The sequence below is a fragment of the Ursus arctos genome, unplaced genomic scaffold, assembly GCF_023065955.2.
Source record: "Ursus arctos isolate Adak ecotype North America unplaced genomic scaffold, UrsArc2.0 scaffold_33, whole genome shotgun sequence".
NCBI classification, from domain to species: Eukaryota; Metazoa; Chordata; class Mammalia; order Carnivora; family Ursidae; genus Ursus; species Ursus arctos.
This window is the reverse complement of record NW_026623019.1, coordinates 9,546,005-9,834,362: the sequence shown is the minus strand read 5'-3', so window position 1 is coordinate 9,834,362 and position 288,358 is coordinate 9,546,005. Positions and strand designations below refer to the sequence as shown.

Genomic DNA, 288,358 nt, shown 5'->3' with positions numbered 1-288,358 from the left:
CATGCTAAGTGCACTTGAAGGGAGTTTCATTTTATGGTTGAAGGTGCTTCCAAGGTCAATACCTATTCAAGGACTCCCGGACCCCTCCTCAGGGGAGCACATTCATGTGGACCAAACGCACTTCCCGGAGAGCTGATTTCCTCCCTCTGCTGTGCCAGTGTTGGACACCACTGCTCCCAGCCCAGACGCCTCGGAGACCAGATGATTCCAGCTACATAATAGCAAATCTGCCTGTTTCCCTCAAAGCAGTCTTAGAGAAAGGAAATGTTGTCCATGTTAAAATGGGGCCTCTGGAAAAATAGGAGGAAAACAGAGAGGGAGGCAAACCATGAGACTCTTAACTCTAGGGAACAAACTGAGGGTTGCTGGAGGAGAGGCGGGTGGGGGAATGGGGTAACTGGGCGATGGGCATTAAGGAGGGCACGTGATGGAATGAGCACTGGGTGTTGTATGCAACTGATGAATCACTGAACTCCACCTCTGAAACTAATAACACACTCTATGTTAATGAAATTGAATTTAAACAAAAAAATTTTTTTTAAACTGGGGCCTCTGTTGAAGAAAAGCAGACAGGTCCACGTGCAGCTCCGTGAACTTGGCCTTGTCCTCATAATGGAATACACAGAAACCAGTTCCTCCAGGCTCACTACCCGGGACTCTATTGCTTTCTGTGTCTGCAATTTACCCATCCCTCTATTTCAGGCAGCAAAAAACATATGGCCGTGACTTTCAGAGCCACCTCCCACCTGAGCCTTCCCAGACCCAGAAGCGAGCTCCCTCCCAATTCTTTAGCATTGTTTCCCCTCTCTCTGCTCCACTGCACAGAAATGGCATGGGTAGAAGTATCTCTTCCTACCGTGAGCTACATACTTAGCACAAAATGCCTTAAAAAGAATTTGATGGCAGCTTGGGCTCTACCTGGAATATGGCCAGGTAAGCCCCTTGAGTGTCTGCTGTTCTGCCCGGGACAATCACTTTTCTCATTTCCGAACCTACCGATAGCTAACTTTGAACTCTTGGTATATGCCAGCCTCTGCACCGAGGTTGACTTGCATGATCTCATCTAAACCCAACAAAGATCCCATAAAGTAGTGACTACGATTATTCCATTTTAATGTTAAGAAAAGCAAGGGAAATGAACTAGAACCCATGCTGCTCACCTCTCTGCCACAGTGTCTCCCAGTTAGGAGATGGCTGTGAGCTTTGTTCCCTTTAGAGATGAACTTTTTTTGAGGATGGGGACCAAGGCTTCAAAGTCTGTGCCAAGTTCATGGTTCAGTCCTCACTACCAGGCGGGTGTTTCACAAAGGCCAAAATCAGTCCACTTCTCCACAACAATTTATACAAAGCGTGTCTCTATTTAGAGTCACGGGTTTTCAACTTAGTATCAAACCCTATGGGATAGACAAAGGAAGTACACAATCTATTTGAGGGAGGTTAGTTCATATGAAACAGAAAAATCAATTTAGTGTTAAACTAAAAATAAACATATCAGCATCCAGAGAGAGGGATCAGGAAATCATGGGGAGGGGGTGGAATTTGAACCAGCCCTTGAAGGTGATGTCAAGAGGTGGAAAAGGAGAGAGAGGGTGAATGTGTGTGAGAAAAGTCTTGGGGGGAAGAAAATGGGGAGTCTGCTGTACCAAGATAATATGTACATTGTAATTCCTCTTCATCATCAAGCCTGGGAATTCTAAGCCTTACTGAGTCTCTTCTCTTGATAAAAACAAATACTTCTGAGCTCATCAAACAGAGTTTTCTCTAAAACCTGGGCCGGGAGTCAAAGGACCCATGTAGGGTGTGTTCCGGGGACAAGAAGACTGTTTCTTTGCAGTTCTCGTCTTCTCCCTGTCCATCCTCTCCGACTTCTGATTTTCTCTGAACTTAGTTTGTGAAAACTGAAGGTAAAAAGCTATGAGTGGAATACAACCACCCAAGTCGGCCTTCGGGCTCTGCCACCTGCCCACTGCGTGTGGTCATTGAGGATGGTGATGACAGCACCGTGTCTCCCATAATAGGTGCTGTGCTGGGGATTTTCCACATGTTAACTCCTTGAATCTTCCCAGGAAGGGTAGTTCATTATAACCTCTCTTTTATCATTGGCAAAATGGACGTTCAGCGAGACTAGGAACCTGGCCCAAAGTCACACTGCTGGACATCAGCGGAGCTGGGACTCCAACCTCCGGGGTCCATGGGGTCTTTCAGTCTATGTTGTCAGACTGCTAAGAACTACTTCCCAAGTCACTGATCTCCCCCGGGGTCTCAGCTTCCTCATTTGTAAAGTATTCATGGCAACACCGATGGTGGAGAGTAGGGAGGAGTAACAGGGTAGTGCGAGTGAACCATCTGGCCGATGTGTGGACGTCGTGTGTGCTTGTTCCCCGTCTTCTCCCGGCCTCATCCCTTGAGACACTTGTTTACAGTGAAAGTGCCATCATTATTAGTTTTCACCATTCAGAAACAGTGCTTGTTGACATTACCTTGTCTCGAAATGTGACTTTACAATTCTGCAAGGATTTCATAAGCAGTCAGGAAGTAGGGCGGACTCTTACATAGTCTCCTCTCTTTCTCAACCTCTGTGATACCATGTACAGAAATGGGCAACACTGTCTCGTAGCTTCTCTCTTTCTCCTTCTCGTGTTCTCTTTTGCATAGTTTTGTAGTTCTCATTGAAGGTGAAACTAGGAAAATACTTCCTCCAGAGGTGAGTCTAGAGGTGATGAAAGGTGTAACAAGGCTCTGTTGTCCTTGGTGGGGGTGGGAAGCCACGTGCCCTCAGCTCAGGCAGTAAGTACTGTTCTACCGACTGCTCGCACGCTGGGCAGGTGGGGCGGCCCTGACGCAGGTGCTGAACAGGGTGCGCAAAAGGTTAGTGAATATAATTACACTTTCATAAAAATGAATGTTGGACTTTCTCCCCTGCTGCGTCTTAGCTACGGGGGCTAAAATAAATATTTTAATTAGTTTCAGCTTCCAAAAGTGTCTTAGCAGGCCAGACTTCCGAATCTGCCTCCCACAGGGAAAACACTTTCAAATCCCACCAGTTGGCAACAAATCCCTCCGAAACAAAAACCAAAACCCAAAAACCACATTTCTAACTAAACAAGAAACTGCTTCTTAGATAGACGGCCTCGCTGTGCACTTGGCAGCTTGGAGTGACACAATCTCGAGCAAAAGCGGAACCTCCGGATCTTTTGTCATTGGCCACGAGCTGCAGAGAGAATGTCAACACCAAAGCACAAGAGAGGGCCTGCAACTGCCCCCCGCTTCATTTGATGTTTTTAGAAAAAACAGGTGCATCCCAGAGAGTTTAGGGCATGTAAATATATAACGAGTTCATAGTGGATTCAAGGTAAGGTTTTCTTTTCTTTTCTTTTTCCCCCCTTTTCTAAAGTGTTCGCATGTTGCAATACTCGTGCACAGCCAGCCCCACTTCATGAAGGAGGCGCCAATATTCCTCTTCCGCACACGAGGGATCAGGGCTGAGACCCGACTCTGGGACACGCTCAGCACCCCCACTGGCAGGTACTGGACCTGGAACCAATCGCCCGACCAGCTGACTTCTAATTTCTGTGTAATGCCTCCAGGGCCATTTTAGCACAGACGTGAGGAAGAAAATGCTCAGGGGGAAAAAAAAAATCCACGATCTTTTAATGTAATACCCCTACTTTATTTTTATACAGGGCACTATCTCTAGGGGGAGAAGGAGCTACATTTGGGAGTATAGTTCAGAATGATGGATAGATTGGAATGCAGAGGGTAAAAAAAGGAAGGAGAGAGGTTAAGTCCAACCCCCCCCCCCCAAGAGACTTGTTAGATCCTTTAGGCCAATTACGCTTTTGGGAAATAACCCTCTGTATTGTAATGCCTCTTCAGCTTTTTTCAAAGAGCTTTCAACCCTACCCTCCTGTTGTCATAGATGATCACAGTGAGTTTATCAAGGCTAGTTGTAGAAAAGACGAAGTTCATGGATTTCCGGGATAAAGAAAGAATTTTTATTTTATTGTGTTGCTTCAGGTAGCATTCCTTGTACAAACACTCCTCTTTCTCAAATCCCAATAAAGCTTAACTAAACTTTCAAAAGAGATTGGGGTATGCTATTCTAATTATAAAAGGTATCCTCACAAAATTCTTTAAAACAGTGGACTTTTCTGGGTATTCATTTATTTATTCGAACCTATCTTGAGCACCTGGCCCGACACTGTGCGGCTGCTGCTGACGCGAGCAGTCTCTGGAATGAGATACACACACGAAATATACAAACATGGTTCCGAATTGTCATAGATGGAAGGAGCGAGCATAACAGTGGGCAGAGGAAAGGGACTTGATTTGGGTGCTCAGTGAAAGCATCTCTCAGGAAAGAACATTTATACCGAGACTTGATTGATACGTGGGGGCCAGCTAGGTAAAGAATGGGGAAACAGGAAGAAGCGAGCGAGGAGACACATTCCTAGAACAGCGAACAATGTCTGCAAAGCCTGGGGGGTAGGGAAATGTTTGGCAAATTTTTTTAAAGATTATTTGAGAGAGAGAGAGAGAGAGAGAGAGAGAGAGCATGAGCAGGGTGGAGGGCAAAGGGAGAGGGAGAGAGAATCCCAAGCAGACTTCCCGCTGAGCATGGAGTCTGCCCCAGGGTTCGATCCCACAACCCTGAGATCACAATCCAAACCGAAACCAAGAGTCAGACGTCTAACGGACTGTGCCACCTGGGCATCCTTGTTTGGCAAGTCTGAGAAACAAACAGCATGACTGGAATGTCGAGAGCCGGCGGGGAGGAGTCAAAGAGGAAGTGGGAGTAAGATGAGGTTTAAATGACCTTTCCTTTACAGACAGATAAATACCTCATGAGAAAGAAGGAAGAAGGAAAGCTATCACGTCAGGAGCCTCTGCTCACTGAAGAACTATCAGAGATGAAATCATGTTCTCCCTGAAATTATAAAATTAGTCAATAAAGAACTGCTTTGATTTCCATAAATTTATTTTATCACCCAGCAGGGTAAAAGGTGTGAGTCTTGCTCCTGTGTAAGTTAAGAACTCGTTGGGTGACTTACTAGCAAATTTTCTCAATTTAGGGAATAATGTGTGGGTGAGAAATTCCAATGCTGGTGAGCAGCAAACTGACCGTGGTCCGCAGACATGGTTTCCTTGGCCTGGACAGTGTCTTACAAAATCTGAGGGAGCCTCAGTGGCAGAAGCTCCTTGTGTAATGGTGCACAGCCAGCTGCATGTCCCGGCTTCCCCAGCATGGAGCAGGGACCACGCAAGTCAATGGAATGTGTGCTTCTAGGCCCTGTCAGTGAAAATCCTTCTCCCAGTTTCTCTCTATCTGCAGCTGAAGGCATGGAAGGAAAAACGTCAAGAAGATGCAGATCCCCAGGCGGAGAAGAGCCTTTGTCCCTGAAGGGTCTGACAGAGTCTCCTCCGTCACCTGCACTGGCTGTGGTAGGAGGGAAATCAGAACCTCGCCGAGTTCACCACTGAGAAGTTGAGTTAGTGTGTTACAACTGTGTCTTTGTTTAGGTCCCTCCAAAATCGGGTTTTGAGATAGGGAGTCATGTGGAAACATCAGTAGGGGAGTGGGACATGGGATGGGGCAGGAGTGGAAACCAACGAATGATACCTTGTCTGCCAGTCTCTGCTGGGGACAGCTGGGGACTCAGTCACACAGGGCAACTGTGGGGGACAACGCAGAAGACGCCTCAGAGCTATCTCAATGGAGAGGCGAGGAGACTGGGGTATTGACGCGCTCCGTCTGCATCTGTCATTGGTGGAATGCTGCCACCAAGAGCGCCAGTCCTTCAACATTCCGCGCGTACCCTGCACAAACGCCAAGTGTGCGTGGGATGTGTTCAGCGAGAGTTAAAGCTGTGTTCAGGGGGCAGCCTGCAGGCAGAGACAAGTGCTATGTGGACGCGAGGAGGGCACCAACAGTGTCTGCTGAAAACATTTAGCCCACACTGACACAGGTGTCAACATTCAAAACTAGATGACAACCTAAAAATCTGAATTTCTGACTTCTCTCAAAAAATAAGAAGACAGTCATCGCTGTTGGGTCTGACTTTCTGTATGGCATTACATGGCCGGAGTAGACTGATGACTGATACTTTAGATAAGGTAGTGTCTCTAATTTTCCGTAGTCTCCACCACACCCTGCTGTCTCTTACTACCAACTTATTTCCCTTTTTACATGACTTCCATGGTCCTTGCAGTAGGCATTTGAATCTGTAACCGCTGGTGTTCTCCTAGGACAAAGCTTTTGTTTCTCCTCTTCTTTTTTCATTCCAATTGCTTTCTCTTCCCTCCCTATTCTACTTTGAAAGCCACTCAAAATATGTCTTGATGAAACCTTTCCTGATGACCCCCACCTATGACGTTCACCACACTTCTATGGCCGTTGGGAGCTCTAGCATCCAATATGTAGCCACTGGCCACGCGTAGCTATTTACATTTTAGCTAATTAAAATTAACAAATTAGCATCGATGACGATTAAACATTCAGTCCCCTCCACTGCACTAGCCACCTTTCAAGGGCTCGATAGTCATACAAGGTCAGTGGCTATGGTGTTGGACACCACAGAAAGAACACATTTCCGTAATCACAGAAAGTTCTTTTGCATAGTACCAATCGATAGAATGAGCTGTAATTCTTAGTCTTGGCATTTCTTGCCGGTGCTCTTGTGTTTTCCTTATATATTCACCCTTTATGATGAAATCCACTTCAAAAATGAGAGAGCTTGCTCAGCGTATCGTGTATTCTTTCTCACCCTCAAGTACGTACACAGCTGTCTGCAGCAACAGTGCGAATGTTTCCCAAGTTCCCAGGTGAGGTTCTGTACCAGGGTCCCCTGTGGGTTCCTTCGGAGAGATAGTGTGTGTTCTCCTGCCCCTCAGGCTCGTCTGGAAAACCGGGGAAGTTGCTTAGGGTGGAAAGACAGGGAAGATCAGGTTTGATTTCAAGATCATACCCTTGTGAGATTGGAAAGAGGCTCATGAAGACCACTTATTGCTTTCCACCTGGGGGAAAAGAAAAAGCATGGGCTCCATACTTTGATGATTTAATGTGGGGTGTTTTTTTTTTTTTGTCTTAATTTAAAATCCCATGGTGACTGAGGCTGTGTGGCATCAAGTTAAAGCACTTTGACTCGGAAGTCTGACAAACTAGGGTTGAAATCTCAGCTCCTGATACTTGTTACCTGCGGCTCTTGCACTATTGATTTGCTTTCGCTAAGCCTTGGGGAAAATAACATTTCCCTCATGGAGGTTTTGTGAGGATTCAGTGCGCGAAATGCCATGGGAAATGTTATAAATGCTAGCTATTATTATTATCAGCACAAAGCCAGATGCAGAGGAAAAGCACTCAAGATAAGAATACACTTGTAATTGCACACCATGTTGGAAGGGACCAAAGCAGATAGTGCATTCTGGAAACTCCCTCCAAGAGAAAGATGTGTGGAATTGCGGGAGATGCGTTTGACAAACACTCATTTTTTGGGGGAAAATAATATATTTTCATTAGCGTAAAGACTCGGGTGATCAGACAAGCATTGCATTCTCCCCTTGTCCTACTCCTCCAGACAAATAATATGTCAAGTTGAAGCTACCATTTGGTGGGAAAAAAAAGAAAGAAAGAAAGAAAAAGAAAAGGGTGATGTTGGAAATAGGATGACCAGGAAGAAAAGGACCAGAGAGCGTTAATCACTCAGACTTGGTTTCAGAAAATAAAGTCACTATAGGAAATATCTCTTTTTCTGTCTTCTCCATCCACATGTCTTTCCCTTTTGAAGAGAATGGAACACTTTGAGTAAAATTTCCAAACAGGTAGACAGTGGCTGGAAATGGTAATATTCCCAAGCACCTCTGAGGCATGACTGTGTCCTTCTCTTGGCCATCCAGCTGTGAAAAATCACTGTATTGTCCCATAATCTCACTGAACAAAGGCATTTCCTGCTGAACAGGTCAGGCAAGAGCCATCTAAGAACAGTATTTTGGCCAACGTCACGATGAAAAGGGTTTGGGCAGAGGGTCAGGAGCGGCATTTACTAGATCTGCCTTCTTTACTAGGCCCAATTTATTGCCAGGGAAGGCTGCGCAAAGTCAGCTGCTAAGGGAAGCAGCTAGATTACAAAAGAGGGTGTAGAGCATGATCAGATTCTGGTAAAAGCATGGAAAGCGTCAGTGTGAGTTATTTGTTTACGGTCGCCAAAATTCACTCTGGCTCACAAGAAAAAGAATTTCTTGGACAGATGTGGAAGTTCGTGGAAGTATCAGTTAGCTATTGCTGCATAACAAAGCACCCCAAATGCAGCGGCTTAAAAAAAATAAATTTATTCAGCGCAGTGGTGTAGGCTGCTCTTCCCCATATATCTCAGGGCAGCTAGTTGCCTGGGGCCCTGGGCTCCCCTCCAAATATTTTCTCATCCCCCAGCAGCGTAGGCCCTTCTTGTTCTTATAAGGGAGTCAGGGTTCTGGGAGAGAGCGTGAAAGAGCACACAGGGCCCCTGGAAGCCTAAGCTCTGAGCTGGCACACTCTCACCTCCCCTGTGTTCGGGCCAAAGCAAGTCACAAGACATCCCAGATCTGAGGGGTGCGGGACTAGATTTCACCTCTTCATAGTAGTCCACCTCTGAAACGGGCATGAATATGAAGGCCACCCACTGGGACCACCAATGCGATCAATTTACCATAAAAGAATTGAAGGGAAAGCTGAAGATTAGTTCTCAGAAGGCCCAAGACCCAGGGACACTCCCTGTGTCCGGGTGATGGAAACTAACGGGTGATCTCCTCACTGTTCTCCTCTCAGGAGGAAGGAAGCCCAGCATTTCCACTTGGTTGGAGACGGAAGTATCACCTCGGTCACCTGCCTATTGCTTTGCCAGCAGAGCTCGTGACATCCAGATTGGCAGTCCCACTAGAAATGATATTCTATTGACTGCGGGGCCATCCACAGGGCAAAATAGGGGTGTGGCTCCCTGAAGAAGACAGAAAGAAGGTTGCACCACCCACACCGATACGCACTCTCTGTACCCCAAAAGGGTAACAGTAGTAATATGTGTGTGTTTATAGAAGAGGGTTTTCTTTTTTTTTTTTTTTGCATGTATTTCTTAAATTTCTCCAAGGGATGTGTATTAGTTACATAATATTTTATTTTTTTTTAATTTTTATTTTTTTAAGTTGAAGCTGTACAATCTGTTTATTTGACACACTTAGGTATTGCAATGTGATGACCACCATTAGCTAACATTCCCACCAGGTTATGTAACGACCATTTCTTTTTATGTGGTGTGAACATTGGAGACATACTCTTAGCAACTTCCAAGTGTATAATACAGTATTGTCAACTGTAATCACACTGTTATACACTCGATCCCTAGAACTTAGTCATCTTCTAACTGGAAGTTTGTGCTCTTTGATGAACATCTCCTCATCTTCTCCACCCCAAAGGCCATGGTAACCACCACTCGACTCCCCATTTCTGTGAATTTAGTTTTCTTAGATTCCACCTATGAATGATACCATACGATATTTGTCTTCTCTGACATATTCCACTTAGCATAGTGCTTTCAAAGTGTATCCATGTTGTTGCAAGTGGAAAGATTTCATTTTGTAGTTATATGATATTTTTAAAGTTCTAGAAACACACAAATTTGTGGCAGGATAGGTGCAGCGGGAAGGTACTTGGACTTCAGGTAGTTTTGCTTCAATTCTCCTCCTCCTCTTTCTCTTCTCCCTCCTCTCCTCGCTACACACATACATACACACACCCCTTCCATCTCATTCCAAAAAGGAAAGTGCTTTGAGTCTCTGTCTTCTCATCTGTAACATGACAGGAGAGGAGATGGTCTTCAAAGTCATTCCCATTTGTGGATAATAAATACACACACAATTCTAATTCATCAGATACATTATTTTGGATCCTATTTGGCACTTTTTCTTTGTTCCAATCAGGATACTGTATTTTAACTCTAAAACCTCAAACTTCATCCTGAAAGCACAAGGGAGTGAAGAATTTTCTTCAGCTTCCCCTTCTTTGGGCCCCATCACCAGATGCCAACATGACAGTCCACTGAAGACCACAGAGATCGAAGAGACGCTACTCCATTCCCTGAGGAATTTCAAGGCTCAGGCCTCACACATGAGAAATCAGTCCCTGGGGGAAATATGGCCCCAGAGCCTCCGCGATATCTAGACACTAACGAGGTGGGGCAGCTGAAGGCGGGCAAGGAAAAGTGCGTGTGGGAGCACGAGCGTGCTCTGTATATGCTTACGGGGACCGCTGACAAATGGCTTTGACCTTGTGGGTTGGAATTAGGGCAGCCAAAAAAACAAAAACTGAAACAAAACCGGAGCATTCAGTTAAGGTCAAGTTTCAGATGAACAAGAAATGATGTGTTGGTCTAAGTCTGTCCCATATATTACAGATACTACCGATTTGAACGGCACAGACTTATCCTAAAAATGTGTTCGTTTTTACCTGAAATTCAAACATTCTTTGCTAAATCTGGCAGCCCTGGGTAGCACAGATGTCTAACGTGATTTGTCCCTCTACACTGCCCCAGCCTCAGGCACAGACAGAATATATGACCCGAACCAGACTTTGGCCAAAGAAAGACCTCAAACTTCTGACTGTTTTGAAGCATCTGAAAGAAATCAGGAGGGGAAACATTTTGTGGGAGGATATTCCTCATTTCCTTGTGGTCATGACAGTCTGGAATAGGAATTAGAGTCTGGTTCTAAATTCAGAGCAAAAGGACTGGGTTTTTTTCTTGTTTTTATTTCCCTTCATAAAAGTACCGTATATATGTATCTACTTAAGAGAAGAAAACAAGCAAATCCATAATCACTAGCAGACAGTCGTACACGGGAGGCCAAGTAAGAGGTCTCCTTAGTATCTAAAAGAAGACACAAGGTCAGTTCTTCAACTCTAAGAGTTGATTGAATGAAATTGACTCAGAATATCCTTGAAACCCCTCAGAACAGCTATATGACCAGGAAAATCTGCGATATTAGCTCATGCACAAAAGGAAGGTAGGATAAGAAATTAACCACTGAGCATGGGAAAGCCAGCTTGAAGAGGAAGGTGGGGGGCATGCCGGCTTGTACTGCCTGGGTGGAGGGGGGGTGTTCAGCAGAAGGGAGGAAAAGCTAGAGAATGCAGGGAGAGCTCAGACTTAGGGAAGACCCAGTTCAAGGATAATTTGTATATCGTTGACGACGTCCAGCATAGTGAGAACACTGGCTCCCTGACACACCCGATCGGCCTCGTGCACGAACGTTGGTGATACGTCACAGGAGAGAATGCAACGAAGCGTACTCCAATTCCGTGCCCCAGATAAACCCAAGGGGGCTTCGTGTAAATGAAGGAATGTCAGTAAGTAGGCATAGCTGTTGTTTCTTCCTCTGACATTATGTCTTTGAACTTGATTCGGTGTAGCAACGATTTAACTGTTCGTGTCCTCCCGGCACTAAGGAGGATGGTCTATTTTCGCCTAGGTTGGCAAGGAGGAAATGGCAGGCAGGAGTCCAGAGCACTCCTCTATGAAAGGACAGTTTCCTCCGTGTTTGCAATGGGTGGGATGCTTCAGCTGATAAAACCCCATTCTTTGGTTATGTTTCCTAAACAGAGTCCAGCTGGATTCTCAAGTTTCCCAAGCAGATCCACTCAGATAATTCTTGTTTATAGTCTTTCCTCTGACCATTCCAGTCTGAAGCCATGCAGTCAAGGTCAAGTTACTCTACTTATCATTTGCCAAATGCTTATGTAGCACAGGTCATGCGCCAGGCAGTGTTTTAAATAATAACAAATCAAAACTACAATGAGATACCACCTCACACCTGTCAGAATGGCTAAAAGTAACAATACAGGAAACAACAGGTGTTGGTGAGGATGTGGAGAAAGGGCAACCCTCTGACACTGTGGGTGGGAATGCAGACGGATGCAGCCCCTCTGGAAAAGAGTACGGAGGTTCCTCACAGAGTTCAAAACAGAACTACCCTACGATCCAGCAATTGTAATGCTAGGGATTTACCCAAAGGACACATAAGTACTGATTCAAAGTGATACGTGCACCCTGATGTTTATAGCAGCATTATTAACAATAGCCAAATTACGGAAAGAGACCAAACGTCCATCTCTGCATGGATAAAGATGTGGTATATGTACACAGTGGAATATTAGCCATAAATAAGAATGAAATCATGCCATTTGTGACAATGTGGATGGCACTACAGTGTACTATGCTAAGCAAAATAAGTCAGAGAAAAACACCGTATGGCATCACTCATATGTGGAATTCAAGAAACAAATGAACATAGAAGGGGAAAGAAAGAAGAGAGGCAAACCATAAAACAGACTCTTGACTATAGAGAACAAACTGATGGTTACCAGAAGGGAGGTGGGGGAGGGCTGCATGAAAGCGCTGATGGGGATTAAGGAGGGCACCTGTGATGAGGACCAGGTGTTGATGTAGGGACAAATCACTAAATTCTACACCTGAAAATAATATTACACTGCCTGTTAACTAGCTGGAATTTAAATAAAAACTTGAAAGACTCAAAAAATAATTCACTTAAACCTCCTGTCCGCTGTACGAGGTAGGGACCACCGTCAGCCTCACTTTACAGATGGTGACTTAACCGAGTAGTTAAGACACCTGCCCAGGTAAATGGCGGAGTCAGTGCTCTGGACGGCCTTGTTATGCGCTCTCACCCTCCGTCTAGGCTGACATCGCATGCACCTCTCGGCTATCCCATCGTGAATGCTCCTGATTCCTGGGGGAAGACATTTTCCTGGGTGGGAGAGGTGGGGATGGAGTATCAAGGGAATGCTTATTGCCAAGTGGGCTGGGAAAGCTAACCGGTTGAAATCAGTTGTCTCATGGAATCTAGTTCTTGGCTCCCAGAATCAAGTGGGGGGGGGGGGCACCATTTCAAAGGTGGTTATGTAACCCCGGAGAGGAAGAGCTATGCCAGCAGCTGTCTCGTTTCCTGAAATTTGGCAGCTATGGATCTGAAAGGTTCACAAATACATTGGATGTTGCTGAAACCTGGGAGAAATTCCTTTTCTAATGTTAAGAACATTTCTCTATGCGAAGGAGGTATTATTATTATGATATGTGATAAGTGGGGTGACCATAGATCTCATCATCCTAATTGAAAGCCTTTTAAGAGTAAAGGGGACATTGTTAAACGTTATGCTAGGCTGACTCAGCATTAAACCAGGGCTCAACCAGGCAAGCAGAAGGTATGGTCACTCCAATGATAAACGAACAGAGAACTTCAAGCTCGGACACAGGTTTTAATCTGGGAAAGCCTGACCAGGATCTCATGCAACACTTCTGCTGTTCTTGTCCTGGCTGCACATTGATAAGTTGGCCAAGTTTTCTAAGTGCTATCGGGGCTTGTGGTGGTATTAATGATGGGGGCCCTGCAGACCTGCTTTTGTCCATCACTGATGCAACTCTCTTTTTTTAATACCACAATTCCTTTTTTTTTTTTTTTAAAGATTTTATTTATTTATTTGACAGAGAGAGAGACAAGCTGGGGCAGAGGGAGAGGGAGCAGGGAGCCTGACGCGGGACTCAATCGTAGGACCCTGGGATCATGACCTGAGCCGAAGGCAGACGCTTAACGACTGAGCCACCCAGGCACCCCACTGATGCGTCTCTTAATAGAGCACGTGAGACCCCACAAAGTTAGGCCAAGTTAGCGCACAAACACGGGGAACCACAGGCTTGCTAATTTTCAACAGATCACCAGCTGCCATTTCACTTCCGAATGGATTTCTCCCTGAGCCCACTTGATATGCTTCAGCTTAGTGGAGGGTGACAGGAAGTCAGGGAGACTTGAAACCTTGTCAACTGAACGACAGCTGAAGGAAATGGGAACACACAGCTTGGAGAAGAGAAACATGAGGGCCCCAAGGGATGGCATCACATAGCTGACTTGTGGCCACACGCGAGAAGGAGCAGGCTTACTCTGAGTTACCCACAGTGTGGTACAAAATGCAAACTCCAGGCAAGCAGATTTGGGCGCAATTTAGGTGATTTCTCTTTTTTGTCATTATTAAATGTTTTTGAGAAATATGTTTTAATGATAAAAATAGCACATGCTCTTTGTTAAAAAAAATATTTAAACAATAACAAAACATGTAAGGTGGAAAGTAAAAGCCTTCCTCTCTTCTCCTGTTCTCCTTCCCTTGTCCACATCCACTCCTTGGAATGTCTCCCGTGGCCTCCCCCATTCCTACCTCTGCACAGGCACACGTGTTATCTGTACATACGTGCGTACCATATGGGTACAGAGAAGTTTGCCTATTTTTGTTTGATTAAAAAATAGACTCATAAAATGGGCATGTCTCAGGGGGTGACGAAAAAGCAGGCTGATGTGGAAATTTCTCTTATTTCTGAATGATGTTAAACAGAGATGCCTCGCGGAAGGATGTGAAATAGTCCCCAGGCCTTTATTGACTGTTAGTCAATTTTACTTAACCTGTTTTGACACTGTTTTCATTAAAAACGTTTCACTAGGTGCCTCGAAAAATTGAAGTAGACATTTTGTTCTGAAACCCCTTTTTAAGAGAAACGATTTTCAAATGACTCAAGCTTTTTGAAAATGGAGGGGCTGTCTGGGGAATCTTGGTCACTGGCTATGGCCGAGGTTGGCTGACCACTTGGCTGGGCGGCTGTTGGGGACAGTGAAGCCACAGATGGACAGGAGAAGAGAGATGGCCCGCGTGCCTTCCAAGAGCCGTGGCAGCGCTCTGATTCCCTGATTCCTGCGCCAGCTCAGCTGGGCCGTGAGAAAGATCCCCGAAGAGCCCCCGCTCGCCGTGCACCCCCCACCCCTGCAGGAACAGTGCGCGCGCAGCCTGCCGGGTGCCCGAGCCGCCCACGGGCACGTGGCTGGTGGACAGGGACGCCTGCCTGGGGGCCATACGTGCTCGAGCTGCTCTTTGGACCTCGGGAGCTTTCAGCTGAGGTCCCTCCATTTAAAAGAAAACAAATTCCTCTCTAAACGCTGCAGGTTCTAAATTGACAGCAAATACTGTACATTCTTAAGAGCCTGGCGTGCAGTAAATGACTCCTTCACCTGTTTCCTATTTTGACATTTCATCAAGATGGAATGTGGTGGCTATAAAAGATAATATTATTGTATTTGACTTAAAAAAAAGACACACTGGTTAGATCTCTGTGTTCAGAATCCCCTCTACTTGTGTATGGGTTGGCTAGACTTATTTTTTTTTTTTATCTTGGAAAAAAAAAAAAAGCCACGGAAACATTGCAAAAAGAGCACGTGGAACATTATATACTCTTAATTCACCAGTTATTAGTATTTTACCATTATTTCCTTATGTCTCTATATACATATTATTATTTTTAAATGTATTTATTTGAGACAGAGTGTGAGCACAAAGGGGGGGAGGGGCAGAGGGAGCCGGGAGAGAGAAAAGCAGATTCCCTGCTGATTCCTGGACCCTGAGATCAAGATCTGAGTGGAAAGCAGATGCTTAACAGACTGAACCACCCAGGCGCCCCGTATATTAATATGATTGTCAGGAACTGCCATAGGCTGAATGTGCCCCACTCCCCAATTCCTATGATGATTGGAACCCCCAGCAGGATGTTATGAGGAGGTGAGGGCTTTGGGAAGTATTAGGTGATGAAAAGAGAGAGCTGATGTTGAGGAGTAGTGCCTTTATGAAAGAGACCCCACAGAGCTCCCCAGCTCTTCCATCACGTAAAAGTATAAGAAGAAGTCTGTACCTGGAAGAGGGGCCTCACCCAACCATGCTGGCCCAATGATCGTGGCCTTCCATCCTCCAGAACTAAGAGAAATAAATTTCTGCTCTTTATAAGTCGCCCTGTTGGTGGTATTTTGTTACAGTAGCCTGCATGGACTGAGACAGGAAATGTTTGAGGCAAACTGCAGACATCCTGACCCTTTCCACGAAAACATGTGGGCAAGGGTCTCCTGAGAACAAGGGGGCAGTATAATGATCAGAGTGAGGACATTCGACATTGATATGATGCTGTCACTGAACGCGATCATATTCAAATTTTGCCGGTCTCTCTGATATTTCCTTTTATAACATGTTTTCCCAATTTAGAACTGCATATTTACACTTCATTGTCATGTTTCTTTAGTCTCTTTTATTCCAGAAAAGTTCCTCAACCTTTGTCTTTCATTGTACTGATATTCTTGAAGAGTATAGACCTGTGGTTTTCTAGCATGTGCTTTGAATTGGGTTTGTGTGGTGTTTCCTTTGGACGAGTTCAAATTACGCACATGCTGGGTCCTTCTCAGCACATCACATTGGGAGGCTCCTGCTGTCAGTTTGTCCCACTATTAATGATGTTAACTTCACTGTGGGCTTAAAGTAGTATCCAGGTGATTTCTCCACTTGAGAGAAATCCTTTGTTTTTTATAATTAATAAATAATCTGTGAACGGACATTGGTGGTGTTACTAGGTTTCTTCACTCTAGATGTAACTTTTTTCTTTTGTCATAATAAATCTATAGAGAGATACTTTTAGACTGTGTAGAGCACTCGCTTACAAACAAACTAGTTTTAGCATCGGTTGATGACCCTTCTCTGAGTTAATTACAGTATTACAATGGTGGGTAGATGCTTTTGGAAAAAGGAATAGTGTAATATTGAGGTTTCCTCCTTGCGTTCCTTCTCCGTTATTCCTTCCCCAAGACCAACAGGGATACCCAGGGCAAATCAGTTGGGCCAACAGGACTAAAGGTCCCTGACAGCACCTTCTTCCCACCATTCCAAAGTGCGATCTATGTCTGGAGGAGACGGCAGCCAAGCGCAGAGGAAAGAGCTTGGATTAAGAGTCAGGTGAGCAGGAGACCTGGCATTCCCCACCTGGGCACTCCACAGGTTCGACTACCTGCACGTGTCCTAAACAGAACCCCTCGGAGGGGGTCACTTCCTGAAACCTGGGTCTCCCCCACAGTTCCAATATCATTGAATCCTGCCACCATCTACCCAGTTGTCCAAGCCAAAAATCGGGGCAGCATTCTCTACCCCTGACTCTTCCTTACTCTCCATATCGAATTAACAGCCAAGTCTTGCATGCTGACGCCTTCCGAACATCTGCAGGAATCCATCCTCTTCTCCCCAGCCCTGCTGTACCGCCTGGGCCACACTATAATGCCTCACACTTGCCCTTTTGCAATTTCTTCCCGACTGTCCTTTGGCCCCCAAGATTTTGTGCAGTACAATCCATTCTTCTCGCTTCAGCCAGAGTGACCTTTCTGCAGGATAAATTTGATCATGCCCCTTCCTCCTTCCCAGTCGTTAAACCTATCGGTAGCTCCCCATGGCAGTGAAGATCTTTTGGTTAAAGTGCTAGGTCTCAACTCCCTACCATGGTAAACAAAGCCCCCACAGCCTACTTTGCCAGGGACATTTCTCATCATGGCATCCCCTCTTACTTACTTATGCTTACTAGCCTCACTTTTGGCCAGAAATCAAGACAGGCATAAGGTGACACACATATATGGAAGGTGTTCTTGGGAAAAACAAAACAAAACAAAACACACCAAAAACAAACAAACAACCCCCCCCCCCCAAAACAACTCAGTGTGCATCCACAAGGCAATTTTCCCTGAGAAAATCGTGGAAACAGATTTGACCTAGCCATTTCCAGGACTCCGGCTGTGGAAAGCAGCCCCCAAACCTAGGATCCTTCTCTTTAGTTGAGAAAAGTACTCACCAGGGGATAGTTCCTTCAAGTTTGCTCCTCTCGGTGGGTGAAGCCATTGAAAGAGACGGGCCACCAGAGGGCGCGCCGTGACCCCGCAACCGGCTGGAGGAGAGATGGGTTCCACATTTATCTTGAAAGAAAAGATATTGGAAACATATCAGATATATTTATTTGTGCTTTCTGACTACCACATGCATCTCAAATCCCAGGGCAGTCACATTCTTTTATTTTTATGCCGTATCCATGGTTTCAGGACAAACAGGCTAAGAAAAACCTTTCCCATCACTGAATGAAAAAGGAAGTATGAAAGCTCGGGTCCTTTTTTTTTTTTTTTCCTCCAGAAAGTCAGACTACATTTTATTTTATTTTATTATTTTATTTTTTTTGAAGGTTTTATTTATTTATTTATTCGACAGAGATAGAGACAGCCAGCGAGAGAGGGAACACAAGCAGGGGGAGTGGGAGAGGAAGAAGCAGGCTCATAGCAGAGGAGCCTGATGTGGGGCTCGATCCCACAATGCCGGGATCACGCCCTGAGCCGAAGGCAGACACTTAACCGCTATGCCACCCAGGCGCCCCCAGACTACATTTTAAACAGTCTCCCCTAGGCAAGAACTCTTGAACCATTGAAGAAATTTCTAGAAGACATTTCTAAATCTTCATATGACACATTACTCATAAATATTTGAAAATTCTCAAGAATACCGAGGATCGGGCAAAATGATAATAAAATATGACAAACAGTTCTCCCTGAGCATTTACAACGGCTGTACCAGGAGTTTGATGTATTACAAGTAAATGTAAATATATTTAACTCACATTATATGCTTTGGGGTTAAGTATCGCTCCTATTTCTCAAATGAGAAAGCCAAGACTCCAAGCACTTTAGCAATTTGACACGACCACAGAATTAGGATTTGAACTCAAGACTAGGAGATGTCAAAGTCTGCGCTCCTACTCAGAGCGCTGTGTGTCTTGGCAACCTCTCGTGTTTCTTTCAGAAGCTCACTGGCTCTCCTTCAGGACTTTCCCCCTTTTTTCCTTTGTCTCATGAGTACTTACAGTGCTAAATGGCACTCTACCAGCCATCCTCCATACTCTCCATTCCAACTGCCCTATTGTTCTCTTGACTTTACCTTCTACTCCCCATCAAAAGGTGGCTCTCCTATGTGTCACTTCCTTCAGAACCAGTGTTTCTTGCTAGAACACCTTCTAGTGCCTGGTGATCAGGCCATCAACACAAACACTGATTGAACATCTCTGTGCTAGACCAGTAGGATTCCAGAACACATGGGGTCCAGGAAATGCTTGTTGGATGGACAGATGGATGGATGGAATATAATACCCAGTGACAATATAGGAAGTTTCAGGTAGAGGGCAGAACATGAGTCCTGGAATAAGAAAAATTTGGATATGTGCTCCGTCATTTGGGTACTTAGTACAATTCACCAAATATTTCTGACTGTGGTCATTTCAGGCTCTTGGTAAGTTCTATTTCCCACCGCTTAGTACTTCCAAATTCCTGAGAGGCATCAGTCTTTGGGATTTGGGAATAAGAAATGAGAACTCCCAGGAATTCTGAAATCACAAATTATTCCATATTTTTCATGACACTTTAAATAAATAATGTGTAACCATAATGACCATCGACTCACTTTTCTGTAATAGGATCATACTTCTGGAGGTTTACACTAAAAAATAATAATAAATGTGGTTTACTATTATTATGAATCAATTTCTTGTGATAAGATTATATATTTCAATAACATGTAAAAAATCTTTTTCTTATATAGACATTTGACAATAGAACATATTAAAGAAGGGAAAAGAGATACAAGATAAATGTCAAATAAAAATTGTGATAAAAATGGAATGCAGCACAACAAATATTTGTATAAGGTATTATCATTCAAATGAAAATGTAAAACACACAAGGCATTGACTGCCTGACCAATTTCCTTTTTTGCCCAGACATTTGTCCAACTGTTAGGAGCGCGTCCAAAAGCACTTTTGAGTCGAACTTTAGAGTACATATTGCTTTCTGTAAGCTTATTTCCTTTTTTAATGATGAAAATGAAAAATACTTATTTTTCTTGTCTTCTTGCCCTGGCTTTGATTTTGCTGTTGAAAGCGATACTGCTAATTCAGGTTTTTGTTCAGTTTCTAATTTCCCGTCTGAGTATTCCACAATATTCCCATCATCTGCTCTTTGCATTTCTTCCATTAAAGTGTTTACAAAGACCTGCAGCCTGGAGGGAACATTAAAACACTGGAAAACACCAGTGAACGTTACTGGGTTGCGTTCCAGTAACATAACATTCAGATCTCCTACCAAAGTTAACAGCACTAAATTAGGGGCATGTGTTGAAATTGCCAATTTAAGGATATATTTTGTTTCTAGAACTGATTTCTTCCAAAATATAACTCATAGGACTTGTATGAGGTCTACTAGGCATAACTTACTGATATTTATTTTATTTGTTGGAAGGGCTCACGTAGCAGCCAGGGCTCTGAACACACATAGCACAGCAAGAGCAGCTAGCAAGACTGACTCATTAGATGCTCTTGGCTCCTGGGGTGCCGTTGTCCTGATTCCTGGAAAAGTCACCTTAACCTTTGATTCTGTGCATTAGTGTTCCTTGGTCTCGCATTCAACTTGACACGAGTGAGTCCTCTGAACTGGTAACATCTCTATGTTGATTCTTCCATTTTAAATCTTGCAGGAGAATCACGACTTTTTCCAGTTTTCCCAATTTCTTGGCTAAATATGACTGGGACTTGGGATTTGGAAAAAAAAAAAAAAAGCATTTCTGGAAAAATGCCAGGAAGGACTTCCATGGAAATACTTCCACTGCCTTTGAAAGTAAGGTAGAGCACGTGACATGTTTTGGCCAACGGGACCTGTGGCTTCCAGGCAGAAACTATGAGAACCATTATGAGATTTGTCATCTCCCTTCCTGCTGCTGCATTAATCATGGAAGCACATGTTTAGCTAGAGCCTTGAGAACTGGGGTCCATGAGGGACCATGAGAAGCAGGGCCCACCACAATCATGTAGGACACACACCAGAGACATGACAGGAGAAATTTTGGTGAGATTTTGCAGTTGTTACTACTGCATGACCTATGACAGGCCCCATGTTTTGGGTAATTCACTCACCTCTGAGTCTCGTTTACCTTATTAGAAAAGAGAAAAAGAAATTTCTAGTTCAGGTTTGTTTGTTTATCTTTGGTGAGGACTGAACCAGGTGAGTGCCTGTAAACCTTCTGACACAATCCTACTATCTAGTGGTTGCTCAACGTAATGGTGCCCTGCACAGGGATCAAGAGCCCATCCCTAGAAATAGATCATAGAAAAACATGGCAAGTCAGGGTGGTCTCAGATTTTCCAAAGGTGAACATGGGAAGCCAGCTATCAAAGGAGCAATACCTTCAAAATTCTAAAGGAAAAGATTATACCCAGCCAAACTATCAACTGAGTCTGAGGGTAGAATACAGCCATTTTCACAAAAAATGTTTACATCTTATGTACTGCTTCTCTGGAAGTACTCCACCAAAATGAGTAAGTTATTCATCCAGGAAAAATACGCGAGGTTAGGAAACAGAGGACCTCAACTCAAGACAGAAGGACTTCCTGTGAAGGGCAGCCTTGGCTTGATGTCTGGGCAGAGCCTAGGGAGCACCTGGCTGGGTGGTAGTAGGAAGATGGGGCTCCGGGGAGACCCAGCCAAGAGCAATATTTAAGTGGAAGGAAACTTGAGGTATGTGGAAAATGTGGATGCACATTCATGAGTTGGTTTTTTTTTTTTTTGGTTTTATGTTTGTTTGTTTGTTTGTTTAATTGATTCTCAATTTAATCAGAAATTTCAAAATAACTGCCAAATATAGGGGGGGACCAGGGTGAGGGGGGATAAGTGAAGTACTAAATCTTCACCTTGCCAATTAGCGAATCAGTAGGTTATGCCTTAAGTTGGTAACTCAAGAAACTCAGTGTTAGGGGTGCCTGGGTGGCTCAGTTGGTTAAGCATCCAACTTTTGACTTCTGCTCAGGTCATAGTCTCAGGGTCATGGGATCAAGCCCCACATAGGGCTCAGCACTCGGCATGGAGTCTGCTTGAGATTCTCTCTCTCTCCCTCTGCCCCTTCCCCAGCTCACGCGTGCATGCTCTCTCTTTAAATAAATAAACAAAATCTTTTAAAAAAAAAAGAAATTTGGCATTAGCAGATTATTAAAAAACATGGAGGCACAAGCGAGAAGAAGCAAGTAACAGATTAGGAAGTGGCTCTTTCTGAGGAGCTGAGTTCAAAGATGAGGACCACTGATTCTAGCTGTAAATTCAGTAGTACCATTGGGCTCTTTAAAATATGGATGTGGATTACCCTGAAATAAAGGTTAGTTACTATTTGGGGGGGAGGCAGGGGAGAAGATATTTGCAAATGACCTTTCTAATAAAGGGATTGTTTATTACTATAGACTAGTATAAACTAATAAATACACACCTAAATCCATAAGTATTTACATGAAACCCCCAGCTCCAGTCCTCAGTTGACCACCAGCAAGCGTTGGGACTCAGGATAAGCCCTTTTACCGCTGAGTCTCAGTCCCCCATGTGTTTAAACTCACTAGCTGTAAGATCTCTGAAATCTCAAATGCACTAATTCATCAAAATGCAAACTTGGAAAACATCACTCCTTATTTTTACAAATGCACTCTTTTTCTTAGATAAAATACAGAAACACATCAAAACATTTTAGGTTAAGAAGCCGGGGGAGTACAAATGCTCTGACACATTGGCCACGTTTTGGCATGGAGCATTTTGTAACAGTCTGGAGTGTTCTGTATAGGGGCCCACTTTCAGTTTATGCAACGTGGGTAAACAAACATGACCTTGAGAGTTCTCATCTTCACCCGGCCCTCGTTCCCCCTGTGCCCAGTTCAGGACAGTCACAACCACCTGTTGAACTGGAATTCAGTGTCCAGGTAGGCAACCGAGACTCCTCTCCCCACTGGGAGATCCCCAGTGTCTACTGTAGGCCTAAGGGGTCTTACGTGGAATGAATGAAGCACTTTGATGCTCCCCAAATGTTCATTGGAGAGAATTTATTACCCACCTCACTTCAAGCTCCCGTGAGCTGTTCCCTGAGCTGGGCTAAACCCCCACACCAGGAACAGCAAAGAACTCAACGTTTCCAAAGGAAAGAAATCAAAGTTGCAGCTTCTCCCAGACAGAGGATTCACTCCAGCGTCTGGCTCTGGTTGCTTTCTCTTTCTTCCTTCTCTGGTCCCCTCCCTCCCATTGCCCACATAATCCTTCTAGATGGAAGTGCCCTTAAACTTACTTTCTCCCTTCAGCCCCTCAGGCACAATTTGTTTCTCCCCAGAGACAGAGCTCACTTCCCTGGCAGAAGGTGGTCCAGCTGTAAGCAGGTGAAGTTAGCTGGGTATAATTTTCAAAAAATTGTTGAGTTTTTGGCAAAAGCAAGCCCCTAGGAACTGCCTCCATTAAAACCTCGATTCAGAAAAGTAACTCTGACAGCTGCAGAGTCCTGGCCTCAGAGCACTTGATTAATCTCCATGCTCAGAGCCTACCATGGGCGGGGCGGGGGGGGATCCCCTTGCAGCCCGTGGAGGTGCACTGTGGGGAAACTGCGACCCTTTCCTATCATCCGTCACTTACGCAGAGCTGGCGGTTGTCACACTGTGCATGAGCTCGCTCATTTATTGCCTAAAGCAGACTTATCCCCATTCTACAGGTGGGAAAAAAAAGGCAGAGCGAGGTGAGGAGCTTGCCCAAATGTGCACAACTAGGAGCTGGTGGAGTCCGACAGGAAGTGAAGTCAGGGTTACTCTAGAGCTGGTGGGTTTGCTTTCCACTGGGGCCACCTTGCTCATCTCCCCCAGCACCGGGCTGGATGCAGAAGGCCAGGCTTGGCTGGGTTTGAGAGAGGAGCTCAGAGCTTGGTGACTAAATGCAGATTGTCACGGAACGTCTTGGCTATTGAATGCCTTTTCTCAGTATTGGCCAACTCTAGCCATTCTCGGTCTCCTTCATCCCTTTGAGTCCCGGGTATGGACTGCAAAGCGACCACACGTGATGTTCTGGGTACACCGGGACACCATTCCAGCCCGACGTGGCCACCACCTGTATGCGCTTCCGGGCCAACTTACTGCAAGGGTGCTTTGGGGGCACAGAGTGACCTTGCTCCTTTTTGTCTTCTTCTTCATGCCCTCCATTTCTGTTCTTCCAGCCCTATCTTCCTGCTTGTGGCGGGGCCAGGGGTCCTGCGTTACCCCGTTTTCTAGTCTCGTCTACAGTCACTCCTCTGCCCCCAGGCTCTGAGGACTGACATAGACTCTGGGTTGTGCCGCCTAGCCCTCTGGTTTGGGAAGAGAACGGACTGGCCACAGTCTTCCCAGCAGCGGGGGCAGCCCCCACAGACGGGCCTGCTGGCATCTCTCTGGGGCCCCTGGTCCTACTGAGGCGTGTGGGTGCCGCGGCCCCAGCCCTGCAGGCTGTACCAGCCACGTCCCAGCCTCAGCTGAATGCCCTGGGTCTGATCTAAAGCAACGGCTCTTAGTATTTACTTTTCAAAAAGCCCTGGGGAGGGCTGTAAATATTTTAAGATAACATTTCTTGAGGGTTTGTTGTTGTTGTTCCAATGCATTACACATTCATCACAGAAAATTTAGGGGACAAAAGGAAAGACAGACATAAGAAAAACAAAAACTCTCTGTAATCCCACCAACTGGAGACAACATTTAAAAATGTGTATAGCATTTCATTCTTCCTGGGCCTACTGACATTCACTTTTACTTCTAAAGACAGAATTCTATCACATTCACTGTCTGTGTGAGCTGGCGTGAGCCTAGCTAATAGCCATGTCTCTCCTTTCTGCTTTGCCAGCCAACCCTGATTGTGTTCAGATATAGGCCAGCCTTGTGCCGGAGGGAAGGCTGGGATCTTCTCCAGCCTCGGGGAATAAAACTTAATTGGTCTAAGCCCTTCCAGATAATTCCCCTGGTGTTGTCAGTGATTGGCTGGGGAGGAAGCATGTGACATCATTTTGGCCAAAGAGACCTGAGGGAAATCTGTTGGGAGCTTCTGGAAAATGTTCTTTTGGGTCTTAAAAACAAAAACCAAAAAACTGACCTACAAAAAGCAGCTTCTCTTTCGCATGCTGGAGGTGTCGGAAACCAGGGCAGCCATTTTGCAGGCTGGCGAGGCAAAGGAGGGAGCCTGAGACAATCAGCCAGGAAAGGACTCTCAGAACCAGCAGTGTCGCTCCTTGCCAAGCTTCTGAGTTCTCCAACCTCGCAACCATCCCCCAAACAGGGCCTCTTGTCACGTGGTAAGATAAACAGCTTTGTGGTTCACGCTGGTTAAGGTCTTCTGCTACTTGTAACTAAAAGCATCCTATCTGGCAGATGTTTTCTTGTCATGAGGGATTCTTCTACAGCATTCTTTGAACGGGACCTGCTCTATTCTGACTGGCCTACCATAATCCGTGCACCTGCTTCCCTCTGTTTGGACACTGAGTTCATTCACGTGTTTTGCTATTTATAACACTGTAGCAATGGCACCCCTGAGCCCATTTCCTATTTCCTTAGTTTAAATTCCAAGGCAAATGCTATCAACAGTTTTAAGGCTTTTAATACATATTGTAAATTGCCCAGGAGTCATTATTAATGTGTTTTGTACTAATCTTTAAAAATTCTTCATGGAAGGTCGAGTTCCTCTTTCTTCCCAGTGAGCCATCAGAAGGATCATTAGCAAAAAATATTAGTCCTGCAAGTGCAAACTTATTTTCCAGAATGAGTTCCATTTAAGCAAAATCAGTCTTCTAATGAACTTTAATACTTTACGTTCTCTAGCCATGTTCCACTGGAGTCAAATTATTAGGAACAAAGGATATTAGATCCCAGGGCCAAGTAAGGTCATATATTTGGGCTGACGACTCTCAGCTCTATCTATACTCTTGGAATCACCTGGGGAACGTAAAAAAAAAAAAAAAAAAAGAAGAAAAAAGAAAAAAGAAATCCAACCTTTATGGAGGTATAATTGATGTCGAATAAAGTGCACATAAGGAAAATGAACAATTAGGTAAGTTTTAATATATGTATATACACCCATGAGGCCATCACCAAAATCAAGATAATAAACAACTTCTCACTCTCCAATTGCAGGAGAGCTCACTGTCCTTGGTGGCCTGATGTCCAATGACTTGAAAACTATTGTTTCACGTATTTTGTCTGTTTTTTAGCTGTCTCCAGTGGGAAGGAAAAACCCGCTCCCTATTACTCCATCTTGGACAGAAGCAGATATTCCCCACCTGGGGAGCTTTTATAAAACAACGCTGGGCTCCATCCCAGGACAAACTGTAATATTTTGGGGGGAGGACTTGGATATCATAGTTATTTTTATTTTTTAATGAAGGTATAATTTACATGTAATGAACTTCATCCTTTTCTGTGTAAGATTTTGTGAATTTTGGCCAATGAATACAATCGCGAAACTACCACCACAATTGTGATACAGAACAAGTCCACTCTCTCTTCCAAATTCTCCTATGCTCCACCCCTTTGGAGTCAAACCCCCACCTCCACCCCTAGCAGCCCCTCGCTCCTGGCAACCACTGATCCTCCCACTCCCCATAGTACGGGTACATGGACCAGAGTAGACAGTTTGAGAAAGGGAGATCAGCAGATGAAAGGTCTAGACTCAACAACACACATTTGCTCCTTTGACGAAACACAGGAGCAAGTACATTTGGCCAAAGCTGTAGTTCATGGTTTAGCCTCATGAGCAGCTACGGTCTTCATCTAGATTCTTGACAGAACATAAGGGGCCAGAAGGACCATCAGCACTGGGGTCAATTTAAGGTCTCAAGAATACCGATCCTATCATGATTATTAGATGTCTCCTGGTCCTTCCGTTTTTCCCTTTGGTCAGCATTTACCTGCTCGACATACTCTGTCTTGCCCCTAGGTGGCCAGCCTATGTATCCATACATCCCTTCGTTTTTGTCTTCTAAAGCAACATTCATTTTTCTCTAATAATACACAAATGCACATTATATTGTGGTCCACATAAATGCCATCTTTCAGGGGTAGCCACAGAAAGGGGAGGGGAGGCATCACTCACAGGATGTGAGACGAAGGGATTGGATCAGTGAAGACGAAACTACAGTGACATCGTAACTGTGCGAAATCATAACAATGATTTCAAGTTACCTTGTTTGGGTGTCACAAGAGCCCTGTTATTCTCATTTTCCAGATGAGGAAACAAGCACAGAGAAAGTAAACAAGCTGGTCAAGGCAGTCAACCAGAGAGAGGCAGAACTGAGAGCAAAACCTAGTACTTCTTGCTCCAGGTTCAACCCCTTTTGACACATTGCAGTCCAGATGAACTGGTCTCCATCGTCTCCAGTTCTTGAAAAAGAGTGACAGCCTTAGGATGGCAAACAGTGTCAGGAGACCGGGTTGACAGGAAGTGGAAGGGAGGGATTCTGACCCCTTCCCCAGCCAGCACAGGAGGTCAGCCTCACAGAACACCAGAGACAACACCCAAAAAAGTTTCTTCCCTATTACGCAACTATCCCCTCACCCTATAAAACTCCTTATAAGCTAGAGGCAAGTGATGAGCTAAGAAGGGAAAACTGGTTTTCAGCTCCTTCCTTCACTTCGGTGGTCCAGGGCTTCAGTGTGGAATGTGGAGTGGCTGCCAGCTTTGGGTCCCAGCCCAAAGTGAGAACAAAGATTTCAAGGTAACAGCCCGCTTCAGACTTCCGGGGTTCTTCTCAGTCCTAGACCTGCATGGGGGATTGCCTAGAAGCTTCCACCCACTTTGGAGTTCAGCCCTCCTTCAGTTCTCTTCCCCTCTGTGTGCCTGTAGCTTGAGCCAGTAGTTCTCAAAGTGTGGTCCCTGGACCAGCAGTCTCAACATCACCGAGGAACTTTAAAAATTGAGCTAAAATTCACATCGCATGCAAGTGACCATTTTACATCGTACAATTCATTCTCACGGAGTCACACGGTTGGGTGGGGTGTCCCTGTCCCCTCTACCTGGCTGCGAACCATTTTCATCACCCAAAAGGAAAGCCTGTACCCATTAAGCAGTCACTCCTCATTACCCCTCCCCCTAGCCCCTGGCCACCACGAATCTGCTTTGTCTCTAAGGATTTGCCTCTTCTGAGTATTTCAGATAAATGGAATCATACAGTAAGTGGCCGTTTGTGTGTGATTTCTTTCACTTACCATAATGTTTTGGAGGTTCATCCGGACTATAGCATATATCAGGACTTCATTCCAGTCTGTTATTCTAGGAACTTTTTAGAAATATGAATTCCTCGCCTCATTCAGACCCAGTGAATCAGAAACTCTGCCTGTGGGGTCCAGCAATTTGTGGCCTTTTGGTTATTTGGATGCATCCCAGAGGACAAGAGTCACTGATTTAGGAGACATCAGCCCATGCTGTTTAACTCAGAAGGACGATGCTGGGTTCCTAAATTCAGGATTGTGTTATTCTGCCAAAAATCCACAGTCAGGATAGACGTTCTAAACACTATGTTTCTTGCCTTTTTCTTGACTTGTAGCAGAGAGCTGTCAGGATCTGCCAGATTTATTTCTTGTCTTAGAAAACATATTGAAAAACTAGAGCACGTTCTTCCAAAATAATCCCAGACTATTTTTAATATCTCTATGTTAACTTCAACCTTTCCCATTTTGTTTCCATTCTATTTCTAGAATGTCTAATTGCTTCTCAAACATCTCCAGATGTGCCTTCCCTAACCCAAGCTCTGCACTGTAGGTGCCTGCAAGCGGGACCGTCCCAGTGGGCTCCATCCTTCCTCTCCCGTTTATTTGTCCTGCACACACGCATGCCTAGACTCAAGAGCCTGCTTTGAAGGCTGTTGGCTGCCGTGAACCCAAAGGAATTTCCGTAATTTGACACCCAAATTCCGTATTTTTCTCTGGTAGTTCCCCTTCACGGTGGCTTGGGCAACCCACCTGGCCCTCTGCTAGTAATTTGTAGATTTAGGGAGAAGAACAGTCTAGAATGGCATGGGCACCTGTGGTAGGCTGTGCAAGCAACCAGCAGTCAAATAACTTGGGTTCGAGGGCTGACTTGATTTACGCTCTTGTTCATACAACGGATCCGGTATTCCTTGGGCACCACGCACACTACCCACTGCGCGAACACGATAGACGCTGCCCCCCTCCGTCACCATTTGGGGGGGTTAAAGTCTAGTGGGAGGTCAAAATAAGTGAAGAGGTGATTTCAGCACTTTGTGAGGATGTCACGCAGGGGAAGTGGATAAAAAATATGCTACAGTGTCTGGAGAGGCACCCAGAGGGTGGGAGGTGGGGATGACCAATGGCTCTGAGGAGAGAGAGATGGGTAAGTTTAGACGGAAGGCTGAGTAGAATTAGTTAGCAAAATGGGGAGTTGGGTGTGGCAGGTGTGGTTTTATTGGGGAGAGCATTCCAGAGAGGAAATGGCATGTGCAGAGGTTGGGGGGAGAAAAGAGGCATGTTTCATGCTAGGAACTAAAAGGATCCCCACTAATTACACTACTAGGTATTTATCCAAAGCAAATAAAAAAGCTGATTCAAAGGGGCACATGCACCCCAGTGTTTATAGCAGCATTATCAACAATAGCCAAACTATGGAAAGAGCCCAAATGTCCATCGACTGATGAAAGGATAAAGAAGATGTGGTGTACATATGCAATGGAATATTACTTGGTCATCAGAAAGAATGAAATCTTGGGGCACCTGGGTGGCTTAGTCAGTTAAGTGTCTGCCTTTGGTTCAGGTCATGATCTCAGGGTCCTGGGATCAAGCCCCATGTTGGGCTCCCTGCTCGTCGGGGAGCCTCTCCCTCTGCCTGCAGCTCCCCTGCCTGTGTACGCTCTCTCTCTCTGTCAAATAAACAAATCAAATCTTAAAATTTTTAAAAAAGGGAATGAAATCTTGCCATTTGCAACAGTGTGGATGGAACTAAAGTGTATAATGTTAAGCAAAATACATCAGTCAGAGAAAGACAAATACCATATGATTTCACTCATATGGAATTTAAGAAACAAAACAGATGAACATAGGGGAAGGGAAGGAAAAATAAAATAAGATAAAAACAGAGAGGGAAGCAAACCATAAGAGATTCTTGACTACAGGGAACAAACTGAGGGCTGATGGAGAGGAGGTAGGTGGGGGATTGGGTTAAATGGGGGGATGGGCATCAAGGAGGGCACTTGATGTGATGAGCACTGGGTGTTGTATGTAAATGATCACTAAATTCTACTCCTGAAACCAATACTACACTACACATTAACTAACTTGAATCTAAATTAAAAAAATATATATGTATACATAAATTTAAAAAATGAAAATTTCATTAAATTGCTGGATTGTAACATTGGGGGTAGACCTGTATGACCTAGGGTTAACAAGGGAAGAGGTTGTTGAGCTAAGTTAGGGCCATTGGGTAGGCCACGTGATCTTGTCAGGAAGCACAACAGAAATCCACTGCAAGGCTTTGAGTGGAGTTGTGACTTGATCTGTTCTGTGTTTTAGGGGGTCACTTGGACTATGCAGGGGAGTGAGTTGGAGGGATTCAGAGAGCAGACTGGAAGCCCAGTTTAGGCTTTCTTGCATTGGGACCTCTCACATGCTACTAGTAGGATGGGAATCAGACAAATGCTTTGGAGACCACTTTGGGAATGTCCAGTAAAGTGGAAGATGTGTGTGCTCTGGAATTCAGAAATTCTGTTCACAAGAAGGTATGAACAAGATGCTCATAATCGTATTCTTTGAAATAAAAAAGTGGATGCAATCTAAATTGCTCATCAATAGGAGAATGGGTAAAATGGACACAGAGAACATGCCATATTTATACAGGGGAATCTTATATAGCAGTTAAGATGAATGAATGGGGGCTATATGTATCAGATTAAAAAATTTCCAAAGTATAACGTTGAGCAAACAAGCATGGTTAGCAGAAATACAGGTGCATCTGGACACCCTATACCTAAAGTTGATAAGATATACCATTATTTTGTGCACCATTTAGACAAAAAAGGCTGAGAATTAAACTCTGAAAAATGCTTTTTTGTCTCATAATTGGATACACTATATCTGAGTAGAGGTGGTTTTTTTTTTTTACCGTATATTATTTTTGTGTATGCATTCAAAAAGAAAAATGTAAGTGGAATAAATCAGTTAAGGAATTCCTCATTTAATTTCCACATTTAAACTCTCTTACCAATCTTTTGACTCAAAGTTACTGATATCTGTGTTTTCCCCAACCTCCATCCAACCAGAAGATTGGTGATCTAACATTTCTGAAAATAACCCATAAAAAAACTAACTGTCATTGGCACTGAGTTCTTAAACTATTTTTTGCAACTAGGTACAGCTAACCTTTAGATTCCTGCTCCTGGAACATTGCTAAACATTTTTGATTTACCACCTCCCCCCTCCTTTCCTTACAACCATTTTGTTCCCAAGGGTAAACCAAGTGCCCTCCTATTGTCTCCGCAATTTTCCGGAAGCATTTTCCTGACACCTTTGATGTTGGAGGATGTGCTGGCAGTATGGCTGTGTCACAGCTGCCACCTGGCCGACAGCTGTTATAAGACATCACTAATTATAAAAGCATCCTGATTTCAGAGATATTAAAAATGTGGAAAAAATTGTGCCTTAGAAACAATGAAAAATGGTAGATACTATTTCTGAATAAAGATATATTTATAAAATGGCAGCAGTATGCATAGGAATGATACACGCCAAATTCAAGATGGCCGTTATCCCGGAGCGTGGTTATGTAGAAATGGGGGGCATGGAGCTGGGCTGTGAGGCACAGGGGGCTTCAGAGGAATGTCTGACATTCCAGCCTTCAAACTAGGTAGTAATTACACAGGTTGGTGTTTCTATTACTCTCCATGCTTTTTGTGGGACAAATATTTCATAATAAAAAGAGGAAACAGTTCTAATAGTGCATTCTGTTAATATCTGCTTGTGAGTCAGGGGAACCTGTCTAACCGCAGGTTTCTAGACTGATGTAAAAACGGTAATTCCTCTCCTTCCTGCCTCAGAGGAATTTGGCATTGCTGTGAATGTCAAAACAGCAAACGGTTGAAAATACCTTTGTTGGATGGTAAAGCACGCAGAGAGAGGGTATCAAGACTGCCATCTCACGAGTTCACCAAACCTCTTACTAGGGACATGGGGTTGGCGGTTAGCATACTGGTCTCCAATGGGTCAGGCCTCCCTGTGTCTGCACCTCTTTGGCGATATGGCTCTGCTACTCCCCCCATCAAGGGGCAGAAGTTATTTCTCCACTCCTTGGATCTGGACTGGTCTTGTGACTTGCTTTGATCTATAGAATATGGGGAAAGTGAAACTAGAAGTCGCAGAGCCTAGACTTTGAGTGTGATATAGTTTGACTATAATACTCTTAGATTCCTGAGACCCCATGCCTGTTGTGCAGAGGCCCTGTCTGACCTACTGGAGGGTCCAAAGTCACGTGTCGAAGAACCAAGAAGCTTAGCCACCAGCCAGCACCAACCAGGAGGCATGAATGAGGCCATCTTGAACCCACTGACCCTCCAGCTGAATTCTGTAGACCAACAGGACTCCCTCATCAAACTACAGAACCATGAGAAGTAATGAATCATTATTTTCAGACCATGTTTAGGGTAGTTCGTTTTGGAGCAAAGTCTAACTGAAACAGGATGCCTTTGCAAGGGAGGCACGCTGACCCATGACTTGAGGATTGGTACACTCTATTTTGCAGACCACAAGACCCTGCTCTTGCCAGTTTGTATCCGATGTGAAGCAGTAAGTAATTACGAACCGTCCACCGTGTGTACATCATCGGCCGGGGGCTCCGAAGATTATAACAAGGCAGAGGAGATGGACAGCTCAACCACAGCACCTAAAGTAATCCCATCAAGAAGATGTCAACTAGAGAAAGCTAAATTACAATATACGAAATTGAAAAATACATGCTATCCAGAGAAACATGAACATTTGTAAAGCTCTTACTACGTAGCAGGAACTATGGCCTAATTCACTGAATCCTTACAACCAGCAATGAGGTGGGCACGACGGGTTGTTCCCGTTTTGCAGAAAAAGAGATCGAGGAAGCTGCTGTCAAGTACGTGGCTCGGAGGCACGGAGCCTGCAGGTGGTCAGGCCAGCCCTGGGACCCAGCAGCCTGACCGGGAAACCCGTGTGCTTGCTCATGCAGCGTGCCCGGGACTACACGGACACTAGCGAGAACCAGTGCTGTGCACGGAGGCTCTGGGGGTGGGAATGGTCGCGAAGAGCCCCGGGGGAGGGAGTCCTTAGCTGGCCTCGAAGGATCGGTAGGGGGTGGAATGGAATTAAGGGAGCGGGCTCCAGGCAGGGGTCACAGCCTGCAAACTGGTGGAAAGAAGGGCCAAGCGTGAGGAGTGCTGGAGGCAGTGTGAGCAGCTGAGCCCCGCCGGAGCAGGACCGGCCTCCCTCTAACCCTGGAGCGTTCGTGACTGCCCTCACTGGCCGCTTCCATCCCAGGGAGACCCCCACTGCCTGACTGCGGGGAGGCCCGGGAGAGGTGGGCTGGGAGGAGGTTTGGAAAAGGAAGACAATGGCAGTACCATTGGCCAGGCTGGTTGAGCCAGAGCCAGAAAACAGGGGTGGGAAGTCCCCAGGGGCCACTTGAGCTTCCAGCAGCTGGTCTGGGGAGGCTGCAGGGACCTAGCAGGAGCTGGCCCCAAACTGCCCCACAGAGCCCGATGTCCATCGGCCATGGTGGCAGAGAGCCTGGGGCAGGGCGGGTGCGCCAGGCCTGAGGACAGCCCCATTTCCACTGGGGGCCTGTAGGGTAGAGTTGCTCCTCATGGCCCAAGTGTGACAGCACCCAGACCACCTTGTCCTGCTGTCCTACATCAGCAGTGGTGTCAGGAGCCAACAGCCATTTCTATGATTCTAGAAGGAAAGGTATGCTTGGATAGACTTTTAAAGTTCTCACTCCTCAACCATCTCAGAACTGTGATATAACATGTTGAGTCTAATTTTTGTTTGTTGTGCCTATCTTTGGTCAAGATAGGTCACTTGACCTTATAAAATGCTCACCGTGCGAGTGCGGTGCGGGTTGCGGGTTGCGGGTTACTGCTCCCGAGAAGGACCGTGGCATCCCGGAGAAAGCCGGGACCACAAGCATACCACGTGGCTTCACCACGGCCCCCCAAAACACCGGACAGCTCATGGCTCGGAGGGAAGAGGCATTTGAAATGGACATGGAAGCACCGAGATGATTTTGACAGATGAGGCCAGAAGGAGAAGGAAGAGCAGGTGGGGGGTGGGGTACACAAGCAAAGGCCTGCCCTCCCCTCCCCCCATGTCAGGGAGGAGGAGAAACAGGAAAGAGTCAAGTCTAAGAACAGAGCTCCGGAAGTACAGGAAGACAGGCAAGGTAAGGTGACTGGGTGGTGCTGAGGAGACAAAGACTTGAGCAGAGACATTTCAGGGCCACAGCATCATGTTCTGGAAGCAAGAGAGAGCAAGCACAACTGTACGAGAAAGCAGCCGTTCTGCCTGGCCTGTGCTTATCCTTGCGGCTTTAGGATAAGGACAGAAGGATGACAATATGAGAATATCCTGTGTAAAAAGATCAGACAAAACCTTAAAATACAAACTATATAATGTAGTCTGGTAAACTTCAAAAAAATTACACATATAATACATGGTCAGGCAGAAAAATCTGAAAACACAGATAGGCAAAAAGGAGGAGAAATGTAAAGGAAATATCACTTATAAATCTACCGTACAGCGATAATCAATACACCATCCAGACTTTTTCCATGTATGTATATAACTACATATCACATAAACAGGCTCATACGGATTTAGATCCTACTTGAGAAAACCTAATCTATTGTGACTATCTTTCGCTATCAATAAATATACTCCCTGGCATCATTTAAAATGGCTGTTTATTATTCTATGTTGAAGAACGTCTTGAACCTTCTCCAATCCCCCACTGCTATTTGTATAAAAACCTAAGTGTATCCATTCAAGCGATGTGTTCTTAGCCACATGTACAAGGAGGGTACTCGAAAAATAAATACCAGAGTAATCATTATTGTCATTATGTTAATAACTACAGAGCTCTGTTCAAAGCACACCCTAATGGAACATTCTGCAGTCTTTCCAAGAGTCTTCAGGTGGTGCTATTAGTCGGTACAGTTCCTCCAGAACACAGGTGACTCATCTGGGGAGCGTGTGGTCGACCTCTGTCCATACTTGGCCCCTCCTTGCCTCTATTCTGGGTTAACACAACTCCCCCAAGAAAGAAATGAGAAGGGGCACCAGGGTGGCTCAGTTGTTAAGTGTCTGCCTTTGGCTCAGGGTCCTGGGATCGAGCCCGGCATTGGGCTCCCTGCTCTGCTGTGAGCCTGCTTCTCCCTCTCCCACTCCCCCTGCTTGTGTTCCCTCTCTCACTGGTTGTCTCTGTCTCTGTCAAATAAATAAATAAATAAATAAATAAATCTTAAAAAAAAAAAGAAAGACAGAAATGACAAGTATCAGATATTTTGCAATTGTTGGTGATCAACACGACTTCTTGAACTGGGGCAAACTTTAATGGATTTAATATATCCTGCAAAATGTTACGGAGGGACCAAGGGGAAGAAAATGCCTTTTCTACCAGGTAAGCTACACCTGGGGCCTCCGGCAAAGTTACCTGCTGATATCAGACCAGGCCTGTTGAGACGGAAAGGATGTGCCCTGATGGTCTGCAGAGCACATTTTTCTTTGGCACCAACCACGCACAATAAAGTATGTCTCCTGGATGAAAGCGTCTTTAAAATGATGGCTTAATAAACAAACACAGATTTGATTCCTTCAGAAGAATGAAGCATAAGGGCCTCCCTGCTTCCCTCTAGTGGTCACGTCCTGTCTCATCATGTCATCCCGGGGCGCTGGCAGCGACCTGGCCTGGGAAACCCAGCGCCCTCTTGTGGAGGGCAGGAGGCAGAGACTGAGGCTGCACGGAAGAATCTAGAAGACGGGCAAAGACAAACACGAGCTGAAAGCCTGAGTCACGTCCACCAGAGCTTGTGGGTTTTATCCCCCCCAACCCCGAGATTGCTTACGGGCATAATCAAATTATTTCATTCTTTTTGGGATGATTGAATTGTATATCTTTTTGATGTACCTTTTGTTGTTGTTCTATTTATCCCGTTACTTAGGAACATTCTCTTGAAATTAGCCAGTTTAAGAAACACAATGTTGTTCCATTTTTCAGACGTGGTCTGTGGATAGAGGGAACGCTCCAGAGAGCTGATGGTGGAACCCGTGAGTCACTAACCCATTTGCGAGGTTCTGCGGGCAGAAGGCGGTGATCACAGGTGTGGGCTCTGATCAGACACACCTGGTTCCATGTCTGCTTGTGCCACATGCCGACTGCATGGCAGACGGGCGCGGGGCTTAACCTTCACACCTCACTTTCCTCTCTTGTAAAATGAGGAAGATCATAGTTCCGACTTTGCAGAGTTATTTTGACGATTCAAGGAGAATATGAAAATTATCTTAGCATAGCCCTGTGCTCATCCTAGTTAGGAAATGTTAACTGTTACTATTTAACCAGGAAGAGAAACCTTTCTAAAAGGTGCATTATACTCTTGGCTGCCTTCTTAAATGAGTGCAATGACCTACATTAACCATTTTCTCTGGGACTCTGATTTTTCTCGGTAAAAATCAGCTCTGTGCTGAGAAGAGCACAAAAGTGCTGGGCAGCGGCTGAGATCCGAGTACCGTTCTCCTACTTATTCTCCAGAGCTGGCGGTCGATGTGGGAGCTGCTGCAGCCTGCAACCTTCCTGAGTTCTCTCTATTCCCATTACACCTGTTGGCTCACTATTTTGCTGCCCGTCCCTCACACCGCTGCTCACCCACCTTCTTTCTCATCTGCTGTGGAATCAGAAAGGAGGTAACATAGCTAGAATTTTGCTTTATGCCAGCAATTAAATAGATTCCAGTCAAATGAGCTATTCCCCTCTTTGCAAAATACCTAATCTCTCTGAACACCTGCAGGCCTTTTAGTGCCTTGTAATTCCTGCCCACTGGGTAGGAATGAGTTAAAAGAAAGTTAAAGGACTCTTCTTGGGGTGGGCAGCTGATCACGGGAGGTGGGAGCTTTGGAAGCAGCCCTAGATTCATTTTTGCCTCTTTGCGGGGGCGGGGAGTGCCTGGATCCTGCTCCCTGGGTGGGAAACACTGCCGCCTGCTGGTGGGGAGGGCAGGGTGCCGCTCATGGTGGTGGTTTCACAGGAAAACGTTCCCCAAATAGTGAAAAAGGCGAGTACACAGATATTACCTAGGGCAGCACAACTGGAGGAGAAAGGGAACCAGAGTCAAGGGGGGCAAAGACCACGGTGAGCAGAGACAAGGTGGGTCTATAATCTAGACTGCAAATAACAAGGTGAGAAGCGTGGGTGTTGTGCTTGGAAAGGCTCAAAGCCAGCGATGCGGGATGAAGGTCGTGGATGCCAGCTAGCGTGGCCTTATTTACTCCAGTGTTTCCCAAACCATATCCCACAGGCCACCAGGGTTCCATGAGTTGTCATCAGGAGATCCATAAAAATGGCTTGCTATATTCAGATCATTTTTGACAATGTCACACCTTAAGTTCTGAACAGCTTATTAACTCATCTAGACCCCCACTCTTCCCTTTTCCCATGAGAAACTAATCATAGTGTCCGGCACTAACTAACTAAATGTCTTAAATGGGGTTTTCTTAGAAGCAGACCCTGAAACAAAAACGTAAATGCACATGATTTATTAAGGACCAGTTCCTGGGAGAAATTGCCAAGAGAGTAGGGAGGCCGGAGAAAACAAAGAAGCCATGCCCAGAGAAAGTTCCAGCCTCCGCTGGGCCCACTGGGGGAGCACGGGAGCATAAACCCCGCAGAGTTTGTTTCTTCTTGAGGCAAGGGAGTTCGTATTTTCAATCTTCCCTCCCACGGCATAGTCACTGGGTGGCAGAGGTCAGGGAAGGGACCGTGGGTCATAAGCTCCCAGGCGCTTCAGTGCTCTAGACGGGCAAGGTAACGTCAGCAGTCACGGTCAAAGCTCAGAGGAAGGGCAATGCAGGGAACACGGGCAGCGACGCACACAAAGGCTGGGGGACGGTGCACAGAGCCGAGGGTGTGTGGGGGTCAGGGGAGAGTATCAGTGGTGTCCCCTAGAGTTCTCATGAAATACGTGGCAAATAAGTCAAGCAGGGAATGAGGGAAGGCCCCCAAAAGTCCCTCCGTACAGACACACAGAGCATCATTTTTTAATTATATGTATCTACATTTCAAGTACCTAGTGTGCTGCGGATTAGATTTTGTAAAGAAATGTTGCTCAGGGAGAGAGCTATTTTTCCTTATCCAGGACAAGGCGGTTAGGGCAACAGATCTCCTCCTGGCTGAGACAGCAGGACGGAGTCCCGTGCCAGGGTCAGCCCTTGACAAGAACTGGAATACAGTGCGTGGCAAGCGTGATGAGAAAAAGGTGTGACCGATGAGGTCGTTACTTAGCACAGAAATGGACAGGATGGGGTCTAAGATGACCCTGGGCATGTCACTAATCAGGTAGGCGACCAAAGAGAAAACGGGACCCTGGAAGTCCATCCAAAGGGCAGCGTGAGAAAGTGATGTCAGTACAGCAGGCGGGGTGGGGGGGGGGGGGGAGAAAGATCGATACAAACATCCTGCGAGGAGCAGACACGTCAGCAGCAGTAATAAAAATAATCTTTATGGCAATAATTTTATGAAATAATTTTTATGGCAATAAATCTCTTGCATGATGATGAAGAGAACAGATAGACATAGGAAAACCCCCAAACCCAAAAGAAGACGGCCGCTCTGTCCTCGCTGCCCATGAGCAGAGACATCGTGACCTGCTCTCCCACAGGAAGGAGTGAAGATTAAAACCAGAATGATTCCCCATTCATGATCTTTATTGTTGTCAAAATGTCTCAAGTTATTTAGTAGAAATTTAATGTTTGCCTAGAGTGAGGCGGTTGTGTTCAAATAAAGATCCTCTTCTTTCTTATGTCCCTGCTAAAGGGCCCCCAGCACGGTGGTACAGTGGCAGGAATATGCGAATCAGAGGGAGGGCTGGGGACATATGGTGCCTGTGTCATCTGGTCTAGAAGACTCGGTATATATTGCTGTAGCTATCATCCCCCAAATAAGATCCTCGTTACTCAAGTCCTGTGTATTTTAACGCCTTAAAACAAACAAGGAAACAGAAAAGACTACATCCTGATTCTCAGCTAAGTTGAGGCAAGGTACAGGATGGTGGCTCTGGAAGCGTGAGGTGCCACGGTGCCTGAAAGTCCAGCAGGAAACCCAGGCCATTTGCTTTCCACCATATTTGAATCAGCAGGTGTCTGTGTGATATGTTCTTTCAATGTGGACAGGTGCATACCCATTTACAGGCTTAAGACCAGAACTGACATCACCCTTGTAAGACCCTTTAAAGGAAGCAGAGTCAGAAGCGCTGACCGCAAACTTGAGCTGGCCTTTGCAGTTTGAAAGTGGACAGCCAATCCACATTATTGTTACTTCTGAGCTTTAACCACTAGTAGCAATGTGCTATTGCCAAGGGGATTTTGAGATTTTGTGGCCCCACCTGTAAGTATAAAAGAATAGAACTGAAAATGACCCGGGCCCATCAACCAGTCCTTGCTGCCCGCGCCATCACTGCTCTGCAGCGGGGAGGGGGCCGCTGGAGCAGGGGCGGCGGGTCGCACCATCAACCTCTGCTCCCGGGAAAATGAAAGTAAACATCTGTGGTGGAAACGACAGGTTAAAAATGAATTAGTACCATTCTCTGCATTGAGAGTTTGTGATACAAGGTGTTAGGAGCTTTCCAGAAAGAGATTTTCTACATGGTCAGAAATAGTGCAGTGGGTAGGAAAACTGCCAGCACTGGAGACCACCCACACCTTCTGATTTTCTGCAAGGAAGCAAAGTCCCTGCACCTGACCTTGGGGAGTAGTTCTCATTGCCAACGAAGGTTGCTGGAGGAAGCCGGAAGTGATGACATTGTTGAAATCCTTGCTCAGACCCAACTCAGTGTACCAACCAGGGTCCAATGGAGTGAGCTCCTCCCCTCCATCATCCCCCAGCACCCTGGTCCTATGAATGCCCTTAAAATTGAACCGTTTTATGAGACTCCTCCTCCTTGAGGGTAGCCTGTCATGCAGTTAGGGCTGGACCCCAACTCTAGTCACAAAAATATGGCAAAAAGATAGCAACTCAGGGGAAGTGGGAGCCATAATTTCAGGTAGCTTATCTGCGAGTTTCTGATGATCTTCTTGCCATCCTCCTCCTCAGCCTCCTAACCCCTACACCCCCTCTCCTCTCCCCCACCCCACCACCGTCCCCACCACCACTATTCCCGCTACTCTCCTTCACTATGAGAGGAGAACAAGCAGCTGTCTCAGCAGACCGGGAACTGCTTAACCAAACACCTACAAAAGTCACGCAAGTAACAAAAATCAAAAAGCTTGCTGAGCGTCAGGCCTCCCGAAAAGGCACTCAAAGTCAGGGCCTTTTATTTACTTGCTTGCTTGCTTTTTGTTTTAACATTGTACAGGCCAAACAAAACACATCTGCAGTCCAAATTCTAACCATGGGCCACCAGTGTAGACCTGGGATGCAGACCAGCCTTTCTTTCATGCACAGTTTTCTTTTAAATAAATATGGAGGGTTGAGGTCCTAGAGGAGTGACTCTCAACCTTAGTTGTACATTTGAATCACCTGGGGAGTTTCAAAAATATACCCTTAAATGAGTTTGCAATTTTCTCCCAGACCAACTAATCCAGAACCTCTGGGGGTAGGGACTGGGCATCAGTATTTTTCCAAAGCTTCCCTAAAACGTCTCCCGTTCAGAGGGGTTGAGGTTCACCACGCCGGTCGCTGCTGCTCTCCCGAACCCGCAGAAGTAGAGGCAGCCCTGAGAAACAAGCCTACAGGAAATGCCCTCGAGTACACTTCGTGGGAGGCCCCATTTGGAGAAGATACATCCAGGGGTGTTGCTCGTGGTAACCCACGCAGTTCCTTCAGACCCCTCCAAACCTGGCTCATTTCCCGGGACCCGGCTGGTGCCGATCTTAGACACTGCCTTGAGAACTCCATCTAGAAGTGTCTTTGTAACCTTTTGCCTCGACGAACTACCCACCTTCCAACAGTTCTATCTACCACCAAACCCAAACGATAAGAATTAGACCTTGACCTCCAGCAAGGCAGGACTCCAGCCCCCTTGTGACTCCAGGGGACGTGGTGGTTAAGTAGAGCAAACAAAGGATTAGAGCCAGAAGAAACGCCATATAAGGAAAGAGGAGAAGGATGAGAAGCCTGGTTAAGTGGCAGCTAAGGCCCTGGCCCAGCCACAGCTCCCACTCAGACCTTAAAAGTCCAAACATGGTCACAATGAACTGTGTATTACTGTCAAATTATTAATGCCACTTTATCAAAATAGAATGTACCATCAGCTAAGGCTTAAGTGAGTTACTTCTTCTTAAAATGGTATATCCTAGGGTCCTTTTTTTCCTGGACTGTACAAGCTGTAACTCAGAAACGAATCTGTAATAGAAGAAGGACTCTCGGCATCTTAAAATCTGAATGTCAGGCTGGGAGGAAGAATAATCCAGCTTCCATTTTTTAGATGTGAAGAAACTGGGGTCCACGAAGGTGAAATGACTTGTTCAAGGTCATACGCCTACCTTGTGGCAAAGCTAGAGGTGGCATCAGGGTCTGCAACCAACACGCACAGCTTCTCAATCAAGGCACTCAGAGTCTTCGCTAGGTCTGGTTACAGCCTCAGAATCCTGCACAGTAGAGATTTCTGGAAAGCCCGCTAGTCTACGGGGCAGAGTGGGTACCTGAAACCTGTTTTCGTCTCTGCTCTGGGGTATACACCGACAGACAAGGGTAACCCTAAGAGATGCATTCCTCTATACCCCGTATTTGCACATGCAAAGTCCATGAGAGCGTTCCTGCCACTGCTGTCTCAGACTGTGTGGGCGATTCAGAGTGCCCTCTTGGGGGAGGGAGTTGGGACACTAACTATCTGGAAGAAAATGGCAAATTTTAAGCCTCCAAAATATCAAATGTAGCTAAATAACCACATAATTGACTTGAGCTTAAAAAAAAAAAAAGATCTACAACTGAATACCCGCCAACTGCTCTAAGGAAAGGAGAGGAACCATTTTCATCCCGGCTCCTCGTTCACAATCAAGATTTTAAAGAGTAGAAGGCATTTTAATTCCCTCTTCCTGTTTCTCGACACTCAGTCCCAATCTCTCACCTGTTTGGTACCTGACTAGGGGTTTGGCCCTCTACCTAATGCTTCTCTGCTCTCTTCTCTCTCTCTCTCTCTCTCTCTCCAGCTTGGACACCACATTGACTCTCAGGTTCCACAGTGGTTCTCCCCTTCCTTCTCCTGTAGATTTTCTCTAGCCCACGTGAGACAGAACACCAAGGGGCTCTAGATAGGGTCTCAGTGCCCAGGAGCATATTCTCTGCTCCTCCGTCCTCTTCCCAGTCCTTGCCTGGCTGACCCAAGCAATGCCACTGCTGTGACGTCCCCCTCACTGGTCTCTCCCCCCTCACTTGGGTCAATGCCTCGTTTTCTTAAAATCATCTTTTTTCCCTCAAATATGTTTCTCTATCACATATTTTAGTATTTATTTATTTATCCATCTGTCTTACCCAGCCAGATATGCAGTTCCCGAGAACAGATATTTGTTTCTGTCATTCTGCACTATCCAGCATCCAGTAAGTGCTGTGCTCCGTGAGTCATTACACAGATGCATGAAAGAAGGAAATAAAAGCAAAAATGAAAAAAAGCAGCTTTACCCTCTTTGTTTATGTGGATGGTTCTTTCCCTAAGGGAACTAGACATTTCGTCCAACTGTGCGTACAAAAGCACAATTAGAGAAGAAACATTTCAAAACACGGTTTTTCAAGGGTTTCTTCTTGCTGCTTATGCCAAAAACAAGAACCCAAAGAACCTCAAGTTCACGTTGATTTTGGATAGCATTTGACTGTTGGAGGTAGCATTAACAGAGACTTGGCCCTAATAAGAATAGTGGTGAAATAAAGTCCAAAATGCCCCCAGATAACTCCTCTGCTACTTTGTTACAGAACCCAAAAGTTGTTGGCATTAACTGCCATTATTCTTCAAATTTCGTGATAATTCAACAATCCTATATTGAATACTACGAGTCATTAGATCTGGGCATTTTACCCAGGATGCTTCTCACTTACAGACACAGAACACTGACTGGTTCGTTCAACAGCGTGGGGCTGTTTACTTCATTAACCAAAAGGAAATCCCCATCTCTTGGCAAAGACCAGGGGTCTAGCGGACATGGGCAGGTAAGTGTTACTGGCCAGTATTCTTCGGTTAGAAGCATTTCCTTTGACACTGTCTTTTTTGGGTGATGCCTTCTATTGGCAGAGAAGATTTGCACAAGAATTTCACTTTCTTGAAGTGAATGGTACATTTTCATAAACGGACAAGTCAGGCTAGCCATGCGCTACTGAGGGAGTAACTCTCCCAGACCGTGGTGACTGGTGCTTCTGCATGGCTGTTAGGACTCTGGGGAAGGTGATGCCATCTGCACATTCCTCGAGGGGTATCTCTTATAGGATACCCAATAAGTATTTGCAACTTATTAAAGAACTACTTGAATTTTTTAAAAGCTCAATTCAGAGTATGCATTTTTCTCATTCTCCCTAAAAGGCTGTGTATGGCTCTGTAACTTCTGCCTTTCCTGTTGTGGAATCTTTGACTTCTTCTTAAGCTCGAGAAGAGTCTTATGAAAAATCCCTTCCCTTCTGATTCCACTACTAGAAGATTTATCCTTAAGCAAGTTACCTATTTCTTCCACGTCAAGTTTCTCACTCTCTAAAATGGTTATGGAGTCTGGCTCTACTTTCTAAACAGTCTCTGAGTAATATGTGTACACAAAAATATATATCCACAGACAAAGTCACATACAATAACTGGTGGAAGTCTAATCCTGTTAATAAATTATATAGACTCAAATCTTTTTTATCTGAAACCCAAGTAGTTTAAATGATAGATTTGGCACTTTAAGTCCATGTAATAATCAGAAATTATTTACCTGCTCTGAAATTCATTCTTCCATCTATAAAATGGAAATAAAATCAAAACATCTTGCACAGTTGTTGTAAAGATAACATTAGATAATCCACAAAAATATACTTGGCACACTTTCTGGTACATTGAGTTTTAAAAATGTTGGTTTCCTCTTCAAGTGCTATTTATTATTATTTTTAAAATTTATATTTGCAGCTCTTGGGACAGAATGTGAAAAAGTGTCATAAGATATACAACCTACCAAGACTGAATCAGGAAGACATAGGAAATCTGAACTGAATAATTATTAGTAGAGAGATTGGATCAGTCATCAAAAATCTACCACCAAAGAAAAGCTCTGGGTGAAATGGTTTCACAGGCAAATTGTGCAAAACATTTAAAGCAGAATTAATGTCAATACTTACCAGATTCTCCCCAAAAAAAGAGAAGAGGAGGGGACACTGTCAAATTCATTTTATGAGGCTAGCACTACCCTGATACCAAAGCCAGGAAAGGTCACTACGACAAAAGACAACTACAGGCCAATATCCCTGATGATGTAGATACAAAAATTCTCAATAAAAAACTAGCAAATAAAATATGGCAGCACAACACAAGGATCATTTACATGATCTAGTGGGATTTATCTCTGGGACGCAAGGATGGTTCAACATACACAAATATATCTGCTACATCACATTCATAGAATAAAAGAAAATATTTACATAATCATCTCAATAGATGCAGAAAATGCTTTTGACAAAATTCAACATATATTTATGTAAAAACTCTTAACAAATCAGGTACAAAGTGGATGTACCTTAATCTAATAAAGATCATATATGACAAGCCCACAGCTAACATCATTCTCAATGGTAAAAGGTTGAAAGCTTTTCCTCTAAGATCAAAAACCAAGCAAGGGTGCCTATGTTCACACTCCTATTTAACAGAGTACTAGAAGTTTTAGCTAGAGGTACCGGGCAAGAAATAAAAGGCATCAGGACTTAAGAAGAAGTAAAATGGTCTCTATTAGCAGATGACATAAATAAATAAATAAATAAATAAATAAATAAATAAATAAATACACACACACACACACACACACACACACACACATATATATATACACACACACACACACACACACACCCCCCTAAGGACTCTACCAAAAAACTGTTAGACCTAATCAAAAAATTCAGCAAAGTTGCAGAATACAAAATTAACAAACATCAGTATCATTTCTATACACTAACACTGAATTATCTGAAAAATAAAGAAAATTATATCATTTCAATAGCATCAAAAAAAAACCAATCAAATACTTAGGAATAAATTTAGCCAAGGAGGTGAAAGATCTCTACATTGAAAACTATAGGATAGCAATGAAAGAAATCTAAGAAGACATAAGTAAATGGAAAGATATCCCACATTAATGTACTGGAAGAATTAATACTTAAAATGTCCACATTACCCAAAGCTATCTATAGCTTCAACACAATCCCTATCAAAATTCCAGTTCCATTTATTACAGAAATAAAAAAAAGATCCTAAAATTTATATGGAATTAGAAAAGACCCCAAATAGCAAAGCAGTCCTGAGAAAAAAGAACAAAGCAGGAGACATCACACTTGTTGACTTCAAGCTATGTTACACAGCTATAGTAATCAAAACAATATGGTACTGGCATAAAAATAGACACACAGACAAACAGAAGAGAATCATGAGCCCAGAAATAAACCCATGCATAGACATTCAACTAATATTTGACAAGGGAGCCAAGGATACTCAATGGGGAAAAAACAGTGTCTTCAATAAACGGTGCTGGGAAAATGGGATATTCACATGCTAAAGAATGGAAATAGACCCCTATCTCACACCACTCACAAAAATTAACTTGAAGTGGATTAAAGGTTTAAATGCAAGACAAGACTGGAAACCACAAAAGTCCTCGAAGAAAACAGAGGAAGGAAGTTCCTTGATAAGGTTGTGGCAATGATTTTTTGGATATAACACGTAAGGCACACCCACAAAATAAAAAATAAACGAGTGGGACCAGATCAGATAAAGGCTTCTGCACAGCAAAAGGAATGATCAACAAAGTAGAAAGCAACCTATGGGAGGGGAAAAAATGTTTGCTAACCATATACCCAATAAGGATTTAACATACAAAATATATAAAGAACTCACAGAACTCAGTAACAAAAAAACCCCAAAAAATCCAATCTAAAAAATGGGCAAAGGACCTGAATGACATTTTTCCAAAGAAGATATATGGATGGCCAACAGGTACATGAAAGGTACTCTACATCAGTAATCATTAGAGAAATGCAGATCAAAATCACAATGCGGTATCATCTACCGCCTGTTAGAATGACCACCATCAAAAGGACAAGAGATAAAAATTGCTGGTGAGGATATGGAGCCAAGGGCACTCCTGTGCACTGTTGGTGGGAATGTAAATGTATACAGCCACTTGGAAAAGAGTAAGGGGGTTCTTAAAAAAAAATTAAAACTATTATATGATCCGACATCCCATTTCTAGGAATACATCCAAAGGAAATGAAAGCACTATGTCAAAATTATTTCTGCACCCCCATGCTTGCACAATAACCACATCAGGAAAACCACCCAAGTGTCCATCAATGACGAATGGATAAAGAAGTGGTGGCATATACACACAATGGAATATTATTCAGCCATAACAAAGAAGAATTCCTGCCACTTGGGACAACGTGAATGAACCTTGAGGGCATTATGGTAGGTGAAATAAATAAGAGAAAGACAAATATTGTCTGATCACACTTATATGTGGAATCTTAAGAAAAAGAAAAAAGGAAGAAACCAAATTCATAGAAAAGGAGGTCAAACTTGTGGTTCCTGGAGGCAGAGGGTGGGGGAGGGGAATTAGAGGAAGGTGGGCAAAAAGCACCAACTTCCAGTTATAAGATAAGTAAGTCCTAAGGATGTAATGCACAACATGACAACTGCTGGCTAGCATTGTTGTGGAGTATACATAAAAGTTGTTAAAACAGTAGATCCTAACAGTTCTTATCACAAGGGAAGAAAACATTTTTTTCTTTATATGAGATGGTAGATGTTAGCAAAACTTACTGTAATAACCGTGTCACAATACAGCTAAGTCATTATATACTGTTCACCTTAGACTTATGCAGCATTATATGTCAATCATATCTCAATAAAACTAGGGTAAAAAGTATCATAGAATTTGAGTGGTCAAGCGTATTTTCTAGGTCACCTACTCCAACCTCCTCATTTTACAAATGGGGACAATGAGCTTTAGCATGAACCCAAGTTTATGAACTAATTAGTAGTCAAACCCAAACTCAAATTCAGGTTTCTGGATCCTGAGTTCAGAGCTCTTACGATTACATCGCCATAAAAGCGATACTGATACATTTTCATGGATCACTTATCAGAAATGTGATATTTCCGTGGTGCCCACCATAAAATGTGATGTGTGATGGGACTTCATACGCTCGATGCGGGACCTGAAGTTAGGGGGAAAGGAGTTGCCAAACATCAAAGTCATTCGTAAGGGGAGAGAGCTACAGGGGACGTAGTATGAGGAGGGGGTTGCGAGGCTTTAACTGTAAGTCATGGCTAGGATTGTTGGGAGGAGGAAGAAGTATCAAAATTACAAGGTGATTTTTGAGAGTGGTCAGTTTCCAAAAAGATTACCTCGCCTGTGGAGGGAGGAATAAAAATCCCCAAATACGTTAGGTTGTGTTCTTTGTTCATTTGTTCTCTCATCTTTGCTGAGATGTTGTGAGATAGAGCTCTTTGAAGTTTTAGAATAAACATACATAAACACCATCCAGATTCCATAGCTTGTAAATCCCAGGAAATGAATATTCTTCTCCCTTCTTCTCCCTCCCTACACACGAATTCTAAATACAGGTTAGATTTCATTTTAAAACACCCTGAGAAACTGCCCCCAATTCTGCCTCCTCCTCCTCTTATTCTTTAAGGACTTCAGTCTGAAATAAATGGATCATCAAGTCTTTATAATTTCAGCTACTTATTATAATATGACATAATGTCATATTCACTGAGAAGAAACCTCCCTAAAAGGACTACTTCACAGAGATATACTCAGACTTTAATAGTCCAAAGATAAGTTTTCCAGGGTTCCTTCTATGGAAGTTTATCCCTTGCTCTATATACACAGTCATGGTCAGCCCGTTTTATGATGGCTGGTAACTGACCCCGACTACAGAAATAAATAATTGTTTGGTAACCATCTAACCTATTGTAAGACTAAGGCTCCACTTGCAAGTACACACACATACACACACACACTTTGAAGCTGGAAATATTCACTTTGCAGGTTGTAAACTCTGAATCACTTATTTAAAGGGAGAAATGTGAATTTTACATGGTTGATGATTTCATCTGTCACTTCAAAGTTTGACAGCCTTATTAAACTGCATTCTAGAAGGGGGAGATTCAACTCAAACTCTCATCCTCTAAAAATTATAATAAACCACTTTGGTAAGCATCATGTAAATAATCATTAAGCTTCTCTATAGTGATTATATTTGCATTTCTATAAGGTTGCTTTTGTATGGTATGAGCAGGAAAGTTAGAACAGTTTTGGAGGCATTAAGTACACAGAAATGAATCCATTCCAGGCAATAATTTGGAAAGTCCTATTTGCATCTTTATGAGAACACTACGTCCTAGAACTTACATTAGCCTATGGAGTCCCTTCATATGAACCAATTCAGTGGGCTGGAGAAAAACTCAACAATTATTATTTTTTTTTATGCCATGGTCAACCGTTGAAAGACTAAGCTACACCTCCCAACTTTTCCCAACGCCTCTCCTTTTATGAGAAAAAGAGCAAATACTTAGAACAATTTTCCACCAAATGTTCTTCCACAGGACAGTGGTTCTCAAACTTGGGTGAACTCAAATGTTCTTCCACAGGACACTGGTTCTCAAACTTGGGTGAACTTTAGGATCCCCTGGAGGGCCATAAGCTTGCCACCCCAGGATTTCTGGTTTAGCAATTCTGGGGGAAGGTCCAGGAATTTGCATTCTAACTAGCACTCAGGTGATTTTGGTTCCCAGGGACATTTGAAGGACAACTAAAATGTATACATGTATAATTATATATGGTGTATATGTGATTATATATATATATAGAGAGAGAGAGAGAATGAGTGAGCAAACCAGAGAAGCACATGTAGTAAAATGGGAATAATTGTTAAATCCGGTAACAAGTGTTTGGAAATTCTTCACTCTTAATGCAACTTTCCTCTAAGTTAGAAATTGCTTCAAACTAAAAATTAAAAAAAAAAATTCCCATAAAACTAAAACTATTTGATATCTAGAAAAAGAAATCCAGAGTAAATAAAGTCTCCTTGGGAACTTGTCTTGGGTTTGAGTCACACCCACTAATTGCCAACTTATTTCCTTCTTGACTCATAATTATCAACAAATTATCAACAATTATCAATACGAGACTCACAGAGTCTGAGGACACATATGGATTTCTGAAGCAGATGCTTGCATAAGTGATTAGAACTTGGGCTTTGGATCCTGACAGTCCTGGTGTGATTCCTGAATCTGCCGTTTACCAGCTCCATGAGGCTGGGAGTCACCATCCATGGAAGACAGAGGGAATGACATTCCAGGTAGCTGTGCAACACTGGGGCACTGATTCAGCCATTGTGAACCTTAATTTCCATACCTGAAGAACGGGGGGGCGGGGGGAGATAATAAAACCCAGAGGGATCATGGAGATGAAATGGCAGCGCTGATAAAGAGCTTAGCACAGTTGCTGGGTTCACAGTAAGCGCTCAAGAAATGGCGGCAGTCCTGAAGATGGTGATGGCCAGTACTGGAAACCATAGATTCCCCTGCAGGAGAATCATCGCCCTGGTCTCTTCCAGTACCAGTGCTATCACTTGCAACCTGTTCCATTTAACAAAGACAACATAGGCTTTTCTCCTTTATTATTATTATTATTATTTTTCTCCTGGGAAACCTGAAGAATTTAGCTGTTTAACTTCCATCAAAGAGAGATTTTATGATTTTCCCACGCCAGGAATAAAAAATGTTTTCTTTGCAGTGGGTCACACGGAGTACCATTTCTTGGAGATATCAAGACCTAGAACCTTGCTGATAGGCTCCTGCAGGCTTGATTTCTCCCAGGACATAGTGCACTGGGAATTTTCAGGAAATAAACACTATTTATCTACCTGAAAAGCAATGAGGATATTGTTGGAAAGATCTCAACTAGGCAGCTAATGCGATTGGCCAGATGAAAATAAAATCAGAGAAGCAAGAAGTTAGTCGACAAGAGAACGAATTTCAGGGTGGGGATTGAGAAAATATGTCAGAACTCTGTCTTTGAGCGGCAGACCCACCTTAACCTTATATTTGCAGCCAGAAAGACCAATGAGAGAGGATTAGACTGGGGACTCTGAGAACTGTTCTACTCTTGGCTACACCTGAGTATCTCTGAGGCCTTAGCAAATCAAATACCTTTCTGGCTTTCTGTGTCCTCAAGTCTAAAATGAAGTAGCTGGACTACAGCAGGAGTTTCTCAGACTCTTTAAGATCAATTTTATGAGAATCCTCAGGTGAAAACCAAATAAATATAGAGGTGCTCTGGGAAAGCTGGGTAGGTGAGTCTAGGAATGACTGCACTCACCTCTTTCCTCTGGCAGCTCCAGAGGGAATTCGGGGGTTCCTCAGAGCACAGATTGAAAACCATTAAACTGAATGAAGTACCTTCTGACTCACACACTTCACCCTCTAGCTTTGATCTATTTCCTCGGAGGAGTGACTGCATTTGAGGGTTACGTAAAGTGTTCTTCCTCAAAGTCTTTCAGAGGCTCCTCTGTCTTCTGACACCTCTGTGTTATTGGCTAGCTTTGTTCACAGGCAAATTTTACTAACTATTGGGCCAAGGCTTTTGAGGGACATGAGGTCAAGGCCAAGATTTAAAAGCACAAACCTTGCCTCCAGCACACAGACTGAAGTAATTTGCACATTTGTGCCAACCCTTAGTGCTGTAATCCATGCTGATTTTCTTTGTTTCCTAGTTTTTCCTACCCTTCCAAATAACTGGGTTTCTAGAGCTAGTAGCCATGTACGGTAAATCAGCCATGAAAAATGTCATACAATTTATTAGCTGCAGAGAAGTTGCTGGAAAGCCTAGAGGGGAAGCAGATGGTTTAAAAATATATACTTTTGTGGCGAATTTGGGGCTCTTTCTATGAGAAATTACAGATTATTTTCCTTGCTATACATTTAGTCACACAGATGGCACAAGATAGAGAACAAGGATTCTAGAAGGTTTCCATGGCAATTGCTGAAGAGTCTTGGCCTATTTGTAATGATGTGTAGTGCAGTATGGAGGCTGGAGGTGAACCCGAAGGGACTTGGTCTGCAACACCCACTGATTTTAAGCGATTTAAACGTCATTTGTCGAGCACCCATCGTCTAAAAAACAATCTCCTGGTTGTTGGGGGCAGGGGAGAGGGATGTCAGAGACAACAAATTATTGGCTTTTCCTTCTAGAAGTTTACAGTAGTGAGGGAGTGTGTATAGATAATATAAGAACACTAATGAAATCAGTGAATGCATCATTAATACAGGGTTTCTTCTAAACAAGGGCTGTCCACTTAAGCAGTGGCAAGAATACAACCCTTGTACCCTGGGTTCATCACCAGCTTTTTTATGTATACACCATATAAGAGACATCTTAGCCCTGTGGCTAAGAGTACCAATTCGGAGCCACAAAGCCTGGGTTCCAGTCCAAGCACTGCCATCGCTTAGTCGGTTGATTTTGCCTAAGTTAAGTGTGCTGTTACTCAGTTTCCTCATCTACAAAAATGGGAAATAACAATGGTATTAAGCTCACAGAGGGGGTAAGAGGATACCATGAGGTAATGCATAAAAAGGGCTTGAGACATGTAGGTGTTAAATATTAGCAAGACGTATGAGCCCTCAATGCAACTCTGCACACTAATTTTTTTTTTAAGATTTATTTATTTGAGAGACAGAGAGACAGAAGGCTAGGGAGAGAATCCTCAAGCAGACTCCCTGCCAGTTGCAGGGCTTGATCCTGGGAGCCTGAGATCATGACCTGAGCCGAAACCAAGAGTTAAATGCTTAAACTACCCAGGTGCCCTGCACGCTAATTTTCAAAAGGTAAAACTCAACTGACCTGAAACAGGACGAGAGTAGACTGGTTAAGACCCAGTCATCTGGTTCTACAACTTCTGGCAAGCGATTCATCTCTGAGGCCCAGGGTCCTCATCTGCAAAGCAGAGAATGCTCTACCCACCTGCTGTGGTCCCCTCTCAGGGGGGAGGTAGGCCCCTCCCCCAAAATGTGGTTTGGGTGTTGAGACTGATGATGCCACGCAGAGGCCACGAGGCTCTAAAAAGGTTTCTAAGTCACAGAAGTTCTGGGGCTTTCTGGGGAGAGTAAGGTGGGCAGCCAAGCAGGTATAAGAGTGGTTTAGGGGAGCAGGGAAAGGACACTGGTTTTGGAGTTTAAGGGGAGGATTTCCCCTTGCAAACAGAGTTTACGTGATTTCAACTTCCAACCAGCGCAAAAGGAGAGAACACCTGAGCCTTCTTTACAAGCTTGTCAAGATGTGGGGCAGAAGGGTGGGGCTCGAAAGCTGCCAGCAGCAAAGGATCCTACATGGGCTCGGATTCTTCTTATACACCTCAGGGGGTTATTGTGAAGATTACATGAGATTATACCCATGCAGACTTTAATTCCATGGCCAGTGGACAGTGAATAATGAACGTTACCTATTGAAATAAACATCGTTTCTTTAAAAAAATCACTTGATTTAAAAACTCACCAAAAAATGCAAGAGGCAACATCTGCTTTTTCCTTGCTCTGTTTGTTCTAGATGCATTTAAAAAAAAACAAACACTTCAATGTAATCTCTACGTGTGAACAGTTACCAGCAGTCCTCCAGCAATGGAAAGGCTGTGATCTCAGAATTCTGTTTTAAATTGATTGTCACTAGGAACACTTTTTCCCATAGAAACAATGTTATAAATAGAGTTAAGCTCCCCCGAGGAATGCTCCAATTCTTCCTCAACTGTAGGATAGCTAAAACTGTCCTTGATAGAGCAGGGAATTCTGAGTCCTAGAGCACCTGGACCTCTCGGACCCCAACTTCTCCTGGTTCAAGGTGACCCAAGTGAGACTGGACCCTAAGATTTTGGGACTCCTGGGTAAGAAAGAGCTGGCTGAACAGGAGATGAATAGGGCATAGGGTGGCTGATGGGAGCCCATCCACAATTATGACCGGACTTCTCATGACAACCTCCAAGTCAGACCCTAAGGGGATTGTCTTGCCAGGCCTTAGGGCTGTCCCACATCCCTATGGTTGGAATGGGACTCCTATTTTTGGATGGAAAGGATGCTTCAGCTCTCAGCCACTGTAGGGAGGGGTCAATCCAGAGGCAGGATACAAGTAGTCCAGGTAGACTTTGCCTAGGGTGAGGGAAAAATACGGTCTTATTTTCTGGAGCAACTCTGAATGCTTGAGATTTACGTGTCCGGGATCTGTCTTCCCACTGGATGATTAACTGTCCTGTGTCTGGTTTGCTGCTGTGTCCACAGCATCCGGGACAATGCAGATGTTTCACAATCCTCTACTAGCTTAATGGCTAAATAAATGAAGTTAGAGTAGCAAACTCCAGGCGTAGAAGGCATGAGGAACAGTAAGAGCCCCCAGATAAAGTTGAAGATTTCTGAAAAACTTGACATTTGGGAGAACTGTTGGGGTATTGGCACTTCTGGCTGGAATATCTATCTGTATGTATACATTTAACTTCTTTCTGGAAACTGTTAAGACAAGAATGTGTACGTCTGTTTAACTGTAAGGTTTTTTGTTTGTTTTAGTAATCACCATCTGGCTGGAGTTTTCGACCAAATTCATGTCAATTGGGCAGTACTACTTTTTATAAAGTCGTTTTCGAGAGAATTTATAGCACACTTCACTGTTAATGTTCTCCTGACAACACACCACGAAATAAAAACATTTGATGTTCCTTCTTTTAAAACCTTGTGTTACAACTTAGTTTTCGTATAAACATGGCACCAAAACCTATTCCATTCAATGCGGCCATGTTGTTCAGTCTTCCTTCCGGGAGCCAGCGCTAAGTGGCGAGGTGACTCGCCTACACGTTAGTAGCCATGTTGAAAGGCAGTATCTTGGGCCTTTAGTTCTTTTATTTATTTATTTATTTATTTATTTATTTATTTATTTATTTATTTTAATAATGATTTTTTATTATATTATGTTAGTCACCATACAGTACATCCCCGGTTTTCGATGTAAGGCTCGATGATTCATTAGTTGTGTATAACACCCAGTGCACCATGCAATATGTGCCCTCCTTACTACCCATCACCGGTCTATCCCATTCCCCCACCCCCCCCCCTCTGTAGCCCTCAGTTTGTTTCTCATAGTCCATAGTCTCTCATGTTTCATTCCCCCTTCTGATTACCCCCCCTTTCTTTATCCCTTTCTTCCCCTACTGATCATTCTAGTTCTTATGTTCCATAGATGAGAGAAATCATATGATAGTTGTCTTTCTCTGCTTGACTTATTTCACTAAGCATTATCTCCTCCAGTGCCGTCCATGTTGTAGCAAATGTTGAGAACTCATTCTTTCTGATTGCTGAGTAATATTCCATTGTATATATGGACCACAACTTCTTAATCCAGTCATCTGTTGCAGGGCATCTCGGCTCCTTCCACGATTTAGCTATTGTGGACATTGCTGCTATGAACATTGGGGTGCATATGGCCCTTCTCTTCACTACGTCTGTATCTTTGGGGTAAACACCCAGTAGTGCAATGGCTGGATCATAGGGTAGCTCAATTTTTAACTTTTTAAGGGACCTCCACACGGTTTTCCAGAGTGGCTGTACCAACTTGCATTCCCACCAACAATGTAGGAGGGATCCCCTTTCTCCACATCCTCTCCAACAATTGTTGTTTCTTGCCTTGTCTATTTTTGCCATTCTAACTGGCGTAAGGTGGTATCTCAGTGTGGTTTTGATTTGTTTCCTTGATGGCTAATGATTTTGAACATTTTTTCATGTGTCTGTTAGCCATTTGTATGTCTTCATTGGAAAAGTGTCTGTTCATATCTTCTGCCCATTTTTTGATTTGTTTATTTGTTTCTCGTGTATTGAGTTTGAAAAGTTCTTTGTAGATCTTGGATACCAGTCCTTTATCTGTAGTGTCATTTGCAAATATATTCTCCCATTCCGTGGGCTGCCTCTTAGTTTTTCTGACTGTTTCCTTGGATGTGCAGAAACTTTTAATCTTGATGAAGTCCCATAAATTCATTTTATCTTTTGTTTCTCTTGCCTTTGGGGATGTGTCATGAAAAAGGTTGCTTTGGCCGATGTCGTAGAGGTTGCTGCCTATGTTCTCCTCTAGAATTTTGATGGATTCCTGTCTCACATCGAGGTCTTTCATCCATTTGGAGTTTATTTTTGTGTATGGTGTGAGATAGTGGTCAAGTTTCATTCTTTTGCATGTAGCTGTCCAATTTTCCCAGCACCATTTATTGAAGAGACTGTCTTTTTCCCACCGGATGTTTTTTCCTGCTTTATCAAATATTAGTTGTTGGGCCTTTAGTTCTGACTCTACTCACCCCCAAGGCTTGTGCCCCCCAAAGTCAAGGTCAAAAGAATGACCCTGGGAAAACTGAGAGCTGGCGTTTAAGAATAGAAGCCCACAAGCTACTTCCTCATCAGCAGGTGGTGAAGTCTAAGTGAACTAATGGTGGCACTGCCTGGCAGATGGTAAGGAAAGGAATCATTAATTGATATTTTTAATTTTATTGTCTTTTTTTTTTAGTAGGTTTCATGCCCAGCATGGAAGCCAATGCAGGGCTTGAACTTATAACCCTAAGACCAAGACCAGAGCAGAAAGACAGATGCTCAACCAACTGAGCCACCCAGGTGCCCCAATTGATATTATTAAATCATTAAGTAGCTATTATTAATATTCTCTCCAGAGCCCGTTGCTATCTGCTCCAAGATTACAGGGATTTTTCTGTTTGTTTGCTGCAAAATCACAAGTGTCTCTGGGAGTAGTACCTGGCATGTAACTGGGACTCACTTGTTGAGTATTGGTTCATAGAGCTCATATATAATTTATGGACTCCCAGACTATCCTGACCTCATTTTCTTCCCTTTCTCCTATGTAAGTCAGTTCTGCCCAACTCCTGACCCCTGACCACCGAACTTCCACACTTACCCAGATTTCCTTGGATTGACCAAGATACTCTATAGGGAGTGTCAGCCTCTGGCTCTTTCCCACCCGGTCGTCTCAAGGGGAAACATCCCGCCCTACCTTTCACCTTTTTAATACACTCTACCACCAGCCTCACTGATACTTTCAAATATTTATCACTTATGAGGTAGGCAGTATTCCAGGCCCAAAGACATAGGGTGAGGAAGAAAGGCAGGCTCCCTTTCCTTTGAGGGATTAGGCTAAACTCACCACAGTATCTTTTCCTTTTTTTTTTTTTTTTAATTGAGACCCAGCGGTGAGAAAAGACACAGTGAGTTTCATCCAATGAATGGGTTGCAGAGCCTTGAAGGGTTAAAACCATGGCAAAGCTGAGTAGATGCCCAGCCCTGGCCTCTTTCCAACACCCTTGTCAAAGCAAGGGACCCCGCCTTCCCCATCCCCAATGCATAGACACACTCTCTGCTTGCCTTCCAGTGTGTCCTCCCTTGCACATCCCAGGGCCTCGCTGTGGTGTCTAGGGGAACATCTTGGACCACCATTTTCCACGGGAATCCTCTTCTGTGTCAGATCCTACATCTTGAGCTAATCACAAATCACAGTGTTCTTATTCTTCACTCTGAGTCAAGCCCTGGGCTCTGGAACACTGTGGCTGTCCTAGAATGGAGTCAGGATGGCAAAGTTGTCCTCCTTCAGTCTAGAAGAGGACTGTATTCTTTTTCCTCGGTATACAAAGGGAAGACGTAAAGAGGAACTAATGCTCATTCTGTGTTCACTTGTGTCTGCGGTCAGCATATGGCAGCAGTACTTTTAGACAGATGTAATGTGTACAATGCAAACTGCCTTTCCTCTCAACTGGTGGGTCTGCGACATTAGAGTATGCATCAGAATCACCTAGAAGGCTTGTTAAAACACAAGCTGGACTTGTGTGGGACCTCGCTGGGACCTCTCCCCTGAGTTCCGGATTCAGTAGTTCTAGGCTGGGGCCTGACAATCTGTCTTCCTGGGGAATGCTGACTATGCTGGTCAGGAGACCATGCTGTCCTACATCATTCTACTGGTTCCAATTATTCCCTAATAGAAATACTAAGCTAACGGTCTCGGTATACTTGTCTCTTCGGTATGCTTGTACCTTAAGTATCATGAAGCATGCTCCTTTACCTTTTATGCTGAGGACCTAATAGTTGCTTTGACTAGCAAATATCCACACTTGAGAGCCCAGGTAAGCTTCATTTCAGTCTCCTGCGACCAACACCCCACACCAGCCATCAACCTCCAAATTTACATGGCGGCTTGTTGGAAGTTAATTCCTCTTGAAACTCCACGATCACACCAAAATAGGTCCCATGAGCTCTTTTAAAAGGTTCACCTCTACACACAGATTCCACTTTGTATTTCCAGACACTTGGGTATTTTAACAGCACCGAAGCTTTACCACATCATCATTCGGCCCCGTGTGAGTAAGATACGCGCTCTACAAGTCCCCGGACTTTCCTTAATAAGCTCTGTACTTGGGAAACGATTACTGGAGCAGGCTCCCACATTTGACTGCTGTTCTCCACGTCCTGGGGGTATGTGGGGGAGGCGGCAGCAGGGGATGGATGTAAAAAATAATGTACTTCAAAGGCTGTAAGCGCCTTAGAGTAATAAACACAATCTGAATATTAAAGAGGAAAAATTGCATGCTAATCACCGCAGACTACAGTCAAATTTCCCCCCAACTCTGTGATTTTACAGAACAGTGGGAAACTAGGCACAGCTTTTACCAATAAATGTGTATTTGGAAGTTAGATGCCCCTGTTGTCCTGACTTGCGCAGCGTGCCTTTCCTCCAGAGACCCACAGGAAGGAACGGGCAATCTGCTCTAAGTGTCACACGGCTGCATCACGAAGACGCCGGCTAGATGTTCAGAAAGGTTATGTAAGGTCATGCCCTCATGATACCTGCTACAGCCAAGGACCAGCTCAGGTATTAGGAACTGCATTTTTTTTAAGATATTTTATTTATTTCAGAGAGAGACAGAGAGAGCACATGTGCGCCCAAGGAGGGAGCCGGGGCAGAGGGAGAGGGAGAAGCCGACTTCCTGCTGAGCAGGGAGCCGGACGCAGCACTCCCTTGACTCCAGGACCCTGGGATCCCGACCTGAGCCGAAGGCAGGTGTTTAACCAGCTGAGCCACCCAGATGCCCCAGTACTTAATTTCTTTTTAAAACTCGATGCAGGTTTTTGTTGTTTTTTGTTTTTGTTTCTAGTAGGTTCCACGCCCAGTGTGGGGCTTGAACTCAAGACTCTGAGATCAAGACCAGAGCGGAGTCGGACGCTTAACCGACAGAGCTACCCAGGCTACCCAAGCACCCCGATGCAGTTTGTTAACTTGAGTTTATTTCAAAAAGAAACCATGTCTCTAACTGTAAATGGGAAATCAGCATCACTTGCCATAAATAGGAGGTAACTATGAGAATGTATACAACACATGCAAAACAATGTCATTAACGTCTAGCGCGCGTCTCTTGCTTGCCAAAGTCAGATTCGCTCTGTCAAGAGGAAGTGGGGAGGGAAGAGAAGCAGGTGTTACAGAGGTGTTAAAAAATATGTCAGAAACGGAAATATAAAGACAAAACAAAGAACAAAAAATAAAACTTAAAATATGCATTAATACCACAGCGAGACTCCTCCTTAACACAACCTGACGAATGAAAGACTTTGAAACGTAATTTTCTTACGATGCACTCTGGATGCCAAATCCCATTTTGTCCCTTCCTTGCCCTGGGTCATCCAAGCACCCCGAGCCTCAGTTTTGTAGCGCAAAATGAGAAAAGCGTCAGAGATTTAGACAGAACATACAGCGAGCCTGGCACACAGTAGGTACTCAAATCATTATGGTCAATGGTCGCGTCTTGCGAGCAGAGAAAAGTCATGTCTAACATACCTGAGTTCTGTACAGAATCTAAAGCACACACACAGGCTCTCTCGTGTTCGGGCTTCGGCCGGGCCGGGCAGGCTGGGGGTGGCGTGCGGGGACGGGTCACATCCAGCCGTGACAAGTGGCTGAGGAGATGAGGGATCTGCTCGTCCGCTGGGGGGGGGGGGGTCCTAAGTAGGGGGTAAGGAGAGAAGGAAACTTTGAATTTGAGTATCTGAAAACTGTAGGAAAATAAGAGAGGTCACAGAGTCTATTCCCCCTCAGGTCACAGACCAGGCCTCGGGGTGGTGACACCGTGCCCACGGCCCATAAGCAGTGACAGGCAGCCAGAGCCAGGCCCCTCCAGCCACACTGTGCTCCCCATCCCCCCCCCCGCCCCCGCCTCGGGGCCCTCAGCTTCCCCCTCAACCAGCCTCTCCAGGCCCTCAAACTGGCAAAGTACTCAAGACCCGTAACCCCTAGTTCCCTGCTCTGGGCTCCACGACCTTAATTTCCCAAACGAGTAGTGGCTTCAATGCGATCTACTAATTTGCTAGAACAGTTCTAGCCTTCCTTAAAGACCAGAAAAATGTGACTATTTTGCCAAGCCCTGATTACATCAATTCTACCCCCCCCCCTCAAAAAAAATCCATACCAAGGGAAAATAATTCCACTTAGGGCTGTGCTCTGTCTCAAGGGAATCAAAATTCCCTTGATTCCCTTGAGACAGCGCTTGCCGGGCTGCCTGGGGTGGGAAAGGGACTGGCCTTCACAGCCCCCTCCTCACAGGAGAAGGAGGATGAGGGGAACGAAACAGGAGCATGAGTGACAGGTTAGAGCCCCACGGATGGAGTGGTGCACGTAAGTTCCAGAAAAATCAGGAACAGGAGGCCTCACATCTCTCTCATCCAGAGGGGTCGGGTGAGGGTGCCTGTGGACTGGGCGGGGAGGGGGAGACAGAGGAGAAGTGTGGTCCCAGGACGAACAACAACAGGAGGTGGTCCTGGAGACAAGGTTTTCAGCATTAAATCTCATGCTCATGCTCATTTTGGGATCCCGTCTCAAAAAAGGGTCTCGATCTTTGGGGTGGTGGGGGTGGGGGGAGTAGGGGGTGGGGGTGGAGAGCAGTATTTTCATACAAGGGCAGCAGACAAATGCCCACCAGGACCTGGCTGGGAAGGTAAATGAACGAGACACTGGCCAGGTGGGCATCGAGCTCACTGAGGGCACCTGTCCCTTTTTAAAAAGGAAGTTGAGGGGCATCTCCTTGGTGGGTACCGTGCCCGTCCGTGGACGCCAAATTCCTAGATGTGCCTGTTAGGAAGATCGACCCTTCTGCGTTCTGCAGAGCGGGTCTGGGCGGGCTCCTCTGTCCACCGCGGTCCTGCTAGGTTCTGCCAGTAGGGGGCACCAGAGGGCGCCAGGGAGGGCGGGAGGTGGGCACGAGGGTGTCATGGTGTCCCACGGGCTTGTTGGCACCACCAGCCTCACCGCAACTGTCCCCTTCGCCCCAGCAGCAGTAGCTGGTGTCGGGTCCCAGCTCTCCTCCCCCCTCCAGACCCAGCCTGGCTGCCCCTGCAAGTCTACCAGCAGCTGCTAGGGCTCCCTTTCTCAGGTCCACTGACTCCCTTCTTTGAGCCTCTGGATTTTGATAACGCGCCATTAGGTCCCTCCCTCCAGGTCGAGGAGTGGGGGCTCCTTCCTGCTGTTACTACCTATGGGTTATACGCATCCCTTCTCCAGTCAGCGTCGCCACCACTTGCCTCTTGAACCCCCCATTTTAAACCTCTGTGTTGCAACACCCAGTGTGGATTTTCTTTACCTGACTGGACTCTGACCGGTCTGCTAGTTCTCATTTTTCAACAGAAGCCGAGTATCTAGATTATTTTGTGGAATTCATCACCCCCCCCAACTTTTTGTGGGGGAAAACCAGGGTGTTTGTCCAAAGACCAGATAGAATCTTGTAGCAGACACAGGGGTAGCCCCTGGCACGGGGCTGGGAAGGTCACCTGTGGGCAGCTCACTGTGGCTGCCAGCCTCCAGAACCCCCCTCCACTGAAGGGATCTACCTGGGGTGGGAATAGTCCCCTTCGCACAGTCTGGCCCCCGGCCTCCCTGTGGGACGTCTCTAGAAGGCTTGGCTGAGTCCAAGCTGCAGGGGGTCAGCTTCTCCCCTGCCTGAGGACACTGTCTGCACTTCCTTCGAGGGTTCTCTTCAGAAAGCTGCTCTGTGCAGCTCTCCATCTCCGAGTCTGTTCCTAGGGACCCGGATGTAAATAAGCCAAGGCTGCTCTAGTTGATACAGAGAGCACGGCCCTCATGCAGGAAGCATGTGACGACAAACACTTTCTGTCACCAAAGAACATTCAGCTGGAACAAGGGAGGAGAGGAAGGAGAGCCGAAGAGTAAGGACCAAGCAAAGAGAGGGACAGTGAGCCGGAGACTACGTGAAGTATTAAGTGGAGGTGACGTGAAGAGTACCCAGAAACAAAGTGGTGATTGAGAGCAGAAGGACTTCGGGACGCCTGGATGGCTCAGTCGGTGAAGCGTCTGCCTTCGTCTCAGGTCATGTCCCAGAGTCCTGGGATTGAGGTCCCAGTTGAGCTCCCTGCTCAGTGGAGAGCCTGCTTCTCCCTCTTCCTGCCGCTCCCCCTGCTTGTGCTCTGACAAATCAATAAAATCTTAGGGGGGGGGAAAAAAGACAAGAGGGCTTCCCCGGAGCTTCTCCAGTGAACCACGGCAGGGATCATTCCCTGAAGCTGAGACGACACAGCAGCCGCCTCAGGCCTGTCTCCCCAAAGCTTACACGGACAGGGCAAGGGAAACACTGCTGGGGACTTGATGTGAATACAACTCGGACTGGCTGCGCCATCAGCAGCCTCCCCACGGCCTCATGCACGACTGAGGGCTGGTTTTGCACGGACCTCTGCCAGCAGCACAGAAGAGTAACACGATGACCTGTGCTGCCCCTCGTGGACCAGCTCACTGAGTCTCAGCTCATGGTGGGTGGGTGGGGGGGGAATACCACACTTAACCCCTTCCTGACACCCTCGTTAGGAAACAGAAGCGGCCGTGCAGCTCCCCACCTGCACGGGACGGAGTCCATACTCACACTGGCTACTGCGCTGGTTGGAGCAAAGAGCAGGTGCGCCCTGCGGGAGGGCCGGCCTTGGTCATTCCTGCATGATGCAGTGCATGAACCCTCATGGCCTGTCCCAAGCCTTTTGGGCACATGCATGCAATTGCTTTTTTTTTTTTTTAATTAAAGTATAACATGTCCCTTTTCCTGCTACCTCCTTCTGCAGCTCGACCACGTTTGTCTGGTCAGCAGGCCGGTCAGCACAAGTCAGAATCACGTCAAAGGGAAGATGCGGGGAGGCAGGGGTCAACCACACTGTAATATTTAACTATATTACTTAAAAGCAACCGGAGAAAGCTCATTTTAATTTTCAACTTCAAAGAAAGGCCAGGGGGATTACGGCAGCATCCCCTGGGGACATCCGAGGTTTCCTGTGGCGGAGGGCATAACGAATAAAGTAAGAGAAGCCTCGCTGTCTGAAGTCGGGGCGCCTGACCTGTTTGCAGGCCTGGCCCTGACAGGGGAGCAGAAGGGACAGAAAAAGGACAAATGGTAGTGTCAACGAGAGAGAATCACACTATTTCAGGTGTCACGAAGTCACATCTCTGAATGTGGGTTCTGAATATGCAGATAGGTCAACCTGAGAGGGAACCACTGTGGGAATCTCATTAGCCAGGCTCTTACTGTCAGATGAGGGGCAAGTCAGACAGTCTGTGAATATATAGGCTTCTGTGAGACACAGGACCTTCGGCTGGGGCTGCCAGCCCTTCTTTGGAATATTAAACAGGTCCAAACCTCCCAGAGTGTTTCAGCTGGCAACATCCCACTTGCAGGCAATTGGTTGTTCTTTAAAAAAGAAAAAAAAATGTGGGGCGCCTGGGTGCCTCAGTCGTGAAGCGTCTGCCTTCTGCTCAGGGCGTGATCCTGGCGTTCTGGGATCGAGCCCCACATCAGGCTTCTCCACTGGAAGCCTGCTTCTTCCTCTCCCACTCCCCCTGTGTTCCCTCTCTCACTGGCTGTCTCTGTCAAATAAATAAATAAATAAATAAATAAATAAATAAAATCTTAAAAAAAACAAAAACGAAACACTACAAGTGGTCCTCATAATTAAAGAAATGTTTTCTCGAACACCTCTTTTATCTATTTAAAACACAAATGACTGCCATACACCAGCCGCTGGGTTTGGTGCTGTGGTTCCGGGGCAAAGAGACAAAGCAGATGTGGTCCTTGCCTTGATGAAGCTTATAGTCTTAGCGGGAAAAAGACCTTAGAACAGGTAAATAATTCCAATTATGCTGCTCTTTATGCTGGAAGGACCTTATTCTTATCCAGGAGCCAAGGAAGGACTTCCTAAGGAGTTAACAGCCTTCTGAGACTTCAATAAAAAAGGAAGGTTTAATGTGTTAAGAGATGACAGAAGAGAGTTCCTGGAAGGAAAGGCATTTCCAGGGGCCCCAGTAGGAGGCAATTCAGACGTAGGAAAGGTTGAGGGCAGCCCCGAATGGGAAGCAGGAGGACCGCGAAGGGGAGATGGTCAGGGACCGTTACGGAGTTCCTTCCCAGCCACGTTATTGACTGGTGGCCTCACCCTTCAATTTAAGAGAAGTGACAATGGTTAACAGGTCCCTCTGGCTGCAGCGTGAGAACAGATCGGAAAGGGCTAAGAGGAGCTATGGAAAGGATGAGTTAGGCAGGGAGAGGGCAGTGCTTTGGATCAAAACCCTAGCACTGATGGGGAAGCCCGAAAGATACCTGAAAGATACCTTTTGAAAGGGAAATTTGGAGACAGAGAATGTTGGGTGTGAAAGGCTAAGAATGACTCCCAGGGTTCAGTTTGCCTGGGGAGGGAGGGTGGATGGTAGTGCCCTTTCCCGATGCAAGCAGCAAGCGGGGGGGGGGGGGGGGGGGGGAGGAGGTTTGGAGTGGGGGGGTGGGTGAGCAGGGGGCAGGCTTGAAGGGCACAAGGGTGAGGCCAGCTTTCACTGCGGACTGCCGAGCTTTCTGAGTGCATGTGGGGAGTAGGTGGGGGAAGGGAGAGGCTTAGAACTGATAAAGATAAGCAGGTAGAAACAGAGCCAGAGAAGTTTGAGAATCATAGCAATATACGAGAGCACAAGAACCGGTGGCTTTCAAACTTTTCTGATGAGGACCTACAACAAGAAAGACATGTTCGATCACACATACACCACAAACGACAATTACCCTCGTTCTTACCTCTGGCACGCGTGATGTTCCCTGATACTCTCTCCTTTCTCCCAGGGCGGGTCGCAGGCTTCTATGTTGATCTAATGACCTGACAGCGAGTTGCTGCCCACAGTGTGAAAACTCTAATTAGGAGGATGCCTGGTGAGAAGACAAGAGGATCCGAAATAGAGCCCGGCAAGATTTTTTGTTCAAGGCTCAACCAGAGTAGGTGGTGTCTAGAAAAAAAAGATGAGAGAGGATCCGACAGGGAGGTAGGTGGACGGGGCCAGGGAGAGCCCTCGTTACACTTTAAGATGACTACGGCAGCTCCAAGGATCCCGTCCTCACCCAGTAGCCTCCAAAGCCAGGAAGGGACAAATTTCCACTTTCGGTTGCATTACCAGAGTCAGAAAACCCTCCCCAAACATTTCCTCGCTGCTGCTTCCCCGCCCACCCCAGCCTTCCCTTTTATATCGTTGACAAGGATGGTTCACGTGACTCGCCCCAAGCCAATCACTGGCTTAGGGGGTACAATTACCATGATGGGCTCCAGCTGATTAACAAGCTCACGCGCATCCCCGTGAGGCTGCAGAGGGATTACTCTCCCTGAACACAACGTGGGTAAACACCTGACCCTTTAGGGCTCTCCCAAGGAAAGGCTGTAGGTGAAGCGGTTACCCAGACTGCTTGCTACTTCAAGTGTGGTTCAGGGAGGGGCCAGCAATGCTGGCATCCCCTGGGAGCTTCTAGAGCTTCAGAATTGCAAGCCCCGCCCCAGACCCGCTGAATCAGAATCTGCACGTTCTGAGATTCTCAGGTGACTCGCATGGACCAACAGTTTGAGAAGCACCGGCTGAGACACCAGTAGGCACTCCCAGCGTCTGCCATATTGCCTCCTCTCGTCCGGCTCTCTGTCCATTCCTTCTCCACTTGTTCTTCTATCACGAATCCCAGACTGCCACACATGCTTTGCAAGGTTTTGCTTAATTGACCCAAAGATCCTCTCTTTATTTTCTTCATAAGGAAGCAGAGCAGCATTTTCAGATAAACACGGCGAGCTCCCAGCTGTGACCAACTCAAGCCGTTAACATTATTCCTTCAGGTCACCCTGTTCTGTTCCCGTGAGGTATAAAATCCTAGTCCAGGGCTGACAATGTCTCTCGGCTGCTGGAAAGTTCTGTATTCTTTAACAGCCCTAGGCAGGATTGGGGGGGTTCTGTTTGCTTTTTAAATTTTGTTTGTTTCCTAGTATGGCTCCTTTTACTGAGTCTACAGGACTGCAGACTCAAGATGAGAACTCCTGCATCTAGGCAGTGTGTATAACCCTCTCCCCCAGGCCCCAGCAGATCTGAAGGGTTGGGACAAGCTCTCATTTAGTGACTTCTGTCCAGAATTGGAGGCTCTGAGATCCTGAGACACACAGAGGGCCTAGAAAAAAATTCAGAGAAAAGACAAATTTGGTTAAAGAATTGGAGGATTGAACCTAAAAGGAAATGTTAAAAGAATTAACGTATCTTAGGCTGAAGAAAGGAAGACAGAGAAGGCATTAAGCATGTAGAATTGGCTGACACTTCACTGAGGCTTCAAACGATCAGCTCTCTTCAAGAATTTTCATCCTTTGTTTTAAAAAAAAATTAGGTGTTGAGGCACCTGAGTGGCTCTGTAGGTTGAGAGTCCAGCTCTTGATCTCAGCTCAGGTCTTGATCTCAGGGTCATGAGTTCAAGCCCCACAATGGGCTGCACACTGGGGGTGGAGCCTACTTAAAAAAAATTGGTGTGGATACTCAGAATTTGACTGTCAAAGATTTAATGCGTAAGGCCTTTCTCACATTTCTTCCTACTCATTCATTCCTCCATCTTTATCGATCACCTGTTACATACCAGGCACTCTGCTCTAACAGTATTATTGTTTTACTCTAAGTGGCATGAGAACATACCCTTCTAAGAATGGTGACTATGTCAAGATGGCAATTCATCTGAGACAACACTGATTCATCTAAGAGTCTCCGAGATAGTTCTGATTAAATATAGCAACCTCGATATAAAGGCACAGTTTCCTCATGTGGCGCGGACACTTCCACGATCTGCCTCCAAGCGGCTTTTCCTGTCCCTGATTTCACTGCTCGTCTTACCCACCTGCCTCTCCTTTCCTACCACTATACCCATCTTTGCTTGAATGTACCAATCCCTTTCACTCAGTTCCCTTAGTTGGAATAGCTTTCTCCCTAAAATATCCTTCGATGCTTTGAAACCCTTCAAGCTTTTAAAGCTCATCTGTATTCTTCTCTGCAAAGGCTTCTTGCCACTTAAAATTAACAGTGACATTAAATCAATTAAAAATGAACTCTTCCCTCTGTATTCCTCTCACATGATGCTCATGCTAGTTTGGCACTTACTCTTCTTTGCATTAAGGTAGCTTTTTTTTCCTGCCTCAACAGTAAGCTTTCTAAGAACAAAGACCATGTCTTATTCTTTGTGTTCCTCCCAGCACCTAGCTGCATACTTGTTGATACCGAATCTTTCTATTAGAGTCTTCTGGGCCTAGTAGGTTTGCCCTTCCTGGACCCCTATGGTTGGCTAGGGACATGTGGTCCATTGTCACCACTGAGCTGTCCATAAAGTGGTGTGTGACACCTTGGGCCAAAATTCTAATCACCAATGCAAGACCCTTCAGCGTTGTCTTCTCTCTTGGCTGTTGTGACTGTTAATATTCTGGAGAATAGTTCCTCCCTCAGCTGAGATAATGTCAACTTATAGCAGAGCCCCAGCTGACCCACGATGAACACGTTGAGTGAACAAGAAATAAACTTTTGGGGGCACCTGGGTGGCACAGCGGTTAAGCGTCTGCCTTTGGCTCAGGGCGTGATCCCGGCATTATGGGATCAAGCCCCGCATCAAGCTCCTCCGCTATGAGCCTGCTTCTTCCTCTCCCACTCCCCCCGCTTGTGTTCCCTCTCTCGCTGGCTGTCTCTATCTCTGTCGAATAAATAAATAAAATCTTAAAAAAAAAAAAAAGAAATAAACTTTTGTTATTTAAACTCACTGACCTCTAGGGTTGTTTGCTATGAAACAAAGCCTAGCCCATCCTGAGTGATACACTTATAATTGGTAGGTAATCGATAAGTACTGCAAGCCTATAATTTTTTTAAAAAAACCCATTAGAAACAGCAGTTAATAATTTAATCAATTGGAACGTAACCAAGTAAAATTGCCAGCCTTAGAGTCAGGTGTCAAAAGAGGCATTGAAACGTAAGATGAAGAGTGTAGGATACACAGCCAGCTAGCTGTCAGTTTGCAGACTGGCTTTAAATGACCTTGGTCGCTAGTCGTCCATAGAATCAGCCTCCTCCAATCCCAGTTGGAGCTTATATTTATCTTGCAATGTTGTTGTGAGAATGAGAAATAGTAAATGAATGGTACCTGGCACATGGTAGAACTCAATACATTACGACTGCAATTGTTTTAGTTGTATTTTTCACATCCAGTCATGTGAAAAGTGAGAAATGTGAGAAACTACACATATTTCAATTTAAACCAACTTATTCCCTTCCTATGGATCAGTGGCAAGACATCCTTTCCATCCTTCTTTCACATGTCTTTCAAAAAAAAACCCAAATTTTGGCTCTTATTGATTTTTTTGAAAAGTGTAGGAGGCTACTATATGTGTTGAGATAGTAATTTATGACTAAATCTCAGTTTCTAATTGACAAATAGGACTGTTTTTAATGAATTATTCATTTTTCTCTCTGTATGAGACACCGGTGACTCATATTAAATAAATATATGTATTGAAAAAAAGAAAGAGAAAAAATAAGACTCTGGATTTGTTTTTCAGTTTTTGTGGATAGAAAATGAGAATCATCTGCTTGTGACAATCTCAGGTTTATGTATAAAATTGGAAAAATTAATCTTTTCTGTGAATACAGTATTGCCTTTGCCCTTTTGTCTTGATTTCCAGCACTTGATCAAGTGTGCTGAACTCTTCATCCCAATACACTTAAGTAAAGGTTTCTTTTTTTTTTTTTTTAAAGATTTTATTTATTTATTTGACAGAGACAGCCAGCGAGAGAGGGAACACAAGCAGGGGGAGTGGGAGAGGAAGAATCAGGCTCCCAGCGGAGGAGCCTGATGTGGGGCTCGATCCCAGAACGCCGGGATCACACCCTGAGCTGAAGGCAGACGCTTAACGACTGAGCCACCCAGGCGCCCCTAAGTAAAGGTTTCTGAACACTCTGCACGTCACAGTCCCCTGAGAACTTACAGTTACTGTCATGGCATTTTCACGACTTGATGACACTCCTGGCGGCGACCAGACGTAACTTCAGTCCCTCAGTGTAAACAGAGAATGACTCATCATTCTGGGGCCATCGATAGCAACTCAGATAGACGCACATCATCTTTGACTTGTTAGTACACCTGTAATGTAGAATCACCTCCCCTCCCCAGTACTTTATACATATTTTGATATGTAAGAAAGAAACATCATATTCCAAAGATAGGTTCCTATTCCTAGGGCTTTAATAAGAGGAAGGAAAACGTGAACATCCATATTTCTCCAACCCAACTAAGGATAGCACCAAAAAGTAGGAGACGAGAAATCAAGCCACAAGATAGGAATGCCTCTATTAGTCTTCTCTGCTCCCAAGCTACCCTTCTTTTCCGCGTCTGCCTTCATCTCATATCCCAAGTCTCTGCCTTGGTTCTGACCTATCCAACTGAAAGAAAAAAAACAAGATTGAGTTAGGAGCACTTCTAGAGCTGCACATGACAGATATTCAGTTAGTCTTTAGGATGACATTTTTCTCTGTCTTTAAGGACCTTATTATTCAGTGCTGAAGAAGTATAGAAAATTAGTAATTATACTCCAGCCTGATGAACTATGAAGGCTCATTCAAAACATGCAATCATGACGGGGTGCCTAGGTGGCTCAGTCGGTTAAGCATCCAACTCTTGATTTTAGCTCAGGTCACGATCTCAAGGTTGTGGGATTGAGCCCTGTGTTGGGCTCCATGCTCGGCGTGGAGTGTGCTTGAGATTCTCTCTCTCCTTCTTTCTCTGCCCCTCCCCCACTTGCACACAGGCTTTCTCTAAATAAGTAAATAAAGTCTTTAGAAAACAAAACAAGAACGTGCACACATGAAAAATAATGTTTTCAAAAACATATGCTGTTCTAGTGAAAAAAGTAAAATACAAAATTACAGAGATAGTCTGATCTTAATTTTGTAAATAATATCCACTCATATCCATATGCACTCAGAAAAAACTTGGAATCAGATTTGCAGACTGAGCGTACCTGTCTACTAAAAAAAGAAAAAGTCAGAAAAAGGATACTGCAAAGTTAAGAGCTAATTCGTACACTAACTAGAGGAACTTCAAGCTCAGGGTTAACCGGTACAGTGTAGGGAGGGGCCCTGTCAATCATTATCTGGTCAATAAATTAGAAGATTGCATTACAAACTCCTGGGCCTTTCATGATCTGCCCATGCCCCTCATATGCTGAATGTCTGGAAACAGTGGTGTTTGCTTCATGTTAAAGTCTCATAACTGCTTTAGACAGTGAACCTGGGGGTTGTCCTATCAGAAAGGCCAACTCTGGATGGAGAAGTAGAGCAGAATTTGATAACTCTATACATAAAACCATAGGAATCACGGTGGGAAGAGGTGCAAGAAAAGAAGAGAGCATGAGATGCTTCTGATATGAGAGGTTCCCAGATCTCGTATGTTGGGGAGAGAAATGTCCCAAACCAAGATCATCTATTTGCACCCCTGCAAGATTCTACTCAACACACCCTAAAAGTTGGCTCCTATCATTAGAACTTTAATTCACCGGGATGATTACCACAGCCATAAGAAAAGCAGCCATAGAAAAGCAGCTATGAGAAAGAAACACTCAGACTTCTAGATTATCAAAAATATAATCACTATTCCTTAAAATTGAACTGAATAACCAAAAGGGCACAGATGAATATTAAATTAATGAGCTGGAACATTTGGCTAAGGGATCTTCTAGAGCACACCGCAGAGATAAAGAAATTTCCAGAAGCTCCCACATCCATCTAAAGAGTTGATAACGGAGGGAACAAAGGGAATAGACAGAAGGACATTAAAAAAATCAGAGATGACTGTTATTTAGTGCTGAAGAGATATAATGAACACGTGGATTTTAATTTATTTTATGTTTCAATTTATTTCAGTTTCTGAAATTTTGGTCCTCAGATTGTCCCATCTTGGGCTAGAGCAGTAGTCCTCAACCAAGGGCAAATTTGATCCCCAGGAGATATTTAGCAATGTCTGTAGACATTACTGATTTCCTTGACTAGGTATCTAGTGGGTAGACAGAGACCAGAGTTGCCACTCAATACAGCACATGCAGAGGACAGTCCCTGTTGCACAGGATTATGGGGCTCAAAATGTGAATAGTGCTGAGGATCAGAAACCCTGAGCTAGCAGGAGACCCCTTCAAGGTGGCTGCCACACCTCTTAGGCATAACTCCTGGACTGTTCATTCACTTTCTTGCTTTCCAGTTCAACAATACATCTCCTGGGTCTTCTGCCTGAGCCCTAGAATCCGCCACTTCTACAATGGTATATGGGTTTTTCAGTGGGATGGTAGGTAGAGACAATAGTCTGAGTGCCATGGATGCTCATTGCTGCTGGGTTGTCATTGTTTTCAAGAGAAGTTCAATATTAAAGAGAATTTCATGAGGTGGGACACAGAACTCATATCATATTTACAAGTTATTGGCCAACATGCCAACTGGTGTAAAAGCAGGTCATCCAGTTCTGCCCTTCCTTAAGCTTCTTCTCTGATCCAAAGTGGCTATGGTCTCTTTTCAGTTTTCCACAGATCTGCAAAGAAATTAAGTCTTTCTGGCTGATCTGTGGGTTAAGTTGGAAGCTGAACTCTTTCTAGAACAGAATTCATCTTCTTGCTTGGTCCATAGACATGACTCAATTTCCTCACTAAAACTTCACTTGCAGAAACAGGTGGCCAGCTCATGAGCCATAGTTTGCCATTTTGATTTTTTTTAAAAACGTTGCTCAGAAATATGATTTGTCTTGATTACTAAGTGTTTTGGCACCCCGTAAGCTTTGTACTCTAAGCGAGTTCCTCGCAGCCCTCACCAGTCCTGGCCCTGCTTGGCGTTCTCCTTCCTAGAGACTCACTAGGTTCATTCCAAGGTGAGTATGAGCCTCACGTGCTGATCTAATATCACTTGACCGTGGGGTGCCGCACATTTTCTGAGAAGCTGTTTCTTCTCTGCCAAACTAAAAATGCCTTCATGTAAATCTTCCTGAGTGAGTGAGGGGAAAAACAGAGATGGGGAGAAAGGTTCAAAAGCAAAGAAAACAAGAAGGAGAAGGAAGTGACCAGTGCTCAGTGAACCCACACGTGTGAAAGGCTAATCCAGAAATCACTCAGTAATCACCACCATGAAAGTAGACCAGGGTGACATGGCTGGTTACGCACATGCTCACCTTCCCCACCTCCTGCAAGGCCTCACTTCCTAAACCTAAGTGACCTTCTGGAATCTGGCCGCCCTCCCTCAGCTCTTGACCCCTCCCATACAATAGCTTCAACACGCCATTCGCTTCCTTCCAAAGTCCCCATTGGCTTCTCCTCCAAAGAGATACGATTTTTCTGTTTTCAAGAGAAGGGCACTGGCCAATGTGTCCAGTAAACAAAGGCTGGAGTGCAGTTAGAAACTCCAAGGCATTTACGTATTACACAGGGGGAGGCTTCAGGGGGCTCTGACGTGGAGGGCAAAACAGTGCTTGGAACTCGGCTGCACTCAATGTTCAGAAGTGCTCATGGGTCAGTCATGCTCAAAGGAACAGTGTTGAGAGAGTGATTATGTTTTAAGACAGTTTGGCTGTCAACCAAATAACATGGTGCTGCCTATTGCCGAGCCAGGCACTTTTGCTGATTGGTGAATTCTTAAGAATTATAATAATGAATAAATAAACTGGCTTAAAAGCAGGACATTTCCTAGATAGATCTCTTAGTGGGGAATTGGGACAGGAGGACGATGGCTTGGCTTCTTTTGGGTCCTAGAACATTTCTCAATCAAAGGAGGGCCTCTGTCCTTACTCCTCCCGAACATTCTTTTCCCCATCAGTCCCAAGCTGTCTGTATGAACTTAGGTGACTCAGAAATCTCTCTCTCCTTTAAATGAAGGTTTCTCCACCTTTAAACGAAGTCACTAATATTGGTCCCTCATTGTCACACTTAGCACTGGCAGTGGTGAGGTGGACAAGAACAGGAACATTGGCCTGGGGGTCAAGGCAGACATAGAAGGTAGGGCAGAGCATACGGAAGCCCAGGCAAAGGCTCAAAGGTCTCCTGAAACTGGCTCTTTAAGGTGATGTTTTGGTGTGGGACGAGCTCTTTATTGGATTCTTTTCATTTTTCCCCAACCCTGAGGATATGGCCCGCTTTTCTCTTTTGTCATTACAACTGGCCTTCTGCTTGGGGTTCTGCCCCTTCCAGACTGATGAAGCCCAGGGTGCTGTCCCTCAATGTGTGTGCTATGTCACTATCACCATTTTTGAGGCATCAAAGGGGAATCATGCTCAGAGAATAGTAATGCATGTGCTTCAGGACTGAAGAAGAGTCACAGTAAAAAAATATATATAATTATTTAATAATTTTTATATTTAACAATAATAAAAAAAAACACAAACAGGCAAAAATAACTTCAACATTAATCTTTCCCGAGGATGTGTCAACTGTCATGAAGGAGATACGTGGCCCCCAGCAATATTTCATATTTCTATATTGATTTTTTCCCTTTCTCAGCTACTTTCTTGGTAAACTACAGATCTTCCTGTACTTTCTCCTTGATGCCCCACCTCACCCCTGATAAACTCAACTATTCTGAGCCCAGCTCTTTATTTTATATAAAGGAACTAAGTCTTTTCATCCTCCTGCTAGCTCCTGGATCTTGCTCTTTCCTACAGAATTTCTTACCAAAACAAACAAAAACACTGTTTAAAAAAATGCACTGCTCTGGGATTGACAGGTAATAACCTCCATAAAGGGTACTGAAGGGGGAGAACCTATCTGACAAACTCTAGGGCATTAGTTATGCTTCATTGGAACTGGAGGAGGGAAGAACAGAGATACTTACTTGCTCAAGGACTTATGTGATCACAGGAACTAGGCCTGACCTATCATAATGCCCAGTCTGGTTCATCTTCCAGTTTTGGTTTAAAACAAAGAAGCCCAACCCTATGGGTGGGCAGTCCTCATCAAGAGTGCTACCCTCCTTACTCTACTCTGTAAGCATCACTCTGGGGCTCTACCACTTACCTGCTCTTGGGACCCACCTCCTAGTGCAGACCTTTCGGTTGGAAATCCTGGGTCTTTCTAAGCTGTTTGGAATTACAGCATTAATGACAATAACAATAATGGTGAGCGTGATTACAGCTAACCTTCATAGGGCGAGTTCTATGTGCCAGATACTACGCACTTACCCAATTGTCCCCTTGGTTTCAACGTCCCAAGGAGCTGTTTTAGTTATCTGTTGCTACCTAACAAATTGCCACAAAACATAGCAACTTAAAACAACACACACCCATCATCTCAGAGTTTCTGTGGGGCAGGAATCTGAGCATGACCTAGCTGAGTCCTTGACTTCAAGGTCTCTCAAGCGAGGTGTTACTTAGGGTATAGTCATCTCAAGGCTGGACTGGGCAAGGATTTGATTTCAATCATTGATCATTGGCGGGAAGCAGTTTCTCACTGGCTGATGGACTAAGGTCCTCAGTTCTTCACTGACTGTTGGCTACAAGCTCCCCTTAGTTCCCTGTCATACAGGCCTCTCTAACATGGCAGCTTCCTTCTTTAAAGGGTATAAGCCATGAGGACAATAGAAAAAGTCTGCTAGTGAGACAAAGTTACAATCTTTTGCAACCTAATCAGAGATGTGACATCCTACCATATTCTATTGGTGAGAATCAAGTCACTATGTCCAGCCTACTCCCAATATGTCCAGCCTGCATTCCAGGGGACACAGATACCAGAAGGCAGGGATCATCAGGGGCCATCTTGGAAATCTGAAAACCTCAAGACCAATTGGAAAAGGAGGGAGAAAGGGTTGTTTTCAGATCGCAAGGATAAAAACAAGACCAGATGAAAGTAGATCAGGGTAAGAATTGAAGCTAATAAAGGTAGAGGTTAGAAGGTGGAATAGGGAAGCGCCTTATATCATTTTGAGCCAGTGTCTTTCTCTCTGCCCTAGCCCATAACATGAACGTAGAACTAACGAGATGGTGGGGATGAGGCTAAAGGGTGTATAGGGCACCACTGGGGCACTGCACAAAGAATTTCTTTTTCCATCAGGAAAGTAAATGGAATAATAGTAATGGAGTAGTGGGGTAGAGGAGTGGCAAAGAGGGACTGAAGATCATCTCTTTGCACAAAAGTGACCCAGAGTCCCTGTGGGCAGGAGAATTTTGGCAGGGACACGCCAAAACATCACATAAAAAAGGGAAGGAATCAAGGCATGAATCAGATCTAGAATAGGGCGTCTATAACCAAAGACAGTCAAGATGGAGGAAACAAATTCCAGACAGGAAACAGAAGGCTGGTTCTGTAAAGATTTTTTGAGGCAATGCTGCAGGGAAGCAGATGGTGCAGGGGAGAGGACAGGGAACATTTTTTTTAGCGGCATCTACCAAAACAAATTTCATTTCATATGTGTTTTGTGAGGGGGAAAGGATTGTAGGACTTTTCAGAGCTTTTAATATGCTAGTGTGCCTCGTGAAACTCTAAGGTGTGTGTGAGGGAGGGTGGGGATTGACAAGGCAGTGTTTCTCACATGGGTTTGTTTTCCTTGGAGATGGAAACATGCTACATGTTTTAGGGGATGCTCTTTTATTAAATACCTGTGGCCTTTCCTATGAGCAGGAAAGATAAGCCAAGAATGGTTGTCAGCAGTTGAGCAATAAGCAAAAATTTTTATCAAACACCTATCTGTTAACCAGAAATGACCCTAGGATCTCAAAATTTGGGCCCAACAATGGGAAAGATACAAAACCAGGATCAGAGAAGTCACCAGATCGTTGCCTTTTTTTTTTTTTTTAAAGATTTTTACTTACTTATCTGAGATAGAGAGCCCACAAGCTGGGGGGAGGGGCAGAGGAAGAAACAGACTCCCTGCTGAGAATGGAGCCCAACCTAGGGGCTCCATCTTAGGACCCTGGGATCATGACCTGAGCCGAAGGCAGACATTTAACCTACTGAGCCACCCAGGTGCCCCCCAGATCATAGCCTTTTACAACCAGCCCCAGAAATTCACCCCCCACCAATTCCCAAAGCTCTATTACAATCCTTCTCTCCAGAATTCTCTTTCCTCCTCCTGCGGATGCTCATTTCCTTATCAACAGAGAAGGAATCAGGGAGCTCACCCCATAGGCTTTTCTCTTGGAATTTTTCCAGTAATGTAGGGTGAGCGCAACAAAGAGAGTTTCATTGCAAGAGGCAAGACGAACTTGTTAGGAGCTTAAAAATGTCTTTTTAGTACAGAGAAAGAAGAAATCAGGAAAGGATCCCTTGCCAAACCACAAAGAAGATAGTTCATCAAGAAATGCTGATTTCTCTAGCATTTGTGGGGAATTACCCACCATGGGGATTAAGAGATGAGTGCCCATTTAATCAAAAGATGAGAGACCTTCCCTCAAATCACTGGGGCTGGCTTAAGGGTCCTACCCAGCTCCGAAGAGCAAGCCCGCGATGAAAAGCCACTCCTTCCTGTATTACACAATGCTGTGTTTTTAGGTTAATCCTCCAAGGATATTACGGTAACTTTCAATGGTTAATGAATAGCTTCTCAGTGCCTGCTTCACTTAATTGTCCAAAGGCCAGTTGGTCCCAGAGCATATAAAGCTCTGAGCGGGCTAATGAGAGCATTCTCTCTGAGCAAGGAAGCAGGGAGTAGAAGAGTTCCAAAGGAGCGGGGATGCAGAACAGAACTAGTCTTGTTCTCTGTGCCCTTGCCCTCCTGATGGGCTTTCTGATGATCTGTCTGGGGGCCTTCTTCATTTCTTCAGGATCGATATTCAACTGTCGAGGGAATCTGATCCTGGCCTATATGCTTCTGCCGCTGGGGTTTGTGATCCTTCTGAGTGGAATTTTCTGGAGCACCTACCGCCAGGCAAGGGAAAGCAAAGGGGTGTTCACCCATGTGCTCAGAAGACACCTTTCTCATGGGGCACCCCTGGCCACAGTTGACAGGTATGTACTGGGAGGCCAGAGGATAAGGAGGGCTGCAGTGGGGCTGAATTCTGGAAAGATGCAGAATGAACCTAATCCCACTGTGCAGCAATGTCCATGGCCTGCAGGGCTGTCTGTCTAGAACTGAAGCTTTCCTGCTGGGGAAATTACCCCAGGGTTAGTCCTTTGGAAGAATGGTGCTGCCTCTGGAGAAAACCATGAAGTAGAGGGTATTTATATCTGAAAAACCACCTCTTCCCCCATTGAAAACCCAGCTAAGCCAATATTAGAGGCCCAACTCTTAGGTTCTTTTGTTGTATCATGGAAGCTGTCCTTAGAGGCAGGTGGTGGCGAGATAGTCCCCATAACCCGACTACCAGGTTATAAGGCAAGGAAGTTCCAGACCAAATTCTGCCACACAGCAAATGAACAAAGAGGCACTGAATGAGTGCTGCAACCTCTTAAGGAACTTGGTGAGGTCCCAGCTTACCGTCTTTCTAGATGTTCTGATCACACCTTGCATGAAAGTTTTATTCAAGGCAAGGCAGTAACATTCCAGCAGTAATTCAGTTAACCTTACCACCTCATGCCCATTATGATGGTTCTTACTTTAAAAAACACACAGGGGGGCGCCTGGGTGGCACAGCGGTTAAGCGTCTGCCTTTGGCTTAGGGCGTGATCCCGGCGTTACGGGATCGAGCCCCACATCAGGCTCTTCCGCTATGAGCCTGCTTCTTCCTCTCCCACTCCCCCTGCTTGTGTTCTCTCTCGCTGGCTGTCTCCCTCTGTCGAATAAATAAATAAAATCTTTAAAAAAATAAAAAAAATAAAAAACACACAGAAAACAAGTGTTAGCAAGAATATACAAAACTTCGAAACCTGGGGGCACCTGGTGGCTCAGTCCATATGTAAAACGTCTGTCTTGGCTCAGGTCATGATCTTGGGGTCCTGGGATTGAGCCCCGAGTCAGACTCCCTGCTGAGTCAGTAGCCTGCTTCTCCCTCTGCTCCTCCTCCTGCTTGTGTTTGCTCTCTCTCTCGCTCGCTTTCTCTCTGAAATAAATAAATAAAATCTTTTAAAAAAAACCCCGAAATCTTGTGCACTGCTGGTGGGAATGTAAAATGGTGCAATCATTTTATAGAAAATGGCATGGAGGTTAAATTTGGAATCACCATTTGATCCAGCAATTCTACTTCTGGGTATGTAGACAGAAGAATTAAAAGTAGGACTTTGAATACGTAGTTGTACACTAGTGTTCATAGCAGCATTCATGATAGCCAAAAGGTGGAGACAACCCATATGTCCGTCACTGGATGAATGCATAAACAAAATGTGGTCTATGCATACGACGGAATATTATTCGGTCATAAAAAGGAAAGACAGTCTAACATGCTACAGCATGGATAAACCCTGAAGACATTATACTAAGTAAAAGGAGCCAGACACAAAAAGAGAAATACTGTACGATTCCACTTCCATGAGATATCTAGAGCAGTGAAATTCATAGCCAGAAAGCGAACAGTGGTTATTGGGCCAGCAGGGAGGAAGGAATGGGGACTTACTGTTTACTGAGTACAGAGTTTCAGTTTGAAATGATGGCTAAGTTCCGGAGACGGATCATGGTGAAGGTTGCTTAACAGTGTGGATGTACCAGATATCACTGACGCACTTAAAACGGCTCCAGTGGTAAATCTAATGTTATATATATTGCACTATAATAAAACAAACTTCAGTTCACCTTATGGTCAGTCTCAGACAACCAAAACCCTCCTAATTCTTGGCTGACCACAGGACCATTTAGGGATAAAACTTCAGTCATCATCCTCAAGATACAGGCTGCAAGACTCTATAAATTCTTTTGCCCTCTTCATCTAAAATATCTTAGCTACTCCATGTATCTTGAATATAAATAATTTTACTCATGACGGTTGATCTTTGACATTATTATGCGAATTAATAAGATACTAATTACAGTAACCAAACCGCATTTCCAATGTTTATTATACTAACTGGCAAGGTCTCTGGGTTTGATAAAGATTAAGATAACTAAAGTGATTGCGATGGTGCTTCTTGAGTGATGATTTTTTTTCTTGTATAAATGTTAAATGATTGCCTCCAGAGTGTGAATTCCTGATCAGAGTAACTGATTGCAGGGGCGCCTGGGTGGCTCAGTCGTGAAGCGTCTACCTTTGGCTCAGGGCGTGACCCGGGGTCCTGGGATCAACCCCTCTGTCAGGCTCCTTGCTCAGCGCGCCGTCTGCTTCTCCCTCTCCCTCTGCCTGCCACTCCCCCTGCTTGTGCTCTCTCTCTGTCAAATACATAAATAAAATCTTTTTAAAAAGAAGAGTAACTGATTGCCTATAGGAGGCAGCTTAAATTTGCTAACATCACACCGTGCCCAGTTATTTCAAAAGGATCCATGATATGGCTGTTGTGACACCCCATTGAAATGTGTCTTCCTGCTGCATCTAATAGGTGCCCAGCCTACACAGAATGGCCAGGAAGTGAGTCAAGAAAAAGTTGCATTTCTCAGAAGCATATGCATTCAAAATGGGAACCCACATTGAGGTATCAGAGCCAATGAGTGTGCAATGGTGGAACTCAGGGCACTGGGAATGTCAACTGGTGGGGGCGAATGGGACTGGAAGAGCTGGATGGGATTTGGGGGTGGGCGGCAGTCATCCTGGAGCCTTTCAAATCACTCCAGGGAACAGCTCACCTTTCTGTCTTCAGTGTCTTTACACATGTGCCCCATGACACTGCCTTGGCTATTCTGAGTGAAGGCTGAGATTTATGCCGTACAGTAGACCCCTCCTTCAGCTATCTGGCTTTGCGCCTGGTAATATTTGGAATGGAGCTGTGGCTACAAGTGGCAGGCTCTGTTCTGTTGTGGTTACACACCATAAACACTCCCTGTGGGCACCGAGGGATTCGCTCTATAAATACACAACTCGATCAAGCTCACCCTCTCTCTTCTTCACCTCACCTCACACTACCCCCCGTCCCATTCATGATGGAGAAGCCAGAAGGACTTAGCAATTAGCAACATTGGGCAAGATGACCAATGAACACACCACCTTCGGTGAGAATGGCTCCTTTTACCATTGACTTATTGGCATGGAAAGGGCTGCCAGTGAAATCTATGTGAAGTTGTCGATTGAGATGGTTTGAGAAATGAGCATGTTTTTTGGAAACTAGCTGCTGAGACTTGAAAGAAAAGAAAGAGAGAAGCAACTCACAGAGTTGAGGAGACAGCACAGAGCTGGGCTTTTAAAAACATGTTTTATTAGAGTGTAGTTGACACACAAGGTTACATTAAGTTCAGATGGACAACAGCGATCTGACAAGTTTATACATTGGTTTTTGTTCATTATTTTTTTGGCTAGGAGGATTTGAGACAGTGAGCACAATGGAGTCGAAAATGAGGTGTGTGTGAACGGGGACAAGGACGTGGATGGACTACTTGGGTGGAGGGAAGTTGCACAGCCGAGGCTCCCCGTGTCCCTTCCCCTGGCAACGACCTCGCACTGAAAGTCCCTGGTTCCCACGAGGGAGAGAGAGGGGATAGCTTGGAATAACCCACTGGGAAAAATAGGACTCTAGAGGCACACATCCGATGGCTGATAAGGAGGGTTTTGCTGGAAGAGCAGCACATTTTTTTAAAAACTGGTGATGCCAGGGAAGAAGTACATCTGTTTCGAAATCAATGTTTCTTAACAGTTTCACTTCACACAATGTGATTTGAGAGAGGCAGGCATATGCCTCTTTGGCATTAACCACTTAAATAACACATGTGTGTTTGTGGCATTTTGATCCCCAGGCCAGATTTCTACCCTCCTGCATATGAAGAGAGTCTTGATGCCGAGAAGCAACCTTGTCCTGCAGGGGGCGAGGCCTTGGGTGTTCCTCCTCCTCTGTACACAGAGATAGGCCTTGAATTCGAGGATGCGATGGATGCCCGCCCAGAGGCCCCCCCTTCCTACGAGGAGTCTGTAGCAGGCAGAGCGCCGGCAGCCACATCATTGCAGGATGCCGAGAGGCAGAGCCGGGGATGCTGATGCAGGGGATACTCCCTCATGCTCAGAACGCGCCCTCACGGGTTACAGCTGCTGATCATAAATGCGGCCACTGGACTATGGGAGGGAAAGTGTCTTCTGGGACCCGCAGAAGTGCTCGCCGAGGAGACGCTGGGGATGACAGCCATGCAGTTCCACCAATGTGCTTGGCCTGCAAGGGCTCCAGAAGGGTGCGGTCAGCAGCCTGCAACATTTCAATGGATTCGCGCTAATCCCAGCCCAGGTGGGCTTTGGGACCAGTTTTGGAGCTCAGCTCCAAGAGGCTTTTGGCTCTCACTCAACCCCCTCCCGTCACCTCAGTCCCCTGGGGCGGGGACACAGGTGCTGCTGGTGGGACAACCAGGCGCCTGCAGGCACTACATCACCCAACAATTGCGAGAGGAGAGTGTGCTGGAAATGAAGGGTCATTGTGGTTTCATTTGCGGGTTTTGTTGGCTGGTGTTATAGTCTCTTCATTTACAATATTACCAGAGTGACATCGTAATTCACGTTGTGGGAGCTGTGCTCTTGGAAGCCATGCATGTTACTTCATATTACTTTAACTGTGCGTATTTTATTTCTATACGGAAAACAACTATAATATTTCCTTTCAAAATGGCTCAAACACAAAATTTTCAATGAATATCTTAAAAACGGGATGGTTGTACAAGCAGAGATGACAAGGTGGACAGAATACTTAAAAATCCATAAGACACAGAATTCAGAGGGGAAAACTGTACTAGCCATAAGTTGTATTAATATAATTTTGACGTAAATCTTGAAAGGCATTAAAATATTCATGTGTATTTCAATAAATCCCCCTGCAAATCCCAGAATTGAAAGAAAGGAGACTATATTGTAGTACTTTGATACTTAACAGGAAATTCTTTGTGTCTCAAGATACAGACCCATGCATTTTTAGTCTTATGACATTTATTTTTAAAACCCACTTATTCTTCCTCAGCTTTATTATATTTTATTACGTGTTTTAACACAAGAGGACATGTTGGGGGGCAGGGCGGTGGGAAGACGGGCCTCCTGATGCTTTAGAGCTTGGACAAGAATCTTCACTTCCTTGGGACTAAGTTTCTTCCTCAATCAAGTGAAGAATTTATGCTGGGATTATTACCTAACAATTACGGAATGTCTTTTATATGACAGGTTCTGCACCGTGGACTTTTTGTGCTTTTCGTTTAACCCTCATTATAGCCTTCAGAAATAAGTGCAATGGTTCATCCCATTTTACAGATGCATAAACTGAGACTTTGAGGTGTTAAGAAACTTTGCCCATAACATATAGTCGTTTCCAGTAGACGGGCTTGGGCAGGTGTATTTACTTCACACATTTGTCCTAGGTTAACCCCGTCTAAGCTCCCTTCTCCCGTGGAGCAGTTTGGACTTCTCTCCAGCTTCAGAAAGTGGGCCCCAGCAGGAAGTGGGGCCCCGGGACTTGTGCAATACTTTACAGACCTTGGGGAAGCTGGAGAGCTTCTTCTAGCATTCTTTTATATTTTTTTAACTTAAAAAAGATTTAAAATTTCTTCATTGTAGTTGACAAATCATAGGGTTCTCTTTTAACATGTAAAGATGCCCTCCCTGTTTTCTGCCTAGGAGCTTGGCCCTCACCTCTTCATGCAGTTTCTTTCCTTCTCTCTGATCATTCCATCGATGATGAATAGTGGCTCCTACTGGTGACAGGCAGCCCTCAGTGAAGGGGCACACGGGAGGTTTGAACAGCGGTGGTGAGGATGAAGAGCTTTCAAGGAGAAAGAGGGCTGTCAAAATGGAATGGGGCCTCCGTGGCCTCCTCCTCCCATTTTTGCTGAGTGCACACATTCAGCATGTCCTGACAAATACACAGGAAGCCATATAAGAGGAAATCCTGGTCCCTTTACATGAAACATGCATTTGGGCATCTGTGATTTGAATCCTTGACCTCAAGGGCATAACTGGATATGAAGGTCACTCATGGTTGTCCAATGGGAAGGTGATCATTTCTTAGCAATGCAATTTATTATTTCTCTCTGTCATCTCTCTCCATCCCTCTATTGAGACTGTTACCCTGAAATTTTCTCTGGGGTCTGAGCACACCCATGGGCCTGAACCAACTCTGTCACTGGGCTTTCATCCAGAGTTTGCATTTGTCATAGATGGCTCTTCCAACTTCTGGTAGTCATATGAAACATGTTAATTTTGATTTACATAAGAAAATTGTTTTGGTCTCTTTACTCCAATAAATTTTGTACTTAAACTTCCCTCTCTTTCATCTCTGTTTTGTAGCAGAAAAAAAAATCAATAGGGGAACATAAGTCAAAGTTTGATTCTCCATGTGGAACTAACGAAGCATCCAGACGAGTTAATCTTTTTGAAAACCCAAACATTACTGAACATCAGCTATTGATTCATAAGATAAGCCAGGTGCTTTTTGAAAAGAAGTACTACTAATAGACATTTATTGCTTTTTTGAAAACAGATGTACTCCGAAGCCAGCATCAAGGACAGGGTGTTACTCCAGACAAATCCTACCTTTGAGAGGCCCCCCAGTTAAAACCCGCTGGGCAAGTCCGGACAAAAGCGTTCCGCTGTGCTTAATAAGAAATCATTGGCCACCCCTGGGGCACTTACTCAAGGAGGTAGACATTGTACCCCGTCTTCCTCCTTAAGCTTAATGGTACAATTAGAGGTGATGGACGGAGAACCATGATTCCCTGAATGGCAAGGAGGGCACGGAGACTGCAAGAGAGTGAAGAAGAGGCAAATATTCACTACAGTCTTTGCTCATCCCCTTCTCTTAAACGTGAATGGTGGGCTTGCCTGGCAATGAGGAAGGGCAAGTCTCAGAGGTGACGCCTCCTCCACTATTTTCAACTTATAACCTTCCTCTGAGTGACAGCTTTAAGTCCCCCCTCCATCCCCTAGAAGGTGAGCATGACAAGGTCAGTCATAGAATGCATTATGCTGCCTCTTTCGCATATCCGAGACGTAGCATGTGTATTTTTGACCTCTCCGCTCCAAAACTCGCAAGTACTTTTACCAGCAACTCTACCCATCCCTCAAGATTCGACTTAAACACAGAGTCTTCGGTGAGGTAACTCCCCAGCTCGCCTGCATTGCAGGGCACACACTGGGTGGTAAAACACATGAAAAGATGATAAAGACGTGGACTTATAATGCATAGCTTCACCATATTCTATAATTTTCCATGACAGGTTAGGCTGATTCACATACCTAGTGGGCTGTCAAGCGCATGAGCCATTTCCACGGATAGGGACTCCAGCTGGTGGGAGTGGGACGGGCATCTGCTAAGCTCTGCTGCGTCTGATTATCTCTTGTTTGTAACAGCTGAAGGGCAAGCACTGATTTACTGGCGGTTACATCATTTCGAAAGGTGCGCGACTCCTCAGGCCCTTCTCCACTCAGGGAGGGAAATCTCCCCAAGGCGGGTGTCTGGGATGTCCGTGTGCACGTGTTTCAAGACTCCCCAGTGCACGATCAAGCAATAAAATGGAGTCACCTGTTAGGGCACGCCCCTCTCTCGCAGGTGCTTTTCGAATTCCCCACACCTGCCATGGCTGATGGCTGTCGCTGCCAAAGTAAATCCCATGCCTGACACGGACCCACAGCCGGCCAATCAGAAGTCGGCATATCGTTATCCCTGTGGCTGTCTGTATTATCTGCGGAGAACTGTCAGTCCAAGTGCCGCCATGTGTAGAAAGCCTTCAGGTCATATCCAAGCCCATCCGCCTGAGATGCCATAAAAAACTATTCTGTGAATCCCGCGGATAGAGGCCGCACCTTGGATCAGTAATACCGGATGAACATCTCGTTCTAATAATGGCAGCGCGCTGTTTGCAAGGGCAGCTAATGAACCCGAGGATCATGAATGAGGCAAAACAATTCTGTATCCCCTATAGGATATTTAGAATCCGTGGTCCCCTCCCCTTAAATGCCTCCCTGGCACGTATACACCCACATTTCCAAACTCTGTCCTGGTTGGGAACCACTGCACCGTAGACACTGCCGCTTGTCATCATCCTGGGGGCACAGGATGTTGGGAGTGAACCCCATCCCGAGAGTGGCCTGACAGCTGCCACACTCCATCCACCCTCTCCTCTGTGATAGCCTCCTGTGGTCCCCCACAAAATTCCTGGACCTCTCCAGTCATTTACTCTTAAGAAAGACGGGTGGCTGGAGCTTCATCTTTAAGACATAAAGACCACGACGTGCAGAAAAGTGCCTTCCTGTCCTCCGCCTCTCCCGGGGAGAAGGTAGGACAACACGCGGCTGTGGCTCAGCAAGAGAAGCGGGGGTTTTATGTAAAGCAGTAATAACTGCTCGGCAATGTGAAGTCGAGCAGGCTCCAGAAAGAAAGGCCGTGACCTAGAGCCACCTCAGGGCCATCCCCTTGGCCACCTCGCTGAGAAAAGGCTCTGAAAAAATAGGTGGCTGTGCAGCTGCTTCTTTCCATAGCTGGGCCCAAACATGTGCTCTGCCTGATATTTATACCCCGTGACTCCTACACCCTCGTACATCGGTGCCATCCTCTCACGAGACCCAATGCCAACCTCCTCTCCAGCCTCTCAACCCCCAGTCTTTGCTCTGGCTACACTGACCCGTCATGAAATCATAGACATGATGACAAGTCTCAGGAAACTCCACTCTCTGGGAAACCCGTCAAGTGCCTAGAGTCTGCCATCTCAGAGCCAATCCCTCCGTGTGTTTCCATAGCACGTTGCTAGAACATTCATGTCCTCCCACTTCTTTGTGTATTTTCTCATAGCCTCCCATGCCCACATTACAAACTCCTAGGAGCAGAAATCACGTTTTATACATCTCTTCACTGCACCACAAACAGGACCCTGCAAAGAGTAGTTGTTCAACCAGTGTTTGTTGAATGAATGAATGAATGAATGAATGTATACTTGGGCGGCTGGGCGCACATGCTGGAAATTAAAAAACAGAATTTTTAAGTGAGGATTATCTTACATTTGAACTTTGAAGGTAGAGACGATTCAAAGTTCAGCAACTTGAGAAAAAAATACCTATTTTCTGACCTAGAGCTAAGCCTAATAACACATCCAGCTGCATGGACCCACACAGAGCCGAGCAGTCAACGGACAGCCACCACGGACCCCACGTAAAGGTGGTGAGAACCAAAGCTTTAAGGGAGATGACACGCGTTGCTGATAAATTCCATGACTTTAGGATCTCTGCTCAAAGCCGCCCTCTATGATTATGGAACAAAGATACTTACGAGGAAAGACCAGTGGCCAATTTCATCTCTGAGGACTCCCAAAGGCAGTTTTGAGCAATCTGCCTTTTCTGGTCCCACTTACGTAATAAATTTCCGGGTCCTAAGAACGAAAGCCAGCCCTTGGCAGTGTTCTGAAAGACAGACTTATCAGAATGTGACCACCCATGGCAAAACAGACATGCAAAAATCCACAATCCATGCGCAGGTTGAAGTCAGGAATTTCTTTTTTATTGGCGACTACATGTCCTAGCAAGTTTCTGACAGAAGCAGAGATAGAAAGTGGACACAAATCCCTTCCCTGGAACGTCTCCCTGCTTGTGCTCATCTTGGCTACAGCAAAACCCCCTTGCCTCACAGTCAAAGAGCACCACGTCATCTGTGCAAACGACAGGGTGAGTGAGAGTGTCGTTCCCAAGGAAGCAAAACATACGCAAACAGGTCCCACGCACCGAGTGCCCCGGCCGGGTGCAGACAGAAGCTGCTAGAGCCGCAGCATCCCTCTCCTGGGCAAAGAGGGCCAAGCCAGCTGTGACCTTCTGGTTTCTGGCAGGGGTGCCACCCTCCCCCACCCCATTTCATCGGGTCCTTAATGACCACCAGTACGGTTTTCTTCCAGCAAGCAGTCTATTCTCTACTCCGCTAACATTTCATTGTCTCCTAGAACCACTCTAAGTAAGATCTGAACTGTGTCCAAATGACTGCTTTAGAGCAGGCCCTTACTGGGAGATAAGGGAAGGCAAAGTCAGAGAGAATGCAGACATGCTGGTATTTTGTCTTCGCAGGAGGAATGACTATAAACCCCTGTATCACCCTACGTGATGTCGTCAAGGGAGGGCTGGTGAAATGTGGTGAAATGTTAGGCATTCATGCTGCCAAGAAACTGCCTTCCACCTGCACACGAATGAATGGTGGGATTTGAAGGGATGCAGCCAGATTAAGAGCTAAAATGGTATTATTTACAAAACTAGAGAGGAAAACACCCTTTGATGTGCTTCGTTGAAAGTGTGCCATGGTGATCTGTAGAATGCTTCCAAAGATGTGAGAGAAGGTGACACAGGGACTTGCACAAGATGGGAGAGTGGGGGAGTGGGCCATCCGGGGCCCAGCGGCCATGAGGAGTTCCACAACGTTCCCCCTGGGAGCCCTGAGCCAGGATGAAAAGCTAAGTCCTCCACCGTGCCAAGGAGAGTCTTCCTAGGTCTGCCCAGCGGCACCCATGGCTTGGGGTTAGCCTAATGCTGGCACTGTGCTCTGCATGATTTCAGAACCTTTCCCAACAGTGCGCAGATGCCATGATGGGCACGTTCCTGGCCCACTTACTCTTTCTCAAAAGGTGACGTTCCTTTGTGTGATAAAATATAGATACCAAATGATAGTGCAGCTTTACCAGACAACTGAAGACCCTGTGGCATTTGGAGGAACTGACCCAAACCCAAACAAACTGATTTTTTTCCTCTCCCCACCCACCCCTCCCCCACCCACTAACAAATTATCTTTTTTGTGGTTTTTTTTTTTTTTTTCAAAGTCATAAAAGGCACAAACAGGTAGCAAGAAGGCGTGGGTAAAGTGTCTCCCGCCAAGCGCTCTCTTTTGGCCCTGGTGACTGATCTTTCCTCCATTCAGGTGATGACAGTGGGGCCTCTCCGGCCGGTTCTCTCATGAATCTGGGATATTTTCAGCGCGATGGCTATAAGAGGACTCAGCACAGCCTGGAAAAGGAGGGGAAAAGTCTGTGAGCAACTCACATCAGTCATAGGAGGGCCACTGTGGTTGGTTTCTGTCGCAAGCATCTGGATTCAACTCCAATTTTCAGCTTAAAGGAGGAGTTACCACTGGCCCAACACCTGTTCCCTATACCCTGGTTCCTCAACCATAAAAGGAGAGTAGAGTGGGTAGGGTGGGATGGGGGGGGCTAGGGGAGGAGATGGTGTCCAGAGTCTTATCCAGCTCCACCAAAACACCGATCTCAGACAGGAACCCACCAACCCAACTCCCAGAGCATTGGAGAATTTCATGAACTGAGATTTGTGAATTAAGGAAGTTCAGAAAAATCCAGTCTTCCTCTCCTACTCTCTCCCCACAGCATGTACACCCTGCCCAGACACGTACACGCACAAGAACTTGAGGAAACACACTCATTCTCCAGCCTAAGACCAGAGGCCCGCAGAACCTACTATCCTGATGTCTCACAGAAGGCACACCAATCCATCGGCTCATGCTGCAGAAATGCCTACTCATTTCTTCCCACCAAATAACACGGTGGCTCATGAGGTGCTCAGTGTCCCCCAGAAGGAGGGTGGTTTAGAGGCCTAAGGAGTAGATTCTCAGAAAGGCAAAGGACACAGAGAGGAGAATCATTTCTTGCCCTCTAGCTGCTTATCCTTCCACAGAAGTAAGGCATTGTTTTCCGAAGCGTGGAGCACGAGCTCATACACAAAGATGATGTGGGAGATTATTTTAAATGGTTCATGGACGTGGTGTTACCCAAAAACATTGAGAAAATCACCCCACTTTCCATGCTTCTTCCATCCTCCTAATCTCATTCAGGAGAAACTCTGTTGGCTGTCAATCTTTAATACACGAACCCAAACAGCCTGCCACCGGCAAGCGGTACCTAGACAGAAGCTAATACCACTGTGTATCTTCCTGAATTCATTTTCGTGGCGAGCTTTCATTTATCAAGGGATATTGTTATTTTTTTCACGTAGATGCAAACTTTCTGTAATAAATAAATAGATTTAAGTGAAAATAATGTGAGTCCCTTTAAAGACAAATATAATACAGGGGTACTGATGGTAGAGAAGTTTGAAAAATGCTAGCAGAAGGGAAGAGACAAAGATACCATGTTGAGGAAGATAAAACCTTTCATTTTTGGAAGGGCGAGGGGGATTCTGCTATCGCAACCCTCCCGTATACCTGACAGACACAGGGATGGAGGGAATGCATGCATACTAAGCGGTCAACAAGGCACGAGCAGATGTCCAGGGTCCGAGGACGAGCACAAGTAGCCCTGTGTGTCCTGAGTGGAGTGTAGACACACGCCAGTCCTGAGTAACAAGTGAGCAAGCTTTGTATGGAGGCATGGCAATGCCAGGCGTAAGGATTTAATTCATCAGACAAGGGGAGACACTAGATGTTAGAAGCCTGTGGATGTGAGATTTCTGATGCGGAATGGGAAGCACAGAGCTCAAGAAGCAGACAGAAACATGGGATGATCTAGTTTTGAGTTTTTCTTGTCTCAGATGAGGAAACTGAAGCAACAGACAGGAGCCATAACAGGCCCAGGGTCCCACGTCCGTTTGGTGGCTGAGCTAAGAAGAGAGTAACACCTCCTCTATTGCTCTTTCCAGTCCCCTCATCTGGATACAAGGAATGATAGGGAAGACAGAGTAGATAAAAGGAGTGAAGGAGGAGAGATGAGGGAACAGTGGGATCGTCACCCACTGCACCAGACAAGTCCCAGCTCAGAGGAGGGGTCAGACAGGACGGACCAGCCATCTACACGGAGCAAGAACAGAAAAGCGTTGCTGGTTATATGAATGCATTTGAAGTTCCAAGACCACACTTCGTGAATAAACAAAACAAACTCATAGAGATTTTAATCAGTGAGGAATAGAGCATCTTTTTTCTAGAAGTGCTTGACACAACTTTTCTATGCAGAATAGGGAGCAGTGAATGCCCCTCTCGCAGCAAACCGAGCTGGCAGTGTGTCCACCCAACAGCACTCACACTGTGGTTCCAAACGTCCTTCCTCCATCTTGGAGAGTCGGGGGGCATATGTGTTGCCATCTTGAGGTAATAAGCCTATCCGGCTAAAGACGGATTTGGAGCCTGTCTCTAGTGAAAATTTGGGTACTTGGTTTATCATAGGTTTTCACTGCATCGATTTTGATTTTTAAAAATACTGCATTGCAATACTTATTTTGATTGCTGATGTGTTTTGTTGCCTCTTTAAATCTTGCATCTAGCTAACGTCACCCTCAGCCCGGTCCTGTATTAGGTTTTAACCTCTTCGTGCTCCCTGGAAGCACAGAGAGAGTTTTTCCTTTCCCTCTTTCTCCCATCCCCTCTTTATGTTGTGCTGGTGGTTCTGATTCATGTGCATGCAAATTACGGCCATAAAAACAAACCCCTAACCAAATGAACTTCTTCCCCTGGCCGGCAACGGACAGCAGAGGTGTCAATGATCTGAATGTCACAAGACTCAAAGTAAATAGTTAACTGATTTTTTGGAGAAAAACAAAACCCTAACTGGAAACGCAATCACTTATTAAGCCGGATTTGTCAGAATTTGTGGAGGGAACTCAGCGCTGGGCTGGTCTTGAGGAGGAGGGAGCATTCAGACAGTCTAGGAAGTGTGGGTGTAGGGAGGAGGGCATGGGGATAACTGTATTTATCCTAGTTCCTCGTTCAGGGCAGGTAATACCACTCAAGAGAATGCAGATCACTCACCGACAGAAGACACAGACCTTCTAGTGCCAATAAAATAGGAATTGATAACGAATGCTACTTTCTCCTAATTCTTAGGGGTAGCTTGCATCGACACCCCACTGAATGGCCTGACCTCCTCTCATGATTTCATTCCAACATTTGGTTTTAGTCCATATGCTCTTTGCTTAGTTTAAGGCAGTGGTTCTCGAACTTGAGTGTGTATCATAATCACCAGGAGGGTCTGTGAAAGTGTGAACTGCTGGTCCATTCCTTGAGCTCCTGATCCAGGAGGTCTGAGGTAGGGCCCAAGAATGTGCATTTCCAACAAGGTGCCGGTGATGCTGATGTTGGGGGTCTAGGGACCATACTTTGCAAACCATTGCTCTAAGGTGTGCTCATTCCTGTACCTGTCAAATTCCTTGCTCCAGCCCAAGGCTCAGTTTTCTTGCTTGCATCACGCAATTCCGACCCCTGGCCACAGCTGACTGGACCAGGAGTGGGTCCCTGACCTTCAGGCAGCCATCAGAGGCTGGCCAGCAACCTGCCAGATGGCCCGGGACAAAACTTGAACGAGCTGATCAGATTCTTTCCCTCAGAGGTTAAACTGATAGGTAATGAAAGAATGAGCCAGTTAGCAGTGGGAGTCAAATTAACCACGAAGTTATAATTGATTAACCATGAGGGTATAAGGCGCCATGGTGATCCACGGGTTGTAAGAAAACAGGGACTCTGAGAAAGATGACAAAAAGTTACAAGAAAGCAGAAAGAAATCAGGAAAAAAAAAAATTAAAGAGAGCCGAGGGAAATAATGAAGATTTGGTAGAGAGAAAAGAATGGTGTGAATCCCAATAATCTCTCAAGTAAAGATCCATTCACTCCTGCCAGGGGGCCCTGAGTCTACAATTCTGCTCCAGGTCTGGTCTCTAGGACCTGGCCCTAGGACAGGACCCTCCCTTGGATTTCTTGAGCTAATCTTGGTCTCTGTGTGCTCTAAAATTAATCAAAATTTTGAAACAAATTAAGACAAAGTTATATTAATCCAATAAACTCACCCAAATTATATTTTTCTTGGATCATGTTGAGGGACCATCATCACTCAGCTTTTTACCACCAGTGAGAAAAAGCCTCTTTCCTTATTAAAAACAAAACTTCTTGCAAACCAAAATTAAAATCCTCACCAACTCAGCTCATGGCCACACCAGCATGCCGCACTAATCTCTCCAACGGCTGGGCCAGAAGTGCCCTTTGGTGAGTCTTTCTCTCTCCCCCCGACATTCAAGCAGAGGCCAAACCCATCAATCATATTCCCACAGTGGTTCCCCATCCACCCACTGCTCCTCGTCCCACTGCTGCCTCCTTAACACAGTCACCTGCATCCCCTACCCGTTCGCAGCCTCACCACACTGAGCTTTTTGGACCACACTCATTCATCTGACACCCTCATGTAAAAGTCCCGGATGATCCCTCCACGGCTGCTCTCAGCCCCTCTCGGCGTGGCTGTCAGGCTCTTGATGGTTGGGCCTCACTCTCTCTGGTGGGCAGAATAATAGCCCCACAAGATACCAGACCCTAGTCCCCGGAGTCTATAAATGTGACCTTCTTTGGGGGAAAAAAAGGTTCTTTGCAGATGCGATAAAGACCTTGAGATGAGGAGATCTTCCTGGATTTCCAGCTGGGTCCTAAATGCAATCACAGCTGTCCTCATAAGAGAGAGTCAGAGAGATCACACACACACACACACACACACACACACACACACACAGAGGAGCTGAGTGAAGACGGAGCCGAGGTGGGAGTGACGCAGCCACACACCAGACAGCGTCAGCAGCTGCCAGATGGTGGAAGAGGCAAGAAGCGTTCTCTCCCAGAGCCTCCAGAGGGAGTGCGGGGCTGCCGACCCCACGATTTCAGAATGCTACCCCCTCAACCAGGAGCGATCCATTTCTATTGTCTGAAGCCCCCCAGTCTGGGGGACTGTTACAGCAGCCACAGGAAGTGACGACACTCTTCCTTCCCATGAGCCCTCCTCGATCTCCTGCCTGCCCCTGTCTCACGCCTCTGCACCCCTGAAACTGTGACCCCCCCCCCCAGCCTGAGGCAGCCCATCAGTCTCTCATCTCCACTTCCACATGCGTTGTTCTGTCAGTTTAGAACCTTGTTGCTATCTCACCCATCCCTCAGGGCCTCCTTCCTGAGATCTTCTGACGACCCCACCCCGCCCAGCTAGGCTCCCTCCATTCTCCCAACACTCACTTGCTTCTCTACTGATTCCTTTTTATCTTGACTTACAGGAATTTGTAGAGTTGATTTTCCCCCTCTTTCTTCCTCTACACACTTCCACTAAACTCTAAGCGACTAGAAGGCAAAGCTTTTCTTACATATGTCTGTTTCCCCCAAAATATGTGTCTTGCCCAGAAGAGTTGCTAAAGAAAATGGCGGGCTTGGGAAATTAGGCAATTAGGTGAGTTGTCCAGGGTTTAACACAGTGGGTGATTACTGAGAAACTGCCTCATGCCAACTGTCCATCCATTCCCCCACCTGCCTCCTCCTCAACCCAAGGGAGAGTCCAGGCTTCATGTCTCTTAGGCCAGGAACCCCTCTCCACCTGGGAAGGGTTACTAGGTTTTTGAGGGATTCTAACTAGCGCTAAATACTAACATGGACCAAGGGCTGGGAGGAAGGCTTCATCATCCAGAGTTGAAACGAAAGGAAAGCTGTCAAACCCAGGAATACAGCAAAGGGAAAGGACTCTGTGTTTGGGAAATGGCGGGAACCTAAACCCCCTTGCATCAGCAATGCCAAGGAGGGAGGGAGGCCTATGGACAGTGGCAAGGACAACGGGGTTAAAGAGCCCGTGCCATTGCCCAAAGCAGTGCCCCAGACATATGGCGGGGACAACACACAGACTTGGTGTCACAGGGCAGCAGTGGAGGCCCTCATTCTGCCCAGGATGGCGTGCACCCTTGCCGGACCTCTGTCCCTTCTGTGTGGTCTTCGATGCTCCGGAAAACGGACAGAGTCCCAAATGGCCACTACTGAGCTTCCTGACAACTCAGGTTGGGATGACCAAGTTAGAGATCGTCTGATCTGCACAACACAGCAGTGTGACATTGCTTGTAGCCCAGGAGTTGTGGAGCAATCCGTACCTGTCAGGATTATAAACATGGAGTCGTCCTCTGACTTTGTTTCCAATACATCCGAGCATTGGAGAGTTTCTGATGATAGTGCCCTTTAAATCCTGAACACTCACACAGAGTAGCAGGGAGAGTCAAGGACAGGGATCTGTAACCCCCAAGCCCACTTTAGAAGGGCTCCTGCCCAAAGGGGTAAGTGGGGGTGGAAACCCATCCCAAGCCCATCTCAGAAGATGGCAAGGGGAGGCATCTTCCCAGTGGAAGGGGTGCCTCCATCTCCCCACTAAGATGCTGTCCACCAGCCTCATTATCCCGAGCCTTCCCCTGGACAGTTCTTCCAGTTTGCACAAGGGAACCCTAGAGGCTAGATGCCACCCTGGTTACAATCACCCAGATTTTAGATAAGAAGGATGACTGGCTATTTTAAACCCATCTGGGAAACATCCAGAACAGGAATTATTACTAAAGACAAAATCAAATATGTTTTTGCTAATACAAATGAAGGGTGATGGGCATTAAGGAGGGCACCTGAAGTAATGAGCGCTGAGTGTTGCATGCCACTGATGACTCCCTGAATCCTACCTATGAAACAAATATGTTTCAACTGAAACCATATGTTAAACTGAATTTAAACAAATAAAAATAAATTAAAAAATAAATAAATAAAAAGGAAGTGAAAATGCTAAACACTGCAACATTCTTCTCTTTGTTACAATCCATACAACCACAGCCCCGACTTTAACTCCTTTCTCATGCAACACACCCACCTGTCTTGATCCACAATAGAACTAAAATTAGCCAAAATGGAGACTGTGAAAAATGACCACCTAAGTCTGAATTTTGAGCCGGACACAGGGAACCATCTATCTTGTCAACATCAGAAGCCCGGCTTCCACAAAAGCTCTCCTCTGAGGGGCATAGAGCCATCCCAAGATACAAGCTGACGAAACACTCCCAAAGAAGTTGAGTCAAAGCGGAAACCACACAAGCCCTTGGAGACGGCAGTGACAAGCCTACTAGAAACCACACTGAGCAGGCCCGGCACGCTTCCCCACCACCCTCCCCACTCCTATAATTGATTGCGGACTTTAGGAGGTGAAAGGCAGCCCCTAGGCTGCAAATCCAAAATAAAACAGAAGAGTCACGAAGCCCGTTTTCTTATTTGTTCAAATGTGAGCTCCATTTGGCTCCACACTCAGAAGTATTGCAAGGATGGGGAAGGGGACAGGGCCAAACCACTGGCCAGCATCTATGGGCACCAAGGACAGGCATCAGGCAGAGTCTCGGTGCCCTGTTCTTGTCCTGTGCTGCAAATGCAGACCAACCTGTGAGATGTGACAGCTTACAATTCATAGAACTGCCCCCTGGTCGCTCCTTCCCTCCTCCTCTTCCCCCTCCTCTCCCTTTCGAGCCTCCTTTCTGCCGTCAAAGACAGTGTGACAGGCTGGGAAATGACTAGCTGGTTCAGATCGCCACAGTTTCTGCCCACCCTCCTCAAATGTCCCTCCTGTGTCTTTCACGTTTCTCTTCATTGGGTACACTCACAACAGACTTCAAAGGTTTCCTTGATGCGAAACACACTTGCTAGTACAGAGGGAAAGTACGGTTGCCCACTCCGTTACCACCATTCACGGAATTGTTAGCAGAAATACAACTGCAGGATTGAAAGCAGGGGCTAAGATTTAAAAAAAAAAAAAAAAAAAAGGACCACTGTCCCGTTGGTGTTGCTCAAAGGACTCTCCTTGAAAGCGTTCACCTCTGTCCCTCTGCTCCAACCACTTCCGAAAGCCAGGGTCTAGGTAATCAGTTACTTCTTAAAAACATGGTTCCTAAGGTTGGAACGACAATGAGATTCAGCTTGGCTTTCTGCATACAGATCCCGGGAAGCCTTGCTCCTGACAGATGGGTTTAAAATTTCGAAAGAAATTCCCCAAAGGTTGGTCAGAAGCCCGTTACCTAAAGACGAGGGAAGAATCATCGTGGATGCTACTGTGGGTCCCACCATGGCGATGCCGTTTCGGTGAATCTGGGGACCAGTCAAGGAGGGTCTAGCCCCCACAAGCTCCCAAAGTGATTCTCATGCATACCCAGGTCTGAAAACCACACTTACAAAGTGTCATGCTACTCATTCTGGAGGGAGCGGTACGGAAGAGTGGTGACGAGCTGCGTGAGCTTGTAAGCCACCTAACCGCCATAAGCCCTCATGCTCCGTACACAAAGTAGGGGGCCCTGACCCACAGAGCAGCCGCGAGGATGAGATGAGCTCATGAATAGGAAACACTCAGAACGTGCACGGCGCCCAGCGGGGGCAGGCGTGTGTAGGCATTGCTATCATCCTCCAAACCAGGAACTGAATGGAACTAACACCGAAGCACCTGTCATGACTACACTGGGGTAGGCAAAGGGGAGGTCCACGGCCACCCAATCTCCTCTGTCATCTCGTATTTTTGCTAGCACAAAATATGCGTGTGTGTGTGTGTGTATACAATTTCCCTCTGTTTTATGCCTGGCTGTCCTGTAACACACTGGTGAGTTATTTGCCTGTCATGTGAATTTCTGACTCCCGGGTTCACCATGGGGTGCATGCCCTGCAGCCCCTCATATCCTGTTGCAGGAAGTTCACTGCTCTGAGTGATGTGCGGGGGAGGAGTGTGAGTGTGAGGGTGACACACACCCATGAGGCTGCTTCTGAGCATGGCTTTTGCTCCTGAGTGTGTCTTCACATGGAAAAGAAGAGACCTATGGATGTATTACCAGAAAGCTCCCAACTGGGCCTCAAGGTGCGCTCAAGCCAGATCTTACACCCTCTCCACCGTGGGAGGGCATCTGGGCTTTACGGCTACATAACCCAGGGCCCAACGTGGAACCTGCACCAGGACTATGGGGGGTATCCCTGAAGACCAGTGATTCCTAGACACAGCTAGTCGTGGGGTTTTCCTCAAGGTGCACTGCAGGATCATGAAACCCCAGCCAGCTGGGGGCCCCATGTGGCCTCCCCACGTCTCCCCAGATGTGTGGTGTTCAGTGGACTTTTACATTTGGTTTGTATAACAGAATCTCAACACATTCCAATACTGGTTCACATTCATCCAAACGAGCTCCCATTTACAAGCTTTGAAAAGGTTAGTTAACAAATAATTTGGTTCCAAAGCCCTCGCTGGTCCAGGCTCCGAAAAACTAACTATTCAAGATAACAAATGTAAGCTCCCTTTCTGTCATGGCATTAGTAGTCACTTTGGTAGCCCTTAGAGGCACATACTAGTGCCTGGCGTTCCTCTCCTCCCTGACACAGAAGGGTGAGCTTCCAGGTCCTTCTACGGCCAGGTAGGGCCTTTTGACGATTTCCAGCCACTGGGTTAAAAGTGGAGGAGATGTGGTCGTTTTGAGCCAAAGCCCTTCTGATTATGGAAACCAGCAATGTTCCAGATGCCTGGACCCTAGACAGCAAGCAACATGGAGGAAAGCAGCCCCCCAAGGTGTGGTGAATACATAATGTGCATAAGAAATAAACCTTCGTTTTCACTGGTGGTTTTAAGACACTGAGACTTCTGAGTTGTTGGTTAGCAAGACATTATCTAGCCCATTCTGACTGATGAAAACACTAGTCACTAATATGAAGTGGGGAATGCATTTCAAAAACAATTTCTAAATCAGAAGGTAGGAAGAAAAAGAATATGCCTTGGAAACTCTATGCTGCTGAACTGTCTTTTGCTTTTAGGGGAGGGGCCATCTTTACTATATCTGATATTCTGAAGCCAATTAGAAGGATAAGATTGAGGTAGCGTTTTTAAAACGTGCCTGCAAATCCTTTGAAATTCTTCCCATTAAGAGATGGGGGTCTAGTCCCTCTTCCCTTGAAACCTGGCAGCCTTACTCAACCAATAGAGTTTGCAGACATGCTGGTATGTGGCTTCTCTGAGCCTGGGTCACAGAAGGGCCAGCAGCTGCCCCATATTACCCTGAGCAACCCTATGTGTAAGAAGTCTGACTCTCACATGGCCAAAAGGTAAAGAAGCCTCCAGAAGATTCCAGATCCCAGCCATTTGAGTCCCTCTCAATCCTAGTCTTCCCGTGGAAGACTCCAGACATCATGGAGCAGGGGTAAGCCATCCCATTCTGCCAATGTCCAAATTCCTGACTTATAGGGGCCGTGAGCATGCCGAAATCATTGTTGCAGTGTGCTGCTGCGTTTGGAGGTGGTTAAGCAATAACAGCTGACCAGAGCAAAAGGTAAGCAGTCTCAACAGTGCTCTAGGCTGATCCATTGCTTGACTATTCATGAGGTGGGAAAGGCAGCTCAGGTGCAAGTGAAACGGGAGGCCACATAGTCTGCGGGTTGAATGCATGAATCAGTCAGGCTTGGGTTTAATTCCATCTTTGGCGCTTACTAGACAAGGTTCTTCGTCGCTCTGTGCCTCATTTTTGAAATTGAGATGCTAATAATAATTCCTGATTCACGGGGTTGTTGTAAACATGAAACGAGGTACAACATGGCCCTTGGTGGCATCCCCAGCCCTGCATTCATGGCTCTGCCTCCGGGGGCGGCCACGAGGCCTCACCTGCTACATACACAGCGTCCTACTCTGAGCATCAGGTCCATGCCTGCTCTTGCCTCAGCAGTCTTGGAAGCCAGAAAGTGTCATGTTTCCCAGCTGGGTTTAGGAAACAGGCGATAGAGTTGGCTCCACGGCCAGACGGAGAAGTGATTCACTGGCTTGGCCAAAATTTTGGGAAGGGGGAATGCTTCCTTTTGCCCTCTAGTTTGTGCCTCAGGTTCCAAAGTTTTGATTCTGCTTTAGCAATTTCTTTTGTTTAAGTAGCCTCTACACCCAGCCTGGAGCCCCGCCCGAGGCTTGAACTCACAACCCTGAGAGCAAGAACTGAGCTGAGATCAAGAGTCAGACGCTTAATCAACTGAGCCACGCAGGTGCCCCGACAATTTTTAATAGCTGAGACTGAGTACCCACTACATGCGGACCACTACGCCAATTCATGTTTTGAGTTAATGTTCTTTAAGGCCTATGAGGCACGTGGCATGATCCCATTTTACAGATGAGGAAACGGAGGCTCAGACACTGCAGACAAGGGGCAGAGCTGAGCTCCGAACCTAGTCAGTGCCTTGATTTTAACCACAAAGGTGCGCTGTCTCTCACTACCGCAGACTGAACTCACTTTCAAAAAAGCTTAAAAATAATTAGTCTTCATGCCTTTAAAGGTTTCTCTGTTCCAGGTACACTATTTGAAAAACTGCCTTTTTAAGAACTATGAAACATAGCCATCACCGGGAAGCACATAAAAGTTACACACACAAATTATATGTAAAGCTGATGCTTATACTTCTGGACCCCCAGCCTATCTCAGCTCTAAATGAATTTATTAAATTCAGCACACCTAGCATATCTCCAAGATTTTTCTCTAGTTAAAGGACTCTCTCTGGATGCCTAGCTGCAAAATGTTTATCGTGAATAGATGATTTGAAAAATGCATGTTGCCAAATGCTTTTCCCTATCCATTCTGTTATTACTTTCTCATTTTAACTGCCCTTGTCATGGTACTGTGGATTATTTCATTCCCTAGCACATAGTTAATTTTTCGATGTGTTCCTGTGGCATGCAAAGAATTTACATGTTGATACTATTTGGTGTAAGTATCTGCATATGCCCACTGAGTCAGGCATGTTAACTATGTTATCCAAATATTCTATAGTTTTATTAATTTTTGTATCTACTTGTTCCGGTAATTGCTAAGAGGGGTGTTAAAATATTCCAGCGTGATTGTAGATTTCTCTATTTCTTCTGATGGTTTTGTCAATTGTTTGCTTTGTAGTTTTAAGATTGTTAGGTCTAAATGGGGGGGGAATTAAACCTTTGATCATTAAAAAGAGTCTCTCTTTATCTTTACCAACAGTAAACCTTTATCTGAAACAAATAAAGCTAGAGTTTTGGTTATTATGTGTATATACCTTTTACTAAAAGCATGGGGACAGGACCCGTGGGCAGAAAGAGCTGCCTATTTTTATGTCTCTTCTAACATTTTTTTTAACTTTCAGATTTTCCTTTTTTTTAAAGATGTGTCTCATATAATGAGCTTTTGTCTTTTAAAAAAATATCCAGTCTCTGTCTTTTCCCCAGGGCATTTACTTCATCTGCATTTAAAGAAATAATGAATATATTTGTGTTTAAATCTACCATCTTATATGCTTTTTGACCCACCTGTTTTTCTTTTTTCTCTTCCACTGATTTTTTTTTTTAAGTTACGTTCTCTGTGTTTTCCTTTCTTAGGTTGGAAGTTAAACCCTTTTCTCTTATATTTTTTGTGATGGTTACCTAGAAATTGCAAGACGAATGCCTGACTTATCGAAGTCTAATAATGATCTATGCCTTTATTTTCCTCCTGGATACGCAAGCATCTTAGCATACCCTAACCAGGACTCCTCTCCTGGTGCTCACAACTGTTGTGGTGGTATATGTCGCTTCTCTAGAATAGAACATGAGAAATATTTTCAGAACCAGAAGGCATTATTATTAATGTGTTATACAGCCAACGTTTATACAAATCGACCCTTCTTTTCAGGCTTTCTTTGCTTTTCATTCCTCCTAACTGAAGGATGTCCTTGAGAATTCGTTTTTGTGCGGGTCTGCTAGCAGCCTAGTCTCTCAGTTTTTGTTTGTCTAAGTGTCTTTATTTTGTTCTCATTTTAGAAAGACCATTTCTAGACTGTTATCTCTTCCCGTCTTCTGATTTTCAATGTTGCTGTTGAAAAATTAGTTGTCAAACAACTGTATCCTTGATTTTTATTTTTTATTTTTGTCTATCTTTGATTTTCTACAGTTTTAGTCTGATGCGTTTAGATGTGAATTTACATTTATTTATCCTGCTTGGGCTTTTAGAACCAGTGGGTTGATTTCCTCTTCGTTGGTTCTGGAAATCTTCAGCTATAATCTCTTCCAGTTTCACCAATATCCCAGCTCTCCACTCCTTTTGAGATTCCAATTAAACTCTGTTACACCTCACTGGATCCCTTTATGTGGTTTACCCTCTATTCCGTATTTTCTATTGATTCCAGTGCATGTCACTTTGTCTCTTCAAGTGTCTTGTCATCCTTCATAGTTGTCTGGCCATTTTTTTAAAAAAATTAGTTATAGAAACAACTTGAGACTTATAATAGCTCCCTCCAACCGGGTGTTCACAGTTGTGGATTTATAGCCCTCTGGACTGCAGTCTACACTGCATACTTTTGGGATGATTCCCTTTGAGTTTACAGTGAAGAACAGTGGTTGGTGTGCCAAGATCTCTGCCTTGGATGAGTTCTTAACTCTAACCATTTTTCCTTCAGCCACACGAACCTGCCACACCGGCGTGCCTCTTAGCTGCCCCCCACCCCCCAGTTAGTCCTTTGTGTGGCAGGGACCACCAGGACCTGAGGCCTGTCACCCACACCTTGTGTAATTTGCCAAAGGCAGCTGTTCCTAGCACCTCTCCTTGATAGGCAAGTACCTTAGCATGGAAGGTGCTCTGGTTCATTTCCCTGAGCGCCAACCTCTTCCCTGTTTGACTTACCAACTTATTAGGTCATTGCTCACTGATGCTTTCCCCAAAATGCTTTTAAGTATTTCATTCAGCTTCTTTTTTTCCCCAGAGGGAGTGTTAGATTGAATCACCTAGCCCACAATTACTAGGAGTCCTTCACACAGGGTTTTGCTTTTGTTTTGTAATCATCTTCCTGCCAGTATTTAAAATCAAATTTTGATGTGAGGTGGTATCTCATTGTGGTTTTGATTTGTATTTCCCTGATGCCAGGTGATGTGGTGCATTTTTTTCATGCGACTGTTGGCCATTTGTATGTCTTCTTTGGAGAAATGTCTGTTCACATCTTCTGCCCATTTCTTGACTGGATTATTTGTTCTTTGGGTGCTGAGTTTGATAAGTTCTTTATAGATCTTGGGTAGAAGCCCTTTATTGGAAATGTCATTTGCAAATATCTTCTTCCATTCTGTAGGTTGTCTTTTAGTTTTGTTGACTGTTTCCTTTGTTGTGAAGAAGCTTTTTATCTTTTTGGGGGGTGGTGGTACTTGCAGTATTTTATAATTTATTATTTTTTTTATTATGTTCAATTAGCCCACATACAGTACATCATTAGTTTTTGATGTAGTGTTCAGTGATTCACCAGATGCATATAACACCCAGTGCTCCTCACATCACATGCCCTCATTAATACCCATCACCCCATTACCCCTTCCCCCCACCCCCTTCCTTCTGTAACCCTCAGTTTGTTTCCCGGAGTCCAGAGTGTCTCATGGTTTGTCTACCTCTCTGATTTCTTCCCATTCAGTTTTCTCTCCCTTCCCCTATGGTCCTCTGCACTATTCCTTATGTTTCACATATGAGTGAAACCAGTCAGAATGGCTAAAATTAACAAGTCAGAAAACAACAAATGTTGGTGAGGATGTGGAGAAAGAGGAACCCTTTTACACTGCTGGTGGGAATCCAAGCTGGTACAGCCATTCTGGAATACAGTATGGAGGTTCCTCAAAAAGTTAAAAATAGAACTACCCTATGACCCAGCAATTGCACTAGTAGGTATTTATCCCAGATACAAATGCAGTGATCCAAAGGGGCACCTGCACCCCAATGTTTATAGCAGCAATGTCCGCAATAGCCACACTGTGGAAAGAGCCAGATGTCCATCAAGAGATGAATGGATAAAGATGTGGTCTATATATACAATGGAATATTACTCAGCCATCAAAGGGAATGAAATCTTGCCATTTGGATCGACATGGATGGAACTAGAAGGTATTATGCTAAGCAAAGTAAGTCAATCAGAGAAAGACAATTATCATATGATTTCACTCATATGTGAAATTTAAGAAACAAAACAGAGGAGCATAAAGGGAGGGAGGGAACAATAAAACAAGATGAAATCAGGGAGGGAGACAAACCATGAGACTCTTAACCATGGGAAACAAACTGAGGGCTGCTGGAGGAGAGGTGGGTGGAGGGATGGGGTAACTGGGTGATGGGCATAAAGGAGGGCACTCCTGTGTAATAAGCACTGGGTGTTATAGAAGACTGATGAATCACTGAACTCTGCTTCTGAAACTAATAATATACTATATGCTAATTAATTGAATTTAAATAAAATAAAATTAAAAAAATCAAATTCGGGGGCACTTGGGTGGCTCAGTCAGTTAAGCATCTGCCTTTAGCTCAAGTCATGATCCTGGGTTCTGGAATTGAGCCCTGTGTCGGGTTCCCTACTCTGCAGGGTGCCTGCTTCTCCCTCTCCTTCTGCCTGCTGTTCCCCCTGCTATGCTCTCTCTCTCTCTGTGTCAAATAAATAAATAAAATCCTTTTTAAAAAAATCAAATTTCATCTGAAAACCCAAATTTCTAAAAATCCAGAAAACCTAGCCACCCTGGACTCCTGTACTAATAAGGCAATACCTGGAGAGAGCAGAGGGTCCCCAGAGTTCCTACTGTGCTCTGTTGTCTTAAACTAGCCCTAATCGAAGATGTGCTGCCTGTCTTGGTGGCATCTAAATTTGCTACCACTGAACAATCAGTCATGGAGCAGATGCAGTGAAATTATTTTGATATTAATGAGTATACATCTTACCTGCATAGTTACGTATCCAGGAATCTAGGACTTCCTAATTAAAATTCTCTCTTTTTTCTGAAATAGAGATTCTCACAGTGAGGAGCTTGAAGACGGTGAGGGAAGGCTGGCAGATTTGTGCAAGAAGCCCAGGACACTTCTGGGGAGTGAAGGGACTGAGATCCCCTCCCTGACCCCTACCCCCGAGACTGGGTTATTCAAATTCTTACTGTGCTGAGCAGGACTAAGATGTAGGACTCTAATCCAGGGATGGTCTCCTCTCAAGCCAGCCCCCTGGGGGCTACAGAGCAGCCGTGTGAAGGAGGCCACAGAGCAGAGCCACTGAGACCCCAGGCCCATTGGACACGAAGAACTCCTGGCTGAGGGAGCCCAGAGAGGACGGTCTCCCATCCTCTCCCTGCTGAGGAGCTGCCAAGGCCGAGGCAGCTAGATGGTGGACGCCCAGTCCCACCCCTACTTCCAGGCCCACCCATGCCCCCCAGGAGGCCCACCACAGGGTGGCGATAAGGCTTCTTCTGGGAAAAGTGAAAGTCTCTCCACATTTCCCACAGCCTCCACAGAACGGCCCACTGGACAGAACTGGGTACAGGCAGCGCTGTGGTGTTCCTAGCTTCTAGAGGGGGCGGCCTTCTAAGAGAAAACTAGCCCTTTGGAAAGGACTCGAGGACACATACGAGGTAGGAAGTCTGCAAGAGACTAGACTTCCCGCTACTCGGGAACCATGAGACTCAGGATTGCATCTGAGAACTCTGAGAGGATGCGCTGGGGGCATGGACTGTATGCCGGACCAAGGATGGGCACCCTGGTTATTCTGCTTCCTTTTTCATGGTGGGTACACAGCTCCAAAGTTGTGGACGGTTAAGACCATGGTCTCTGGGGGCAAAGTCTAGGTTCGAATACCAGCCATACTACTTAGAAATAGTAAGTTATTCAAATTCTCAGGGACACAGTTTTCTTATTTGTAGGACATGGATGGATGAGTTCCTATCACATTGGATTGTGATGAGAGTAAGACATCGCAGACACAAAACGTGTAGCTCTCTACCTAGCCCGTGCACAGCATTCATGGGATACGTATAATGAACACCATTATTATTCTTGAAGCAGGAAGCCTGGCTTGCTAGAAGAGCAAGGTGGGAGTGGGCAGACCAGCGCCCAGTCCCAGCAGGTTGACCTTTGGTAGGCAGATAATAATCCCTCTGGCTTCTGCTTCCTTGTCCATAAAATGAAATTCATACTATCTTTCCTGATGGAAGATCTGATTAAAAAAAAAAAAGGATTAAGAACAGCAGAAGCGTCCTCAGCTTTTTGAACGAAAGGCACCCAAAGTCACTCCCATCAGAAGTGACATCTCTCTGCATCAGCGAGACAGCCGCAGCCCCAGGAAAGCTTGCTTTCCCCTGTGTTTGCACTGCGGCCCCATCTCTGCAGCCATAGAGAAGGCAATCAGACCGCAGTTGGACAAGACGATGCTGAGAGCAGAAGGAACAGACGTCACTGCGCTTGGAACACATTCCTTAAGGGTGTATCAGTTTCCAAAGCAGCTAGTTAGCAAGGACTGCTGCACGAAGCGTGAACGGCAGAAGCAAAGTGAAAGAAAATTTCTCTGAGGCTGCCTGAGTTGCAAAGAGAAGGCAGTAAAGCAGAAAAGTCATTAACACCAGGCACTAAAAAGAGAGAAGTGACCCTCTACTTGAAGAGAGATTCTTCTTCGTGGTATAAAGACATCACTGGAATTTATGGACAGTTAATATACATTTTATGAGGGCAGTGACTGAGCATTTCTTCTACTTTTGACAAAAGAACATGTTCTTTTGGACTTTGCCTTTAAGACATAGCTGCCTTATAACCCTCAAGTATTTTAAGTACATATTGACCTTTACCTGGTAATTGAAATAGTGCTAGACTGTCTACCCACACTTTTTAGCAAGTCTCCCTAGCTTGGTAAAATCAAATTAGAACTCTCTTTACTTCATCCCTGGGTTATTTTGAATCGCTCAGTTGCACTGGTGTAACTGTGTGAAGAAAACACAGTCTAACACCGTGGAGTTGATACTGAGGCGGGGTTTCTATGGAGATGCAACGTGAAACTGATTTTTTCTGGTTTCGCTTTTTGTTAATTATCCGAGAAGCAGAAAGCGGTCTTCAAAGGGCTTGGGCTATTTGTCCGAGTTACATTCTGTACTGTTTGTAACTTTCTAGAAGGAGGAGGGAATAGCAGAGGTCAGTCACCCTGCTTCCTAGTAGTTTGGCATTAGAGGAATTTTTCTGCTCTAGCAGAGGTGGAAATAAGGTGGTCATAGCAGGACTTCTAAAACTTGACAGCGCCCATGGATTACCTGGGAAGCTTGTTAAAATGCAGAATCAGATTCAGCAGTTCTGGTGGGGGTGGGGGGTGCAGAGAGTCTGCATTTTAAGAAGCAACCAGGTGATGGTGATGCTGATGCTGTTGGTTCTTTGGGTAGCAAGAGTTCAAAATGCTGATAGAAACAGTCTAAATTACAGCTCCTTTTAAGCTTTTTATCAAATCTTATTCATTAAAAGTATGATGATTGCAAATTCTGAGCAATAGCGGAATGAAACATACCGTGTGACTGTTAAGTTGAGGTCAAGGGCTTGACACCGATATCGAAAAGCTCACATGTCTAAACACAGTATAAAATGCACAGCTGGGGGGCACCTGGGTGGCTCAGTCAGTTAAGCGTCTGCCTTCGGCTTGGATCGTGATCCCAGGGTCCTAGGATCGAGCCCTGCGCTGGGCTCCCTGCTCGCTGGGGAGCCTGCTCCTCCCTCTCCCTCTGCTGCTCTCCCAGCTTGTGTGCTCTGGCTCTCTCACTCACTCTTTCTCTCAAATAAATAAATAAAATCTGTATTTAAAAAAAAAAAACGTACAGCTGGAAGACGTTAGTAAATCATCCAAGCATCTTAGGTTTTGTTGAACGCCACACTGGACATCGTAAATGCAATTTCTGAGGATGTAGCTAACAGCAAACGAAGATCGAAAATTAACAACAGACTTGTTGCTTCCCACGGGACATGGGGCTTCTTTGGGGAGTGGGTTTGAGGATCATGAATAAAGCATCCAAAGTGCAAGAGCTCCTCTTACCAACTCCTGGAAGCCCCATTTAGCCCCAAGATACAATGTCAAGGCTCCCCTGGCCGCCTGCACCTGAGGAAATGCTCCTCATACATTCCAAGTATTCACCAGGGCTCTCCCTCATGCTTTTCTTTGTTCATCCCAATTATCCACAAGTTCTTCCTTAGTATTTTTCCTTTTTCTTCCAAGATACAGTGCTGCTCGCCTGAAAACTATTTGTAAGCAACTGCTTTAAATAGGAGAAACAAACTTCCTTCAAAAAATCAAAAACTTACAGAAGGAATTGAATTTCATGAATACAAACATGCTCTAAGAAAGACATCTTCCTCTCATGTTTCATTGTAACCAAAAGCCAGGGAGTTCAATCTCTGAACGTCAAATTTGGGGATTTCCAGAGATATTTGATACTTTCCCTGAAAACTTGAAAAATGTATCTCCATCTATAAACACAGACACAGGAATACAAATGTCATTTTACCTTTTACGAAATGTATTGTTTGGCCAAACTCATTCTGATGTATGCTTCACTGAACGTAATCAGGAATCATGCATCATGTTTAAAAACCTCTAAGACAAGGGTCAGCAAACTATAGTCTTTGGTTTTTACACAGCTTGTGAACAAGAATGGTTTTTATTTTTAAACAGTTGAAAAAAATTCAAAAGAGTATTTTGTGACACGTAAAAGTTATATGCAATTCCAATTCCAGTGTCGACAAATAAATTTACTCAGTGACTTAGGCACGGTCTGTGGCTGCTTTTGTGCTGTAAGTGGAAGGTGAGAAGTCCCAACACAGACCATAGGACTGATGTGATGGGCTGAGTGGTGTCCCCCTCCCGAAATTCATATGTTGGATCCTGACCCCGCAATCCCTCCGAAAGTGATCTTCTTTGGAGATAGGGTCTTTATAGAGGCAATCTGGTCAAAATGAGGTCACTGGGGAGGGCCCTAATCCAATATGACTGGTGTCCTTCTAAGAAGGAAAAATTTGGACACAGACATACATAAAGGGGAGATGATGTGAAGAGACAAAGAGAGAAGAAGGCTATCCACAAACCAAGAAAGGTCAAGCACCGTCCTTTTCCTCGAAGCCCTTGGAAGGAATTAACCCTGTTAATGCCTTGCTCTTGGACTTCTAGGCTCCAGAACTGGGAGATACTCAATTTCAACTGTTTCAGCCACCCAGTCTGTGATACTTTGTAATGTCAGCCTAGCAAACTAATATGGCCAGCAAAATTTTGAAGTATTTACTATCTGGCCCTTTATAGAAAAAGCTTGTTAACACCTCTTCCATGGGACTCGTTTTTTGCATTTAATACTTTGAAGCCAGCAAGGACCTCATAACCAGCAACAGAGATTTCAGAGTCTTCTCTCCATTGAGCCTGTCCTTTGCCTTACACTCGCTCCTGTCTTAAACCATTTCTCTCTGTACTATATGTTGGCTAATTGAACACAATAAAAAAAATCATTTCCCTCTGGTAAATGAGCTCAGAATAACCAACCAATTGTACACCATCTTGGATAAAATAGGATTATTGAACAACCCCAACTAAGCAACTCTTGCTTCAAGCCAGGAGGGCAGCAAATTTGTTCCACAAGCCCCATCCGTGTAGGGATTCTAAAGGATGGGAGGAGTGAGAGAGGGGAACTGAAAGGAAGGAAGAAATCTCAACTTCATTTGTGAACCTTTCTAGATAGCATGACGTATCTAACACACCACATCACAAGGGTCCGGGCACCCTCCTATAAGACCAAGATCTTTGGAAGCTGCCATTTCTCTTAAGACATCATCTCCCACAGATCCAGGTGGCCTGCAGAGAATTTAATGGGAAAAGATAGGACAAGAGAGGTTAATTCCATTATAAAACAAGTTACTAATTAGTCTGAGACTCTTTGATCCTCATGAGGTCAGAAAACTAGTCAACACTACTAGTAATAAAAATAATGGCAAGAACAATGATAACAACATTTATTGAGCACTTTGTATGTGCCAGGCATTGTCCAAAACATTTTGTATGAATGAACCCATTTAATCATCATAACAATCCTATGAAAAAGTATTTTGATCCCCATATAACTAAAAAGTAACTGAAACTTACAGAAGTTGCCTAAGATCACAGAACTGGTAAATGGCACACATAGGCCTCAAGACCAAGGATGCATGATTCCAAAACCCAACCTTTTAACAATGGGCCTTTGGTCCTAAATCTTGGTGTCTTCAAGCAATTTTATCCACCTGAAAAAACGACTGTGGTTTTCTCTTTTCCTCTCCATATTACACATGTCTTTTATGGTGATGCTTTGACATCTTGGGCCTTGCTGATACTGCAAGGGACTGCCCCTTCCAGGGTTAGCTAATTTCTAGAGAGAGCAAATAGGTGCCCTAGTTACACACCTTTCATATGCAGAGCAACCGGTCCAAAGTCCTATCTCCAACCATGTCCCTGTGGGACGCTCACATTCTGGGCCACTCTCCACCGGCCCTAATCACCCACCGGCCAAGTATCAGACAACCAAGGACAGCCCCTCTGCCCCAGAGCCTGCTGAAAATCTTCAAACTGGTCAATCCTAAGCCTGCTTACACTGCCTTGTCTGTTCCTTCCTATGGAACCCACAATAAAAGCTCTCAGCCCACATTTCCCTCCACTCCTTCTGCCTCATAACTGACCATGGTGTTTCCCCCATGGCCCTGCATGGAGTGGCATGCCCCTTCTCTTGGGAAGGGTGACTAACAAGCTGTCCTTTCAATGGCAACTGTCTCCTGATCTCACCATACCTGAATAGTAATAAAACCTATATATTAAAACACTCTCATAGCCTCATTACCTCCCATGCCCCTATCATTAAGTCTAGAATACACAGGCCCCAACCTACAAACAGTACCTCATGGGATGATTTCTATGAACCAAAATGCTTGGAAATGAAACCCGAAGCAAAATAAAACAAACAAAAAACCATAAAGCAAGAATTTCATAAAACCTTTCATTGTTTTCTCTCCTGCCAAGACCTAAGCATTCTGGTATGGAAATGCTGTCCTTCTGGAATTTGTCATACCTCCTAGCTTTCCTGGGAGGCAAAAACAAAAGAAGGGGGAACTCCCTCACCTGCATCTTAAACAGGGTTTCCTCTTTCTGGGATTAGGATGTCAAACGTAAAACCATGCAAGAGCAGACAGGGGATCTAAAACAGCCGCATTCCTCCCCTCAACCACCCATATTGTATGTTCCCCAGGAAAAATGCGTGACCGCGGTGGCGAGGCCAGGCAATGCCTCCTGATGCTGCTGGGGTACATGGTCTAGTCCAGTGCCTTCTCCTAAAGGTCACAGGCAATCTCCACCTTCACCCTCAGTATTCATTTACCAAGATACACTCTTATTTATGAGCAAAGCAAATGATTTACTCTCCACCAAAGAAGAAAGCCTGAATCGCCGCCAGCCTCCGAGCTTTGGGGAGCTTCCTGCTGAAGGGCACGGAAACTTGGTTGTGCTGTGTTTCTGGGCTGGAACAAAGAGGATGCTGGGAAAGCCAGATTGTGCTGGCCACAGTTGTCAAACCCATTCATCTGGTGAGAGGAGTTATGGCCAGTGACCCTCTGTACTTGTGTGACCAAGGCAAATTCATTCATGCTCCCTTTTCAGGCTGAGTAAACAAGATCCAGCAAGACTGTGATTTGTGGACATAAACAGTGCCAGGTTAACCAGTAGCTGGTTATGCATGCTCTTTGGGCACAGCAAAGCAGAGACTCCAAAATAAACAGCATTGTATGGAAAAAAACACAACAATTTTGTTAGATTTCCTTACATTTACTTTCAAAGTTAATTGTGTTTTAATTCTGAATTAGGTATGGGGAAGTAGGGAGGGGAAAGACATCTTTTTTTTTTTCAGAGCTTTGGGTCTCTAAACCTTCATTTAAAATTGACTCAACGTCAGGATCAAGGCACGACTTTCAGTTCTCCTGCTTAAAGCCACCATGTTCTTGGAATAAACTGGCAATGTCAGATAGCCTTAAAAGATTTGGAGTAAGGGTCTCTCACTGCCAAAGAGGGGGATCTGAGCTAGACGCTCTGTGGGCTCAACATGAGAGGCAGTCAGCTCTCATCAGGACACACACTTTCCCACACATGCTGAACGCCCCCCCCAAGGACCATGAAGGGAGTTCTGATCCCAGAAGAGGCAGGGAAAGGCCCATTGTCATCAAAACCCTAATCATCCCTGTACCGTGACAGACACGAGCCCCTGCGAAACACCTGCCAAACTCCCAGTCCAAGGGAGTTTTTCACACACCAACACATGATCATCCCCCGTTCCCAGTTCCAAGGAAAACAATCCACAGTGACAGCAGAGCATGAGTCCAGACTGCAATACCTACGGGAGAGAAAGAAGGGCTGTTTCGCCCACCCTCTTAAGGAGGCTGTTCACCTAAGTGAGTACAACTAAAACCCGTATGTCTTTTTGCTTCTTTCTCAAGTTTCACTCAGCTCCAAGTGCCGTTCCTTTGTGAACACACAGCTGTAGGAAATTCCTTTCTACGCCACTAGAGGGACATCTAACCCACTTGACCAGACCTTCCTTCCTTTCTTTCTTTCTTTCTTTCTTTCTTTCTTTCTTTCTTTCTTTCTTTCTTTCTTTCTCTTTTTCTCTTTCTTTCTTTCTTTCTTTCTTTCTTTCTTTCTTTCTTTCTTTCTTTCTTTCTTTCTTTCTTTCTTTTTTAAAAAAAATAATTATCACAAAACCCCAATGTTAAGGTTCTAGAAAATGTTGAGACATTACCTGGTTCCATCCTTTCCACGCCTGCTGATATTTAAAAAGTATTTGAATCTGTGCGGTCCTAGACCCATGGAGAAGCAGAGAGCAGCCATATTCATTGGGCAGGTGCCCTCCCAGTTGAGAAATTGTTCTAACAGTCAGTCTGAATCCCTTCCAGTTCAGCTTGAGTTTATTTCATCAAATTACATATTCAATAGTTATGGAGAACAGCTGGTCATCTTTCTCTGCATCATATTGGTCTTTAAATTCCTGAAGACCTCCAGGTCATGCCTCTCTTACCAGCAACATGAGGCAGCTCTTTAACTTGGCCAGAGGGTGTCCATCCCAACCCTTTAACCGCGTGTTTCTTTTCTACTAAACTCTCTCTCAATCACTCCACCCTCCTCCACATTTTCAAATTACAGCAAGTACAGACTAAACTCTGAGGCGAAAAAGAAAATGAAATATTTCCTCATCTTTTTCTTCATGTATGGCTATTAATAAATCTCTGTGCAGATTTTCTTTTTAAATAACAACATAATGTTTTTGATATATGTTTAGTAGGAATCCAAAATCATGTGTGTGTATATGTATCTACGTTTACAAACCTAGACACACGTACATACATAAGCATATGTGTATATACATATACACACATTTTCATCTTGTCATGAAAATTGAACATCTGAGAACCCATTTATGCGTCATTTCTGAATTCCATTGTTTCTAGAGCTTTCGCAGCACACATATTATTTCAATTTCTAATTTTATTCTCCTAGTTTTTAACCACTCACTTTAGATCCCCTGTTGAGTATAAAGCCTAACAAGGATGTATGTAGAACATTATTCTTTATTTTTTGAAACTTATTCATTGTTAATTCAAATTAAGAGAGAGAAGCCTGGTTGTTTTCAAAGCACTCACATGCTTTAGACCACATTTGGTCTAAAAAAGAAAAAAACATATATTTGGTCTTTCTCTCTGGTTCCAGGTACAGAACTCCCCAAATCCTTTGAACTTCCTAAGTGATAGGAGTGGATTTGTTAATCATGATAAGTCCCTTTCAACCACACCTGAGTTTATGCTGGTGGGGTGACTCTGGTGGACGCCGAGACGGCTTCAGAATGAGGCTGTTGCCTGAGGAACCAATCAGGGGACTAGAGGGCTGGAAATCCCTACCTCCCAGGAAGGGAGAAGGGCTGGATATTGAGTTCAATCACCAATGCCCAGTGATTTCATCCATCGTATTTATGTAATGAAACCTCTATAGAAAACTCCTAAACAGGGTTCAGAGAGCTTCTGAGTTGGTGAAGATCTCCAGGTGCTGGAAGGGTGGCATGCCAGAAGAAGCCATGGGCACTCTGAGCGCCCTTCCCGCCATACTTTGCGCTAAGAATTTCTCCCATTTGGGCCATTCTTGAGTTGTATGTTTTATAATAAACCACCAATAGTAAGTAAAGTGCTTTCCTGGGTTCTGTGAGTCCTTCTAGCAAATTACCAAACCTGAGTTGCAGATCACGGGAACCCCTGAATTTGTATTCTAAGGGGAAGAAATGTGGGGAGCCTGGGCACCCCATTTTCCTCTGGCATCTTAAGTGGGGGCAGTCTTGTGGGGCTGAGCCCTCACTCTGTGGGGCCTGGGCTAACTAGTGTCAGAACTGAATTTAATTGTTGGGTACCCAGTGGTGTCTAAGAAAGAGAGAACTGGTTGGTATGAAAAAAATTTTATATGTATCTGTATTATAGATATATATCACTAAGGAAACACTGAACTAAGGCTCCAGGTGTAGCCTTGGGTTCAAGAACAGGTAAGAGGAAATCCTCCCTCCTTGGACCTCGAGGATTAGCAAGTTTTATTAAGACCTACTTTGACTCTCCAATCCAGAAATTACGGGCTCCCTGAGTATTAATGTCTCCCTGAATCAGTTAATTCGTCCGCCAAAGCAGGATGATGATTCTACTCTGAGAGGGCTACTGGAACAATTAGTACAATAATGAATGTACCTAAAGTATCTAGAAAGGTGCCTGGCACATTGTAGGGGCCTTCGAAATGACAACTGATTTTATTCAAACTTTCAAGCATAGGAGAAAACCGAGGATAGCACCAAGGTTCATACTGAGTACAGAATATTTCTGTATGGTGACTAACATAACACAAAAGAAAAAAAGAATATTTCAGTCTCCCATGTGATATAATCAGTCTGAGATATTCCAAAGTAATTAACACTGAATATTTCATTCGTTTGGCAAATTCTATTGGGCATGTACCATCTGCCAGGTAGTATCGTATGCACTGGGGATACAGCGAAGAATACTGACAAAGTCCTAGCCTCTTGGTGTTTACGTTCTACTGGGAGAGATACAATAAAACAAGTAAATATGTATGTGAGATGGGAGTAAGTGCTATGGGGGAAAAGTAAAGCAGGGTGAGAAAGATCAGCAGTACTCGAGTGTCAGGGTTATTTTACACAGGGTGGCCAGGGGAGTCCTCATTGAGAAGGGGGAGGGCAAGCCATGCAGATATTGGACGGAAAGGCATTCCAGGCAGGGGAAACAGCCGCTCTAAGTGTCCTGAGGCAGAGAATTCTTGGCATATGCACAGAACAACAGCTGGAGTGCAGAAATAGGGCAAGAGGTAGGCGATGCGGTCAGAGGGAGAAGGGGACCATTTCCAGGAGGGGACTTGATACCATGGTAAGGGTTCTGGCTCTTCTCTGAGTGAAATGGGGCACCACTAAGGATTTTAGCAGAGCAACGAGGATGATCTAATTTTTTTTTTTTCTAAATCATTCTGGTTGCTGTGCTAAGACTAGTGTATGGGTGGGGAGGGGGCAAGAGTGGAAAGACGGAGACCAGGTAGGAGACTGATACAATAATCTAGAGGCCAGAACAGTAGCTTAGCCCTGGAGAGAAATGGTAGAGGCAGTAAGGTGGGGCCAGACTCGGGTTGCGTTTGAAGGTCATATTGGTAGGGTTTGCTGTTGGAGGTGGGATATGAAATAAAGAAAAAAAAAGAGTCAAGGATGATTCCCAGGTTCTTGGCTGAACCTGCCACTTCCTGAGTTGAAGATGCTAAAAGAAGCAGGGGTCTTCCGGAGGTAGGAGGAACAGGGGGAGGCTGACAGGAGGTCACTTTGGCACAAGTCAAGTTGGGTGGGCTACCAGAGAGAGAGGTCCAGAGGACAGTGGCCCATGCACGCAAGAGCACTAAAAACAGGTGTTGCTCTTCTTACAATGTTAAAGAATCCCATGGCTTGTCTTTAGGGCTTAGCAGTTCATCTAACTCTTTGCTATTCCAAGTGTGCTCCTGGACTAGCAGCACAGTATTGCCTGGGAGTTTGTTAGAAAAAATGCAGACTCTCTGGCCTTCCTCACACCGAGTCAGAATCTGAATTTTTAGCAAGATCCCCAGGTGATTTAAATACACACTAAAGTTTGGGAACACTCACCTAATTTGAACCATCTGGGAAACTGTTCAAAAATGCAGTCCCCACCCTAGAACAATTAAAGTAGAATCTCTGGGAGTGAGGCCCAGGCCCAGGTATCTCTACCAAAGCCCCCAAGTGGTCCTGGTGTGTAGCCTGGGTTGGACCCACGGATCTAACTCTTCATTCCTGGCACATTCCCTCTGTACTACTAAGCTTCTACTGCTAGCGCTCTCAGAAGCCCACCTCTGAAGAGATGGTCAGATCTAGGGTAGCATGAAGGTATGTAACTAGAGTAACCCAACGTTCTGGTTTACTGGGGGCAGTCTCAACATAACTGTTCTTAGCGCCCCCTTTCACTCTCAGATGTATCCTGGTTTAGATGAGAAAAATATGTTCTCCCAGCGTAACACAAAATGGCTCTGCACTTAACATATCTGGATTATAAAGTCGTAATAAGAACATACAGATCAAAATGGCCGCCAGCTGTTGGATGGACAGATGGACAGATGAATTCCCTATATGACTCCCAGTGCTTAGATATTGGTCCTTAAAGCATTCTATATACCGCTTATCAGAAATACATAAATTCCCTCACTCAAAGGAGGGTTGGGGAAAACTGGTCTCCTTCCAAAACTTGGGGTGGGAGAGGGTGCGGTTTTATTCTGCAATTAAAGTACCAAAGCCAACTGTTGATAAGCCGGGAGCTGATGATGAGGATGTGATTATCCAGCCCTTAGCAAAACTTCTCCTTCCTTTTCCTTTTGGATCTTTTATTGTTCATGAACTACTCCACCCTCAGGTTCAAAGGGAAAAGTAGAGAAGGTAAATAAAAAGTTAACTGAGCAGTCCTGCTAATAAGCTTAGTGGGAAAGAAAGTAGAAAGTAATGGGGCTGTTTCTGGTCACCTGTGAACCTAAATCCTTTTGGCTCATCTCTTTTTCCAAATTATTACCAGCTGGTTTGAAGGCTTGTTGAAGGCCTACTGATTGCCAGTAAAATTAAAGTAATCTTGTATTTTCCAAACTATGTGATCTTCCAGAAATAGGCCTTGGAGGCTTTCCTTCCTGATTAACCAAGGACACTGAGCAAGCGCAAAGCGAGCACCTTCTCCTTTCCCCAGGGCCCCTCACCTTCTTCCTCCCCTCATCACCCATTCCTAGGGGTAGACGGATAGAATTCTTTAAAAATATTTTTTGATGTAATGAAATTATTTTACATCATTTAAAACAAATTCCATAATAACTGTTGTAAAAATGGACCCAAATAAACAAAACTACAGGCAGGAGCAGGGACTTTTGTGCATATAGACTATACCACAGATTTTCCTAGCTGCATCCCTAGGATGGTTATGAATGCTTTTACGAGGCAACCACAGTATTAATGTTTTAAACATGTTCTGTTCCCATGTGTTTAAAATGTCTGGACAAAAGTGTCGACTGATTGATGAATGGATAAAGAAGACGTGGTGCGCACACACACACACACACACACACACACACACACACACAGAGGAATATCATTCAGCCATAAAAAGGAATGAAATCTTGCCATTTGCAATGACATATATGGAGCTAGAGAGTATCATGCTAAATGAAATAAGTCAGCCAGAGAAAGACAAATACCATATGATTTCACTCATGTGTACAATTTAAGGAACAAAACAAAGCAGCAAAGGGACAAAAAAAGAGAAAGGGGCAAACCAAGAAACAGACTCTTAACCATAAAGAACAAACTGATGGCTACCAGAAGGGAGGGAGGGAGGGACGGGGATGGGGAAAAGAGGTGACAGGGATGCAGGAGGGCACTTGTGATGAGCCCCGGGTGATGTATGGACTTGTCGAATCACTACATTGTACACCGGAAACGAATATAACACTGTATGCTAACTAACTGGAACTTAAATACTGTATGCTAACTAACTGGAACTTAAACACTGTATGCTAACTAACTGGAACTTAAATAAAAACTTTTAAAAAAAGATGTATGGACAAAAAACTATCCATGCAAAGTAAAATAGCCAGATGCTGAGAAGACAGTTGAAGAGAACTCTCTAGTCCTTTCGCTATTAACTGGAACGTAGGTGGGTATTGAGTTAAGGCAGGTAAAACATGAATACCTGTTGAACTGGACAAGCTTCTCAATGGAATCCCTAGACATTAGAAAGGTACTTTACTGGGTGTCTGAGTATGGGGGGGGTATTTGTTCTGTTTTTTGGGCTGCAAATCGGAATAAGCTAGAAAGGAGGAAGAGTTCTCTGCAGCTGAGGAAGCAACACAGCTGGTCTTTCCCCATCAGGCCGCAGATCATAATAACTTGAGAAGCATGCCTTAGCTTTGATCTCCATTAACAGTTGACCAAAGGCTTTTCCTTCCAGAGCTCTTCAAAGGCAGAAGCTGGGGTCCTGGGAGGCAGGGCTGTAAGGAGGTCCTGAACAGTCACACTGAAGTGCCTAGGTGTGGTTCCGCAGTGTTGAGACAGGTGAGTCTCCTGAGAGTCGTCTTCCTCGTCCTTAGGGGTGTCAATGTCTTTTCGATCCTTATTCTAAATTATACCTTGACTTACATGCATTATGCACTAGGGCTTCAGTTGGTGAGTCAATGACATAAGGTATTTTAATAAGGAGTTCTAGTTTAATGTAAAATTTTGAGGTGGATCCCGAGGTAAATACAGGGAGGCAAACCTAGCCAGGTTTGGGAAGACCCTCACTCATGATTAAAAAGGGAAGGCAGATTATTGATCAGAAGAACACGATCAATGAAAGGATTCCCCAACCATTCAAAATGGCAAACTCTAACCCAACAGGATGGAAAATACGCAGGATTAGCCACTGAAACAAGCATTACTTATGTTTTCTTTACCCACAGATTGAAGCACATACTTAACACACGACCCTCTAGCAGCAGGCCTATGCAGGTTTTCAGCTTCAAAGGAAGCTCTGGGGAAAAAAAAAGTGGTACCACTTGGCTTTTGTGGAACATCTCAGAGAGAGACTCACTTGTTTTCCCACATGTCTAAAGGCCCAGACGTCACACTCCTGCAGTCAGTGTGGAAGGTAAATACAAATAGCAAACATCATAACTACTTACCCTGTGCAAATAGGGAAAAGAATGTTGAGAAAAAATAGCCTCGAGTCAGAGTGAGTCAGAGTTGGTGAGGCCAGGAATATCATTCCTCACCCTGTATGTAGCTCTGGAGTTTTAGGCCCTTGCTTTAATCTCCTTTCCCAACATGAGAAGTGGAAGGGTTTTATATGGAAAGAGAGGGTAAGCCTCCAGTTCTTGCATGATTTGGTACTATCTTGGGTGAAATGTACTCACTGACAAATTATGTTGGTAGAGCGTGGCCCCCGTCCTTGCATGGAAAGCCTGTGATCCTGACAGGGGAGGGCCAAGGACCTTATACTAGCTTCATGCTCTTAGCTCTCAGCCTCCCAGGCCTCTACTTCCCCATCTGAGATGATCTGACCCCAAAGAGATTTTCTGGTTCCCACTGTCACCTGTAAGGATCTATGACACTATATTGATCAAGTTCTTTGAGACTCTCCCAAGAAAGATACCATTTTAAGAAAAACACACTAAACCACTAACAAAGAAAGAAAACCCTTTCTGGTCTCATTCTAGGGCATAACTTCGGCAAATTATCACGGGAAACTCAGAGTAACTCTAAAATGAGAGGCACTGAGTTGTTCTTTGCTTCTGTACTTCTCCGCAGAAGAAGCATCGCAGATGGAACCACTGGTTTCATCTCAAGGAGTCACCTCATCAAGAACTCTGCTTCAAAACCCAGGGTGAAGTAAAGACCCCGGGGGTAAGGGACGGCCAGCAGTGTAGCTGGAAGTATCCGATGTTATGGTGGGCCCTTTCTGCTATTAATTAATGTTGCCCGCAGCTTTAATGGCTTATCTTTGATCTCCATTAACAGTTGACCAAAGGCTTTTCCTTCCAGAGCTCTTCAAAGGCAGAAGCTGGGGTCTTTAATGAATGTAAGAGTGGGGATGCTTACGGTTGGACCATTTATAATTTTTTCTGAGTTCTTAATTAACTCTATTGTTGACAACATGAAGGGGCTTTGCCAAACACAGGGTGGCCCAGCCTTGGCTGGTCTAGCTTAGCCTCCCTTAACTTTAAATGCAGACCAGCCCTCGCCCCTCTCCTTAAGGGAAACTGGGCTCTTCAGTGATCTCAGACAGGAGGCCCAGCGTAGCATCTACATTCGCACCTCAAGGTCATGAGCCAACCCAGAGTTTGCCAAACACCTGGAGATTCCTTATTACACGCACAGAGTCAAGGCTCTGAGGAGTTGGACCACCTAGACTCGAACTAAAAATTTCTCTATCTATACAAGGTGCTTTTTCTTGATGTCACCCCCATTTAACAAACTGCAGAACCACCAAGAAAGCCAAGTCACTTGGGAAATGCTGGTCTAAACCCATCACAGAGGCTAGAGCCCAAATTTTCTGTTCCAAACACTGTCATGAAGGAGTGAAGTTTTGCCTGGAGTTACGGGAAGCTTGTCCTCCAGCTGGATCTACCAATATGGAATTTACTTCCCCGAAAGTAAAATCACCCTCACTAAAGGCCCACAAGAGCTCCCTAAGTTTTCCGGGAGCGACGAGACACACTGTGCTGAGGGTACCTGGGGCTCCTGGTCGTGACCGCTGGGGTCCCTCTCGTAGCTCTCTGCATACAGTCTGATGGTCGCCCGCACGCCGCTGGAGGAACTCAGCCGGAAGATGAGCCGTGATGCGTCTGAGAAAATGATCCTCAGGCCCTGAGACCAAGAACACCCAGAAGGATCAGTGAATCAAGGGACGGATACACAGGTAGTAACAATTAATAATACTTGTGGTTAATGATGGGGAAGACTTAGGGGCAAAACTGAATAGATGCTCAAGTTCCTTTGGTCGGGAGATGTGGGAGCCAGAAAGAGGCAGAGGGACAAGGAGGGGATGAAGTTTAATAAATGTCCCTGGGCCCAAAGTTTGTCCCTTAGAAACCTGCCGGGCGCAATGGGAGTAGGCAATTTCTCTATTACAGTAAAGCAAACTGCCTGTGTTAAGCTTACCCCCATGTGATATGAGGCTTTGCTTCAAGTTCATCTCTTTTGATTCTTTCCTTCTGCCCACATTCCCTTGGTAGCATATGAAGGCTACAGTGACATGCTCAGGTCTGGAGCCTCGGCTGGGTTCTGGGGTTCCTGCTTACAACCCCTTCTCCTTGGCTCTGTCCTTCCTTCTTACGCTCCGACCTGGCCACCAGGGTGGTGTGGGGGCAGAGCTGTAGCAGTATTAACATGCTTTTGGCTCAGAATGCCTCCGTTTTCCATGCATCTGTTTTCATTAGTGGCAGGGATTTTTGAAAAACACAGCAGTAAGATCATATTGTAACGTTTGTTGAAGGAAATTTGTTTTCTCAAGACAACTGATAAAGCCTTGTTATAAATAAGCATATTGGCAGGGGCCAGAGGAAATAAGTGGAGGAAATAAAATAATTAGTCTGGTCACTTGTTATTTCTGAAAAAGGAGAAGTCTCAGGCAACTTTGACATCAGACATTTTCCCTAAGAAATTTGCCCTTGAAACTCGTCTGGCCTTAAATCATGGTTGTTAAGAATAAGCCATGATTAAAAATATACCTGCTATTTAAATCTGACTGCCAATCCCTTACCCCACCCCCATATCTGCTGGGGTGCGGTGGGGTGGGGTAGGGGCCACTATGATTCCATCTGAATGGTTTTCTGCTTTTTAAGTTTTGTAGGCATATTTTGTTCCAATCCCCAAACAACAGCCTTAGCCTCTTTTGGAGGGATTCAATGTCTGCCACGATTTGTGTAACAAAAAGGCGCCGGCTCCCTTCCTGGCAACTCATCTCTCTCTGATACTAGCTTTGCAAACAGGATGATACTAACCAGGATTCTTTCCTGGGCAAACATTTTAGAGTAGCCCCTGGGGATCAGGTCCTGGGGATATGAAGAGAAAGACACAGTCCTTGCTCTCCATAAACCTGGACTAGTCATTGCAACCATATTACAAAGAGTGGCAACCATTTCCCTAATAAGCACCTTCAGCTGCTGGACGAGTAAATAGTTAGGACATTCTGAATGGAGTATTTGACTCAATTCCCTACTACCGGTAAGAGTTCTAGACCAAATTATGTTCAGACAACGAGGCCCCAAAGGCTCCACAACTGCACCCACGGTCATGTTTTTACAAACTCTTTTGAAGCTGGTATTTCTTTACAAGCTTGCACTCCCCTTGTCACCATATATGGGACATGTGAGTAGGTAATTGGTCTCTCAGGACCGTGGGTTATGCATAAGTTGGTTAAAGCAATATTTAAGGTTGAAGCCCTAAGCCACCTCTTCTTGTAGATTCCAAACCACTTGAGGCCACCCCTTCCGATGACCACCCAAACTCAACCCTTTTATGTAGCGCCCATTACACCATCAATGTAATTAACCAATAATTAATTAATAACCCCAGATTCGTATACAGTCAGTGGGAGGTAGTCAAGAGCCCAGGCCATAACAAAGCACCAACATGTATTATCAGCTCACAACTAAGCTTTTTTACAGTGAAATTAGGGTTTTTTTTTTTTTTCCTTGTGGGTTGTCATATCTTTGGCTGTACTTCTAGATGGCTGGCTAGAATCTACATCTGGTCGCTTGCAGTAGATTTCGTGCTCAAAAAGATGATAAAGGTGTGCATGATGTACTGATGACCTCTGTTTCCTAAGGAACCAGCCATGAGATCTTACCAGAGAACCCTTGTTGCTTGGTGAGACCTCTAAGTGAGGAACACCACAGTTCTCCTCCTCCACATGGCAGGACAGTTCTAGACCCAGCCCAGTTCGGTGCTGCAGTAACCCCAGTTCCCTGTCTTTTGAGTGTCACTTTGAAGTGTGAAGATGTATTGGCTTGCTTTGGTGTCTGCATGTTCTTTCAATGAACTTAATGAATGTGCGCCCTGAACACGAGCCATGTTCTCTCCAGCATGCATCTTCACCCACTTCCAATTACATTATGAGGCCAGAGTCACCACTGACCAAGACTTGCCAAATTTCTAAATGTTCTGTAATTCCAACAAAAGCATACCAATCAACCATTTTGCTTTTTTAAATTTTCAGGTTAGGGGCACCTGGGTGGCTCAGTCGGTTAAGCATCTGCCTTCGGCTCAGGTCATGATCCCAGGGTCCTGGGATCAAGCCCTGCATCGGTCCCTCTGCTCAGCAGGAAGCCTGCTTCTCCCTCTCCCTCTCCCTCTGCCTGCTGCTCCCCCTACTTGTGCTCACCCTCTCTCAAATAAATAAGTAAAATCTTGAAAAAAATAAAAAATAAAATTTCAGGTTAAACCAGGGGTTGGCAATACAGTTTGTCAGCCAAATTTGACCTGTCACCTATTTGTATAAATCAGGTTTCATTGGAACACAGCCAGTCCCATTTCCTTTTGTATTCCCTAGGGCTGCTTTTGTGTCATAACTGCAGAGCTAAATCATTAGGACAGAGACTGTCTGGCCCACAGGGGCTAAAATGTTTACTATCTTTTACAGAAAATGTTTGCTAAACCCTGTATAAACCATTACATTAGCTGCAACATGAAATACTTACTCATCAACTCTACCCCAGAAAAATATTTTATCTATGTGCTTTATCAAAATCCCAAGAGAGAAAAATTATGAAGGGTGTCCAATCCATGCACTTTCCCAGGTATTCTAGCCATAGATTCATCTGGACGTATATGTGACCTGAATCAACTTCCTTCTGACTGACTACCTATGACAAAAATGGATTTATGAAATTGCATTTTCTTTTCACATCCTCCCTTTCCTTGCATGGTCTACAGGGTACTGCCTTATAAAACCCATTTTTGCAGTCACTCTAGGAATATTATTGGAGAGTGTATGAAATTCCACATGAGACATTTCCTTAAGAGCCAAGTGTTAGGAAAGGCTTTCCTTCCCTGAGGAACTGGTATTTTTTGTCTTTCTGACAATAATAACTAACCATAGTTCCCTTTTCAGTATGGCTGCCAGAACACTTAATGCCAAATTTGAGGTTCAGCCCAAGCGGATCCTTATGACTTGCATAACTATGACTTTTTCTTCTTCTGTTCTTGACTCTCTACTCTTATTTATATTTTCCCTAGTCTTGATTTCTGTTTCTTATTTACATCCTAACAACTTCATTATGCGTGTTTTTGCTGCCACAAATCCTCCTGAAGAAACAAGACCCAACTAAAAATGAATAAAAGAAGTTCCCATCTCAGCCTTAACCCTAAAGGGTTGGAATTGCTGAAATAGGTCTTTGGGTCCTTCATTAAGCTTCCAAGCTCTGGTAGGGCAAAGCCTTATGTTCCTTGTTCACCATTTATCCTCACAGCCCAGGACAATGGCTGGCACAGAGTAGACCCTTTGCAAACACTTCAGTGAATGCCACTGCATGTTTGACAGCTGGGGTAAGCACCACTGGAGTGCCTCCTTCCACATTTAAGGAGGGCTCACAAGCCAAATGAAAACACACTTAGGTTCTCCATAGTGAACTGGGGTCAACATATTTACCTTGAAGGGTAGTAGTGAGTGACGCTGTGTCTACTCATCCTTTGTTTTTAAGGCAAGGGTCTGTTTTGGCTTAAAACAATGGATTTGAACCATGATAAGTTCCTGTCCCCCTTGTGTGACGTTAGACAAATCATGAGCCCATGGGTTGCAAAATTTGCTGTACACTGGAATCGGCTGGGGTCATTCAAAAATATTGTATCTGGCTCTTACCCCAGACACTGTAATTTACTTTGAATAGGTCATGACTTGGGCACCGGCATTGTAAAAGCTCTCCAGGTGACCCTAATGTGTAGCCAAATGTGGACAGCCCAGTAGTAGCTACGTTTGTCTGGGTCACCTGCCTCATGGATCAAGTGACTGACTATAGTACATGTCAGTGTTAAGGGAGATCCCTTTAAGATCTCAGGTTTCACCCACATACTCCCATCGGACTGGAATCTCAGGAGGACCACAACATGGTGAGGGAGTGCTAACAGAACATCTTGCTGCTGTGTCCTGAAAGCCTCCTCCCAATACCTTGCCAATAGCAGAACCATTACAAGAATCTCCTCTTGAGCCATCTGACACTAAGAACTTTTAGCACAATCTCTTAAGGGATTCCTAAAGCAACAGTGAAGGAATCCTTGACGCCTCTGTAGTCATAGCAACAACAGTGGCCAGAATGTCCAGGATGACCCAACAGCCACAAGCTCAAAGAAGGGGAAGAGATGCCCTCTTCCATGCTAAGATCATGTTAATTACAGAGCAGGGTATCAGAGGGAAACTGTCAGTTCCAGCCCACCATTTTCTTCCCATTGAGTCCTGTAGTTGTCTGCCTGAGTGACAAGAGTGGGGTTTTGACCACCCTAGCTTTGTCCCAGCACTGCTAAAGGGCCGTGCTTTCTTGCAGCTTTCTCCACCCCAAAATCCTCCAATGTGCTTCCGTGTATCACTAGAGCTTTTATTTTTGTCCCCACATTTGCCCCTTGATGGTTTGCTGCTCATGGAGAGTCAATTTGGAAATGATAAAGGGGGGGAGTTCTGGCTCAGATTATCAGCTGGTGGTCTTGAGTAAGTCACTTTAAGCTCTGTAAGTCTTCGTTTCCTAAAAATGGATGAAAAACGATACAGCCTGGCTTACTGGATTGTTGTGAACATCAGATCAGAGACTATATGTGAAGAGTGGTTTGAAACTTATAAATCAGTCTATAAATACTATTCTTATGTTAAGCTCTTAATGAAAATGGTACCATGCTTTTAGTCATCCAGCCTTCCAGATTTTGCAGAAGATTGCCAAATAAAGCTTGAATGGTGATGGTTTATGGCACATTTATTTTTTAATTAGGCAGAATTAAGATTAATTTTTTTTAAGGACTGTGCCATGTTCTCTGAAATCACTACTAAACTCACGGATCTGTTACCATTTATCTTCTCCATGCCTCCCACTGAACTGGCTTCTTTGACCATAAAATAGGTCCCTTCTAAGGTGGTCTATTTAGACCATTACGGTCCTGAAGGAAGGACCTCAGAGTCATCCAGGCCACTTCCTCCCTTCACAGAAAGAAAGGGGAAGTTAAAAACTGCTTAAGGTAACAGCTGGTCATGAGAGGAGCCAGAACTTCAGGTCTTCTGACCCCAGGCTTATGCTTTTAGGTTGAACCATGAGACTGCTGAGAGTCACGCATTGCTTCTCGTGAAAGATTCGAAGAATATCTCATATGTTTTCTATGGTCCCCCCAAACGAGCACAGAGCCTTACGTAGAGTAGGTATCTGATAAATGTTGGATAAATAAATGTTGCATTTTTTTAAAGCCCTTGTGTAAATCAATGCAGGGAAATCTGCAAGTTGCTAAACACACACAGAGCTGCCAGATGTTCGTTTGGAGACTGTAGCACATGTTGCAGCCAGGCGGGGAACGAGGAACTGTACATTACCAATAGTTACTTGGCAGCGTCCGACCCAGTCAAATACGGACTTAGGATGAATTCCAGGGGAAAACAGCACATGGCCCTGAAAGCTAGTACAATGTCACATATACAGTCAGTTGGCCACACCAGGCACGTGAACCTGGAGACAAGACAGGCGTGGAAGAAAGAGACTCTAAGCCTAACTCACATGTTATCTCCCATAGGAGAGCCCAGAGATTTATCTGGAAAGCTTCAAGGTGAAAATACTGCTGTGTAACATCTGAACTGTATTTTGTACAAGAAAGCATGCAGCTTCTAAAGCAGAAGATTTGGATTGGACAGACATCTCTCGCCATGAAAAAAATTAACTAGAATTACCCATTTTTCTTTGTTGAAGTCATAGAGTTAGCTGCAAGTATGAGTTCAAAAAGGGTTGAGCAGGGCAGCAGTTAGTTCCTACTGTGCGCTCGTAGAGATTACAAACAGGAAGACAAATTAGAGAAAAGTATCTTTCCTCTTGGCTGGCCTGGACTTCAGCTTCTCCTCCCCCATTAGGACAGGCACCTTTGTGCAGTGCACTAACTGCATAGCCATACCCAAGTGCCCTACTTTGGGGAGCAAATTCTCATCTAGTCTTTTTCACCACCAACCCAGCTCTCTTGGAGACCAATAATTGCAAATAATTATTTGGGGGAAATCAAGGCCAAATGACTTCCTAAGTGCCCTTTTAAAACACACACCCAGCAAAAACCACATTAGGTGATGAGAGCGCTGCTTGGAGAGAGAAGACTTAAAAATTATCCAGATTCCAACTATCAAATTTGGAACAATGCAACTAGGTCACACATGTTCCATTTCCCCTCGTCTTTGGCCAAAATGGCTGCTGATCCCCATTCACTCAACACCAGCCCCAGTTCTGGGATATTTTGGAATCAGACATACTTTACCCACACAACACGGGTAGCTTCCTCCCTCAGTTCCTGTGATAGTCCACAGTTTTTTCCTTTTATATTTATGTTTCCTGGTGACGGTCACAGGTCCTGACTATACAAAGAATTAGTAGTTCAGTAGGAAGTGACTATGATGTCATTCATTCCGGAACGCTTAGATTCTTATCACGTATCTTATCAGGATTCGATTATCAGCATTTTAGAGGATAGTCCCAAAGCAATCAACTTATGTCAGGGGAAGGTGCTTCATTATAGCAAAACTCCAATGAATCAGAAGCAAAGGAGTAAGACCTGCCCAACTAATCAGAAACACTGTCCCCCTCTCCTTATTTCCTAATCAGCTAATAGGCTCTTAGGAAGCAAAGAATGTGTTTGGTCTTTGGAAGACAAATAGGCAAAATCATAGGAAAAGTAGCTATTATTTAAAAAAAAAATTTTAATACATGGTTTTCTTTTTTTAAGATTTATTTATTTATTTGAGAGAGAGAGAGAGAGAGAGAGATCTACACAGACTCCCCACTGAGCGCAGAGTCTGACGTGGGGCTCGATTCCAGGACCCTGAGATCATGACCTGAGCTGAAATCAAGAGTCGGATATTAACTGACTGAGCCACCCAGGTGCCCCTAATACATGATTTTCAAGGTGTCCTACCAAAAGGCCCAGTTATCTTTATTTAGCACAACCGCAATGCTGTAGAATGAACACTAAAGTTGAGAATTTTAAGTATTGTAACATCACAGTGAGAAAGCTATTGTCTCTAGGAAATCCCAGTTCTTTCTCTGGAAAGCCAAACAATGGTTTAACTACATTAGACTAAAGAAAGGCCTTTAGTCTGACAAGATGGTTTACCCTGGGCCAGCTCCCACTCACTCTTCAGGGCACAGCTTAAATATCACCTCCCCAGAGCCCTACTTAAGGTGAGCTCCCCCTGCTATGCACCCCCAAATAAGTTCTTTCTTTGTAATACCCTTCAATAAACTCTATAGTGATTACAAGTATAATGTCAGTTTGTCTTCCCTGCTAGACTGTCTGTACGCTGGTGTATCCTCAGCGCCCGGCAAGCTGACTGGCATATAGTAGCTGTTTGGTTAATATCCTGTGAATGGGTGAAGACATGAATTAATCACACTTCCACTATCTTCACTGTATTGTACTAAAGTAGCAAAGGAATATATATTTATTATGGGGCTTTTTTTTTTCAACATCACAACTTGCAACAGAAAAAGGATTTTTTCACCCAGATCCCATCACAATATACATGTAATGACAACACCTACACCCTAAACATTTCTGTTACTCAACAGAGGAGGACTATTCGTAAGTACTAACTTTCAGATTCAACTAAACTGTATAGGTGGGATAATCAGCATGGCTGAGATGATTTCTTAAATTCCACTTTTAGATGCACAAACCGCACTCCAGCAAGTGGCACAGTATAGAGATAAGGTGTTCACAACACTCTCTCGCTTGGTTCATTGATTAGAATGTGATGAAAGTTGAAGGTTGACCTAAATAGAGAACTCAGTCTTTGGCCCCTAGATTCTCCAGCTGATGCCAATCAGTTGCCTTCATCTGATGCCCCCCAAAACGAGGCTGTGATAAACTTCTCTCTCTCTGCTGACCAGGGATTGGTAGCACTGCTGCAGTATATATTAAAGCACCAAAGGCCAGAATAAAATGTGATTTCAAGATTGCCAATTCACTTGCTTCATTATTTTTAATACTGAAATTAAGAAGTGCAGACACCTTCCTGCATATTAAAATAACAACTCTAAAAGCCAATTGACTTTGCAATCAGTCTTCAAAGTGTGCTTTTTCTCTGAACTAATTTCAAATGGTTCTTTTTTCCAGGTTGAGGACAGCATCAAAATGTTTCCACGCGGCCTGCATAACTTGAAGAGGTATTAACAAGCTCAGAGTTAGCCTGACATAATCAAATTGGATTTGGTTTTCCACATCAGCTAACTGGTATGCTTTTATTTACATCAGGTTTTTTAATATCAGCTGAACTGTTACTGGCAAATGACTTCAGCACTGGTGGAATTTCATGATTTTTTGATCTTGTTAAATAGAAATACAGGCATGGGACGAGTCATGAGGAGAGACTCAGTTCCTTAAATTTTGCTCCTGGTATTAAGGTTTCTCTCTTCAAAGCTAATTTTCAAAACAGGTCATGGTTCTGGATCGATGCCCACCCTAGTAGCAATATGCCATCACTTGATGCTGGCACCACCAGGATTGGAGAATTCCTCCTTTCAGAGCTGGAAGAGTCCCATAGCTATGAAGCACTGAGTGGTGACTCTGGGAGATTTGGGCTACATGGAGGAGATGGGGAGGATAATGGTAAGAGGTAATCTGGTGCTGATGATGTTCCTTGGGTTGTTGATGGCTAAGGAAGAGAGAAAGCGCCCAGCACCATGGAAAATCTTGATGTTTGTACAAAGAACTCATTCTTGAGGGAAGAGTGGGCCATAAGGAGCTACCGGCCTTTCCCACATCACCCCCATCTCTTTACAAGGCATAAAGTGGGAACCTCTTAAATGAGTCAGCAACTGGATCGAACTGCTCCCTACGCTCATAGGAGCTACTGGCTTATTTTTTCCACTCATATTTGAAGACTCAATCATCATTCACTCATGTGACTAGATTTTACCTGAAAAGAAATAGTGACATACCGTCATGGAACAAGAGCGGATGAACTGCAGGTGTTCAACCGTGCCTCACTAAATTGCTATTTCTAAATCAGAGCTCCTCGTGGGTCCCATTTAACAGAAGACACACATCAGCTTTTCTCTTACAGTCAATGTCACAAAAGTATCAGCCCCTTGGAGGCAGCCATAGTAAATTCCATGAGATCTGGACAGGCCATGGGAAGGCCAGTGAGGTCCCTGGGAATTCAAGTCAGGGGTTGAATACTTCAGGGGTTTCCTTCTTGCTCCTTAAATGACCCCCACAGGGTCTCACAGGCAGGACAGACTTTGCTGAACGTTTCCACGGCAGTGAAGTGGATAAGGGCAGGGCTTATCACTAGAACAGGATTTTAATTTCATTTTGGACGGGGGAGCATTTCTTCTTTATCTCTAGAGATATATGTGCGAACTGCTTTTTTTCCACAGTCTGTTTCCTGACTCTAACCCCAAATCAAGGACAAAAAGGAGACTGAGCTGCCTTAAAAAACCTTTTCCTTTCTGGAGCAAAGTGGGACTGAGGAGATGGGGGAGGGGCAGACTTAGGGAAGGCAAAAAAATGTGACTTTGAATCAATTCGCAGATGACTCAGAAACTGAGGAGGCCTTCCCATGTCTTCACATGACACCCTGCAAAGTTATATTCTGTTCAGTGTTGTTTTCCCTGCTTTTCTCATCATATATGGTTCATTAAATGTCAAAATCCTTCTTTCCCAAGGATGCTCTTTTAACATTACTTCTTTTAGATAACCATTTATTAGTGGTTATTATGGGTCAGGACTCTCTATGTGTTATCAAATTCTCCCAAGGGCTATATGCGGTAGCCACAATGACTGTTCCTATTTTCACAGATAAGGAAAGGCCCAGGGAGACTGAGTAACTTCCTAAGATCACCCAGCAAGGAGGTGGTAGAGCTGATTCAAACCCAACACTTGCTGATCTCAAGCCTGTACACTTGAACACCACTTATGCCCTTTCCTCAAACTGATACGCAGTCAGGTTGAAGATTCTGGTAAGGGGGAAGCAGCTGATAGTTCTTGAATATCAAGTGGATACTAGCCACTGTTCCTGGGGCTGTATAGGACTTCCTCCTCATACCTTCTCTATAACCCTATATGATAATTATTACCAACATGCCATCTGCCTGCCCCAAGAAGTTGAGAAAAGAGGAGTTAAGTAATATGCCCAAAGTCACAAATCGAGGCAGTGACAAAGCCAGCCTTCAAATCTATGCCTGCTTGACTTCAACATAATACGACACTGGAGAGGCCATAGCAATATGCTTCCCACAGCAAACAGAGATGTTGCATTATTATGTTTCCTTTGGGTTTTGCTAGGCAAGGCATACTTTGTTTGTCCTTATAGATCAAATCTCTTCCAACTTAATTTTAAAATAATACATAATTTAGTAAATTATTTTAAATTACAGTATTCTCTAACCAAAAGGACAGATAATAACAAAGGTTGGCAAAAGCGTGCAGAAATTGGAACTCTCATATACTGCTGGGGGAAATGGAAAGCAGTGCAATTGCTTTTGAAGACCATATGGCTGTTTTTTTCTTTATTTATTTTATTATGTTATGTTAGTGTTATGTAGTGTTCCATGATTCATTGTTTGTGTATAACACTCAGTGTGCCGTGCAATATGTGCCCTCCTGTTTCTTTAAAGGTTGGACCTAGAGTTACCATTTGACCTAGCAATTCCACACCTAGTTACACACCCACCATATCTGAAAATCTATGTTTGCACAAAAACTTTATGTGAATATTCACAGCAGCACTATTCGTAATAGTCAAAGAGTGGAAACAGCCCGGGGCGTCTGGGTGGCTCAGTCGGTTAAGCGGCCGACTCTTGATTTCGGCTCAGGTCATGATCTCAGGGTCCTGGGATGGAGCCCCATGTAGGGGTCTCCATGCTCAGTGGGGAGTCTCCTTCTCCCTCTGTCCCTACCCCCACTCGTGGATGCTCTTTCTCTAAGATAAATAAATAAATCTGTTTTTAAGAAAAGTCCACCAGTTGAAGAACGGACAAACAAAATGTGGTCTATCCACACAATGGGACATTATTTGCCAATAAGAAAGAAAGAAATACTGATACGTGGTACCACGTGGATGAACCCTAGAAACACTCTGCTTAGTGAAAGAAACCAGTCACAAAAGATGACATGTGTGTGGTTCCATTTATATGAAATATCCAGAATAGGCAAATCCAGAGAGACAGAAAGTAGGTCAGGATTGCCAGGGCTGGAACTGGAGATTATAGCTAAAAGTACAAGTGGCTTTTGCGGGTGACAAAAATGTTCTACAACTGATTGTGCTAAGACAGCACAATGTTGTAAATATTCTACAAGCCACTGAACTGCACACTTGACGTGGGTAAGCTGGATGGTATGTGAACACTATCTCGATAAAGCTGTTACACATTTATATTAAGAAACTGCTCCAAGGGCACCTGGGTGGCTCAGTCAGTTAAGCATCCAACTCATGATTTCAGCTCAGGCCATGATCTCAGGGTCGTGAGATCGAGCCCCACGTTAGGCTTCATGCTGGGTGTGGAGCCTCCATAAGATTCTCTCTCTCCCTCTCAAAAAAAAAAAAAAAATGCCCCATGACAAAAAACAATTATTATGCATTTGGTAGGCTCTCCAGAAATCTCTCTTGAATGAACGTGCCGAAGTGTTTTATGACTATTTAAAAATAATACATGTTCATTTAAATTCAAATATGTCTTTCAGGAGTAGATAGATGGCACTTGTTTTGCAGCAATGTCCCAGGAAGTGTGCCCAGACTCAACCATCCCTGGAATGGGGTGCTGATGACTTCTGAGGTCTCAGGAGCGCGGAGATGTGGGCCTCAGTGGTGAAAGCTTACCCACAGCCCCATGATGCAGGAATCCCCCTCTGCACCAACAGGACCAACTGCAAGAACCATGCGTGACTCGCTGACAGTGAGCGTGCTGCTGACTGTTAACTGTCTCCCCACACCCTCAGTGAGCCAAACCCAGAGCAGCAGACCAGCTCCAGGGTGACTCAGGACCACCAGATAATTAACTGTCACTTGGGTCCTGCAATCTGGGAAGATGACACAACCTTCCTTTGTGGCTAGAGAAACTCCCCAGAGCAGCTCCTGGTAGCGTTTACTATTTATGGCCATATTTGAGCTAATATGAAAGAGTGTGGAAAGAACAAAAAAAGAACAAGTTCCAGAGTAAAAATGGAAACCAATATTCAGGGTTGCAGGGGAGGGGACATGGAAAAAATAGATGTCTGAACTTGAGCTCTAGCTGCAAAATTAGCCTGATATGAACTGTTAAAAGAGCCAAGAAAAGAGGATACAAATGGTGAGTGTATTGGGGAAGAAACAAGGTAGAGTATTAGTGGATTTAACAGCAAAACAAATTAGCTCAACAGACAAGCTTCTCAGGAGCAGATAAAAACCAGAACCCAGCACTGACTTTCAGGCAATGGTTTTCAAGCCTTCCTCACCAGGGGACAAAAACCTCCCAAGAATAATTTAGAAAGCACATATTTTATGAGCCTTGGACTTGCGAAATGTTTGTTCTGAGGTTCCTTTGCAAAATGGAAGTAGGAATATGGTACAGAATTGGAAAAGACTCATCTGAGGCGTAGAGGTTCTGAGATGCTGTGTACTGAGCTTCTGACTTCACATCTTTGGAGATTCACTAGTATTATTTTGGAAAGGATTCAATCTCATCTACGAAAAAGCACCCCGTGGGAAACGAAACACAACTACAAAAAACCATAGTAGGTACTCCCTATGTAAAGGACAGCTGGGAGTTTGGGGTCTTTTGTTTCATTGCATTTCTAAAACAGCGCTGTGAGATAGACGTGCTACAAATAAGGAAGGAGCTGTGGCTCAAGGAAGTCAGGCATCTTTCCAGAAGTCATATAACTGGTGAGTGCGGCAGGGAGAGGATGTGCTTCTGAGTCTTCAAACTTCTTTTTTTTTTTTTTTAACTTTTTTTAAAGATCATTTATTTATTTGAGAGAAAGTATAAGCAGGGGGAGGGGCAGAGGGAGAGGGAGCAGCAGATTCCCTGCTGAGCGGGGAGCCTAATGCGGGACTCGATCCCAGGACCCTGAGATCATGACCTGAGCCGAAGGTAGACGCTTAACTGACTGAGCCACCCAGATGCCCCGGGTCTTCTTCTTAACCACTCTTATCTCCCAATACCCTACACCTTCCCAAAGTAAAGCGGTCATCAATTCGTCCAACCACTGAAGGGCTTCTAGAATGAAAGACTAATGACATTCTGACAGAGATGAAAGATCACCATGAAACTCAGCAGACCAGAGGGAGAATACCAAGAAAGTAATAGGAGGGCTTCAGGCTTTGGAACATCTGCAAGTCGGGGACCCTAAGAGAGGGACTATGTGTGAAATATTAGTCAAAATAAAAAGATCAGTAACTAGCATTACATCTAGTCCCCCGAACCCTACAGCTTCTGATTTATTTTGTTGTCTGTTCTTGGTAGAGTGTACCAGAAGATAAGAATTTGGGGATTTCAGAGTGCAACTCTTCTTAACATTACTCAGTGTCATATTTGAACTGTAAATGTTGAAATCTGCTCTGAGACTGGTCAGTTTTTGCTGTAGCCAATAAATACACAAAATCGAGAAGAAACATACTTGTAATAGCTTTCAACTTCTCTTACACAATTTACAATGATGAGACCATGACAGAAGTTGTTGCTTTTGTCACTGACCTTTTGTAATCATTCTCTACCATAAATCTTCCATTTGGATTTTGTGGGACAAGTTTTCCCACTGTTTCTTCCCCTACAAACCCATCTGGTTAAGCTCCAATCATTCCCAATGACATAAGGTCATAAAAGGGGAAACATGCCTGTACTTGAAGGGAGTGCCAAGGAAAAGGACTATCTTGCCCTGGGAACCTTTTCTGAGTCTGTAAAGAGCCCGCAGGCTGCAGACATTTCAGAAGGAAATACTGGGTCTCTATCTATGTGTCGTATTGGCCTGTCAGTTACAAGCAGCAAGAATACTGGACAGTCAGGGCCTGTGTTCGAATGCATCCTCTGCCCTGAATTAATGGTAGGTAACCTTCACCAAGCGCTTCCTTCTCTCCTGGCTGCAGGCTCTTACCTGTCTAATGAAACACTCAGAGTAGATCAGCCCTACAGACCTCTCCATCTGTCAGACACTTTGGCCCCTGGCTTTTGCCTGTTCTGGTTATTTCCTAGCAAGTACCTGTTTCTTGGTCACCGTGCCATCCACAGGGTCCACATATTCAAAGCAGTCTGTCTTTGCCACACTGTAGACGTGGTTTCCCACGGCGAACTGCTGGCCAATGAAGGACTTGTCCGTGACCAGGGCCTCCAGGTCCCTCATGATGTAATATGTTGTCTTGGGCTCTAGCCCCTCATAGTCAAACCTGGCGAGGGAAGGCAGGACACAGGGTGAAGACAAACCTAATCAGAGAGCCAGCAATGGGGTGGACCTCTCACGGTCATCTGCTCATTGGTTTTGTTTTCCTGGAAGAACGGCACAGAAAAGCACCCCAACTGGTCCCCACGCTCTTCTACCTGGCCCATAGAACCCAGGCCCTATACAGGAGCCTGAGCGATCATGTAAAAACCACATCAAGTCATGTCCTTTCTTCTAAATCCCTCCCCAAGTGCCCATCAAATTGAGAACAAGACTCTAGCCATAGGCCATAAGGCGCTGTGGGATGGGACCCCACCCATCCGCTTGACTTTGTCCCACTCTCACTCTTGTTCCCTATGCTCCAGCCACACGGGCCTCCTCTCCAATCCCCAGAGACACTTTGCCCTGTCCTGCCTTTGGACCTTTGCCATTGCTGTCTTTTCCCTCAACCTGGTGTATTCTTCCCCTTGACTACTTGAATACCTGGCACATTCTCTTTCGGCATTTTTCCAACTTAGTGTCACCTCCAGAAAGTGACCTTCTCCAACCATCCATTCGAGATGCTTCCTTCTATATCTCCCCCCTCACATCACTTCTGATACTTTCTTGTGGTAGTCATGCCAATCTGTATTTACTTGTGTATTTGTTTACTGATTTCTTATCTGCCTTTGCCCACATGAACCACAAGCTCCAGCAGGCCAGAGACCTCATCTGTTTTGTTCTCTGCTGCTTCTAGTAAGTATTTTCTAAGCAGTGGGTTGAAAGATGGGAGGAAGGGAAGGGAGGGAGGAAGGAAGAAAGGAGAGAGAGGAATCAAGGGAGGTGAAGAGAGAAGGAGGAAGGGACCTCAACGTACCATAAAACTCTCTTGGAAACTTGGAAGAAATACCACAATTGTTCCATTAAAAAGAAGTCCTCCTAGCCAAGAACATCAAATGTAACAATGGAGCTGGGAGGTGATTAGAAAAAAAAAAAAAAGACTAAAAATAACACCTATCTCATTTGTTGCTGTGGTTAAATACCATAATGCATATCAAGTAGTTGGTCCAGTGCCAGACACCATTGCTTAAAGCTATTAATTGATTTTTTTTTAATTTTATTTATTTATTTGACACAGAGAGAGCACAAGCAGGGGGAGCCACAGGTAGAGGGAGAGGGAGCAGCAGCTCCCTGCCAAGCAGGGAGCCCGATGTGGGGCTTAATCCCAGGACCCTGGGATCATGACCCGAGCCAAAGGCAGATGCTTAATTCACTGAGCCACCCAGGCGCCCCAAAACTATTAATTGATTTTATTCTTAGTCACTACCATAAAGAAACTGTAGAGTCTTTCCCAGTGTCAGTCTTGACCCAGACCAAATGGCATGCCCAGGGGGGTCTCTTTAAGAAGGAAGCCCTTGAGGGGCAGCTGTGCCCAAATGGCTACGGTGGGATCTCACACTGGGCTCTGTGTAACACAGGGACAAGATGTGAGTTCCCAGCCAACTGAAAGAAGGAAGACTTGAATCAGTGTTACTACTTTTTCTTCACCCAAGATCTTTTAAGACTTTTGGTAAACATCAGGGTATTAGCCAAAATGGAAAACATGGAATAATGCCATTTCTAGCAGTGGGTCTCCTGTCCCTGTTTCTCTGTCTTGTAATCTCTCCCTCCTACACAGATGTGCCCTCCCCAGCCTCAGAAACAAAACAACCAGGAACTATCTCAGAACATTCTCCACAGTGGATGTGTTCTGAGCCTAAATTCTCTTTAAAGATAGTCTTATGGGGGAAGATCAAGACCCAGCTAAGCAGAGAGGGGCAGGAGGATGGGATAAAGGGTTTATTAGGATACAGAGGGGCACTGAAAGAGATTCAGAAGTTGAGGAAATCCACTCACATAACAGATCACGTTGAGTCTATAGCTGAGGTCGTCAGCCCAGCCTGCCCAAATGCTCATCTTCATATACAAGCGGACCTTCCTGTGGTCCCGCCTCCACTACCGCAAACCACTCCCTCTGACCACCACAACACACTTTCAAGGGAGGAAATCTTTCAATGGGGAGTTCCTTCTGGGGTCCACTCACACAAGGAAAATCATCTGGGTTCCCAGATACGACTTCAGGCTCAGAAGTAGTTAAACCAAAACTGTTTGATTATCTCCTCCCCACCAAAAAGAACAGGCTAGAAGTCATTTATTTCATAAGGATCTCTCAAGCTGTTATCTGCTGGAGGTTGAAAAAAGTGTTTACCTTTCGTTCTACCTATTCCCTCCTCCCTTTTTCTTTATCTCTGGGATCTTTTTGGACAGAAATCTGAAACATAAGTCAATGTTCTACAAGAATTTAGATCTCCATTGCCTTATATTCTCAAATATGGTATTTGTTATGAAAAAAGTAATTATCATGTAAGCTGTTGGTCACAAAAAAATGAACTATATTATAAATACACTTATCATAACACCATGTCCTCAAAACACTGGCAGAAAGCTAGATAATCATTGCACAAATTATGAGGAACACATCCCTAACTCAAAGTGATCTCACCAAGCCAGAGGTTGGCAATCATAACATATTTTATCAGGTTGGACTTTCTTGGAACAGCTTCATGCAATAGAAAGGTATGTTGTGCCAATTACTTCCCTGATATGCCAAAAAGGCCCACAAGAATCAGGATTTTTTGGCACTCGTTAGAAATACTAGTAAGTTAAACAAATGCCCACCTGCCTTCAGAGTATTTTATGATAAAAGGACTCATTGGAGGTGGTTTTCAGGCTATTACAAACTCTGCCTTCTTGATTAAACAGGGAAGAAAAAAAAAAAGACCATAATGGCACTGTCAACATTTCCCAGAGCACTGTAATCTTTCTGACAGTAATGAGTCCTATCACAGGCTTTCTTATACTCTGATATTTATCTAAGTAAATGACTTCTTAAGAGAAGAAACAATCACCTTATAAGGGAAGTCTAAAGCTTTCTTTCTCTTTCTTAAGCTCTTGAAACATAACCAAACATCCTAAGTAGTTAACTATTCATAAACGAAGCGAAGGAGCCACAGTTTCTGTTTTCCATACACAGGGAGTCTCTGAGGATACCCAAGGATGCCCTTGCCCCATCCCCAGGTTCTCCACAGTTAACATCCTTGCCTACCACTGCTCCCCCAAAACTGGGGCTTGGGACTAGGAACACAAACCTAGCATATCTAGGTACACATATCTAGAAGGCAACCATACAGCCAGAAGACTCTGCCCTCTCACTTATTTCAAAAACAGGAAAGTGATATAGACCCCCAACCTGAGCGCTTAGCCACTGACCTTTGCCCTTCCTCCCTCCCAGGGTAACAGTTCCCTCTTCTGTATCCCCTTTCACAGGGACAAAACTTTACCAAAATCTGGGGCTCCTGAACCACGTGGCCCCTTCAGAGGGCACCTTAGACATTGTTGGACCCTCAGCGGGCAAGTGAGACAGAGGGAAGGTGAGAATTACAAAAGCAGTCCCACCTGTCACAGCTTTGTCTCTGCCTCCCTCCCTTGATAATTATGGGTGGAGAACTAACAAGGAGAGCCCCGGGTTGGACTATACAACTGTCATGGGCACCAAAGGACTTTGAAGATTCTGCAGTTTAGAGTCCCTCTGGAATGGCTGCCCACCTTACAGGCACTGATGAAAAGATTACAGAGGAATGTCACTAGGGGAGGGGAAATTTATGCCTTCCAGTTTGGATGTCCTTGACAGGACCCCCAACCACCTATCAGGGGCTCCAACCCCTGTGTTCCTCAGATTGTCCTGAAAGCTGCTTCCTTCTTAAGGTTCTAGTCCACCACTTTTCTCTAAGAGCAGTTGCCCAGGGTCCCTACCCTTCTCACCTGCAATAATAGTGGCGGCCAAATTTGGCCCAGTGATCTCGGACGATTTCCTCCACACTCTGCTTCCGGGCAGCCAGAATGGAAAGCCAGACCAAGACAGCCCAGAGGCCATCTTTTTCCCGGAGGTGATCAGAGCCTAAGGAAGAAAGAGGTATTCTGCTGAGGAATTGTTCCTGGGGGAAAAGTAAAAGCTAAATGAACTTGAAGACCAGTTAGCAATTGAATATTGAAATGGCTGGATATATTTATCCATTGTGATAAATATATGTCCCATAGTATACTTGCATTTCCAAAAGAATCCAACTGAAATTCAAATAACTAAAATAACATCAAAAAATAAAAAATACAATCCTGGAAGTTGTTGAAAGTATCAAAGAGCCAAGCTGACATCACATTTGCCCAATGGTATCATTCATTCAGTCAGTAATTTGGTGATCCTTACAATATACCAAGCACTGGTCTAGGGACTAGGGACACAGCAGTGAAAAAGATAGCTCTTTATTCATAAAGCTTGAATTCAAGTAGGTAGAGACAGGCAACAGAAAAGTAGACAAGAGAACAAGATGCATTAAATTAGGACAAGGGCTATGGAAAAAGTCACAGAGTATGACATCAGCAAAAACTGTATTACCTAGAGTAGTGTAGTTTATCTACAAGAGGGCTAGTGGTGGCTTTCCCAGAAGACATGTTCACCCAGAACCTGTGGATGTGACCTTATTTGGGGAAACAGTCTTGCAGATATAATTAAGGATTCTGAGATGAGATCATCCTGGGTTATCCAGGTAGGCCTTAAATCCAGTGACAAGTGTTCCTCGAAGGAGAGGAGAAATACAAAGGAGCAGGTGACAAAAAGACAGAGACAGAAATTATGCTGCCACCAGCCAGGGAATGTATGGATCCACCAGAAGTTGGAAGAGGCAAGGAAGGATTCTCCCCTAGAGCCTTCAGAGGAAGGATGACCCTGCCAACACCTTGATTTTGGATTTACGGCCCCCAGGACTATGAGAGAATAAATTTCTGTTGTTTTAAGCCACCCAGTTTCTGGTAATTTGTTATGGCAGCCTTAGGAAATGCATACAGTTGTCGTGGTCAGCTCTGTCGAGATGATGACATCTGAGCTGACTCATGACAAGGAGTCGGCCATGCTGAGATGTGGGGACAAAGCATTCCAAGCCAAGAGACAGCAGCCACAAAGTCCCCGATGCAGGAATAAGCTGGAAAACTTAAGCCTACAGCTACTCTATAGAAAGAGAGGCAGTCATATTGTGGCATTCACATGAATGATGAGTGCCAACTGAACTGGTAGGTTTCTGTGCAGAAAGAACCAGAAGGAAGTGTGAGAAGCCCACTTAAGCACCTGTCTATTGGCCAACTCTAAGCTCTCTCCAACGTGAGTAAAGCCCTGAATACAAGGCACTTGTAGCAGAGTAAGGAACATGGTGTAACAGGAAAAGCATGGGAAGGCTTTGGAATGAGGGTTTGAAACCAAACTCTGCTACTTCCCATGGGTGTGAGAAGTTGTCGCAAAGTTATCAACCTTTCTGAGTCTCAACTTCTAATCTGTAAAAGGAGGACACTGTCACCAATCTTGTGGAGTTGTCCTATCAATTTAACCGAATTCAGAGGGCAGGCTCTTGAGTCAGTCTGCTCATGTTCAAGTTCTGGCTCAACCACTTCCCTTTGTGTGACTGGCTGTTGTCATCTGCAGCATAGGGACAATGGTGGCTCTTACCCCACAGAGTTCCTGTCAGGATGAAGCGACTAAACATGCCTAGGTATCTAGAGCACTGACTGGATGTCTCAAGTGGTTGCTGGTGCTATTAATCTTATCGTTGGTAATTCACACAACACACCAACGTGGTGCTGATTCCTTAAGACACACTTTAAGGCAGATTGTTCTCAGTTATTCATATAATGTTATCCTCTGACACTAGCAATAACCATATCATAGGAAAGGGGACTGGGACCAGGGGCTGGACCATCGCTTCTTGCAACAGAGCAATGAGAATGGACAAGAACATTCTTCAGTGTCAGGGCTATGAAACATACACAGAAAATCAAAAAAGGAGACCCAATGTCACAAAGCTATTTAAACCTTGGAAGTGGGATGAAAAAATACTTTAGTTAAGTTACACACTTTTGACAACTTCTCAATGCAGCTATGAGCCCTTTACTCTTGTCACATGTATGTGTTAAATGCTCTTCCTCGAAAAGGAAAACATACAACCTTGAGAGGGCAGTGAAGATATTTAGAAGGAAAAACAATCAGTTTTTGGTTCTTCCTCTATGCTGATCAATGATCTGCTGATGACACTTTCAGACGTCTGGTTGCCGCTGCCTCTAGGTTGAGAGGACCCCAGGCATTAATCATCACACTGTGGGGTGACTCTCGTCTTATCCAGCGAACTCTTCACACTGCTACAAAAATGGAAGAAGTTTGGAAGATGCTGGGCTGGCTCCACGGCTAAGTGCCAAAAAAAACAAGTCTAGGAAACCCTGCCAAGTGGGATAATTTCAAAACCTTTTGTCCTTTTATAGCCGAAAAATCACTTTTATTTACTGGCTAGAGAAAAATACTCTTTTGTTTTAAAACATGGGCTTTGCATACCTTGCATTTCCAGCTGGATTACATTACCTGTAGATAGAACCATTAGATGCTATTAACTCAGTGAAATAAGATGTCATAATTTAGTGGTCGAAGAAACATAAAGTTCTTTTAAGCAGGATTTAAAAAAAACAAAAAAACAACACCTCGCCCATTTGTCGCCAACTCCATAGTAGATTGTGAGCTGGCTTGGATATACTTGCCTACAAGCTGAACATCTGCCAAAATTCATAAGGGCCAATGATCTAGTAAAATGAATTGTGCTCTTTACAGCCTTTTGAGGTGGGGATAGATACACTGATGATGTTGCATTTACACACGTTTCCATTGGAAGCTCATAGTATGCTTTGGAGAGGGTGCTGGGGTTACAACCCTCCTTTTAATAATTCTTTAAAGCAAATGAACTATAATGCCATATTGGTGACAAGTAAATTAAACAAGAAATGCAGAAAACACAAAGGTATCAAATGGTTTTCTGAAACCCCACAATAAACAGTATAAACAGAGGGGAATGCTGTTCACACTATATATTATAGGACTAACATACTTCATATTTATAAATATTTTATGAGTCAATAAGAAAAAGAGACACCCTGATAGAAAACTGTGTGGAAGGGCACAAACTTTCAAGAGAAAAACATTAATAGTTAAAAAACATTTGAACAAATATTCGGTCTCACTGTGGTCAAATCCATAAAGTGGGATCATATTTGGAGACTGCCAAATTAGCAAAGGTCATTTAGGGGAGGGGGAATACCTAACACCAGTAAAGTGTTAGTATAAATGTGTACAGTTTGATAGCATAATTTGGTAATAATAATCAATAGTTTTAAAGTATCACCCAGCTTTGGACCCAGCTCTTCTATTTTTTTTAACCCTTAGCCATAAGGACATTTACTAAAGTAGCTAAGAGAAGAGAGGAAAATTGGAAAAATAATTGCTGATCGTTAAACATCAGGATAATTGTGGTACATCCATCCAAAAGCTTGTTTAGATGTTTTCATAAATGGAACAAATCAGTTTACCAAGGAAGTATATTCAGTATATTTTTGTAACAATATATACGTAGATATGTCTATATGTATGTGCACAGGTAAACAACAGGAAGACCACCTAACCACTAACAATATCTCTGAAATGGTAGAATCGCAGGTGTTTTCTTCTTCTTCTGCCTTATTTCCAGAAGAAACATGTATTTTTTCATTATAAGACAAAAAGTCTTCGGTGGTGGGTAGAAATTCACATTTGAGGCCATTCAATTCCATTTACCAAAGAGCTAGTTGGAATATTAAAGGGATCATCACCACTTATGAACAGGTGATGAACTTTGAACCTGTCAATCACCCCACTTCTTCCACTGAGTAACAGCTTTTCAGAGCATAGAGACTGAACATGACCCCCCTCCATGTGAGTCTCACAGGTCTTGGGATTAGGATCAGGATTGTCCCGGAGGGTTTCAGTAACTAACAGCAGTTGAGGCTGGGGAAGAAGGTGTGCAGCTAAGCTGTCAACACTGGCCTTGGGGGAAGCCGGGGAAGCTTACTTGGCAGCCTACCTTTAGCTTCACAGCAAAATGGAATGAAAAGCACGGGGAGTCCCCTCTGCTCCCTGTCCTCACACAAACACAACTTCCCCCACTATCAACATTCCCCAGTAGAGTGGGACGTTTATTATAACTGTTGAACCTACACTGACACATTATTATCACCAGAAGACCATAGTTTATGCTAGGGTTCACTCCTGGTGTACCGTTAATGATTTGGACAAACATGGCAAACTACTAATCTTTTTGCCATCTTCATAGTTATGCTTTTTCCATCTTATCATATAGTTGGACTCACACAGTATGGAAACTTCGCAGTTTGGCTTTTTTCACTTAGTAAAATGCATTTAAGGTTCCTCCATGAATTTTCATGGCTTGATAGCTCATTTCTTTTTAGCATTGAATAATACCAGTGCAATTTTTGAAGCTTGCTTCCTCTGGAATACTGGCCACTTGGTTGGGGACCTTGCCAGGAGATTTTAGCCATATTCCCAAAGCCCAAAGGTACCATTCACCTTGCTTTCCTCCATCCAGCCCAGCCCAGCCCAAAGCCCGGAGAAGCTTCATTCCCATCCCGATACCAGAAAGAGGGCACTCAGCTCTTTCCCACCATGACTCCAGCAAAAATAGGTACAAAAAAGAGGGTCTTTTTTTTTCCTCCTCAGAAATATGCCTATCCTCCCCTCCACCCAAATTTGACTTTGAATTTTCTCAAGTTTTAAAACTGTATGACTTTCAGCTAGGCAGTACACCAGTAAATATAGTGGCCTCGTGAAAGATAAGGGGGAAATAAAGAGCGTACTCAGTCTCAAAGGGATTTTCTTCGAATGGAAATCCCAGCATGGGCAAATCAATTCAATAAAACATGACACAAGGGCCTAACAGATCAAGTCATCTCAGCTGAGACTCAGATCAGGAACGTCTGAACTTGTCAATTAGGAAAACAGACCTCATTTTGCACCTTTTGCAGGCCCCATGCTGGAACAGGGGTTATGATTCTCAATCCAGGCTGCACATTAGAATCACCTAAAGAACTTATAAAAATACCAAATGCCAACGCACAGGCCTCATTCCTGACCATTAAAACGCACGTATTGCATGGTGCACTGGGTGTTATATGCAAATAATGAATCATGGAACATTACATCAAAAACTAAGGATATACTGTATGGTGACTAACATAACATAATAAAAAATTATTATAAAAAATAATTTTAAAAAATAAAAAAATTTAAAAATTTAAAAAAATAAAATGAGAATTTTTGGCAATGGGACCTGGGCATCGTTTTTTGTTTTGTTTTGTTTTGTTTTGTTTTTTATGTTCCTCGAGTGATTCTCATGGACAACTGGGGTTGAGAGCCATTGCTTTAGGAGAAGAATAATCAAAATAGGTCCATGTTAGGGGCAGACTGCTTAGGGGTAGCGAATTAGGCCTCTTCCTCTTTCTGTCCAGATTTGGTGCTAAATGACCAGTGGCCACTGGTCTCTAGTTCAGTGGACACCGCAGGCCCTTCTCGGGTGGGTGGTTCTTGCTGGAGCCAGTGTCAGGATTATGGTTTCTCCCTGCCCTTTTCGTCTGGAAAACTTGCAAGGGTTTTGTCAACTTTGGGGTAACCAACTCGTCCCCGTTTGTCTGGGACCTTCCTGATTATAGCAGTAAAGGTCCCACCCCTCAGAAAACCTCTTAGTCCCAGGCACACCAGCATGGGTGGTCATCTAATAAGAAGGGCCACTCACTCGAATCGGTCCCTGATGGTTTTTAGGATTCATGCGTGTTTAGCACATGCTGTAGCACCACTGTCCCTGGAACAGGAAATGACAGGAGGCACGTGCACTTGCTCTCGGAGGATTACAAAGCCGGATAAATTCCATTCTTAGAAGAATCGCAGCAAGGCACCAGACACTAGACTCAGTATCTCACACATCCGTTGCATTCAACTATCCAATTTACACAACGGCATAGCTCCTCTTTGCAAAGAGATTGCAGTTAGACCGTCTGTATGAGGTCACACAGCAACGAAGTGGTGAAAACAAGATTCAAACCTGGGCAGTTTGGCTCTGACATGGATGGACTTCGCTACTACCAGCAAGCCCAGGACCCATGGTGGTCCTCGGAGGCTGCAGGATGACAAGAGAAAATGCCCCAGGTGGCTGGAGCCGAGGCAACCCTCTTGAAGATGTGGGTTACAAACGCACACTTCTTCCTTTGCGCACAAGACAGTCAGGAAAAGTTGCCGATTTCCCTTTACTTCTCTTCTCAGATCAATTCATCCTTCCTGGTTACAAACGCAGTTTCCACTGGTTTGCAGTGAAATTCTCCCCATTCTTTTTTCATCCACTCAAGACAAGGATTCATCTTTTTTAAATCGTGGACTTAGAAGGGAAAATTGGGAGACACCCCTTGCAGGTGACTCTGAGATTTGAAAACATGCTATAGAATTATGACAGGTTGGTTTTGGGGTTTTGTGTTTTTCATGTCTCAAATCGCTTACGTTCAGCTTTTTAAATCTTGCCAAAAAGCAAGGTTCATGGAAAAACTGCCACTTTTCCATGCTTAAAAAAAAAATTCTTTTAAAAAACAAATGCCCTAAAATTTTCACCAACTGGAGAACAGATGTATTCTGTATATCAGCAGGTCAGGGTCTACATATCCAGTATAGAAGAGCCAGCGGTCAGGTCAGCAAGGTAGGAGGGCAGTAACTGACCGCTGTAGCTCACCCGGTGCTGTGGCCAATGTGGATCCCAATGAATAATACTATGTGGCAACAAATGTCATGGTGATAATGTTTATGATGATGATGATGACGATGACGATGATGATGACCGTGTTTGACACAAGTATCCTGCAGGGCATTTGGCTAATACCCTGACCATGGCAACACCCAAAAAGCTCCATGAGGGAAAGGACTGTGTCTGAAATTACTCATCACTCTCTCCTGGCCCTGGCTCGTAGAAGGTGTGCAGTAAATATTCGTTGAATGAATAAATCAATGACTGAGTGAAACTCTAGTATGTAGCTTGATCTCATTCACTGGATTCACTCCTCACTAAAAGTAGCAGCTAGCTAGAAGCCAACGGAATGTTACATTGGAAAAAAGGTTACAGATCATCCCACTGAATAATAATCCCATTCATCTGATAAATGAGGAAACTGAGGCCCAGAAAAGTTAAGCAATCTGTGTAAGGTGGTTCAACCACATAGAGGGGAGTCAAGATTGGAGACAGGTTTGTAAAGTCCGGGAGCTCTGCTGTTTACATGACACCATTCTCCCAAGTCCCCTGGCATTCACGCCATCCCCATCTAAAAGAATAACCACAGGGGAGTAAATGCCCCCTCTGCCTGTCCTACAATGGGGGCAGCAGGGTTCCGTGGAGCCAGTGAGATTGGATTTGAATCCTGACTCTGCCAGTATTACCTTCACCATTGGCTTGACCTTCTTCCTTAAGCTTCAGTGACCTTATCTGGAAAATAAGGGGCCATTATGGTCCTTAATTCACTTCACTGTTGAGAAGTCTCTGTGAAATAATGTCCAGGAGGCCCTAAGCATGGTATCTACCACTTAGGAGGTGCTCGATAAATCATACATAATAGCACTATTTCATTCACACGTGCTCCAAGGCAGTCAAGCCATCCATCCCGGAGGAGGTGAGAGCATTAACAATAGGGCAGCCAGCCAGCTGACCCAACTGTCTCACATGAGCACACCTGCACAGGAAGGTAAGGGACAGTAGGACCTCCTAACTCATACATCCTTCCCTGTATCTTTGTCACCAGTGCTGATGAAAACAACACGATTCCTTGAGAACTGCTCCTTGACAGGTCATAAGCTGAGCTGGAAATTGTTCCTGTGGGTTGACGGTCTGCACCACAAGGCTGAGGACCTGTCACTCTGTAGTCATTACACTCTGTTCTCATGGGGTTACCTAGAAATCAGTAGAGAGCAGGTGGGGAAGCCTCCAAGCACAATTTTAGGAGCTGCATCTTAAACACCAAGGGCTGGGCCCCTTGTTAGAAGTCCCTTAGTAGACACTGCAGACAAAGAAACCCTTAGTCTGCCTGGGATCCCTTGTCTGTGGCTAAGGACTGTGACTTCCCAGGATTCTCAGTCCCAGAGTGCCCTGGTAAGTGTGGACACAGCCTCCGAGGATCGCTCCTTTGTTTCCGCTCCACACTCAGGCGTCACACACACCGTCCCTCGCCACTTTTCAACAGTCTGGAGGATGAATTGAGGGGTCAATGCACCTGGAACCGGGGAGAGCCCAAGAACAGGATTTTATGTGATGGAGACATTCTTCCCACTTCAGGTGGGGCTCTGTGTCTCAGCACAGGAGTAGAGAGTTTGTGCAGGGTCCAGAAGGGAGTTTCGGTTTTCCGACTTTACGAGGAGGCTCTTGGGGATGTCAATCATGGCACCTTGGCGCTCTGGCCTCGCCTAGACTGAATCACACATGTGCACACAGCCTGTCCCGACGAGCCCGGCGGAGAAACTGCTCTCGCAGCACTGATAATGCTGTCACCGCAGCCTTCTCACACCACATCTGCTACCCAAACGGATTTGCACAAATTGGCCATGAATAGGGGAAGGAAATGTGGTAGAACCTCAATAATCGGAAATTCTCATGTCCACAGGCCCTTTCTCCCCTAGAGACCGAACCGACATGGAAACAGCCAAATGCAGAGTTAGTGATCATCTAGATAGGGAACGGACTAAAGTATTCCTGTATTTTACCTTTTTAAAAATGTACACTACTAAGTAAAATCATTGTGTAAGTAAGGGACAGTTAAATCTACACAATATTCGTTCAACAGCAATACTGTGAACCCCATCTTGAGTTAGGATGTGCCTAGGTCACGTGTGAAATATAAACAAAGGAGAAAGCACGGCCCTGAAAATGTTATAAATTATGTAACTATTAGGGGAAGTAAAATGTCCTTTCATAAAGCAATTGGTGAATAAGTCAACAATATAAACCGTAAGACTACATAGCAGAGAATGTCTGTGTTGAAGGCTGTAAGAATTTAGTACATAGAAAAACCACTAAAGCTAGAACCCAGCCCACCAGTGAACATGTGGCTCTTTACAGGTAATTGTCAGCAACCACACACAGAGGAAATAAACAGGTAAAGAAAACAAATTACAAATACTTAACAGCACTTAACATTTAAAATCTATTCATTAACACAGGTTTTGGGAGGGAGTCTTCCTAGAAGCACTTAGTTGGCTATTAATTTGTGCTGATAATTACATGATGGCTGAAAATATCAAAACTTTAGCTTTAAATTTTATATAACTCTGATTTTACTATAATTCACAACATCCCTCCCCTCTCCCTTCCAACTGGTCTATATTTGTGTGGTTTTATCTTTATAAATCCTCCCAAATCTTGGGATAGAAGTGCCCAGCTCTCCAGAAATATATCCACTCAAAACTGCCCCAAATATAACTACTAATAAGGCAAAGAAGAAATACCAAAATGGAAATTCTTTGTTTCTTCCTTATTTCTTTCCTTCTATCTGTCTACTTTCCATCCATCTTTCCAGGCTTCCTTCCTTTATTTCCTCTTCCTACCTTAACTTCCTTCCATTCCACCATCCCTCCTTCTATCCTTCCATCCATCCTGCAAACACTTACTCAAGACCTGCCATGTATCAAAGAAACAGAGCTGAACAAAATAGTCATGGCGCCTAGCCTCAGCGTATTTACGATTTCTGCACAGCAAGCAGAGGGATCTAACCAATCTCAAAAATTTGAAATTACTTGTGACATGGAATGCACACATAGGCTGGGTCTCCCCCTTTTGTGCTAGAAACTGGGCGGATGTAAAAATAGTCTACTTCAAGAGCACCAGGCTGTACTCCAAAGTTCACAGTGGAAAAAGTTGGTGTGACAATGATGGACAAGTCATGTTGGTGCCAGGAGCCCTGGATTCAATTCCAAATCTTCAGAGAGCGATGGACACATACAGAAGGTTTAGCAATGTCCTGGCACAAACTAAGTGCTCATTCAAAGAGATTATCATCATTGTGAAAAATTCAACAGAGAGCACTTTCTTGGAAACAATACACATTGTCATGTTGCTTGATTTTATTCAACGAATTTGTATGGCTATTGACATTAGCTTTTTAAGGATATGTGATCAAAGCAATAGTGGTACTCCAGGTGATGTTCAAGTTCAGAGCTCATCCAGGCTTTCCCAAACACAGCATTGTTACCTGTAAAGGAAGCAGCTTTGGGCTGTGACAATTCATACATTCCCCAAATGGTATGACTTCTTAGAAAATTGCTGTCAGTGATGGAAACCAGAAGAAATCATCCACCAATGCCAAAGCAACAAACAAAAAACAAAACTTCAAAATTTTTGGGTTTATAGATCCTAGGTTTAGTTGTTTCATATAACCCATTTTGTGTATGGGAACAAGTCCAGATTCCTTCAAATTTGGAACATTAGAAAAGTAGCCAGAATGCCATTTAGATGAACAGTTTTCTTCTCTTTAGATCTGAGAATTTATAAAACGTTTTTTCTCTCTGTAAAGTAGTGTTCCAAGGCTCTTCCCAGGAGGTGGGTGACTACCTGGTCCGAGCACAAAAGATGATCTGGCTTCTTAAGGGACGTTGGTTCTTTGACAGAGCCAGGAATACAGGTTTCCTACTGCCCAGGACCTGGACCTTTCCACAGGAGAGAAGCCTGAACTCTGATCCTCTCGCCGGCTTGTTACCTTGGAAAGTTCTAGGAGCTCAAGAAGCTGGCAAGGGAAACTTCCACTCAGGATATATCTTGCTCATCTTGGGGAAAAAAAAGCTTGACATTCTTGAGCCTGAGTCAGACCCATATTTTCAAGCTTTCTTGGCACCAAACAATGAATTCCTAGTTGGTACACAGCTCTATGCCCCAGGGACACAGGAAAAGGCCTCCACTGGAGAAAGCTTGGGTACATTTTAGGAGCACCTCCCCAGTCTCAGAACTAAAACCTTTCTGTCCGTCCACTTTCTCCTCCCTTAGTTAGCTCACTTGCTTCTGAAAACTGCATCTCAAAGTTGATAGGGAGCCCCTGTGATCAGCTGACTTTTACAGATCGGAACTGAGGCTCAGAGAGGCCATCACGCTTGTTGTAACTGACAGGTACTCATCAGCCTCACATTTCTGGGCCTCTAGACTTCCTGGGCCATACCCCGTGGCACCTCAAGGATACTCTCTCTATCAATCCTGATGAAAAAAAAATACTGGTTTTCACCAGAGCAGTATTTCCTACTCCTGGCTGCACATCAAAATCACACAAGGGGCGGGGGGCTGGGTGGCACAGGCAGTTGAGTATCCAATTCTTGGTTTTGGCTTGGGTTGTGATCTCAGGGTCGTGAGATCGAGCCCTGCACTGGGCTCCAAACTCAGTGAGGTGTCTGCTAAAATTTCTCTCTCCCTCTCCCTCTGCCCCTTCCCACATTTGCTTGCACTCTCTCACTCTCTCAAATAAAGACATAAATCTTTTTTTAAAAATCATACAATAATACTTATTTAAAATGCAGATTCTCAGGCTCCACCCTTCCAGAGACTCCAGGTAAGAGTAGGATACAATATATGTATTTTTAGCCAGTTTCCCAGGTGATTCCGACATACCAGCTCAGGGCTACTCAGGAACTGGCATTAATAAAACCCATAACAGCAGAATGAAGCTACTTTCACCTTAGAAGTCTGAGTGGTCCAGCTCCTCACGCCTTCTAACAGTCCCCTACTGTTGGGTGCCTGAAAGAAGGGATTAGTCATTGCTTTCATCAGAAAGACTGATTAGCACAGAGGAAAACACCACACAGTGTAGGGCCGGAGACCAGTCATTTAGTTCAACTGTAATGTAATTCAAGTGGGGACCTTTTCCAAGCGCTGGAGCCCTGGGTGAGTCACTCAACTCCTTCTGGGGCTCAGGGGCTTTCTCTGTCAAGTCAGGCTCAAGAGGCAAACGTCACCTGAACCTGAGGAAGGGTCCTCTGCTCCTTAAAAGGAACATGATAAACAAGTATCATGGTGAGAGACTTTTAAAATTCCCTCCTAGGCCAGCCTGCAAGTTGCAATCAGCATCACTGAAAGCAAAGTTTGCTGAAAGGTGTCTGTAAACAGACCCCCCTCTGATACAGACCATGGCTCCCTAGTTCCGGCTGAAACATGTACCTATGTCTAAGCCAGACAGGTGAAGGGCTTCACACATTGTCCCTTCCTCACTTATATTTCTGTTACTGCTTCTTGATAATCCCTCCTCTACCCTACTCTATATGTCAGAGGTTAGTAAACTTCGGCCCACAGGCCAAATTCGGACTTCGGCCTATTTTTGTAAATAAATTTTTACTGAAACACGGCCATTCTCATTCACTGATGTATGATCGATGGCTGCATTTGTGCTACAGTCATAGAGCTGAGTGCAAAAGAGACAGTACGCGTCCTCTCCGTCTGCAAAACCCTAAGTATTTACTATCCAGTCCTTTACAGAAAAAGTGTGCTGACCTCCGCTACAGCCAGTCTTTTTCAGACATTTTTGGCCATGATCCACAGTAAGCACACTTTACAAGGAGACCTAGTAGACACATAGATACTTATGTGTGTATTTATATATACATATTTCTTGGAATAATATTTACCTTTACTAAACGCAATGCGTTCTAAGAGGTTTCTAGTCTATTCATTTTTTTTTTCAAAAGCTGTCATGACATTTTATTAATCTCCTGACCTCAAATGAGTCTTGATTCATATTTGGAAAACACTGCTTTAAACAAACTGAACAACTGGCTACTTGCAACACATGTCCCCTGCTCTCCAACCTCTATTTCTTTCTTGGCATTGCTCCCTCCATCTGGCAGGGCCTGGTCCTTTCATCTCTATGTCTACAAATCCTTCCCATTCTTTAAGAACCAGCCCAGCTTCCATCCCTTTCCTGAAGTCTGCTTTGAACCTCCAGTCCCAAAGCATTTTCTCATCTCCCACAGCATTTTTTCTCTTCCTCTATTATAGAAATTTAATGTTTCTGTGCTGCAGAACAGTCATCTAGGAATCTGTGCATCTTTCTAATGATGTACCCAAAGATCTTGTATTTCTTAAGGGTATGGTCAGAAGCATTTTGTATTCTAAATGCCATGCAGTACAGTGCCTGGTACTCTGTAAGTACTGAATAAATGTTTATTAAATTAAAGTAAGCACATATTTTTTACTAAGGGTATAATATAGTTTATGCATGTAATATTTTATCCTTCAATGTTAAAGCCTGTGAATATATGGTATATTGTGAGTGCGCAATAAATGCTTATAAAGACAAAGAGAGAGGGAGGGATAACCTGGGCTTTCCAGTTTCCATTCCAGTTGCTAGACTGTATTATTGGAGAAGGTATCATGGCTTAGACTGACATAAGCACAACTACTAGCCATACATTCTGAGTCTAAACAATAGCACTTGAGAGATCTTGATATGTTCTCTGCTTTCCCAAGGAAACAAAAATGCACACTATCCCTCCCAGACCATTAACTGAAATGCCACTAGAGTAGGTAAGGGGAAAATTCCTCAGAATAAAATTTCTTCAGGAATCCCAATATATCCTGAAATACTGTTGTTATAACCAGTTCGAGTGGTTTTACTGCAATCTGTTTAAGCATGACCAAACAGGACTTATTCTCAGGAATTCAAGGATGGTTGGATATCAGCAAGTCAATCATGATATTTTATGACATTCATAATAAAGGAGAGAAAAGTATTAGTATATCACTAGATTCTGAAAGGACACCTGATAAATCCAGCAGCTGTTCCTACAAGGTTCTAATAAAAATGAAAATAGGAAAAAAATATCTACATAGACCTTATAGAGATTTTACCAACATTAAAAAGCAATCACCAGAGTGCCTGGGTGGCTCAGTCGGTTGAGTGCCTGACTCTTGATTTCCACTCAGGTCATGATCTCAGGGTCATGAGATCGAGCCCCACATAGGGCTCTGCACTCAGCACACAGCTTGAGATTCCCTCTCTCTTTTCCTTTGCCCCCCCCAAATGAATAAATAAAATCTTTTTTAAAAATTTTAAAAAGCAATCACCAAAACAGATGGTAAAATGTTAAATCCATTTCCATTAAAATCATGAATTATCACATTATTTAATATAATTCTGAAGATTGTACCTAATGCAATAAGAATATGACATAAAGGGTAAAAATATTAAAAAAGTAAACATAAAAAATCTTTTAGTCACAGATTATATGACTGTATACCTTTTAAAAATCATAAGAGATTATAGACATTTTAGAAAAGAAAATGCTGTAATTAATACTAGAATGTGCTAAGGTGGTTGCAAAGGAGAGAAAAGGCATATTAATCAATAGCCTCTCCTTATATAAGAACCAAAGAAATTAGAAAGAAAAATGAGGATATAAACATTAAAATCAAAGCTGTTAAAAGCTCTATAGGACATGTGACCCAGTTTCTTCAATTAATAAATTAGAAAGAGAACACGTGAAAGGAGATATGCAGATTGAAAGATACTTAAGAGATATCAACCAGTTATAAAGTAAGATGTTTTGGATCCCAATTGAAAAAAATGAACTATTAAGGAAGGGGTGAGAATAGGAGAAAGTATTAAGAAATTACTTTTGATGGGTATTAAGGAGGTCATGTATTGCATGGAGCACTGGGTGTTATACGAAAATAATGAATCAGGGAACACTACATCAAAAACTAATGATGTACTACTGTACGGGGACTAACATAACATATAAAAATAATAATAATAATAATAATAATAATAATAATAAAGAAATTACTTTTGGCACTCCACTTCTGCCTTTCTGTTTAGGGTGTTAAAATCTATAAGAGAATGCCTCTCCTACCCCAGTAATAAGAAAAGGACAGGAAACCTATAAAATCATAACTTTTCTTGAACTCATTAGAAATACGAGGGCATAAGGCGATAAAGTAAGTGAATTCCAAAAAGTGACAAGCTCCTTCAAGGAGCAATCGGACACAAAACCATCTCCCCTTTGGCAGATCACAAGAAAAAGAGGATGCTTCCATACAAGTGAAAACTAAGGAGTCACTTAAGAGTTTCAAAAATTCTTAAAGGCCAAGTATAGCCCATCATGTTGGCTTAAAATTGCTTGAAGTCCCAGATACAAGGGACATATTTCCAAGTTATTTCCCAGAAACCTTCACTGGGTGCTCACAGAAAAGACTGGAAACAGAGAGGGAGACCCAGTGGTGCCGGCAGGCAGGCAATGATCAGCTGCTGAGAGACTAGCACGAAGCCCCTCCAGTTCCCCAAACCTTTCTTTCATAGGAAACAAAATGTTTACACTTTTGGATATACAAGTTGCAAACTTTCTCATCCCAAGAACCCATGCAAAAATCCATTGTTACTGGAATAGGGATTGAAGGAAAAACTCTCTGCCCTTGGGAAAGGGTAGGAAACCTTTTTGGGCCCAGAATCTTACTTCCAATACTAAGCAGAGGTCTGCTGCCACTGGAGAAGCATCAAGCACCTGACGATAGAGGTCTATCTTGTATCACAGACATGCAGTCATTATTGAAAGCTGCAAATTAAACAGAAACACTGAAAAATCTCCTACAGCACTCCATCTTTGCTTTTGGCACACAGTAAAAACATCCCACTTCTGGAAGAATTTGAACCCTATGCAACACTAAAAATCATAATAGAAACAATAAAACCCAAACCCAGCTCAACTCCTGACTAGATTAATTTAAATAAAAGAAGTGGTATGTCCATTTCTATAAATAAATATTGCTTACCTGAATCTCTACTGTTCTTATATACATACTGTCTAGCATTCAATGAAAAATTATGAGATACACAAAAAGCAAGAAAGACTAAACCATTGTTTTATCAAGAGATAAAGCAATCAAGAGAACCAGAGTCAGAGATAAACTAGATATTAGAAATAACAGACAGGGAGCTTGGAATAACTATGTTTGATATGTTAAATGATCGAATGAACGAAAAGATAAGCAACATATATAAACAGATGGGGAATTTTCTCACCGAGATGAGAATTATGAGAGTCAAAGAGAAATGCTAGAAATAAAAAACAGTATCAGAAATGAAGAATTCCTTCCCTAGGCTCATCAAAAGATTAGACACAGCTAAGGAAAGAATCAATGACTTAAAGATAATGACAATAGAAACTACCTAATGGAAACACAAAAGAAAAAAAAGTAAATAAAACCAAACAGTATGTGTAAAGAGCTTTGAGACAACATATGGTCACAAATCATCTAACACATGTGTAATCAGAACCCCAGAAGAAGAAGAGAGAGAAACAGGAAGGAGAAATATTTAAAAAGATAAAGGCTGAGAATTTTCTAAAATTAATGAAAGCCGATAAGCAATAGATCCAAGAATCCCCAAAACCCCAAGCAAGGTTAAAGACAAAAACCAGCACCTAGATATATTATAATTAAACTGTTGAAACAAAACATAAAAAGAAAATATTGAAGGCAGCAAGAGGTAGGGGTTGGGAAGAGTTTAAACACAGAGGAACAGAGACAAAAACTGAGACAAGAACCCTTCTTAGGAAGTATGCAAGCCAGAAGACAATGAAATAACATCTTCAAAATACTGAAAAAAAGAAATGAATTTTTAACATTTTAGGTGAGATAATGGTACTGTGGAATTATATATTTTTTCTCAATAGCCTTTATACTAAAGATTCGGGCCAGGGATTGTGTCACACGAACCAGAGAGGAGAGCTCGCCTCTTAGACGAAGGTAGAGATAAAGCAAGACCGGCCATGAGTTGATGATGATTGAAACTGGGTGATAAGCAGATGGGGATTCAGTGATATCCTCTCTACTCTCATAAAACTTTTAAAATTGCCATATTAGAAACTTTTGTAAAGAAATGGAAATTCTAGAATATTTTTTATTTGAGTACAGTTGACACACAACGTTACATTAGTTTCAGGTACACAACAGAGTGATTCATCTTCTCTATACATTATGCTGCGCTCACCACAAGCATAGCTACCATCTGCCACCGTAGAACACTATCACAATACCATTGACTATATTTCCTATGCTGTGCTTTTCATCCCCATGACTTACTCATTCCATAACTAGAAACCTGGATCTCCCACTCCCCTTCACTTATTTTGCCCATCCCTCCACCTCCCCTGCCCCTCTAACAACCACCAGTTTACTCTTTGCATTTAAGAGTCTGTTTGTCTGTTTATTTCTTTTTTTCTTTATTCATTTGTTTTGTTTCTTAAATTCCACATATAAGTGAAATCACACAGTACTCGTTTTTCTCTGACTGACCTATTTCACTTGGACCCTCTGAGTCCATCCATGTTGATGCAAATGGCAAGATCTCATTCTTTTTATGGCTGAGTAATATTCCACTGTGTGCATATATATATACACACACACACACATATATACCACATTTTCTTTATCCATTCATCTATGGATAAGACACTTGGTGATTTTGCTTTTTGGTTTTTTATTCATTTGTTTTGTTTTTTAGATTCCACACTTGATCTTAGCCAAAAGGCCAAAAAGCAATTATGTTTAAGATTCCACATATGAATGAAATCATATAGTATTTATGCTTCTCAGTCTGACATTTCACTTGGCATACTTTCTTGGTCTATCTATGTTGTTGCAAATGGAACAATCTCATCCTTTTATGGCTGTGTAATATTCCATCTCACACACACACACACACACACACACACACACACACACACACACACTACATCTTCCCTTATCCATTCCTCTGTCAATGGACACATAGGTTGCTTCCATATCTTGGCTATTGTAAATAATGCTGCAATGAACACAGAGGTGCATATATCTTTTCCAATTAGTGTTTTCATCTTCTTAAATACCCACCATACACAAAAATAAATTCCAAATGGATTTGAGACCTAAGTGTAAGACCTGAAAGCATAAAAATCCTAGAAGAGAAAACAGTCAATAATGTCTCTGACATTGGCCACAGAAACATTTTTCTAGGTATGTCTCCTAATGCAAGGGAAAAGAAAGCTACTGAGGCTACATAAAAATAAAATGCTTTTGCACAGGAAAGGCAACCATCAACAAAACAAAAAAGGCAACCTACTGAATGGGAGAAGATATTTGCAAATAATATACCTGATAAGGGGTTAATATCCAAAACATATAAAGAACTTATGCAACTCAACACCAAAAAACCCCAAACAATCTGATTTAAAAATGGGCAGATGACCTGAATAGACATTTTCCCAAAGAAGACACAGATGGCCAACAGACACATGAAAGGATACTCAACATCACTCATCATCAGGGGAATGGAAACCCAAACCACAATGAGATGTCACCTTACACCTGTCAGAATGGCTGAAATCAAGAACACAAGAAACAGCAGGTGTTGGTGAGGATGTGGAGAAAGGGGGACCCTCAGGCACAGCTCCTGGGAATGCAAACTGGTGCCACCACTATGGAAGAGTGTGGAGGTTCATTAAACACTTAAAAACAGAATTACCATATGATCCAAAAGTGGATTTTTTTTTAAAAAAAGAGAAAAAAGTGGACAGAAGAGATGAGTGTATCATAGCTCATATCCCACCAGGTTTCTCTGATTTTTTTCCTCTAATTATCTCTTCCCATGGTCTTTGATTCACAGTGGGGTCGCAGATCTCCAAACTGGAGTCACACAGTGCAGTGCTGCAGCCACAGCCACCCTCTCCAGTGACATCACCCCAGCAAAACCTACCAGTGCCAAAGCTCTCTTCTCCACACAGAGAGCACCGTCCTGAGTCCATCAGATTGGAGAAGAATCTCCATCCCGCTGGGGTCTCATATACAGGGACCTTCATTGATTTGGCCACTCTGAAAAATTAAATTCAAGGCAACAGTCAATTCATATATCTCTTCTCCTTTCTTTTCTCAGCACAGAAGGAAGTCTATAGAATTTATTAACTCCATAACTAGATTTCAGAATATTCTGGACAGTGTTGACATTTTTCAGGATGTTAAGCCATAAGGAGAAAATGATAAAGAGTCTATTCCAGTGGTTCTCAGTTTTGCTTTCCCCATAATCTAGAAAATATTAACTTAATGTATAAGATAGTCTCACATTTATGTTTCCCTTCTATAAAGGTTCCTTTATCTTCATGGTAAGATCCCACTTGGGGATCTCAGAATCTAAATTAAGAAGGAGTTTGGAAACAAACACTTTGGAACATTGTTTAACAGTATCTACTAAAGATGAATATATACATATCCTACGAACCAGCAATTCAACTCCTAGAAATTACTAATGATGTGTAGTGGACACTGTGGTATATAGCTCTGCTTCACTGCCAACACACACACACACACACACACACACACACACACACACACACACACACACTAGGACTTTCAGGATTGGAACCCTCATTCTACCAGCATCTAGAAATGTTGATGGCTAACAGCTCACAGATGTGGCCCCCACTCTCTACCAAAGAGAGATGTTATACTCAAAATCATGCTTCCTTTCCGGGGTCAATCCATATTCAATGACTGGTAAATGCGGTCTGATTAAGGTCTAGCCTCCTTGCCGCTATTTGGCACAACTCTGTGGGACCATTTCAGCTGGAGAGCTCCCCATACTTTGGCTGAGACCTTTGCTGTGACTACAGTGCAGTCCCAACTTCTCTCATGGTTTCCAATTCCCCTTCCTTGCTCCCTCTTAGGTACTGATCTTAAAGACAGCTTTGGCGTTGATGGTAGAAAGGAATGAGCTTCTTGCAAGCAAACCTCTCTCAGGGCTGCTACCTGGGGAACCCAGTGTGTGACATTACCCAACAGAATATACACACAAGATTTTACCAAAATGATCATAAAATCACAATTCATAAGAACTGAACAAACCAAAAGTCTACTGAGTAGAATGGACAGATGATTTGTGACATAAAATCCACTACCATGAATTTCATCGAACAAACTACTGCCACATGCAACAACTTGCATGAGTCTCACAAACATTACATCAAGTAAAAGCAACTGGGAGCAAGAAAATATAGACTGTATTGTTCCACTTAGATAAACTTCAAGAACAGCTAAAACTAATCAGTGCTGTCACAATTCAGGCTCAGAGAGGATCAGAGAGGTCAAGTGTTGTGTTTAAGCTTTCACAGAGGTAAGAGGCAAAGAGAGAATTTGGACCCAAGTCTGCTTAATTTCTGCTCACGTTCCATTCCAATATACCATGTTGTCTGCCCAAATGTTTTAAGAGGTATGTAGATCACAGAGTATGTTGGGGAATGATCTGGTACTGTACCATTGACCTGAAGAGTCTCAGCTTCCCCACATGCAGGCAACCAAAAAGCAAAAACACCAAATGCCTACCACCAGTAAGATTTAATTTTTCAAAGGCTATAAGTGCTGGAGGTGGCCAGGGAGAGGAACCAGTGAGGGCATCCTGGCGAAGAAGAGGAAGAAAGGTGCACAGAGGACAAAGGACACAATGTAACAATGATTTCTTTAGGTTTGTTTTGTGGCCAGTTAAAGAAAAAAAAAATCTAGAAACTCTTGCCACAGGAAAGTGAACACCTTTCCATAATATCCAAATATAACTGATGTGTTCAGGATCTTGAAAAATTGTATGCTAAATCCCTTTCAAGTTTGCTTTGAAAAGAAGCACTTTGTAGATGTTTGGGTATTACATCAAAGGTTCTGTTGTTATTGTTGTTTTAATGGGCTAAGAAAGATACTCAATCGTACTTATATCCTGGTAGGAACAATGAAATAAATCCTCCCCAAATTGTAGATCAAATGTAAATTTTCACAGCCATTAATTTCATTGTCAGAAGCTGAAGGAAGCAGGAATAATTCACACAGAAGCTTTCCAGAATCAGCACATAGTAAAGCCTAGGTCAAATTAATTTAGCAAATATGAATGCATATGATTACCAAATAGAATGTGCAACATGGAGTAGATGTAAGGGTAAGAAAAAGGGCAGAGAGTGTGGGGATGTATATTTTCTGGCTAAAACATTCTTGTAGGTTGGAAGCCAAGTTGGCAGATCTGAAGGGAGGAGAAAGGATTTCCCTTGCTCCCACCCTTCCCAATTAATCACTGTCAGGAGGTCACCAGGCTGAGGGCTGAGGCTGGATTTTAAAGGACCGGATACTTCTACAACTGTAAGTCCCAGTTGCAGCTATGCAAGCTAAGATAACAATATGGGTAATTAAATTCCGGGATCCTGAGCATTAGCTGATTGTGCCCTAGAGTCAGAAAGGAATTCCCCTCCCTCCTCCCTCTGCTGGACTTGGGATCCATCCCAAACACAGCGTTCAGCAGATATCATGCTCTAGACTGGTTTTTGGCAGGAGACCCCCTAGAGATTTTCTGAAAACTTAAAATGAAGCTGCTCGTGCTGAGGGTCTTCACCCCTCATGAGCGCTGCCGCCATGTGTTGGAGACGAACATAGAGTTCACGTCCTAGGAAGGACCAGAGTATGAAGAAAAAAAGAAAATCAGCCCAACTACAATTTTCCTGCAAATGGGAATTGAGTTCTGGTATTTAAACAACAAAACAGGGGCGCCTGGGTGGTGCAGTTAAATCTCTGCCGCTTGGCTTCGGCTCTAGTCATGATCTCAGGGTCCTGAGATTGAGCCCTGTGGGGGGCTCCACGCCCAGCATGGAGTCTGCTTGAGATTATTTCTCCCTCTCCCTCTGCCCCTCCTCCCTCCTTGCACATGCTCTCTCTCTGTCTCAAATAAGTAAATCTTAAGAAGAAGGAGGAGGAGGAGGAGGAGGAGGAGGAGGAGGAGGAGGAGGAGGAGGAGGAGGAGGAGAAACAAAAAGAACTATGGTGGATGTAACCTTTTCTGTGATTTTCTTTTTGTTTTTTTGTTTTTTGGGGTTTTTTTTTTTTACATTTTTTTTATTATGATATGTTAGTCACCCTACAGTACATCCTTAGTTTTTGATGTAGTGTTCCATGATTGTTTGCGTATAACACCCAGTGCTCCATGTAATACGTGCCCTTCTTAATACTCATCACTGGGCTAGCCCATCCCCCACCCCCTCCCCTCTGAAGCCCTCAATTTGTTTCCCAGAGTACATAGTCTCTCGTGGTTCATTTTTAAACCTCTAAAAATGTGGCTTCAGGTTGGAAACAGCCTCAACCTATCTTCCTAAAGTTTCTCTCATGAAAGTCACTATAAGCTCCTAATAACTGGACCATCTCTTATTTTTCAAATATGTGCTCTCATTTTTGCTGTTGTTGGCTACTCTTGAGTTCTTCTTCGTGCTTTTCATTTTACCTGGATTAATCCTTTCCAATCTCTGTCGAAATCCTTCATGTTGCTTCAAGACCTATCTTAAATGCCCTGCCACCATGAAGCCTGTGGCAAAGGCTGCTAGGTAACCAATAAACCCATCTCTTCTCCTGGACACACAGCTGGACTATACTTCCCAACCTCCCCCCCCCCCCCCCCCCAGTTAGCTGGGGCCACATGGTGGAGTTCCAGCCAATGGTACTTGAGTGGAAATGACATATACCCGTTTCAGATCTGGCTATTAAAACTTCCCATCCTCCATGTTCTTTCTCCTTCTGCCAGCTTACAGTAGACAAGCCCAGCAAACCTGGAAGCTATACATTGAAGATGGTAGACCCACCGTATGGAAGAATCTAGGTCTCTAAATTGCCTTTTGGAGCAGAATCAACCACCAATTAGGAACACTTGTTTTTAACTTTTTTTTTTTAAGATTATTTATTTATTTATTTATTTGAGACAGAGAAAGCATAAGTGGGGGGAGTGGCAGAGGGAGAGGGAGAAGCAGACTCCCCGCTGAGCAGGGAGCCCGATTAGTTAGTCAATTGAATATCCTCTTTCAGAAAGTGCCTGTTGAAGACTTTTGCCCAAGAATTTAAAAAAAAAAGTTCATCTGCCTTTTTTACTGATGTGTAAGAGGTTTTTAAAAAAGATTTTATTTATTTATTTGACACAGAGAGAGAGAGCACAAGCAGGGGGAGTGGCAGGCAGAGAGAAAGGGAGAGGAAGACTCCCCACAAGTCAGGGGGAACCCGATGTGGACCTGATCCCAGGACCCTAAGATCATGACCTGAGCCAAAGGCTTAATGGACTAAGCCACCCAGGCACCCCTGTTTTTAACTTTTGATGTCTGAGAATATTGTATTGTAGTAGCAGTTCCATTATCTTAATCAATATAACCCTTCCTCATCATTACAAACAATCCAAAGTAACCCTTCCTGCTACTATGTTTCCTCTCACTTGGTATAGGTCTTCACGTTCATGTTGTCATTGCGGATGTTATCACATCCTTAACACTTTTCTTCCACACACATATGCACACTACTATCACTACCACTGTCTTAGAAGTTCTTTGAGGCAGGAAGTACATCCTACCTACTGTTATAGCTCTTCAATGTTTAAGGGTAATTTCGCACCGTCAGTTTTACCCTTAATAAATTTGGTATGATTTCAGTTGACTAATATCGATTATTTAAGGGGTGTTAATGGATAGCAGGGGGCAAAGTATCTCTATTTTATGGTCTTTTTTTCCTTGTAGTTTCCTAAAAATATAACTAAGTCATTTCTGCATGTTTTTTAATTTATTTATTTTAAAAGATTATTTATTCACTTATTTGAGAGACAGAAAGTGAGCGGGGGGCAGGGAGGGGCAGAGGGAGAGGGATAATCCCAAGAAGACTCTGTGCTGAGCATGGAGCCACGCAAGAGGCTCAGTCTCAGCACCCTGAGATCACGAGAGTCAGGTGCTTAACCAACCGAGCCACCCAGGCACCCACCACGTGTTTTATTTAAATTTGTCATTTTGAGAACGAGAATTTCACAAGATGTTAATTAGCAGGGTTATCAGGATGAGACCAAGGCATTTCTTGGGAATAAAGATCTCATAGATTTAGGGCAATGACTAACTGAAAATCAAAGGTTTGAGGAGCAGGAGAATACATTTTTCTATTTCACCACTCTGGCCATCACCCTACCCTCATGTGATCAAACAAGAGAAGAGATACAAAAGCATCCTAACAGTGCCCTAAAAGCTTACCAAATTAAGGGGCGCTGCCATAGACATCTTTGTGCCTCCAGCACAGTGCACAGCTATGGTCGTTCTTCAAATATCTCTTAACCTAATCATACAGTACTACATCATTATGTTGATACACTCTACTGGAATATCAATGATTAATGACTCTCTTTCAGCACGTGAGAGAATAGCCAAATAAAAAATGATTGATTATATCAAGCATATGAAGCATACCCAGCTGCTCTTGGAATCCTACTTCAACAAAGCTACAGTAGACTTAAAGAGAACAAGATCCAGGGTCCTCTTCTTTTGACTTATCTTCAAATGTCCACTTTCTTGAAAGCCAAGCAGGGCTCATGACTATTTTCTACACACTGAACTCTTAGCCCCATTTTTAAAAGCCCCCAATAGCAAAGAGTAGAAGATATTTGCATCGCATACACTCAACAAAAGACTTATATGCAGTTTACATTTTAAAACTCTTATACAGGGTGCCTGGGTGGCTCAGTTGGTTAAGTGACTGCCTTCAGCTCAGGTCATGATCCCAGAGTCCTGGGATTGAACCCCGTATCAGGCTCCCTCTGTTCTGCAGGGAGCCTGCTTCTCCCTCTCCCTCTGTCTGCCACTCCCTCTGCTTGTGCTTTCTCTTCGTGTCAAATAAATAAATAAAATCTTTTCTTAAAAAAACCTCTTATACATCAGTAAAAAAGGCAGATAACTTTTTTTAAAAGTCTTGGGAAAAAGTTCTGAACAAGCACTTTGTAAAAGAGGATATTTAATTGACTAATTAGCATATGAAAGATGCTATCAGTAAAGATTATGTAACTGCAAATTAAAACCACAATGAGATAAGACTACACACCCATAACACCAGCTGAAAAGAGTGGTAGTGCCAAGTGCTGGTGAAGATAGGGAATTCACTATTGCTAAAGGAATGCAAATCAGTACTGACTATGGCAGATTTATTTATGTGACATATTTACACAAAGGAGTAGCATAGAAGAGAGAAAATGAACAAGCTACCACTACACAGAAAGACATGAATGCATCACATAAATATAACATTGAGCTAAAGTCAGCACAGAGGAATATATACCGTATGATTCAATTTACAAATAATTCAAAGTAGACAAAACTAGTCGCTGACTTTGGTCTAGGCAATTATTTCTGGGGTAGGACACTGAAAGCACAGGCAACAAAAGCAAAAATAAACAAGTGGGACTACGTAAACCAGAAAGTTACTACATAGCAAAGGAAACTACCAACAAAATGAAAAGACAACCTATGAAACAGGAAAAAGTATTTGTGAACCCTATATCCAATAAGGGGTTAATATCCAAAATACATAAGGAACACCTACAACTCCATAACAAGAAAACAAACAATTTAATAAAAAAACGGGTGAAGGATCTGAATACACATTTTTCTGAAGAACACATACAAATGGCCAACAGATATATGAAAAGATGCTCAATATTACTAATCATCAGGGAAATGCAAATGAAAACCATAATGAGATACCACTTCACACCTGTTAGAATGGCTATTTAAAAAAAGACAATAGATAAGAGCTGGCAAGGATGTGGAGAGAAGTGAACCCTTGTGCACTGTTGATGGGAATGTAAATTGGCACAGCCACCATTGAAAATATATGGAAGTTCCTCAAAAAATTAAAAAATAGTTACCATATGATCCAGCAATCTGACTTCTGGGTATATACCCAAAGCAAATGAAAACAGGATCTCAAAAGATAATCTGCACGTCCATGTTCACTGCATAATTGTTTACAATAGTCAAGATATGGAAACAGCCTACATGTCTGTCAACGGAACAGATGAATGGATAAAGAAGATGTGGTGTGTGTGTGCGTATATATATATACACTGACTATTATTCAGTCATAAAAAAGAAGGAAATCCTGCCATTTGCAACAACATGGACGAACCTGGAGGGCATTCTGCTAAGTCAAATAAGCCAGGCAGAGAACAAAAAATACTCCACGGTATCCCTTATATACAGAGTCTAAAAAAAAAGTCAAACTCACAGAAGCAGAGAATAGATTGGTGGTTGCCAAGACCTAGGGGATGGGGAAAATGGGAAGACATTGGTCAAAAGGCACAAACTTCCAGTCAAGATGAGTAAGTTCTGAGGACCTAATATACAGCATGGTGACTATAGTTAGTAATACATATTGTATACTTGAAATTTGCTAAGAGTAGCACTCTCATAAAAAAAATAAGTAATTATGTGCTGTGATGAATGTGTTAATTAACTTGACTGTAGTAACATTTGTGATAATCATTGGTGATGAAGTCAGGGTAGCGGTTATCTCTGCGGAGGGAGGGAGGAAGTAGAAATTGAAGTGGAGAACAAGGGAGATTCAGGAGTGCTGTTTTGTTACTTGATCTAGATGTTAGTTACATGGGAATGTGCCCTTTGTGAAAAGTCCTTGAGTGACTTGAGTCGTCCTTTTCTTTATATACATTATACTTCCACAAACATTTATTTAAAAGAAAAAGCCCACTGTAGTATGTATGACTAAGTACATGTTTGAATTGGCTATGTTTACCTAATCCCAAGAAATAAACTACTGAAGATGGAGTTTAATAGCATTTTGAATATGCTGGTTAATGTCTAGCAGACATTTCACAAAACTGCCCTCGAATTAGCCCTTCAGTATTTTCACATCGATGAGTTCACTCCCAGATCCCTTCTTTGAAGTCTGGCCCTGCCGGCTGGAGCTGCTCTGGGGTAAGTCTTGTGTGAGTTTGCACTTTAAAAGCATGTCTAAGGCAGCCTACTCAACTCACGAATATGAATTAGGCAGAATTCAGCTAGGCCTTGTTTTCTAATAGCCATCTTGAGGTCTACCCTTTTTCTTTTTTTCATTTAGTAAATCGTTATTGATTGAGCTTGAGCTACTATGCCAAGCACTGGGGATACGCACGTGGCCCCCGCCTTACATGGCTTATGGTCAAAGACTAACCAACACATATACAATTGTTATTGGAATGTTCTATGAAGGAAAGACTCTCAGCAGTTGGAGTTGGAGGAGAACTCTAGATAGTTAGGAATGCCTAAGAAATGACATTTGACCTGAGATCTAGAGAATGAGTACTAGCAATCTAGGTGTCTTAGATGGGGTTCCCTAGAGGCAGGCCCTGAGACACAGATCCTGCTACTAGAGATTTATCAAGGAGACATGAGCAAGGGCTGTGGGAGTAGGACAGAGAAGGGGAGGGAGCCAAGCAATAGTGTGACCTCAGGCACAACTGTGCAGAGAGTAGCTTCAGCCAGACCCTTCAGTGGAACTCTGGATTGTAAGCTTTGTCTTAGAGTTGTCCTGATCTGTGACAAGCTTGCTAGTCTTTCAAACTCTCACTTAGAGCTTTTGGTTAAAGGCTCCTGTGGGACTGTGAGAGGAGGGCTTAAACTCACAGGCACTGAAGTCTCCTCTTAAACTCATCTTTGGATGGAGCAACTCACACTTTCAGGTAAAATAAGTATAAAATGGGAAGCTATCATAATAAGGTGATCACAAACATTTTTCATCCACATATATAATAAACTTGAGCAAAGAGCTGCTTTTCCTGATCCCTGCAATATCTCAGCTTGGTCTAGACCTCAAAACTTACACATTAAATAACACCTTCCTTGCCTGTCGTAGGTTGTAAAGATCAAAATAAGACAGTATATAACAAAAAGAAAGGGCTCTAACAACTATAAAATGCCCTACAGAATTACCACTTGACCACTGTCTTTTGTATTGGATTTTTCATTTAATTCAAAGGGAAATGGATACTTCGTTTAAAGAATATTTACAGGAGAAAACAAACAAACAAAAAAAAAACTGCATGGTCTCATGTTCCCTTCAAACTTCTACATTTTGGCCAACTGTAAAACAAACAAAGGTAGACCCCAAACCCAAGGGCTTTTGCTGCTCTATCTAGAAGCTTCTGCACTTTCATTTTAGGTAAGTGTGATGGCAGAAAAATAGGATCCTTCTTTATCAGATTTTAAGTTTTGTTAGGAAACATAAGGCAGGCATATTTCTGAGGATCTTGACATCATTTAAAAGAAAAAAAATTGGCTGTGGGAAATTGACCAAAGATCCAAGAGAAAAATATGTAAAATTGAAACAATCACAGGTTTACTCTCCTAAGCTAGGAAATTATCTGGAACCCTATGTCTGGGAATTAACAAGTGTCTGTTTACAATCTTGATGCTTAAGCACTTTGATGTAAACTGTTTCTGGTTCTAATTATTATCAAAGAAGAAAAATTGTTGAAAGGCTAAGGCTGGTGAATTTTAAGCCCCAAGAGTTCCAGCTAAGCTGAGGGATAGAGACAATTGTCAGCGGTCCTTCAGATTCCAGTGAGATAGTTCCCCCAACAGCAAAAAGTGAATTATCTTCTTATCTTTTTGTTTTGCTTTGAATTTTTGGTTATGTAGACACTTTACTGAAGCTTTTTTTAAATGCCTATATAATACGCTTGGAAGATTTAGAATCAATTCACTCACTCCTATAGACAAACAGTAATAAGAAATGATGTGACAGTTCAAACCCAGGAGATAGCGTATCTCAGCAAACAAAACTTCTCTTTCTTAAAACCTTTTCTTTCTTTTGTCTTCTGGATTCAATTAGCATCTTTTCCTGGAGGATATTATACAAATCTTATTGATCCTACATCATAAAACAGGAGAGAAGGGACATCTGGGCTTGGACATTAAATAAATACACACTGACTGTAAATGGATACTCATTCTAAAGGGAGAAATAGCCCAGGGTAAACTAATATCTGTATAATGCTGCATCACCATTCTGTGGATAATACCATGAGCAGAGGTACACTGAAATAAGAAGGCATTATCGGTTTTCCCAAAGCATACATCTGTTCCTTGCTCTGGTGTTTCATACTGGATTCAGTTTCAGCATGCCACAGGGACCTCAGTGTTTGTCCCCAGTGTTCTATGAGCCTAAGTTTGACCCTAAAATGATTAATTGAAATCTTTTCAGTCTAAGTTTGACAAAAGAGTTTTGGCAATCTATCCCCACAGGTAATATGAGAGGGAGAAGGAAAAGAAGAATGAGCAGAATATTCCACACATTGGATCTAAATATTAAGGAAAAGATTGATAAATTTAATTGCATTAAAATTTGTAAATTTCTGTTAGTCAAAGACACCAAAAAAAAGGAGGTAAGCCATAGACTGAGATAAGATACTTACAAAACATAAAACTGAAGGATTAGTAGCCAACCTAAATAAAGAAGTTCTGTGAACCAATATGAAAAACTCAACTGACCTAAGCAATTCGCAAGAAAGAAAGATTAATTGGCCAATATGAAAATACACAGTAAATCAGGGAAATGAAAACTTTAAAACAGTCAGACATAATGTCATATTCATCGTATAAAAAAAGAAAAAAGAAAAAATCTAATAATACCAAGTGTTGGTGGGAACATCATAGGAAAATGGAAACCCAAACACTGGTGGCAGAATTATAAATTAGTACACTCACTTTACAGGGTAATTTGAGAAATCCTGGTGGAGTTAATCATACTCTATGATCCAGCAAGCCCACCTCTTGGTATCTATTTTTGAGAAACTGGTATAAATGTGCACAAGGAGACATGATCCAAGGATGTCTATTACAGCACTGCTGGTGAGAGAGAAAAAGAGCAAAGCCAGAAGTACCTTAATGTCCCATCAGTAGGGGACTTGACAAACTGTGGTTTGTTTATACAGTGGCAAATAAACAGCTGTGATTCAAGGGCCCCAATGCATAGATTGCAAAACAAACAAACAGACAGACAAACAAAACAACAACACACACACAAAGAAGAAATTAAGTATGTATTTGTCTTACAATATTATCTTAGATCCCTGGTATTCCAATTACTATTTCTCCCTCACTAGTTTAAAATGAAAACCTAGTGGGATATCATTTCTACTTCTAATAATAGGTTTCAGACATTTGCAACTCTGAAGAATTAATGGGACTAAATAACTAAATGAAGAGTCCCTATACCATCAGGTTCAGAGAACCATCCAGAACCTGCCAGTGCCACCAGAACACAGAAGAACTAGGAAGACCTTCTTGTCCCATAGCTATGCCTCTGAAGGCAGAGAGCAAGCCCATGTACACCAGCTGTGGCCTGTCATAATTAATTGGCCTGGGCATTTCCCAAGATTCTTAGCCAGGGCTTTCCACTTGCATGGACAGAACTCAAAACCAGCCAACCGACCTACCTTCCTTCTTTCCTTCCTCCCTTCCTTCCCTCCCCCCTTCCCTCCTCCCTCTCTCCTTCCTTCCTTCCTTCCTTCCTTCCTTCCTTCCTTCCTTCCTTCCTTCCTTCCTTCCTTCCTTTTTAATTAAGAGATGGTGTTTATACTCTGTAGTATAAGCATTTCTCCCTTCCTTTTCTCTTGCTAACCCATCCATCAACATCACAGAAAAGAATTCACCAGTTCTGCATATGGTTCTTAGTAGAGATTGTCATTTTCAGCTCACTTTAGGGAGTTAGTTCTTGGTTCTTTGACAGAAAGAAGACAAAGAACCTTCTAGACCAAAGCACTGAAAATTCCAGGAGGAGATGCCTGCTCAGAGACACAAAGACCTTTAGATTTGGTGGGGTTCCCTCTGGGAATGTGAGCTCCAGCTGCCCATGCTGGTTTTGGAATACAACAGACCACACAAGTCATTCCTCGGGCGGTTTATCTCATGGGGAACTCTGACCTGTAGCCTAATGGATGACCCAGGTTGCTGTTTCCTAGGAAGCCAGAATCAGTCATCAGGCAGCTCTCTCTAAATGGGCTCTGAGAAAATAAGCATTCATCAGGGGACACATCAAGTAGACATAGGCAGCCACCCACTTAACAAGGACCCCATATTCAAGAATGCTCTTATCTTTCCAGGATTCATTCCTGGAATCCAGAGACCCAGAGACAGAGCTGGGTGGACAGGACTGCCTGGCAGGAGCCATGACCTTCAGAAAAGGCATGTGGCCAGCACACAGACTCCTCTTACATGAATAAAAAATATAATGTACATTCCAAAACCAAGTCTTTCAAATACCAATGGAAGAAAGTACATGAAACCCCTGAAAGCTCAGGGTAAGATTAAGTTATGGTGGATGAATTTCGAGAGAGAATGGCATACAAAGGGTTGGCTGAGAAGACTGATTACTTAAGTCCTAATCAAGTGTCTGTTAGCTTACCAAGTTCAGTGCTCTAAGTTTGTTGTGAACAGGTAGGAGATTATGGTAAAATGGGCCTCTCTTTCCTTTTGTGGGATTTCTCAGAACTACAGACTTATTTTACTGTAAAACTTCAAAGAGAGAGTAGGATACCCATTACTCATATTTACAAGAAGCAGCTCATGGGGCTGACGTTTCATTTGGCATCTGTTGGAAAACACCAGTCGAGATGAATCAAGAAATATATTCCTTACATGACTGTCGCAGAGGAGTCCTTCAAAAGAATTTATTCCCATTTAACACTTTGGAAGAGCAACGGAGAAGGAACATGTCAAATAATCTTAAGTCACGTCAAGGATTCACAGCAAGATGCCTTTCCCAAACAGGCCTGAGAGACAAGAAGTTGGAAAGGCATCCAGGGAAGCAGAGACACTCCTTCAGGTCCTGGATTGCAAGAAGGTCTGAGCTCAGCAAGAGGGGCAGCCCAGGGCCATGGCCAGTGGGTGTGGTAGACAGCAGGGCTCTGCGGTATCTGAGTGCGTCATGTGCCCTTCCCCTGAGCAGTCTGGTCCTGGGGTTCAGTCCCCAGGGAGCCAGTGGGGAAGAGGAAGGAGGAAGGAAAAGCAGCTGCTTGCATGCAGGGTGACCCATACAGTGCCGGCCGTAGCTGACATGAACTCTCCCTCAGAGAGCCTGTTCCTGGTCATCTCTGGGGTATGGAGACCAAAATAGGTTGGCGAGAACACAGGGTTCCTGAAATTAATTGGAAAAGCAGAGACACCCCAGGGAAATAAGAAAGCCACTCAACTGCCTGGTCCCCCTTCTCAGAGTTTGAGTCTCGGGGATATTTATTGTTTATGTGTGTGGATCCATTCTGTGTGAAGGCCACTGGGGGCTTAGGAGAAGCTTCATCACAGAAGAAGGGCAGGGTCAAGAGAAGACAGGATGGCTTCTAGGCACTGAAACCACTGCAGGGGTGCAATCTTGTGTGAAGAACAACTCTCTTCAGGTCGAGATCCCACAGCCTACAGTGAAGGCATGACAAGAGATGAATGGAGGAGTTGGAGCACCACTCTCTGTGTCACCCCAGAGCTATGGTCCAAGAAGTGCCTTTTTGCTTAAAAGCACACCCTCTTTAAAATCGAATCGTTTCCAGCTGTCAAAAGTGTGGTAGCACACTGCTTTTCTTAGAAAAGAGCACTTTCGTGCTGTCTGCTGATACACTGTCATAATATATATTCAAATCTAGGTATCCTCAATATGAACACTGCTCCCTTGGATTGTGGTGTCCTCACACAGTGTACATCCTGTGCAACTGTATGCAGCAGGGGTCCATCAACCTCACCCAAATTTAGGCAGCGTAGAAGCAACTGCTGTTAAGTCTCTTAACCACATTCCTGGTGTAGCAAGGGGTAGATCATACCCTTTTCAATGGTCGTATGACTGAGAGTAGACCTAAAAGCCTTTCACAGTTTTGGAATAGTTGAAGACACAGCTTTGAATGGCACATTTCATTTTTCTCCAAACATATGGCCTGCCTGATAGCATTTGGTGGGGGGGAACTCTGGGAGCATACACGTATATGTGAGGCCTCACCCCATATCATACCAAACATGTTAAAATACATCCACATCTCACATAGAAATCTACTTTTTGCCCCAAAAGAATCTTGAAAAGCTTTTTCTAATTTTGTTTTTGAAACGATGAGGCAACAAGTCACTCATTTAATTAACTATTGACGATCCTTTCTCATTGATCATGCACACTGAGGAACCTTTCAAGATGAGAAGATGCACTCTACAAATGATTTTCAAGCATTGGGATGATTTCTCGGATGCTGAATTTGATGACAAAGTGATAATATGTTGCATTTCATCCACAATAAACTAGGCAGTTAATCATGTTGATGTTGCAGTTTTCTTGATCTTGGAGCTAATAACTGTTTTCAGGTCTGTAACTTTAAGTCCCCGAAGGCTGAAGGCCTGGGGCTCGGGGCTGAGAATGCTAAGGAAGGATGACATGACCCTGGGGCATGTGGGCACGTGTGTGTATGTGTGTGCTTTTGTGTGTGTGTGTGTGTGTGTGTGTGTGTGTGTGTGTGTGTTGGGGTAAGGGAGGGTGGTGTAACTCATCAGAAACATAGGTAGTTTCCTGCACAACAAGGTTTCAGGGACAATGCTTCATCTTGCCTCCCACTCTACCCCCACAACATTCTGCCTATACCATACTCATTGTCAGAAGGTCCTACAAATTTATTTCCGAACATTCCATCCCACATTCTCTCAGCTAGCTCATGTTACCTCTGCCAATAGCCAGTGCAGTTAATTACGCCCATGTGGAGAACCAGGTCTGGATACACGCATGCCCAGCACACTCACCTGGCACTAGGCAGCTTACTGAGTTTCTCTGCAAATCTCAAGGCAACCTTCCAAGGGTCAGAAAAAGAAACAATCATTCACCTGTAACAGATTCCTAGCCAGATGAAATGGGACAGTTGTGGGGGGAGGGGGTTTTTTGCTTATGAAACCAAACGTGCATTTTCAACCCAAACAGAAGTAGCGAAAGGACTCCGTGTGTTGTGAGCGTTTATAAACTTGCAGGAAGACACATACAGGGTGGCCAGATACTGTCCTAAAGCCCACCCTGGTACCTAAGCTTGGACAAGTTCCCCCCACGTTTGCTTGGCAGCTCATGCTGAACTATGCAGCGTCTCCAAAGAGGCTGGTGCTTCCCACATTTTCTTGCTAATAACAGTCACCTGGAGTACTTATTAGAGATAGAAATTTCCAGGCCCCTCTGCTAGGATATCCTGAAATAGGGGTCTTGCTTAGGGCCCAGGTGTCTATGTTCCTAGCAAGTGGTATTTCTTATTTGTAGAATTTTACTTACGCTGTAAGGGTCACACTGGCTTCGAATTCTGCCAAGCGCAGGTTCAAAGCGCAGCTCTTACACTTTTAATTCTGTGACCCTCATAGACCAGCACTCATCCTTTCTTATCTAGGGTTTCCACATCTCAGAAATTGGAATGGTAATAATACCGCCCACCACCCACTCCCCGCCAGCGGTGTGGACTGGCCAGATTGTCTCCCCGGGAGGTGCTATACGTGAGCTACAAGGGCTATGATCTTGGAAACCCCAGCAGAGGGCACTCATAGCTGACCTTGGCATTGAGGGACAGAATCTATCCTACCTTGAAGGAAGACTCCCCACTTTCATGTTCCAGGACTCCAAAGGCTTGCAGTTCCCAGACAAACTATGCTTTCTGCCTTCCATGACTCAGTGACATGGCTTCCCTCACTTCAGCCAGCTGACTCCTAATGCTCCTTCAAGTCTCAGGCCCTGGGAAGCACCTGCAGAGCCCCAGGATGAGAAAAGGCCCCTCCCGAGGTTCCCTGAAGGCGACATGAGCACACCACAACAGGAGCCCTCTTCTGCCAGGCCACCCCTCTGTCACAGCGCTTTCCACACCACTGTCCACGTCCATCTCCTGCACAGACAAGGCTTGTGTCCTTCCCTAATGTCAACGCCCAGTATAGGACCATATACGGTTCTCAGAAACCCAGAGGCGGGCAGATTCTAATAGGCAGAACCCCACCTGCTTCAAGAATCACTGCAGGTAGCAACAGGTGCTCCTCATGGAGTGGGCTATGCCTATGAATAGAAAAACACTGAGAATCCCTGACCTTACTGAGAAAAAGAAGGCAGTCCCAAGCAACACAGGTTTGTTAATGAAATCACCGTGGGGCTCCTGGATGCTGCGTAGAAACCTGTGGGTGGGACCAGGGCTCTGCCTGAGAGTGCGGGGGTCTCGAGGAAGGTCACACACAGGCTTCCCTAAGGGTCTCCCCCAAGTCCCCTGTGGGGGATCAGAGCAGCGGGAATCACTGGAATTGGTTGCGGCCGGACCTGCCAGACTAGAAGGGTGGGCATTCGAAGGGCACACACTCATTTTGCCCTGTCATTTTGCCCTGTCATGCAGGGCTTTTGTCGTTTGTTGTGTTTACTGGGAAATAAAGCTCAATAAGGTGGAACTCAAAGAAGGGAGTGAGGGGAGGACTAGTTGTCGCCAGAGGAGACAACCTTTGGTACCTATAGATAGAAACCCCTTCGCCCTTCGAAGCCCCTCCTTTCCCCTCTTCCCCAACTTAGCTTTGGATGTTAAGCCAGAATTGACACCGGTGCTCTCTTTCCTCTCCCCCTTCTTGGTGCTGTAGCTCTAGCAGCAGGGGATTCACTCTGGAGGAAGGGAGAGGAGAAGGAGCAGGACTGACATTCGGTGAGCATCTACCTAGTGCCAGGCACTGCTGGGTGTATCGCCACATTGATCCATTGATACCTCCCGGCCACCACCACCCCCCCTCAGGTCAGCTTTATTATAATCCTCCCAGGACTCTAGTCCTTGTTGCCCATCTGGGGAAAGTAGCCCAGCCCAGAGGTCCCACCACAAGGGCAGTCTGAAGGTGAGATGGGGGTGTCTACCAGGGAGACTGAGCCACACCAGACCTGAGAGAGCACGGGGGTCACTATGTCACTCGGTGGGGGCACTGAGTTATATAACCACAGGTCATTTCCATGGAATCTCCACAGGTTTGCGATAAACCCTTTGTTTGTCTTTGCTCTAACGTGATTCATTTCCACCCCTGGCAACCCAAACGCCTGGTTTTAAACAACCATTATCACCAGACTACAGACTACAAAACCGAGGTACCAAGAGATTAAGCAGTTCGGCCAAAACGCCGTAAACTGATAAGTGGCCGGGCAGGGATTCAGGCCCTGACCTGCCTGATTTCAGAATCCACTCTCTACACAAAGAATTGTGCCAAGACATTCTTCGGGGCCTCTAAGAGTATTTCTGGATGTGTTTTGCCTATAAAGAAAATCCGTTCATAAAGCGTACTGGATCAGAGCAGCGGGGATGACTGAAATACTTGCTGCACAGAGCAAAACTATAGCTCCCTCCCAGCAGTAACAGTAATAATCACAAGAGCTAGCATTTAGTGAGCATTTACTATGTGCCAAGCACTGCGCTAAACACTTTCAAGAGAATTTGATCCCATATATGTTCCCCAGTCTTGGATGAAGACACTGGGGCTCAGAGAGGTTATGTAACTGGTCCAAGATCTCAGAGCTGGGAAGAGAGAGCCCTGTGGTTCAAAGCCAGCTCCCTCCGGACTCGAGACCTCCCACGGTACCAAGCTGAATGCTACAGCCAGACGAGATGCATCTGAAATCTTCAGGAGGCTGTGGTCACCTCGCTGCAGCCATCATAACTCTTTATAACTGGGAGGGGGCTGGGCAAGTGAACGCCAAGGTGCGTTCGGGGTGCGGTTCTCACTGCAAGTCAGAGGGCCAAGTTGTAAAACAGGCTTTTAGTGAAAACTAAGATGCCAGCAGCTCAAGGCAGCAAGCGTGGTCCTCTGAGGCTTCCTCCCTCAAGCTCGGCGCCAGCAACCCCCTGTGATTTATGCTTCCAAGTGACACACAGCTTGCAGGCACCAAGTCTGCAGTAGCGGAGAAAATGGATGGGCTGCCTTGGGATGTTTTCCCTGCACGCACCACGTTCCCTTAAAAGGCCTCGAGTGTATATACAGTTCTGACATGCGGGCAAAAACCACATCACGGCGGGGCCTCTCTTCCCCTTATATGGTCAAGTATTACAATGGCACCCTCCCTGCTAATTTATGAAGCGCATGAGTGGAGGAATGTCGATCAGGAGACGTGGGGATGTTTCACCAGGGAGAGAAATATAAAGCTCATCTCACTGGCAAGGGACGTACACGACCAAGTGGAACAGAATGCATACTTGCTGAAGTTTTTTTTTTAAACTCTGAAGAATAAACACTTTTGTTCCTCTCTCAAATATCAACACGCCTTAAAGCCGAAAGAATATGAAGAGCCCCACCCCCCAAGTATGGGAGAAAGAGAAAAGTAAAGCAAGAATAAAAACATGTAGAATTTATCCTTCATGCATTTGCCCCCCTCCCAGCCTGGCCTTTGTTTCCCTACTAAACACACACACACACACACACACACACACACACACACACTGCATATATACAACCAATTAAGCGTCTGAAAAGAAAGGACAACTTCATTTGTTTTTTTGTTTTGTTTTTTATAATAATTTTTTATTATGATATGTTAGTCACCATACAGTACATCCTTAGTAGTGTTCCATGATTCATTATTTGCATATAACACCCAGTGCACCATGCAATACGTGCCCTCCTTAATACCCATCACCAGCCTATCCCAATTCCCCACTCCCCTCCCCTCTGAAGCCCTCAGTTTGTTTCCCAGAGTCCACAGTCTGTCATGGTTCATTCCCCCTTCTGTTTACCCCCCCATTCTTCCCTTTCTTCTCCTACCGATCTTCCTACTTCTTATGTTCCATTAATGAGTGAAACCATATGATAATTGTCTTTCTCTGCTTGACTTACTTCACTTAGCATAATCTCCTCCAGTCCCGAAAAGGACAACTTCATTTGAAACATAACACAGAAATAGGGCAGAGGACCAGTCAGCTACAGTGAGTTCCTACCTCCTGTCTATCAAAGCCCTCAGCCATGTTGTTAGAAGCCATAAATCAAGGTGTCCCATCCAATCTCTGTCCTAAGCCTGGAACCAGCAAAGACAAGAGGGTGTGTGAGATTAGAACATACAGGAAAGTGCTTTGTACATCATAAATCATATGATGTCCACAGGTAAACACTATGGTAATGTCCTCCTAGAATGGTTGGTTTTTAAGTTACTATTTATTATTTTTATTTAATACACAAGCAGGTTTCTTGGATATATCCAAATATAAGTTATGTCCCTATTTAAACGGTGATCACCCTTGCTATAATTCACTATCATTGGGTCAGGACTCTGCATCTATTTGCAGTGCACACTGGTCTAAATAACCGAATTCTTCTACCCAGCCTCAGAATGCCAAGGAATGCTTCCTTGCCAAGGAATGTGTCCACTACAGGTTTAATGGCACATCGTACAAGCTAGCAGAGAAAGATTCAGCCTCTTATCATATAGCACATCTTATGTGCTTATCATATAAGCACATATCCTTCACCATTTACAAACTCCACCTTGACTGAAACCAAGTACTTTAAAAAAGCAATTAGACGAAATCAGAGAGGGAGACAAACCATAAGAGACTCTTTAGGAAACAAACTGAAGGTTGCTGGAGGAGAGGTGGGAGGGGAAATGGGGTAATTAGGTGATGGGGATCAGGGAGGGCACTTGATGGAATGAGCACTGGGTGTTATATGCAACTGATGAATTACTGAACTCTACCTCTGAAACTAATAATACACTGTATGTGAATTAATTGAATTTAAATTTTAAAAATAATATATATTTTTTAAAAAGCACTTGAAGATACCCAGGAAGAAAGTTCAGTACAAATAACAACACCCCAGAAAACAATGGACCACGATTCCTTCAATATAACTCCCTAGGTGAGATGTATTTAATGTGAAAGTGTAGCCCGGACGTTCATCTTCTTAAAACCAGAAATTTAGGAATCCCACCCAGCTGATACCAAGTGCATGTCCTCACTTGAAAATGTTCTATTTAAGATTCTCACACAGCTCACACAATAAGGAAAGCCGTCACGGTACACATGGCAGTCTCTCTACACCACAGCTTTGTCGCATGGCTGCATTTGAGGCAGAAAGAGTGAGCAGGGGTGAGGAGAAAGTGCAAGAGCCCTGGGTGGTTGCGTCTCAATACATGGGCAAGTGAGCCCCTGGCCACCCTGGTATCCCTGTCTCCCCAGCATCTCCACACTGTCCACGGGGCTCAGGAGGGGGCTTTTAGAAGTATGCCAACTGCCCGACTTCACACAGTTTTAAGTACCTGCAGCTTCCACTGAAGAAGTTCCCTGAGAACCAAACAGCTGGTAAGCAAGGCTGTAGACTTGACCACCTGCATCAGAATTACCTTGCCGTTTTTTTTGCTTGAAATGCAGATTCTTGGGCTCCATTTAGCATAACTGAATCCAAATCACTGGGGGGATGGAGCCATGGAATCTGCATTTGAACAAGGCCGGCTCCCCACCCGCCCAACTCCCATTAGATTCCCACACACATTTGAGAACCACTGCTATAAACGCTCAAAAAAAAAAAAAAATCCTGTTCAATCGAACACTATCTTATACCCAACTAAAAAAATATAATCCCAAAGTATACTTCTCCTAAGATTTGTAGGAAAAGGGGATCTTAGGGAACAGTTAATCCAACCTCTTCATTCTTTTTTTTTTTAATTTTTTAAATTATATTATGTTAGTCACCATACAGTACATCCCTGGTTTTTGATGTAAAGTTCGATGATTCATTAGTTGCATATAACACCCAGTGCACCATGCAATACGTGCCCTCCTTACTACCCATCACCAGCCTATCCCATTCCCCCACCCCCCGCCCCTCTGAAGCCCTCAGTTTGTTTCTCAGAGTCCATAGTCTCTCATGCCTCAACCTCTTCATTCTTTAAATAAACAAAGCCGAGCTCTTGGCAGAGTAACTGACTTGCCCCGGGTCTCGCTGCCGGCTGATGGCAGAGCCCTCTGGGACCTCTGGTCCTGGGTCAGTTCCTAGGCTCTGCCATCACATCCAACACCTTCCCCACCCCTCCCTGCACCACACCCATCCACACATTCTCCAGGGGGGGCTCTGGAAACTGTTGTCTCTGCCTGTCCAATATCCAGCCCTTTCTTAAGGAAACAGAACTTGGCTTTTGTAGAACCACCCCCTTCTCCACTGCTTGTCCCGCAAGGTGATCCCCTCTTCCTGGGTCAAAGAGCAAGCATGTGATTGAACACAGAGTGAGCACATGCTGAATCCTGACTAAAGGATTGATCCAGAGGGCAACTGTCTGAAGAGATTGCCTATACATAATTCCTGCCACCCAGGTCCCTATTATTTTTGAAACTAGCTTTTCCTTTGATTCTGAGAATTACCTCTTATCCTTCCAGTGCATTCTTTTTCAGTAACCTAAAATTGGTCTTTTTACTTAGATGCCAAGAACCCTACTTGACCTCTGCTTCCTTAACCCAAAACCACAAATGTGTAAGCATTTGATTCAGTTCGATAGAAAGGGAAGTTGGGGTTAAATATCTCCTTTTTGGAAACAGAGAGTTTGTCTGACCTTGCAGTTGGTACGTCCCTGGAAACCCGGTCTCCATCAATACCCACCACTCTACTCATTCCAAAAAGCCAAGTATTTTGCTTTTGATCCCCAAACACCTCATCCCCAAACTAAAAGGCTTAAGATACTATCTGTGCAGCTGAAAACAGAAACAGTCATGAACCCACAACTGCAAAGTAATCCAAACGACGCTTCTAAGTAGTGCACGCAATCCCAAGGTCCAGTGCCAAGAAGTTATTGGGCTCACCACATCTGCACAAGTAGACAGATTCCCCCCCTTGTCAGTCTGGGTTTTATCTTTAATGTCCTCTCCCCAGGGCAGCACTATGGTCCCTGACACACGGTACATCTGTCTGCAATTTCCACATAATAGGAGCAAGGCTCAGTTATTTTAAAGCCACAAGTACCATTAAGAGGTCTTTCTGCCAAAACACATATGGCTCTTTTGTTACAAAGCTATACAAATATTTGTGTTTTCTGTTTGCCTTGGCAGTGGTGCAAAATTTCAGACTCTCTACTGCTCTTGCTTTGAAACCATCGCCTGTCTCCTGCTGCAGGTTATTTACTAGTTATTGTGCTTCTTCAAAACAAGTTCTAGCTTTCCGGACGGGAGTTCCAGAACTCTGTTGCTTAAGAGGCCCACGATGACATAGCTGCTCGAGAGAAGTGGTATACAGCCCAGACAGCACCTTAACATTCAGGGTGAAGCTTCAAAAATGTATTTTAATTTTTTAAAAAGCTACAATAAAATGGGACTTCTGAGTGTGTTCTGTTTTATGAATTTTCATACATGTATAAATTCATGTAAACTGGCTTCACAATCGAGACAAAACATTTCCATCACCCTCAAGAAACTCTCTCACACAGACACTCCACTCTCAGTCCCCCACTCCCAGGCCCTGGTAACCACTGTTCCGGTTTCATTTCTAGAGTTTTGTCTTTTTGAGTGCCGTATAAATGGAATCACACAGTCTATGACATTTTGTGTCAGGCACCCTTCATTCAGAATAATCACTGGAGACTCATCCAAGTTGCTGTGTGTATCAGTGGTTCCATTTTATTGTCAAGTAGTATTTCACTGCTCAGATATATCAATTTGTTTATTCATTCACCTGTTGAAGGACTTTGGGGTGCTTCCTGTTTGGGCAATATTATGAATAGAGCTTCTATAAATATCTGTGTCCAGGTTTTTTTCTCTAGGGTAAATATATAGGAGTGGGATTACAGAATCATATGCTAATAATTTACTTAATAAGCAACTGTCAAACTGTTTTCCAGAGTGGCGGTATGTCCCATTTTGCATTCCCACAAGCAGCACATGACATGCTCCAAATGATGTACATCTTTGCCATAACTTGGTATTAGCAGTATTTTTTATTTTAGCCATTCTAATTGTTATGTAGTCATATCTAATTCTGGTTTCAGTTTGCATTTCCTAAAAGCTAATGATGTTGAATATCTTTTCATGTGCTTCTCTGACATCCATAAATCCTCTTTGGATCCCATTCTTAATTGTTTTGACAGTTCCAACTCTTCCAATATGTTGAAAATATTACTGTTTCTCCTATGAATTACTTTAGCACTTTCATCGAAAATCAGCTGGCCATATTTATTCAGGTCTATTTCTGGACTCTCTATTCTGCCTCATTGATCTATGATCTATCCCTTTGCCAATGCCTACTGCTTTCTGCTAATCAAAAAATGTGATTCCTCCAACTTTATCTTCTTTTTCAAAATTGTTTTACATGGGGCGCCTGGGTTAAGCGTCTGCCTTCGGCTCAGGGCGTGATCCCAGCGTTCTGGGTTCGAGCCCCACATCAGGCTCCTCTGCTATGAGCCTGCTTCTTCCTCTCCCACTCCCCCTGCTTGTGTTCCCTCTCTCGTTGGCTGTCTCTATCTCTGTCAAATAAATAAATTAAAAAAAAAATCTTTAAAAAAAATTGTTTTACTTGTTCTAGTTCCTCTGCCTTTCCATATAAATTTTAGAGTCGACCTGTCTATATCTACCAAAGTCTCGTGGAAATGTTTATTGGAATTTCATTAAATCTATGGATCAACTGTAATCAGAAGATAAGTGACACCTTTGCTACATTAAGTCTTCCAATTCATGGACGTGGTATACCACGTCATTTTGGTATATTATTTTTTTTAACAATGGTTTGTAGTTTTCAGAATATAGATCCTATATATTTTGTTAAGTTTTTAGCCAAGTTTTTCACTTTTTTGAACAACTGTAAATAGTATTGCTTTTTCTCATTTCAGTTTTCAATTGGACATTGACAGTATATAGAAATACAATTGGTGGGGTGCCTGGGTGGCTCAGTCGGTTAAGCATCTGTCTTCGGCTCACGTCATGATCTCAGGGTCCTGGAGTTGAGTCCCACGTTAGGCTCCCTGATCAGCAGGGAGTCTGCTTCTCTCTCTCCCTCTTCCCTGAAGGTGAACGCTCAATCTCTCTCTCTCTCTCAAATAAATAAATAAATAAATAATCTTAAAAAAAATATATAATCGGCTTTTGAGTGTACACTTTGTATCCTCTGATTTTCCTTTATTAGTTTTAGGATTTGGGGTGGGGGGGATTCCTCAGGATTTTCTATGTAGACAATCATATCATCTGTGAATAAAAACTGCCTTACTTCTTCCTTTCTACTCTATACGCCTTTTAATTCCTTTTCATGCCTTATCATATTGGCTGTTACTTCCAGTATAATGTTGAATAGTAGTGGTGAGAGTGGACAAACTTCTCTTGTTCCTGATCATAAGGGGAAAGCATTCAGTGTGTCACCACTAAAAATAATTTTAGCTGTATGGTTTTTTGGTAGATGCTCTTTATTAGATTGAAGAACTAGTTTAAATAGATGTTGACATTCTGTCAAATGATTTTCTGTCTCAATTGGTACGAGTGTGCGTTTTCTCTTCTTTAAACTGCTAATATAGTGGATTGCCTTGATTGATTTGTGAATATTAAACCATCCTTATATTCTCAGGATAAACCCAGATTTTTCTTTTTATATATTGCTGGATTTCTTATGTTAATGTTTTGTTAAGGATTTTTATATATGTTTGTGAAGGATATGTATCTATATTTTTCTCTTCTTATACCATATTTGTCTGGTTTTAGTGTCAGGATAATGCTGGCCTCCTAAAATAAGTTTGGAAGTATTTCACTCTTTCTATTTTCTGGAAGAGATTGTGAAGAATTTATTTTAATATTTGGAAAACTCACCAGTTTATCTATCTGCACTTAGAGGTTTATTTTGGGGGAGGTTTTAAACTATAGATTCAATTTCCTTAGTAGCCATAAAATGTTCAAATTATCTATTTAATTTTGGGTGAGGTTTGGTAATTTGTGTTTTTTGAGGAATCACTCATTTCATCTAAGTTGTTGAATTTATTCAAGAAGAGTAGCTTGTAGTGCTCCCTTATCATCCCTTTAATGTCTAAAAGCTTTGTAATGATATTTTCTTTCCTGATATTCATAATTTGTGTATTCTCTTTTTCTCTTTGTCAGTCTTGCTGGATTATCAACTTTATTCATCTTTTCAAATAACTGGCTTTTGGTTTATTGATTTTTCTTATTGTTTTACTGTTTTCAATATCATTGATTTCTTCTGTGATCTTTATTTTTTCCTCCTTGCTTTGTATTTATTTTGCTGTCTTTTTTCTAGGTTCTTATGGTGGAAGCATAGATTATGACTTAAAAACTGTCTTCTTTTTTAATGTAAGCATTTGTTGCTATAATTCCCCCCCCCCAGTATTGCTTTATCTACATCCCACAAAGTTTTATGAGTTGTACATTCATTCTCATTTAACTCAAATATTTTTTAATTTTCCTTGGAAGTTTTTTTTTGATCCACAGATTACTTAGAAGCACGTTGTTTAATTTCCAAGTGTTTAGAGATTTTTCTGTAATCAATTTTTAGTCTAATTCCTTTATAGTCTGGGAACATACTTTGCATGGCTTCAACTCACATTTTGTTTTTTCTTTTTTTTTTTTAAGATTTTATTTATTTATTTGACAGAGAGAGAGAGACAGCCAGCGAGAGAGGGAACACAAGCAGGGGAAGTGGGAGAGGAAGAAGCAGGCTCCCAGCAGAGGAGCCTGATGTGGGGCTCAATCCCAGAATGCCAGGATCACGCCCTGAGCCGAAGGCAGACGCTTAACAACTGAACCACCCAGGTGCCCCTCAAATAACATTTTGTTATTTTTGTTTGTTTTAATGACCCAGGATATGATTTACCTTGGTAAATGTTCCATGCACTTGAAAAGAATACATATTCTGCTAATGATTGGACTAGAGTTCTATAAATGTCAATTAGATCCAGTTGATAGATAATGTTGGTCAGTATTTTCATACCCTTGCTGATTTTCTGTCTAATCTATCTGTCTTTGTCTGTTCTATAAGCTTCTGAGAGATTATGGATGTCTCCAACTATAATTCTAGATTTCTCTATTTCTCCTTCCTGTTCTATCCATTGTTGCTTCATATACTTTGACGTTCTGTTATTAGGAGCACATATATTTAGGATTGTTATGTCTTTTTAGTAAATTAACCCAACATAATTTTGTTTTTCAAAGACTTTGCATAACAGTTGAGTTCTCAAAGTCTATGTATACAGTTAAGGGTCAGATGTGTGTATGCTCAGCTAAGGAATGAGCCCAGTAGTTCATAAATAACTTTAATAATTTCCCCTGAATCCACCGTCTCTTTTGATTCTTTCCAGCTGCCCTGGGGTTCTATCTGGTACTATGACAAGAAAGTTGGGGCTTTATTTATTACTCTATTCTGTCATACACTTCCATGCCTGTCCCTGTTTCTGTGAGGAGGGAGAGACAAGCAGTGGGAAGACGGTGGGGGTGGGGGAAAAGGGAAAGCAATGATGTTTTTCCCGACTCTGTCAGAACCACTTCAAGTTTGGGGTTCCTGCCAGCCGTCTTACTCCGACTGCCACTGCTACCCCAGGACTGCTTGCGAACTATGGCACAACAGATGGAGAAAAGAAAGGGGGAGGAAAAAAAAAGAAAGAAAGAAAGAAAAAGAAAAACGGGAAATTTCCTCATACTCTCTCTCTGAACTAAAGAAGTTCTATCCGTGCTGGTGTTGACTTCTAGGTTTCAGACTGCCCTGAGGTCAAGCGGGAGGATAGTAGACACACATAAAAGGTAAACTCACCACTACTTTGACGGTACTTTAAGTCCTGGTCTTCTTCCCCAGTCTGCTACTGTTTGCTTTTCAAAGTCCTCAAATAGCTGTTCTGTGTGTTCTGTCCAGGTCTTACAGCTACATTCAGCAGAAGGCAGGGTGGATGAGGTGAGCTAACTTCATCTTACTCAAAATTGGAAGCAAGGGGGTAGTTTTTTTAAACGTTCAGATTCCCTGGCTCCACACCAGACCTAGTGGATCTACCCCCAATTGGGGAGCTGGAAATAAGAGACAAAATGTAGATTTGGGGGAAGCACCACAAGAGATGTGAGATTCACATCTGCACTTAGAGGCATTTCTCAGAATAAAGTCAAGCAGCTGAAGATGACCTGCAGCTGCGCAGACCCTCCCCTAGATCACCCTGATAATGGCCAACGCGTAAGAACTCTGGATTCTTCATCAGAGACTGCAAACTCGAATGCCTCCACTGGCCACATACGTAACGGGTATGGTGAGCAGTCAGTTGGACCCATGACACCAGGGAATGATGGGGACAGGAGTGAGCTAGAGAGTCCGTGTTTGTTGGGAGCAGCCTCCACTATGCTCCCAACGACTATTCCTACAGACCAATATCCCCAATTAACACAGATACAAAAATCCTCGACAAAATGTTAGCAACCCAAATTCAACAGCATACTGAAAGGATCATACACCTCGATCAAGTGGGATTCATCTCTGGGATGCAAAGACAGTTCAATATATGCAAATCAATCGATATGATACATCACACTAATATAATGAAAGATAAAAAAAATAATATGACCATCTCAATAGATAAAGAAAAAGAATTTGGCAAAATCAACATTCTTTCATGATAAAAACTCTTAACAAATTGGGTATAGAAGAAATATAGCTCAACATAATAAAGGTTACATATGAAAAGTCCCCAGCTACCATCACACTCAAAAGTGAACAGTTGAAAGCTTGTGTTCTAAGATCAGAAACAAAACAAGGGTGCCTCACCACTCCTCTTCAACAGAATATTGGAAGTCCCAGCCAGAGCAATCAGGCAAGAAAAAGAAATAAAATGCATCCAAATAGAAGAGGAAGAAGTAAAATTATCTCTACAGATAACACGATTTTATATGTAGGAAATCCTGAAGACTCAAAAACAACTATTAATCCAAAAAACTATTAGAACTAATCAATGAATCTAGTAAAACTGCAGGATACAAGATTAACATACAAAAATCAGTCGTGTTTCTATACATTAAAAACAAACTACCTGAAAAATAAAGAAAACAATTCCATTTATAATAGCTTCAAAAAGAATAAAATTCTTAGAACCAAATTTAACCAAGCAAGTAAAAATTATAAGTACACTGAAAACTATTAAACACTGATGAAAAAAATTGGAGAAGACACAGATAAACAGAAAGATACTCCATGATCATAGATCTGAAGAATTAATATTGTTAAAATATCCATATAACCCAAGGCCATCTGTTGATTCAATGAAATCCCTGTCAAAATTCCAACAGAATTTTTCAAAGGAATAGAAAAAACAATCATAAAATTCTTATAGAACCAACCAAACACCCTAAAGAGCCAAATAATCTTCAGGGAAGAAAAAACACAAAGATGTACACATCATACTTCCTGATTTTAAACTATGTTACACAGCTATAGTAATGAAAATAATATGCAACTGGCATAAAAATAGACACATAGACCAAAGGAACAGAAGCAAGAGCCCAGAAATAAACCCATGCATATATGATCAACTAACATTTGACAAAGGAATCAGAAATACTCAATGGGAAAAAGACAACCCCTTCAATAAATGGTGCTGAGAAAACTAGATATTTATAAGCAAAAGAATGAAACTGGATGCCTATCTTAAAAAACTCACAAAAATTCATTTGAAGTGGAAGACTCAAAACCATAAAACTCCTAGAAGAAAACACAAGAAAAATGTTCCTTTATATTGGTCTTGACAGTGATTTTTTTTTGGCTATGACACCAAGGGCATAAGCAACACAAGCAAAAATAAACAAATGGAAATATAGCAAATTAAGCCACTTCTGCACAGCAAATAACAAACATAACAAAACAAAAACAAAAACAAAACAATTAAGATGGAAAGGGAACCTATGGGATAAAAGAAAATGCTTACAAACTATGTATTTGATAATGTGTTAATATCCAAAATATGTAAGGAACTCATAAAACCCAATAGCAAAAAAAAAAAAAAATAGCTCCATTAAAAAATGGGTAAAGCTCCTGAATAGACATTTTTCCAAAGAAGATACACAAATGGCAACAGGTACATGAAAAGCTGCTTGACAAACACCACTAATCATCAGGAAAATGCAAATCTAAACTACAATGAGATAGTCCCTCACATCTGGTAGAATCGCTGTTATGAAAAAGACAAGAGATAACAGGTGCTGGCGAGGATTCAGAGAAAAGGGAGCCTGTGTGCTCTGTTGGTGGGAATGCAAACTGGTGCGGCTACGATGGAAAACAGCATGGGGTTTCCTCAAAAAATTAAAAAGAGAAATAGCATGTGATCCAGCCATTCCATTTTTGGAATCGGAAGCAAATGAAATCACTATCTTGAAGAGGTATCTGCACTCCTGTGTTCACTGAAGCACCATCTACAGTCGCCAAGACATGGGAACAATCCAAGAGTCTAATGACAGACGAACGGATCAAGAAAACACACAGGTACGTGTGCGCGTACACACACACACACACACACACACACACACACACACAATGGAATATTATCCAATCACAAAAAAGTAGGAAACTCTTGACAGTTGCAACAAGATGGATGAAACTTGAGGGTATTATCCTGAGGTAAGTCAGAGAAAGATAAATATTGTATGATCTCACTTATATGAATCTAAAAAAACTGAACTCATAAAAACGGAGATAGATCAGTGATTGCCAGGGGTGGGAGGGGTGAGAGGGAGGGAATGGGGGAAGGTGGTCAAAGGTACAAACATCCCAGTTATAAGGTAAGTAAGTTCTGAGGATGGAACGTGCAGCATGGTGACGATGGTTAATGATACTATATTGTATATTTGAAAGTTGCTAAGTGAACAGATCTTAAAAGTTCTCAGCACACATGGTAAAAGCGGTAAGTTTGTGAGGTGATAGACGCATTAACCTTATTGTGGTCATCATTTCTCAATGGATATGGATATCAAATCATTACATTTGTACCTGAAGCTTACACAGTGTTACATGTCAATTACATCTCTATAAAACCGGAGGGGAAAAAAGAGCCACAGTGTAAAATTTATTGCTAAAAACAATATATTGAGAAAGTTTAAATTTTTGCTGCATACATGCAAATTATGGTTGACTACTCTAATTTCAATGAGCAATAATCATGCCTTGGATAAACCTCGTTGGCAATGATACTGCCTCTGTGCAAAGCTGATTACTCTAAGTTCAAAAGACAACTTAAATTCAAAGAAAAAATTAAGGGAGAAAATTATCTTCTGGTTAGAAAAAAACAATTGCCTAAAAGTTTTCAAACTTTCTGGCTCTCTTTATTTCTGATCATAAAAGTAACAAGATATGGAGAACCCAAGTACATACACTTCTAAGTATGGGAAAGGAAATCTGAGATTTCCCTTATAACGAGAAAGTTGGGGCACTTGGGTGGCTCAGTCGGCTAAGCATCTGACTCTTGACTTCGGCTCAGGTCATGATCTCAGGGTCATGAGATAGAGCCCCACATCAGGCTCTGCTCTGGGCGTGGAGCCTGCTTAAGATTCTCTCTTCCTGGGGCGCCTGGGTGGCACAGCGGTTAAGCGTCTGCCTTCGGCTCAGGGCGTGATCCTGGTGTTATGGGATCAAGCCCCACATCAGGCTCCTCCGCTATGAGCCTGCTTCTTCCTCTCCCACTCCCCCTGCTTGTGTTCCCTCCCTCGCTGGCTGTCTCTACCTCTGTCAAATAAATAAAATCTTTAAAAAAAAAAAAAAAAGATTCTCTCTTCCTTCTCCTTCTGCCCTAACTCCCTCTCTCTCTCTCTCTCTAATTAAAAAAAGAAAAGATAACAGAAGTTTTTCAATTGGGTTTTGCCTTTCAAAGAAAGCCCAAAGGTGTTAAGAGAATAAAACAAACACTAACCAACCCAGATACTGCTCCTCCTCCCAGCAACAAAAACACTGCGTGGTAGTCTAGATCACTGGTATTCTTCTTTGTGTAACAGGACTGTGAGGTTCACGTCCATACCTGGCTCTTGTTCAAAGGATGGGTGTGGAAAACAGGATAAAAAGAAATTGTCTTAAATTGCAACAGTATAGATTATCTCTGAGAACGATTTTATTTTATTTTATTTTAAAGATTTTATTTATTTATTTGACCGAGAGAGACAGCCAGTGAGAGAGGGAACACAAGCAGGGGGAGTGAGAGAGGAAGAAGCAGGCTCCCAGCCGAGGAGCCTGATGTGGGGCTCGATCCCAGAACGCCAGGATCACGCCCTGAGCCAAAGGCAGACGCTTAACGACTGAGCCACCCAGGTGCCCCTCTGAGAATGATTTTAAATAGTGACAGCTATTAAACTCTGGGATAGAGGCCCGAGAAAAACTGTGTCCTGTTCTCCAGATGTAGGGACAACCAGAATGAGTGCTCTTTAATCCAAGACACTGTAACGCATAGGAACCAATGAAAAATTGTACATGGAGGACATTTTTCATCACCTAGTATACTATTCATTCCAAATATCTTTGTTTCTCTTAACTTTTAAAAATCCTGACAAAGACCCAACTTTCAGTTAATACTTTCCCTTCAAGAAGTATCTATTGCTCTCATATCCCACAAAAGACGAAACTCAGGCAGTGAGTCTTTGAAGGGAGAGTATTAACTGAAAGTTTGGATTAACTCTCTGGCAGAAGTTTGAGTTTTGCAAATTTTGTGTTAGTGGGAAGTACAGTTAAAAGTGTCACTCTACCGCTTTAGAATGTGAATGGATATTCTGCTTGGTTGATTGGCTAGATGAGTGGTTGGCTGTTTTTAACGTGTGATTGTATTTACTGCTCTAGAAGAAAAAACACAACTTCACACGATGGGCATGGATTTGGTTTAATTAGAGCTCTGTTTCTTATCAGAGGCAGAGAATTCAAATTTTCTTCAGATCCTTGAGGTAATAGTGGTAAATAATACTTATGGGAAGCTTACTATGTACAGGGAACTGTAGAGTATTAACTTCACACAAAACGTGTAACAAGGCTGGTATAATCCTTATAATAGTACAATTACTGGAACAGACACTGACATATTCCATCCATATACATTGGACCATTAGAAGAACTGAAACCAAGACAAATTTCCTCTTCATTTTGCAGAGGAGGAAAGCAAAGGACAGAAAGGTTAAATTTGCCCAAGATCACCCAACCAGTATGTAACAGAGCTGGTGTCCAAACCCAGCACTGCACCATGGACACCACCTCCCCGGTACATGGTCGTGATTTTATGTTTTACCCTCCAAAACACAAATACTCATAGAAATTCCATACGTTTCATTGGATGTCTGTGCCTGTGATTGCAGGACATGAAAGATAGAGCTAGCAACTTCCAGAGGAAATGGGCTCTCCTGCAGTTGATTTGAATGCACATAAGGAGCCAACATTAAAAAATGAGAAGCATGATATTTGCAAATGACACTACAGATAATGGACTGGTATCCAAGATCTACAAAGAACTTCTCAAACTCAATACATGAGAAATAAATAAACAAATCAAAAAATGGGCAGAAGATATGAACAGACACTTTTCCAATGAAGACATACAAATGGCTAACAGACACATGAAAAAATGTTCAAAATCATTAGCCATCAGGGAAATTCAAATCAAAACCACACTGAGATACCACCTTACGCCAGTTAGAATGGCAAAAATAGACAAGGCAAGAAACAATAATTGTTGGAGAGGATGTGGAGAAAGGGGATCCCTCCTACATTGTTGGTGGGAATGCAAGTTGGTACAGCCACTCTGGAAAACAGTGTGGAGGTCCCTTAAAAAGTTAAAAATTGAGCTACCCTATGATCCAGCCATTGCACTACTGGGTGTTTACCCCAAAGATACAGACGTAGTGAAGAGAAGGGCCATATGCACCCCAATGTTCATAGCAGCATTGTCCACAATAGCTAAATTGTGGAAGGAGCCGAGATGCCCTTCAACAGATGACTGGATTAAGAAGTTGTGGTCCATATATACAATGGAATATTACTCAGCTATCAGAAAAAACGAATTCTCAACATTTGCTGCAACATGGACGGCACTGGAGGAGATAATGCTAAGTGAAATAAGTCAAGCAGAGAAAGACAATTATCATATGATTTCTCTCATCTATGGAACATAAAAACTAGGAAGATCGGTAGGGGAAGAAAGGGATAAAGAAAGGGGGGTAATCAGAAGAGGGAATGAAACATGAGCGAATATGGACTATGAGAAACAAACTGAGGGCCTCAGAGGGGAGGTGGGTGGGGGAATGGGATAGACCGGTGATGGGTAGTAAGGAGGGCACGTATTGCATGGTGCACTGGGTGTTATACGCAACTAATGAATCATCGAACTTTACATCGGAAACCGGGGATGTACTGTATGGTGACTAACATAATATAATAAAAAAATCATTTAAAAAAAATAAATAAAAAGGCTATTAATGATAATGTTTATAAAAGTGATACATTTTCCAGCTGAGATTTAGAGGAAATATGTTTCTTTTTCAATACTTGAATTTGAAAATATTTCTTGAACCTATTAATTCTGATAATAAAATTGTGATAAATGGAAGTAATAATGATTTTGTATTTGAGTATAAAATTAAACTGATTCTTTCTTTAATGATTTTAAATCTAACATAAATGAAAAAATAAAGAACTAAATTTGAAAAAATAAATAAATAAAAAATAAAAAATGAGAAGCATGGAGCAGAGCTTCCTCTCACAGGCTGCTCTTGGAAATCCTGTTTCTGTGCAGAATCACAAACTCCAGATATATATTTCCATACTCCTGACAGGTTATTAGCTTGCAGCTGAAACAGAAGACATGATCTTGGCTCTGGGGAAATGGGAATTAGCATGCCTGCCTAAAAGCCAGTCAACAGAGGCAGAGTAAAAATCACACACAGCCACTTTCTAAATAGGAGCTGAAATGGAAAAGTTTGACAGAATTTGCTCTTCAATATAAATTTGGGATAATGAAACCAGCTATCGGTGGCCTAAAAAAAATCAAACACTTACCAAAACTCTAACTCTGTGTGCACGTGTGGAATTCTGACCAATAACCCATGCAGCACAAGTGAGCTAGAACTATCCCCTGGCTGACATTTAAAACTTGTGGATCATTGACACTCTGTCTGAAACACAGAAAAACTCCTTAGTCCTCGAGATGATCACTGGTTAAGTGGCCATCTTGGACAGATAATATTTTTATGATCAAATAAGAACAATAAATAAATATTAACAAGTTGGGTTTCATCTCTTGGTAGGTTCAAGTGCATTTATTTTTACTCAACTATACAATTAACTGCACCGCAATGCACACAAAAAAGTGTGCCTAATTTGGGGAGCTCTTTAACAAAGCACTATAAAAGGAAAGCCACAGCGTTCTAACTCATAGAGTGAACTCCAAGTCATTGCTCAATAGCGTCATGGCCCACATAAGGCAATCCGGGGTCTGAAAAACTTGTCAGGGTTCTCTGAGGGTTTCCACAGAAAACAACGATAATTAGAATTTTGGATCAGAGCTGCCCTTCTTGACAATCTCTGCCCTCAGACTTCAAGCTTAGCCAACACTATGGGAGGCTTCATAGTAGACCCAAGATTGGCTTTCCGTCAGCCTTCAATAAATTACATAGACTCCCAAGGAATTGGTTGCAAAACAGCCCAGAGTTTGAGGCCAAGGAAAACTTTTCAGAACTATTTGCTCAGTTTCTGCTCCCCTTATCAGAGTTGTACAGCAAGAGGCAAGGAGGGTACATACAATGTTTAGACATGGATTCATTCATACACAAGTCAAAAGCTCAGAACTCAGATGTTCCCTGAATTGGCCCAAGGGCCCGGCATCCATGCCCACAGCAGGTGGCCTCATGATGCCCAGGAGATCAAACAGGGATTTTCTGCTCCAGAGGGTATTTGGAAGCCCTCCCTACCCCTGCTGTGTCAAGGAACTCTGTTTTCACATCCTGGCTCTTACAAAACAATCTGGAGTTCTTTGACACAGGATATGGTTATCCGACAACACAGCAGAGGCCCCTTCTGTTATCCCAGCCCCTGTTACATGATCTTGGTTACAGAATGACAGATATTATAGGGTAGATGATTAAAATATTTGACCAGAGCGAGGGCCCTCCCTGAAATCACATTACATGGGTCAAGCCAGCTTCACCCTTTAACTCTAGATTGAAGACCAGATTGAAGACCAAAGTCTTCCACTCCCACCGGGGACCTGGCTCTTAGGGCAATGAGACCACCTATGTTGAATCTGGCTCTTTGTCTCCAATTTCTAGGACCAGTGCCTGCCATTTTTAATAACGCTTTGGTGAATGAAGGCTTTGGAGAGTTAGGTGATTGTAAGGAGCCTATCCTGTACTAGCCATTCGTTCAGTTTATTTGCACTGAACAACCACTCATTGAGATCATATGATAGGCCAGGCCACACGAGGGTGCAAAGGTGATTGGGACAGTCCTGCCCCAGAGGACCCTGCAGTCTAGGGGGAAGCCTCACAGTCGAGTGGTTTTGATAGAGCATGAAGATGGAAATATGGCCACCAAATGCAGATTCCGAATCCTGCTGGATGCCTTTAAGAAGGCATTTAAGCATTCTGTGACATTCTAGGAAAGTTACCAAAGGGAGGGGTTTTTGGATGAGGGGCAAAGCTCAAACAACAGGATAGATAAAAAATGTTCATTCACTTTGACTGCATAATCTCTCCTCTGGAACTCATCCCGGAGAAATTTGTCCAAAAAAAAAAAGAGCCTAAATGCACAAAGATGTTTTTCAATGTATTATGATAATAGGGAACAACTGTAAGCCATTTAAATGTCCATCACTAGAGGGAAAGCTAGTAAATTACAGCACAACCATAATGTTAGATGGACAAAGTAGAACACAAATTTGAATGAGGTACTGTGATTGGAACCATATATACATGAACAAAGATCAGAAAGGAGCTAAAAATAATTGTATGTATATGTAAGGAATCTGAAGGTTACAAGTTTCTTTCACATATTTTTTTATTGGATACAACAACCCTGGGAAATAAGTATGATACTATGACAATGAAGGCACATTTTTTTTTTTATGCATGAGGAATGGAGATTCAGGAGAATAAGTGGCTTGTCCAAGGTCAAAGTAGAAAATGTAAACCCAAGAAAGACATCTAATCTCAAATTCTTTCTTTTCATTGTACTACTCTGCTTCTGGAAAATGAAAACAGCTCTTGGCTAGTGCAGATGAAATTTCCCTAGTTTTTAATCCTCAATATGTTTCTTTAAATATTTTTAAATATTTAAATATTAAAGAATATTTCGCTGTAAATCTTAATTTTAAAAATATAGCTCGAGTAAGATAGAGAGGTTTTACAAAGCAAACAAAAATAACCTTTGCTGTGAACCAAGTGTTATTTTGTTTGTTTTGCTGGTGTGTGTGTTTATCTAAAGCAGAAAATCAAGAAAATGTGAATCCCAGTCTGTTTGCAATGCAAATTCATTTTGATCCCCGTTATAGAAAGCCATTTTGGACATCCCTTGTCACTTTTTGTGTCCTGGGTTTACTGACGGTGAAAGTTAAAACTTTGTTTTAATTTGTTAATCAATAAAAATGGGTAAGATATTGCCGTACCATTTGACCTTTGAAAGCAATTGCTTCAAGATGGTCTCCTTCCCACAAGCCAAGCAGATAAACATTTAATCTGAATGTCCAGCACTGAGCTATTCTGGATGAAAGGTATTGCTAAAATGTAGGTATCGTAACTCCAGAATAGGACCACGCTCAGAATAGCATTTGACCCAACCCCAACATTCTCTGAGAGTTCTCTCCTGATTTCTTTTCTCTCCACTATACATATTAAGAAATACAATAGCAATGTATGTTTGCAAAATGCCATGTCTACTTCCTCCAAGACAGATAAACAACTGAAAGCCCCCCACTGCTCCCCATTATCAGCAATAACACTTTGAAATCTCCATTACTCTAGACTTCACCTCTCTCTCCCCTTTCACGGTGGATTAGACTATGACAGCATCCCCAACCAGATGGGACACTTTGGCCATGAGCCTTGCTGGCCATTTTTGATAATTCTGCTACTTGCTACCATGTCATCAAGGAGGATGCCTCTTTTACCTTCCTCCTGTTCTTGTTTTCTCCCACTGCTATAGAAATTTTGATAATTCCTGCTTGTTACTAAACTTGCCCTTTTGCTTGCCAAAGGACGGAAAACAAGCCTGAGGTTACCTACACTAGAAAGAGCACACAGAAAAATCCTCAGGAAAGATCCATTATACTTCTTGAATTAATTATTTCTTTGGAATAAGAAACTTCACTTTTTTATTGAAACTTATATAACATTTGCCTTGCTAGAAATGTGTTTAATCACATGATTACATTAATTTCAGGGAAGAATGAAGAAAGTCAATTTCGAACATCAGAAGACAGGTCTGAGGCAGATACTTGAAATAGTATCAGATTTGGAAGGGATCTTTAAAATCAAATGAGTTCAACCTCCCTTCTAATATAAAATCCCTTCTGTAAAATCTACGACAATGGAGCCGACTGGTTTCTCTGGGTTTCTGAGCTTCCTTTTCAAGGATGCCCATTTAATCCCTTTGCAGAGCAGCATTAATAGTTGAAGTTGCTCTTATATTATATTGCATCAAATTTTCTCTCTCTCAAACTTCTACCAGCAAGCGCCCTCTGATTAAATACAGAATGAACCCATTGCTTTTCTGTTTGATGGCTTAGATTGAGATTTGGTTCCCAAGGAACCCTAGTGCTCTAAGAGATGTTAACAGGTGCACCTGGGTTGGGGGTTCTTTGTTCAAACAAGTTTGGGAAAGACTGCATTCTATAGTCCTCGACTGGAGAATCACCGCAAGCAGTTCAAGACCGTGAAAAGTTTTAAAGGAAAACTATCTTTATTTCATCCCTCTTCAAACTGATTTTGTCTATGGAACCCCTCTGTCTCGCTTGGGAACACCATTGACATTTCTCATGAACAGTGTTCTGAGAAACACTTTGTGGCAAACGCCACGCTGAGTCGTTTCTAGCCTCCACCTCTCAGGGTTCGTCAACAGCTCTGCACAGGAAAAATTTCCAAACACGTCCCCATCCCTGCTCATCATGAGGTCAGGAGTGCCTGCAGGGTGAGCACAGGAGAGCAAGAGTGAGAAGAAGAGCTCTGAATTGAAGTTAGAAGAGAAATGGCCACACTTTGGGTCTGCTTCTCATTCTGTCAAGAGACATGACATCTGCGTGGGTTCGAAAGAAAAACTCAGCCTCCCAAAATTCAGCCAAGGCTTCCCCATCTCGGCTCATCCTGGGTCCCTATGGCTGTTCTGGGTCCCCCTATCCAGGCCCTGCTCCTGCCATGAGCGAAGAGAAGAAGGAGAAGGAGGAATGATGCACGTACACCTGAGCTCTTCCCACCCGACCTGCGGGGTGGTATTGCAGGTTGTCTCTTACTGCTCATGGAAAGCTCAGGGGTCTTTAAGGACCTCCGCCCCCAAAGGGGAGACAGAGAGAGAGAAATGGCCTGCCTGCAACCACTGTCATCTCCCCGATTGTCCCCGCTACCAACTGGGACTGTGCCGAGCTCCTCAGTCCCGCCCCTTCCAGCTTTCTCCCTTCAGAAGAGCTCTGCCAGCCTGGGACTTTTGCTCTTTGAAATTCAGATTACTATGTGCTCTTTTGTCTTTTTGCCTTTGCACAATGCTTTTCTCCCACTACTCATTTTCCTGTGAATGTCCCAATTTATTTTATTTCTTTTAATTATCTCATCTACATGTGTACCTTTTTTCTTTTTCCCCCTAAGTGGGAAAGTGGGAATCTTGAGGATCGGTGGTGCCACCAAGAGGAAGGAGGTGGGGGGCTGCAGGCCGACTCCATAATCGGCTTCAATCTCCCCGGAAACATGAACAGAAACGGAGTCGCTGCTATGCAAATACAGTTTCAAGACAATTCTTCTAGACCACCTCCAAAAAGATTATGATGCCTAAAACCCCCCTATACAAACATTTTGGAGCCCATTAATGTTATTAAATATCTCGTTGAATCATCAAATCATTATTTTATTGTTGGGGATTTGTCCTCTGACTTGCTGTGTCAAAAGTTAGGAGAATTGCAGCAAGTTCTTTCACTACTATAGCTTCTTTAAAAAAATCGAATCATTTGTTTTTATGTTTTGATGCTGTCATTTGATACATACTCATGAATTATAAAAATCAATTAAAATTATCTTCGTGGCTTTAACATTTTCCTACCTTGATTTTTGCTTTTTTATTTTTGCTCATAATTTTTATATTATCTTTGCCCGACTTTTTACTTTTAACCATTTAAACTCCATTCTAAGAGCCTGTACTTTTACTGAGATATTTTAATTCATTTATGTTTCTAATACATGGACACAAGTCAGGGACTTCCTTCTGTCATCTTGCTCTGTACTTTCTGTACTTTATACTTCGTTGCCAATTCTGTCTACTGCTCTAGGGTCTCAGTTTTATTGCCTTTATTTTCTTCAGTGATTTAGCACAAATGAATCCCAGGCTGAATTCTATTTGTGGTTCATTCATTCAACACATGTTTATTTAGTACTTAGCAGATGCAGGCACTAGACAACCTGCTTTAAACTCCAAAAAAAATTATAATCATAGTGCAATGTTTCATACAAGGCTAAGAATAATTTTGTTTACAAACTAGCATTTTAAAAGGTTGGTGTTTGCTCATTTAATCAACAGCCTGTTGTTGTTCATTTCCATTCTTAAGATAGTGTATACTAAGTTAAAACTTGTCACTTGACTCTCATACTCATTCTGAACCTCAATACAGATGTTTTGAAGTCTTTCCACAGATGTAACTGAAATGTTAAGATCTCAGGGACAAACTTGGACATCTCCAGTCCTTTGACTAACTTCCTAAGATCCAAAGAATTCTTTACATATGATTACAACTGCCTTTTGGAACCGGAAAGCCCTTTATTTATCTAATACAATACAGTCACTTAAAATCACCCCTGACCTTTCATGATTGAGAATTTAGGAAATTATACCCTACCTGTAATTTTATCAAGACAAACAATGACTCAGATAAGAGAACACACATAGGAGAACTCAGAATTAATCATATGTAAATGTAATAGTAATGAACCCAGATTTAGACTACAGCTTCTCTCCATATGCTTTCTGTAAAAGCAAGCTTGAGTTTCTTTCATTCATGTTTATTGCATGATGATAATGATCTTATCCCATTTTATATGCCAGGACCTGGCAAACTCAGACACTATAAAACATCTGGTTGGTTACTCTAAGTTTTAAAAAAGGATTTTAGAGAGAAAAAACTTTTGTTAAGTAAACTTTAAAAAAACTTACTCCAGAATATTCGATCCCAAACTTTGCTTAACTGCTTATTTTTTTAAAAAGATTTATTTATTTATCTGAGAGAGAGAGAGAGAGAAATTGCACCTGTACAAGCCAGGGCAAGGGCAGAGGGGGAGGGAGAGAAGCAGACTCCCTACTGAGCTCAGAGCCCCATGTGGGGCTCGATCTCGTGAACCTGAGATCATGACCTGAGCCAAAATTAAGAGTCAAACGCTTAACCGACTGAGCTACCCAGGTGCCCCTTGAACTGCTTATTTTAAGTGCTCAAGCAAATTCAGGGTACACTCAAAATATAGTTACTCAGTTTTAAAATAAAGTAACCAAATTGACAGACCACAAGTTGGCTCAACATTCGTTTAAAATTCTCTCTCATCTTTCTTCTCTACAAATTGCTGGTAGCCATGTCTTCATCTAATATCTGTGTATGGGGTAAACATCTTGTATCAGCCAGGTCCAGTGAAGAAAGCAGGACCAACTCTAGGTATTTCAAACACAAGGAATTTAATATAGAGAATCAGTTCCCCAGGAGACGGAAGAGCAAGCAGCCAAACAGAGGAGGTGAGACCACCCAGAGATGTGCAGCATCAGGAAATGGCCAGAACCTCCAGCGCTTTAGGGACAAGAGAAGCTCAGACGCTGATGCCATCTGAGGGGACCAGCCCCACACCTCTGGGTAAGAGAGGAAGCGGCAGCAGACAGGGACCAGGGGGGCGATGCTCTCTGAGACACAGGGCAGAGCAAGGGTAGGGCAGAGAGGATCTAAAGGCAAAAGAAAATGACCATAACACACCTGACATCACACGTGTCACACTCTGCACCCCAACACAGACACTGGCACCCCCACCTGAGCACGCGCATGTGCGCACACTCACACACACATATCGCCTCACATTGTTCATTCATCTACCTTTCCGCAGCCTTGGCTTCCAGAGAAGCAGCTTGCCATGGCCAAAGCATGGATCCCAAGTTCATATTACTTCTTTCAGACCCTTGAGGATCATCATAACACCTTCCACTTTTAAAACACTGTACTGTTTCCTAGCACATTCAAAACCATCCGTGCATTTTTATTTTAGTGCTCACAGCCACCACACGAGGGAATCCATGTATGAGTGTTCGCATTTTCCAAATGAGGAAGTGCAGAAAGATGAAGGCACCCCACGAATGCATCATGGAGTCGGGTCCAAAGTCTGGGACTCTTCAAGCACCAAGACCAGACGCTTTATGTCCTGCCTACTGGTGAATGCCTGAAGGTCACAGGTGTGCAAAGTAATCTCTCTAGGCTTTAAGTCACCACATCTGGCCATAAACTAATAAACAGGCGATACTAAATTAATCACAGGCTCTCAATCAACTTTATGGCTTCATGTTACCCATTTAAAAAAAAATTCATCCCAGCAATAATGTGTATAGCACATGACAGCTTACAAAGTGCCTCCCTCTCCCCCCATTTGATCTAATAATATTCCTGAAATACATCAAAATAACTACCATGTATCCAACTTGCCCGCATTGTGAGTGACTAAGGTCAAGGTCAGTGGAGCTCCCTTCTTATTCCTCATAGATAATAGGAAACTCGTGGCCTGCTGCATGAGTTCAAAGAAGTCCATTTTCCTCCTTTGTGCCCAAGATCACAAGTGGAGGACCCTTCAGAGGTGACCTATTTCTGTTTGCTGGACCACAAAATCTCGGACAACAAAGTAGCTCTGGCTCTACGTTCGGAAGAGCACTCTTCAGAGCTTTGCCACTGAGAGTCACGCAGGTCCCTAGGGCTTGGTGTCCTTGCGTCAGGGCCGGGCTGTGTCTGCCCCCCCTCCCCACCCCAGTCCCTCGGAAACAGCCAATTCCTATTAAATAGCTAGGATTCCTCTGGGTTGCATTTGCATAAAGAGCTTGATGGCAACTTGATTTGGCCGGCAAGCAGTGACAGCTTGGAACACTGGAGTCAAGGCCCTTTTCACGCATTTGGCAACTGTCTCTGAGTGGGACTACAGATCAAAGGCGGCCAGGCCATTCAGGAGGGAGCATCGTGGCCTCACTGGAATCTGACTGCCACCATCTTCCAGCAGAGCCGGTGCTCAGCAGAATGGACAGGATTTCTCAACAATGACAGGCACTCCCAGAATTCTCGCACGAGGGAAAAGGGCCATCTCCAAAGAGACTAAAGCCCGCCCTAAAAGCGACACTGAAAATTCTCTTTCTACCACGAAAATGTTCTGTCTTGGCTCAGAGAGTATGCATTACGGGTGACGACCTTTCTGGACTGGGAACATTTAAATGGTAATTTAGAGAAGCGATAGAGACCAGTTCCCATGAAATGCTTCTAACCCAAGCTAAGTGTGGGAGAGGATGATGTGCATAAGAGCTAGGGGGATGCTCCCCCAGGCCCAGCTTCACCCCATCAAGTGCACCCTCTTCCCCCTCAGTTTCAACCCGCCCAGCTGCCCCTGCAGCAACACCCCCTCTGGCCACGGCCAGGTCTCCCCAATGAGCACCTGTACTCCCACGAGCTCTTCCTGACCAGGACCCGCTTCCATCTAGACCCCCTGGCCGGCACTGGAAAGAGAGAAAAAGGAGCAAAACCAGGTCTTGGAGCTAATCATGAAGCCTATTTGTGTTTTGCTGTTTTGCTTATAAAATGTCCAGTGATGGGTACTCCGTATATTTACTGAAAATTACCAGCAGACACAGAGCTTTAAAACTTAAGAAGCAAAAAAACCCCACAAAACACAAAACAAAACTGAAAACATATTACCTTCTGTTCACCTGCTCCCTCGGAACTGAATGTGCACACCACAGTCTGTATCTCTCCTTCTTAATTCAAAACCAATGATCGTAAGCTATGAAATTGAGATTGATTGTTTTATATTAAATCAAACTGATTTCATAAGGCTTTTTAAATCTGACTTTTCTGTCAAAATCCCAAAGCACAAGTTTATTCTACACATACATCAGGGTGGAGGCACCCGTGAAACAGGCCACCTGATCCTTACCACATTCTCTTTTTTCAATGGGCCCTCACGCTCCCAGAAGCCCGGTTCCTCACACAGTATTGGTTTCCCCCCTGAACTTTGTCTCCCAACACCTCCTTCCTCCCTTGCATGCTGACACCCCAGCACAGAGGCTCTGGAGCCACAGGGGTGGTTCAGGGGAGCGCCAGAGGGAGAGTGTTGGGGGAGCAGGGGAGGACCTGCCCCCTCCCACCACAGCCTCAGGCTCCAACCTACTCCCAGCTCAACCCAGATGAGTGAGGTGCCACCGAAGGCCCCGCCCTTCACAGAACAGGTGACTTAAGAGCAGTGAGTCACCTGGAGGTCAAGGCAAGAACACAGAAGCTTGCAGCCGTGACCCAGGGGCGGAGTGTTCTTCTTTCCCCGAATACAAAGCATCCTTTCTCCAATCGTCCTTTCAGTCTAGGACAAGCTATCAGTGACAGGGTCTGATTTCCAAAGAGCTTCTCTCTCACACCTTCAGTGCTGCAGGATGTGAACTAAAAGGTCTGCAAGCTAAAAATACTACTACTTGTCGGTCAAGCTGAGCGCAGGGGCAGAGTCGGGCGCAGAGCGCAGGATGCCTGAGCCTGAGCCCAAGCAGATGGGAGGCGACAGAGAGGCCCCCCCAAACCGGGGGCAAATCCTCAGGGGACTCCTTCCTCTCCTCTCGGTTCACAGAGGTAAATAAAAAAGCATTCCAGTTCTTTCGCCCAGTGAAATGGGGCACTTGGGCTGGGCAGGCAGATCCGACCTCTGTGGTTCAAACTAGTTTGAGGTGCGTTTGATCAAACCCAGAAAACAAAACATGGGATCCTGCAAGCAGGGGGTGTGCAAGAACACTGTAACAGAGGTACGTGAGGGAGAGAAGGACAAAGTGGACAGAAAGGCCCTCAGGGACCCCAGGAACAGCTCTGGCTCTTGTCAGGACAGAAACAGAGCAAGAAGGAGAGATCAAGGGCAGGAACATTAAGTTGCCGGCTCCCTGGTGGTATCAGACGGGGCTGTGGCCACCGTAGGTCTCAAGTGACTTGTGAACCAGGCAGGTAACAGATCCTTCCAGAGGTTTCCACGACACAGATGCAAAATTACAGTAACCCAAGAAGCCAGCAACAGGGAAGAGACATGGTCCAACTGAGGCAGAGCTAGGAGGCTTTTCTTGGTTTCCTCCAAGGTCTGGTGCATGCCACCAAGTCAAGGAAGATGTGGGCAACCACACAGGAGAAAAGCCTTTCCTGACAGCCAGGAAAAGGAAAAAGGCCTCCAGTAAAGAGGCTGAGGTAAATAGTCTTCGAAGGTAGGTGTTGACCGAGAACTGAGCAGCATTTATATGCTTTCTGGCCTCTTCCTGCCTGGCTAGGTATAACATGTTCTCTTTTGCAGCATTACTTTCTCTTCCTAATACAACTTCGTGGTCAAAGATATCGATCATCTAGTTTGGATATTGTCATGAATGATGGAAATGAGATGAGCGTCTCAGGGTTCCATGAAATGGATCACCCAGGGTAGTTGATCCAACGTTTTCACAAGTGGAGACAGCACGAGCATTTTACTACCCACCCCCCCCCCGGGCTCCCTTGTTTTCTGACTCATTATTGCTTTCCTAAGGTCCCTTGGGTTTGGCAGGGGTCTGGGGGAGAGAGAACAGTTTCCTGGGGACTTGTGCTTCTCAGCACGATTCGTCTGAAAGTTTGTGATTCATATGAAAGCTAAAAGCACCACCCACTTTCAACCAAGGGACCTCCAAACAGAATTCTGTCACGATTTCTCACCTTTTTTTGGCCAAGAAAAGCGCACCGCATGGGATCTTCTGCTAACCCTGCTTTAACAAAGCTGTACCTCCTTCATCCAGCTTTGCTGCAGACAGAATAAGGACACCCAGCAGACCCGTATCCATAAGGGGGTGGTTATCTTATCGGGATGAAGAACTTAGCAAGAGAATGATGTCCTCATTGGATCTGAGCTTGCCTGGTCTTCACACCTCGCAGTGGTATTTGATCCTGGCTTTCCAGCCAACCTGCTAAACCCCACGAGGACAGAAAGAATCTGTCAACATTCAGAGCTGAGGAGGAAACGGCATTTTTGAGATAAAATTCCCTTTGTGGCAGATGTTTACTTAGCCTTATCAAGTGTCTTGCCCCAACACTGTTGCAAGGCAGATTTCATAAAATAACAAAATCACACATAATCATGAAAGCTAGAAACACCTCCTTTTAGATTTCCTGCTTAGAGGGCCCCAAGATAACACCCTAAAGCTGGACACATTTTTGGACACACATGTAAACTTTCTCTGCGTGCCTTAATTTTCTTATTACCTACTTTTCATAAACCAGGCACAAATAATTGGATCTGCATGTTAAGGGGAAATTGTTGGGGCCATAAAATGTATCCAGACCAAATGAGAAGAAAGAGAATAAATGTACCCTATGTCTTAGTCTGGGTTTCCCAGAAGCAGAGTTGGATCCTGAAAGGAGGAGTCAAGTGCCCATAGTTGGGTCTGTGGGGAAAGGTGGGGAGAGGAAGGGGCCCAGGTAGGGGAAAAGGGAAGTAAGACAAGGAAGGGGAGAAAGCGACTAAAGGCCGAGTTCTCAAGCCTGCTACCACTGTAGGTGACTGAAACTTAATCCTGCACAGACACTGGGAGCCTATGAAAACACGTGCCTCAGGATCCTACGGAGGGCCAAGGGAGCTGGGGTATTTACACACCACTTCTCATCAGACGCTCATACAGGAATCCCAACAGAGTCATCTCTAACTCCTTACAACTCAAAGCATTTTACTTAATACTTAATTTTCTCTTCTTATTTTAGTTTTTTGCATGTGTGATGGCAGGGCGTCACTGGCTAACACTGGTTAGTAATCAGGTAGGCAGAGCATTTGTGGAAGGAATTCCTCAGATCCTACATCTCCCCATTAACATGGATAATTTATTTCAGATCTGATAGCAGTTCCAATCACTCTGGATGTAGACGACATTCAATGCCCACATCTGCATCGGCCAATACTATGATCTGAATGTTTGTGTCTGCTCCAAATTCATATGCTGAAATCTCAATGCCCAAAGTGATGGTATTAGGAAGTGGGGCCTTTGGGGGGTGCTTCAGTCATGAGGCTGGAACCTTCATGAATGGAATTAGGGCTCTCATAAAAGAGACCCCAGTGAGCGCCTTGGCCCCTTTCACCATGCGAAGACACAGTAAGAAGTCTACACTCTGGAAAAGGGCCCTCAGCTGACCATGTTGGCACCCCGATCTCAGACTTCCAGCCTCCAGAACTGTGAGAAATAAATTTCTTTTGTTCATAAGCCACCCAGTGTATGGTATTTTGTTACAGCGGCCTGAACGGACTAAGGCAGCCAGTCATTTTAAAATCTTAGCAACAGGGGCGCCTGGGTGGCTCAGTCATTAAGCGTCTGCCTTTGGCTCAGGACGTGATCCCAGGGTCCTGGGATCGAGCCCCGCATCAGGCTCCCCGCTCCGCTGGGAGCCTGCTTCTTCCTCTCCCACTCCCCCTGCTTGTGTTCCCTCTCTTGCTGGCTGTCTCTCTCTCTCTGTCAAATAAATAAATAAAATCTTTAAAAAAATAAAAATAAATCTTAGCAACAATACTGACTTCTTCTGCAATAGTCTCTAGGTCCCAGAAAACACAATTTCTATTCTGAAAAAGGATGGGATTAATCCAATTAAGTTTAATCCAACAAAAATGTATCTACGTATTTATGTATTCTCTGCCTAAAATACTATTTAAAGCACAATAAAGAGAAAGTAGAAAAAAGCATAGTCCCTGCCTTAACAAATTTATAATCAAGAGTTGAGACAGAAATGTACAGAAATACTATGAAACAAGGCAGGTTAAAACTACTTAAAAGCATAAATAGAATGCTCCACACCACCAAGGAGGAAGTAATAAATTCCAACTAGGTGGAAATGAAGGAAATATTCTGGAAAAATGAATGTGAGTCATGTGTAAGCCAAGTCAGTTCCTGAGCCTAACAGTGACCTCTCTGCCTGTGGTCAAAGCCATGGCTTCAGCTGCCCACATTCCTATGGCCTAGAGCATTCCTCCAGGTTGTAGGCCATGCTCTGAATGCCCCCAGTGGTTGTCAAGTGAGCCCAGTTCCAATCCTAAAGCTCTTACCTGAATTCCCTTGAAGGCCTTTATCCAACCGGATGCCCACCTGTCAGACTTTGGATTCAGGGTCTGGCTAACACTACCTCCTGAAACAAGCTCCTTAGTTCCTCTCCCTGAGGGCTGTCAGCACATCCCCCACTTCCCAGAGCTCAGCCCGGGTCCCTAGGTCTTCAGACTTTAATTTAGCCCATGGTTTTCCATCGATGGCCCAGGTTTTGCATGTGGGGAATAACTGGATACTAGACAGTCCTAGGTCTTGAATGAACAGCAGATAAAAGCAAATACAAGGACCAGAAGCCAGACAGACTTCACAGGGAACATAAGACAGTCCAGAGATCTGTCTCTCCATTACAGGATGAGGTCCCAACACGTAAGATGCTGGCCTTTCCTTATCCAGGCCTTTGGCTACGTTTCCAGAATCATCCCTTACCACTGGTTTATTTCTGTATACCACCCTGAGTTCCGCAACAAATGCTCCAGAAACATCACGCTTATCAGTCTCCTCATGTGTCTTGATAATTTATGCCTCACACCCTTTTACTGATTGCTGTCCACTGCCTGGCATGTCCTTCCCAATCTCCTTCCTGTCCACCAGAAAAATGCCTGCTCTCCAAACCTTCTATCCAACCTTTAAAAAACTCTCCAAATACACCCTCCTCTCTGAAGGCTTCTCTCCCCAGCATCTTCCAATCTTAAGCAAAGTTGGTTCCTCACTTTTTTGTGTCATCAATGTGCCTTGTAACTATGATTTCCGTAATCATTGGTTTAGTCATCTGTACCTCCTCTCAGGCTTTGAGATTCATTAAGGCAGAAAACGTGTCTTACCATTTCCTTGTGGACCTCCCCTCCGTGCTGCACACAGTACCTGGCACAGAGCAGAGCAGACACCAGCCTAACCAGGGAAAAAAAGATGTCGGAAAGAGAAAGGAAATGAGTTTGTCCACATGGGATGGGGCCAACATCTGGAATACACATATATTCAGGTCACTAGGTAGAAAATAGGTGAGAGAGAAGAGAAAGTAACCAATCGGAGAGCTTTTCATTTATCTTCATTTGGGCCCGCTGCCAGAGTCAACAAAAAAGAACTTGGAAGCTCCTGGATTTATCTCAACTGGCGGTGTGAGTGGGCTCCAGTGAAATAATGCATGGCCTTTTCACTATCTTTTGATTGATCAATACCAGAATGGGTATAAAAGGACCTTGATTTTATCTGAATGTGACTGTGGTTTTGTTGTTGTTGTTGAGAATATCAGCACCTATGTCCCTTCATTAGTCGTTCACAACGCCTAGGACTTTATGGGCAGTAGAATTTAAAAAATGATCATGGAAAAAATGTGGGCTCAATGCTGTGAATCTATACTTCACATGTTATTAGCAGTGTGATAATTTTTTGAGTGATTAGTATCACAGATGCACTGATATAGTTAAGTATACTTTGAATTCCTTGACTTTTCCAGAGGCAAATTTTCAGTGTCAGATACCAACTTTACTCTTTCAAATTATGAAAAATCAGTTAAGCGTCCTGACTCTTGATTTTGGCTCAGGTCATGACCTCAGGGTCATGGGATTGAGCCCTGAGTTGGGCTCTGTGCTCAGCAGGGGGTCTGCTTCACATTTCTCGCCCTTTCCCTCTGCCCCTCCCCACACTTGCACATGTGTGCTCTCTCTCTCAAATAAATAAAATAAATCTTAAAAAAAAAAAGAAAAGAAAAGAAAAATGAGGCAGGTTTCCTTTCAAACCAGTTCTATAATGTTAATGTAACAGATCCTTTCATTAATTCTAGGTAGCGATTCTGAAGGTGGGGAGAGGAGGAAGCTAGACCTTAAGGGGTAGATGACAATGTCTAGGGTTTTGTGAGTGTGAGTGTGTGAGCGTCTGCATCTTTGCACACTTGTTTCCTGGATAGTTTGATACCCTAGGGAGGGTCATCCTCCACAGGAAGCCACTCTCTCATGGGAGAGGAAGTGGTGGTGGGGTTAAGGTTGGGAAGTGATCACTCGTAATTGAAGCCCAGAATGGAAACGTGCCAAGAGAGAGAAAACATAAAGGAAAAGAGATAGAGAGAAATGAAGAGAGAGCCAGACAGGTTTGGAAGGACAATAATTCCCTCTAAATAGAGAAATAGCCCCAGGATACTCTCAAATAATGCTGCCTGTTATGTCCATATTTTGACAAATGGGACCGTGTTGTGCTGCCTGTCCAAACAGCCCTGATCTCAGGCCCAGCTCTGGCTGGAGAAATGGAACCCACACAGTAACAACAGGCTTCCTACCACATCGATCGTGTTGATTTTGGAGCAGATTAAAGCAGATGTTTCCTGTCAAACTGCGAATCTCTCCCCAAAGAACACATCAGCATCCTCAATCTCTTCAAGGCACACATAAGACCAGGGGCTGCCATGCAACTGGATTTCTCCCTAACCTCACTGTTTCATTTTTTAGGTCAGTTATCCCTAAATAACTTAACGTGCTCTGGAATACTGTGTTCTTCTCATATATGGAACACGGCACATAGTTTTATAAAAGGAAGAAACTATTAAGAAAATGGTCCCTAAAGCCAGGTAGAGGTAATATCATCTCTGACATGTGGCCGTCATGACCAGCTGACATTCTTGGCTTAAAAATACCTCACATCACTTGTTGAGGGGAGACACCACAATGTGAGTCCTGAGAAGATCTAGAAATTCCCATGGAAATGGGTCCCGTCAACAAAGGGTGACTCATCAATTAAGGAAAACCCAGCCAGCCACTTGTAAAGAAAATTTGGCTACGCTTCAACAGTGCACCCTTTCCTATTTTAGGAAGTAGAGAACACAGAGTAAACAGAATGTAGGAAATACGAGCATGTGATATTTGTCAGAATCAGACTATAAATGTCTATTAAGTCTTAGACGCCATGAAGCATAGTCTGTGTGAGGTTCACTTCTAGTTGCCAGAGACGTACTGACTTAGAGAAAGCATTTCCTTCAAAAAACAACTTCATAAATTGAAGATTTAGGGGCGCCTGGGTGGCTCAGTCCGTTAAGTGTTTGACTTGATTTTGGCTCAGGTCATGATCTCAGGGTCCTGGGATCAAGCCCAGCATAGGTTCGGTGCTTAGCGGGGAGCCTGCTTGTCCCTCTCCCTCTGTACCTCCCCCGTGCTCTCTTTGTCTTTCTTGAATAAATAAATAAAATCTTTTTTTAAAAAAATAAGAGCTAGAGGAGGGAGGGAAAAATTAGGTAGGTTATGTTGTAAGTAATAAAATAGCTAATATTCATTGAATGCTAATTCTCTGCTGATTGCTTGATGTGTATTTTCTCATCTCAGTTGCACGACAACCTGATGAGGTTAAGTACTCTATTTTTCATTTAACAGATGAGAAAACAGGCACAGAGAGGTTAGATAACTTCCCAATGTTTGCACAGCTAAGTAATGGCAGATCTCACACTTGAACTCAGGTCTCTGTGAATCCAAAGCTCATGCTCTTTTCCACCAACCTGGAGCACTTTCTTGCGCACAATGGATAGTTTGCTCTAGAATATTTTCTCTTTTCCTGGCCTGACTCATTCCTGCTTACCACACTGAACCACTGTGGTCAAAGCATTATATTCAGCTTAAAAAAGCAGAGGTGAAGAATAAAATGTGCCCCTGTTCTCAAGGAGCTCCTTCAAGGGCTTCCCCTGAGCAATACTTAGGTTCCTCTCTTAGGTTACTAAGAGAATAAAAATTCTATTACAGCCACAAGTCCTGATCTCAGTCCAGACCAAAGTAAATGCTTTCCTCTCAGCACCCTCATATCCTCTATTACTGCATTCCTCACACTGCATTGTAAGTGTTGCGCAGGATATTGGTCTTTCTCACTAAGTCATAAAATTTTGGGGGGGTAGGCATAAATTGTATTCACTTATAACACTATCTGACCCAGAGAAGGTAAGTAAGCATTCATAAATGCTTACTGATGAGTAAATGAAAAAAATTCACTGACATCAAAGACGATGGCATCTTCAGGGAAATGCCTATAATTCTAGAATGTTCTTTAATGGTGGGCAAATGATTTAAATGAACTAGCAGGTAATGACAGTTGCCTATCCGAAGTCATTCACACTGATTTCTTCATTAACAGAACCATGACTTAATTATTCATTGTCGGTGAAGGTGAGGTTAAACACTGTACTGGACAGCTTCATGGAGACGATTTTTTGACCTTTAAAAGACACATAAATAAAACGCAGTCCCTTTTTTTCCGTCAGGCCATATCATATATGAGGCAAACAGCTACAACTGCTGAGTCTTTCCATGAGGAAAGCTCTCCAGGATAAAGACCACACTTGGGGTGCCTGGGTGGCTCAGTCAGTTAGGGGTATGCCTTCAGCTCAGGTCATGATCTCAGGGTCCTGGGATCAAGCCCCACACAGGGCTTCCCACTCAGCGAGGAGTCTGCTTCTCCCTCTTCCTCTGTTCCTCCCCGCTGCTCGTGCTTTCTCTCTCCCTCTCTCTCCTCTCAAATAAATGAAATCTTAAAAAAAAAAAAAAAAAAACCACACCCTGAGAAGGACAGAACCTGACTCCTTGCTGACAATGATAAGGCAGTGAATCAGACCCCCTTGGAATGATGTCAAGAAGTGTAAGATACACTTTTCCCTTATTACTTGAGTCATTTGGAGTTTAGTTTTCTATTACTTGCAACTAAAAGTCACCTTGCTTCCTTCCCGATCTTTGCGGTCAAGTCCTCTCTATAGGTAAGGACTGGTGTTATGTCAGTGGGTTTCTCCAACTATGAGCAACAATTTGCTTATTTATAAAATGAGGGAAATAATACTTTTCTCACTCAGTTCTGAGTTGCTAGATCTTACATCTTTTCTACAGTGGATAATGCTCCTCTTTTCCTCCTCCTCCTCATTAATATCATCATTGTCATAGTTTATGTCATTCTCTAGTCCAAAGAAATAACAAAAAAAGATTTTAACAAGTCAAATACGAGAGAAAACAGGATTTTATATCTGCACAGACAACAATATTCTACACAGAATGTTTAAAACAATATGTGGAACATAAGGAATAGCACGGAGACATTAGGGGAAGGAAGGGAAAACGGAAGCAGGGGAAATCAGAGACGGAGACGAACCATGAGAGACTACGGACTCCAGGAAACAATCTAAGGGTTTCAGAGTGGAGGGGGCAGGGGGATGGGTTAGCCCAGTGATGGGTATTAAGGAGGGCATGTGTTGTAATGAGCACTGGGTATTATATGCAAATAATGAATCATGGAACACTACGTCAAAAACTAATGATGTACTGTACAGTGACTAATATTTTAAAAAAAGAGAATGCTTAAAACATCATCTAAATGAGGCGCCTGGGTGACTCAGTCAGTAAGTGTCTGCCTTCAGCTCAGGTCATGATCCCAGGGTTCTGGATCAAGTCCCCCATTGGGCTTCCTGTTCAGTGGGGAGCCTGCTTCTCCCTCTCCCTCTGCCCCTCTCCCCAGCTCGTGCTCACACTCTCTCTCTCTCAAATAAATAAATAAATAAATATTCTTTTTTTAAAAATATGGGACACCTGGGTGGCTCAGTCAGTTAAGGGTCTGCCTTTTACTCAGGTCATGGTCCCAGGGTCCTGGGATCAAGTCCCGCATCAGCTCCTTGCTCAGCGCGGAGCCTGCTTCTCCCTCTGCCTGCTGCTCCTACTGCTTGTTCTCTCTTTCTCTCTCTGACAAATAAATAACTAAAATCTATAAAAATAAAAATATAAATAAATAAATAATAAGCCACCATCTAAACCTATGGCAGAGAATGCTAGTTGTCCCTCTACAAACATTTTCTTCCTATTTCTTGATAAGAAAACCCCGGATTTTGAGCCCACACCTTGGCCATTCAGAATGAAGACTCTATTTCCCAGCTTCCCTTGCAGGTAGGCATATAGTTTAAGTTCCGGCCAGTAGGATATAAGCAAAAGTGTCAACTCTCTGCTTCTGTGAACTTCTTTGAAAGACAGATGGTACATCTATCTTTGCTCTTCCCTTCACCCTTCTTCTTCATCCTTTGCTCCAATAGCTGCCTAACATGCAAACATGGTGGCTGGAACTCCTACTGTCCTAACACAGGAAGGCAGGGGCTATCCCCACGGGAGGCAGAGCAATGAGCTAGAAGGAACATGGGCGCCTGGAAGCTCTGTAGGGAAGAGCCACTATACCGGCCCTGACCATTTCCTTTCTAGATGGGGCGAGCCAGGCTTTGAAGCGTGACGAGAATCAGTGGTGAAGCCGGATGTACCAGACGCTCACATACTTACAGCTCCTCTTCTGTTTCTTTTTTTCCTATAGCACCTCCGTGAGCTCTCTCTCTCTAGTCAGCCCGACCCAGGCTCAATGCTATGCTGACCCAGAGCCAGCCTCTGTCTCTGAAAGGGGTCCTCATGGAAGTTGCCTCTACAAATCCAACGGCCTTGTCCAAATCAGCTCTCATTCTCCCATTTCTCCTGGCACCTACCTGCTTTGATAGATTCATGGAAACCAACCCCATTTGGGGAGGGATATCTGCCCTTTCACCTCCCAAGTCTCTCCCTCATATACCAGAGGAATTAGTTATTGGCTTTGCAGCTGAAAGGATTACAGAGGAGCTTACGGCTTTTTAAAAAGTCACCCTAAAAGCAGGAAATGACCATATCAACAATAAATTGAGACTGAATGCTGTTTCAAAAGGAAATAGCTGGTGTTACATTAAGAAAAAAGAAAGCCATTTTTGTGAATCTCTCCTCTGTCCTCTCACCCCCAGGCATGAGCACATCATAGGGCAATTCACCTGGTCATGCTGTTTCTCTTATTTTATTTACCTTTTTAGCTTTCAGCTGAACTACTGAACAGATTGTGAAACGGACAAGCACTTACAATATCCACACAAATCACATTACATGCTCTAATGGGATGTGTAGAAAAGTCAAAATCCTATCATCAGAATTAGTGGTAGAGGAAAAAAGCTTGAGCTTTGTATGGGGGTTTAATGGTTTTGACCAGGATAAGGATAGACACCGGTGTGTTTTAAAAGAAGAGAAAGAAACCCTATGTTTTCTCAGAAAGCCAATTTTTCTAAAGAAATAAGGCTTCCAGGGTCCAATATGTGTTCCAGAGAAGCACTTGATAGAGTGAACAAAGGTCTTCCAATTTGCAACAACTTTAAAGGATGTTAATAAGCTGCCTACAAGAGACTCACTCCAGACCTGAAGACACACACAAACTGAAAGTGAAAGAATGAAAAATAAGATATTCCGTGTCAACAGAAGTGGAAAAAAAGCCAAGGTTGCAATATTTGTACCAGACAAAATTGACTTTAAAACAAAGACTGTCAGAAGAGACAAAGAAGGACACTGCATAATGATAAAAGGACCAATCCAACAAGAGTACGTAACAATTGTAAATATCTATACACTCAACATTGGACCATCTAAATACAGAAAGCAAATATCAAAGGGAGAAACTGAGAGTAAGACAATAGTAGTAGGAGATTTTAAGCCCCCATTTACATCAATAGATAGATCATCTATGCAGAAAATCAATAACTAAACAGTATCTCTGAACGGAACATTAGACCAGATGGACTTAACAGATGTATACAGAACATTCCATCCAAAAACAACAGAACACATATTTTTTTTCAAGTGCACATGGAAAATTCTCCAGGATAGATCACATGATAGGCCACAAAATACATCTCAGTAAGTTTAAGAAAACTGAAGTCATAATGATATAATTTCATCCTTCTGACCACAATGATATGTAACTAGAAATCAATCATAATGGAAAAACTAGAAAAAATACAAACACGTGCTGCTAAACAGCCAATGGGTCAATGAAGACATCAAAGAGGAAATAAAGATGCTAATAAAAACGCAGAGGATCAAAAAGCAATGGGTCTAATCCTGGACACCTAGCTGCAAGTTTCCATATACATATAAAAAGAGCTAAAGAAAATTAACAATCATTAGGGGCACCTGGCTGGCTCAGTTGGTGGAGCATGGGACTTGATCTTGGGGTCGTAAGTTCAAGACCACATTGGATGCAGCGATTACTTAAAATCTTAAAAAAAAAAAAAACTAAAGAAAGAAAATTAATATTCATTACTTACAAAATAATCTGAAAAACTACCAAATACAGATACTTGAGGTTCAGAAGGCAGTTTTCTAAAAGCTTTGTTGCACCGTGAAGTGTGATCAGGTGGTGTTCCTCGCTGTGGGTACATCACACTTCACGGGATAGGGGATCTAAGTGTAGCCACTAATTAAGTCCTACTTCCTTACTAGAAGAACTGGAGATGAGTCATTAGAATCCACTGTTCTTTCTTGAGTTTGTTATCTATAAAACTCCATTATTGTGTTAATAATAGCTGACATTCCTGGAGCTCTTACTGCAGACCGGCATTGTTCTAAGCACTATCCATATATTACCTCATTTAATCCTTAATGCCAGAGGTGCTAGTATACTTTCATTTAGCAGAGGAGACCCTGATCAGGGAACCAGGCCAAGGTCACAGCCAGAGTAGGGGAGTTAAAATTCAAACTTGGATAAGTCTGAATGTAGATGCTAGTGAAAGTCTGAAAGTCCCATTTTCCACTCTGTGCCTGAGCTCATTTGAGGAAGCTGGCAGGCATACATGTTTGCACTCCTTAACTAATGTTCTCTCTCTCTCCTTCCTACTCCTAAATATAGGTAGTAGAATCTGTGTAAGACAATCTGTAGGATATGTCATCATCAATGATTTGAAAACACTCTCCAAATCTATCATTAACATCAGGTTAAAGTTATGAATTTCTCTAAATCTAGAAGAATACTTTACACAGAGAATATTTATAAATTTTGTTGACAATGAAATTTGACAGAAAAATAAAGGAGGCAGAAGAGAAGATGAAGTACGTCAGTTATATCCAGAACCCAGCAGTGTGCCTGGCACGCAGCATGTACTGAAAGAATGTTGTTCGAAAAATGGCCAAGTGGAAGGTAGGTAAAGAGAGAGGGAGGGGATGAAGGAAGAAAGGAAGGAAAGAGGGAGAGGTCAAGAGAGATGGTGGAAGGGAGGGAGGAAGAAGAAGGGAAGGAAGGAAAGAGGAAGGAAGGAAGGAAGGAAGGAAGGAAGGAAGGAAGGAAGGAAGGAAGGAAGGAAGGGAGGGAGGGAGGGAGGAAGGAAGGAAGGATAGAGAGAAGAGGATGAGAAAGAAGGACAGATGAATCCATGATCATACTGTACAAGGATCATAAGCAAGCATCACTATTCTAATTCCAATGCTATGGTCCATTACTGGTAAGCAGGAGAGGATTGGAAGGGCTATGAGGGGTAACAAGAAGGGCACCTTGAGTTCTTAGCCAGGTCCTGGGTTCTCCTTCCAGACTGCACTCCAATGCCCTCACCTAGCTTCCATCCCTCTGTATCCATTGGGTCCCAAAGTGCTGCAGTTACTACTCCTTTCTGGAAGGAGAAAAGAAAGATCTTGCTTTGACGAACAACTGTATCCATTCTTGGTCATTTGATTTGGGAAAGAATGACGTCCTCCCAGCTCCACCTAATAAGGGGGAAACGGCTTAAGACTTTCAGCCTATCCTACCCCTCATGGCCCTGGTGAGTCAATGGGCCAGAGATGGTACAAACCCAAAACAAAATCAAGACTCAAGGAGATGTTTTTGGTTGTTTCTTTCTAGAAAAGCTTTGTATCATAGAAAGAAAGACAGAGAGAGAGAGAGGGAAGGAGGGATGGGAAGGAAGGAAGGAAGGAAGGAAGGAAGGAAGGAAGGAAGGAAGGAAGGGAGGGAGGGAGGGAGGGAGGGAGGGAGGGAGGAAGGAAGGAAGGAAGGAAGGAAAGGAGGGAAGGAGGGAAAGGAGGGGAAGAAGGGGAAGGAAGGGAAAGAGGGAAGGAAGGGAAGGAACGAAGGAAGGAAGAAACCCTTCATCCTCATAGACAAGATTGTATAAGAGCAAGAAGTCTGGAATCCTACAGATATTTGCTCCCCCAAAGGAAAGCTTGGAGACCCAGAGGCAGGGAGCCTGAGGATGAGAGTGATACCTTCTCAGGCAAAGCTGACAGCAATATCCAGGTCAAGTGGACATATCATTTGAGCTGCTGGAGCGAGGTTCACCTGCGGCCACCTCTATTTAGTTATGTGGGCCAACACATTCCCTTTATTATTTAGGCCCCACTTGGGCTAGTTTTCTCTCAATTGCAGCACAAAGATCCTGACTGATAGAATCTCTCTGTGAGTCCTGGATAGAGATCTTGCATTCTTAAATACAAGCACCGACTCAGACTCATCGACATCGAAGAGTTTTCCTGCATGCTAGAATATAAACCACTGATGCAATCAAGGACTCTAAAAGAATTTAGAATTACAAATGACAATTTTAAACCCCAGGCAGAAACCTGATCAGGGGCAAGATGAATGGATACTCAGATCTGGATTCCACTCTCACCTGTATAGGGCACAAAGACAGGGGCTGACAAGATTTCTTGTCCTTTTTTTTTTTTTTTCCTAAGCACAAGTATCTTATACTAAACTCCTGACACATTATTTACTAAAAGAACCCATTATACCTAGTTGGTATATTTTATGTTTCTGGTTATCAGTGTTAGCTGTCTGAGATTAAAAACTCTTAGAGAGAAGGAATTGTTTCTGCTTAACCCACTTTATAGAGAATGTAACAGAGAAAAGCCACTGAAACCTGATCAAGGTTTTCTCGCGTGGCCACTGCTGATCTTACGACTTCAAGCAGTTCCTGAGGCAAGGGCTTAAAATTCAAACCTTACCTTGAACTCTAGTCAACATTTTCCTGGAAGTCTTAAGTTAAAGCCAGGGATTGCTTCTTTCAGAGCTTTACTAAAAAGTAGTGATGTTCAAGGTTGAAATTTACAAGACATCTTGAGGTTGAAATGAATCATGCTTGTCTGATGTCATCTACCACTTTTTGGGCAACATACATTCCCATACACACCCACCTCAACTTGCACAAATGACTTCCACTCAAGATATAATCAGAACACCCTCCTGCTCTCAACAATCAGGATCAGTAAAGAAATTATTAGATTTGGAATTAGACAATCTGGTACCAGTCTTCACTGTTTCTTTTCTGATGGGCGACCTTGGGCAAATTTCTCAGTCTTTCAACGTGATATGTCTCTTCTAAATAAAATGTCAATAATGGTACCTGACAAATACTTCTGAGGATTTGGTAAAAATTGAACAAGATACTATAATAGATTGCATGATAAATAAAAAAGCATTTATCCTCTTACTCTTTGCTGAGCTAGCAAAACTTTCGGGCAGCTTCTTGATTCACCCTGTGCTTTTTTCTTAGATACTATTGTTCCTTTAGCCTGATGGGTAAGGTAAATTGGTGGTATTTAGCAATCCATTTAAACAGTATTCCAATAGGCCCAGCTTAACACTACCCTCTGAGATTGGGGTCTAAAATCCATTTTAAAACTTTTTTTTTTTGTTAGAGTTACAAAATCCATTTCAAAATATAAAGCACATACAAAAAGCACATGCATTTTTTCCTCCAAAAGAATCTTCAGGCCTACGATGATTTATCATTATCTGCCTTCACTTAAAATCATTGTTAAGTGCCAAATTTCTCTGGCAGCTTGGCAAAGCATATGGCCCAGAATGAAGCTGCGTTGTCCTATCTTCCTTATATCTTTTATGCCAATAAATTTGACTAATGACCATGAAATCTTAGAACCTCCAACTCTAAATGTAGGTTGAGTTTTTTCCAAAGAAGACAAGAATCGTGGGTAGTATATTGATATTTTGGCTCACCACAGAGAGAAAAGTGGCGGACAGAGATTCCAAAGGCCACTCGAGTCACCTGAACCTGGCCAGTCTATTAAATGCCAGCCTTGATGCTGAGAACTAGAGTTAATTTCTGACCCCAATCAAGGAAGACCCAAGAGAGGCGCTTTGTTTTGTTTTTAAATAAATAGGATTTGATCATTTTTATCAATTTTATTGAGGTAAAATTTACCTAAAATAAAATTCATCAATTTTACAGTTCCAAGAGTCTTGACATACACATACTTGTATAATGATATATGTATAACTACTACCATAATTAAGATAAATAGTTACTTCATGCCTCTTCGTAGAAATGAATGGGACAAAGGGCACCTGGGTGGCTCAGTCAGTTAAGTATCCGACTCCTGATTTTGGCTCACAGGTCATGATCTCAGGATTCTGGGACTGAGCCCCATGTCTGACTCCACAGTCAGCAGGGAGACTGCTTCTCCCTCTCTCTCTGCCCCTCCCCGCTGCTCACGCTCTCTCACGCTCGCGTGCTCTCTCTCTAATAAATAAATAAAATCTTAAAAAAAAAAAAAAAAGAAATCCCTGCTTAAAATGGTCTTTAATTCCCAATCACCCAGGGTGGTTTTAAGGGGCTTCTTTCTGTACTAGCTGGGTCCACCAATGGTCAAAGTGACCTGCCAAAGCCAAAGGAGAGCCAAGAAGGGGAAGGGCTGAGGATAAGATGCTGGACACCCTTGGCAATGACCATGCCTTTCTAGGGATGAAGCCAAAGAATGGCAAAGAGTCCTTGCAAATGTAGCAGGCAAGAAAGAGCCGACTTCTAAAAATGGCTTGTCTTTCAGTTCACGCGGGAGAGTGATGATGACTACATATTTTGGAACTCAGGTCACTTAATGCTTTTACAAAATTGTTTTTCTGACCAAATCTAACAGCAAAACCTGAAGATGGCTCTGAACAACTGAACAAAAGACAGTTTCTCCAACCTCTCCAGAGCTCTTGAAGCTTCTAGTCTCAAAATGCTGACAATTTGTTCCTTTCCCGTTAGCCAATTAATTCATAAATGTCCTCTACTAAATGTACACATTATCATGTGTTTATCAGACATCAACTCTTAGAAACACCAAGTAATGGGCTTCATTCATTGTTTGCCTCCTTTCCAGTAAGTGAACACAAAAACCATACAGGAAGGTAATACAAGGCATCCTCTAAATGTCCCAGGAAAAATTCCATTCCTCATCCTACTCACTAGGGCAAGAAATAAATAATCCTGTGCCTAAGTTCAGTTTAATTATTAAGTAGGAAATAACTGCTCTGTGGTTGCTTCCTTTTATCTCACCTTGATGAAGTTGTAATCAATATCCCTATATCATTACTAAAAATCTGACCCACTACAAATTTACTTAAATGTAAGTGAAAACCATAAATCAGGGACAGTTTTATTATAGTCAAAGAAGACTGTGTAATTATACATTGTTTATTTTCTTATCATTCAGATATACCTTCCCATGCCACCAGGTGATAGCATCAACAAGTCTATTTTGTAAAAAAAGTCAAAAGAAGTGTGTTGGTAGCTCACAGTACTTAACTTTGAGAATTCTGTGATTAGATCTGTGGAGTTCTAGTTATTTTTGTCTTCCAAACAAAAGGTATCCAAAAGGGAAAAAAATCTCATTCATTTAAGAAGTGCTTATTGAGAACTATTCTGTGTCAGGCACTGGATAAAAACTTTCCCTTCCACAGGGCGCGCTGGACATAGGAAACAGACAAGTATGTGTTTTCAATGCCTATGACATTTCTGATAAAGTCATCTATGAAAAACAAGTTCTATAAGGTGCTTTGGGGTGGAGAGAACACAACACCAAAGGAGGACTTACTAAGAAGGTGATGCTTGACTCAAGCCTTGAAAAATAAGGAAGGACAACGTGGGATGGGGTGGGGCAAAGGGGACACATTTCAAAGAAAGACAGCTTGTGCAAAGGCCCAGCAGTGTGAGAGGCCAACAAATTTGGGGAATTGTAAGCAGAATACAACACAAATAGGGGGCAGAGTAAAAAACATAGGCAGGAGTGAGATGTTCCCAATCAGGAAATTATGCATGCTTTAGAATCCAGACATGAGATCTCATTGTGCAGGTATTTGACACTAACAAGAGATTTTAAACAAGGGAGGAAGAAGTATGGCTTTCTGCTTGGGGTGGTCCAGAATATGAATGAATAAGAGGAGGTCTGGAGGCTGGGAGACTACTGCAATAGTTCAAGCAAAAGATTATGAGAACCTGAACTAGGAAAATAAAAGTAGGGGTGTGGAAGAAAGAATGGTTCAGGAAATATTTAAGTGGCTTTTCTGACAGAACTCAGTGACTAACAGTAATAAGGAAGAAGTTAAAGTCTAGGATTATTCCAAGGTTTAAATTTAGGTGATATAGGTGATTCACCCAGATAGTATACATAAAAAAGAAGATCGATTTTCAAGGAAAATCGGAAAAGTTGCTATTTATACATATTAAATTTGAGTTGCCCACACAGAGCTGTCTATTGACAGCAATCTGGATAGAGAGCTCAGCAGTAAAATTTTGTGTGAAGAAAAAAAGTGACAATTAGAGTGCTTAAAATTGACAAGGCTCTAACATCTAAAATACATAATGATCTCCTATAAATCCATAAAAAGGAGGAACGCAAAATATAAAAATGAGCAAAGCACAGGAACAGGCAATTAATAAAAAGAAAACCCCCACACCTCTTAAGCATGTGAAGAAATGCTCAAACTCATAGTAATATGAAATATGAAAAATTTAAACAGCACTAGGAAATTGGACTGTAGGGTAGAAGGGGGAAAACAAAGAATAACCAGCATAACCAGCACACTGGCCAATCTTTTTAGTAATCTCTGCTTGCTTAACTCCCAGTCTCATCCTCTCCCCTCTTTTTTAGACCTCAGGTACAGAGCTGAATTAATCATTATTCATCCTTGAACAATTTTTTTTTATGATTTGTCCAATGGAAGACCCATTTCATTCCATGGCCATCTCTGCCCTACTCTCTTCCTTTAGAGGCTACATTCCTGCTTCCAGTTGGGTTTGATAAAAAGGAGGCATCAGCAGGAGATTAGGGGGTGAAAAAAAGAGAGAAGCTGGGGTATTTATACCTCCCTGACAAATTCAGATCCTGTCTGACAGCCCACCTTCTACAACTCCAGACCTCACTAGGCTATGGTCACCCTAATCCGTCCCCTCTTTGACCCTTCAGTACTGGAGGAACTAACAACTTTCTACCATTCTGAGTCCTAGGGTGCCTCTCCATCTCTTCTTGATTTTTTTGCTTTCCTTAACTTTGTCCATACTTCTGTATTAAGTTATTAAGCTACTATTATTAAATTCTCTTTAGTAAACCGTTTTTGAGGGTGCCATCTCTTTTCTGCCTTTACCCTGACTAAATCAGCTATGAAGAGTTTCAGAGGAAGAACTCCTATGGTAAAGGGCTTTTTTTCCTTTTTTTTCTTTCATTTTCATATAGGATATACTTGAACATATTTATCTGCTGAAGCAAAATAATTCCCATCATTCTGTAGCAGAAACAATGTATGGGAGACTAAGTAATTAGATATTAGCTCAGATCACTATCTCTCCCATTACTCTGATCCATCATGACTGATCTTAGAGACAAAAGAGCACAGATCCAAAGGATGCAGTAAAAACCGAAGTCATTGCAGATCAGTAGATACTTGCATACTTACAGGATTAACACTGTCTAGATTCCAACAACCAGCTGAATATATTCAAGATAAAACTACACTACATATTTCAGATTGGGGATTGGCAACAAAGAGCTGTAGACTATATTCTAAAAAATAAGCATTTTCACACGTATCATGGGCTATTTCTTTTTTTTTTTTTTAAGATTTTATTTATTTATTTGACAGAGAGAGAGACAGCCAGCGAGAGAGGGAACACAAGCAGGGGGAGTGGGAGAGGAAGAAGCAGGCTCCCAGCGGAGCAGAGAGCCCAATGTTGGGCTCGATCCCAGAACGCTGGGATCATGACCTGAGCCAAAGGCAGACGCTTAACAATTGAGCCACCCAGGCGCCCCATCATGGGCTACTTCAAATTCCAGCATCATAGCCGGGTCCAGTTGCATGTTTCTGATCTTTATTCCTACCCAGAACCTCCTCGGGGAGTCCTCACCTGACTATGCCATCTAAGGAACATGCTCCAAACCTGACAATTTACTGCAACAAGTTCATTTCCTATGAGCACATGTTAAAATTTGTATCTATATTTTCTCTTTACTTCTTATTGTCTTCTCCATCAGACTGTAAGTCCCCCAAGGCAAGAGACCACGTCTAGGATGTAAAAGGCCCTTAATAAATATTCTTGAATGAGTAAATGGTGAACAACAGGTGACACAAATAGCCAATAAAAGGTAGAAAAGAATTAATTCCCTTCACTACCACATTTATGGGTGGTGGGCCTTCCATGGCCTCCCTTGCAGTCAAAACATACTTTTCGGATCTAGATCCCTTGCAGTGTCCTCAAGGATGCTGCTAGCGTTGTGTGAGGCTGTAAATATCTCTAATGAGAAGGGCTCAAGTCTGCGTGTGTTTGCCTTGTTTTGCACAGCACTCGGCTTACTCCCAAGCACAGATGGGCTCTTCATAAATATTATTGAAGGATGATGACACAGAGGATTATTTAATACTTCTGCATGGGGTGGAGACAGACCTTGGGCCACAAATATACTTTGAATAAGCTTTACTTCTCAAATCATTTGAACCAAAATGATTTCAGCCACACAGACTCATCTGCAACTACAAATCAGACACATTCAGAATGACAAAGCTTCAAAAGAATGCCATTGTCAAGGCTGAAACTGCATTATTCTGGGGTAAATGGAGTCCTTGTTTCAGTGACACTATAAGAGTAGAAATTAAAGACACCGAAAGTCTTCCCTCGGGGAACAACAATTCTCTGTGAACAATGAAATTTTGCCTGAATAATTCATCAGTTTCAAGGGTGCAGGCCCCCCTGATTCTGGAATCCCAAGAGTTTAGGCAAGTGTGCCATCTAATGTGTCTCAACTACTCAGTTGTCATTCTTCTAGGTCCTGGCACTTTCGGGCACATTCCAATGATTTTATTCATTTAAAAACAAACAAAAAAAAAACCTATCTGGTAAACCATGGTCAAGATAAGATTTTGAAGCTGTATTTATTTTACCTAAGAAGAAAGAAGCTCATAAAGTGTCCATCATGAGAATCCACCTGGGAGCTACACAACAGATCAAATACCCAAAACAAATCACCACGTCAGAGCCCCACAGGATTCTGGATCCCAACCAGCAAGCATGAATAATCCTTTTAAATGGTCACTTACATATCAGAACAGGCCCTTTGTGAAATTTCTAAGCAAGGCCTCTGGTTTCCGACTGAAACAGAGTTTTATTGGGAGGGAGGGGACAAAATGAAATCAAGAACCGCCAGGAAATGTCCATCTGAGAGAAAAGAGGACAAACGGTTTTTGTTGTCAGAGTGAAACCTGCCTCTCCTGGCCAGGGTTTGGAAAGTTGCTGGCTATCCCCCAGGAGAGTTGGGCAATATTCTCAACTACTTTCTCAGGGACCGTCTTGATCCAGTGGTAGTTACTGCGCAGATGCAATTGTAAACTGGAAGACCTAGTTCCAAATCCTGGGTCACTTTCTGATTAGCTGTGTAACCTTATACAAGTAACTTAACCTCTCTGATACTTGGTTCAACATCTTGAAGATGGTGAGTCATGCCTCCCCAATTACCCACCAAATTTGTGCAAAGATAAGTGAAATCAAATGTGCACAAGTTCTTTCTAAATTATAGAATTCTGTATAAGTGAAAGGTGTTATTATTAAATACGCTCCCACAATATTACGTAACCTACATACCAACCAGGATCCTGTATGACCCTGAGTCCTCAATGTCTAAAGATGGTTCCATTTTGCCTTGTTCTCCACAGTTTTACTGAATCCTTTTTTTTTTTTTCTTTTTTAATGGAAGGAGAAAAGCAAAGGCAAATGGAAAAAACAGTGGCACCGAGGTTGGATTATATCATGAGCTTGATATCAATATCCCCTGAGGGAAAGAAGTAAAGTGGGGGGCATCCAAAACATTCTTCCTGGTGGAAGAATCCAAGGTCAAGTTACAAAAAGCAGTTGTATTTCTAATTGCTAGCAGCAAACAACTGGAAAATTAAACTTATAAAACTATTCTGCTTATAACAGCATCAGAAACAGAGAAAATACTCTGAAATAAATTTAACAAAAATTGTGTGAGACCTCTACAGTAAACCACAAAACATACATAAGAGAAATTAAACTACAAAGTATGTAAGAGAAAGTAAAGAAAAGTAAAATAGAGAGATAAACCACGCTCATGAACAGGAGGTCTCAATATTATTATTATGCAATTCTTCCCAAATTAGTTTATAGATTCTACCCAATCCCAATCAAAACTGTAGCAATCGGTAGACATTGACAAGTTGATTCTAAAGTGTATATAGAAATACAAAAGAGGGGCGCCTGGGCGGCGCAGTTGTTAAGCGTCTGCCTTCGGCTCAGGGCGTGGTCCCGGCGATCTGGGATCGAGCCCCACATCAGGCTCCTCTGCTATGAGCCTGCTTCTTCCTCTCCCACTCCCCCTGCCTGTGTTCCCTCTCTTGCTGGCTATCTCTCTCTTTGTCAAGTAAATAAATAAAATCTTTAAAAAAAAGAAAAGAAAAGAAAAGAAATACAAAAGAGCTAGGATGTAACATTTTTTTAATTTGGCCAAGAAGAAAAAAACACTCGGGGAGTCACTTGATTTCAATACTTACTTTAAAAGTTTAATAATCGAGACAGTGTAATATTGGCATAAGGACAGGCAAAATGATCAACAAGAGAAAATAGGGAATCCTGAAATAGACCCAAACAGATATGGTCAACTTATTTCTAACAAAGGCAACAAGGGGAAAGAAAATTCTTTTCAATGAACAAGGTTGGAACAACTGGATATAGGGGAGAAGTAAACCTTGACCCCTTTCACCACACACAAAAATTAATTCAAAATCATCATAGACTGAAATGTGAAAATTAAAACTACAACAATTCTAGAAAAAAAAAACATAAGGAAAACATCTTTCTGACTTTTGGGCAAGCAGAGACTTCTTGCAGAGGACAAAAAGTATATATTAACTATATAATAAAATATTAATAAACTAAACTTCATCAAAATGTAAAAGTTCTGCTCATCAAAAGGCACCACTCACAATATGAAAAGGCAAGCAACAGGCAGGGAGAGAATACTTGCAATACATATATCTGACAAAAGACATTATCCAGAATATACACAGAACTTCTATAAATCAATAACAAAAGACAAACAACCTAATTTTTTAATTGAGCAAATGCATATGAACAGATACATAACAAAAAAAGTTACACGAATGGACAATAAGCTTATGAAAATGAGCTCAACATCACCAGTTATTACGATGATGCAAACCTAAGCCAAAAGAAAAGTGAAAATTTCAAAGCATGCAAGGTTCGCTTGGCAGGAGACTCGTAGGATATAAATGTGCATTTGGGACTTTTGTTTTAAGGACTGCAGTATCTTTTTAACTTGAGGCCCATGCAAAGGGGCCTCATCCTCATCAAAATGGAACCACAAACAGCCAGCCACTGCTAGGAATAGATACCAAAGACTCAAGGAGACTCAGAGTGAGGTCCAAGAGATGCTTCTCCACCCCACCCCATCAGATCTTGCTTTTAGTTTCCCTCTTCTATAAGATCCACTTCTCAGCAAGCTGATGACACCCCAGGGTCTTGACCCTGACTGCTCTTGGAATCAAAGTTCACAAGGATTCCCAGGCTATAAGCAATGTGGGGCTGGTTTCTCTAGAGAATACGGAACCACACAATGATTAGACTGTGTCCACATCGTCCCTTCAACTCAGCAAGGGTCAACACCCAAATGCCACTCACACTATAGGGAAAGTCAGGTCAGCAAAAGCGGCTGAATGTCAAATCGATGCCAAGTGAATCTGAGTGCAAGCATGCCAAAGGATGGGCTCTATTTGCTAAAAATGGTAAGAAGCTTGAAATGGAACTCCTGTTTCAGCCTCAGTCCCTGAGAATCTTCAGAAGAAAGATGAAGTTCCCATTTAAAAGAAAAAAAAAAAACATCAAGACCAATTAAATCTATGTGAAGTGGGGGGAGGAACCCACATGGCTGGAGGAGCAACACCCCGAGTTACAGAGGCCAAGGGTTGGGGAGCAGGCCTGGGGAGCCCAGAAGAGCTCGTTAGGACTCCTGAGTTGTTGGCTGAGAGCAGAGGTTCTCGGGGGGGCAACAGAGAAGTGTGCACCCTCTAGTCTGGCTGCCTGGACCATCTGCCCCATCTTCTCTCGCTCCTCTCGCTCCTGCCTGGACAACTTCTCATTTGTCTTCTCTCCTGAGGCCTGGAACAGAATGGCCCTGGAGCCCATGTCCTGCTCCACTGCTTGAGGGGTTTCATTTGCACCCTGCCCCCAGAAGAAGCCCTGGCCAGTGGTCAGCCCACTAGCCCACAGGCAGGGGAAAAGAGGAATGGATCCCTCATCCTGCCCTCTCATTCTTCCCTGGGGTGGTGACAGTGCTGTGGGCCCCTCTTCTCATCCTTGTCCAGCCTCATCTCCTCGCTTCTGAGGATGGGACCAAGGGCAACATGAAGCATGGGGGAGGACTTGAGTTAGAGGGCATGACCAAGGTAGGCTCACCTGGGGAGCTGTCACCTGGAGGCCTGGGCGGCCAGAAGTGTCACGTCAGCACTTGAAACTCAGAGTAAGCCCTGCAGCTTCCTTGGAGGCCCTTGTCCCCTCTCTGGGTTCCTATGGATCTTACAGTATCAACACTCCATGTGAGGTAATATCGCAGAGTCATTAAGACCATGCACTCTGGGGGTGCCAGGGGGGCTCAGTTGATTAAGTGTCTGACTCTTGACTTCAGCTGAGGTCATGATCTCAGAGTTGTGAGATCAAGCTCCACGTTGGGCTCTGCACTGAGTGTGGAGCCCACTTAAGAGTCTTTCTCTCCCTCTGCCCCTACCCTCGCTCTCTCTCTCTTTCGCTCTCTCCCCCTCTCTCTAGAAAAGAAAAAGAGACCATGCACTCTGGAACTGGAGTGGCTTGGTTAGAATCCCAGTTCCACCCTTGGTAGGCCCTGATCTTGACCAAGTTATTTAACTTCCCTGTACTTCAGTTCCTTCATCTGTAAAATGGGCCACCTCACAGGGTGGTTATGATGACTACCAAGTTTATGGAAGGTGCTTACAGCCGTGCCTGGCACAGAGTTAGAAAATCAAAATCAGTAAGGAAAGGGTACACTCACAAAAATAGACATGTAGATCAATGGAACAGAATAAGAAAGAGCTCAGAAATAAATCCATGCCTATATACTCAGTTAATCTATGATAAAGGAGTCAAGAATATACAATGGGGAAGACAGTCTCTTCAATAAATGGTGTTGGGAAAACTGGACAGTTACATGCAAAAGAATGGAATTGGACCACTTTCTTACGCCATGCACAGAAATAAACTCAAAATGAATTAAAATCCTAAATGTGAGACATGAAACCATAAAACTCCTAGAAGAAAGCATAGGCAGTAATTTCTAGGATGTCGGCCACAGAAACATTTTCCTAGATATGTCCCCTCAGGAAAGAGAAACAAAAGCAAAAAAAACAAAAAAACAAAAACAAAAAACCCTCTTGCACAGTGAAGGAAACCACTGACAAAACAAAAGACAACCTACTGAATGGGAGTAGGTATTTGCAAATGAGATAGCCAATAAGGGGTTAATATTTAAAATCTATAAAAAAAACATACTCAACTGAACTTCATAAAAACACAAATTAACCAATTAAAAGTGGGCAGAGGATCTGAATAGACATTTTTCCAAAGAAGACATCCAGATGGCAACACACACATGAAAAGACGCACAACCTCACTCATCCTCAGGGAAACGCAAATCAAAACTACATGAGCTATCACCTCATCCCTCCCGGGATGGCTAGAAGAAAAAGATAAGAAATAACAAGTGTTGGCGAGAATGTGGAGAAAAAGGAGCCCTTGGGCACTGTTGTCGGGGATGGAAATTCATACAGCCACTGTGGAAAACAGTATGGAGGGCCCTCAAAAAACTAAAAGTACAATTTTTCTATGATTCAGTAATTCTACTACTGTGCGTTTACTCAAAGAAAATGAAAATACTAATCTGAAAAGATATATGCACCTCAATGTTTACTGCAGCATTATTTACAATAGCCGAGATACGGAAACAACCCATGTCCATTCATACGTGAATGGATAAAGAAGGAGTGGTATCCGTATAAGTGGAATATTACTCAGCTATTAAGTATAATATGATATAATGCTAAGTGAAATAAGTCAAAGAAAAACAAATACCATATTATTTCACTCGTACGTGGAATTTAAGAAACAAGACAAAAACAAGAGACAGACAAAAAACCAGACTCTTAAGAACAGAGAACACGCTGATGGTCACCAGAGGGGAGGAGGGTGGGGGGATGGGTGAAACAGGTGAAGGGGATCGAGAGCACACTCGTTGTGATGAGCACTGAGTAATGTATACAATTGTTGACTCATATTGTACCCCTGAAACTAATATAACACTCTAGGTTAATTTTGCTTCAATTTTTAAAAATGGAAATAATATTTTGCACTCACTGGAATTGCTAAAATAAAAAAGACCGGCAAAAAAGAATGAGGCCCAGAGAACCCATGTCTCTCAAGTTCCCACAGCTAAGAAATGGCAGAACCAAGAATCGAGTTCAGGCCACCTGATTCTTCATGCCCCTGCCAAGTATGCTGTACATGCCTTTAGGTTCCCATACCTCCCCCAATTCCCACCAGAGGAGGGGAGAATGAGTGACAGCTAAGGGGACACTGACATCAGAAACCTACTATGAAGTTCTTCACGGCGACATCCTTGCTTACCTGTCCAGGGCCGTGCTGGTGGGCATACTCCTCCCAAACCCTCGAACCCCCATCTGACGGAAATATGGAATGCAAGAGAGGTTGGCAGCAATGATGGCCAGGGAGTCAGAAGGGCTCACAAAGAAGCCATTTCGGCCTAGGATCATGTAACGGTCCTGCCAGAAGGAATGTGTGAAAAGGATCAGACAGAGGCATCTGCAGCCGGCACCCCATTCCCATAATCACCCCAAGATATTCTTCCCACCACCCTATATTTAAACAACCTAAAACAACTTGAATGAAGTCAAGGAGGGCATGAGAAACCTTCTTTTAAATTTCTGAGTATTGTAGGGTCCAGGACCTTGACACAGTCAGAAATGTGTCCCACCTGTTGAAATGTGGATGACTGCCTCAAGCTTCAGTAGCCTCCATATACTTATCTCACACTATCCCCAAAATATAATGGAGAACAAGAATTATTGCCGAAATACCTAGTTCCTTAACATGGCGGTTTTAACAAAACCAACCCCAAATAAAGATCTGGTGCATGGATATTTTTAAAAGAAATAACCTTTTTATAACATAATGCTACCCTGGAACTAAGAAAAGTAAAAGTTATTTAATTGCAATACGGAAGAGCCATTAAAAGGAAGAGCAGATGCAGAACCAGTTAGGGTTCAAATCCCCCATACGTATCAGCCAGCTCCATGAATTCTCTCGCTTCCAATGCTTGGCTTATTTCACGGTAGAGTCAGCAGGCAGGAACATTTCCTACTTACCCCATCAGCATCAAATGCAGCTCCAAATCCATATTCTCCTCCTTTCATAGCTTCCAGAAGCGTTGTTGCGTATGTCAGGTTTGGGTCAGGATGCTGCCCTCCAAAATCTTCCAAGGGGACACAGTTTATTGCAGAGTTGGCTGGAGCCCCCAGCTCATCACACAGGACTTTTCTCACGTAGGGTCCCATGACTAAAAAGAGATAAGCAACAATATGAAATCTTTGCAGAAACCCCCAAGAGTGTTCTGTTTTGGTTAAAACAAGAAAGGTCATTTAATAGCACAGGGAAAGAAAACTCTACAAGCTTTGTCAAGACACAACACAGAGTAATACTTATTTCAACTGCTATTCATTGAGTACCTACCATGTGCCAACTGCTGTGTTGGGCATTTGTTGTATCCAATAACCAGTTACACAAAACTTTTCTCCAGAACTTTTCTAATATGTTGCCAGAAAGAAATCAACTACTTAATAATGATCCATTGTGTGTTGCTTTTTATGTATTTAAAAACATCAGCTAAATATATGCAAAAGCACTAAAGGCTCTAGCAATGTTCTTTGTCTCTGCAATCATTTTAAGTTTGCCAAGTATATAATTGGACACTGTAAACCACTGAAGCATATAAAACTAAGCATATTTTACAAAATAAATGGTAAGGAATCGTACTTTCCCGTTCAACACACATTTATGGAGCACCTAACATGGAATTCCTATGTTAAGAATAGAAACACCATATTCAGTGCACCATGCAATACGTGCCCTCCTTACTACCCATCACGTTATACGCAACTAATGAATCATCGAACTTTACATCAAAAACCAGGGATGTACTGTATGGTGACTAACATAATATAATAAAAAATATTATTATAATATAAAAAAAAGAAACACCATATTCAAGGGATGCAAATCACAGTTTCTACCTTACTGGGCTCTTAATCCAGTAGTGGGAGTGATTGCAGTGGTAAGACCAGTGCTATGCAATGGATTTTTATGAAATAATTAGATCCAATGGCTTATGAGAAGAAACACCCACAGGTAAAGTTTCAAGAAGGAGGTAGCATTTCTGGAGGGACTCGAAGAAAGAATATAAATTTGATATAGATGGGGAATGAGGATGCCAATCAAATGGAAAGGACATTATGAATGAGGGAATGGAGCCTGAGGCAGAACATACAGCACATTTGGGGACCAGCATGTAATCCTGTTGACTGAAATATATGTAAAGCATTGTTTTCCATTTAATTTCCACTAATACAACACAACCTTCAAAGAGTGAACATCTTTTGGTTTTGCCTGTCCAGCACGTATTTCCCCTTCCTCTAGCTGCAATATTTTGGGTTTCCTTTGGAGAATAAATCCTTTCCCCATCTTAGTTCTTATAAGCTGGATATGGCTAAATCCCACTTCCCCCAAGGTTGAGAAGGTGACCTAGGTCTGCCCAATGTCCTCCAGCCCTCAGCCTGAGTAATTGATTCAGAGATGGATATATAGTACAAGCTAGGCAATGAGGTTCAAAACCAGATATATTGCTCAAAGTATTTAGAAAGAGAAACCATCTTCCCTCCAGGCCAGATAATGCTAGAGCAAAACCTGAAAGATCCTTCTCTGGGGAATATGATCAGCCCAGACTTTAGAGTAAAGCCCATGGAGGATGAGCTCCACACGTGAGCTCAGACCTCCCAACAAATTTTTAGCGCCTCATTCTTAAATGTGCCAGACAGCCAAGGATCACTAAGCTTTTGAAAAATGCAATTAATTCAAGATCGAAACAAAAAGAGTAAAGAGCAACCTGAAGGAAACAGAAACTATACAGGGAGAAAAAAACTTTAAAAATATGTATCAGTAATATTTTTTGTAAGCCTACTTTTTAATTACTTAATGCAATTAGCATAATATAGGATATTAAATATTTGGAAATATAAAGGTCCAATGCAATTAGCATAATATAGGATATTAAATATTTGGAAATATAAAGGTCCATAAAAATAATCTTACAATTAAATATATCATTGTTATAAAATACAAATGATAAAGCAAATAGCAAGTGGAAAATTCTGATGACTACAGTATTTGATGATAATTGTTTAAATATTTACCTGGACATTAAATGCCATATACTGCATTTAATTTATAAGATTTAATACTGTTTTTTAAAAACTGGTTATTACAGCACTTAATGTTCTTTTTCTTTTTTTCATTGCTTTTTTAAAATTAAAATTCAATTACTTAATATATAGTGTATTATTAGTTTCAGAAGTAGAGTTCAGGGATTCATCAGTCTTATATAACACCCAGTCCTCATTATATTATGTGCCCTCCTTAATGTCCATCACCCAGTTACTCCAACCCCCATCTCTCTCCCCCAGCCAGCAACCATCAGTTTATTTCCCATGATTAAGAGTCTCTTATGGTTTGTCTCACTCTCTGATTTCATCTTATTTTATTTTTCCCTCCCTTTCACTATGCTCCTGTTTTGTTTCTTAAATTCCACATATGAGCGAAATCATATGATAATTATCTCTCTGATTGACTTATTTCACTTATCATAATACCATCTAGTTCCAATCATGTCATTGTACATAGCAAGATTTCATTTTTTGATGGCTGAGTAATATTCCATTGAATATTTATATACCACATCTTCTTTATCTATTCATCTGTTGATGGACATCTGGGCTCTTTCCATAGTCTGGCTATTGTGGACATTGCTGCTATAAACACCGGGTGCACATGCCCCTTCAGATCCCTACATTTGTATCTTTGGGGTAAATACCCAGTAGCGCAATTGCTGGGTCATAGGGTAGCTCTATTTTCAACTTTTTGATGAACCTTCATACTGTTTTCCAGAGTGGCTGCACCAGCTTGCATTCCCACCAACAGTGTAAGAGGGTTCCCCTTTCTCTGCATCCTCATCAACATCTGTCATTTTCTGACTTACTAATTTTAGACATTCTGACCAAGGTAAGATGGTATCTCATTGTGGTTTTGATTTGTATTTCCCTGATGCCAAGTGATATGGAGCATTTTCTCATGTGTCTGTTGGCCATTTGTATGTCTTCTTTGGAGAAATGTCTGTTCATGTCTTCTGCCTATTTCTTGTTTTTTTGTTGTTGTTTTGTTTTTGTTTTTATTAGTATTATTGTAACTTTGATTTTTTTATTAATGTTAACATATAATGTATTATTTGTTTCAGGAGTATAGGTCTCTGATTCATCAGTCTTACACAATACACAGCATTCACCACAACACATACCCTTCCCAATGTCCATGCCTATTTCTTTTTTTTTTTTTTTTAAGATTTTATTTATTTATTTGACAGAGACAGCCAGCAAGAGAGGGAACACAAGCAGGGGGAGTGGGAGAGGAAGAAGCAGGCTTCCAGCAGAGGAGCCTGGTGTAGAGCTCCATTCCAGAACGCCGGGATCATGCCCTGAGCCGAAAGCAGATGCTTAACGACTGCGCCACCCAGGCGCCCCCATGGCTATTCCTTGATTGGATTATTTGTTCTTTGGGTATTGAGTTTGATAAGTTCTTTATAGGTTTTGGATACTAGCCCTTATCTGATAAGACATTTGCAAATATCTTCTCCCATTCTGTAGGCTGTCTTTTAGTTTTGTTGACTGTTTCCTTTGCTGTGCAAAAGCTTTTTTTTATTATTATTATGTTCAGTTAACCAGCATATAGTACACCATAAGTTTTTATGTAGTGTTTAATGATTCATTAGTTGTGCTGTACAAAAGCTTTTTATCTTGATGAAGTCCCAATAGTTCATTTTTGCTTTTGTTTCACTTGCCTTTAGAAACATGTCTGGCAGGTCAAAGAGGTTGCTGCCTGTGCTCTCCTCTAGGATTTTGGTGGATTCCTGTCTCACATTTAGGTCTTTCATCCATTTTGAATCTATTTTTGTGTATGGTGTAAGAAAATGATCCAGTTTCATTCTTCTGCATGTGGCTGTCCAATTTTCCCAACACCATTTGTTGAAGAAACTTTTTTCCATTGGATATTCTGTCCTGCTTTGTCAAAGATTAGTTGACCACAGAGTTGGGGGTCCGTTTCTGGGTTCTCTACTCTGTTCCACTGATCTATGTATCTGTTTTTGTGCCAGTACCATACTGTCTTGATGATTACAGCTTTGTAATAGGGCTTGAAGTCCTTAATTGTGATGCCACCAGCTTTGGGTTTTTTTTTTTTTTTTCAACATTCCTTTGGCTATTCAGAGTCTTTTCTGGTTCCATACAAATTTTAGGATTATTTGTTCCAGCTCTGTGAAAAAATGTTGATGGTATTTTGATAGGGATTGCATTGAATGTATAGATTGCTCTAGGTAGCATAGACATTTAAACAATATTTGTTCTTCCAGTCCATGAGCATGAAATGTTTTTCCATTTCTTTGTGTCTTCCTCAATTTCTTTTATGAGTATTCGCTAGTTTTCAAAGTACAGATCCTTTACCTCTTTTGGTTTCTAGGTTTATTCCAAGGTATCTTATGGTTTTGGGTGCAATTGTGAATGGGATTGATTCTTTAATTTCTCTTTCTTCTGTCTCATTGTGTGTACTTAGAAATGCAACTGATATCTATGCTTTGATTTTATATCCTGCTACTTTGTTGAATTTCTTTATGAGTTCTAGGAATTTTGGGGTGGAGTCTTTTGGGTTTTTCGTATAGAGTATTATGTCATACATGAAGAGTGAGAGTTTGACTTCTTCTTTGCCAATTCAGATGCTTTTTATTTCTTTTTGTTGTCTGATTGCTGAGGCTAGGACTTCTAGTACTACGTTGAACAACAGTGGTGAGAGTGGACATCTCTGCTGTGTTCCTGACCTTAGGAGGAAAACTAAGAGTTTTGTTATTTCGCTAATGATATTTGCTGTGGGCTTTTCACATATGGCTTTTATGATATTGAGGTATGTTCCCTCTATCCTACCCTGTGAAGAGTTTTAATCAAGAAAGATGCTGTACTTGTCAAATGCTTTTTCTGCATCTATTGAGATGATCATATGGTTCTTGTCCTTTCTTTTATTAATGTAGTGTATCATATTGAGTTGTGGATATTGAACCACCTTTGCAGCCAAGGAACAAACCCCACTTGTTCGTGGTGAATAATTCTTTTAATGTACTGTTGGATCCTACTGGCTTGTATCTTGGTGAGAATTTTTGCATCCATGTTCATCAGGGATATTCATCTGTAATTCTCCTTTCTGGTGGGGTCTTTATCTAGTTTTGGATCAAGGTAATGCTGGCCTCACAGGATGAGTTTGGAAGTTTTCCTTCCATTTCTATTTTTTGAAACAGCTTCAGAAGAATAGATATTAATTCTTCTTTTAATGTTTGGTAGAATTCCCCTGGGAAGCCATCCAGCCCTGGACTCTTGTTTGTTAGAAGATTTTTGATTACTGCTCCAATTTCCTTGCTGGTTATGAGTCTGTTCAGGCTTCCTATATCTTCCTGTTTCAGTTTTAGTAGTTTATATGTTTCTAGGAATGCATCCATTTCTTCCAGATTGCCTAATTTGTTGGCATATCGTTGCTCATAATATGTTCTTGTAATTGTTTGTATCTCTTCAATGTTGGTTGTGATCTCTCCTCCTTCATTCATGATTTTATTTGTTTGGGTCCTGTCTCTTTTCTCTTTGATTAGTCTAGCCAGAGGTTTATTGATCTTATCAATTCTTTAAAGGAAACAGCTCTTAGTTTTATTGATCTGTTTTACTGTTCTTTTGGTTTCTATTTCATTGATTTCTGCTCTAATCTTCATTAATTCTCTTCACCTGCTAGTTTTAGGCTGTATTTACTGTTCTTTCTCCAGCTCCCTTAGGTGTAATGTTAGTTTGTGCATTTGAGACCTTTCTTGTTTCTTGAGAAAGCTCGTATTGCTATATATTTCCTTCTTAGGACCGTCTTTGCTGCATCCCAAAGGTTTGAACAGTTGTGTTTTCATTTTCATTTGTTTCAATAATTTTTTTTTAAATTCTTCTTTAACTTCCTGGTTGACCCATTCATTATTTAGTAGGATGCTCTTCAACTTCCACGTATTTGAGTTCTTTCCAAATTTCTCTTTTGATTGTGTTCAAGTTTCAAAGCATTGTGGTCTGAAAATATGCAAGGAATAATCCCAGTCTTTTGGTACTGCTTGAGATCTGATTTGTGACCCAGTATGTGAACTATTCTGAAGAATGTTCCATGTGCACTTGAGTAGAATGTGTATTCTGTTGCTTTAGGATGGAATGCTCTGAATGTATCTGTGAAGTCCATCTGATCCAGTGTGTCATTCAAAGCCCTTGTTTCCTTGTTGATCTTCTGCTTAGATGATCTGTCCATTGCTGTGAATGGGTTGTTAAAGTCCCCTACTATTATTGTATTATTATCAATGAGTTTCTTTAATTTTGTCAATTGGTTTATACAATTGGCTGTACCTGTATTAGGGGCATAAATACTTACCATTGTTAGATCTTGTTGTTGGATAGACCTTTAATTATGATACAGTGTCCTTCCTCATCTCTTATCACAGTCTTTGGTTTAAAATCTAATTTGTCTGGGGGCGCCTGGGTGGCTCAGTTGTTAAGCGTCTGCCTTCGGCTCAGGGCGTGATCCCAGCGTTCTGGGATCAAGCCCCACGTCAGGCTCCTCCGCTGGGAGCCTGCTTCTTCCTCTCCCACTCCCCCTGCTTGTGTTCCCTCTCTCTCTGGCTGTCTCTCTCTCTCTCAAATGAATAAATAAAATCTTAAATAAATAAAAATAAAATCTAATTTGTCTGATATAGGGATTGTTACCCCAGCTTTCTTTTGATGTCCATTAGTATGATAAATGGTTTTCCACCCCCTCACTTTCAGTCTGGAGGCATCTTGGGCTAAATTGAGCCTCCTGTAGACAGCATATGATGGGTCTTGCTTTTTTATCCACTCTGATACCCTGTGTCTTTTGATTGGAGCATTTAGCTCATTTACATTCAGAATGACTATTGAAAGATATGAATTTAGTGCCATTGTATAACCTATAAAGTTGCTGTTTCTGTATATTGTCTCTATTCCTTTCTGGTCTATGTTACTTTTGTGCGTTCTCTTCCCTTAAAAGATCCCCTTTAATATTTCTTGCAGAGCTGTTTTGGTGATCACAAATTCTTTTAGTTTCTTTCTGTCCTGGAAGCTCTTAAACTCTTATCTATTCTGAATGACATCCTTGGGCGATAAAGTATTCTTGGCTGCATATTTTTCCCATTTAGCACTCTGAATATATCATGCCTGCCAGGTCTCTATGGATAGGTCTTCTGGCAGTCTTATGTTTCTACCCTTGTAGATTAAGGACCTCTTGTCCCACGCTGCTTTCAGGATTTTCTTTGTCTCTGAAATTTTCCAAGTTACGCTATTGTATGGTCAAGGTGTTGACTTATTTTTATTGCTTTTGAGGGGGGTTCTCTATGCCTCCTGGACTTGACTGCCTATTTCCTTCCCCAGATTAGGGGAAGTTCTCAGATATAATTTGCTCCAACATACCCTCTGCCCCTCCTTTCCTCTTCTTCTGGGATCCCAATTATTCTAATATTGTTTTGCTTTATGGTATCACTTATCCCTCAAAATCTCCCCTCGTGATCCAGTAGTTGTTTATCCCTTTTTTTCTCAGCTTCTTTATTCTCCATCATTTCGTCTTTGATATCACTCTCTCTTCTTCCTCATTTATCCTAGCAGTTAGGGCCTCTATTTTTTATTGCATCTCATTAATAGCCTTTTTTATTTTGACCTAATCAGAGTTTAGTTCTTTTCTTTCTCCAGAAAGGAATTCTCTAGTGTCTACAATGTTTATTTCAAGTCCACCTAGTACCTTTATAAATGTTATTCTGAACTCTAGTTCCATCATCTTATTTATGTCCATACTGATTAGGTCCCTGGCAGTCTGTAGTGTGGCTCCCGATTGCTCTATGTGGCTTTTGTTCCCTGAAGGCTTTCTGCACAACTTTAGAGACGGAAATAAAAATGGCGGTGCCCCAATCTCCAGCCCCAGAGATGAAAGATTGAGGTCCCCACTCTTCAGTGCACCCTTAGGGAAAAGCATTCAATCACTCCTGTCTCCCTGGTCTCCATCCACACTCTGCTCTCCCAGCCTGTAACTGAGTGTTTTTATCTCAGGCATGTGGCCCCATTTCGAGTCTCCAAACCCTGCAGACTCCTGTAGCACACACCTGTGCTGTTCCTCCCAGGGGAAGGAAGAGGGTCTCGCCAGGATTCTGTCACCTGCTGGGCCCCCGCTCGGAGAGCGGTCACTTGAACGTGCGGCACTTCAAGATTTGTGGCAACACTGAGCAGAAAGCCAGTGCCCGGGTTCGCTGATTGCAGCCGGCTTCCCCGCTCTGATTCCTGGGAACTCACACTCAGGCACCCCCTTTCTTTCTGTGACCCTGGGGATCCTAAGACCACAGTGTCCCACCTAGGATTCCACCCCATTTCGCCACCCGAGTGCCTTTCAGACAGTAATCTCCCTACCAGAGCAGACTTTAAAAAGTTCTGATTTTCCTCTCCACTGCTATATCACTTTCCGGTGCCAGCTTATGGAGGCTCCCTCTCCCCAGGGCTTATCTTCCAATATATTGCCTCAGATTCACTTTTCTGCACCTCCCACCTTGCAAAAAGTAGTTGTATTTGTAGAATTGCAGCAATTCTTTTCTTAGGTTGAGTTCACAGGTGTTCAGAATGATTTGATGGCTATCTAGCTGTATTTCAGGGACCAGACGAAACTAGGGTCCCCTACTCTCCGCCACCTTCCCCCCTTCTCCTCAGTAATATTTTAATAGCAACCAACAAGATATGGTACAATGGCCAAAATTGAAAAGACTGATAATACCAAGTGTTGGTGAGTACATGGAAAAACTGAAGTCCTCATACACTGCTGGCAGTGCAAATGGTACAGCCACTTTGGAGAAGAGCTTGGCAGTTTCATATAAAGTGAACTATGTAGTTGTCCTATGACTCAGCAATCCCAGTCCTAGGTATTTACCTAAGACAAATGAAATCATGTAACCCATAAAGACTTATTCACAAATGTTTATAGCAACTTTGTTTGTAGTAGCTGAAACCTGGAAATAACCCTAATTATATCAACTGATGAATAGATAAACTGTAGTACATCCATACAATGGAATACTACTCGGTAGTAAGAAGAAATCACTACTGATACGCTCAACACCATTAATGCATCTCTAGAACTTTATGGAGTGAAAGAAGCCTGAAGAAAAGGGCTTTACATATGTTATACTTCCATTTAGATGGCTTTCTGGAAAAGGCAAAATGATGCAGGCAAAACCAGATGAGTGATTGCCAGGAGCTAGGTGTTAGGATGAGGGAGGTGTATGACTACAAAGGGCCACAAGGGTACTTGCAGAAGTGAAAGAAATATTCTATATCTTGATTGTCATACTCATTACATGACTACATATGTTTGTCAAACCACCTCAAAGTGTACGCCTCAAAGATGTCAGTTTTACCACATATAAATTATACCTCAGTAAACCAGACTTATTTTTAAAATATGACATTCGTGAAACATGAATAGGGCACTATTTTTAGAAAGCGATTATATGGGGAGCACCTGAGTGGCTCAGTCTGCTAAGCATCCAACTCTCGATTTTGGCTCAGGTCATGTCTCAGGGTCCTGAGACTAAGCCTCATGTCGGGCTCCTGCTGGGCATGGAGCCGGCTTGAGATTCTCTCTCTTCCTCTCCCTGTACCCTCCCCCCCACTCACATGCATGCTCTAAAAAAGAGAAAGAGATTACTTAGTAAAGAAAAAAACAGCTTGGGGAAATTAGAAATATGATATGAACTGAAAAACATAATGGGAGGACTCGGAGATGAAGTTGAGGAAATCTCCCAGAACACAGCACAAAACAAAGAAAAAGAAAATCGGTGGTAGGGACAGAGGGGAGAATAGGATAACTAAGGAATTAGTCCAGTAGGTTCAATACCTAGACAATAACCACTCTGGAAAGAAAGGAAAGAGACAATAATAGAGGAAATCACTCAAGAAATAATTGAAGAAAATTTCCCAGAATTAAGGACACAAGTTTCCAGATTAAGAGGATCCCCCAAATACCCAGCTTACTAGAGGAAAATAGTCCCACACTAAGACTACTCATTGCAAAAGGTGATGGGAAGCCAAAGGCCCTAAAAGCCTCCAGAAAAGAAAAAGGGAGAGATTTCATACCATCAATTAAAAATCAGAATAGCATCAAATTTCTCAAGTTCAATACGATGGCTATAAGGCAATGCAGCACTTCTGAAAGAAAAGAACACCCATTTTAGATTTCTATATCCAGACAACTATCAATTAAGAGCAAGGAGAGAAAAAATGCATTTGCAGATATGCAATGACTCAACACATTTACCTCCCACCAGTTTTCTCTCAGAGCTCCTGGAGAATGGATTCCTCCAAAATGTAGGAGTAAATCACAAAAATGGAAGACAAAGGATCTGGAAATAAGGAGAGTCAACACAAGATAGGGATAAAGAGAATAACTAGAATGATGATAAGGATAAGAGCAACTCAGAGAGGAACCAGTGCAGAGCAGAACAAATCAGAGATCTTCAGGAACACAAGGTGAGAAGATTTAGACTCCAGGAGAGGATGGGGGTTAGTTGTGGTAAATATATCTAAGGAAAACTAAGCAATGAGAAAACAAGACAAAGGATATAAAAAAGTTGTGCTATGAGAAAACATAACTATAGTATTTTACATGGCTCAACAGTGTTCTGATAATGCAGACACTGGATACTGATCTCAACAAAATGATGATATAATTAGTTGAGGGAAGTGTGCTTGGATTTAGTGAATGGAGAGGGTGAAAGAGAGCTACCACCTCATCTTCCATCGTATAAAGTCAGTAATGCCCAAACTGAAACTCAACAAGGAGCAGTATATTCATAGTATTTAGTAATAGGGAGATAAATACTTTAAAGAAAAGAGTTTAAAATGTTAAAAAAAATAAAGTTGCCTCTGTAGGAAATTGTGGGGAGTTGGGCCTAGATTTTTTTCCATAATAAACTTTGAACTACTTGACTATTTAAACTATATGTGTGTACACTGATCTGATCAAAATGGATTTTGGAGGCGGGGGAGTCACCTGGGTGGCTCAGTCAGTTAAGCGTCTACCTTCGGCTCAGGTCATTATCTGAGGGTCCTGGGATTGAGCCCCAATTCGGGCTCCCTGCTCAGTGGGGAGTCTGCTTCCCCCTCTCCCTTTGCCCCTCTGCTCCACTCATGCACTCTCTCTCTCTCTCTCTCAAATAAATAAAATCTTTTAAAAAATAGATTTTTTTAAATGACTACAGTTAACTATCCATTCCACACTTGAATAGGCATAGTCTCTGACTCATTTTTTCACCACTGTCTTCATTTGCTTCAAAAGAGAGAAAGTGCCGGGGCGCCTGGGTGGCACAGCGGTTAAGCGTCTGCCTTCGGCTCAGGGCGTGATCCCGGCATTATGGGATCGAGCCCCACATCAGGCTCCTCCGAAATGAGCCTGCTTCTTCCTCTCCCACTCCCCCTGCTTGTGTTCCCTCTCTCGCTGGCTGTCTCTATCTCTGTCGAATAAATAAATAAAATATTAAAAAAAAAAAAAAAGAGAGAGAGAGAGAGAAAGTGCCAGAGGAAGGGGGATGGGGGGCTGTGCAAAATGCAAGAAGGGGAATGGGAGATCCAGGCTTCCAGTTACGGAATGAATAAGTCATGGATGAAAGGTACAGCATAAGGAATATAGTCCGTGGTATTGTAGTAGCATTGCATGGTGACAGATGGTAGCCACAGGTGTGATGAGCAGAACGGAACATATAGAACTGTCAAAGCACTATGTTGTACACCTGAAACTATTGTAACATTGCATGTCAACTATACCTCAATTAAAAAATGACATTTCTTTTTAAAAAATTAAGTAAGACAACAAGGAGAGAGGGAGAAGTTAAACCCTGAAGTCTTCCAGAACGACCCAAGTATCTGAACATACACATGTTGTATGAATATGAATATCCCTGAATTCAATCTTCCTCATAATCTCAGAAACCCAACATGGGTAGAGGTCTCCTTAACATTTCTTGTCCACCAACTGGGAAAAGACCACGAACTTACCTCCATGCATCGCATCAACTCGGATCTTGAGTTGGCCGGGCCCTGTCAGCAAACTTTTGATGGCATTAAAGTCAAAGATGGTCCGAAGGAGATTGAGATAGATATCTACTGGGTCCACTATCTCCACTAAGGATAGAAAAGTAAAAGGAAACATCATTGACCATACCCATGAAGAATACTTGAAAGTGTAAAAAAGAATCACCACCCAAATAGCATGAAGTTCTGACCACAATCCCATCATAACCCTATGCATCATGCAGGAAGCCAAGTGTCCATCTGTACGCTAAGTCACAAATTAAGGCACAATCAAGATCCTACAAACTTTTCCAGTCATCAATGGGTGTACATAATTCAAGCTATACATTCCTCTTTGCAAATGAAGAATCAACCACAAAATAAAGTAGTTAAGATAAAACTGTGCCCTTTTATCTCACCTTCCTTCTACCACCCCTCTTCCAAAAAAGGCACACACCTCAATGCTAAGAGGTATTTTGGCACACCCAGTTGCCTCTCCTGTGCGGGTTAGCCAAAGAATGACTCAGCGGGCCTGAAACAAATCAAGGAGTGACTTCAGCAGTGACCCTCATTTTCTAAATGCCATTGTGCCCACCAAATCCAGGGTTAGATCTGGTAATGAAGTATCTATTCCTGAGTTTGTATGAAGTCTTTTGTGTGCCCAATCCAGTACTCATTTCAGGGTGAATGCCAGATACTTAGAAATCCTCATTAAACACAAGTATTCTTCAGTGTCTGGCACCACCCAGTGACCAGGAATCCAAAACTAGTCTTTTCCAGTTATTTGACAGATACATATAATGGCATTGTAATAGTCATTACATTTTTTAAACTTGGCCACCAGCATATAATCAATACTAAGAAAGTGTTTTCCTAGAATAGTAAATATTTGACTCTTTAAGCACTAAAATTTGTCCATAAGCCCTGCTTTTAAATTCATAGTTAAATCCTGAAGCATATGTATGTTTTTTTTCCAATTTTTCAAATACGTGCTACTTTGGAATTTTGAAATACTTAAACCTGCACTAAAGATGTTACCAATCCACCTTTAATAATTTTCAGTAAATCCAGGTATATTTAATGGATGGAATTTTAATATGTTACATGAAACAATCCCTTCATCTGGTCAAATACACATCTAAAGATATTTTCCTTGCACTTAAATCAATGTGGTATGTGTGCCCATTCAAATATAATGTAATTATTTTTTGATGAACACAAATGATTTTTAATCTTTTGGCCTGAGAGGGATATTAATTTATACAATAAATTAAGAATTAATCCATATGAAATGTATACCTAAAAATGGTTAAAATGGTAAACTTTATGTTATGTATATTGACCATAATTTAAAAAATTAATCTATGAAATAAAAATTATATCCTAGATACATTAGAAGTCTTACTCTACAATGTAGGATAATATTTTTGGCAATTTCATTCTGATTCCTTAATTCTTGAGCCACTTGCCTAAATATACTTGGTATTCATAGCCGATAACACATAGTAAACAGAAATGTAAAAAAACAAGGAAGCAAGTAGAATTCAGTAAAAATTAAAAGTTCACATCAAATAGTTCAGGCTCTTGACCCCTTAAGGTGAAATGTCAAGGAATGGTGTGTTTCCAAGTAACTCAAGCTTTGCTCGACATTTAAAAGAGCAAGAACACAGCACATAAATGAGCCCAAATGATTACCTCCAAATTCTTCTTGGGAGCCAGGGAAGTCTTCTACCCACCTCCTGGTATCTACAGCATTTTAGAAAACGCATCAAACTAGCAATATGGCTGCAGAAATGGCCTGAATCTGAGCTCACCAAAGATGTGGGTCTCTTAGACAAGTATAAAAATTGTGAAGATATCAAAAGTAAATAAATCATTCATAACTTCGTCCTGATGGTAATGCCTGATTTTTCCCAGTCATCTTACTGTACAGTTTTTCCAAACATAGGTAAACAAGCATATTTAAATCAATTTGTTTCATATAATATAATCCCGTTTATAGTTGTGAAACCAGTGTGTGTGCACGTGTGTGCATGTTTCCAGCTAGATTAATAAAAGGAGGCACCACTGTTTCCAGTATCACATGGCTTCCGATTAATTTCTGCTGGTTAGCTAAGCAAGCAATTGACTCAAAATCCTTCAAGAAAAAGGTAGTAGTGTTGGCTTAACAGTGTGACCCCTCAATGTCCCTTTCAAGCTCTTCCCTGCCTGTCCCTCAAATGCCATGTGGCTGCGAGCCTGGTATTCAATCTTTTTAGCTAAATTAATTTACTTGTCAAATAAGGATAACATCTTAACATAGACTGTATTTAAGTTTATAGGGGACTAAAGAAGTAAAAAGTTGGTTTATGGCTAATTGTATACGTTCTAGGAAAAAGCAAAAGGATAAAAGAGAGAGGGGGAAATAATATGCATATACATGATGTTAGTGATGTTATGTTGTTCAATATTAATCTGTAAAATGAAAGGTTATAATCTGAGTACTTCAGAAGTTTCAGTCACTCTATAGTATAGGATATTTGGGGCAATTTCATTCTGTTCTTTGCCTCAATCCATTTGGTACTTACTGAGTTCCTTTGTAAAATCTCCTCACATAGTGCTTGGTAAAGAATAGGTGATCCTTTGCGCATTGAATCAAGTTGACCAGCATGGTTCTGGCTTGGAAAAAAATTGCCTACCTTCCATGGGAATTTTTAATAACCCCATTACCTTGTTGGCTCTCTTCTTAACTGCATAAAATATTCCAGCATCTTCACTGTAATTGATTAGAAAAGTGAAGACGTGTTTTGGCAATTCACGTCCTATTCTTGGAACGCCATAGGGAGTCAGCTATGACATTTTTCCAATGTTGAAAGTGATCTAGAGTTTGGGAAGTCATTTTTGGAAGTTGCCAGTTCTGAGTATCTTGGCTGCTCTCACTTCCCTGTGCACCACAGTCATATTACATCTGTTTGTCAAGTCACTCCGAAAATAGATAATCCAATCACTTCAGTGTGCACCCTCCCCTGGGGAAAGCAGAGTCACCTCCACCCGTGGAGTTATTCTGACTCTTCAAAATATAATCTATTACCTCTAAATGGCTTGAATTTGTTCTCCAGGTCAAATTCTTGTCTTCCAAGCCGAGATAGGTCGATCCGAAGATCAGGGCATATGGCATATTCCTCAATTGTTTTGCTGATCTGATAGATTTTGTCTGAGACCACATCTGGTGCAGGACCTACATTTGAAAATATCACACCACCAAAAATAAATTTTTTTTAAGTGTCTGCAACTTCAATCAGAGGAATGTTACCTCCTCTACCACAAAGCAAAAGAAAAAGATTCATTTGTTCTCCAAACAATGGACAATAGTTCACAGTTCAATTAACCTCCATATTCCTTGTGTTGTGTTCATCCATGATGGAGGAAATTTGGTCAGCCTCACCTGTTCTGTGTAGGCTAATAACCCATATGTTTGTTTGTCTGAATCCACTTCTGAGCAATGATACATCTTCCCTAAAAATAGTTTCACACCTGCCAGGGAGACCCGGTTATGTAATCAGCTTTTTTCAGGATATGAGACACCAACAGGATATGCACTTGACAGAAGTGAGGGATTCCAGATTGAAACTGCAGCCTCCCAAGTGCACCTAGAGAAAGAAAATATGACTTCTACTTCCAGGTCTGCTGCCTTGTTAACTGTTTTCCCCAACTCGCACTCTCTAGTGTCTTCCAAGTTTTTGAAATGAGGTTTAACCAAAAATATCTGATGTGTTTTCTCACAAGGTCAAGGGGACAATTAGGCTGTGAGAGACTTTAAATGAACACGAAATCAAAAGTTGTCCTCCTTTCAGTTTTCTTTTTTATTTTCGTATCTGACTCCAAGTCACTTTAGATTTTTTGCAACAACTTTGGGAATCAAATGAGTACATTGAAAGATCTGAAATATCAATGATAGACAATAGATAGGTTTTGTGTGAATTATACTTGCCAACTCTATTGTAACTTTCAACTGAAAAGAAATCAAGAAATAATTTCTTTTCTATCCCAATCCTTTAAGCTACACACTGTCCAATACAAGAGCCACTAATGATATGCAGCTATTGAGCCCTTGAAATGTGGCTAGTGAAATTGATGTGTGCTGTGACTGTAAAATACATATCAAATTTTGAACAGTTCATAGAAAAAAAATGTAATAGATTGCATTTAACTTTTATAGTAACAAGCCGAAATAATATTTTCAGTATACTCAGTTTAAAAATGCAATGTTCATTTCACCTTTTTTTTTTACTTTTTTTAGGTAGCTACTACTAAGTTTAAAATCATCTCTGACTCATAATATATCTCTATTAGACAGTGCTGCCTTAAAGCATAGCACTGTTTTTGCCTCCCAATAAATGCTCTTTGAATGTATAAAAAGGAATAGCACCCAAAGACATCATTGTACACATTAACTATGTGCAGATTTTTTTGGTCAACCAATTACATCTCAAGGAAGCTGTTTTAAAAATAAAGGAATGGCAATAGCCCCATTCTAGTGCATGGGAAAGAAGCCTAGTAGATTTTACCCATATTTCCTTGTCCTTTAAGAAAAGTAAAGACTGCAAAGAAAACAAAAACAGAAACAAAAACATGGCCCTCTTCCTCCATGCCTCACCATTTTTTTATCCTTTTGCAAAACGTAAAACAGTAAATAGTCTTGTTCAGTCTTTGCTTTTTTTATGCTTGTCCGATGAGAAAATGCAAGAATATCTCCCTGCTCCCGCAGCTGCCACACTGTATTCTTTGGCTGTGTCCCTCACTTTTAAAAAGTCTGATTTAATGACAAAGCACACTGGTCTCCAAAAGTAAAACAACTTCTCGCATGTTCGTTTTCTATGATGCCACTCAACCACCCGTGTTGTTAACCTCACAGTTCACCAACAACCTCTGCTTCCATCGACAACTTCCAAGTTCCTTGACATCTTCCACTCTGATGAATTTCCTCTTCATTTTAGTCAGTGGCTGGTAGAGTCATATCTTAAGTATTATTGTCTCTTGAAATTCTTTCCAAAACATCAAATTGGCATGTCCTCAACTCACAAATTCCTTATCAGCCAACTACCCTACTCCATACCTCTGCCAACCTGCTCTTTCCTAGACTGGTGCTCATCACCGCTTGATTAATCCCAGGCTATCAGTCCATTCTAGTTTCACTGCTCTCTAATCCCAGGCAGGACCCTAAGGTCCACCATTTAAGCCATGCCTTTGTTAGCATAGTAATATGAGCCCACATTTATTGAAACTTACATAGACCATCTTTCACACTTCATGTGGAATTCAGCACTGACAAAAAGCAGATGAAGTAGGAGTTATTATGATCCTCATTTTCCCAATGGGGAAACTGAAATTTGAAGAGGTAGAGATCCTTAACCAAGGTCCCATCACTGGTAATAGACAGAGGCTGGATTTTGAATCCTAATAGTCCGATGTCAGCTCAGACACCCATAACAAGTACAAGCCTTCCATGCCTCCACAGCCATTCCCCAACCCTGGGACATTAGCATCAACTGCCCCCACGGCTGCGATTTCCAGACTCCCACGTATTGCCGGACATAGTCAAAAATTACACCAATTGGATCCCCCTAATAATGAGGCTCCTTAGCTTTACGACTTCTTATGCATGAATAGTCAACACGTTTCCCATCCCAAGTCCTTTCTCTCCTTGTCCCATTATCTTAGCGGGCAATCTTTCTTCTTACTTTCTTTTTGAACAGGTATAGCAACTATTACCCCAAACTTCCATTCTGCACCCCTCAGAGTTGCTTCTTTCCCCATCCTTCCTTCCTATTCAGAAGTGCTGCCCTCTTCCCAGAATTTTGGCTCTAATTGAGCTCCACAGCCTACTAATTCTGTGACACTGGTCAAGCCTTTTAAACCCTTTTATTTCTCAGTGACTTCATCGGGTTGTTAAAAGGATTAAATGAAATAATGTATATAAAGTTCTGAATACGGTGCCCAGCACATCCTAAGATTCTAAAAAATCTAGTATCTTTATTACGGGTTCCATTTCCCCTCTAGCGTCTTCCCCTCTAGTTAAAAACATGCTCAGAATGGTCCTGTCCTCTAAATCTACTTTAAAAGCAACATAGTTCCCAATGTTCCTATTTCCCTGGATGTGCCTACTAATTCTATAGACACTTAACCTTTTATTTCTTTTTAAGATTTATTCATTTATCTGAGAGAGAGCGATCCTATGCGAGAGTGGGGGGAGGGGCAGAGGAAGGGAGAAGCAGATTCCCCACTGAGCGCAGAGCCCCACAAGGGGCTCAACACCGCTAGATTCCAGGATCCTGATATCAGGAGCTGAGCCAAAATCAAGAGTCAGACGTCCAACCAACTGAACTACCCAGGTACCCCAAGACACTCAGCCTTTTAATTCATTCCATAAAATGTATCTATATGACACATAATGAAAAGAGACAAATGCCTCTTCAAGGAAAGAAATTACGGTGAAATTTATTCTACTTTGAGTAGAAAGAAACCAAATGAATCTTTCTGTGCCATGAGGAATGTTAGCTTCATTAATGATGCCAAGACATGCAAATATGAAGAATTAAGCATAAGAGAAGGACTTTCAATACAGTTTAAAGCCAAATGATAAATTCAATCCCTTTCCTCTATGGTTGAATAGGTCTCATCTCCTCCCATAATTTAGTCTACAAAATGGGTGTTTAAATAATATCTTTTCCCTTTATGCCTCACAGGATATCAAAGCGATGACTGAGATGTTCTTATAAGATATGAGATCAAATATAAATTCCAAATGCTTACTTGAAATCCGTTGTTTAGTTTGGCAACTTTTATGTCACATTTCTCTACAATTGCCATTTTCTGAGCCCGTTCAATTTCCTGTATTAACAGCATATAGAATATCTAAATATTGCCTATTTTTTCCTGAAATCCTCAGTAGCTGCTGCAAGACTAGATGTGGGTCCTAGGTGTGCTTTTTAATGAAGCAAAACTTCTCTAAGTATAGGACATTTCATAAGGTGTTATTTTTTTTTAAACACTGGATGTGAATGAAGCTCATTTGTTTGGGTAATGTCCAAAATGGCTGCAAGGAGGGGGAAATAATGAATATTCTGGCCCAGGCCAAAAATAATTCATAAAGGTAACTATTGTTGGTTAAAATTAGGCTACCCACGTATAAATGCAGACTCAGTGTTCTAGATTAAGAGACTTAACAACCAAATGCAGTGCATAGTTCTCAGATGAATCCTGGTTTGAATAGAACAGCTATAAATAACATTTTGGAGACAACTGGAGAAATTTGAATATAGATTAGGCTTTAGATGATATTAGAGAATTGGTGTTATTTTTGTTAGGTGTGATAATGTAGTTATGTCGGAATACGTCTTTCTTTTAAGAGATGTATTCAGAAATATTTAGGTGTAAAATGTCTTCATGCTGTAATTTACCTTAAAATTATTTAGGGAAAAAAAGTGCAAAATGGAAAAGCAAAGTAATGGACACAAGCTACCCATTTATTGTTCTCCTTAACTTTATATATGTTTAAAAATTTGTTTAATTCACCCCTATACACATATCCCACCCCACAAAGACCTACAAACTATACATTTCTGTAAATATAAGAAAAAGTGAAATAATTCTAAGCATTTCAGTGAGAGAAAGTCAACACTGTAGGAAAGAGAGCTGTCTACAAGTTATGCTAAAAAATCATTTGCCTGGCCTTGAGCAGCCATGTGAACTTGAGCAAATAACAGCCTCTTGGGGATTTGATTTCTTCATCTAGAAAAAGGACAGGAATGGTCTAAATGGCTTAGAGGGTCTGTTCCGGCTTTAAAATCCAGAGTCCTTCCATAACAGATAAGCATCCATTAATCAAACATTTCACTGTGCAAAGGAGGGCAGAGGATCAAGAGACCATGGGGGCTCAAGATCCCAGTAGGCCACTTCCTTGTCACACCACCTTAAGGGCTGTGATGGTTAATTTATATGTCAACCTGACTGGGCCCAGATATTTGGTTAAACCTTATTCCCGTGTGTCTATAGGGCTGTTTCTGGATGAGATTAGTATCTGAATCAGTAGACTGAGTAAAGGAGACTGCCCTCCCCAATGTGGTGGCCTCATCCAACCCACTGAAAGCCTGGACAGAACAAGAGGCTGAGTGAGGGAGAATTCACTCTCTCTGCCTGGCTTCCAGCTGAGACACTGGTCCTCTCCTGCCTTTGAACCTGGACTCGGACTGGAACTTACACCATCAGATCTGCTATTTCTCAGGCCTTTGCACTCGGACCAGAACTCCACCATCAGCCCTCCTGGGTCTACAGGTCTCAGGACTTTTCAGCCTCTATAATCACATGAGCCAACTCCCTCTCTGGGCCCTGGAGTGGGCGAGGCTGCGTGCAGGCCCTTTAAGAGCCATCCCTCAGTTCGCCACAGCCCTAAGGGTCAAGGGCACAAGCCAGATGGTCTTCAAAGCCAGATGTTTTGGGGGCTCATCTCTCAGGTGCCAGTCTTAAAAGCTGGAGTACCCAACGTAGAGTACGAACTCTCCCTTCCTCAGAGAGAAGCTCAGGGTTTTGCACTCTCTCCAGACGGTGGATTATTCACCAGCAGTGAGATTTACGGTGAGGTTGTGTCCCAGCCTCTCCTACCCACTTTGAAATGATTTTCTTCTAGTTTGCCCTGTGTAAAGGGGCTGCCCTGTTAGTTTTTAGGGTTTTTTCAGAGGAAACTGGTCTAAATATATCTGTAGATTCAGTGCGTCCATAAGAGGAGGTGAGTTCTGGGTACTTCCACATCACCATCTTGAACCAGACCCCAGCCAATTTGTTATAGTAAATCTCTGTATAGACTACTGTTCTGTTCCTCTGGAGAAACTTAATACAGCATCTCACTAGAACTTTCTGAGCCATTTCCCCTCCACCTTGCTTGTCTACCTTCAGAGGGTCATTGTAAGACTACAATAGCTGGGGCACATGGGTGGCACAGTCAGTTAATTGTCTGACTCTTGGTTTTGGCTCAGGTCTTTGATCTAGGGTCATGAGATTGAGGCCCACGTCAGGCTCCATGCTCCGCGTGAGTCTGCTCGAGATTCTCTCTCTCTCTCTCCCTTTGTCCCTCGTCCTGCTCTCACATGTGCTCTCTCTCTCTTTCTCTCTCTCTCAAATAAATATTTTTTAACAAATAAGAATATGACAATATAAAAGGATAGAAATCAGGATTATTACGGCATATTCTAAGCCACATACCTCCATTGGCAACATTGAACTTCACTCCAAACTCCCCCCCAGGTCCTCCAGGGCAATGGCTGGCTGTTAGGATGATTCCACCAGCTGCCTTGATCTTCCTGATAATGCAGGAAACAGCAGGTGTCGACAAGATGCCATTCTGTCCAATAATCAGTCGTCCAATCTAGATCAGCCAAAGAAAAAAATCAATCCACTTACAGGGGATCAGAAGCATTTCAGTGGGAAGTGCCCCTAGGCTCTGTTAACACACAGTAAATCACTTGACAAAAGGAAGTGAGTGGGCTTTGGGTTAGGGGGTGAAGGAGAGCTCTGGCATTGTCTCTCCTGCCCAGTATCTCCAACACCTCTGGGGCACCGACATCTAGCGGTCAATTATCAAACTGGATCTGCCTCATTGATTTTTAGTAGTTTGAAACATTTGCTTTTGATGACCAAAGGGTTAGCTTGAACTACACAAGACGTTCTTAGTTTGTTACTGGCTTAGAAACTCTACACGTGAACATGCTAGAAATTATAAGAAAAAAGAAATGGAGTGCTTCTCTACTTCACCCCCCTCCTCTCTCTTCCTCAGCACAAGCTCATACAGGAGGGACCCGGCTTAGTATAGCCTTGTCATCAGCAGGGGTATTTAACTGCCCTCGGAATGACCACTCTTACGAAGCAAGAATTTTATTTCTGCCACTGACAACACGTGCTGGGGACCCTGGAGAAACTATCCTGTCATGCTAGGCAGGGATCTGAAGGTCATCCATGGGTGCGGCCAGAGTCTTTCTAGAGCTACAAAACTGACTTTTAAAAAAGAAAGCCACATAGCCCTGCAAAGTATTACTCAGTATGCTTTGTCTTAAAATAGAGACCAATGTCATCCAATCCACTGGTTCTCAAATGTTACGACAATTCAGAATCCTAATGAAGCCTTAAAATTACCAATACTCAGACTGCATCTCAGACTAATTATACTGGGGGTAGAATCAAGGTTTCATAGTCTTTAAAGCTCTACAGGTGATTTCAACATTCAGCCAAGCTTGGTGATCAAATCCCCTTGTTAAGAATCAGCAGCATGGGGGCGCCTGGGTGGCTCAGTCATTAAGTGTCTGCCTTCTGCTCAGGGCGTGATCCCAGGGTCCTAGGATCCAGCCCTGCATCGGGCTCCCTGCTCCGCTGGGAGCCTGCTTCTTCCTCTCCCACTCCCCCTGCTTGTGTTCCTTCTCTCAAAGGGCTGTCTCTCTCTCTGTCAAATAAATATATAAAATCTTTAAAAAAAAAAAAAAAGAATCAGCAGCATGGGCATCACCTATGAGCCTGGCAGAAATGCAGAAGCTCAAGGTCCACTCAACACCCGCTGAGTAAGAATAAGTACGCACCTTAACACGATCCCCTTTCCCCCTTCCAGCTAATTCATTTGTCCATTAAAATTTGACAAGTACTGCTATAGCCCACAAGCCGAGGCAAACTCTAGCATCCAGCTAGAAAATTACCGTGGCACCGACTACAGCATTGCTAGAAGCAGGTCACTGACCAAACATGACAATGAGGGAAGAGACAGGAAAAAATGTACAAAGAGCAAACACAAGAGCTCCAAGAACAAAGCAGTCCCAGGATGATTTAGTATAGAAAGACCCACAACATTCCCAAAGCACATATTTTCAAGTGGAAGAGGCAGATTATAAACAAATAAGCCTAATAATAATAATATTTACTAGTTAGATATGTATTAGGAAGGAAATCAGCAGAGTTCGATGAAAGAGAAGAATGGGGTGTCAATGTTAATAATAAAAATAAACATGGTAATAATAATAGTTAAGGGAGCTTGGATTTTATCTTATGTGCAATGGGAATTCATTGAAGAGCTTTAAGCCGTGGACGTGACCTGATATCATTTACATTTTAAAAGATCACAGAATGAGCGGTCCAAATGAACTTTTCAGAAAGCAAGTCATATCATGTCAGCAAAATACATCAATGACAAAACCAAAGTAAAGCCAAAGTCATCATCATATTCTATAAGGCCCCACACGACCTGATCCCCATTACCTGACATCTTCCACTTCCCTCTCTCCTCTGCTCCAGCCACACTGGCTGGTTTACTCTTCCTCGAACACATCAAGCATGATCAGGGCCTTTGCATTTGCTCTTTCCTCTGCTTTGGACACTCTTACCCAGATATTCATATGCCTTCCCCCTGCTATCCTTTGGGTTTCTGTCCCAATGTCAACTAATCAGAGATAGCACCATTGGCTGACCTATATAACACAGCACCCACACATCACTAATTTTCCTATTGTCCTCTCCTTCCTTTACCCTATTTTAATCTTCTGTATAACACATATTACCACCTAATATTTCCCATATTATTCGTTTATTTATTTCCCGGCTATACAGAAGCTCCAAGGGTTTTGTTTTATTCACTGTTATATTTTGAGAACAATATATATTTTGAGAGCAAACCTAGCCTGTAGTAAGATCACAATAAATATGCTGAATTCATTCACTGAAAAAATGAATGAAAGGCTGCTGTGTGAGAAATGCATTAGAGTGACAAGAGCCGAAAGAGGAAGATCAGATGGAAGAATATTACAGAGGAGCCGAGTGTGGACAGTGTCTTGGACTAGGCTAGAGGCAGGAGAAATGAAGAGAAGGGATTCTATTTGAGCTTTTTTTTTGGAAGGAGAATGAAAAGAACACATAGTTAGAATGAAATATGGAAGAGAGGAACTCTGGCAGCCAGCCTTCAAGATGGCCCCCAATGATTCTTGCCTTCTGGCATTTGTGCCTCTGAATAAGTCCCACACTGAATAAGGCAGAACCGGCTGATTAGAACACTGTAGAACTGAGTGTGTGTAACTTCCAAGGTGAGGCCATAAATGACACTACTGCTTCTGCCTTGACATTTTGGATTGTTGACTCTGAGGGAGACCAGCCACTCTGTCATGAAGACACACAAGGAGCCATGTGTAGGCACCCAAAGGGAGAGGAATTGAGGCCTCCTACCAAGATCCAGCAGAAATTTGCCATCTTGCAATGGATCCTCTCACTGAGGAGCAACCTCCAGCAATTTGTGTGAGTGGGCCATCTTGCAATGGATCCTCCAGTCGTACCAAACGTTCACATAACAAAGCCCCCACCAACATGTGACTGTGACTTCATGAGAGTCCCCAAGTCAGAACAACCTGTCTCCTGTGAGTAAAATAAATATTCGTTGTCATGTTAGGCCATAAGTTTTGTCATAACTTCTTGCACAGCAATGAACAACTAATACAAAGGCAGTGAGGAAAAGAATCTACTCCCAGATTTCTACCTTTAAGAACTTAATGAATGATGGTGTCATTTATCAAGATGGGAAAGACATAGGACAATAATTACACTCATATTGTTATCCAGAGCCATAATAAATTATGTGCCAAATGCACTTGTTAAAATTTATTTAGTCATTCAACTCATCTTAATGAGTATTACCAGGAAACAGGCGATATCCAAGACCCTGCAGATACAGTAATAAATAAGGTTTAGTCACTGCCCTCGAGGAATAAGTCTGTAGGTTCATGGATCTGAAAAGTATTTGTAACCTTTGTTCATATTTTTTCTGTCTCTCCCATTTTTAAGAATTGCTTGTAAAGGAACAATTTTTAAAAGGGGGAAGAGGGAGGCGCCTGGGTGGTTTAGTCAGTTAAGCATCTGACTTGGTTTCGGCTCAGGTCATGATTTCAGGGTCCTGGCTCGAGCCCCGCATCTGGTTTGATCCTCTCCCTCTGCTCCTCCTCTTCCTCTCTCTCTCTCTCTCTCTCTCTTGCTCCCTCTCTCTCTGGAATAAATAAATAAAATCTTAAAAAAAAAATAAAGGGGAAGAGGTATGTGTGTGTAGATAATTCCTACAGTGGTATTCATTAAAAGTGAAAAAGCAAAAACAACCTCCGTAAATAAGGAAGAATAAATAACGAAGGGCCTGTTAAATAAAGTGTGATGTACCAACTTACGGAATATTCCTCAGCCATTTTAAAGGACACTTAAGAAGATTGTGCACCTACGGCAGGCTTGGTTCGCAGTCCACAAAAAGCAATGGTCCCCTTCCACAGTGCAGACCTCTCACTGAGGAGCAACCTCCAGCCCCCAGCCAGGGGCTACATTTCCCAGACCACCTTGCATCTAGTGTGGCCACATGGCTAATTTCACAACACATGATAAACAAACGTGAGAGTGGGGACAGAAGTGAGGCGTGTGCCTTCTGGGGTAAGGATGGTAAGAAGCAGATCTGCCTCCTCTATGCTGTGTATTCCCCTTCCACAGACTCAGTACAGGTGAGCACCCGGCTCTAGGAGATGCAGGGTCAGAACATGGAAGCCAAGAGTCTTTGTTCACCAGCAATACCCACAGTGGACTATTATGTGAGTAACTTTCTACTGTTTTTAAAGGTAGTAAAAATGGTTTATTGTTAAAAAGGTTGATTTGCTAGCTAAATCGTGGAAGGAGCCGAGATGCCCTTCAACAGATGACTGGATTAAGAAGATGTGGTCCATATATACAATGGAATATTACTCAGCTATCAAAAAGAACGATTTCTCAACATTTGCTGCAACATGGACGGCACTGGAGGAGATAATGCTAAGTGAAATAAGTCAAGCAGAGAAAGACAATTATCATATGGTTTCACTTATTTGTGGAACATAAGGAGAAGGAAGGGCCAAATGAAGGGGGGGAACAGAGGGGGAAATGAACTACAAGAGACTGTGGACTCTGGGAAACAAACTGAGGGCTTCAGAGGGGAGGAGGGTGGGGGATTGGGATAGGCTGGTGATGGGTAGTAAGGAGGGCACATATTGCATGGTGCACTGGGTGTTATATGCAAATAATGAATCATGCAACATTGCATCAAAAACTGGGGATGTACTGTATGGTGACTAACATAAAATAATAAAAAATTATAATAAAAAAATAAAAAAATAAAAGGTTGATTTGCTATAACAAATTATATTTTCTTAAATGGTATAGAGGGAACATAGACAATGCTTGAACACTAAATCAAAAATTCAGAATACAAAATAACTTTTATGCTACGACAACAATGTAAAGTTAAGGGGCACCTGGGTGGCTCAGTTGGTTAAGCATCTGACTCTCGATTTCAGTTCAGGTGTTAATCTCAAGGTTGTGAGTTCAAACCCCATGTTGGGTTCCACACTGGACATGGAGCCTACTTTAAAAAAACACACACACACTGTAAAGTTATATTCACTTTGGGGCCAAAACATGGAAAAAATACAGAAACTTATTTATTAAGTAGTAGAGATTATAGACCAACTTTTTATCTTAACTAAATTTCAATAATTTCTTTTTTGAGAAGGTAATACATATTCTATTTAAGAAGGTTAATGTGAGAAAATATACTTGAAGAAAATGTCAACCTTTAACATTTTGGTTATAATTGGAGGATTAACAGAAGATTAAATTCTAGTTATCTGGAAATTTTACCTATGCAGATGTGCTCATTAACCCACTACTACTAGAAAAATGAGGAAATGCTGAACACCGTATATAAATCTAATTGCGGGCCGTCTGAGGCATGATAAGGACAGGAGGAGATGCATGAGAGCAAGTGATAGAACTTCTAAAGTCAGACATGGAAAATCATCAAGACATTTGTATTCCCTGCAAAAGCTCACTAAAAGGGGACTTGGGCAGAGAATGATTTTAAGAGTCCAGTGCATAGGATGACCTATTCTGTGAATACCAATCAGCCTCCTTCTCCTGTAGCCACTCCTGTCGTTGTCCAATGGGCTCAGGAACAAAGTGGTCATGGTGGCAAGGAGGGAGGTTACACATGGACTCAGCAACATGGATTTCCTCTCCCCAAGGCCAGCCTGGCTACAGCTGCCACTGGGCACCCAACAGAGACCAAAACTGAGTCCCTAATACGGCACCGTTCCCGGGGTGATCAGCTAACCACCTGGTGTTAGGTTGATTACATTTGGACCACTTCCACCATGGAAGGGGAAGAACTTTGTTCTTCCTGAAGTGGACACGCAGAAGAGAAGATACACCCAGAAGAAGAAGCAGAGTGAAGACAGAGGCAGAGATCTGAGTAAAGTGGCCCCAAGCAATGCCAAGGAGTATGGCAGCCACCACATCAGAAGCTAGAAAAGTCATGGAATGATTCTCCCTTAGAGCCCCCAGGGGAAAGGCGACCCTGCTGGATTTCAGACCGGCCTTCCTCTAGCAACTGATAAAAGAAATACAACCTTTGGAAGCCCTGTTGTTTAAAGAAAGAGCACTCAATTTCAAAGTTAAAAGATCTAGATTGAGTCTTGCCTCTATCTGGGAGGACGACAAATCACTTCACTTTTCTGAGGCTTCGTGTCTTCCTCTGCAAAGCTAAGAATCTTAAGATGAGATCCCATAAAGAAAAACCCTTTGTGTGGGGCGCCTGCGTGGCACAGTCGCTGGGCGTCTGCCTTCGGCTCAGGGCGTGATCCCGGAGTTATGGGATCGAGCCCCACATCAGGCTCCTCTGCTAGGAGCCTGCTTCTTCCTCTCCCACTCCCCCTGCTTGTGTTCCCTCTCTCACTGGCTGTCTCTGTCAAATAAACAAATAAAATCTTAAAAAAAAAAAAAAAAAAGAGATCCATTGGGGAAAAAAAAAGAAAAACGCTTTGTGAACTTAAGCATGACATAAGTTACCATCACCCTCCTCAAACATTTTTTGTTGTTTTTCTTTTTTAAAGACTTTATTTATTTGAGAAAGAGAGAACACGAACAAGGGGAGGGGCAGAGAGAGAGGGAGAAGCAGACTCCCCACTGAGCAGGAAGCCTGATGCAGGGCTCCATCCCAGGACCCCAGGATCATGACCTGAGCCGAAGGCAGACACTTAACCGACTGAGCCACCCAGGCGCCCCCCCTTCCTCAGACATTTAAAATTCATTTTTAAAAAAGATTTATTTAGGGGCGCCTGGGTGGCACAGTGCTTAAGCGTCTGCCTTCGGCCCAGGGCGTGATCCCAGCGTTAAGGGATCGAGCCCCACATCAGGCTCTTCTGCGGGGAGCCTGCTTCTTCCTCTCCCACTCCTCCTGCTTGTGTTTCCTCTCTCGCTGGCTGTCTCTATCTCTGTCAAATAAATAAATAAATAAGTTTAAAAAAAAGATTTATTTATTTTGAGAGAGAGGGAAAGGAGGAGAGAAAGAGCATGTGGGCAAGTGGGGGGTGGGGCAGAGGGAGAGCGAGAGAGAATCTCAAGCAAACTCCCCGCTGAGTGCAGATCCTGGCGCAAGGTTTGATCTCAGGACCCTGAGATCATGACCTGAGCTAAAATCAGGAGTCAGACACTTAACTGCTTAACTCACTGAGCCACTCAGGTGCCCCTAAAATTCACTTTCAGACACAGGTTATCCCTTAAACTACCATTTCACTTTCCAAAAAAGTCCTAGAAATATCACCCTCCACCAATACAGCAGCCTGCTACCCTGCGAGGAGAAGATGGTCGACTTACATAATGAACGGTGCTTTTGTTTAGGGCATTGGAGCAGGTAGCATCCGACTTTAATTCCTGAGTGAAACCCAGACCACAACCTGGCAGGGGGAGGGGGTCCACGTCAAGGCATCCTGCGGCTCCCACGGGGGGCCCTGGGGGAACCGCCGCTCCCATTCCCATGCGGTCTGGCTTTGGCTGGAGGAAGGGGAGCCAGCCTGGGCTTCACCACCACTGAGGAACATGTCCTTCCATCCTCCCTTGCAAAGAGGTGTGAGGCGGCCCCCAGTGCACTGTCACGTACACACACAATAGGCAGCACACACGTATGGATCCCAGGACCCACAGGTAGCCACGTGAACATCATCACACAGGTGCCCACACCCCTACCTGAGGCACGTGCTTTCCCAGGCACACAGATACACAGACAGACACAGCTTGAGCTTTTCCTAGCTAGGCAGGACTTCCAAAGGCTCGGGAAAGAGAGGCCATAGCAGGGGCCAGCGTGCATTTCCCGGGGGCCGTTACTTAATCATCTCTCTGTGTCTAGTCTCCTAAATTGATGTTGGTACGTCCCACCGACACTTCAACCTCACCTGGCCTGCATCAGTACTGCTCCACCCCTGAATTGGCACAGCAGGTGCCAAGGGAATCAGTGTGCCCCTCCACATGCCACGGACCAGTGTCCTGAAAAGAGAACATTTATCTCATAAAGCTTTCTCCCGGACCAGTCATTTCTTTATACTAGGTGCTGTATACAGCTCATTTTTAAAATAATTTTCTTTCTCAGGGTACCTGGGTGGCTCAGTCAGTTAAGCATCTGAGTTTTGATTTCAGCTCAGGTCATGATCTCAGGGTCGTGGGATCGAACCCTGCATCAGGCTCTGTGCTCAGTGGGGAGTCTGCTTGAGATGCTCTCTCTCCCTCTGCCTCTCCTTCTCCCCCTCCTCTCAAAATAAATAAATAAATCTTTAAAAAATAATAATTTTCTTTCTCATGGCTCCCTCTTTTCAGAGCACTAATAAACTACTCTTTTAAATTAGATTTAGCAATGAGTTCAGTTTCTAAGTAGCTCAAAGTCCTAGAGAGCAGTGATGGGCAGTTGACACCCGCAGGCTAGGATCTCAGAGTAGAGGGAGATTTTTTACTCCAAATGAGTTTCTCCAAGGAACATAATAACACTAACGAACGCAGGATTGTTTTCCTGTGTAAACTCCCTTAAATAGGACCCCCCGCCATGACTTCCTTTTAGCTTTATATAAGTCATTTAAAAAAAAAAGAGTCCCAAAGAAAGACAAGAAAAAGTAAGCATGACATTCCCCAATACCCTCCACTCACTGTGTCATATCCCTGTCATTCCCAACGTGAATCAGAGAGTGAAGAGAGCAATAAACAGAAGCTTCCTTGATGGTTCCCAGAGTGTTGTGCGGGACCACACAGCCACCACCACAGCCCATCTCTAAAGTGCACAGAAAGCCATATACACAAAGATGCCTGTTTCCTGTCTTTGCAGTTAAACAAAAACCAAAACCCACGAAGCAAGCCCCAAGCCAAGCCGCCATGATGGCAGGGCTCCGGTCTCTCAGCCCCAGCTGTCAGAGAGGCGTGCCAGCCTTTGTGCAGTGCTGCACATGAGTAAGCCGGAGATGGCTAAGTGGAATTTTAAGAAATAACAAACTCAAGACATGGATGTGGTTATCCAAACATCAAGGGACTTCTCCATTTGCACATGGATAACGATGCAGTTATATGCTTTGTTACACGGAGACCAGATGGGAGCAACTGAGCCCATCCTCAGCTTCCTGTCCCCCTGGAAGTCTTTACACCCACACTTCAGGGCTGGAAGGAGAGATGAGAAACCACTGGAATCAAACCAAGATGGATTTCACATTCGGTCCTTAACGTCTAAACAGGTGCAGAAAAGTCATGGGCACCCAGAAGTTTGACCCAAGCTCTATTCCTCCACCAGCTCACCAATTCTGGAGATTTCATTGAGAATCAGGCAATCTAGCTTTCCTCAGGTGCAGAATTGGGGTGGTGGCATTAGAATTTATATCCCTCCTGGTAATTAGGCAATTCAGCACTTGGAAAATACTGAAATCTTTGCCTTGCAGTATAGGACTTGGATCACTGAAATAAGAAAGGGCCTGTCTGCTGCTATTTTATGAGGTGCTCAACCCGACTGAAGACCCGGAGAGGGACCACTGGATCTACTGGGTCAAGAAGGCAGAGTTGAGGGGCGCCTGGGTGGCTCAGTCGTTAAGTGTCTGCCTTCGGCTCAGGGTGTGATCCCGGGGTCCTGGGATCGAGCCCCACATCAGGCTCCTCTGCTGGGAGCCTGCTTCTTCCTCTCCCACTCCCCCTACTTGTGTTCCCTCTCTCACTGGCTGTCTCTATCTCTGTCAAATAAATAAAATCCTTAAAAAAAAATTATATATATATATATATATATATATATATACGTATATATATATATATATATATATACATATATATATATATATATATATATAAATAAAGAAGGCAGAGTTGACTACCCAGAGATAAGCTGGGATTTTTTTATCCAACAGACAAGTATATAAAAACTGCCCTTGCCTCCTACTGGCTATGTGACTTGGGACAAGATCCCTCTGTGTCTTGGTTCTGTTTCCTAAAAGATGTAAAGTGAGAGGAGGTAACTCAAGCAAGCTTCAGTTCAGTGTCTGCACCAAATAAAGACTCGAGGAGCTTCCCTTGTCTTCCTTCCTCTTCCACATGCCATTTCTTAACTCTTAAGTATGAATTCCTTAATTCATTGGAATCGAATGAATCTGTTGTTGTTTTGCTAACCTACAGTGGTTTTCTTTTTTTTTTTTAAGATTTTATTTATTTATTTGTCAGAGAGAGAGAGTAAGAGCTAGAGAGAGTGGCAGGCAGGGGAGAGGCAGGCTCCCTGCTGAGCAAGGAGCCCGATGGGGGACTCGAACCCACACCTTGAGATCATGACCTGAGCAGAACGCAGCCACTTAACCCAACTGAGCCAGCCAGACATCCCTGTGGTGGTTTTCTAATTACAGGTAGATTAGATAGATAGATAGATAGATAGATAGATAGATAGATAGATAGAACATACATATATGTTCCTTTTTTGGACATTTAGGAAGGACACATAAGAAGAAAATAAGAGTCATCTCTAAATCTAAAAATGAGCACTGTTCACATTATGTGTGTACCCTTTGTGTCTTGGTATCTCTGTTAATCTCTCTCTCTCTCTCTCTTTCATTTACATATTTCCATATTTTTACAAAAGGAATTGTTGTGTCATCTACATCTTTCACTTAATATACCCAGCCCTTCCCTGGTGTCTATGTTTCTGTGTCACTGAATATTCTCCCACAATATGATTTTAGTATATGTATAGTCTTCCAATATTTAAATGTACCACCATTTACTGACCAATATAAAAGTGCTTTTGCGGGCGCCCGGGGGGCACAGTTGGTTGAGCGGCCAACTTTTGGCTTCGGCTCAGGTTGTGATCTCAGGATCCTGGGATCGAGCCCCCTGCTGGCTCTGCGCTCAGCACAGTCTGCTTGAGAGTCTCTCTTCCTCCCCACCACCCCCTCCCCTCCGGCATTTGTGCGCACGCATGCACGCGTGCTCGCTCTCTCTCCTGAAAATAAATTAATTTTTTTAAAAGTGTTCTTTTACCCAAAGTTTTTATATGTGAAACTAAAAACATGTTTGAAGACTAAACTCAGGCTATGAAATAAATTAAACTGAATGTAGCTTGACAACAATGAAATAGCAAACTAGTTGTAACATGCCTACATAAATACAATGTCTTCTTTCTTCTTTAACCACCAAGCCTGCTCACTGAGAAACTGCTGAAGTCCATGGTAAGGAGTGACAGGACCACAACCGTAACCTCATCTTGACCTGGAGCACTTCATTTTCAGATCTGTGCCTCTGTCTTGTACCATCTGCTAGTAAATGCTATGCCAACCTGCTAACTTACTCGTGTTGTTGAGCTCACTGCAGAGAGCCGTTCTTGCAAGATAGATTCCCGCCTAGAACAGTATGATTTCTTCTACTTAATGTTTCTTACAATCGGTCCATCCAACTCCAGCCCAATTCTATTGATTATCATAGAAACACGGGTCATTGGGGAACATTTAGCCACCTCCTTCGGTTCTACGTAGTCTTCAAACATTTCTGACCTCTACTCTCCTCTTGAAGACATCCAGGGAAGAAGATATATATTTGGGGGAGGGGGTATCCTGGTGCATATGCGCACATACATATGCTACTTGATAAACTTTCTAAATGCTTCCAAACACTTTCCATCTGGTACCTTTATAGGTAGACAAAAAAAAATTTTATACACACACACACATATATATAAACAAAGCTAATATATAACGAAAAACTCAGTATCTTTGACATCTTTACAGATAGAATATATATGTCTGTATATATACTTATATATATATACACAGACTGCAATATATGTGTGTGTGTTGCCTACATACCCCCCCTGAAAAAACTCAGTCTCTATAGCCATGTGTTTTTTCCTGAGTAGTTGTCACAATCAGTTAAAATGCATTTATGTGTTTTTTTAAATAAATTCCACCAGACCCGTTTCTGCCTGGTTGGGAAACAATTACTGCCCATTTGCTAAGTGCCCCCATCCTCAGACTATGTCCCAGTGAACTAAAGACCTCTGGCAATCATAGATTTACAACTCAGCAAGATTAAACAATTTACTGTTATTTATGACAGCAGGGCTGGGTCTTCTGTATTATATTCCACATTAGCATCTGTCACTTTACATTTGGGAGATCCTGTCCAAAAAAAGCTTATGCCTCCCAACCAAACATTCGGCAAGGCTGCAGGAACAGGCACCCTGACAAACGTCCTGACAAAGTACTTTAATGCATGGCTAGCACCCGCAGCTGTGCATTTTCAGACGCCTCTGCAGATTAGCCTGGAGTCTCTTCGCCTCTGCTCGGTCTGTTCCTCTCAGTAATCTCTCACATGGCCCAGTCCATTAGGCTTGTAAATCCTCATGAAATGAGCAGATTAAGCTCTGGCTTCAGTGGGGGGGTCTGCATGAACACAGCTGGGGCCTCGGAAAGGTGGAAGGTGGAAAAGCATGGCGTTGACTCAGCTCATTCCTACCGGGAAATAATGTACAGACCCTGCAAAAAAGTCCTGGGAGTGAAAGGCAATGCCAGAGCAGCTGTTGCCACCTCAAGTACCGTGGCAGGGTGGGTGTGCGTGTGCGGGCATGCACACACACGAGGAGCAGGGATGGGGTGGCGACTTCAGCAGTCACCACCCAAGCCTTAGCCCACAGCATGGGAGCCGAAAGTCAACAGGAAGCCTGACAAAAGCAACTGTGATCACATCAACAGGCACCTTCTGATCAGTAAAGCTACGGAGACTGCAAAGCGCATATGCCCAGGTCCTCTTATTTTAGTCAGTGTATATCATGTAATAATTGTGTTATGAGAATAAATAATTGATAATAATCCTCCCAACGAACCTGGAAGATGTGGGGGCAAATGGTTTTACTTTCCCTATTTGTATAAATGAGGAGACAAACCCCAGAAAGCCACGTGACTTCTCCGCAGTCATACAAGTCGCAAACAGTAGTATCAGGATTCAAATCCAGACCTTCTCCTTTTTTCTTTATTATTTTTTCCTGATGTGTTTAATCATCAGAGCAATGCATACACATGTATGAGTATGCAATAAAGACAAGTATATGGAGTAGAAAGAGAAAGGATTCTTCTTCCCCACCATACACATCCACATACCCCAGACATACTCACAGTTAACTGTTAACTGGAGTACGTTCTTCCAACCCTATTTTCTATGCCTACATTACTGATTTGTTTAATGTGGCCAGAGACCCAGACGACATTTTTAACTAAGCTGCGTTATTAAATCTTGTGATAAAGCATAATGGTATTTATTGAAAAGACAGACACACACCAGCAACATGATGTGTGAAACTTGCCCGAAGAATTTTCTATAAAACATTTGTTCTCTTTGAGGTCTTCGTGAACTCTGGAAGTTTGATAGTTTCTGTACAGACTTGAGGGATAGAAGTTGGAACCATATTCTTCTTAACCTACTAATTGTTTTGTTTCACTGAACAAACTATCATTCATATCTTTTTCATGTACTGTATGGATCCACTTCCTTTGTTTACGGGCTTTAATGCATCCGTGGTATGCTTGTGACATAAACTAGGTGCCTGTTCTCTGTCACTGAACATATAAACTGTTCCCGAGTTTTTCATTTGCAAATGCTGTGGCGAGTATTCTTGTACATAGACATTTCCACATGTGTATTAGGAAATTTACAGGATAGATTCCTAGATTAAGGGATTGGTGGATTATTGGACAAGTACTCCATTAATTTTGATACACACTGCTCAACGGCCTGGCTGAAAGATTCTATCAGTTGAACTTCCATTAGCGTGACAATTTTCGAACAGTCACACCAACTCTGAGAACTTTAGATTTTTTTCAAATTGATGGATTGTTTTTGTTTGTATTTCTTCAGTTATTAATAAGGATGACCTCCTTTTCATATGTTTGTTGTTGTAGTTGACAATATTTCTTTTGAATTTTTTGAATTTTTTACTGATTTGGAAAAGCTTTTCATATAGTGTAGCTAGTAGCCGTTTGTTATAAACTCTGGTCTTCTGATTTCAACTTCTTTTCCCTTTCCATTAGAAAGCCTTAAATATAAAACTAGATACCCCTAGCTACAAAACAGGAGGAAAACAAAAGAAAGGTAATAATTAAATATTACGTTACAAAACACCTATACCTAGAGACTTGGAAAGGGAAAGAACAATTTCTGTGACTTGATACCGAGAAGAAGAATTTCTTTGAATTTCCTGAAAATTTTCTCTTCATACAGATACAAGCATCACTCCAAAATTGGACCGTCACTAAAAATGTAGGATATGAAAGATATTTAAAGATTCAGAAGACGTGGATTTTAACAAGTCTTGTGTATATTCTAGATATCCTGTTGCTCATAACTAATGAGAGTCAAGTCAGACGAAAAGACCTAAAGCTTTTCCTTTGGTTCCACAAGTATAAACATTAAAGGCATATTGGCCAAATCTTGAGTGTTTGCAATTAACTGTCAAAGCTGTAGGCTAACAAAGGACATTGAGTTTTCTACCTTCAATTTAAAAATCCCTGGGAAATTCAGTCCATTTTCCACCCCCTGCCTATTATTCTCAAATAATCCTGTTCAAATCCTATCCCAGTATTTGTTTACGTTACTCTTGTCTAACAGAAGAGTAGCCAGGGCCCAAATCATGAAGGTTAAAGTTAGTGAAGCCAATACCTATGCTTAGATTCCTCAAAAATAGGTTCCAACTTCTATCCCTCAAGTCTGTACAGAAACTATCAAACTTCCAGAGTTCACCAAGGGCTCAAAGAGAACAGATGTTTTATAGAAAATTCCTTGGGCAAGTTTCACACATAATGTTGCTGATGTGTGTCTGTCTTTTCAATAAACATCATTATGCTTTATCACAAGATTTAATAACGCAGCTTAGTTAAAAATGTCATCTGGGTCTCTGGACACATTAAACAAAGCTTAAAATAACCCACCCCAGCAACTGGGAGGGCCCAGCTGTTCTTAAAACAGCTCCCATTCCTTTTCCTTCCTCATAAAAAAAAGTGAATGACGACTTGAGGCTAAAAGATTCAAGAATGAACTGACTGAACAGGGAGACAGATGGAACTAAGGGCACCCTAAAATTGACTATTGCTCATATAATAGATTTCCTGTTTCCACAATTCGGGGATGGGGATTTAGGAAGGGAAGCGAGAGAAAGTTATGACAAGCTTTTTAGGGCTTTCTTGTGTGTTACACACCTGCCCTTCCTAAAGTCTGGGCCATAGGAACTCATTCCATTCACCTATTCCATAGTGAACACCAGTAGAAAATACAGAAAAATCACCACCCAGTGCCTTTTCCCTTCGAGAGATAAGACCCAAAGCCAGCCAACCCCAGACTTCCAGATCCATCCCAGGAAAGAAACCTTATGTGTTGAAACACAGGCTTCCCTCTCTTGCTTCCTTTTTCTTCCCTCCCTATGTCCCACACACCGCCATATTCCACTCTGCCTTCCTTCCAAATCTATGCTCCTCTTCTTTGGGACATCAAAATTTGTTCCCCAGATAGCTCTAGTAAATGTCAAGGCAAGCGCATTCCCATTCTTTGGAACAACCACCTTTGCACGGCCCATTGGAATCAAACACGACTGGTACAAACACCCACCTGGGAGGCACACCCAAGTCCCTTGCTGACCCAGCCTTCTTCATACCATTGCATGTCAACCTCCACCTCTAAAAGATTTCACAAGACATTGAGAAATTCTTGGAAGCTGAACTCATTCTGTAAGCCGAACTGTATGCTAATATGATTATTACCATTGCTGATCACCATGTGGCCAGCATAGTGTGCAGCTAATCAACAAATGGATTTTCTCTTGGCTAAAACTTGCAACAGAGCTATAAGTTGTTTTATTCAATATGGGCAAATTGTTATTTCAGGAGATATAGTCAGTGGACCATAATAATATTCTCTTACATTTCTTAAAGCTATGGATGTTACATAACACTTTCATTTGATTCCCAGGATAACTCAGCCATGCTGTCATACCCAATTTATAGATGGGGAAACAAGTGGTTTCCAGGTATTTCAAGAGGCTAAAGCATTTGCTCTGCAACATGTATGGCAGAGATAGGAAAAGAAAGTGAGCCTTCCAGCTGCTGATATAGCGCTTTTTCTACCAGACCTCAATTGTCTACCAGGCTCAAGTCAAAACAGAGTGTGGTTATCACATGAAGAAATCTGGTTTGGGGTTTGCCAAATATGCATTTGTAGTGTTTGGTGACCTACCTTTATTTACCTTATAGTCGCTCTTGGTTGTAACAGTTTCGATCCATTAAAAAAAAAGTGTACATTTTAAGTGCTGAATTATAGAGCTGTGCTATCTAATATGGTAGCTATTAATCACTCGCAGCTACTTAAACTTAAACTTTAATTAATTAAAATTAAATAAAATAGAAGATTCAGTTCTTCAGTCATACTGGGTACATTTCAAGTGTTTGATAATCACATGTGGCTAGTGGCTAGGGTAGATTACAGAACCTTTCCATCATCTCAAAGAGTTCTAAAAGTTCTACTGGACAGGAATGATACACCGTGTCATCTCCAGAGACAGAAGACTTTAGAAAAAGTCAGAAACATCTTCAGGCAGACACAGTGCTGCCATCTGTCCAATATTAAAGGTATTTTAGGACCAAAAAAAAAAAAAGAAAAGAAAAAAAAAAAGATTAGAACAAAGATGAGAAACAGAGAGATGCCCTTAGTCTCAGATGGATCCACCCAGAAAAAAGGCAAAGGGACTTATTCATAATGTAGCCATTATTTACATTTAGCTCTTGAAATCTTTACGAGATTAAAATAAATTGATATCTAGAGGATCTAAATCCTTGAAGAGTATCTGAAGCAGAGGGAAAAAGAAATAGGATAAAAAGTCACTTAGTTACAAACTAAGTTTAAATTAGTAACAAGCTAAGTTTTTCAATTCATTTAAATGATGCTATTTACTCTCATACTTAGTAGTTCTTTTTCTGTTGCGCTACATGGCATGACAGTCTGTACCTTTAAAAGAGAATTAAAATACTTCTGGGGACTTTTTAGGTAAGTTCACACAGCCACATAAAAATTACAAAAACAGGTAAGAAACATCTTCTCACTTATTTACAAATCCACTCAAATGGATTATATAAAAGTTTAAGAGTTCACAGTGATACTCAAAAGAGCAAAAGCAAAGCCAAACAAATTCATGTGCCAACAGGGGAAGTGGCTATTTCACCAAATCCTGACTCTGAAAATTTATAACTTAAAAAGAGAGAGAAATAAATATATATTCTGCTTTTCCAGAAAGAACTATATTATGGGATAGCTCAATAGTGAGGAAAACACCCAGTTTCTAGAAAAATGCTAGCTGAAGCATGTAGATGGAATTAGAAAATTCAAAAATCATTTTGAAACCCCTAACGAAATAATCCACTCAATCCAGGATTTCTAATGGATGCTAAAACAACTGAGTACTGGATATTCACATGGTATAAACCTCACCCCACAGGCTACTGGCCAGGTCCGAGGGAGAAAATACTGGAAGACAGAGGCAATCACCACAACAGCCCTATAATCATCTCAGCATCATGAACAACGGGTCAATCAGAGATTGTTTCCTGACATGATACAACATGAATATACACCATCGCCTAAGAAATAGTCTTGCAAAAAAAAAAAAGTTAAGCCTGAATCTAATTAAACCTTTAGAACTAATTTCTAGTACACACACACACACACACACACACACACACACACGGGGAATATAATGAAAAGTTAAATGACATCATAAGAAAAAAAAAATTCCAGAAAGGGGGCAAAGGGGGGCTATTCTACAGGACAACCAATCAACCTAGTCTCTTCAGTAAGTTAATTTCATTAACAAAAAATAAAAATAAAGAGGGAGATATTTTCTAGGTTAAAGGAGATTTTAAGACATAACTAAATGCAACGTGTGTTCCTTGATTAGAAGAAACAAGTCTGAAAAAACAGCTATAAAAGACATTTCAGAATAATTGAGGAAATCTGAATGTGGACTGGGTAATAATTGAAGAAATCCTTTTTTATTTTGTTGGGGATGATAATGATATTGTAACTATCAAGAAAATTGTTCTTAGTTTTTAGAGATCCATACTGAATTTAGGGATAAAATGTCATTTTTAAAATATACTTTAAAACACTTTAGCCCTCAAAAAAAGATGAAACAAATATAGGAAAAATGTTAACAGCCTAGGGTATGGGCATATGGATGTTATTTATCTATTCTCTCCGCTTTTCTGAAAGTTTGAAATTTTCATAATTTTACAATAAAAAAACTTTTATCCCAAATTGTACAGGGTATACACCTGAGAATCTATTTCGAACTATTAAAACTTTGATAGTGCAGTTCATCGTTTTAGAAATTCCAAACTTCTGTTCTCCTCTAGCAATTATATAATCAAAGAGCAACTATAGTTTGTTATATTAAACTGCTTAGTAAAATTAACTTTTTCTATCAAAACCAAGATTTTTCAAATACAGAGAGGCAGCCCACCCAGTCAGATTCAAGTCAGTTCAAAGAGAATAAATTCTATTTTCTACTATTTTTCTAGTCTGTTTATGAACATCCAATGGGAAATCAAGAGAGGCAAAGTTTTTGGAATCAAAGGTCCTCATTCCTGAGTGTAACTCCACAGGCCAAGTCAGAAGACAAGTTCATTCCCATCAATTTGCCATCATTCAAGACCAATTTTGCTCACAGTAAACCCCCTTTCTCCTGAAGCCAGCCTTCTGATTGTTCATTTGCTCGAGCAAAAGCCCTCAAGAAGGTGAACAAATTGAGGAAAAGACTGGTTAAAATTGGCTGTCTGAAACTTTGATAAATGTTGACCACTCCTTTCACCCATACTCACCCATTCTAGAAGTAATACTTTCAGATTATTTAAGAGATGGTGTTTCCGTGTGGACTGAGACTCGTCATTCCATCCCTTGTAACAACCGCAAGGTTAAGCGTAGCTCTATTTTAACGGTTTCTTAACATATGCTAACTATCTCCTAAAATAAACTCCACCCTTAACATTAATAAAACGAGTTTATCAGAGAAGACCCACTGAACTAAGAAGCTGGAGAGTCTTGATGGGAACGTGTGCCAAGAAATAAGCAAGCGTAATAATACCTTTCCATGCAAATCGACAACTGTAGCTTCAAAAATATCCTCACCCACAATAAATAAGTGGATGTTTTTCTCACTCCCTGGGAAAAGTTGGCCCAGGAAGGATTATGAGAGCTGCCCTAGCTCCCCCAAGGCTCCTTACTCTCCATCACTCCACGGGAACAGCTTTGTCAGACAGGAGTAAAAGACCATTTGTCAACCTCTCTCCAACACCCTGATTCAAGCCAACTTTCATCAATCCCAAGTAAGGAGCCAGCGAGAAATACAAGTTCTGTGTCACCAGCCACATCGTCTGCTGGGGTTGGAAATCACAGCTCTACCACCCATGTCACCCCTCGGCACTTTTCTCCCAATTGCTTTTGGGTTATTTTCTTTAGGAAAAAAAGATTCCACTTTCCCCACCCCTAAAACACTGAGAGAGGGGAATCAGAGCAGACAAACATGGAGCATGGACAAACCCAAAAGTTAAAAAAAGAAAGGAAGGGAGAAAATTAAAAGGAGGGGATTGGGAAGGAGAAAGGGAATCTACATGCCAGAGAGTTGTTTAGTTTCACTTTTTTTTAAACGTTCTCACTCATTTATACATCTGTAGGGATTCCACCTAAATGTGCTAAGTTTGGGGATCTGACTGTATGAACAAGGCTGAAATGACTCTTTTAGACAATGTTTCCCACCAAGACCTCTGAAGTGAGGTGTCCGTCTTGCCGAAGTCCGCAGAGGCCGCAAGATTTGGGAAGGAGGATATGGGGGGTATGGGGATGATGCCAGAAGGTGTTTCTAGCTGTAGGACAGAACGGAAGGAGGGAGAAGGAGAAAAACCCAAGGTCTGCAGAGGTCGTGGGAGAAGAGAAAGGAAATGAGGATGAAAACTGATAAGGAGAAGTGGCACAAAAACTCTGTCAACCCTCAAAGAGCCTCTTGCAGAGAAGTTAGGAAATGCTTTAAAGAAAGGCATGACAAGTCTCATTTCAGATTATTGAGAGATACCCCCCCAAATACACACACACACACACACACACACACACACACACACATGCGCACACACAACTGAGAGCCCAGGCTGTATGACATCAAATTGATCTCCACCCCATCCCTACCCGGATCAGATTCATAGTGAAGTAATTCCACTGGGTTAACAACCACTTATATTAAAAATCTTTAGGGTCCACTCTTGCCTAACATGTCAGGGATCAACAATGGAGTGTGTGTGTGTCCGTGCGCGCGTGTGTGTGGACGCATGTGTGCGTTTGAGACACTACTGTTAAATCTGGCAGAGCCAAAATTTAGGGTGGGAGAAGAGGACTGCAATAGGACAGAGGAGAAAAAAGAAGGAAAGAGGTGAAAAACCACTATGTTGGTGGCTTAGGAAGAAGTGGGGGGAGGGAAGGTAGTGAACGCGGTCCGAAGAGATGGCTTTAAAGGGCTGGGGAAGAGAAGGCCCAAAAGGCACGCGGGCAGGTGCGGGACGTGGGCAGGGAGCCGGGGAGAGCTCAGGGCGACGAGGCAGGTTCCCTCGAGGGGACCCGGGAGGAAAGGGCCTGGGATAGCCGAGGCGCTGAGGTGGGGGTGGGGCGCGCCCAGGGGGCGGCAGGCAAGAGGGGGCAGGGCGGCGGCGCGGCGGGAGGCGAGGGTCGGCCGGGGCAGGTCACTCACCCCGTTGGCCGCAGCCATCTGTACCACGATCTCGGTGGCCGTCCTGCTGAAATACCTGCCGTCGCTACCCACCACCATGGTGCAGCCCTGGCGGTCGCGCAGGTCGATGGACGACAGCACGCTCTGGATGAAGTTGGGCAGGTAGTTGCGCTGGCCCTCGAAGAGGCCGGTGGGCCGCCGCAGCCCCCCGCCGCCGGCCGGCCGCTGGTCCTCGTAGGGCACGGTGGGCACCGTCAGCACCGGGATGGGGCTCCCCTCCATGGCGCCTCCTGGCCGGTCCTGCCGCGGCTCCCGGGAGTCGGAGGGAATCTGCAGCCCGCCGGGCCCCCCCACCCGCTTGGCTGCGAGCCCGGGCTCCGCCTCGCGCCCCGGCCCCCTCCGCAGCCTGCCCGCGCCCTGCGCCCTCCCGCGGCACCGTCTGTCCTCCCTCCCCGCGCCGCCCCGCGCCGCCCCGGCAGAGTTCGGCCTCTACCTTCCAAGAAAGTTTGCTCCTGCTCAACTCCCTCTCCGGCCGGATCGCCCGAGGCGCCGGCGGGGTCGTGCCCCAGCTGGACTCACTTTCGGGGTGTCCCAGAGCCCGCTCCCAGGGCCAGCTAGCCCGACCCCGGCGACCCTCCTCGCGCGTCTGGCCCCAGCTTTCCCTGGCGATGGCTTCCCTCCCGAGCACACCCTCTGCTAAAAAACAGCCCGGGGGGTGTTAAGAGCTTGAGCAGGATTTGGGGACCTCTCCCAGACCCCCACTCCCTCTCCCCTCCCACCGCAGCCCTGTCTCCCGGTCTCCCTGCAAATGAGCCGTTTACAAGCCCAAGTTTCTCTTTAGAACAAGGACGAGGGAGGGAGTTGGGAGGGGGCTGAACCTTTTGCCACCAGCGAACGGCCCTGGCCAAAAATAACCCTGGAAAGGCGAACTGAGAATTGTTATCTTCTGCCAGCGCTGAAATTGGAGGCTGAGCGTTGCATGTGTGTCTGTGTGTACACACCCCACCACTACCATTTGTTCCAGGGAATCACAGACTGTCAGGCCCCTCAATCCAGCAGGACCCACCCAGCCATCCACACTTTTCCCTGGGCTCTCTCCAGGCAGCAGGATCCTCGGCGTGGAAACTTTTTTCCCCCTTGTTTGTTGTGGTTGCAACAACAGCAACACAGACATGTATTTCTTTATTCTTCTTACTCCTCTCACCCTCCCTAGCCCAGCTCAGGCTTAGAAACAGACTGGTCCCATTCTGTATTTGTCCACACTGCTGAACTCCTACCCAGATTAATCACTTTAAATAGGAGAAGGATAAAGCCCTGTTTAATATCCTACCAGGAATGAATGAATAAATTCAAATTAAACAGGAACTGTTCTGGGTCCTTTCCATGCATCTTGTCATTCTGTGGGGGTTACGAATGTTCTGCCTTGTCTCCATAAAGCCCATCTAAAACCCCAAACCGAGAAATACTCCATAGAAAACAGAAGTGAAGAGAGAATGGACCAAAGGAATAAAATCCGAAGAGGGAAGAAACAATTATTATTATTATTTGCTTCTATCACCTTTCACCCTCCAAGCATTTTTGCACCCACTAAGGCGACTGTCCTGAAATCACTGCTTCTTCTCCTCTCCCCAAATACCGTCCACTTGCTGGGACTAAGCTTGACTTGCTGCAGGGTTATAAAGTGTTTGATCACAGTAAGATGAGTGTGATCAGGAGCTCACACTTACATGCTGTTTTGCATACAAAAGGCTTTTCATCTGTTTTCTCTTTGGAGGATCAAAACAAAAGAAGGAATGGCATTCATTATCTTTCCCATTTTACAGATGAGAAAAGGAAGGCTTTCTGTGAGATCAAGGGAGTGGCTAAGACGCATGTGCAGTGGGTCGGAATTCTTGTATGGCCCCTCCTGTTTTTATTAGTATCACTGAAGTGTGATGGGGAAAACACTGAAGCCATCAATGGAATCCTGTTGGGACTTTTAGCTATCGTTTTAAGCACCAAAGTTGGGTGGTTGTTGTGGTTTTTTTGTATTTTTGTTTATCTTTTTACCTCCACTTTCTCCTTGGGCCCCCAAGAGCCCATTCCCCTGTAGCACCCAACAGACAGAGCCTCAACACTTCTGAGGATCTGTGTATATCCCTACGGCGTAGGGGTTTTTAAATCACTGTCTAATAACATTTTCTTTTGCAAGGAAGGGCAGTATCATTCCCAGAAGAGAGGGTAGTAAATCCTCTGCCCCAGTAAAGAAGAGGACTCAGCCTCCAAGCCTCAGAGATGACCAGAAGATCTACTCCTCCATCTCTCCACCTCCAACATTGTTTCTCCTACTAAAGCCTAGCTCCTTCCACAGGGCTGAGGACAAGGCATGAACATCTCACAACAAGCATTTACAGTTTTACCAGCCAAGAAGAAGACCTCTTCCCTTGGTTCTAATCCCCAAATTCCCAAAGACTCTGGTCCAGCTCAAGGCAATGTGGCCAACCACATAGCCAGACCCCACAGTGTCTTTGGAGTTCCTCCAAGGTAAGGAGGTGTTGTTCTCCAGAGGGAGGAGACATGGGTGACTAACCATAATTGTCCACCGCTTAACTGACACTTGCACTGATCAAGTCTTTCAAAACTTATTTTTCTTTTCGCTAAATTCATACAGCCCTTTGCATCACTGGTAAGGAAAGCTTCACATGCTGCCCCACCTTTCTGTGTACGCCGTCTTTTCTCCAGCTGTATGTGACCTTGGAATAATTCCTTAACCTCTCCTCACCTGAGTATCCTCACTGTGAAAAAAGAATCATTACCATCCTCACCTCACTCGGTGTTGGGAGAATTGAAGTACTTGGTATAGTGCCTGACAAACAGAAAGGCATTCGATAAATGTTAGCTGTTCATAGTATTGCCATCAATATCATATTTATCATTATTATTAATGCCCTGTCTAGCAAGAACTAATTTACATCTTTGTAGACCACCACTGTACGGAAAGGGTCTTTGGGCATAGGCGATATTCTATACACGTTGCTTGAATTAATCTGTGGTTTTTGACAATGAAACTTCTAGGTATATAGAGTAAATTTCCCCTTGAAACATACAAAAAGGGGTTATGAACTGAAGAAATCTCTCCAAAGCTGCCCTCCAAGTTGGTCAGGTTAGTTCCAACAACTGTGTTACAGTGATGGAGAAAGGGACCTGAAAGGGCCCCACAGAAGAAATACCTTGTCCTTAGCTGCTCACTGGTAAAATGAGAAGGTCGGATTAGATCAGCGTTTCCCAAAGGGCTTTCCTCAGAACAGGACTGCCTCCCACACGCCGCACAAAGCAAGAGCTGCATGGTCAAGCAACTTAAATATCCTACACACTACCTCGTTCTTGGAGCGTTACAATGCATACTTTCATCCTAAAAGCTCTCAGAGCTTTTAAACTGGTACTTCTCAATCTAAACTCACATGCCCAGTTTGTCCAGGCAAAGACTCAGATTAGCTTTGTGATTTTGGCCTGGTGACAGCCCCCCCTTCCCCCTTCACATGTCCCCAGGGGGCTAGGTCAGGGATAAATACACTTTCCTGATTTTAAGGGGCAGATCACCCCTTTGTGCTGTGTTCACACTTCTCTGCGGTGTGGCTCACAGAGAAGGGGAGCCCTGTTTGCCGAGGTGCCTGTCAGCCTTCTCCGAGCCTCTAGGGTAAAGCTATCTCACTGAGAATTCCTGGCACGTAACAGGAGCAAATGATCTATCCTTCCTTCCCCTTCAGACTTCCTTGCTCTCAAAAAGGTGTCAGCTGCCATCTTCATAGAGACTCCAGGAGCCGCCTCAGCTAGACCTGCATTTCTCACAAAAAGAATTTAGGGGGAAGGGGGTTAAATAAGTGTTGAAACACTACAGTCTACAGTCTACGTTGTAGATTGACAAAGCACATTAGCATATTAAAGGCCGTCAAGTTCCACAGGTAAGAAACCTATTTAACTCTAACCTAGCATTTTCCACATCTTCCCTGACCATGGTAAAGTAAGGTCTTTTGCAAAACACCTATTAACAGATCGAGGACATGAATATTCCATGAAACACTAGATCTCTGGGGTCCCTCCCAGCTACATCATTCTATAATTTCCTTTTCTACTTGTGAGGCATTAAAGGATTGATTTCTCTCAGGCTTCCATGTATGAACTTATTAGAACGTGCCAAGGGGAACAGGTTTAATTGCCCAACTAAAAAAAATACCCTTGAGCGATTTTGAGACTTAAAATGAATTAAATATATTTATAGATAATTTTATTTTATATATTCTGTTCTTCCATACACCCCCCCCCCCACACACACACACACCACCACCACCATCCTGACCTCCTGTTGGCAGGAAAGACTGGCACGCATATTTGGCCCATGGTAATTACACACCCCTGTTCAGTTAGGGTCCACTTCTGTGCACACGGGGAGAGCTAAAAACATGCCGTTGACTCACTGACGCTAAGAGCAGAAGAAATACCAAAAGTACAGGACAAGAGGCAGAAAAGCAGGTAGAAAATCTCCCGGGCGGACATCTTGGATGTTCACTCCAACAGCTTCTGGTCATGGGGAAAGTCGATTACATATTTCTTCTAAAACACACCGCCTTCCACTAACCCTTCTGCTCCCCAGCAAATCAAATAACGTATCATAATTCCAACAGAACTTGCTGCCTTTCACCTCCCTCACTAGAAGGCCACTGAGTGAATGTTCAAGGAAAGGAAGAGAGCATGTCGCATGTGTATCTTGCAAACGTTTGTGCGCTCATCTCTATGTTCTTGTATGTCAGCCTTCAAAGCTCTGTTTCCCACCTTCCTCAGTGACTGCCTGTGTGGCCTTGGACAAGTTGCTCACCCTCCCTAAAGCTCAGTTTCTGCATCTGGAAAATGAACATATTGCTACCTACCTCCGATGGTTGATGACCACATTCAGAGCTAATATGTGCAGATTGCCTAGCACGGAGCCTGGACCGTAATTATTATTATTATTATTAAATTATTAAAAATTATTGTTAAATATTACCGTTAAATAATTACTAAAATAGTACTACCATAATTCCTATTACTATAATAATTAACAGTTCTGAATCTTTGTATCAGACCATATTGTCTTTGACGGCAACCATGAATTATGGCTAATTAACCTTGTCAGCACAATATCCAGCCTGACATCATTTGCAAATTAGTGAATTCCTATTAAAGATGAAAAAAATTTTTTTTTTACTGATCCTTAACTGTTTTGTAAGCAACTGTGCAAGAAGAGCCATCAGCCTAATACGTGGAAGTTCCAGTTCCACTGAGTTTGTTTTTGGAGGTAACCACGGGAAGCCTAGAGTACTGTCCTGCTGTTAGAAATCCCCTGAGGCCAGCCTGAGAAGCTGGTGGAAAACTCTTAGAGGTGTGGTTTCCTGACTACAGCGTGCTCTGGCCCCAACTCTGAAAACCATTTCATGTTAATTCACTAACTTGTAAAAATGGTGGTTTGGGGAGATCAAAAGGTTTCATCTTAATTCACTTTTATCTAAAAATAATAGGCCATTGTTCAGCCAAAAATGAATATTCCATCCCCAGGGGCCCCCACAGTATCTAGAAACATCCATGATATACAGTAACAGGTTGTTAACAAGTTTATAAGTAATCTTATCAAAGTCCTTTATTTCATAAAAGGCAAAAGATTTTCTAAAGCTATCGCTACACTTTTTTAATAGTTGAATTTTGTTTGTAAGGCTTCAAAAAGAAACAACTTAGGTCTTTATTATAAAAGGAAATGTATTTTTCATATTCCACTAAAATTACATTCCATTAGTCATTTGCAATCATAGCTTACATGGCATTTTTCTTGAGTGGTTTTTATGTTTTGGCTTTTAGGAGGGGATACCCTCCCCCCCAATATATGGCCAATCTCTGAATAAATATCTAACATTCCTATGTAAAATCATTGTTTAAAAGCTATTTTATATCCACCTACATCACAGAGCTAAATATCAAGTAGGTCATACTAACCAGGATTCCTGCCTTATGATTTTTTTTTAGCCGAGAAGTCTGGGTTAATTTGCATGACTAATAATGAAATACTGTGTTACAATAGCCAAGATATGGAAACAACCTACGTGTCCATCACTGGATGAATGGATAAAGAAGATGTGAGATAGACGGATATAGACATAGATATAGATACACACACCATATATATACATATATGCACATACACTCACATATATGTGTGTAAATATATATATATACACACACAAGAGAAAATTATTCAGCCATAAAAAGAATGAGATCTCGCCATTTGTAACAACATGGATGGAGCTAGAGGGTATGATACTAAGTGAAATAAGTCAGTCAAAGAAAGACAAATACCATATGATTTCAACCATATATGAAAGAAATAAAACAAAGAAAAAAGAGACAAACGAACAAACAAAAAAAAAACACTCTTAAATACAGAGAACAAACTGGTGGTTCCGGGGTTGGGGGGGAGATGGTTGAAATAGATAGAGGATTAAAAGTACGCTGAGTAGGGGCGCCTGGGTGGCTCAGTCAGTTGAGTGTCTGCCTTCGGCTCAGGTCATGAGCCCAGGGTCCTAGGATCGAGCCCCGTGTAAGCCTCCCTGCTCAGCGGGGATCCTGCTTCTCCCTCTCTCCCCGCTCTTGCTCTCTCTCTCTTGCTTGCTCTCTCTCTCTCTCAAATAAATAAAATCTTAAAAAAAAAAAAAGTACACTGAGTAGAATTGGTGAAGCATTAGATCATATATCTAGAACTAATATAACACTGTATGTTAATTACACTTCAATTTAAAAAAAAATACCGGGGCCCCTGGGTGGCTCTGTCAGTTGGGCATCGGACTCTTGATTTCAGCTCAGTTCATGATCTCAGGGTCCTGGGATCGAGCCCCAAGTCCGGCTCCACACTCAGCAGACAGTCTGCGTAAGATAGATTATCTCTCTTCCTCTGCCCTTTCCCCTGCTCGAGCACATGCGTTCTCTCTCTTTCACTAACAATAAATAAGTCTTTAAAAGAAAAAAAAAAGAAAAAAATACTGTGTCATCGGGACCAGCCCATTTCAGGTCTGCGAGCAGATGTCATTGTCAGCCCCTTGGGCCAGCCCAGGCCCAGCTCAGGTCACTTACCCATGTGTCGGGAATCACTGTCCCCTAGTGGAGATCAGTTTTCTCCCTGAGATTCCTCCAGTCTTTTGTTCATTCCCTCAGAGCACATCTACAGAGGGCACACTGATCTGAAAATTAACTCAAGCAGAGGAACCATGCACACAGTTGCCCTCTAACCCGGGGGTTTAGACACAGTGTTTTAACCCCGAAGTGATGCCAATGATCAGGGTTTCTCAGATTAAAATATGACCATCAACTTCAACTGGAAGTGCATGGGCACCTTCATTGATTAGCCTTTTTCTCCCTCTTGTTTCTCATGTTCCCTTGGAAGCCAGAAAAGGGTCGCTTCTCATTTCTCATGGAATTGATTTTTCCAACTTTCAGCAGGAACTGAAATCAACCGGGAGGTTTGTACCCAATAGCAGTTGTCTCTGTGTATTTTAGCACTTCAACGCGTCTGACTTACGTGGGGACATCATCAGTGAGAGTATCTCAGAGAGAAATAATGACCCTTCACCATTAACCCCACCAGGGATCCCACATAGGATGCTACTCCCTTACAGTGCGTCCAAACTTTTGACCAATATTAATTATTGGGATTCAAGAATGAGGAAATTTCCAGAATTCATGTTATGCCATAAGTTTCATAACACTTAACTTAGATGCTTTTGGAAAAATAAGTAGCCACAGGGCACCTGGGGGGCTCAGTCGGTTAAGCGGCCGACTCTTGATTTCGGCTCAGGTCATGATCTCAGGGTTGTGAGATCGAGCCCCACATCTGTCTGGCTCCATGCTCAATGGAGAGTCTGCTTGGGATTCTCTTTCTCCCTCTGCCCCTCCCCCAGCTCATGTGTGCACACACTCACATGCTCTCTCTTTTAAATAAATCTTTTTTAAAAAGAAAAGTAAGTAGCCATGATAATAAGCATAGAATCACTTTTCTATAATAGGATTATATGAAAACCTTCCTTGGTCTTTTTTTAAAAAGTTATCATAACAAGTACATGGCTTATTATTATTATTATTATTATTATTAACCAATAGATTGTGACAAGATCATAAAACCCAGTAACATAAAAATGGTCTCTACCTAAAACAGGCACAAGATAATAGAAAACCTTCAAAAGAAATGAACATGAACACAAAATAATGCTAAATAAAAATCATTAAGAAATTGGAAAGTTTTCCCCAAATAGTTTAATGTTATCATTCTTTAAATGAAATTTTTAGCCCCACAAAGCATCAACTGTTCTCTCCAATAGAATTCAAATAATATAATATTCGGATATCCTGGCAAGAGTAAGAACACTACGGAGAGGCAAATGTCAGAACAGTCAACTTAAGGACATATTTTGCTTCCAAAACCTGGTGTTTCTTAGAACACCATGCATGTAAAAAGTACTAGCATATAACTTATTTGTGTTTATCCCCAAAACTCACTACCTGCAAGGCCCTGAACGCCCACTTAGAGCAACAGATACAAGAAAGTTCCACTGACACTCCTCTCCTATGGCTCCTGTCTCCAGCCCAAAAATGTCAACCCTGGCCTTTGACTCCATGCATCAATGTTTCCTGCTCTTGCTTTCAACTTGAAGGCAGTGGATTTCTTCAAACCGGTAAGGTCTCTATATGGACAATTAAGCTTTAATTCTCCCAGGAGAATTATAACACTTCTTCCAATTTTCCTGATTTCTCAACTAATTTGACTCAGAATCTAGAATTCAGGAGCCCATATAAATTTCCCAAGAAATGCCAGGAAGGAATTCCCAAATGAAAACACCCTCTTTGTTCCTTTTCAGAAGAAATCATCAACACAGAACTTTCCTTCTCATCTCCAGGTTTTCTCGGCTCACTTACTGTTGTCTCCTCTTTAGGTGCACAGCTCACAATTTCCCCTCCGCTGGGAGCAGCCCCAGTACTGTGGGATGTGCTCTATGTGGTTATGAACCTACTACATGATCCTGCGTTCCTGACCAAATAGAGGGGGTTGGCCCACGGAGGGATATCGCCCAACTGGATTCTCTCACTGTCTCTGGAATTTGAGGAGTGGAATCCAGACATAGAGAGGCTGGGGGTCACTGTGATCTGATCATGTTGATAATGTGTGAGGAAAGGATTGAACCCATAACTACCCGGGGCTCATGTCCCAGGAGCTGCCCTGAATCTCCCATTTTCCAGTCATGGGACAGACACTTAAGATGCCTCAATAGTCTTCATTAAATCCTCCCATGGTTTAAGCTAGCCAGAATTAGTTTCTGTCGCTTTCAGTCAAAAGAACCTTAGCTAACGCATTATTAGTCCCTGGTCCAGTTCCTTTAATTTTCCAGGAACGGGAGGAAAAATGCCTTACTGATTTAAAAAAGTGACAACCCGGGATCCCATTTATGTAACATTTAGAAACATATGAAGGAATGCTCTCTAGGTTTGTGACACACACCCATGGAGTCCGCACACAGACTGTGAACAGCATGCACGTTTACGGCAGATCATGGCTGCCTTGGGGGGCAGCGGTAACATGGGCCAGGAAGAGGCACAGTGGGGACTTCAACAGTTACGGTGATGCTTGATTTCCAACGGACTCTCTGACCCAGTTGCCTGGGGCTGTCGAGTTTACGTTTGTTCCCCCAGCATGATTCTCACCAGCAGCCCCTTCTCTCTCAAAAGTACCCCAAATTGAATGATAAATTCTATAGCCACCCCTTACGAACATTCTAAATAATTATAGAAAGATACTTCTACTTTCCCATATGTTTGAAATGTTGTATAACACAAATGCTTTTTAAAGTTATTCCGTATACATGAGATAGCTGCCAAACCACCTCAGTTTGATATCCCAACCATGAATCCCTCTAGGGCGTCTTCCTCACACAGTACGTGTGAGGACTAACTGAAGGGAGCTCTCAGAAGCGCTTGCCAGTGGCCTGCCCACCGGCGAGGTGGCATTTATGTTAACCAAATTCCTGGTAAGTCACTTAGGAATGTTTTAATTTTAGTATGTAATCTGCGTTACGCATTCATATGGTCTTAAATTCCAAAAATAAGGAAGAGGATACAATGAAAAGTTTTCCATCCCTGTCCCTGCTTAACTCCCTGGAGGCAACCAAATGTTTCCAGATTTTTGTATTATATTTAAAGAATACCCTGTGTACCTAAGAACAAGGAGATTGTGCGATTGTGTGTGTGTGTGTGTGTGTGTGTGAGACCCATTTGAAGCTCACAAAAACGTCTCAAAGACTCTTTGAAAAGGGGCACCTGGGTAGTTCAGTCAGCTCAGCAGCCAGCTCTTGATTTTGGCTCAGGTCATGATCTCAGGGTCCTGGGATCAAGCCCCATGTCCGGCTCCACACTCAGCATGGAGTCTGCTGGAGGATTCTCTCTCTCTCTCCTTCCCCTCTGCCCCTGCCCTGACTGGTGCGTGTGTACACTCTCTCTCTAAAATAAATAAATAAGGGGCGCCTGGGTGGCTCAGACGTTAAGCGTCTGCCTTCAGCTCAGGGCATGATCCCGGAGTTCTGGGATCGAGCCCCACATCAGGCTCCTCCGCTGGGAGCCTGCTTCTCCCTCTTCCACTCCCCCTGCTTGTGTACCCTCTCTCGCTGGCTGTTTCTCGCTGTCAAATAAATAAATAAAATCTTAAAATAATAATAAAATAAAATAAATTTTTAAAAAATGACTCTTTGAAAGATACAATTATTACTTCTATTTTATAAATTGAGATTTGGAGAGATTAAGTCACTTGCTAGTAAACGGCACAACAGTCACACAGCTAGTAAACAGCACAACCCTGATTCAATTCTAACCACTACATATATTGTCCCAAACACGGGAAAAAGTGGAAGAAGAATTAATCTTCTCAACTAAAGGCATATTTGAGGCGCTGAAGAAGCAGTCATTCACATGCCAGGCTCACTCGAAAGCTAAGTTACCCAAAACTCTCTCTCCATGTCATAGGAAATCCCACCATTTCAGATGTTTTACTTTAGGACCTTAGAATGGTCTGCTCTTATCCAAGAGCTCCCTAATTAAAATAAAAGCAGAACTCTTGGAAGGCTAAACATACGCCAACAACCGGGGAACTTGCCAGCACCCCCTTCCTAAAAGGCAAAGGCGCAGAAGCAGAGCGTCAGAGAGAGTGAGCAGGGGGCATTCTTGAGCAACGAGGACAAGAAACTGAAAGGCCGGAAAGGATGTGACAAGGAAAACCTACCTGGGGGGGGGGGGGGAGCTTTCCCTTGAACCTCCCTAATTTTGTTCTACTAAGTTCAACCCCTGACCAGCCACCAGAAGACCAGCTCATCTGAGTTGTTTTTAATATGATGACGACTATCGATTTGCTCCCTTCATCCAACATGCGTCTGACTCTTCTTTGGACACACATTGCCCGGCAGACTGTGGGCGGTGAACTCTCCCACTTGGGAACCTGAAGGTTCTGAGTTTGCCAGGATCAGATCACCAGCAGTAACACCTGGAGGCCTGTGTCCTGAGTCCTGGGCAGTCCTGCGCCTCCCTCCCTCCCCACCCCTGCCCCTACCCCCTCGTCTCAAGCTCTTGATGTAACCCAGCCTTTAATACAGCAACATCCAAGAAAGTCCCTGGTGTCCACAGGCAAGAAAACCCATATGTGAACTCAGAAACAACGAGCCAAATTGTGTTTTCTGTCTAAAGAGGATGTGAAGAGCTTCATTCAGGTTACATCAGAGCCAAGCCACAGAACACACACCTGATTCTAACAAATTACAAATGGAGGGAAAAGAGAGGTCAGGCCTTACCTTGGAAAGCACTGGTGATTGGCTCAATATGGTATAAAATATTGGTTTCTGAGACAAATGTTTGCCTGATAATTTGGATATTGTTTGTACAACCAGAAAAAAGCAGCCATCATTTGGTGGGGGGCGGGGGGAGAATGCATTGCCGGGTGAGTCTTAGCACGGAACTATCTGTAATTGCAAGGGAAGGCAACATTTTCAACCAGAGTGAGTGTTTTTGTCTTGGCTGGTGATTATAAAACCAACAGCTTCTAAATAAAGTGCTGAAGTCCATAACCACCTCTTTCTCCATCTTTCCCATCCTCCCATAAGGTTTCTGCTGCACAAAGTCCCCCTTTATGCTAAAACCTGACTCCCTGTCAGAGAGCATCCGGAAACAGAAGACAGGGCTCAGGAAGGCTTTTCCTACTAAAAATGCTGCTTTCCCTTAAGTTGAAAAAGCTCACAACCAGCTCCTAATGAAAAACATCTGAACCCCCAGGTCTTCCCACAAGCAAGACAATGCTTATGCTCCCTGCTCGCTCCATTCTGTATGCAACCCACAGCTTGCTTGCAAGAAACAGAGCCCGCCAGGAGAGCAACAATCCACCAGACCCTGATTTAGCAAGACATTTCCATATCATACCCCCAGCCAGTTGGAAATCCTCCACTGCTTTTGTGCACTGATCTAACGCATCTCGCTGAATTTCCTGATTTAAAAGTCTAATTCGTTTCACCAAAAGTGTGACAGAAGGAAACCAAGTATACCAGCCCTCTCCTGCCAGACTGCCCCAGACCAAAGCTTCCGCATTTTCCTTCTGAAAAAAAATGGTACAAATACGTTATGTAGGAGGGGCCAGTCCAGTGGTCACCCCCTTACCAGGACCACAGAGCCTTGACTGTTGACACTGAGGGAAAAACGAGTTTATCAATGACCTCCACCACTGAGCTCACGCCTCTATGAAAAAATAATAACAGGTCTAATGGCTCATACTCATATGAAATAAGCACTGAAGAATACAAAGTTTAAAAACGTGACTCACTTTCTCTAAAAGGCGAGCTACTTGGAGATCCAATGTTTACCCGGCAGAACTCTCCCGGGGCCAGGGTCATGAAGCTCAGCTGTCCTGCAGGGTTCTGGAAAGAGGGAGAAGGTAAATAGGACTGCCAGGGGTCAGTGACCTGGAGAAGGAGCCATGAGAGAAAAGGAAGTAAATCCCCTCGCTGCTTATAAAAGTAATACATGCACCTATCATGGAATACATGCATATATACACTTTTTTTAAGGTATGGCTTAAAAAGTGGAACACGTGGAATCAGCCCATAATGGCCTCTCTGGCTCGTCATCAAAGCACATCTTCTTTTCTCCTTCCCTTGCACCTTTCTGGGCTTCCCTCCCCTTTTCTCTCTCTCTCTCTCTTTTTTTTTTTTTTTTTTTTTACTTCTTTTACTTTTTAAAAAAAGATTTTATTTATTTATTTGACAGAGAGCAAAAGACAGAGAGCACAAGCAGGGGGAGCTGCAGAGGGAGAGGGAAAAGCAGACTCCCCGCCCAGCAGGGATCTGGACTTGGGGCTTGATCCCAGGGCTCCAGAATCACGACCTAGGCCAAACGCAGACGCTCAACCAACTGAGCCACCCAGGCACCCCTTTACTTCTTTTATATAAAAATAATAATTCACTTTCTGCTATCTGTGGTCTCTCCCCCATTGCTCCTACTCTATTTACACCATCAGCTGCCACAGCCTCCGTGCATCCTCAGAACCCTCCACTGCAAACCACTGAGGTTTGAACAGACAGGCATCTCCAGAAAGCAGCACTCCGTCACCCATACTGCTTGATTTAATTTTTTTTTTATCACAGCTAAGAGAAATCTCAGGATTGCAAACTAGGAGGAGTCAGGGCTGCCTCCACGGAGTCTCAGTAGGGGGAAAGTATCATACGAAGAAAGTGTATTTTACTAGTGAAAAGAAATAGGCCCTTTGGTATCAAATCAGCCTCTGAATGCGCTGCAGTAAGGATGGCAAGGGCGCACGAGGAAGATGGTCCAACAGCACCGCTTACAGTAAAGAGCTGTTCAGTGCAACGGAGCCACTCCGTGTCAGCCATGGAAAACAAGCTGAGACCCGGCTCATCTGAAAGACTGACCTCCCCCTCTCCCCCACCCCCTTCTCTGCAGGAAGACTGTGCTGGGGACAGGAAGCCAGCGCAATTAGTTTGTCATCACTTGAAGGGAATGCACAGATGCCAGCAAATCCTGCGAGGAAATGTTAATATCAGGTTCTGCGGAACAAGGAATGACTCCTAATTGAGACAACTGATTTTCATCAAGAGGCTCTTGGTGCCTGGAAAGACAGAGCAGGGAACCCTGCATTCCATCTGGTGTATATAAATAAAGCATTTCTTCCTTTCTAATCAAGGCTCTTCCAGAAACTCAAACAAATCCAGACCTGAGGACCTGCCTCTTCCACCTTGTAACTGACTTCCTTTCAGGGTTTTCAGGTCAAAAAGATATATAGCGCAAAGACACTTTCTCCTTGGGGATCCTACACAAATTCACCCAGTCTGTTTCTTTTCCACGTGGAGCAACGGAGCCATCAGATTTCCATCCTCCCTTTGGCTCCTTCTTGGCTAAAGTAAGATAAATCTTAGACCTCTGTCTCCAGATGGCAGGTTACAGGCGAGGGAGGCTTGGTGAGGGAGGCTTGCCTGGAAAAGTCCTCTCCATGCCTCTGTATTCAAGCAAGCCAGAATGGAGAGGCGCGAGCAAGTGTGGCTGCATTTCAATTCCCCAAACCCTACAATTAAAAATGGAGAATTTTTCTCTGTCCATTTCTATACGGGTGTTGGTGAAACAGGGGGCGCTTACATCGCTCGTTTTATTGGCTGCATTATTTAAATTCACCCGACATTGAGTCCACCTTCACTTTGCCTGGATGCACCCAATGCAGGGCACATTTTCTACAGCTTTCACACCCTCAGATTGAAGGGAAGAATCAACATTATGAATAAGTTCAAATAAAGTCTTGTTTCACCTCATTTTTATTTTTAACACACCCACTCCTACAGGTGCTATAATCAGGTAGGATCATAAACCTTGACTGGACAAAGACCTTATTAGAAAATGCTATTCTTAAAATTCACGTCTAACTATCCTTTTCACAAGCCCTCTGCTCTTGCTGTCTGTATTCCGCATTAGACATCCCACCCTCAAATTTATAATCGTAGATACCAGAATGTTACATCTGATGAGAACCTGGTCACTGCCAATCCTGTCACTTCATGGGTGAGGACACTGAAGCCCAGAGGAGGTTGAGCCATTTGTTCCCAAAGTGTTAAATAAATAAAACAGAAATTGACCACTCAACAAGCCCCATGTAGGCTCAGGGGCAGAGGCCGAGGACCACAAGGTATGGTTGAATTATGCTAGATTCCTTCCTGCCTCCTCATTTAGGAATCTTCGAAATTCTCATTTTGAGTCAGAGTCAGTGACTTTCAGATTCGTTGAGCTCTGTCCTCATGGGCTGCCACAGGGCATCCTTATAACACAACTACACAAAGACCATTTAGTTAGTTCAAGAAATCAGCCCAGGGGCGCTTGGATGGCACAGCGGTTAAGCGTCTGCCTTCGGCTCAGGGTGTGATCCCAGCGTTATGGGATCGAGCCCCACATCAGGCTCCTCTGCTATGAGCCTGCTTCTTCCTCTCCCACTCCCCCTGCTTGTGTTCCCTCTCTCGCTGGCTGTCTCTATCTCTGTCAAATAAATAAATAAAATAAAATCTTAAAAAAAAAAAAAAAGAAATCAGCCCAGGTACGGGAGCCTGGCTCCTTTCCCTGTGTCTGGTAAACGTGGCCAATCCATTAGAATTTGTCAGAATTGAGAATTTTGACTTTCCCTGATTTTGATTTGTGCATGAGTGAATTATTGTGTTTGGGCAGTTTTCCCAGCTGTTAGTGAGCAAGACTTTTTTTCATATTTTATAAGGAAATATTAAATTTAAAAGTGCATATTGGTTTATTTCATAACCTCTTGTCCTCCTATAATTTCCTTGTAGACATAAATGATTTGTTTCTGTCTCTCCCCAGTGACCAAGAGTATGCAGTGCAAAGCAAGCCCTCAATAAATATGTTTTGAATAATGAGCCCATCACCCTTGAGAGCAAGAAGAGTGTTGCAGAATGCCTATCCCACAAATGATCTAACATATAATCTCATTTCGCCAATCAAAATCAAGGGCTTTTTTTTTTTAATCTCTCATAGGTCTTTATCTGCTTTCTCAGCATTTCCCAAACTTGAGTGATTCTCATCCTACCTTCATTAATTTTGTCTGTCAATGACCCCTACTATTATTTACTTAAATGGCCTCACTTTCTAAGTGCAGGTAACATGTCTTTTAAAAGGTAGCTTTACAGTGCCTGGGTGGCTCAGTCATTATCCATCTGCCTTCGGCTCAGGTCATTGCCTCGGAGTCCTGGGATCGAGTCCCACATGGTGGGGGGGGTATCCTGCTCAGCAGGGAATCTGCTTCTCCCTCTGACCCTCACCCCACTTGTGCTCTCTCTCTCTCTCTCAAATAAATAAAATCTTTAAAAAAAAAGATTTTTTTATAGCTACCATATATCGAAAGCCAGTATCACTTGCTCTAAGTAAAGTACTTGTAACAATAAACTCACAACTATTAAAAATGTTCAGTGTTTCTCCACACACTCTCTAAATTCCTGGGATATATGCACATACATGGGAAATAACTCTGCATTATACATTTGGTGTTCTTAACTTCCCTATGTGGTAGGTAAGGAGGACAGACATTGGCCGGGTGAAATGAGGTGGCAGTCCAAGCAAGGTGGCAGCCAGATAAACGTAAACCATGACCAGGAAGCCAGGTATAGGAGTGCTGACGGTACCGGCCCCACCTGTGGCCCGCCATCTTGGTCATGTCCTCTCTTGGGGCTACTTGTCCTGGGCCCCTTGGTGATTAATATATGTACTTTAGAAATACCCGCCAAGCCCAGAATGGGCGGAGTCTTGCTTTGGCCCTCCGTCAATTGGTTAAAAATAACAGTCTTTCTTCTTCCTGACACACAGATGGTGCCACAAGATCTAATGAAAGGTCAACTGTCAATTAGGTGCATGTGAACCCTTTGATCTCACTACAATGCCCTTCTGCATGTCCTCTCGCTCTATAAAATTGGTGGACTAAGGTCCAGACTTCGTGGAGAACAGCTGCATAGCTCTGTGTTGTCACCCGCACGATCCCCACCCCCGTCACTAAGTTACCCTGAATAAAACTCTGTGTATCCTGTATGGAGTCACCTGCTTTGTTTCCTGGTCTCAAAGTGCCTTTTCAATGAGAAGACTGTCCCTCCTCCTCCACCTTCTAACACTGGATCTACTAACCCTCAGTTAATGCTCTTTCCTCTGCACCCCAGATCTTTGTTTCTCTGAGTGTGTGGCAACCCAGAAGCAGCAGTATGCCCTGGAGGCTTGTAAATACATGCAGAACCTCAGGCCCCATCCCATTACTCAATTAGAACTTGTATTATAACATGATCTCCATTGATTCAAGCGAACGGTAAGATTTGAGAAGCCCTGGTCTACATCAACAGTTCTCTGACTTGGCAGAATTATTAGAACCATCTGGAGAGGGGCGCCTGGGTGGCACAGCGGTTAAGCGTCTGCCTTCGGCTCAGGGCGTGATCCCGGCGATCTGGGATCGAGCCCCACATCAGGCTCTTCCACTATGAGCCTGCTTCTTCCTCTCCCACTCCCCCTGCTTGTGTTCCCTCTCTTGCTGGCTGTCTCTATCTTTAAAAAAAAAAAAAAAAGAACCATCTGGAGAAACAATAAATACTGATGTCTGGGCCCTACCTCTTGGAGATTCTGATGTAAGGGTCTATGGTTTGGCCTGGGAGTTTTTACAAACTGTTCAGCTTATAAAAACCTGGAAGGTTACGACGAAGAAAGTCTGTACAGCCCATTTTAAGACACAGGGGTCTAGATCAGTGGCTCTAGAGCTTTAACTGGTTCTGAACCACCTGCCGGGCTAGTGAAACCACAGATGGTCTGGCCCTACCCTCAGAGTTCATGGTTCAAGAGGTTCCCGTGGGGCCTGAGAATCTGCATTTCTAACAAGTTCCATGCTGGTGCTGTTGGTCCAGGGATGGCATTTTGAGAATCCCTGCTAGCAAGATGGACCATACAGGATCAAAGCTCAAACTCATTCCGAGAACCCTTTTTTACAAACCCTTCAGCTTATAAAAAGCCAATTTTTTTGGCCAATAGATAAGCTGCAGCTGAAGCAAGCATCTTAAGGGCGGGTAAAACATTTAAAATTTAAAAAAAACCCGAGTCATAAAATATTTAAGGTATTCCACTCGTGCTCTCATATAATCCTGTTTCTCTCCGGCAAAAATGCCATGACGTAGTTCCCAGCTTGCTTGTTTTCATCCTCATAACATAACTTTTCCACCAGAACGAGGTCTAAACATACGTGTAAAAATATCCTGGGAGAACAGACCCTGAAACAGCAGGAGTGGGAGAAGGAAGGGAAGAATGAAGGAGGGGTAAACAGAAGGGGGAATGAACCATGAGAGACTATGGACTCTGGGAAACAAACTGAGGGCTTCAGAGGGGAGGGGGTGGAGGTTGGGATAGGATGGTGATGGGTATTAAGGAGGGCACATATTGCATGGTGCACTGGGTGTTATACGCAAATAATGAATC

General features: G+C 43.2%; 2 protein-coding genes, 1 long non-coding RNA gene and 1 other non-coding gene across 4 annotated transcripts; 1 reads left to right on the top strand and 3 right to left on the bottom strand.

Annotated features, from left to right (window-relative positions):
• The first annotated feature begins 76,189 nt into the window (after positions 1-76,189).
• Positions 76,190-82,838, top strand: TMEM252 (transmembrane protein 252). The gene is made up of 2 exons (XM_026519319.3): positions 76,190-76,549; positions 80,349-82,838. The coding sequence occupies exons 1-2, from the start codon at positions 76,275-76,277 to the stop codon at positions 80,584-80,586; spliced, it is 513 nt and encodes a 170-aa protein (XP_026375104.1). The 5' UTR covers positions 76,190-76,274; the 3' UTR covers positions 80,587-82,838.
• Positions 79,792-270,141, bottom strand: PGM5 (phosphoglucomutase 5). The gene is made up of 11 exons (XM_026519317.4): positions 269,801-270,141; positions 248,878-249,040; positions 242,711-242,857; positions 239,626-239,751; positions 227,515-227,705; positions 226,757-226,911; positions 156,486-156,601; positions 137,610-137,745; positions 133,593-133,776; positions 118,923-119,057; positions 79,792-87,546 (listed from the first exon to the last, which is right to left on the bottom strand). The coding sequence occupies exons 1-11, from the start codon at positions 270,059-270,061 to the stop codon at positions 87,457-87,459; spliced, it is 1,704 nt and encodes a 567-aa protein (XP_026375102.1). The 5' UTR covers positions 270,062-270,141; the 3' UTR covers positions 79,792-87,456.
• Positions 164,649-177,023, bottom strand: LOC130542342 (uncharacterized). Its single transcript, XR_008956829.1, has 2 exons — positions 172,164-177,023; positions 164,649-171,398 (listed from the first exon to the last, which is right to left on the bottom strand). It is a non-coding gene; the product is annotated as an uncharacterized LOC130542342 (long non-coding RNA).
• On the bottom strand, positions 186,580-186,713 carry LOC113270264 (U4 spliceosomal RNA). Its single transcript, XR_003321767.2, has one exon. It is a non-coding gene; the product is annotated as a U4 spliceosomal RNA (small nuclear RNA).
• Positions 270,142-288,358: the final 18,217 nt, after the last annotated feature.

What these genes read in the sequence shown, in the direction of transcription:
- TMEM252 (XM_026519319.3), top strand. Translation starts at nt 76,275, where the DNA reads ATGCAGAACAGAACTAGTCTTGTTCTCTGTGCCCTTGCCCTCCTGATG. An exon ending in CCCCTGGCCACAGTTGACAG is followed by an intron (nt 76,550 to 80,348) that starts GTATGTACTGGG and finishes TTTGATCCCCAG; the next exon opens with GCCAGATTTCTACCCTCCTG.
- PGM5 (XM_026519317.4), bottom strand. Translation starts at nt 270,061, where the DNA reads ATGGAGGGGAGCCCCATCCCGGTGCTGACGGTGCCCACCGTGCCCTAC. An exon ending in CAAATTCAAGCCATTTAGAG is followed by an intron (nt 239,752 to 242,710) that starts GTAATAGATTAT and finishes TTCTATCCTTAG; the next exon opens with TGGAGATAGTGGACCCAGTA. An exon ending in ACCAGCACGGCCCTGGACAG is followed by an intron (nt 156,602 to 226,756) that starts GTAAGCAAGGAT and finishes TTAATTTTTCAG; the next exon opens with AGTGGCCAAATCAATGAAGG.